Source organism: Anas platyrhynchos, chromosome 18 (genome assembly GCF_047663525.1).
Source record: "Anas platyrhynchos isolate ZD024472 breed Pekin duck chromosome 18, IASCAAS_PekinDuck_T2T, whole genome shotgun sequence".
Taxonomy (NCBI): Eukaryota; Metazoa; Chordata; class Aves; order Anseriformes; family Anatidae; genus Anas; species Anas platyrhynchos.
In genome coordinates this window covers 11,389,604-11,665,211 of record NC_092604.1, presented here as the reverse complement: position 1 = coordinate 11,665,211, position 275,608 = coordinate 11,389,604, and the positions used below count along the sequence as shown (strand labels likewise).

The window sequence follows — 275,608 nt, the reverse complement described above, 5'->3', positions numbered from 1 at the left end:
GCGCACAGCGGGATCTCTGCGGGAGGCAGCCCCCCGTCAGCCGCCGCCCCCACGGCCCCGCTGCCCCCCCCTCCCGACCCCGGCCCGGTTCTCCCCGGGTCCCCCCCCTTTGGGGACGGCCGGGTTCCGGGACGAAAAAATGGCTTTTTCGTTCAATTTCGTTGGAGCGGCGCCGTGCGAGCGGCCCTGAGCCGAGCTCCCTCTGCGAAGAGCCCGGGGGCGACGGGGAAAATAAGAAGGGAGGTGACGGGGGGGGGGTGGGAGGAATTAACCCGGGCCGAGCCGAAAAGCCCGAGAGTCTCCTCGCAGTTATTCCGTTTTTTTCTTTCTTTTTTTTTTTTTTTCCTTTTTTTTTTATTCTCCTTTTCCTACGCTTCAAAATTTCACCTGCAAATAACGGCGGGGTAGCCTAGCCGGGGTGGGGAAAGTTTCTATAAAAATAACGAAAATTATACAGAAAATAAAATGCAGTGGGATGGTCTCCTCGCCCTGCAGATATCGGTAAAGATGATATAGAAATATCTGAGATAGGGATACGGATAGAAGTAGAGAGAGATGAAAATGAACTGATACGTAGATAGAAAATGAAAATGTGCAGATGTATCGCCGTAAATACACGGCTATCGATATTTAGGCACAGGTGGGTAAAATGTAGATATTGAGGTCCAGAAATTGAGCTGCATCGCTAAAGGTACAGCCGTGGGGAACACCCGGAGCAGATGCAGATAAAGGCGGCCACGGGGGGGGCCGTACGCGGAGATACCGGCACGGAGCGGTACGGCCGGGCAGGAGCGGGGTCGGGAGATGTCCTTACAGCCGAATCCTCCCCGCAACACCCAGCCGCGACCGAGCAAAAAATGCCCTCACAAAAAATGCCCGAATAAAAATTAAAAAAAATATATATATTTTTTAAAAAAAGAGCAAAAATCGCCCGAGCTAAAAATTTCCCGCAGCGGCTCCGATCCGGGCAGCGGCGGCGGCCGGCTCCGAGCTGCCCGGAGAGACCGGGATGCCACCGGCACGGCCACGGCCACCGTCCCTGTCCCCGTCCCTGTCCCTTACGCTGCTGCATGGTGCCCCCGGCGGCTCGGCGCACTCAGGCGGGGCGCAGCCCCCCGCGCATCTTCCGCATCTCCGCAGTCGCCGCCCGTCCCGTCGCGGCCGGGGCTCGGAGCCGGGCGCTGCCCCCCCCCCACCTCCCCCAGACCCTCCCCAGCCCCCCGGGACCGCGGCGGCTCTGGAGCCCCCCCGGCCGCTGCCACCCCCACGGTGCCGGGGCTGGAGGCGGTCGCAGCGCGGTATTTTCAGCCTCCGGCCGTGCCCGCCGTGCCGCCGGGCATCGCTGCGAGCCGTATTTAACCCCCCCGGGCCGGCGGCACGTCCCTGTCCCTGTCCCCGTCCCCCCCCCGCCCCCCGCCGCCCCTTCCCGGCTGGGCACAGCGACGGCTCCGGGGTGCTCGGAAACGAAAACCGGGCGGGGCCGCCCCCCGACGGGACAGGGGATGGGCAGGGGGCCGAGCCGGGCTCGGGGGCACCGCCGAGGGGGGCACCGGGGGGGTTCAGCGGCGATCAGTGCCCGGATTTCGTTGTGTGCCGCCGAGCGAGGGTTTTTGCCGAGGGAAAACAGCACCGCGCGAATCCGCACACCGGGGGCACGAAGGGACACCCACCCGGCCCCGGCACCCCAGCTCGGTGAGACCCCCCCACAACCCCCCGAGCCCCTCTAGAGCCTCGCCGAGCCCTTCGCGTTGCCTCCCCGGCCCCCGGCCCTATTTACGGGCATCGCATCCCGCGGGGAGCCGGCGCTGCGGTGCGGTTCCTACCCCCGGGGGTTGGCCCCGCGCCGGTTTTCGCCTCCTGCCCGCGGGGCCAAACGCGCAGAGACCGCGGGGAGGCCGCGGGGCGGCGGAGCGGGCGTTAAACGGGGGCAGCGGCCCCACGGCGGGGGGCTGCAGGGCTGCCCGGCCCCGCTCCCGCTGCCCCGACGGCTCCGGCCCCGTCCCGGTCCCCGTTCCCGTCCCGGTCCCCGCTTCGCCCCCTCCCCGCTTTCGTTCGGAGCCCTCGCACCGAGGGAGCGCGGCCCCGTTCCCTCCCGCCCCGACGTCTCCGCCGTTCGTTAAAGCGGGGGGAAAAACGCGAGTCCGGGAGGAATTACCGGGAGCCTTTCCGGAGGGGGACGGAGCCGGGGGATGTGGCGCAGGGGGTGGCGGCCGCCGGGGAGGAAGGGCCGGGAGGGAGCCCCCCGGTTTCGTGCCGCATCGCCTGCGGTGCGCGGGGCCGCTGAGCCCCGCCGGGACGGACCCGACGGCAACGGGGAACGAACCGAAGGAACCCAGGAACCAAAACGGGATCCTGAGGAGGGGGCGGCTGGGACCCACCGGGGATGCCCAGGCGAAACGAAGGCGGCGGGCGGCGGAGCTGGGCCCCCCCGGTGCCGTCGGGGCTCCCCCAGCTCCCCGCAGCCAGCCCCGGCCGCGTCCCGTGGGTGCCCCGGGGGTGCGCGGAACCGGGGGCTCCCGGTGGTTCCCGGTGGCTCCCGGTGTGTCCGCGGGGCTCCGCGCGGCCCCCCCCTCACCTGGGCTCCTCGGGAAGGGGCAGAGCTCCGCTGCCTTCTCCGAGCCGGCTCGGACCCGCTCCAGCAGCATCGCGGCGCCGTCCGAGGTGCGCGGGGGCTGCGCGTTTGTGGCGGAGCCGCGCGGAGCCGAGCGGGGAGCGCCGGGGGCTTGGCCGCCGCCCGGGGCGGAGCGGGGAGAGCCGGGGGGGGCGGGCCGGGGGCGGCACCGAGCCGTCGGGCCGGGCACAGCTGGGCCGCGGTGCACCGAGGGGCTCTTTAGCATCACAAAAGAGCTCGGGGAGGGAGGGAGGGAGGGACCGGGGGGGGGAATGGGGACGTCCCACGCGTGTTCAAGGCTGTCACCACCGGTAGCAGCCGTCCCCGAGTGCCAAAAGGCCCCCGCCAAGCCCCCGCGGGGGATCCGCGCTGCAGTCGGGGCCCGAGGGAGCCCCCGTCGGGTGGAGCCCCCCCACCGGGCCCGCAGCCCCCCCCGCCGCCCCCCTGCCTGGATTTCGTTTGTCCCCGCGGCGCCGGCATCCCCCGACGGCAGCCGTGGGGTGCTGGGGGGTTCGGCCCCCTCCTCTAATTAGTTAATGAGCGGGGAGAGGACGCGTGTCTGACCCGTGGCGGTCAGTGCCCTGCGGCTGGCAGAGGTTAATTGTGTTAATTGAGGATGGGGAGGATGTGGAGTTGTGCGTGTGTGTGTGCACGTGTGTGCGTGTGTGTGCATTTGTGTGTGCTTTTGTATTTGTGTGTGTGAAATTTGTGCGTTTCTGTGTGCACGCGTGTGCAGGCTCCACATGTGCAGAGCCACGGTGCGTGCACATAGGCGCAGGGCTGGGCACACACACGATTGTGTGCACTTGTGGGTGTGTGTGTGTCCATATTTAGGCTGCGTGTGTCTGTGCCAGGCTGTGCTCGGGTGTGCAGGGCCGTGTGTCAGCCCCTGTACCCATGGGGGTGTGCGGGTTTGTGTCTGCACACCACTGTGCGTGCCCACGAGAGCCCGAGTCTGTTCCATTGTACTCGTGCTTGGATGATCTTGGGGGGTCTTCTCCAACCCTGATGGTTCTGTGCTGTATTCCAGGGATGTTTTTGTGTGCACACACGTGTGTGTGTGTAGGTGTTGGGGTGCGTGTGTCCGTGTCCGTGTGCAGCCCGGTGGGTGCGTGCGTGCGCGCTGCTTGTCCCGGGCAGCCGGAGCTGATAATTGTGGTTGTTACTATGAGCCCGCTAATCCCCCGAATCCCTTTACCTCCTGCTCGCAGGGGATTACAAATTAATAAAAGCAGCTTAGGGGCGGGAGCCTCTGAGCACACATATGTTCCTGCCGGAGGGCAGCACGGGGACTTTCGCCCAGCGGTGGGGACAGCCGGGGAGCAGGGCCCGTGTCAGCCCCGCACCATCCCCGGGCATCCCGGGGGGCCAGGATCCCTTCCACCCACTCCCCTCCTGCAGCTCCTGTGTGGTGCAGAGCTGTGGAGAGTGATACCTGTGCAGCCAGGGGACAGATCCCAGCCTGGGGGACAGCTCAGTCCCATAGGGTTGGAAGATAAAGCATGGAGACGTTTTGGGGCACAGGATTTGGGGTCCCCAAATAAAGTACCCTGGCACACCAGGCTGGAGTGCAGCCAGGGAAGGGGTGGAGCTGGCAGAGCATCGCTGGTACCGTGCCCCAGTGGTGCTGGGTATGGCAGTGAATCCAACCGGGTACCACTGGCACCGCCTGCACTGGGGCTCCCCGACACCCCCCACGGCCACAAACAGCTCCTGGGGGCGGATGAGGGGGGCAGGCGATGACCCACGCAGTCTCTTCTAAGCTCGGTTTTATAAGTGGATTTTTAGTCTGATCCTCTAAGGAAGCAGTTTAAGAAAGCTGGGGTGTGTTGTGCGTGGTGGCTGCTCCCTGCGCACACGGTGCTGGGCACGGTCCTGGCAGCTGGGGCTTTGCGGGATGAGGGGCAGCAGCCCCGTGGCTTTACGGGACAAGGTGACACAAAAACCCCTTTGGATGTAAAAATAACTGGTCACAAGCCAAGAGTGTTTCTGTCACTCCCACAAAAGTTTACCAATGTTTTATGAAGTTATGAGAACCGTGGAAAAAAATGGAATAAAATTTGCATGTTACTAGAACTTTTCAAAATTAAGCACCTACATAAAATAACGGTTATGGTGGGAAATGGGTGTGTATGAGAGCTATCCTCGCAATATAGTTCAGCTAAAAGGAACTTGAAAATATAGATAAAACCCCAAAACACAGCACTTTGCCCAAATGTTTGCAATTTATTTTTAACAAGCACATTAGTTTACAGTTTAGTACAAAATGGTCACTTTTCCTTCCTAGAGAGAGTTAAAAAAAAAACACAAAAAAAAACAAAAACAACTCCCCCAAAAGAATAGACATGAAAGCAGCAAGTTACTGAATTCAAATAAATAAAACATTTAAATTACTGAACTGTTATAGTCACTATTTTCAACATCTCATATGCAATGCACACGCCTAGAGAACACACTTGGGGCTTTTTGTTGGGCCGGCGGTTCCCACCCGGTTCTAAGAACAGCAGGATGGGTACAGCACTGGAAAACAAAAGTTAGAGTTCTCGGGAATAATTTAGTCAGGTTTCTTTAGCACTTGCACCTTTTCTTTCTCTCACCAGCCACGTTGCACAGTATTCCTTTTATTTTCCATGCAGCTTTAATATTTCCTCTGTAGAAGACTCTGTGAATTACGAAGGGCCAGAAATCCTTTCTGGAAGCATTAATAGCATTGCAGAAACTTGGTATACAGCACAATGCAGAAACAGAAGTCCCAGGACTAAGGAGAAAGTGGTGTGAAGCGTCTTTAAAAAGGAAACACTTCCTTGTGACACTGGTAGTGCAGAGGGGCAATGCAGCATCACACATTCCCCAGCAGACATAACGCATCTTTACAACCAAAGTACGTAAAAGGACAAAAAATTCCATTATGAAGATACAAAGTAAGAACAAGTAAACCAAGATTTACACAACTGAGCCCAAAGTCGAGAAAACCTCTCCAGCTGAGGTCACTAGGAGCAATTAAAATGAAAGCCTGAGCCAGTTACATGGCAGCACTGAGTTACGGCAGCGACACAATCGACATCTTCATTTCATGCTTTTACACTCTTAAGAAAGAAAAAACATCACTGGAAATCTGTGTAGCTGTTCACTTTGTCATGTTTCCAGCAGGGCCACAGTAACATAATAGTTATTGGTATGTAGCAAAACCAAAACACGACCCCAAATCTTATTCTAACAACGTTTGCTTTGTTTTAATGGCAAAATCAGCCCTACCAACCTCCAAAAGCTTTTGTCTTTCCTGTGTAGATGAAAACACAACTAATGAGTCAAAACTAAACAAACTCAGGCTAATGTATTCAGCAAATTCTGAACAGCAGGAGTAATTTTCAGCTTTTCTGCTTCAAAACGTGCAATGATACTGACAAGAGGAAATTCACAGTCCCATAGAAATTGGGAAAATTTCCTAGACCCAACACTTGCTGTACTGCCTCTTGCTGTTTGCTTTTTATTTTTATTATTATTTTTTTTTTCTTTTTTAAAGTGAACTTCTTTGATTGCTGGCTGATACCAAGATTTCCCCAGATTAGGTCAGTTAGAAGTTGACTATTTTACAAGCTTAAGTTTGGCAAGTCCTGGCTTTCCCCTCAACTCAGGTCCTGCAGGGACCTCTCACTGGATTCCAGCACGAAGCACAGATCGAGCAGGCTGGACAACCTGCTACCCTTGGGCAGCTCTTTCCAGTAGCTTAAAATTTGTTTTAGTACTCAGGCCCAGGTGCTATAATTAAAGTGACCCTTACAAATCTATAAAGTAGGAAACCACAATGCCTCATTGCATCAGAACAGTGAGGATCCTTAAAAAGCCCAGGCTTGATGCTGCTGGGTCAGAATTAGAAAAGTCTGCACGAGAGGAACTGCAGAAGGCAGCTTCCAGCAGGGAGCTACTGTCCCCATGGGGTCAAGTTCCTTGCATAGGAGCAAGAGCCATCAGGTCCGTAAATGAACTTACAGGTGGCTTAAAGGAATTGCAGGTAATGGACCTCTGTGTACATCAGTCTAACAGTGTCACGCAAAGGGAGTTTTTTTTTTTTCTTCTGCCATGTTTACAACTACACAGGGTTGCACTATGCTGTGTGCATTCCTACATTGTTTTGAGACTTAAAGGAAAAAGGGGCAGTCAGCTTTGGCTCAATTTTGTTATTCCAAGTGGAAGCTGCAGAAGCTCTGGTCAAAAATGCTCAGTTTTGTGAATAAGCAAGATTTGGTTATGAAAAAATAACTTGATTTTTTTTCCAGCAACTTTTGGACTATTTCTGTAGCTGAGCTTTAAACTTTCTGTGCTGGGGTTTATGATGGAAGTAAGACGACGACACACTACCAGAGTGGATACAAGAAAGAATTGGCCAGGGCCTATCTACCCCTTCTCACGTAACAGAAGGGCTAGTGAACATTCAATTAAATTAAAAGTTGGAAATGTAGAATTGAAAGGAAAAGCCTTTTTATATAACATAATTAATCTGTAGAACTCACTGCCACAAGAAAACATTGAGGCCAAAACCTATTAGGATTAACTAAAGATTAGGTAATGGATAACTAGAACATGCTCAATTACATTGGATAGGATTATAAACTTCACTATCCAGGACGTGAATTATCCTCCACAGCTAGGAGCAGAAAGGAACTCCTACTCTGAATGGTAATTTTATAACTGTTTTCATGCTGTCTTGTAATTGCTCTCAGCTAGGATCCCAGACAGATCTGTAAAAGCACCTGCCCTATTCCCAATGGCTGCCACATCCCAGAATGGAGCAGCTCCTGGACTGGACCACAGTTAAAACCTTTCTTGACCCAAACAGTAGAGCACTCCAGCAGCAGAACAGAGATCGGCTGCTCTAAGCACTGTACAGCCAGCTTTACAGCTGGCAGGTGGCATTCCCTCTGACCTCAGAGCTGGCACTACCAAATGAAGGATTTGTGCTGACTCACAGAAAAAAAAATTACTGTAAGGTAACGAAACTATTCAGGCATCCTAAGAAACGTAGTATTTCTAGATCTACAAATTTGCTCTGGCTTACTGATGCAAACGGAGCTCCACTTTCCTTCAGTAAAAACAGCATTGTCCTTTACTGGAGTCCATCAGAATTGGCACAGGATAACACAGTATTTACTCAGCTACTTCTCTGGTTCACAGATGGGTGAGGTGAGTTGCACAATGCTCTGTTAACACATCAGTAGAGGAGCAAGGACAGCACTGGGTCTGAGTTTGTTGTTACTTACACCTGAGCTCCCTTAGCATGGATGGCAGCATCAGCAATCAGAATCAGGCTGCTTATAGAGATGCCTGCTGCCCCAAACCTCTCATCCTAGAAGCAGCTATCCTTGGCTGGAACACAAGAGAATGGAAGATCTACCTGAAGATGTAATGCCTTCCACTTTAAACATGCAGCGTAAATAATATGGGAGAAAGTCACAAGGTTTAGAATTGATTTAATCAAAATAGAACTCTGGTTTCCTGGAGGAAAAAACGAAACACCGAAAAAAAAATACAAAACCAATTCCTGCTTCTCCAGATGAAGAAGTCAAGGTAACAGTAACTGTTCAGTACTCTGGTAGGTAAAATCAGCTCTGGATAAATTAAAAAAAAATAGCTTGACGTACACAAAACAATATCCAATTTCTTTTCCAAAACCAGGCACAGTTGATTGCATAATGTAATGTTTACTCTGCAAATGAGTAAAGGATGTAGGCGGTAAGTCATGGAAAATCTGAGCTGAAAAATGCAATGCTTTCCTCACTGGGTACTTCATGACAGCACCATGTGCCTCAGAGTCAAAGAGGGTTCTTACAGCAAGCTCCATATATTAAGCTAGAACACTTGTGAAATGACTTGGGAAGAAAGGGTTTTAAAACAAAGAATACTGTATACAAAATCCCTGATCATAAATATTAAAGCTGTATCTGGTACTGAACAGCCACGTACAATGAAAATGTTGTTTCCAATTTAAACGTCTATACAGAGGAACGATAATGCTTCACTTTCCACCGTTTAGATCTCATTCGGAAAAAAAAATACATTATCATTAAAAATAAGGACGATGCTACATACAGTACGACACACAGACTCATGTCTATGTTGGAAAATCCAATCCCTAAGAAAGATACAGACTGCCTGCTCTCTTCACGGTTAACCGATTCAACTGCATTTTTACCTCTGTCTTTTACAGGTCCATGATTCCCTATTAGTTTATCTAACACCTTAGATTCTGAATCCCGTATGTTTTCTTGGTCCAGGACGTTATTTTCTCTGTTTCCACTTGGTTTCTTCAGTAGATTTTTGTCTTTTGCCTCCCTCGTATCTCCCAGTTCAGTTTCACTGGCATCAGTCTGGCTTTCAGTGTATTTGTATAGAATATTTTCACTGTTATAGTGATACTTCATGAACTGTAGAACATGGTCCTCATTCCAGCTGTGTAATCCTTTAATTTCTTCATGACATGCAGGACAAAGGTCTGGAGTTGGCCACTGAACTTTGGGAAATTTGGGGTCTTCAGTCAAATCTCCTAATTGACAGGAGGGAAAAAAAATCAGAAGTGAATGAACTAGGAGAAGAGAACCACTGGAAAACATAGAAAATATATTTCACTTATAAACACTGAGGTTGGCATAAAAAGCCATCACAATAACGTTTGTATTAAACTAAAGACAATCGCGAACAAATTAGGAAATTCATGAGTTTCCTTATGGATGCTTCCTCTTTCCCTTACAAACACAATCAATTATTTTCCTTTTCTCTCAGTAAAAGCTGCAGCATTCAAATTCTAATGCAACCGGATCCCACAAGTGCTATGTTTTTAGGAGGCATGAAAACACCACCATCTGGGCCTTTCAGGGGTTAATTTGAGTTATGGTTCAAAACAAACTGCTCTTTTGCTCTCAATACTCTTTAATCTTGAAGCTTGGTTTGCAGAAAGCCATTTCAAGGCCAGTGACTTGCAGTTATTTTCGTGTTTCTATACTGTGAACTATTCCATCCTAAGCTTGGTTTTTCATGGCTTGTTTCATTACTATAACAAACTATTTCCAGTACTTTAAAAACCATTATCATATTTAAAACCATTATCATATGTATTTTTCTGTTTGCTTTTTAGCATTTAAACATAATGCTACCTTGAACTAGATCTCATTTTAACATTTCAGTTGCTCATAGCTCCAGCCACCGTTCTGTCTTGATGGCAAAGAGCTGAATGCTGTAGCTAGTGTTTTTGTTTTATACTTTGCTCTAACAAAACCAAAATCTTTAAAATACTTTTAAAACAAAAATCTCTACAGCATAAAAAAACTAATTTATTTGTTATCAGTATACTAATGCTTAAAATATCTGCAAAATAAATATAGATTCTTATTATTTTTATCTTTTTCAAGGCTGGAAACTTCTCCTGGATTTTGATCAAAATATTGTTTAAGGATCCAAAGAATAATTAAGATTGTCTTTTTGGTATTTACAAGCAAAGAGCAAGTTTGCAATAAAAATCACTCACTAATCAATTTGTCTCAGTAGAGAAGGCAAAAAACAAAACAACTTGTGGTATGATTACAAACAGAAAACTTACTGTATTTCATGTTCCCCTGCCAAAAAGAATGCCATAAATTTTGTACACTTTTAAAGCAACAGGAAATAATTAATTAGGGCAGAACCATATACAACAGTCTCAAGGCCCACACTTAAAGATTGTGCCAAGACAATTTCATGGACCAACCATTATTTCTCATCAGAAGCTACATATATTACTAGAAATACAGATGCAGCTTTTAGGGATTAAAATAAGTCACTGTCCCAAAGAGAAATTTTAGCAAACTTAAAATGCATAATTTGACATTATTATTTATTCCAGTATTTTTATACTTCTTACTAAAAGGGTATTTTAGCCAGCTGCTGCATTATTTAAATCAATATTTATGTGAGTTTTCCAATAACTTAATGTTTAAATTAAGTTCATTGTTCCACCACTTAGCAACTTCAAGTCGGCAAGACTACTTTCTTCTGTGTTCAGCCCAGCAATAGTAACAAACATTAAGGGGGGTGATTTTATTTAATACCTCATCGTGTTCTTCTTTCTCTTTGGAGAAAGGAGACAAACTGTTTATACACACAACAGTATTTAATACTTCATAAATCGTGGGAATTCAGCTTAACCACAACATAAACACAATATAGCATATTTAAATTGTAACTAATGCTACATTACACAGATCCATAACAGCAGACAGGGATTAAGTGCAAAGAGAAACCAATTTTCTTTAGTGCTTTAGTTATTTGATATCCCCATAACTGAAAGGATTAAATACAACACAGTATTTTAACTGTATTTTTAGTCTAGCTGAAAACATAGCAATTGAGGGGGGGGGGAAAAACAGGTATTCTTCATAGTAATTTTATTTTATTCAGTTGTTGATCCACTAATAGCTTAGGCTCTTTTATCCTGAGAAATCCTCCTCTTCAATTATCACCATTTTTTGTACGGCTTCTTTCCCAAAGAAAATGAAGAAATTTAGAAAAGTTTTAATACCCGTTTAAACTGTAATGGAAATAAATTTAATTATTTCTATCCACTGAGAAGTAACTTAACTTTTTTGCTCCTTTCTGAAGAGACTTTTGATTTCTACCTCAGGAAGAAATCTCACCAAGCAACAGGTGAAATTTCAGAAAAAATGCTTTCTTTGTGAATGATGAAGATTTTTCATTGTATAGCATAAGAGATGAACTGCACTACTGAAGTGTATCTCAAGTGTATGCATTTCTCAGTCACTCTAAAGGTACCCTGTAGGTCTTTGGAGTTACAGCTGCCCAGGACACTCTGTTTTGCTCTGTACACAAACATCCTTAAGGTTGGTAACTTTGTACGCCACTGTAAACATGGAGCTTGCCTTCTCAAGTCAGAAATTAATAAAGGAATGTTAAGCAGAAATAACAGTTACCATTGTTTTAAACTCATGTTACAGAGCATAATTTAATAACAATTTGTTCAAATATAAACTGCACTGTATAAAATGACATAGCCTTGTCTTTCAGACACAGCTACCTTGGGTGGGTTTTCCTAAGCAAGGTCTTCCATACCTGCAAGTCTGTTATTCACTACGTTGTGTTTCTCCCAGAGCCAGAGAACAGCCTTGTCTAACGTTTTAACAGAATCCATGGATTCTTTAGCCATTTCCTCAAAATGCTGAGCACAAGCCTTGCATCCAAAGAAGTGATGAATGTATCTCCGCATGATCTGAAGTACAATTTGGGGATTGTCTTCAAGACCTAGAAAGACAGATGACATGCATTTAGCACCATCTGGACAAACACAGGTTCCATATGCTATGCGTAACGTACCTAAAAGTAGGAAAAGGAAAGGAAACGTTGCTACCTTTTCATTCCATGCGTATTTACACCTTCGATGTAAAAGCGATGAAAAGCTTCACACATTTCTTTGAAGAAACACCCCTCCCCAACAAAATACATTTTTCAATATTGTTCCTGAGTAGTCAAGGTGAGACATCTATTTATTCACTACCAAATAACTTGGTTTCTAATGCAGAGGTTAAAGTGATCTCAAACAGTATCTTTCAGAACAGTGTGTTTTGAAAGACTGGGATATCAGACACCTACAAGTGAATTATTTCCAACAACAGAGGCTCAAAAATGCTAAGAGTGACAGTGCTACTAAAATGTGGAGTAACTACTTATACCAGTATGTTGCTATGTATTTAGTCCATTCAATTGTGCTTAAAGTTGCCCTGAACAACATGTTAACTACAACAGCTAAAAGGCCAAATATTCCTATTTGTGATACGTCTCCTATAGAAAAGTATGTACAAGCTGAAGGGGAAGACTTACTTGGACAAATGAGCATCAGACTAAAAAAAAATTCTCAGAAGCTCATAAATACATTTTGAAATTGTTAAAATCTGCACAGTCCATGCTATCTATATTACACACAATTCTTCTTGAAGTAGAGACTTACTTCAGTATCTTGCCCAATAATTAAATTAATACGTTATGCATTCACCATTAGGTGCTGAAGTTCTGGTCAGTTTGCTACCAAGAAGCCAAGAGTCAAAAACCCTCTGAAAAATATTTCAGGAGATACCTGTGATATCCATCTGTTCTGCCATAACCCCAAGGTATTACAGAGCACCAGAATCTCGTTACGGTTATTAATGGCACAGCTTTTCTGGCTGGCACTGAGCGCACACACCTAAGAGCTATTTAGCAACAATTGAACTTTCAAGTGCAACTCAGGAATTCCTCCTAAAAATAAATACAAACACATTCTTCTTTCCCTAACATCCATATTCTTACACTAATAATGAGAAAAAAAATGGTGATTTTATTCAGAAGCAGGCTGAAGTCTTTACAGATTGAGGACTTTGTCCTGGTCCTTTATTTTGAGAGCAGGTCACCCCTACATTTGTAAGTGAATCAAAAATAGTGTTACTTGCTAAAATCCTGACCTTTCATTTGTCTCAGATTTTCTGATTTATGCTTAATTGATCTAATAAATTGTGTCAGAATGTATTTACAAATTCATGCGTTATCTCAAAAACAATTGTCAAAGGAAACACATTTTGTGATGCAGCGTCCTGGACTGAACAAACTCCTTACTGCTGCAGCTGAACAAGTCTGCCTAAAAGTAATTTGCAATACAAGTTTTACAGATTGCACAGTAAGGGGTTACAGAGCTCACTGTCCTATTCTGGTAGCGAATAACAAACTCTAGTAGTACATATTCCCTCCATACAAGCATTATTTCTTCAAAAAAAAAAAATCCTTAGCAAAACCTATTCAAAACTATCAGAATATTTACCTGTTAACTATGTAAGAAATGTATGCAGATCGTCCTAACACACCTTTATTTAGAACAGTGACATTGCAGTCTTAAACACAGGGGTAAGAAGTCTTTAAAACCATAAAGAAATCATAAAAAGCAAACAATCTCTACTCAGACATTCAATATCTGTGATTGAATAGGCATGTATAAATAAAAGCTATGAGATTAAAGCAGATTAAAATACAGTATTAAAAGAAAGGATGAAAAATAATTTTATAAAGTTGCAATGAATTTCAGGCAAAAGAGTTTTATCACATATACTGAATATGAATTTAGGAAAAAAAAACATTAAAAGTAACTACCAGCAAACCACCTCTTAAAACAGATATTTGTACACAAATTTAATTATTCTCCTGTGCAGCATTACATTCTTGAAAGTTCCCTCAAAGTTCATTTTCTAGGGGAGGCTTTCTAATTTAGCAACAGATTAAAAAGAATTCAGATATAATAAAAAAAAAAATCCACAAGCCGGTCTTACTCACACCAATGGATCCTATTAACTGAAAACACATTTCATACAATTAAGTACACCTAGGATGTGATTCCTACAACGATTTTATCCACCCTCTGATACGAACAATTATACTTAAAGTTCCTTTGGATTCCTTTATGCTGATCCCACTGCAGGTTCAAATTACACAGGTCAACATTAAACCACATCAAATACAAAACAATAAAAACATTATATCAAGAAAGCCATAGCAAGTCCACACGGCTAGACTCTGCAAGCAGGGGAAACTATCAAGAAAAATACATCTGGTTTAAAAAGAAAACAAACAATTGCAAAATGGCTCATTTTGTTTGTTTTTCTTTTATCAGCCCAGAGATGAATCTTCTATTAACATCTGCCATGTATCATCGTGTAATCCTCCTTTTCTCTTTCCTCCCAAACTACAGCAATTCAGGGTAACCCTAATCTTTAAAGTGGACAAGAACCATAAAACCCTACCTGTGGTGGGAAGGATTAGGGAGTACATCATGCTTTTTAGTAGATGGGATTTAAACAAGCAATAAGGAGAGGAAAACCTCCCAAGACATAATCCGACAGTCTCAGACTGACCCAATTCTTTCGCCGTAAGAAGTGATCATCACATATCTGTCCCGATTTAAATCAATGCTTAAGTGTGCCGAAGAGTTTTCGGGTTCCACAGTGTATTTTTAACTTCAGACTGACTAAAGCTCACAACTGAGACATGGAAGCAATTTAAGATGCAATTTTGCATAGTTCAATATTAAGAACATTTATAAATTTAATTAGGACAGTTTGGGCAGTTCAAACAAAAGGGGGAATTTAACTTATGCATGATGCTGTTGAACAGCTAATATATCATGCAGCACAAAAAAACTGGTGTGGCAGAGCACAGCATAACTTAAAGGGATTCAACCTGCTCTGCCAACAATAACAAACAAACAAAACAAACAATAACAAACAAAACAGAGAAACAAAAATCATATACAGGATGATTAGCTATTCTTAAATTCCTATTTTGCAGGAGGTTCAACATTAAGAACTGAGAGTTTATCACTGTGATTGCAAGTAATGCTGGACAAATATATGTATCCATAATTTGATTTTTTTTTTTTAATTTAATGTACAAACAACCAGAAAACCAGGTAACGCTGTATAAAGCATTTCTTGCAAAAGACATCAAGCAGACTTTAAATTTAAAGAATAAAAACTAAATTGAACTAAAATCAAACAATGCACTGTCTTGACAAGTATAAAATAATATGGGGAGTGATACTTTAGCATTTATAATTCCATTTTCATTTGTGCTAAGACGACTAAGAATCAATACCAGAACATTAACAGTTTCAGAAGACAATGCAAGTCTAAAAGAAGCGATTTTACTAAGTGTTTGCAAAGAAGTGAGTACATCACACTGCACATATTAAGGGACACTATGTAAATTCATCTGAAAACAAATGTTTCATGACATTCTGTATTTATGAAATGCAATTACAGAAGGATTGGCTAATGGTTATACAGTTTTTATAGCTACTAAATTCTATGGTTACATCTTACTCTTTTCAAATTAATAGTGCCACCTCAGATAACAATCTTCTTCCCATTTCAGGTAGTTCAGAATTATTATTATTATTATTTTTTTTTTAAACTACTCCCCTCTCCTGTTTTCTTACTCGCATCTTCAGGGCAACATATTTTATTTACCACATTTCTAAGCAAGGACAAATTGACACACTTTCTTTCAAAGGCAACACACTAAAGCTATGCTCTGACCCCTGCTGGTACAAAACTGAAAACTAAGCCTTAAAAGCCACTGTCCATGAATGTATTAGTTGAGAACTGAATGGATTAAAGCATTCTTTTCCTGTACTTTTTCTATTGCATAGCAGAACTGCTACACACTTATTTGTCTTGTCCTTCAAGTGTCCCACATAACTACTGCTTACCTGTATTTATCAATGCTTTTGGTCGCAGCGCAGCTTGAACAGTTAGGGTATGAAACAGCTTCCAAAGGGAGCAGGTATAACCTCTCAGCTCTGGTCTGCTGCCCTGACATCCGACCCACTCAATTCTCTTAGTGAGAAATATCCCAGAAATCTGAAAATAATGTGTATTTAAGATATACGCAGCTTTGGTACCTAAATTAACTTAAACAACTTTGGAAATGACACTTCACTACTGAACACAGCAAGTATGTTTAAGAGCTTCAAAGTTCCTAAAATATGCTTGTATTTTTGCATTTCTTTTTCCCCACATGGTTACCCATAAGCTAGTTCACTACTGAACACCCAAACACACATTATACACACTGGAAATTTCGGAGAACTTGAGAACTCTCGGAGAACTCTCTTATTACTATCTTCAGTCCAGAAAAGAAAGGCCCAACCCCAAAGGATAAAGGCTTTGAATTCTCAGTTGAAATAGGGAGGAAACATGCCTCATACATTCAGTACATTTCCAGATCAGCCCCTAAGTTTTTCAACTAGCATTAACAGCAATGGCAATTCCTTCTGAAATTGAGGTGATCCAAGTATAAAGGACAGTAAATTATTCTCTGCACTTGTTGTTAATGAATTCATGCTTAAGGCAAACAAATTGTAACCTTGGAACAATCCTTAAGTCTGAGATACTCTGATGCACCATTACTAAACTCATCCCTCTGGCAAGCACATTACATGATACTCAGTGTACAATCACTGGTGTTAAACCTACCAAGATGCACATCAGAAACGTCCGATTAGTCTGGCAGAGTGTATTAAGTAGCTTAACTTGTAAAGATTTTATTTTAAGCCCAGTATGAAAATAAAGCGCACACATACTATTGTAAATAGTTACAGTATCCCTGGGCACGACAAAAACTCTGCATTACTCGGCAAGATCTAAGTGACTTAGAGTAGTAACATATTCACAGGATAAGATGTAGAATTCATTTTTATTTCTTCTTAAAACAAACCCACTATTTACTATACATTAAATCTAGTGCAATATTTTTAGTTTCAGTGACTTATCTCTGCTTCCTAGAACACACATTAAGTTTCTGAATTTCAGATGGCAATCCCTCTTCATAAGAAGAAAGACAGAAATTAACTTATGTGCAAAGATGGCCCTATCACATCGCTTTGCATTACCAAACTGAGATGGGATCCCTGGCAAGGACTATACTGCAACAGGAAATTAAAGAGGTTTTTTTTTTTTTTGAAAACTCCTCAGGAATAGTGCCCATTTCAATGGGTAAGTTTCTCATCTTCTAACTCTGACATTCACTCAAGAGAAACCTGCTGATAGCAGGCAAAGCAAGCAAGGCTAACATAGAAATTTTTGCTGGAAATCTTGCATTTGAAACTGACATTAGTAAACATGTATATGTTAGTGATTGCTTCCTCATAAAACAGACAGGATTGTGGGCTTCATTTCTCTCATTTCAATTTCTTCATGTAGATTTTTTTTTTCTGGTAATGACTTCACTTTATTTTCATTTTAACCTTCTTATAACTCCATTATGACTGAGGGACCATCAGTAAGTGATGTCTTAGATTTATATAGAATCTTATCCTTTACTAATGCTGCATTTGTGTGCTGGAAACTAGTAACAGCTTACCCGCATTTTGTTGTTGACCAGATCTAGAATAGCATCATAAGGGATTTTGTCTAATGGAAGGCTCACCAGCCACTCTTGCAAGGTCTCTAACAACTTCACCACAGGCTGACGGCCAGGAAAAAGCTGAGGAAAAAAATAAAAAGAAAATACCAATATTTTAAAGCACAAATCTCATTAGCCGCAAGACAGCTTTCTATTTATCGACATGTCTTCTTCTTGTATTCAGTAAGTTTAACAGACAAGATTTTCTTTGTTATGTGCAAATGCTTGTTCTGTTTACCAGTAAAAAGCCATCTCACATTAACTTGCTTAAAAAATTAAGCATGCTGCTTTCGCAAAATGTTAACCACTATGAAGTTACCCAATTTCAAGCAGAAATGCTACACAACGACTTTTGCCAGATTACATAAACTTTTGTATTAAGGTAATTCAGCAGTGTATGATTCAAGAAGGAGCATAAAACCTGAGTGAATTAGAAAGGCTAAAATCCTTTCTCACTCTTAGAATATTAACGACAAATATGGATTCTTACAAAACTTTTGTTCAGACTTCTGATTCTGACCGTTTCAAATCTAAAGGGTCCTAATACAAATCAGTGGGCATCACAACTGAGAACTAAGAGAAAAGCCTTACACAAGAGAATGCAAATAAAGGACAGAAACCCTCACTTGTATAATGGCAGTCTGGAGATGAGCATGCAACTAAAAGACAGCATTCCCTATTTATACACTAATAGCTAGGGAAGCAAATGACATAAGCTGGCCAGGAGCCATCAGGAAGAAGAGAGGATGCTTTAGGGATAATATGATAGAAAGATTACCACTACACTTTCTTAAAGAAATGAGGCCAGCTAGAGATTTCTGACCTCTGATGGCTGCAGGGGGGCAAGAAACTGTCTGACTGATAAATCCAGATAGTTAGGGATAGTTCATATAGCCCTTATTATTCCCTTAAAAAGCTATTGGTTCATTTTATTTAAAATAAAGCAAAGCATTAGTTGCTGAGTGACACTGATGACTTTAGTAAGCTGATGTTGGAAAAAAATAATTTAACTTACATCACATACATTACTTACATTATCCCTTCATTCAAGTACAATGTGAGCATCTTCATTTTTGAAGTATTGTACCTCAATTACATTCAAAATTTAGACTGACATTAGAAATATCTGTAAATACCACTCTATTTGTCAAGAACGCACTAATAAAACCCAAAATTAAGAAGTGCAAAACATTTTTAATCTCACTGAATTGAAATAGCTATTTATCCTGAAAATCTGATAAAGACTATTTATAGTATTCATTCAATATGCTGCAGACTGTTTAAACTTTATTTAAATTTGAGCCCTCGAAGATGAAACTAAGATGCATTGCAGCCCTTTAAATATATCAGAACTGTATACAGTAACTCAAAAACAACACTTAAAGAAATCCACAAAACTATTTTTAAGCTACTGAGGAAGTAGATATTTAAATATATTCTGAAAGACATTTTGAGAGGCTTACATCACGTAATAAGTTTTATGTTAGTCATTTTTTTTGTTAAAATAATCAAGGACCAAAAGCGCATACCTTAGCAGCGATGGTAACAAAATCCTTGAAGGTCTTTAGCTCAGCTCCCTCAAGCATCCTGTGCGTAGCAAGTTCTACCCTAAGCAGGTAATGCAATCCTGATTCAAGGTCAGCCATGTACAGCTTAGATCTGAAACACACATATATAATGTTATGAAGTGGCAGGTTTCTTTCGCTCATTTTCTCACCAGTCATGAAGGTAAAATTGATATATAGTAAGGTGTCATTAAAACCTCAACATTTGCCACTCCACAGTGATTGCAGTATATCCTATGGCATACATGGAAAGATACAGCAGTTACTTCAGGTGCTTGGTATGGTGAATGTCAAGTTCAATGAGTTTCACTGTAGTCTTTTAAAGGAGTAGTTTTACGTCACTTTGTTCTGAAATGAGGCGAATGAAGCATAGTCACACAAGAATTTCTTTTATAATTGACTAAACTTTCATCTCCCAGCCAGTTTTACTTTGTAATGAAATTATAACCCTGCAATTGTCAGCAAGGAAATAGCTAGTGTAAGGAAATTATAGTTTCTCTTCAGGATCTGGCAGGAGCAGTAAAATGACATGCTACAAAAGAAGGGAGACTCTTGCTTAACACAAAGATGATTATACACAGACCAGAAGTGTAAACAAGACTGGGGAAGAAAAAAAAATAAAAAAATACTGAAAGCCCAGTAATTTGACCAATGAATCACTACTGCTCACGATCACAACAGTTACTTGCATTTTGAAGAAGCTGTAACCTCGGTGCTGGAAATAACTCACCAGTGTTATCTGAATATACTGAGAAATGGACTAAGTTGAATCAACAGCTGAAAGCACTGCTTTCAGTATTAAGCATGAATGCCTTTTATTTTATTCAGCAGAAGAATGAAGATGACTAAGTAGTGACCAACCTATTCAGTTCAAGATGCATCACCTGTGGTGGAAAAAATTTTTAAACCACACTAGAATTTTATAATAAATGACAGCGCAGTTTCCTATGTGGCAAGGAAAAACTGCAAGCAAATTTTAATAATCAAGCATTGATCTGCATTTCAAGATCTGAACATCAGTATCACTTACTTATCAAATTCTTTCCACTGCTTGATTTCTGTGCTTTCCTCTTTGTTTTCTTTAACAGGTAGCTCAAGTGGCAAAAGTAGTTTCTTTCTTACACCTGGCAGCGACTTTAAATACGAAGAAAAGGAAGACCGAAGAGGCTTCACACTGCATATAAATGAACAAAGAAAAGATTACTTTTCATCTCACATTAAAAGAACATCCAAGGCAAATTAGTAAGTTTATAACATATTCACTTTGTTTTCCATTTTACAGTTCTGGTATGCGTGATGTTTTGCTAAGAAGTGAAAACAAAACTGTTCAATTTAGGAACAGTAATAAAAAAACACTGGGATTAGTAGTTTGAAATTCCATACAAATTAAGAACATCAGCTTCATCGAAATACCAGCTTGCCTTATGCAGACAAGCTTACACATACAGCTTATACGTACAGCTTGCTTTTTGACTTAGAAGCAAGGTTTTTAGAGCTCTGATGTGTCATTATCTTTTTCTGTTTTTATTCAGGCATTTTCCTTTCAGGCATATCACATTAATAGGCTAAAGCTATAAATAGGCAACAGTGGTAAGCAAAAGTAATACTAGGTCTCTTATTAAAAAAATATACATAATACTAAATGCTTTATGAAGAACTACCAGCAAATTGCTATCAGCATATCAAACCCAAAAATACAAACATTTGCCTAGAGCTTTCCAGTATGAAGCACTACTTCAGAATTGTCTACTTAAAAGTAAGTTTTGTCAGAAAATAATCTTGTTACTGTAGCCGAGCATCTCAAGGGTTATAATTAACTGCCACACCATTTTGATTACTCTTTCCTACCATTATATGAAATCTCACTTCCACTGACAGAACCCATATCTGTGTATTTTAAGAGCAAACTGTGTAACAAGATCACTACATACACTTTAGTAATTGCTAGAGTGCTCAAGCCAGGCGATTTTCAAAACACAAAGGAATGGAACACAAAATTTTAGTCCACATAATGTACTGAATACAAGCCATGACGGTGTCATTACATACATGCAAAAATGGTTATGAAATAACTTAATCTGTATGAAAGGAAGTTATAGCAACTGCTTTTATAGCTTCAGTGAATTCTCTTATGTTCCTCTGAGACAGAAACTACTTACATGTTAATTAATCCACGGGACCCGTTTGGATGCATCAGATAGCACGAAGGGACTGAGGTAATACCAAGTTTCTCTAGAAAAGGCTTATCAGAATTCAGCGCTCTCTTTACCACGATGTTTTCATACTGGATCAAGTCTAAGATAACCTGTGCAATGAAAGGTAACAGGAGTTATACATCCTTCAGGGAATATGGAAGACAAGACAGGTAAACAGGTCAAGTGCATCATCAAGCCGTTCACCAAGAAAGTGCATCTATGAGCATTCCATGGACACTAACAATTTCAGCTGAAGAAAAGTTACTCTGGAAATTACTCTTATCTTTCTTTTTTTTCTTGGTCTATCCTGATCTTTTCCCTTTGAAGTCTAACACCCAAAGAAAACATGAGAATGAATGATGAAGTGTCCTCATACACTTCAAAACTGCATAGAGAATACTCCTCAGGCATGTTTCACATTATAAGACTTTAAAGGCAAGTTTTCATGAAGTGAAGAAACATTTATTCGGTCCCATCACTTTAGGGCATTCTGATGTCAAAGTCCATGACTTAGAAAATAATCAAGGGCTTAAAGTAACACAAGATTTTGCCTGGCAAACCCTGTAGTCTGTGGTGTCACAGCATCTAGCTGTCCCTTCAGCTCTTTCTTTACCAACCCCACAGTACAGACTGCATATAGGAATAAGTGCCCATGCCCTAAAAGTTACAGTTCAGAGTCCAGCGTCTTAGCCCAAAACATTCTTCATTATCTCTTTAAACCTGATGCTGGGGTTTTACACTGGAGCAGCTGGGAATGAGCACACATTTCTCTACAAGGTGTACACTCTAGCAAATGGCAGAGGCGGCGGAAGAGGGCGATAATGTAAGGATGCCTCAAAGATTTGCCAGGATTCAACTATAAATGTTCTTTGCCAACTACAGTCAATGTTACTCCTACGAACATGATGACTCAGTTTTAAGTAGTGAAAATTTTCCATTTAAGAAAAACAGCCTAAACACTCCTTTTTCCCTTATTACAATGTTATTTCCTGTTTCACTATTTAAAGTTAAAATTCTATATTACATTAGCAAATGTTTGTCCTTCTGAAAACAGATTCCATTTTCTGTTATTCAAATGATACTCAGCTTTTGCTATAACAGAAGGTTTAAAATCAGTTTGACAAAGTACTAGAGAGCTTTACAGTCATCACCTTCTTTTTGGTAATGCCCACTTGTATCAACACAGCAGCTTCCAGAAAACAAATGTCTGGAAGCAGCCTGCTTCTCAAAGTGATTCTCATTTTTGGCAGCACACCCTCCACTTACACAACTCAGCCATCTCAGCATCAAATCTAATTAGAAACATTTCACACACATTGGATGTTTCTACACAGATTATGTCTAGATAATTGTGCAATTTATTTTCTTTACTTATCCTAGATCTTGGCAGCAGGAGAAAAGTAACAGTTGTCTAAGCTAACAGCAGGCTCGTTAAATGGCAAAATGATGCCAAATCAAATATATTATTGGGGGGGTGGTGGTGGTGAGGAAAGCAAAAACCAAAAGACTTTCATTTCATCAGTGGCTAAGAGCTGTGAAAATAATTTTATGTTATCATCTTAACTTAGAAAACATGTGAAAAAAAGAGAAACAGAGGTTTTAGATTATGAACAGTTGAAATCTTAAGAGCTGCCCAGAAGAATGAGTATTATGAACAGTTCTCTAGCAGTAACAAAAACACAACATCTGATAATATTTTTGTTGTGATCTTCCAGCTCTTGAAACAAAAGAATTATGCTAACAATGAAACTGAAATATTAATCTTCCTCCTGAGTGTAAACAGAAGTTAATATGACATTGTGCTCATTTGTAAGCAAGTTCCTTTGTGTAATTAAATACAACAGCCCTATGTAATCACTTGACTTTGTGATATCCCAAATACACGTGACCTGACCCTCATCATCCTTAAATACTGTCCTACAATCACAAATTTTCTTGCTTGGCTAACTAACATAAAACTCAGCTGTGATACGATAAAATTCATTCATACTCATTATGTCATAAATCATACATTACCTCTCGCCCGACGTAGGAGTTATTACTTTCAACCACAACGGCAGTATAATGATCGCTGTTCTTGTCAAAAAGAGCAGTGATATCACTGGACCTTTTAGGAAAAGAAAAGCCATTTAGCACAGGTAGAATGCCATAAACTCAGTGTTATCAATTAAATTTCTTTTTACCTGTCTTGTAGCAGAACTAGTAACAACAAAAAGCTTACTCCATCTTTAATAAGATCTACATTTTATTAAATTAACATAGCAAGAATACACCAGCTGTATTTTAAACACAGAACTTACAAAACTGGATCCAACGATGGGCAAGCAGGCGGTCTTGACTCTTGAGAATGGTTCTGTAAGAAGTCAATCATCATCTGGCGAACTGTTTGCAGCTCACGGTCTGCTCCTGCTCAGTACAGGTTACAAAAAAGATGTAATATCAGGAAACTGTGTGAAAATCTGCATGTTGATAACTTGTTACCATTCTCGTGCTTGTGTGTGGCATTTTTTTGATTTACATTTGGACTCAAAAAGCGGGCGTTACTATTTGGCTGAAGAACAGAGGATTTAGTTGTAGGATTTCACTTTAATGTTGAGATGAGATCGTATTTAAAAACTGTCAACCCGTCCCCAAATGTATAAAATATTAAGACTTTACCAAACCTAGCCATCTGCCTTTGCTGATTTTCTCTTACAACAATGCTTCATTCTAAATCCATGCTTGTTTTCACAGTAGTTGCAGTGGGAGGCTTCGGTGGCTTTTTTGCAATAAGGATATTCACCACAGATTTAAAACAGAGGTGTACCATTCTTACCAAATGGGCCAGGTGAGGTTACAAAGCCACAGAACAATATAAGGAAATAACTAAGTGTGAGAACATTTTGTATGCTTTAAAAGAAAGAAATAAAAATGCAGAAGCTCTCACAAACACCAAACGTAACAGGTACAACTGCAGTCTAATTCTACATGAAGGGTTAATGGTGCAGGTGGTCCCTCTTCTGACCTCTGGCCTTTTGAATGTTAATCCCTTGGAAAAGACAACATTACTTTTGTCCTCAGACAAATCACCTCAAGCTGTGATCTTGTCAGACACACAGGATAAGCCTGGTTTCAGCTAGTCAACATCTGAATAGGGGTTCTCCCAATGAGATTCAGGATGCCTGGAAACTGGCTGACAGGTCAAAATGCACCAGAGCCATGATTGATCAAATTGGAACTCATGCCCATGAGATTTTTGTTTTGTTCCCCCCCCCCCCCCAATTTTTTTTTTAAATAATCTAACCACTTGTGAACCACATTTCAAAACCTAAGAAACGTAAGCTTTTAAACAAAGTTCCGTGTTGTCACCTGTCTAAAATTCTGCCTGATATTTTAATACAGTAATTGTAACATCACATCTCAAAAAGCTTTTCAGTGTCTAGGTGTCTAAACTAATTGACAGGACAAGGGATTTTGATAATTTTTTGACAAATTCCTGGCTGACAGGACAACTGCTTTGGGTATTGCTTACAGTAGGATAGTCTTACCTCTGGAATTTTCTCCAGTTGTAAACTGCTTTGTAAATGCTTTGAAGTACTATGTGGGGAGAAAAAAAAAAAAAGTGTTATTGGTATTATTGCTTTGAAAATAACTTCACTGTTTAAGAAAAAAAGCTCAGTTTAGAAACAATGAAGCCTTCAAGAGTTTCCACAGCTCTAATTACAAAACACATATCTATTCCAGTCTTTACTCCTAGCCTGTGAGTTCCAAAGACCGGCTTCTCAACCACATGAAAGTAGCTCATCTGTCAAAACTCTAACAATCAAGCAAACTTTCAGAGGAAAAATACCATAACAATTCATAATTGTAATATGATTGATAACAATTCATAAGTGTTATCAATCTGTTACTACAAACATTAACCCAAACTAAAATTGACTGATTACCAAATCAGTACCACAAACTATGTATACACTCAGAACATTATTCAAATTTTCCCAAATCCAGTGGTTAGACTGGATAGACAGTGGAGCTTGACTGCCTTCTGCTACTACAAAAAAAAAAAAAACAAACAAAAAACTTACGGTGTCTAACAAAGAGTATATTACAATTTATAACCGAAACTTTAAAGACCAAAAACAAACAAACCACATTGCTCTTTCTATCTGAGTAGAGCACCACAACTTCTGCAATAAAACCCCTACTGATCCTTCTTCTGTTGTAACAGTGCTCATTCAGCCCTCTCCTTCAATCACATTCTTCTAATGCTTACAGTTCACAGTGTGATTATACGGACTGGCAAAGACAGAGAAGTTAAAAATTTTCAGATTCTAAATGGAGGACTGAATTCCTACTCCAAATAACTGCATCATCTGTCGCACTGAGCAAGAAGAACTTGATTCCATCTTTTATCAGCCCTGTGATTTTCTCTACAAAATCACAGAAAAAGCCAAGATAAAGAACAACTGGGTCCATGCATTACTATGGACAAATAAGTTTGTTATGGTTTTTGTTACTATAAATAAACCATGCATCATTTACATACAGCAATATACCAAGCCACTTACCCTAAAAGTTGGGTAGTAGTGAATACCATATTCTTTACATGTCTCGTAGTTCTCTTCTTCCCCACAATCCAGCACACCGATCCTAATTGCAGACTCCCAGTCTGGAAAAAAAATATTTCTATTTTCAGCAGAAGTCATCAGAGGTGCCAGCTGACAGATCAGCCTGGTTCCCAAGGAAATCAGGCAACAGAACTCCAATTATAAGCACGCAGAATATATTTAACTGAATAAGATGAATCCAGCAGCTACTCGTTTGCGTGGCTGTCAATTACAAAACTTTAGTTTTGACGCATTTGATATCAGGGTTAATTTTAACAAAGGACTCACTAGCTGCTGAACTTGCCGTGTCCTCAGAGGTCTCCAAATCCACACTCGCCACAAGGCTCCCATATTGCCTACTGACCAATATGTCCTTACCTTTTAGTACTTTCCAGGAATACCTTAGAGATTCTTCAGAAATACCCGAGTTTTAACCAGAGCGCTAAATGGCTGAGTTTCCTTTATAAATGTTTAATAACCGTAACCACAAGAGTTCAAGTATTTCTATAAATGTGCTTATATAACTTCAATAAAAGCTTTCAATTCATTCATAGCCTTTTTTCCTTCTCACATTGCCAGGAACTCGTCTTTTCGAGCCATGCTCCGCTGTAGCAATCACTTTAAAGATCCCCTCCAAGAGGCTCCTTGTACAGCTACTGTTTAAAGCTAAGCTGAATCAAGACAGCTCTGGGCAGAATTTGAAGATGCATCACAATTCCCCAAGATCAATAAAACATAAACCAAAAAAGCACTAAAAATTAAATCTGCTTTTATAGCAAGGAGCATGAAAGCATCATCAAGTTCAAGATCTGATTGTCAGCTGTATTCCTAGCTGTGCTGGAAATGTAGCTTGACCTTTATTTGTCTTTGAGGAGGATGGGGCAGCTGAGGGGGAATTTCAGTTGTGCTGAACATGCCAACAGCTGAACAGGCACCAGGAGTGACTACAAGCATTCTAGAGCAGATGGGCACGTATTCACACAGACACAAAGGATACAACAGTCCATTTTATCAAACAAAATGCAAAATAAATAAAACAAAACTTCGGCTTCTGGGTATCTATCTCATTCAACTTCCACCACTCCTCCTCCTTTTTCCACCTGTCTCCATCCTCCTCGGCAGGCTGAATAGCAGCTCTATGAACTGATGCAAATAGCCCACGTACAACAATGGAACGCATCCCCAGCTAAACACTTGGGTTAAAGAGCACCAGCTGGGATGTGTGCTGCTTAGCATTTGCTTCTGCTTAAAAAGGAGCTTCTCGTCTCTAAGGGATGTGGAAGTTGCTGGAGTACACAGCGTAGGCTGTGTAAGTTCACACTATCACTGCAGCATAGATTTTGGGGGTTTTACGCTGCTGAATTTTTAAACAGCATTAGCATTTTTGAAATAATACATAACTCGGTTCTACTCGCTGCATGCTGTAGAGAGGGCAAAGGAAAATACCCATGGAGTTTGCTATTACGACAGAGTACAAGTGTTCTTGTAGCATTCAGAGCTCTGCAGGGTAGAACAATTAGCAAGGCCTATTCCACATGGAGTATTTTGTTAAATCTGAGAAAAATGTTTAAATATATTGAAGGTTGTTCCGAATTTATAACAAAAATGTAAGTGAAAGAAAATTTCTGACCGAAGTTACGTTAGAGACTCCAAACAACTTGACTAACTCACAAACTACAGGGAAGGGGCAGCTGAATGACACCACGTTAACCAACCCCATTTCTGTTTATGCTAAACGAGTTCCAGCAATCACGTGAATACACGGGATAAATGAACTGACAATCCAGCAGGCTGGCGGACTGAAATGCTGCTCCCACTTGTGAAATGCTACAGAATACCAGCACACCAGCCGTAGTGCATCGCTAGGAACATGCTTCCTTGCACAAACCTTGTGTGCTGCCTGCAGCACGTGTATTACCAGCATCGCGCTGCCTTCCGTCGTGACGTGCAGTCAGGGAGATCAGGAGTGCATCACAAGGATCCCCTCTGAGTGCTACTTGAGAATCACGTATTTAACACACAAGCTGCTTCCTGAAGAAGGGCAAGGTTAAAATCGTTCCTCAACAAATAAATAAAGCAATTTCTAGAAGGAGTTCCTGTATCTGGAACAACTGGCCAGGATTATTTCTGCATATAATTAAAGGGTTGCTGGAGGTGGGACTTCCAAGGGTTTGTTACTTCTGCACACAATTCCTGTCCACAAAAATTTTGGTGCATAGATTCAACCACCCTCTACGATATCAAAAGTACAATTAACTAGAATGTCCACTTTGGACACTACTGTAATAAAACTAAATGCATGGTTAGGAACACAGCAGCAACAACTTCAGCCTTAAAGCCTGTCCTGAAAGGACCAAATTTCAAAATGAAAAATGCAAATTACACGAAAGCAAGCTCTGCTCCCATTTTTCAGGAGCATTATCTTTAAGCTTGCAACAATATTACCAAGGTTTAACAAATGAGAATTGGAATAAAAATTACTTCTATTAGCACAGGCCTTCTATTTAAGCAAAAAGTTGCACCAATTTAACTGATCCATACTCAATTATTAAATACAACCACAATGATTAAGGAATTTTCAAGTACAGTTGAGTCTGCATCCACAAAGATCCTTGAAACATCCTAGCAGGTGAGTAAATATTTTTGAAAAATAAATGTTGAGTCAGTGTATGCAGGTGAAATGTTTTTCAGATGCAGCCACCAATGAGAAGTGTGGCTGTTCGCAGTCTCCTGCTCAAACCCACCCATTCTGGTTTCGAGATGGACAAATAACGCCAATTTGCATTTGCTGGTCAGGCCAACATCCACAAGTATAAAAGTGCACCCTTTAAAAGAAAGTCTTTATGAAGACTTAGACTATGGTAAATTGGCCAAAAGCAAATCAAATCAGAAGGTGAAAATGTGACACAAGCTTATGCAAAGAAAGCAGGAAAAATACTGCTTTTATAAATAAAGAAGACCCATGGAAGTAATGAGTGTTTGAAAAGCCTGGAAACCACCAGTGCTCTGTGTTTCTTGTTTTTCTCAGTTTCTGCTCGGCAGTCAGCAGCCCCCAGCACATGACAAACTCGTCAGGGCCTATTTTTGGGTAGGCCTCCGTCTCCTTACGTCTAAAAACGTGTATACCCAATACTGCACCTACGCTTTGTTTTAGACTTTGTTAACGCTTTTCACACCCTAGAGTGCAGCAGAAAAGCCAGAGCACTTCACTGCCCCTCCAAACAAAACCACATCAGCGCCTCAGAACCGCTGCCTCCATCCTGAGAGCGTCCCTTGGGTAAAACGCGATGCCCAGAGCACTTTAAAGGCCTTTTAGGACACCCATACTCTACACGGCATTTCCCACAAATTCCATCTCGGGTCTTCTCCCCGCCACAGGCACTGAATTTAACCAGGAGCTCAGGGACCCGCTTGTCTCAGATCCCCAGAAGGTGCCAGGACCAGCAGGCAGACACCACAAACCTGACTCACCGAGCCTGATTTCTGTATTTATTTATTTTTATCTCTCCCTGTTCTTTCTTCCCCCGCGGCCTCACAACACTCACTTTTTATCTACAAACCCCCCAACCCCAGGGATCTCACCCCAAAACCTCCCCACCCCACCGCCCCCACTGGGCCCCAGCTCCCAGGGCAGGCCCCACCGAGCCCCCCCGCGTTGCCAGGCCCCGTGCCAGCCTCACCCCCGTTCCCCAAAACCGGGCTGAGCCCTGACAGAGCCCCCCGGGTGCCGGGGCTGAGGGGACCGGGACCGGCGGCGGCTGCGCCTCACCTTTAACGTCCCCGGCCAGCGCCCGCCAGGTGGGGGCGAAGGCGATGCAGTGACCGCAGGACGAGCTGTAGAACTGCACCACCCAGGCCGCCGAGGAGTTAAGCAGAGCCCTACGCACCGTAGAGGCCGTCAGCACGGTCAACGGGTCCTCCCCGGCCCGGTACAACCGCGCCGTCACCGCCGCCAACGCCGCCGCCAGCAGCACCAGCGGCACCGCCAGCGGGCGGCCGCTGCCCGCCGCCATCTTGGGAGGCCGGCGGCCAGGGGCGGGGCCCGCGCCCTAGCAACGCGGCCGGCCCTAGCAACGCGGCCTACCGGCCGCAGCGCCCGCCCGAAGCCCGCGGGGGGGGGATCCCCCCGCAATGGGAAGGGGAATGCTGCAGCCCCTCTCGGCCAAACGGGCTCCGAAAGGGTTAGGGGAGCGGGTGTTGTCTCGCCCGGGGTGGACGCAGGTCCGCTGAGGGCCTGGGGTAGGGTGAGGGAGGGGGAGATCGCTCCCCGGTGCGAAGCTGTGGGTGCTGTGTTGGGATCCGCGTGTCCCGTAGGGCTCCCTAAGGGAACGGGTGGGATGAAGAAGTAGGTTAAAGCAGTGCTTTAAATGCTCGGTGGGTGGTTTTAACACGCAGGCGAGCCGCTGCAGGAACAAATCGCGGCCTCACCGAGCCGGGCGCTGGGTTGAAGGCAGCGCAGCCTCGCACTGAGCCGTGGCGGCAGGAGGGGGACAGCTCTCTTCAAAGCAGGAGCCGGTAAAAAGCTGCACGTAGGATGCTGTGAGTCTGACAAGCTGCTAGATGCTGTCCTTTACTTGAGATTGCTTGTGAGCCGGGAATGCATTTTAGCTCCTCGTACAGCTATAGCCACAGTACGAAGGGCTCTTCTCAGTTGTAAATACAGGGTTAAGAAATTTTGTTACGTTAACGTAGGCAGAAAAACAACAGAGAACGTCCCCAGAGGAAGAATTCAGTGGAGTTTAAGGGGATGACAAAAGGCTAACGTCCCCTAAAAGTTAATTCTTTCTTCCTTTACTCACAAACAGTACTTTTAATCCTTCAAGACCAAATAGAAAACAAATGAGTCTAAATTCTTACTTCATGCACTCTGTTGTAAATTCAGAGGTGAGAATCTGGTTTATGATCATTTATGGCCAGCTGTACACAAACAGTGTAAGAGTAGGAATCTCACACGCAGTAAAAATCCTCTTGTCTGAGAACAGATTCTGCCACGCTTACCTATTTTTTCCCTGATTGTGTCTTTTCTTGACCATTAATGTCTCAAGTTGTTCAGGCACATAGCTTTTGCATCCATATTCACAACACAAGTTATTTGTTTCCTTGTATTACCTTCCATTTGAGGGGTTTTCTGTCTCTATTTTTCCTACCTTCTATAAGTAACAAAATGAGACGGCTACAGTGGTGGAATCCAAATACATTAAAGCAATGGAAAATCTTGTGGCAGCTGCTAATTAGGATTTTAAAATCGGCAGTGTGTAAGGTATTTTAGAGTGCATTTTATTCAGAAGAATTATTAAATGTGTGAAGATGAAAGAGATGGATTACAGGAAAATTAAATGTAGGGTTTAACTGAGAAATAATCATTTTCTATGAAAGATAATGACTCCTCTTGAGGCTAGTATCAAGATTTATTGACCTAGGAGGTTAATATTGATCAAAACCAAGGCAAACAAAATATTAGACCTTGAAGTAGAGTAATCTTGATATTGAAGTCTTGCCGCTGACTGAACAGGTCAATATATCTGGGTGCCAGAATCTAAGGTTTTGAACACATAATGGTGGGGGATATTAAATATGTCTGACATGTTCTACGCGTACACTTTTTATTCTCATCAGCAGTAGTTACTTTATGGCTATGTCCTTCTGTATATAGCTATCTTGCAAGGGTTCAGGCTTCACTCACAGCCTGAGTTGCAAACATAATGGTTATCTTCCTCCAGTGTAACATATAGCAGTCTGAAATTAAACAAGTCCTTCATCTATTCATTCACACATATAAATGATATTTTTAATAGCTTTCATTCCAAATACACAACAAGGATCCTGGTGCTGCTGCTGCAGAACCACGGCAACAACAAACTGAAAATCTGTAGCGCTTCAATATATAGATCTGTCATTGTATCCAACAATTTGTCTATAAGTCCAGGGAAAAAAAGCATTGAATTAAATTCTACCATAAGCTGACAAGACGAAAGCATTAATCTTAGAACAAATAAGTTATCTGGATTAATTAATCAATGAGGATAAAGGTCATGAGGGTGGTAATTCTCACCTAAGAAGGAAGAGCTCAGTTAATGCTGTATCTCAGCAGTGCCATCAGCTGCAGGGTCTTACCAGAGGTTCTCAAACCAGGAGAGTCAAGGCTTCAAGTACAGCACCAAAGTCAGTTAATCAGTTAAGGAAGAGTGCAGCTGAGTCTTTATCTTTACCAGCAGAAGGGATACAACCTTTGCAGAAGACTAGAGCCCAAGCTCAGCATGTAAAATCTTCCAGACTATATCAATCAGTTAGGAATAAATTTTTACAATGTATGTCAGGCTTCTAAGAAAAGGTAGGACTTGGGACATGAAACTAGTTTACAGGATATGATCAATAGTTAATGTGCTTGGAACACAAGTTACCTTTTTATTTCTGTTCATAGGGCAGCTAGTGTGACAGATCCTTAGGCCATTAAAAAGCACTATTTCTAAAAACAATAGAACAAATCCCATTCACTTATGGGAACAGCAATATATACAATATAATCTGAAGTCAAAATTTCAGTAAAAATAAGAGACACAGAGGATTTTTGTTTATTCAGAAAACAATTCAATATGAAAACAAGTAAACCATCAGTACTTAAAAACAGAAACAAAGTGCCTTTCAATTTTTAAAAATCATATTAATTGTCCTGCTTTTTGTTTGAAAGACTCCCTGAAGGAAGGGGATTTAAATAAATCTACTTCTATTCAATTATTTAGTAATGAAAAAATTCTGAATGCCATTATGTATATTTGTTTTAAACATTAATACAAATTTATCATTAGTCTTAATGCAAAATAGGTAAGAGCACAGTACTATACATTGTTAAAAATTAGCATATTTGGGGAATGCTTACATTTCCTTCTTCAAATCTTGATTTATTTTTTTTCCCATTTTACGAATACAAAATAAAATAGGGATGTTTTCTTCTGATTTGCCAGTTAAAGTACATCCTCAGGTGTTTAAACTGTGTTGGAGTTCAAAGGGCCCATATGAATTCCATGATAAGGAATGTAATCAAATGCACATATTTATTATTCAGAAATTGAAGTTACTGGTAGAAAAGCATCCATTTAAAGTGCATTACATCAGTATATGTCTCATTTACATGATGTTATAGACATTGGAACTGAATGTTTGGCTGTAGATCCTGCCATATGCCACATCTCTCAAGTCATCTCTGGGCTAATTTAAAACCATTCCACAGGGTGTAAAAAAATGGTCATTTTTTTCCTCAGTCACCTTTGTTATGCTGTTTAACCCATTAGGAAAAGTTGTAGACATGATCCAGTTGGAAGAGTTCATTCCAAAAGACAGAGGTCCATAGCAATTCAATTTCTGGGAGACTTAATTCCCTCTGTACCCATATGCTCTAAAAACATTGATTTTCCAAACAGTATTCTCAAAACATAATTTTCATCATCATTCACCATCAGAACACGATAACAAAATAAAATCATTTACACACAAATTGTTTTTGAACTGTTTGTATAACCATAGACTCCTATACAATTTTAAACACATATGATGCTCTTAAAAATGAGTAGGTGAATAAAGTGCCATCTTGATTAAAAAACAGACAAGAATAAAATTTCCACCACTTAGATTCCAAATAACATTAGTCTAAGAAAAACATCGATCTTAATGAGCATTCCCAGAGCTCAGAACTCAAGAAGAATATTTTATGTGATATTTTTTCTACGTGCTTACATCGCTGCTTGCATCCTTTAATTGTAAATATGAATGTAAAACTGGTATTAGGTACAGTTCAGAATTAAAATTCTTAATCATGTATTCTTGCCTTAAAAATCAGGGACTAAAATTCCACCATTAGGGAAAAACTTCTTATCACAGGCTTTTCTCAGATAAATCTTATTAAGAACTCTGATTGTATCAAGGATCAAGCTATCAAATATTCTTTCAGTCATTCTCATCTTCACAGTTAATTCGTCATCATCATAGTAAGTCCACTGAGATTCTTCTTTGCGGAGCTCCTGAATCTAAAATACAACATGGATATGAATGTTTACTTGAAGAACAAGAGCATGGTCAGTTCTAAGAGGCAATAAGAAGCTATGCCTAATCCGACAATTTACGTATGCAAAATCCACTCAAACCACTCATAAAAAATGAAAATACTGGGTTATTATTACAAGTGTAACAAAGAGGAAGACAATAACTCGCCTTTTTTTTTTTTTTTTTTTTTTAAAGTAAACATGATTCTCATAAAACCATGAAAATTTCTAGTTTAAACCTAAAGTAAACAAATGTCTATCTGGATGTCTGCTTACCAGAATAAGGTCCACTCTGTCTCTCTCACAGTTTCCATACTTGGTCATATTAAGAATTTTTCTTTTCATTTCTAAGTCATTCTTTTCCAGGTTCATTATTTTAATAACTTCACCCTGAACAAATGTCTACAAAATAAAAGAGGCTGAAAAGAATTGTTCTCGTTGGAAACCTATCATCGTGAAGTTTGCAAATGAGTGACAGGGGCTAATGTCAAGATCCAGTTTCCAATCTAGAAACACCCTGGTGTTTGGGGAACAGAACTAGATGTAGCTAAGTAGTACTGACCAACCAATACATTTTAAACATAAGATTACTTTAGAGGTTACACCTAAGATCATCATAACCACAGATATTTAGAAGTCCATTCCTCTACAGAACTCCATGCACTTGGAATACTTAGCCTAACAAATCAGCTCAGTCTGTATTTATTCAGGCATTTCAGATCAATGCTGTTTTCTTCTCTGATCACCTCAGTTGTAAAACTATCGCCCTCCCAATGTCTTTGCCATTGTGTCACTGCAATGTCTGCTCCCTTCACTGACTCTTATTGTGGTGCACTTTGCATTTCCAGAATTTACCTTGACCTCATTGACATCTGCACTTCTGCAATGACATCTGGAACAGCGAGATCCCAAATTTCCTTTTAACCATGGAAGTCTATTTGGATTTGCAGTTACTTGATACTCTGTGCATAGCACCTCACGAGTCAAATCGAATATAACCTGTAACAACCGAACAGTACCAAACTGAGTACTGACTCTGATACCCTTTCAAAAGTTTTTATTTTTCATTGAACAGTAAGAAAGGTTGCTGACAATATTTGGTCTTATGAAAGAAGAGCTCTAGCAAAAGGCTTGCATCACAGCAAGGATATCTGTCCTACTAAAATTATTTTGCAGTTGATTAAAAGCAGCAATATATTTTGCAATAACCCTTTCAGTGTTCCTTTACTATATTTAGTATTAGCAGCTAGAATAATAGTAAGCAGTAGCTAATATGATTCAGGCTACAGAATACTATAAAAAAATTAGTAACTGTTTTTAAAATACCTGATTATACATCCTCTTGCTTTCTGTTTCCAAATGATTCCCTGAGAAATTACATTCAAAATGCTTTGGCACACTAATTCTCTTGAAATTTGAATATATGTTTTCTGGAGTCCATAATTCTTCAACAGCAGATGCAGATAGTTTTTTAACATATGAACTGTAATGTGGTACCACAAGAGGAACCTCCACAGTTTTCTTCCAAGGAGCTGAGTGCCATCGATCCAATTTGTACAAGTACTGCTTTTGTGTTTGTCTTTCTAGGGCATGTCCATCAGAATTAGGCTGATCAAAATCTTCAGAGCTTCCAAAAACACCCGCATCAAGGATTTTTATAAGGAACTTCAGTAAGGAGAAAAAGAAAAAACAGGTGACATACACCATATTTTTCCACAATTTTAGAGCTATTGAAATTAGCAAATTATTTAAGGTTGCACTTAAAACTAAGGAATCAGATTCTTTTACTCATGGGCTCAAAACAACTGGGCAACAGAAATGCTTGCCTGTGTAGACCCAATTTCAGGTTGAACACTCAGACAAACTTTGACTCTTACTTACAGGCAAAGTGGTTGGAGAGGTCTCTGAAGATGAATGAAATATCTGGTCTGCTTTTGCTCCATGTTTTCTTTTAATCTTCTTATATTCTTTAACTGCATCATCTACAAATTTAGTCACAATTCTTTCTGCTACTGTGTGACAGCCATGAATGCTAAGCATGTTGAAGTCACACAGTAGAACATCAGAAACCTTTGCTGATTGCTCAGATAAGCTAGCAACTGAATTGTCTTTGACGAGAAACTGTTTCAGATTGTCTTCTTGTCTTAGGCCTTTGCCATAATTCATAATGTCTTTTTCAAAGGCACTTTTGTATTTGTGTTGATCTGTTTCAACAAATGCAATTAATGTGTCAAACAGAAGTTTATTGAGTTCACCTGCAGTATCATCAGCAAGTATATTTCTTTTCTGATCCTCTAACAAGCAAAAAATATTTTTGCTTGTGTTTACCCCATCTCTGCTGCTGATCGTATTTTTCTTTAGAAGCACATCTGCAAGCATGCCTTGTTTTATTTGGGTAACTTCTGTTTTTTCTTTATCTGACCCCAAGCACATTAAGTTATTTTGACAAAGGAATTCATTACACTTACACTGGTCAGAATGTGTGAACTTCTGACCTTTTCCAGGCAGCAAGGCAACGTGTAACCTAGACTGGTTTTCTGGCATTTCTGATCCTCCTGCGCTTTTTGTGTCTTCACTGTTCTGCTCTGTTACCCCTGTGCCCTGTTCATCAGCTTCAGGGTATTTGCAGTCTCTTTTGAAGGATTCATCATCATAGGAGGAGTCTGAGTCTTCATGCCCAGTGTTACTGGAACCGTTGTTGTTATCCTCCAAGAGGTGTGAAATCTCATTAGGTCTGACAAAGATACCACAGTGCTGAGCACACTCAAAATACTTCACCCCTTTGTAAGTTCCAGCATGATCACCTTCAGCTTTGTCAAGTGCAACACCCGCCCAATGGCCACAGTCAAAACAAGTCCGGCCTTTGAACATGAGGGTTCCAGGCTGGGTCTGCTTTACTAACACTCTGTCCCCAATTTCAAATGATGACAATGGGTCATCACTATCCTCTTCAGCTTTGAGTAGTGTTAAGTATGTTCCGCATTGATTCATCATGGAATCAGGATTTTTACTGGCCTGACCAGAAGAAATGGGGTTTGACACAGGCAGACACTCCAAATACTGTAAAGGTGTCTCATGTCCTCCTTCTCGGTATTCTGATAGTTCTTGTGCAAAGGAGGACTTATCTTCTTTAACTAAAGATTGTTCTGAGACATTCCTATCCTGCCTTGAAAAAACATCAGTTGGCTCTCGACTGAGCAGGGGAAATTCTTCAGGCATGATGTTATCAAGTAATGGGGGTAATGCATCTGTTCGCAGTGATATATCTTCATCCATACACTGTCTAGTCTCTGAGACTGTCATTTGTTCTGGTGGAGATGGGAAATCATCCATACTAAAGCTAGAATCATCATTTTTCATTGCATTTACACCTAAAGGGGGAGGAGGAAGATCTTCACTTGGAAATGACAAATCCTTTTTATTAGAGGATGGCAAGTCAGCACTTCCATAGGACAGCACTTCATCAACAGGAGACAGTATTTCTGACAAGGTGTCCTCATCAGCTGGAGGGAGGCCCTCATCACTAATAAAAATTGTATCATCTTCACCTTTGGAAGAGCACTTCTCAGCTTGAAATAGTTGCTTTTTTGAGGAGTTGGAAGCAAAACCCTTCCCCAATTCCTTTGTGTCTTGCCTTTCAGTTTTTGAATGATTTTGATTTCCTGGGGCCACCCTTTGCAAAGACTCCAACAAGTAGGCTTCTGTATGTACTTCCTCAGAAATTCCTTGCACAGACATGGGCAGAGATACAATCTTATCAAGTTTTCTGGATGCAAGGCTCTCATTCAAAAGCTGTGCGTGATTATTTTGCACTGCTGCATTTCTGGAAGACAGACATGCTACTAATTTACCATTTGTAATATCTTTGTCAGGGGGAAAAGAGACCGTGCTAGTGAACTGGTCAGTAGCCAAATCTAGATGTTCCAAAGAATCCATCAGAATAAGCTGCTTTTGCTCTGTGCTGTGATCCATAAATAAACTGTTAATTTCACCATCCTTTTTCACTCTGCTAGTTGTGGAAGTAGGCTCCTGCTGTTCATAGATCTTAAGTAGGTAAACACCATCACTGCCCAAAGAGCTGGCAGCTGCATCTTCTGAGTTTTCTGAGGCTTCCAAACTTGGCTTATCCATTTCCTTGGCTGGTTTTTCAAACTGGAAGGGATCCATTGGCTTTGTTTTGAAGGTATTTGCCTTGTCTGTGGGAAGGCAAGAAAGCAAATTATCAGGGCACCCGTGATCTGAAGCCTTTCCAGGGCATTTCTGGGAGATCTGAAAGAGTGATGAAATCTTAGTGCTGTTGTCCTCTTTGGGTGCTTCATGTTCATTACGTTTGTCACTGCATAATGTTTCTTTTCCAATACTTGCTGCTATTGGCATCCCTTTTGAAGTATCAGAAAATGCATCATTGTTATCATAGATAAACTCTTCTGGGATGCTGACGTCTGCGTCCTTTCCATTTTTCATCTCTGATTCAGAGTCTGAGGTAGAGCCTTCAGAGATGTCAATCCAAACTGCAGACACTTTCTGAAATTCTGAGAGAGAAGAGTCTGATTTGGCACTTTCACATCTTGGAGAGAAGTCCTTTGACTTGGGCGATGACTCAGCAGGATCTAATCCTTTGCAAAACACTTCTAAAGTTAGTTCTTCATCAGAAGCTTCATGAGAATTATGGTTCAAAGGCTTCAAACATGGACTTCCATCCATGCGATGGATCTCACAAGGGGAAGACACTTCCATTTCTTTAACTGGAGCATCTAAAAAATAATTTCAGAGAAGTATTTGATAGAAGTGCTGATAGTTAACTTCTGATTCAGATCTGGTAGTCCTCAGCAGTGAATTGCATTCAAAAGTCAGCAGTGTTAAATGCTGAGTCAACTTGAAGATTGTTTTTAATATCAAATCATACAAAAAATAAATAAGACATCAAATAAAGATGAAGAAATCATTAACTTAGTAAACAAGCTAACACAGTGGTGTCCAAGGTAGTTGATAAGAAAGGTTTGAATGTAGGGTGTACATTAAGATCTTTATTATTTTAGCCCAAAGAGCAACTTCACTGCCTGGTACAGGCAGCAGACTATTATCCTCTATGAACAACTCCAGGAAGAATTATTACTCAGATTATAAATTAAGTAAATGTAGAAGGCGTGTTGGGAAAAGGCACTTCCTACCTTCTGAAGACAGAATTTCAGAAGGTGCTTTTTCATTCATATGCACAACTTCTGCTTTTCTCTCGGAGTCTGGGCTAACCCTGAAAACACCACATTGTAATTAGGTTAAAACTGAAGTTACGAAGTGAAGGCACTCAGTAGCGTTCAAGAACGTTGGTGTAGAACATCATATTTCTTTGGGTGTATTTGCTATCTACAGACAGCATAATGCAAAATGCCTTGTTTTTAGCTGTTACTGCTGATGCTTCCTGTCTAGCCCAGTCTTCTGAAAAGAAGGCTTTTTTTTCCAAGTTGATTTCAACATACCTTCAACTGACTCCAAAAAATCAGACATCTGAAGAAAAATTGGCAACCAATATTTGATTAACATGGCATGTATTAAATATTATTAGTTTGTGAGAGCTTCCCCCCCCCCCTTTTATTTATTTATATATATTTTTTAAGGTTTTACAAGACAAAATAAGTCCCAGGTTAAGGTCATTATAGCCTGCCTCCCCCCTTTCCACAACAGAACTGACTGTGGGCATTAAACCCAAACAAGGCAACATTTGACACATCGACAAGAAGCAGAATGTACGACAGGTGGTCTTGACCTTGACAGATCTCGTACCTCTGCTGCTCCTGTAGTGAGTTTTCCTTCCTTAACTGCGTTTTTGCTACCGTAGCTTCATTGGAAATCAGTGCTGACCTTCTTTCATTATCTTCAGTGTCAAAAGAAGGATCTTTCTTCTGTGTCTGAGTCTGAAGAGACTATGATCAAGAATCACTAAGTATGCAGGAAAACTGAAGAATGCCAATGAATTGCTATTGAAATTCCCCCAGATTTAAGGGCAATATTTTAGCTCAGTACAACAAAACCTCATACAGCTTCAGCTTCTCAATGCGCAAGCTGAGTTCCAAGTGTAATATCTCCATGACAGCCAATACTGAGGATTTCTTCTGATGAAAATTTAGGTGAGAAAAACAGTTAAGATAAAACTATAAGCTTGCCGCATACCTGAAACGGACAGGAGCCCTGCCCTTCTCTTGGAGTTGTGTGACTTCTCTGCTCCCCATGTACTTTCTCCACTGTCAGAGAATCATTCTCTTGATCTTCTATTAAGGATGGTGCATCATCACCTGAAACACAGGTTACTCAGAAAACAAATACAAGGTTCTCCATCACCTCAGTCACACTAAGTGCCACGACTAAAACAATCTAAGGCTTGCTACTAGAGTTCATGTCACCTCTGCACTCATACTCTATGTTATGAAAGAGCATGAGACTCCTGCCAAATACAAAAATAAAGTCAAAACACTAACGGTGAAATTGTAATCCACTGAAATCCATGGGAAGCTCTCTCTTTACCTGAGGGACAAGTTATATATCAGACAGTTTGGTGTCCACATGCTAAGAGCAAGGCTTGAGAATCCAGTAAGTGTGCAGCCTCTGCAGAACTTTTATCATCAAGACCATTTTTACTAACTCTTAGTTACAGACTAAGTGAGTCTCACTCACTATGGTATCTAGGAGTTGATGCAGAAGAGTAGCTAATTAGAAAAACAAAAATATGAAATATTACCACAAAATGCAAGTATTTAATAATACAGAGATTATGCATACCCAGAACTCTATAAATTATATAACTGGCTCATATATAACAGCCAGTTTTATTTTTATATGTTGTACTGAGAGCAAGAAATATGAACTGAGAATAAAACCTGGAAACAAAAATAACTGCAGCATGCGCTGTTGAAGTCTATATTCAACTGATCTATGTTCTTTTAAAGTGAACACCCTTAAATTATTTAAAAAATGCCTCAAAAGAAAGTAAATTGTTAATGACACAATCAGAATAAGTTATGATTTTGTTCTGAGGAAGCAGTGTAATCATATCTCATAATAAACCTTAGAGAGATCTCCACCATCTTACCTAGCAGTGATTTATACTTTAGGTATAGTGAGCAAGACACTTCAGTAATAAATGAGAAGATTGTCTCTCTTTCTGTCTGGATTAAAGTTTGATTGAAGTGGTTGAAACAGATTGGACATAATAGCATTAAATATGATTTACCTGTTTCTTGAGGAATATTTTCTGTCTGAGCCTGACATAAGTTACACAATGTAGTAAGCATCCCCAAGTTTTTCACTGTAAACTTGCTGAAACATGGATTAATATCTTCATTAGCTTTAGGTTCTATCTTTGCATTTGAAACAAATGCCTTTTCCTTCAGCACAGATTCCTAGAGCATAAATATGCAAGAGATAGAATTAACATCCTAAGGAAAAGGGACTTTGCTCTTAGCAGACTGGCACAGAGATCAGAGATTAAATCTACTTTTGCACTAGTCTTCATCTAAATGTCAGCATATACAGGCTCAAAATATAAGTGTGTATACACGTACACTCTCTTTAGGGTAGTGTCACTGACGTAGGAAATAAGAAAGGAACTAGTGATAGTGATAGTAAGTCAGCCCATGTGAAAAATAAGTGTTTAGCTGAAGCATCTTGTGCTGGTCCTGTCTTAAGGCAGGTATAACCTGGGACACCATTACTTTAAGCAGAAGTGGAATTCCAGAGGTGAATTTTCTTACCGGAATCACACACTTTCTGCCTTCTATTGTAGTGGATGTGGCTATAGCTTCATCCGTTCCAGCTGAATTTACACGTTCCAGATGTAATAAAATGTGATCCTGAGCATTAAGTTCTGAAAGGTTACAGCATGAAGTTACATATTCGAAGATTTGCATTTTTCCCCCATGAGTAAATTGACTATCATCTTTTGTTTAACTAAGTCAAAAACACTTATCTAAAATGTTTATAGTTTGAATAATTTTATTTTTGCCCTACACATTCCTTGTCACTCCAACAGAAGCTGAAAGGAGCAATGACCTTATTCATCTAATCATCACCTTTCTTATCTTCTCCTTACATAATAGCAACTATAATGTCCACTTCCAGATATTTCTACACATGCTTTTTTCATCTGTGCACAGATACCTCAATGAGACAATTACCTCAAGTACCTCAACGAGACAATTTAGGCCTTTGTTACACCTGCTTGCTAATCCTGAATAGATCCTGGTACCAAAACCCACACTGGAGGTGACCAAGAAACAGATTAGCATCACAAGTTCTCTCTCATAGGCTAATCAGCTTGACAGTCCTCAACTCATTTGAGCTGCTCCAGAAAACAGCTGAGATTTCAACTTTGCTCTAAGTTCACAGTTGACTAGAGAAGTCTTCTCAGAAGTCTTTTATGTTGGGTACCTGTGGTTTTGCAGTCTTTAATCATGAAGACCAAGCCTGTGGTTTGACTGGTGGCATCACACACTTTCCTGGTCACTGTTCCAGACACATCAGGACCTTGCAGGACAAGGGACTGCTCCAAACTTGGGGAATTCTCTGGCCATTTCTGATGTTGTACTGGTGTTTTCTTGTTCTCAGAAAAGCTGTAGACAGTTAGACAAGAAATTAATGATTGGGAGTTGTTTTAATGTTCTCTTGTTAATCATGACAAATCTATGCAAAGTCAATAAAGGTATGAATTAAATGATCCTGGTAGCCCTTGACAGTAACTGTAGAGTGTTTGCATGTGCATAAGTTTATAAAACAGCAAATTATTTCTCTGTTCTCCTCCATCTCACAATACACTATTTTATAAAGCCAGGTATCTTGTCTTTATAGACAAGAATAGGAAAAGACCAAAAAAAGTCATCGGCACTGAAAAAGCAAAAATAGTCATACTCTGAACCTGAATGATGCTAGCTTGTCTATTTATAGTAATAATTACAAGCTCTGTATTCCTTGTTTGTAGTATTTAATATCTATTAATGAAACTCCAAACCAGCAGCTTTTCCTGCATGTTGGCAATTTATTTATTGTTTTGGTTCACTTTTATTTTACAAGCATCTCCCAGCCCCTTCCATTCCCTTACAGCCCTGCTTATTAACTGCCTTCCTGATCAGTGTAAAATATTAACATACCCGCACTGGTGGATAGATGGCATAATTATCACTCTACACAGGAAACAGATCTATATGTAATAACACAGCAGCCAGAGTTTGGGTGCATTGAGCTCCGCCAGGCCCTGTCTGCTCTAGACTTCCTCTAATATTCACTGTTCTCCTATGAGTAGGCTTGTCAATAATAAGAAGTGAAAGCACAGCCAAGAAACCTTTTAAAGATTCTTGTGACTTATAATCAATAACACCATGAATTATAGATCAGCTCCATGCAGGGATTTATTTGAAAGCCTTTCCCTGTGGGGAACTTAAGTAAATGCGCAGCCCTGACTCACCAGTCTGCAAAGGGTCTGGGTAATACCGAATGAAAGGAGTTTTTAATTCATGTAGATATATATTTGACTTCAATTGTGTCTTTCTGTATACTATGTTTGTTCATCTGAGCTTGTTTTGGACAACTGCTGTTTTGAGCAGCGTGCATACTGCTGGGTGCTCATCTGCACTGCTCAGCACCTCCTGCTCAAGGTGAAGCAAATTGGGATGTTGGGGATACAGCATCTGGGGAAGGGGAGGCCAATGATTTCTCAGAACTGTCTCAAACTCCTGAATTACATCTGACTGAGGGTATTTTACATGACATCTCTAAGCTTCAATTTAAACATAAAATTAAGCCCCAAGTAGTACAAGAGCCTCCCGTGATTAAATCCCAAGTGGAACACAAACCTGCCCCTAAGGGGTTAAGCGATACATAGGCTTAGAGCCAGCAGATGACAAAGGAGTGAATTTCACCAATTAAATCAATACATTGCTACTCATTTCATATGGGTATTTTGAAGTTTAATTAACATATAGTTGCAAAGTGCTTCAGGTTTGTAGTTAAAAGCCATCATGGAAGTGTGAGTTATCATTAAATGTTGTATGGCATCATTAAAAAATATCCAGGTTATTAATGCTATGTAAATTAACTGGCCTAGGTCTGATGTCAAAGCTACTTTTGTTCCTAATATTACAGTGGTAGGTCCCAGTCCCACAGACTTAGACACTGCTTAACAGTTCATACTATAGATAATCCTAGTGAAATGTCATGCCTATGTGCACAAAAATGCAGTTTAAAAATGAATATGTAAAGCCTGCAAAGCTTTCTCAAAGCATGGAGGATTGTGACATTGAATGCAAGAGTACAGAGACATTCTAATGAAAGCACAATGGCCTGGAGAACAAGTATTGCTCAACCTTTTACACACAAAATTAAAAGTTTATTACCTAGTACAGCCCTTTCCACTCCTTCTCATGTGCAGTCAGTTTATGATGGCAGATCAACATGGCTTTTTTGTGCATGAAACAGGCTTGTTGAATTTGTAATGATAAATCCAAACCACAGTACTACATGATTACATGTGTATATATACACTCTCCAAAATTCAGGCTCAGATTTTGCATGTTCTATTGAAGGAGCTAGTGTTTGTGATATAAAACAGAACTGAGATTATAACGCTGCTGCCTTTGTAACACCAGGAAGGGGTATAGGAGGGGTGCGTATGAACATTAGAAGGAATCACTGATTTAGCTGTACTGTTTATAATGACTCAAATACCTTTCCTGCAAAATCCCAAATTTCAGTTAAAACACTTCCCTCCTCCCCCCCCCCCCCATGCACAGAAGAGCACTTAATCTTCTTAAAGGGTAGAAAAATCTGAAAAAAAATACACTTGTTCTTATTGATAATATGGAAATGGTAAATGTGTTCTACCTGAACAGTTTAGCAAGTGGTAGGTAGAGGATCTCCAGGTATTGATCCAGATTTAAATTTACTTGGTTTTGTTCACATACCTTGCAATAAGCTGGTACCTGCCCCAAGGAGCTTACTGTTTTAGACATGAGACGGTGGATTGGACAGGTAGAGGACACCGATCAATGAGACAGTATCGGTCAGAATGTTAAGCAGCGATCTTGATGCATCAATTGCTTGACCACAGAGGTTTTCAAAACTTGTCATTATAAAACTCCCTCTTGGGACCATTTAAAGCTCACACAATTATCTAGGCTATAACTGCTTCTGTCTTCTCTACTGGATTGTTTTTTGTCTTCAGTTATCACTGTGGAAAGGGTTGTACTTACCTATCATACTTCTTGCTTTGTTCATTCCTTAGCTGGGCACAATTCTTTTTATCCCCAGTCATATCAGGCCTTTCTGAGCATGCTGTAGATTCTGCCAAGGAGTTGAACTTTGAGCTTGAAATCTGTCTTGTCTTTGGCTTATTTGCTTCTTCAGTTGCTGGGCTCCTTGTAAGCTAAAAGGAAAAGGATAGTGCGTAAGTTTTCACCTGGGTTCCTTAGTTGCAGTGTCAGTTCTTCTGACTTCAGTTATTATCCATTCAAAAAAACAAACACACACACACAAAAGATCTTGTAACAGCCTCATTAAGACAGCAAAAGTAATCAAAGGGCTATGACTGAGTTTAGTGGTAACAACCTTAGGTGAGAATTGAATGTTTTAAAAGCATTGAAGTACCACTGCATATCCAGGTAAGAACCTCTTATGTAAGAATCGTTGTCTTAGATTCCATTGAAATAATGAAAAACGTAATCCTTGTGAGACTAAGGCCAGAAATTCTGTGTGTTACAGTCTGAGGAAGGGCTAACCCTACAACTAAAAGCTATCACTTCTAAAGTGACTTAACCTTTTTCTTCCCAGTCAAATTATGCAGCTCTTCCTGGAGCTGTGCTGTTGAATGCTGCATCATTAAGATTTCTCTTTGCTGCTTTAGTAAAAGCTTCCTTTCTTGATGGGCTGCCCTGTAGAGATTTTGCAGGTGCTGTATTTCTACCTAAACAAAGCAGAAAAAGGAAGGAGTATAAGAGCAAAGATAGTAGAAAAGAGATATACTTTAAAAAAAAAAAACATGTCTGGTATTCATTAACATAAGGCAATACTGCTCTTAAAGCATCCAGAGAATTTTGCTCCAGCCACGTCCCAGTGTTGCATCCTTCCACCACACACAAGAGGAAGCCTGGCTCTTGCTGTAGCGTTACCTGCTCCTGTTCCAGCTCTGTTAAAATTTTGTGCTGCTTCTCAGCCACAGCAGAGGCTCCCTTACTATCCTGCAGGCTTTCCAGGCAGCTGAAAACCAGAGAAAGACAGGTATCAGAGTCAGATCATTTATTGCCGTGAGCATAAGTCTTGAAAAAACAAAGGGACAGGAGCAAAGCTTCTCTCTAAACAGCCCTCAAGCAGCAGTAGCCATGGAAGGCTCTGTAGCAGTTCTGCTGGGCTTTGAGGACACCCAGGGCCACCCAGCCTGGAACTCTGAGGTGTTTTGGGCCTCCTTGGGACATCCAGTGCAGGGTACCAAGTGGTGAGGGTCCCCAGCAGGGCCTCAGCCCACCCGGTGGGCTCTGCCCTCAGCCGCAGCGGGCTTCACCCATCACTGAGGGACGCCTCACACCACACCTGAGGGAGGCTGCAGCAGCCATTTCTTCCACAGTCTGAAAGGAAGACTGCACAAGCTCCTCTCCTTAAGAGAGAGGGATTTTGTACTTGCGCCTTTCCCCCAGAACTAGTCAGTGTCCAGCCGCTCCCCCAAAGACCCGTCCCCTCACAGAGACCCCAGGGCAGGCTTGTGGTGACCTGCCCCCGGCCTCACCGCTTCTGGTGGCCCAGCCAGGCCAGCTCAGCCCTGGCTTTTGCCCGGAGAGCTTTTCTGCGGAGCTTGAGGAGGGCAGCCTGGTGTCGAGCTCGCAGCTCCTCTCCCCTCAGGCACTGCTCCGCCATGGCCAGGCTGAAGTGGCGGAAGGTGCTGGAGCTTCCATAGTGCCGGCCGACCTCACTCCACTGGGGACAGACAGAGCAGAGCACCACAGTGACTGGAGAACTGCTGTGCGAGTGGTAAAACAAACAAAAAATAAGAACTAGGAACGTCCTGCAGGCCAGCAGCAGAGCTGGGGTTACCTGGCTGTCCAAGCTGGCCTGGTCACTGCTCTCTGCAGAGCCATCTGCTGCTCCAGGCTCCCCATGGAGAGCATTTCCCAGAGGTGACGACAGATTCGAGGCTTGGTGGATGTGCAGCAGCTCCCCGTCCTCTGCCGGCAGGGATCCTAAGGAGAGGAAGATTTAAAATCACTAAGTAAAACATTTCTCTAACAAAAGGACTAAATGGAGTGATGTGCCTTGTTTCTAAACATGAATGTTTGGGCATAAAAAAAGTGAAGGTTAGAGCTATATGCTGCTAATATACTCTCCACAAGAAACTGTTCACACAGTACATGAGTTAGCATCCCTTTGTGAATGCAAGCAGTCTCTGTAGAGACTCAGCAGCCAGGCTTATTCTTGTGCTGCCTTCAGAAATTTCAGAGTCAGTTTGGAAGTTAACAAAATTTTTAATTAAGTGTTGTAGCCCTTGGATGCTATGCTATGTCTTAATCAAGGCTGAAAAGCGTTTGTTTACTCAGAACCACCAAATCCCTTAAATCAGAGTTCACCTTCTTGGAGGGTTGAGCAATGCGAATCCCTTCCTCCCGGAGATTTTCTTTGTTCCACTATTTTGGGATCCACCAGATTGTGATCTCTTTCCGTATTCAATTCAGACAGTTTCAGTGAATGCATCTCTTCATTACTGAAGGTAGGAAAGAAAGGTAATTTTTTATTGCAGTCAGAGATTCAATTTCAACCCTTAGCTTTCATAGAAAAGTCCTCTGGAGGCTGAATATTTTATAAACCAGCATGGTGCTTATTTTTATGCAGTACTGGAAGCTTTACCTGTGCAAGTTTCCTTTCTTGTTATTGTATCCATAAGAGTCTAAGAGCAACTATCAAAGTCTTTAATCTATGCCACTTTAAATAAACATAGGAATGTTAAGAACAATAAATAAACATAAGAATGCACATACAATATTTTCAGTCATGCCAAGGTATATGATGGTAAAGGAAAGTGAGGAAAAGGATTTTTTCCCATACATTTCCCAAAGGTGGTTGTACCTTAAGAAAAAAATATACACGATTTCCCCGTAACCCTGAAAAGATGTTTCTCCTATGGTCTGTGCATTAATCAGAGTAGAAAGACTGTATCACAAAGATGGATACTTCACAGAAGTATGAACGATCAAAGGGATTAGACCCTCGTCTTAAAGGCATTGGGATTGCCATGTAAGCTGCTCCAAAACAACTTGAAGCAAACATCTGTTTTAGGAACAATGCACAGCTCTAGAGTCCCAAGTCATTCATTTTGTCAAACCACAACCTAAACCACCTGAGTGCCTCGCTGCCTACTGCACTCTGTACCTGCCAAATGCGTTGTCACCTTCAGACTGGGATCCTGTCCATGTTTGCTCTGCGTGGTCCAGTTTTGGCACAGAAAAATAACCGCCTTTGGAGCTACTGCACATCTGCAAAAACAGAAGTTGTCCGTAGAACTGAATGATGTGTTTGGAAGCAGAACTCCCCCCCCCCAGTCCTCTTAGATACAGATGTTTTCATAAATAATGCTCATGGTTCCTAAAGAACTGGAGTAACTAATGAGATGGATACTACTCACAGTGAAGTAACTGTGTGGGCATAGGGAAGAAAGGTCACAAAATGTTTCTTATTTAGAGCTCTGCTCATGGGAGTTGGGGTACTGTGCTCATCCCAAGGGCTTTGAAAAATAAATAAAAATACAGAGATCACTTCTGTCTGAGCTGTACAAACAGATCGAGAGGATTCATTGAGCTGAAGTATCTTCCAAAGCAAATGTTCACAATTATGTAAGAGAGCTTGGAATTGCAGATGAGGCCTGAGCTTATGTTTATGGATGTGGAGCTAAATTTTTATTCTGACAAATTGTCGCTGAAGTCCATCAGTTTCTACAAGACTTCAGAATCCAGTGCAGAAAGGTAAACAATTAATAAACAGCATGGTGTTTTTTTCCTGAAATTATAACTTTTGGTTATGATTAGCATCTCACTGTGCTCTCATGCGTAAACAAACATCGCAGTAGTTATCTCCTGAGGGCTTAAAACCCCTTCTCTTGATTTTACAAAAAACAACAGCTGCAGTATAAGTGATTTCAGAACCACAATCCAAATAACAGCCTAAGGGACTTTGTTACCTGAGAGATGTGGGTGCTTCTGAAAAACGTTACCCTGATCTACATTCCTTACCAGTTAGAAAATTTGATTAAGGGACTCCAAGTGAGATAAAAAACAGAACGAAACATAGAGATCAGGAAAATGTTTTGCTGAATTCAGAAGCAATGGTACACAAACTGAATTAATTTACCTTTACATTGTCTTGAAGGAGGTCACTCAAGAACCTCTGGCTTTCTTGAACCTCTCGCTTTGCTTTCTCACTCAGCACAGTAAGTTGCTGCTTCTGCTGGAGCTGATGGGCCTGCATTAGGAAATAGCATGCTATAAATGATATTTTAACTGAGCCACGTGATTCCTCAGAGCTGGGTCCCTAAGGGCAGCAAACTCCAGAAGAAGGCAGCACAGGTACCACGCCACCAACTCCTGTTACACCCTGCTGCCTTTAGAAGGCAGTCCAAATGCTTCTTTATCTAGAGCAAAATAACCCATTCTTGCCCACCAGAGCTAATATGTGATTTACAAGTGGTGAATTAAGGTCAGCACCTCCCCTTTGCAGCTACATGGGTTTTATGAACCTGTTGCAGAACCAGCTGATGCCAACTGATTATAACCTAATCACACCTGGGTCTGGTGGTTGCTAGCACCACTTATTTATTTATTTATTTATTTATTTATTTAACCTGTGATAGCAGCCCCGGCATTGCTCTTTGCATAGGTTGCTGACTGTACCTTCAGTCTGTGAGCCAGCAGCAGGGAGGTTTGTCTCAAATTGTCCAGATGGCTCCTGTATTTCTCCTCCAGTTCTGCGCAGCTAGGGTCTCCCGCACCTGCAGAAGCTTAGAAAATAGATGTTAACAGTCACCCATTTCTTAAGAAATAAAATAAAATAAAATAAAATGAAATCTGTGTTCCATTTAATAGGTACCAGCTGAACAAAGTATCAGAGGTTACTAAAGGGAGGCAGTGGAAGCAGATTCTTTCAGATTTTAGTGGGATGTTGCCCTCAAACTGCATTTCTGTGCTCTCAAAGTCCATGGAGATTTAAGGATTTGCTAAGTATTTTGCTGGGAGGGATGGCTTTCTGGGTCACAACTGAGGCTGGCACACCCTGTAAATAATTTAACAGCATCGTGATATTTTCAGTGGGGTTCCAGGACATCTGATCCTCAACTCTGCTGCGTTTCAGACGTGGCTGTACTTCTTCAAATGTGCCTGAGTCTTAATGCATAGACATACAGAGGAGATCGGTGAGAGCAGAAAGGGGCTGTGTACGTGGCTCCTACCTGCATTTTCCTTTTGAATCCTCCCTGGGCCTGTTTTTGGAGGCCTCCCAAATCTGACATCTGCTTTTTTTTTTTTTTTCCTGGAATAACTTCTCTGCATGCACTTACATCTTCTGCCATATCTGAAGGAGGGAATTGTCACTACCTCCAGCCTGACAAGAAATCTGTTAGCATCAACTCCTGCGAGCACTGGGGAGAGGGGAAGGGGTAGGATTCGGAGGGGCCAGCCCCAGAAAGAAGAAGGATGGAGAAGCCGTTCGCTTTCCAAACCACACCCTGGCCTGAAGTCCAGAGGGTGCACTATTGCTGCTCTTTTTTCTCCCTGCTCCTCCTCTGCATCATCAGAGTCAGACCCACCAGTTACAGAAGAAGAAAAGCTTCCCAACCTCTCTGGGATCTCTAGCAGCATCCCGCGTGCCCCTCCATCTTGCAGCTTCTCTGCAGACTTGTCTTCTCTCTTTTGTCACAGGGGAGACAAACCCGTGGAAAAAAAGCTTTTGCTTTCAAGTGGGGTAAATATCTCTTGCTCCAGGTGCACCTATTGCACTGCTGCTTCCTTATTGGGACTCTCCTGTCTGTCTTTTACAGTGTAGGTGATGTAATGTTTACCAGTGATATGTTCTTGGCTGCTCTGAGCTTCTCAGATGAATTGCTAAGCTTATGCAAACAGGTTGAGTGTTTACTCTGAGCTGTGACACTGTCAGAGCAACCAGAGTCATAAATGAATTGTGTGGGTCATAAATAGAAATAGGTTTGACTTGGAAACTTCAGATAAAATCTGTAGCCCTATTCAGGTTGTCTGAATCCAAATTACCCTGTACCCCAGGATAAGCCCACAACATGTAGGGCTTGGTTTTGTTTTAAATACCGAAGGATTCGTAACATGGGGAGGATCAGTGATGTGGACTTCTTTGCATGCCAAAATGCTCTTTATGTTTACAAGGATGTGAGTGAAATAAAATGTTAATGCTTCAAGACTGATCCAGATTTTCTATTAGAATATGTTGCTGCATTTTTATAAACAGCTTGGTTGAGAATTTCACTTCCATCTTAGAGTGTTTCCAGTTATCAAAGTTTTTTTACAATAGGAGGCTTTTCTTAACCCCCCTAAGACTGGGTGAAAATCTCATCTTTTATGTCAGTAATACATATCTCCTGGTTCTGGGTGGTTGTTTGAAAAGGCAAAATCATGCTGATTGATTTAGAAATCACATGGCCATTAAAGAGCTTATTCATTAAAAAAATGAATAAAAAATGTTTTTACCCCAATCTTTCCAATTCTGGGGACTGATTCAGACTCCTTAATAGCTACCAGAGATAATTTCGTGAAATGGTATATTTAGGATAATCCTATGGGTGAAAGTGCCATTGTTTCTACAAGGAAGTTTTATTACTTGTTTTAAGCAATGTAATAAAAAAAAAAAAAAAAAGGCAACTGAACAGCTCTTCAATAGGTATACAGATAGCTCATCATTTTCAACAACTAGATGAGGATGTCCCCTTAAATACAAAGAAATAAGGTAACCTTATACAAAAAAAAATTACAACCTAAATCTATTGATGCTAAGTTGTCTGAGTAGTTTCATTGCTAACATTTGGGCCATTCTGAAGTACAGGAATCTGTTGCTGTCAGGAAGTATTTTCAATTTGTGCTTCAAACTGAACAATGTTATTGCCATTCTGCTCAAGGACTGACCAATGGTAGTGATCTGAAGGTGAATAAAAAGTTTGTTCTGATCTGTTTTCCCTCCTCTTGAACACAGTTTTCCTGACTGTGGCTATTGCCAGATGCATTTCTTGTGTTGTGACATCCTGCATCAAAGAAAATACCATCTGGCTAAACTTCATGTCCTCTTACCTTATGATGAATGGCATTTTACTGCATACCCAGATAGCTTCAATGTTCATACACTCAGTCTTCTTTTTTTTACAGAATGCTATTTATTAAATCACTTTCCGCTGCACCTGCAGAATCTCAGTAAAACCCTGTAGAATCTCTGTGACATGTAATTAAAAAAGCTGGGCTAAAAGTCTCATTTTTCTAATCACTCGAAGCTAGGCAGAAGCACTTACTGCTGCTTTACTCAAGGACAGCTCTTCCTCTTTCTGCCCATGTCAGCAATCAGTCCAAAGCAGTCATTACAAAACTACATACTTGCAACTTTGGATAGAAGCACAACTTGGACTGTGTTGGAGGTATATGAAGATGGGTTGAAAATGGTGCTGAAAGGCTGCTGTGGAATGGAGCATCAGATCCAGGAGTACCTGGCCCTCGTGATACCCAATCAGGCAATCTTTCTATCTCCAAAATTACTGCACTGTCTCTGTCGCTTTATTATTTAGTGATGCTCTTCAGGCAAGGGATGAAATGCTATAGCCATGTGTTTGTTCGTGTGTAGGAACAGAGCCATAGTGATTATAGTGAATGGAAATTCAGAAACAAGGTTTGCTAACTGCTGACCACAACTGAGATATGCAGCACAAACAAATACTGTGGCTGTTTGGCCCTTCTCTAGCAAGACCTGAGCCAAGAGCCCTATTCAGGAGACTCTAAACTTGAAGGCTGTACTCGTTTACCAAGGAAAATCAATGGGCTCATCTGCATTCTCGAGTACCTTGGAGAATCTGGATTTCTGTACCCACCGGATCAGCCTCCTCTCTCCTCTCTAAATCCAGCTGGCATCCCACTTGTCACCAAAGAGCGGCTGCTTGCTAAACTAGGGATTAATGCGGCCTGTGCTGCTCCTGCCCTCTGCATGTTTTGTGCTTACATCTAAATCCTGCAGTGCGTAGGGTTGGCCAGAGTTCAGCTTCCAGCCAGATGTTGCAGCACTTGGCAGTACGCCTCCCTGCTACTGACCCTTCCCCGCGGGGCATCACATACGGAGCAGCCAAGCAGCTCTTGCCACAAGCTGACGGGAGAGAGATGGGCCTGAATCAGGCCCTAACCGGGACCCTGAATGTCCATGAAATGTTTCTTCTATTTCTCACCACTTATAAAATTCCCTCAGTCCACTGCACTTCCAGTATCGATAACAAAGCCCCAGCCTGTATGGCAAAGTGACACAGGACACAACAGAGCAAGAAACACTCCCTTCTCCACACGCTTTGCAGCAGTATTTTACAGGTAGCAGCATGTTACGGGGTGGCACAGAGAAGGACCAAGTCCTGACTGCTGTGCACACACGGGAGGCAGGACGTTGTTCAGCCAAGCTAGAGCAGTGCGAATACAGTTTGTGAGGGTGTGGAAAGAAACAAGTTCATAGAAAAAAATGGTGTCAGAGGAAGTGAGAGCGATTCTCAAGAGCAGTTCTGGTGCTGCCTGTCACAGTCACGAAGCATCCTCTGCTCCTGCGCTGCCCTCATTGCAGGCTGCTTTGGAGGCGCTCACCGAAGCTCCGCCAGACAGAAGCTTTGTAAAGCAGGAAAAATAGCGCAGCATTTTGAAGCAAAACACGAAGAGCTCTCTCGTCTCTAAACTATCAATCAGAGGACAATTAGCTGAAACCATGCTGTTAGCCTTGCTGATGCCATTAGTTTAATCAGTTCTCCCTCTCCTACAAGCAAGAAGGCAGCTCCCTCTAGTGATACGAGGAGGTAAGCCGGTCAGCAGCTAAGGGGAAAGATGTTACACAGGATTTTTTTATTTTTATTTTTTAATGAAGGATAAAATTGTGTTTTATTATAACGGGTAGCATTCCATTTGGTTTCTTAATGCCAATTACTTTAAACCTGTAGCTATGCTGAAGATTAAACACTTAGAAAATACCTGTTTAAAATACCTGTTTAACAAGGAATTTCAGCTTATACTTTGTTGTCTCCCAGGTACTAAAAAAAAAAGGGGTGGGGGGGGGGGTCTGGCTTGCTGAAATGAACCTTCTGGTTCATACTCCAAACACAAGGCTGTAGGAAGGGCATAGGCCAAATGGTTTTAAAACCACCTCATTCCCCTATTTAAGAGTGACACAGAAACCTGGGTGCTGGGGCTGTATTCAGGGGGTGTGCTGCAGTTATATAGTTATAAATATATATAAATATATATATATAAATATATAAAATATATATAAATATAAATATTTACAAGTATTTTGTGAATATTCACTTCTTGTACCGTTTTGTTACGTTTGAAATTGCAATTTGTTATTCTGCCAAGCGTGCTTACTGCAGGAACATCTAACGTCTTTGGCACAGCAATTAGCGGTTAGGTGCTGCATGTATCTTTTAAATGTAAATATTTATATTTTGCGTCAGATGTATAATTACACATCATTATGCTGCGTGTGCACGGTAACTTCTGGGCTGCGTGAAAGAGAACGGGATCAGCTGCCGGCGTGATGCATCGGGCAGACAATGCGGCCCCGCAGCTGAACAGCCGTTCCCTGATAAGAGAGGAGAACAGATCCACTTGTGACCCATATTTCAGAGCAACATTGTCTTCAGGCTGACAGTTCTGTGCCTCATCTGCAGCAACATGGCCCGAAGTGGAACTGCTGGCTTGCAGACAAACCTGGGTTTGGACTCAGCAGCTCTTACAACTGCTGAGGGAAGGGACGGGGCTCTCCTGGCACAGACACCAGGCAGCAGCTCCTATTGTTCGAGTGCTGAGTAGGGTATTTTTGTCAGATAGCTCCCAGAATTGGGGGCTTTAATTATTAATATTCAATAAATGCAGTGTCTTTCACTCGCGGTGAACACTTCAGACAATGGACTTGTGTCCAATTGTGTAAGGTACCCTCGCAGTCCCCGGGGGCTGGGGAGAAGCAGCGTAAACAACGCTGGCTTCTCCACCACCTCAAAATCCAATATGACTTATAAAATGTTGTGGGGAAAACAATGAAGAATCCTTAATAAGAGCAAAGGCTCTTTGTAAGTACCCTCTTTGAGGAAAGGATATCTGAGCTTGTTCTTTTGTCTGGAAAAGCCCTTAAAACAATGCACCATCTGCTGCCGTTTGGTGGAAGCGAGCAGGGCTCTCCAGCCAGAGCAGGCCTGCACGCTGCCGTTTGCTGCTTAACCCTTTGGACAACAAAATCCCCTTGTTTCTATGCAAATACTTGTTGTCAGCAGCAGTGGCGATGCTTTGCCAGCCATGTGGGATTCTCGAGCATGTGTCTCCATTCGCCCCGCGTCCTTTGTTAACCCTGTGAATGTTCTGAGCTGCCCCTTGCTGTACAAGGAGGATCACGTCCCACACTTCTCTGATGTGTTAATTACGAGGAGTTCATTGCAAAGCTCCTTGAGACCTTCAGAGGAAGCTGCAAGGGGCTCTGATCTGGATGGGGTTTGTTCCATTAGGGGCTCTCTGGGGCTGTCCCTGTGTCACGGCACAGCATCCTGTGTGGTGACGTTCTGGTCAATTCCACATTTTTGTCTTTATTCGTTCATCACCTTCAAAATCTGGAATGCTCACCGGCTCCTTGAAATTTCCCTTCACCCCTCAAGTTTTTCAGTTTTTCAGAACTTTTAGCAAGAGCTCTCTCGTAACCAAAGGCTATTCATTCTCCTGCAATAGCGCAAGAAGCACCTGGGGAGGGCACGGAGCACCCACCGCACTGACACCGTGGGGAATGCCACCTTACCAAAGTCCTGCTTGAAGCCGTCTCGAGTCTTTGATCCACTGGTTGGAGTGGCAGAAGGCTGGGTTCTGAGGCCGTCCGGTGTCCTCAGGCTCTCTGGAGGAGACCAGCAGGCAATTCCCTCCCGATGCTGAACTTCCAGGATCGTCTCAGGCCAGCGGTGGTTCCTCTGAGCTGCGGGTTCTCTCTGCAGGCTGTGTCAAGGCAGCAACAATTACCCAGAGATTTTTTGAGGTGATGCACGACCATAAGCAACTGTTGAACTAGAGGATGGCTATTTTGTTTTATCAGATCTATCATTTATTAAATTTTGTTAAATGGAAATAAAAGATTCACTGAAAAGTCACACCTGCCAATGTACAAAATCCCCTTTCTTGTGCTTTGATGTTGTCAGGAAAGCTAAAAACTCTCTTCATTACCTACTCTAATTACTGCTCGGAAAGAGATGGAATTATTTTTCAGCCTGGTGGAGAGCAGAAACAACCTAGCTTAATTTATTGAGGTTGCACTGTACAATCTGGTCTGTTGCTAGTACTTGGTTGCACAATCTAGCTCTGAACCTCGGCAAAGTTTTCTGAAATCATTTTAGAAACTCCCCAGAGTAACACTCGCTGGTCCACTGCTTCTGGGACTTGTGCTGAGCATGGTTGTGGCCCAACTGAGGTTAGTTATGGATACACACACTTCAATATTCCAAAACAACATCAGCACCAAACCTCGCAGTCCTGACAAAGATCGCAGCTAACCGGGTTTAATTTGTTTTGATCTGTAACTATCTGAGCTTAACTAAAAAGATGAGGAAGGAAGGTGTGAAAACGGGCATTTGTTGATCAAGCCTCAGCTGAAATACAGGCAAGGACCCTGGGACACACTGAGCTGGTGACAGATGTCTTCTTTTTATACAGAAAAATGAATGTGGAAATTTTTTTAATCAGCAATCAGCTTAGGGAAATCTCATTTCATTTTTCTTGTTAATAAGCTTTTCTTTGTTTTTCGTGACCCAGAAACTGCTAAAACGATTAGAGCAGTCTCCACTAGCACATCTTGGATGTAGTCTTCAGGAAGTGGAAGCAAAGGGGGATGAAAGAGAAGAGATAAAAGGGATTTCTTACAAAGCAATTCTAATATTTGTCAGGCAAATATGCTGAGTATAGTTTCTGCATTTGTGTTGTGTTAGTTTTTCAGACAATGCCACTATTTCTTTTGGCTTTTGAGAAATGCCTTCTTGTGGTCGGAAAGCCTGATGTCAAGCTGAATCCAGCCCTGCCTAGGTGCTGGGAAGACTCCTGCTAACATCAGTGGAAGTCAATCCAGTTTCTACAGAATACACCGTGATGATACAGGAGTAGCCAGCAACCCCTCTCCTCTGAACACAACCAGCTCTGCAGCCAGCTAAAACCATCACAACTGCCAGATGAAGCTCTTTGGACTTGCACCAACCAAATAGAAAGCATTGCTGGAGCAGGAGGCAGAGCTGAGGTCCCTCATCTAACAGGCTCAGGACATCAGGCCTCTGCCTGACCGCTGCCTGCTCTGCCTTGGGCTGTGAGGCCACCCAGTGCAAGTTTAAAAATGAACTTATGGCAAAAGTGCTGCGATCTCTTTGGCTCTCTAGGGACGCAGAAAGCCACTTCTATAGGTAATTGAATCAAAATAAGGATGAAATTGCATAAACATTTTCTGGCAGTTTGGAGAATTCCCATCAGTGAGTGATTTGCATTAACAACAGATCTCCGTCAGCCGCCCCTGCGGACGGCCGAGCAGCCGTGCGTGAAATGGGAACATTTCTTATGGAAAGATGCACCTGCGGGATTTCTTGCATGAACATGAATCACTGTTTTCACAGCTCTAATTAAACATGTAAACACAAAACGGTGCTGTCGCAACTGGCTCTGCTAGGATCATGTTCAAGAGCACTGATTTTGTAATGCGGGATGTTTTGTATTTGTGAATGAGGCTGGCAAACAGTTTTTAACAGGTGGCTTTGTTTAAATGAAGTGTTGAAGGGAATATGCATGCAGCCAGCTGCAGACACGTAACTCATTATCACTGGTAGCAACAGGGGAAGTCAGAGCAGAGACCCGACTCAGCTGCCGTTACCGTCACATTTTCTAACCTAGCTCCTAGCTCCGTTGGTGATGTGTGTTACAGGCATGGGTTTACCAGTGGCTAAGAACAAAGCACTCTCCCTGTTCGGTAGCACAATCCTATGAAGTTTGGTGTGTTAGTTTCACTCTTTAGCATCCTGGTGCTCCTTTAGTGTGTGGCTTTCTGAGCAGCTCACTACTGCATCAGAGGGAGTCCTCAGCTCACAAGGAGATGAGTCTGGAGCTGTTCGCAATAGAGCTGCACTTCCCACTTCTAAACTCTAAAAACAGCGATATTTTGTCTGCAAGGAGCTCTCCTCATCTTTTGGAGCAGCACTCGCAGCAGGGTTGTGATTTATTTTTTGGGAGGTTTTTATTGCTGATATTTTCCTGCGGTGCTCTGAGGACTTTGTTTGACTGCACTGCTCAGACACGTGGGAGCTCTGCTCTCTGGGTAATTGCAGTGCTCAGGAGATCAGTGCAATCTGTCTTACTTCTGCTTTGCCTGATGCTTCTCCATTACAGCTGCTCCCGTGGGGGCCCACAGAGGGTCTGCACCTACCTTCGATTACTGTGAATTAGAGCTGTGTATAACCATGTGTACACCACGGAGCAGCCTGGTGAGGCAGAGCCACGCTGTCCCTGCCTGGGCTGGGGTCCCAGAGCACCAACACCTCATCCTGCTCTTCGAACGGGAAGCTGGGGACATGGGGGGCAGTTTGCTGCACGTATGTCCTTTTTGGCACTGCCCGCCCAGGTCTTATTTAATCTTCTAAGGTTCAGGGCTTTATTCTCCGAGGGAGACCTCTCTGCAGGGAGATGCGTGGCTCCTGGTGGGACTCTGTCATTCTCCAGGGGCTGGACAGGGACACGGTCTGGTTTGCAGCCTGTGCCTTGCTTCTGAGCTCCCTTTCCAGCTCCCTTGTAACCAGAGACAAGCCACCCAGGGCAGCTACACAGATATTGCTTTGCTCTCTGAGATACAGGTTAATGGGAAGGGTTTTCTATCAACAGCCATCTACATTAAACATTTAATTAATGTTGGTTGACTGAAAATAACCTCCATTAATGTAGTCCTTTTCTCCAAACTTCCTGTTCTGAAACAGATTTTCCATAATTATCATGCTCTATCATCCTGTTGGAGGAAGCTCAGTCTGCGGGTAGGTGTTGCTGCACATACACACAATCTGTGCAGCTGCAGCACCCAGATTTTTTTACCCACTTTTGGAGCAGAGTGAGTGAAAACAATCACTATAAATGAATTTATAGTATTCAGTTGATTAAATCACTCTTTAATCCCCTGCAAAAAGGAGATCAGTGGAGATTTAACTAGGTACTCATAAAGATAATCAATTTATTCTTCTGCCGGTGCCATATGTTGAGGTAGCGAGGTTTTTATTTTACTGGGGAGGGAGGCTAGATCTACACATGGTTTTTCAAACACCTTTACACAACAAGTGCTTTATTGTTACTCGGGAATGGAGTCGCAGAGCAGAGCAGTGTACTTTGAGCCCCCTTTATGGCTCTGATGTTTCTCAACACAGCAAGTATAACGCTGATTGAACTGCATTCGATATATTCCAAGAGCCATCTTCTGTACCACCTCTCCAGAGGCATTTTATAGTTTAACAGGAAGGTTTTTGAGGAGGTGCTTCCTAACACCTGACACACTGGTCTGTACTGATTTGGTCAGGTAGGAGCTCTGCTAAGCCCAGATCATTGGCATGGGGTTGGTACAGGTTGGTATAGGGTTGGCATTGGGTTTTCACCTGGCAGGCAGCTCCAGCAGCCCCGACAGTGCCCGCAGCATGCCCCCTGGTTTTCACCACCTCCTTGCAGCTCCCCCTGCTCAAGATGGGGTGTACAAAGGCCGAGCTGCCCCGTGCAGATGAACAGAGCCTGGCTGCAGGAGGGGAATCCCCCCCTCAGCCCCCAGCCTCCTTACACAGCTGGGAGGTTGCATCTAGGGCAAAACCCCTGTAGGGGAGATCCATCTCTCTAAAAAAAAAAAAAAAATAAGGCTGAAACCTTCCTATTGATCTTCCATCTCTCTACAAATAGGTGGGTCCCTCTTTCAGTATATCTTGTGTCAAAATCTGCCTACTTGGCAATTCTCAGGGTAAGGAGAAAAGAGCAGCCTGGCTCCGCGCTGAGCTGGTGCTATTTATTTTAACTGTATGTGTGTGTGGCGCATTTAGCAGAGAATAATATTTTAGCAGAGAATAATATATCCAAATTTGTTTACCTTCTAGTGAGGAATCCGCGAGATGGAAAGGCTGGGCTGGTTATTGGCTTTTCATGCAGTAGGCTCATGTCCACCTCGGAGCCTTTATTCATAGGGAAACCTTTTAAAAAGACAAATGAAGGCATTTAATAAACATGCTCTTTGTAGAAATGAAATGTTCAAGCTTTGGCACCTATTCTCTGCCTGCACTTAACTTCCATATGTTTTTTCTTATCCACACATTTCCAAGTATGTCAGGTTAGGCTTATAACTCCTTTCTTACTGCTGGGAAAGCCTGGGCACCAGAAGGTGAAGTGATGTGTCCAAGTCGACACTTCAGATACAGCCGAGAGGACCCACTTCTCAGGGATTTTCCCAAGACACAACGCTTTGATTAGCCTTCATAGTTTAGAAAGAGCTGGGCTATGGTATGAGAGTCTCCCTGACACATCTTACCAACGTTATCTACCTTTCAGTGTGCTGCTCCTGTGTTCCCCAGGGCTGAGATGCCTCGATTTCATGCTGTGGGTGTTCCGTGGTAATTCCTTGCCCCCAGCACTCCCCCCAGACAAAGCAGTGGGTATTTTCTTCTGGCTGGCCTGGCCCATTGCTCCCTCAGTGCCCACAAGGCTGATCCTGCCCAGTCCATGAAATGCCCTGTCTGAAGACACACATAACTCAGCAGGATCCGGGTCTCCCAGAAGCATTTGTAAGGTCATGGTCCTGTCTTGCTCATCCTTGGAAGTCTCAGGCTCTGTGACAGAAGACTTGTTGAAAAGGTCCCAAGTTGTCTCTGCTGATGTTTTGTCAGCAAAGTCCCCAGCCCTGCTTGTTGCACTGAGTCTCTTGGTTGACATCTCAATCTTCTCTGCGAGTTCCTTGGATAGATCGTGTATGGCTTTCACTCGATCCCACTTATTTCTGTATGGAGAAAGACCAGAAACCGAGTCCTTGGAGTCCAGTTTTGCATCTTTCTGAGGAAGGGAAAAGCTGAGAGGAGGTATAGAGAGAGCTGGGGGAGAGCAGTCCCCCAAGTCTTCACGTTTCAGAGGACTCAGGAACCAGCATTCAGATCCCAGTGCTGCTGCAGAAGGTGATGTCTCTCTGTTTTTAGGTGATTGACCTCGTAGAAGCTGATCCCTGTTTAAATAAAAAGCAGAACTGTCAGGTTATAAAACCAAATAACGTTAGGTTTTTGCACTGACCAGTGTCCTCAGCTAAAGCGCTTCACAAAAGAAAAAGAAACAGATTTCCCTGTCTGTAGATACCTTTGTCACATGATAGATTCAGGATGGAGCTCAAACTGCTGACAAATAGAAGGGAGATTCAGAGTTTTGCCTGGTGCTGATAAGGAATAATTATTTAAAAACACAAATCATAAAAGTAGGCTGAAACTGGGCTTTGCACTGGGTAGCTCAGGCAGTGCTGGTAAACCAGAGCACACAGAGGCCAGGTAAAGCACCGTGCGGGTTCATTTAATGCGTTGGCAGAAGAAAAAAAAATATTTCACATCCTGAAACACACAAGCTGCGTCTTACAGAGCTGTAACTGCTCTGGACTTGGGTGCAATGAGGCTGGTTTTAAGGTGAGATATGAGAGTAGATTAATCCATTGCTGTTTTCAGCAGTACTCTATGAAAAGTCTGCAGTGTGCTGAGAAAGAGGCTTTCTAGGATGCTTTTAACATCTGAGTACCTGTCTCTGTGATCTTTATTTAGTAGAGTATGGGGTGTTTCATCCACCCAGGCCATGAAACTCCTCTCCAGGATTCCATTCCTGGTTTGCTCCTGAAACAAAAGTGACCATTAGTGTAAGCACTAAATAACTGGGCAATAGAGCGGTACTTGGCCTTTGTTCCACTTAATAATCACTTCATGTAACTGGAAAAATGCACGAGCCAAACAACAAAACTGTTCTTTTAGCTAAAGCAATTGAGATTTCCAGGCTTTTGACCCTGAAGTCCAGGGTTTCAGCCTTACTAATGAGCACAGCAGTTGTTGCCATAATTAGAAGTCAATTGCTCTGTTTTTCCAGATAAAACTTTCTGACGCTTCAGAGCATTTGCATGGAGCATTTCGTGTCTCGGTGCTGCAGTGATCAAGATTGTAGGGTTTGCAACCTGCCTTTCCTTTATGACTTACCTGCTCAAGTGCACACTGAGGGCTTTGTGTCACAGCAGCTGTTCCCCTGCTCGGGCTGCGTGTCTGCTCTGAACGTGTTTTCTTTCCAACAGCTTCTCTCTGTTTCCTGTATACTTCTTGCAGCCTCTTATTCCTCATTTCCATGGCTTCCATCAGAGACTTTTTCTCTTCTAGCTTTTTTTTCTTTCTCTCTTTATTCTTCCTATGAATATATTCCCGAACAACTTCAGGGCTGTAGGGGTGAGGTTTTCTAACATTTACCCTCCTCTTTGAAGGGTGCTTAAGGTTTTCCTTCTCAGGCCCTTTCTGCAGAGGGCTGCTTGAGCCTTTCCATTCCTGAGGAGATGTGCTGCACTTCCCAGAGCTGCCGGGCTTGGCTCCAGCCTTTATTAACGAAGCTCTTATCTTGTCCTCAGTGAAGGCAGGGGGAGTCGTGCTCTGAGCTTCAGGTGAAGGAGAACGGATCCCAGGATATTGCTGCAGAACTTCTGCCTCTGCTCTCACAGTGTCTTCTGGGAGCCTGCTACGTCTGCGTTCCTCCTGCCACTGGCTTTGCAGATGCAGGTTGCTGAGTACTGGGTTTGTATCCTTGGTTGGTGCACTGCTGCTCCCTCCAACGGGCCTGCGGGGGGGAACTGTGCAGCTTGTGAATTCAGGGCTTTTCCCCCCAGGTTCATTTCCATTTTCTCTAGAGCTGTTTTCCATTGCTGGCATTGCTACAAATCCTCGCTCAGGCTCTGTGGAAATGATTTTGAAACAACAATGGTGTTATCACTCCAGTGATGTATCAATTCCTGTATCTATTGTGTGCATCTCTAAACCTGCTTCCTACCATAGGTCTGAGGACTGCTGTAAAATTTTCTATAGTCTAGATGGAAGACAAATCTCTGCTAATTTTGAAGTGGCAGAGTCCAGTTATACAAATGATGTGCACTTTGTGGCCAAGGAAGCCATGCAGCTGTGTCTGGCAAACCAGCCCGGCTGAAAAGCAGAGCTTTTGGTGTTTGACAAGTGAGTTATTGCTTGAGTCTTTAAAGATAGATGCTTAGAAAAGCCCTGAAACCAGTTATTTCAACTAGATTTAATAAGTGGTCCACCACTTTTTTGTTCATGTGCCAAAACAACTAGCATAGTAGTGAGAGGCAACTGTACCCAAGGTGTTTCCAGTGGTCTGCTCCTCAGCTGTGCTCTGCAGCTTTGAAAATGCAGGGGGTGGACCAAGCAACTGCCTAGCCAGCTTCTGACCTTCTCTCCATGCAGCAGCACCGGGTAGCTTTGTATCTGAAACAGAGAACTTCATTATTAAACCCTCACGTGTTCTTTGAAAGAAAATTGCAGCTCTATCATAATTCTTTTTAATGGTGATGTCCAGAAGTCACACTGAAGATGTGGGGAGATCTAAAAAGTTTCAGTCAGAGTAAGTTAACAAAAAGTTTTTAAAGCACTCAAACTTACAATTTATACCATTTATCACTTCCGTCATGTTCATACAGTTCTTACAATCTTTACTCAGAAGCCAGTGAACCCCAGAGTCCTCAAAAACAAAAAGAAGAGGTCAGGACACAAGCATCTGACAGCATCCCTCTGCAGTGGCAGCTGCAGACAGCTGGTACTTGCTGGGTTCCAGCAGATTTAAGAACTGGAGGGAGGGGATAATGAAAATATGGTTTTCCTCGTGATTGCATCAGCCTAACTAGGGTGAACTAATTCGTTTTTAAACTGGTGAGAATCAGCAGGATGCCGTGTGGAAGAATCAATGAGCAATACAGGACGAGGGACCATGTATAATGCAAAAATAAACGCTGCAGCATGCAGCACAAACAAATTATTCTTGCTTAATAGGTGGTGTCACATAATAGACAACATTTATCACTGTTTTACTTCATAATTTCAGATTGCATTCACAGCATGCCAATACTTGCACTGGCATTATCCATCCATTGCAAACACTTCTCGAGCAGCAGGTGACAAAACAGACGCTTCTTTGGAATTGGCAGGGCAGCTCCCTCCCCCCTTAAGTTTTACCCTGGCTAAAATATTCATGCTTTTAGATAAAGGATTGTACTCTTAAATAGTTACCAGCCTCAGTTCAGAGATGTGGATAAAACCAACTGACTGAGTCTGGCTTTCCTGGCCTCTGCTCAGCAGCCGTCTGCGTCCTGAGCTGTGTGCGTACAGCACCACTGGGAACCCTCTGCTGGCCGTGGGGCACTTCTGGACACTGGTTAACGGGGTTGTCCTTTGCTTTGTGCCCACAGCTAGAAGCAAGGTGACTTCTCCACAGCTATCCTAAACCATGGGTGGAACTGCCGAAATCTGTTGGGCTCGGGCAGGCTGAGATCCATCAGTGTTTTTGGTTGAGCAGCTCGCTGTATTGCTGTTTTCTAGGTTAGCAGTATTTAAAATGCAGGAGGATGCTTTTATTTACTGTGCTTAGTTTCTCAAAATGCAACAGACAAATTAATATGCAGCTCTAATGATCTTCAATTCGCCGTCTTGTCTGATTTCAATTAAACCTTTTCTATCTACAAAGTATTTATTAACTACTAAAAATCTATGTCAAAGTTCAAGAACAGCCCGAGTTTGTGAGGAAATCACTCACTAGAAGGAAATCTTTTGATTTAAATATTCTCCACTTTTCTTCTACCTTTGAGCAGATGAATATTTTATAGCTGTTGTGACTTAATTTTTTGTTAACTACAGCAAATTTATAATTCATCAAATTCCTGAGCACTCCAGTCTGACCCCTGACCCCTCATTCATCTCCTCGTAGCCCTGCCTCGGCTCTTTCACTGACAGAAACTAATAGCCAATAAAGACACCATGACACTGGCAGTTACAATGATGAATGTTTCATGTGCCATGGTCTTATTATGACCCACTCTCAGAGGAAGATCAAGCCATTTTTCAAGCAATCCATTAAAACAAAAAAGGAGGGTGAGGGAAATTATTACATATTTCATGCATTTTAAATAGTACTCAGGTAGCAGGGTGCGGGATGCAGCTCTGCTCATAATTTCATCTGCATGTATTAGATAGCTCAGATTTTTTTCTTTTTTTGTTCCCAGAAGTTGCAGATCTGGTACTTTTGCCAGTGTAAAGCACAGCTGCTTGGGGTGAGCAGCACCCGTAGCACTTCCACTCCTTGCCTTGCTCCCCCAAAGTTTGAACACAACCATTTCCACTGCAAAATTCTAGCATTAAATGGATAAAATTGCTCCAATAATTCAAACCTGCACTTAGAGATACCCTTCGTGGGGGCTAGTGATGGGTAATCCTGCTCCTGTGCTGAGTTTGTAAGGCTGGGGGCATCCACCCGACTTCGCACTGCGTTCACCTGGCCCCTGCTTTGCAGGCTGTGAAATCCCTGCCTCTCGGTGGCACTGCTCAGTCATTAGCGAGCACAGGAGGGAACAGGTGACAGACGGTCCTTCCCACCTAGGACGCGCGGCTTATTTTTTATTTCTGATTATTTTTAATCCTGGCAGGCCCGGAATTCAACTGCTGCAGGCAACGGGGTGACAAATTGTTGGAGGTCACAGCGGCTGGCTCTCAGGGCATCGGCATGGGGCCTGCGACAAATCCTTTGCACAGGGAGAGCCCGAGGGAGGGTCTGTGGCAGTGACTTGCCAAACTTTACCCAAAAGCCAGAGACAGCAAGTGCTAGCAGGTGGCTGGTCAGACACCCTCCCTGAGGCCTCAGCACGCTTTGCATGCAGCTAACCCAGAAATGAAGCCTCACGTCCTCGTGTTGCCCTTGCTCATCTTCTGCCTCCTCGAACAAATGCTGATTTTTGTCTCTCTCTGGTTTTGTTACTTGCTGGATATACCAGGCTCTGGTCCCTGACTGCGTCCTAGGATCTGACACTATTTAATAAGTAGATAAATATTTTGGCAGGCGAGTATCCAGCTGCTGTGACCTCGGGTGGTTTTGTCCGTCAGTCTGTCATTTCTGGTGATTTTCATCCTTACCTTTACTTGCTGCTGTTCTCTCCAGATTGGAGGATTTGGGTGAAGGCTGCCTCTGGCTTTGTGCTTGAATTCTCTGCGCTGAACTTCTCTCCTTTTGGTCTTCAACCAGGTGGAATAAAGAAAAAAAGAAAAAAAAAGAGTTAGTGCGTAGGCAAAATTAAACTGCACACTTGGCAGCTGTCCCCAGCAAACCAAAACTGTGACACAAACGGCAGCTTTTAGGTGGCAGCTGCAAGCCACCTTTTCTTTGCCAGCTGGCCTGCTAGGAAGAACATTTCCACTTTCCCTGCACATTGTGCTGCCTTCCCGGGAAGCTGGCTGAGAGCTGGAGCTGTCCCGAGCTGCAGGGGTGGCACCTCTCCCTTTGGGGGCTTTCTGGAAACCCGTGTGTGCTCCCGGAGACCCCAGGTGAGCTCCGTGAAAGACTTCCACATGTCACTGTAAAATGTGGTTTGGAGCAGATCTAAGGGAAACACCCTGGAAGCTGATGGGGTGTGACAGGGATCATAGTGCCCGATGAATTAACGCTAATGCTATTACAGCAATAAGATTTATTATGCAGAGCTTTTCAGCTCGTCTTCTCTACTCTGATCCAGCCCCGGTAATCCTGAGAGGACTGCGGGCAGGCTGACTGGGCTGGCCCTAGGGCAGTAAGTACTTGCTCTCGAGTCCGTGCATTACTCAGAGCAACCCGAGATCTTAAATTATGCTAAACTAATGTGACAGCTGTAGATGAATGGCACTTCAAGCCCAAATTTAGCAGCAAAGCAGGATAAAGAACTCCGATATTTGCTCTCAGACCCACTACTTCCACTGAATGATCTGCTAAATCCTCTGTAATGCCTCTGAACTACACAATTCCTGCTTTAAATACCTGCGATGCCTCCCCACGCTGCAGTGCTCTTATTTCCCACGTACTTATGCCACTTATGGCATATCTCCCGGACACGGCTGCTGCCCAACGCGTAACTAAACATGGGGTGGGAGCCGTGTGGTTCAGTGCACAGCTGTGCACAGATAGGTAGCACACAGTCCCAGCCTTTCTCTGGAGATGCCAGACCCCTACTGACCTCTGCAAACCGGAGCAGGAGGAGCCGACACCACCGTGCACACCTTCCTCCTCAGGGGGCTCTTTGGTGGCAGCCCCCCGGCACACGCTGCAGCCTGGCACTGCTGCGCCTGGGATGCCGCTTGCTGCTTCTGCTCCTGGATCTTCTTCTTGAGCTGCTCTAACTTCTTTTGGGGTGATTTTTTCCACAGTTCTGCCAGCTTCTGATCGCTGGGCCCGCTGCCTGGTGCAGGGCCGTACATCCGAGGTGTGCCAGCCGTGGGCATGGGAGCTGAGAACCGACTGCTCCCTGCAGGGGATGGAGCTGGGTGATGCGGGGAGCAGGGACATTTCTCCTTCTGCCCTGCACGACTGCTTGAATCCATCTGCTCCCCAAAACTCTCCCTTCTTGCTCTGCACAGGCTCATCACAGGAGACCACATCCCACAAGGGGCTGAGCGTGGGTGTCCCCTGGGGGACAGGGGGGCTGTGCCAGGTGGGATGGGGCTCGCTGCAGGGCTCTCCTGGAGAAAGCTCTGTGACCAGGCAGGGGAGAGGGCGGCACAAATCCCTTCTCTTAAGAAAAAGAAAAACGAGACTGAATGAGTAAGGTGAATTATTAAATCATCTGTTAGTTTGCTAATATCAGCTGAGTTTCTAGGCACATTCTGCTGGTGGTCTCAGTGTCTCCATGGGATCAAAATTTTGTCTGTTACCATCAGTTTGGCAAACGAAGATAATATTGGGAAAGGGCAAAGGGAACCGTGGTCTGATCAGTTGTTAGCATGGGCTAAGTCAGGTAGATAATGCAGAGAACTGATGGCATTGGCTTGTTGGTCAGCATTTATGAGGGTGAAATGATGCTTAACTTTATTCTGAGGTCCTGCATCCTAGAATTTTAAATCCCTTTTTGTGTGCCATTGCCTCTCCATCCCCCAAGCGCTGAACATTAATGTTAATGAACATTACCTGCAGGACAAGGGAACCTCATTGCTCTTTTTCTCAATCAAAGCTGTTTCATCTCTGCTTCTCTCCCCATCTACAGTGTAACAACATTATGTCAATATTAGCAAACAACATTTCCTTAACCATTAAATTAAATTAGTTCATTTTATAGGGACTATTCGCCAAAGGAATTTGGCCCGTTGGGCTTCCAGGTATGATATTGTTGTAAAAATTTCTGTGTACACTGTCTCCATGCCACCCAGGTCCTCAGGGCAGCCCAAGGACTCGGTTACTGGCTTGCACAGAAACCTGAGCTGCCTTTAGGAGCTTGTGTCCCAGCTACCTGGGCGACACTGCGGCACGTGGCATTAAAATGTGCTCCAACAGGTCACGTCGTGCCCCGGCATTTAAACCCAGAGACCAACCTTCATCTCATCTTTCCTTCCGTAATACAGATGGTGTGAAAACAAGACAAAAGATTCACATGCAAAACCACAAGGCCCAGCAAAGCCTGTAGCAGATCAGCTCAGCATGCCTCCCGCAGCCTGAAGCAGGGGGCAGGCAGCAAGCTGGCCCCAGAAGCGTGACACGGAGCTCTGCTGTGCTGGGAGGAAACAGCAGCCATCAGTCCTAAGGGCTGGTGGTTAAACTGCTCCCAGCCAGTAAGCCAGCTCAAAAACAAATACCCAGCAGATGCAAAAATAAGTACAAGTGAGGTCTGTTCTTGTCATTAGTTCTTACGTCTCGTGGAATTTGGTTACACTTCCTGTTTTTTTGTTGTTGTGTTTTTGTTTTTTGGTTTTTGTATCCCATTTTGTCTCTTATATATTATTTTAAACACATTGTAAAAAATAAACAAGGTGCTGCATTTGCATCACATCAGTTATTGATAGGAAAAAAGAACCCTCCAAGGTAAGGCACAAGCAGCTTTTCCTTTGCTGCAGCTGCTGGGCGTTGGTGCTGCATCTTTTGCCCGAGCTCTCTCCAGCAAGGCAGGACTCCTTGGGCAGTGTGAAATTCTGGGAACAGCAACAGACAGCTGAGGAAAATACACACTTTTTTTTTTCAGTAAAGAGAGCCTTCCACCATCTCTGGTCCCCTTCCCATCCCAGCAGCACTGAAGCAGCCCCCCAGCCTCAGCAGTTTCCCAGGAACTCAGAACTCACCAAAGCTTTTTTCACACCAAAGCTTTCTTCTGGCTGTCTGCAGTTTGGCACGGCTCCACGTTTGATGATACAATTTGTTTTCAATCCTTTGTAGCTGTGAAAAGGCAGATTTTTCCTTTGAAGGGAGACATATGTTTTTTTTCATGGTAGCCTTTTGCTGGCACACACTGCCTCTCTGATTAATTTTGCAGCTCCTAGTTACTCTGTAAATACTGGCGTGTCTGAGCATGTTCCAGGTGCTATTTCCTAGGGCTGGAAAGAATGCAATTGACTGGGAAGATAAGAGATGAAATCACCTCTCTCCCCATTATTTACACTTTGCATGTATTTGTGCCTAAGGTTTTTACCAGGGCCCTTCTAAGGGTTTCTAAAAATGTCTTGAGCTCGAAGCAGCTCCAGCCAACAGCGACTTCAGCAGCACAGTACGAGCATCAGGCCGTGCAAGCAACACTGCGTTTGGGTAATATTCTCTGCTCGTCCACGTAACTTCAGGGTTATGATTGCATCTGAGTGTGCCTGATGTAAATATTATTGTGTCTCCTACTAAGAGGACAATAAGACAGGGAGAATCCAGAGGATGTCCTGGCTCAGTGGGAATTCAGCTATTGTTCTGCTCAGGGCTTCAACCACAAGCAAGGCAAACCTTTACCTGTCCTCATTTCTTTCCAAGAGTTTTGTGCAATTTTGTAAGACTCCTTGCTTTTCTCCTTATCCCTTTTGGTCAGTTGGTGAATGATTAAAGAGGTTGTATGTTTGTTGCAAAAGGAAAACAAAATGGCACGTTTCCCCTGCTTTCAGCTACACTATCTCCATAAAAAAAAAAAAAAAAAAAAATCCACTGAGGGAACGCATGGGGAGCTGGCAGGGAGCAATAAAGCTTTGTGACAGGTAATGGTCCCCCTGGACCACACGTACCACTTCTTTGGCTTTCTGAAGACTCTTCCAAGCCAGGACCACATCTGTGGAAAACAGGAGATGAAAGCATGGTTTAACATCTCTTCACATCTGTCTTCACTAGAGACAATTTCCCCTCGTGCCCAGCCCTGAACAGATTACAGAGCTGGTGGCTGAAACATGGAATTGCTCCTGGAAAATTGAGTCTGGGCTGGGTTTGTATACGTCGTGTATTCAACGAGTGCTCAGCTCCGTCAGAGCTAATGCTCTTAGAGCTGCGTTACTGCTTAGTCAGCAACATCTCCACTGATATTAGCTGGTAGTTTGGCATGTATTTAAGAAAGACTGAGATGAATTTTCCCATTTCCATCCTACTTGGTACTAGTTACTTACAAAAAAAAAAAAAAAAAAACATACAGGATTACTTCTGAGAGTAAGAATGGCTTCTTACTCATGTCTTTTTAAAGAAAAACAAACAACAGCAACAAAGCAACACATCAGATAGAGAATCCCCTGCTGCAAACTTATTGCATACATTCAAAAGAAATTGAGTCTTGCTGACTTCAGGCTGAGGAAGACTCAAAGAGCAGGTCCCGGTGATAGAAAGGGAAAGGGGGGTTAGGGTATTGCTGTAAGAGCTGCAAGCACAGTTACAAAATAGTCCAGCACTGCCAAAATTCAAAATATTTCCTCCATTGTCATTGAAGACGTGCATTAAACTAAACACTAAGGAATTCCTTGGTTTAAAATAAAGTTATGTTTGAATATGACCGTGGAGAGGAAAATGGAAGCCCCATACCCACGTACCTGCTAGAGGAGCTGATCCTCCAGGTACAGAGCTGCTCGCCATCCTTCAGCTGTGCTGGAGTTCTGCTTGCTTGACATCCATGGATTAAAAAAAAAAAAAAAAAAAAAAAAAAAAAAAAAAAAAAAAACATGCAAAAGGACTACTTATTGCTGCCCTTTGAGAACAGGCTAGGTCTTTTTTATTCCTCTCTATATTTTTACTCTGTAATCTGTAATTGCTGACTGCTAATGAAGACCCTCATCATTTACATTCCTGACGTCGTTGCAAGCGTTACCTGCTCTCATTAATTTTCTCAGCCTTGTGAAGGAATCCCGGGGGGAGACAGGCATATGACACAGCTGGTACATGACATAGTTATGCTGGGATCTCAGGAGCCGTGTGCTCACTTGAGACAAACAGTGTATGGCCAGGGGGTCAGGTCTGCTCCCTCCCACGGCCCCATTACTGCCTGCTCGGCACTTACCTTTTGTAGCCTCACCCATGCGAGGAACAGCGTCTCCACTTAGGAGCAGTACAAAATCACCTAGAGGAGCACTTTGGAGATGATCTGTGGAGGAGCTGAAACCTTTCTTATGTCTAAACCCAGAAGCTGCTTCCAAAGGAAGGTGTGAGGAGGAGCTCAGCACCAAACACCCGTCCTCAGCTCCTTCCCGGTGCTGAGCCACCTGCAGGCACCAGCTCCCTGGCACCAGCTGGGAATGCAAAGGTTCCTCTGAAACCAGGCCAGCGCCTGCCCTGCCCCTGAGTGCTGGGAGGTGCACGAGGCCATCCAGAGAGCCCCACCAGCCGTCAGCCACCGCCACACCTTTGTTTGGGCCTCTCGGTGCAGGGCAACAGCAACGGCAGCACAGGGAGAGGCCATCAGGAACGGCGAAGAAAACAAACAGCAACAAGAGGTGCCTGAAGGCTGAGCTCAGCTTGCAAACTTGCGGCGAGATGCCAGCAGCTTTCTTGACAAGCCCTTGTGTCCTTCCCAGGGCGCCTGGCATCCTGGCGGCGATGGGTCCCGGGGCTGGATGGGTGCAGAGCAGTGGGAAAAGTGGTTCACGAGCTGTGAGTCCAACCCAGGGCCCAGCTGGAAGCAGCCCTGGGATGGGGAGAGGACACAGTGCCAGCACAGGGGGAGAAACGAGATTTACCCAGGTCCTTGTCCCAGGGCACCTCTCCTCACACCCTGCCCTCTGGGCTGGTCCAGCCTTTGATCCCGCTCCCCAGCATCCCTGTCTTGCACATCTGAATCCTGGTTTCAGGAGAGTGGAGGGCTTAATTCTGAAATTTTTATTTCATTTAGGGAAAATAATAATAATAATAATAACCTGCCTTTGCGATTATAAAGAAAAGCTTGAGAATATAAATAAGCCTATGCTATCAGATTAGATTTTTCCACTTTTCCACTTTCCCATTTAGATTTTGTGAGTGACTTTTTTAGTGTCAAAGTGTTTAAGTTTCATTATGTGAAATCCAGGGGTAACCACCCTGGTTCTTGCTGTCCCTACCTCGCATTTCAGATTACCAGGAGGGAACAGTTTATTCAGCAAGCAGCAGAGGGCAGCCTCAGATCACAGACAGGGGGTGAAGCTGTCAGCACTGGGTCGCTCAGAGCCCAGTTTCTACCAGGACAACCCAGGAGAGCGGCAGTGGCCACTTGATCAAAGACAACCCGGAATGGGGAGCAGCTGGAAAACCCTTGCTGTAGCAGTGATTCACTCTGCTCTTTTCCATACCCAGCCTTTTTAGCGAGTTTTTGTGCTGGGTTTCAGCAGGCAGTGGTGTCCCACACTGAGGCCTGCCAGTGCTTTTCTTAAACCTTCCCAAAACGGTGGCTGCAGAAGGCCACACATCCCTTATACCACATCTCAGCTGGTGAACCTGCCCTGTTCTGTTTGCGTGCTGCCCATGCATTGCTTTGGGAGAGCCGCCTCCTGCAGCTGTGTGTCCCAGGGTTACAGCTAATCCCTGTGTCTGTGATCACAACCAAAACTGTTACCATCAATATATAACGGCCAAGCCTAGGCTGATTGTTCGATGTTGTTCCTTTTCCTTGGTTGGATGAACCTTAGATATTAATTTCCTGTGAAATCCCTACATTTCCAAGCTCTAAACTTCCTTCCCACAAATATCCTCTACCATAAGCTGAAATTCTGCACTGCCCAAAGCTGTAGGTGCTGTTGGCTCAGATAGTCATGGAGGGCACATGAATATGATAAAGGCAAGCAAACAAGAGTAAAAATAATTGGTTTCCCTACAGCGGTGACCATCAATTACTGCCATCACGGGCTGAATTTCAGTAAGTACCCTGAGAAAAGACATTGTGTCTTCTCCAAGGTGTCCTCACTGCAGAGCAAAGCAGACTAATGTACTGTTCCATCAGCATTTTGGCTTATATTGAATCCGACTCTTGTTTCTGGTTTATGTCCTCAATTATTTGTTCATGCTTTATAATTCTACAGATTTGCTCTCAGCAGCAATGTCAGTATTGTAAGCGTTCGTTATTACTGGAAAGTACTCAGATGGTGAGGCAAGATACTGACACCACATCCTTTCATCTACAAGGATCCCTGTGGTCTCTAGAGAAGCTCTCTTGAAGATACAGACTCAAACTGCTAATCTAATAAATGTCGCTGCAGCCTGCGCTCAGATACCCGCAGCATTTCAGCTTTTCAAGTCTAACCAAACAAGGAATTCCTGAGCTGCAGACTGGAGTCACAAAGTTCCCATCTCAAGCTGTTCCAAGCCAAGGTTTCGGCTTGATTAGAGGTTTCGGTGCTAAGAATGCAGAGCTTGTCCAAGAGGGGAGCCGCAGCTATTCAGGGTGTGCGAGAGATAAGAGCCTAAATTGCAGCCTGAGGGTTCAGAGGCAGCCATCGAGCAGAGTAGACTGGCACAGAGGAGAGGACAGAACAGCAACGTGAAACCTCAGCAGTGGGATGGCAACTTTTGGGGAAGGCTGGGTGAGCTGGGAGGCTAACAGTGACCAGGAGAGCCCAGGGCAGGGCTTGTCCCATATCTGCTCAGTTTGGGGAGGCACCTGGAGGAGCAGGACTGCAGGAACCATGCCAGGCAGCGTGTTCGGTGCTTCTGAAGTTGCTCAGGTCGGACCGGCATTTATTTTGGCACCGTTATTTCCCGGCAAGCTGCTGGAGCTGACGAGAGCCAGGAGAGTGACAGATTGCCAGCGTGTTGTGCTGCACATCGTGGAGTGTTAGACCACAAATCTGCCGGGAGATGAGGAAGTGGAACCTACCCATCACTGGGCCAAGTCCCACTGCTGCAGAGCGCGAAACTCCCGAGTCAGGGAGCCAAGTGTGAACTGAGTCAGAGAGGAGCAAATCCTCCTGGATGTGTATTTTAGGTCTGTATGAGCAAAATGAGTCAGTCATGCACAGTTCTGTCCTGCTGACTCCCCAGCCCCCATCACACGGAACTAAGAATTGGGCCCCGTGTTTTTATTCACATGGCATTTATGATGCATCAGTCCTCAAACAATTTCCCGTGCAGGAGTACTCAGACATCACCCACTAGTTTCAGCAGGTTCAACTACCGTCTATCACATACCTGGTACGGGTTTTACAAAAGCCATTTTAGTTTTTTTTCAGGGCAGGATATTGCAAAGTTTCTGTAGCTAAAAACCTGCCAGGAGCGATGCTGATAACCCACTGCATGGCATTATCCCACAGGGAACACACCGACAAGATGCGAGCCTGCTTTTTCCCGGCCAGCAGCTTCTGGGGATCTTGACAGGTACCCTGAATGTCCTCTGAGGTGGGACCAGAAGTGCCCAGCTCTGCCACACTGTGGCACTCTGAGCTTCGGTGTGTGCCTTCCCGGTGTCACAGCAAGGTACAAGCCAGCTTGGTAATTGCTCAGCCCTGCAGAAAGGTGCTTGGAGCCTGCAGGCCTGTTTCAGATCCTTCTGGCTGCAGGCTCACCTTCCAGAGCCTTCAGTTTGCCCTCTCACGGCTGTGCACTGTCACTGTTTAGGAAATATTTAAACCAATAACCCACAAGGCCTAGCAAAATTCAGGAAGTGCAGATGTACGTGAACCCCAACTAGAAATTCCTCCTAAGGCTCTGTGGTTTGAAGCTGCTGCATATCATGCAGATGTAGTTTTGTCCCCACCAGACATGCTCCAAGGGTCTTATAAGCAGAAATTCACAGCTCTGGCACCTACACATACACTCCTTTCTTTCTCGTGCAGGTTTGCCCTGTGTGCCTACGTTCGTGGGAGCATTGGGAGTTCCTTCACTGATGGGAAATAGGTCCAGATGAAAGGAAAAAAATGGTTTTGTTCTGGTGGTGTGGGTTTTTTGTTGTTGATTTTGTTTTTGTTTTGTTGTTGTTTTTATGGTGCCTGACAAAGCAATTTACATTGTAAAGCACTTTTCATACAAATTCTCCGTTAGCAAGCAATCAAACCACAAATCTAGCTTTTAACTGCAAGCTGGATGTGACAAAAATTTTGTAGTAAGCATATGGTGGGAAGAGGCAGCTGATTAAAAAAAAAAAGTGTACTGCTCTGAAGTCTGACAGCCAAGGGCCCAATCCTGTGCCCATTGAAATCCATGACAAAACACTAGCTGAACTGAAAAGGGACAAAGATAAAGACACCTGATAATTTGGGATTTGATTTGAAACTGCAGAGAATTTAGGCTTGGCTACTACACATTGGAAGTCATTCATAAAGGTGCGTATTATCTCTCAAACCAGCAGGAAACTAAGACTGAGATAAATTTGCTGCCCCATTGACAAAGCCTTGTCACAGTTCCTGAGATAAGACACAAATTTCTTCTTTCACAGAAAGAAACTGCTGTAAAAATAGCAGTGTTCGTGCACAACTCTTAGAGATACATACGGGTGAGCCTGAGCCCGGCTGCAGAAGTTTCGCTGGTACCACGGATTTCTTTCTGTTCTTTTCATCCTAGCAGCTCATGTTATTTCCCATCTTGTTAGCAATAAGCAGACACATTTCCCATGGCCTGTGTCATACACTCAGCCCATGTTTTGCGCTAAGTGCTGTATAGAGATCTGCTTAAATGCAGATGAACTACCATGAGGCTGCTGCAAGCCTAGGGAGGGATTTACCGCAATAGAGATGCTCTTCCTTGCAGTGATTACAGCCAGAAACACAAGGAAATCTTGAGCTTGAATTTTCCTATTGAAGCCCTGAAATAATAAAAATAATGTGTGTCATCAAAAACGATACCTTTGGAATATCTGCATTTTATGCTGCATGTCAAATGGTGTGTGGAAAACAGCAAGCGCTTGCTTGATGTGTTAAAATATGTATAAATCATACAGTTATCAGGGAAAAGTGTGTAAAGGTAGGAAATAGCTATTCATAGTCCTTTCTTTTTTTTTTCCCTTCTTTTCCCTATCAGTAGGAGACTATGTGAATGGAATCAGAAGCAAGGGATGGGGAGGCTGCCTGCACTGTGAAGCTGAACGTGGGAGAGCACACGATTGCCATGGAAACCTGCAGTAGTAAACGGGGCTCTTCGGCTGCGAGAGAGGATTTATAGCACCAGGCTGGGAGGAGGCAATTTAATTCAACGATCCACAGGTAAAATGGCACATTTCCCTGCACATGGTCTCCATGCACTATAAAATGGAAAGGAAGGGTAGGTGGTAGGGGAGAACTGCAGCATTACAAAGTTATGAGGTATCTCAAAGCCTGACCTTAAACCCACAGAAGCTGATGCAAAGATTCTTGTGGGTTTTGGTAGGGGCCAGACCTGGCATGCAAGGAGCAGGCGTACACTCCTTGTGCACAAAAACAGAGCAGTAGGTGGAAGGATGCAGCATACCTGTGCACAACAAACTCAGAGGGGACAAGCAGAGCCTGTTCCCTACTTGCACAGCCCTGCGGATGGTGGAGGCTGCAGCTCAGGATCACTGCCCAGTTCGTGCACTTGGTTTGGAGCTGTGGAAGAGTCTGACAAGGACCTCCAAAACAGCTGGTCACACACATAAGTGAGATCAAGTCTGCTACAAGCTGCAACCAGTGCTTCTATAAGGAGGGATCAGACAAGCAGACAATGATTTATTGCCTTCAGATTCTCCCATTTATTGGCATCCAGACACAGTTGTATGGAGCCATATGAGACAGCAACAATATCATTTTTGTAGTGCTGCCTTCATCACCGCACATTACCAAGACCTGATGACAGTGCCACATATCCTCTATATCAGACATTGCACGCCTGACTGATCTGGCTCTCATCTCAGGGCAATAGTTAAACATAACATACATGGAACCACCATGAGGCTGGGGGGTTCATCAGCTCCTGCAGAACTCCATGCACTTGAGGAATTTGCCTTATTACCATAACCAGTAATGAAGCTCAGCATCTCCTGACTCACCGGGTATCCTGGGCTTACTGTGATTGGATTTAGACACAGTTTAGTATGCACCTGGGTATATTTGTGACGTTAAACGTAAGAAGGAAAATTCATTTTGAGCTGGAGAATACAGAGTCCTTGGCAGCAAAGACACAAAGCTTTGTACACTCTAATCACGTTTTACTGTGCTTTTTGTTCCAATGTTACTTTGTTCTGCTTCAACCTTTCATCAAAGAACTACCAAGAATAGCAAGATTTCAGCCTTTTCCTTCAGGAAAAGTTTTATCTTCAAAACCAAAATGCTCCAAACAAAACAAACATCCAGAAATCAGGTCCTCCTGTCCTACCTCTGTTGCTGCTTTGTTGAAGTCCTGCCCACCAGAGCTTCCACTTTCTTTTTGCAGGGTTTCCTCTTTATAGTGTTCTCCTTGGGCTTTCAGTGACTCTCTGAGTCCCCCCTGCACCTTTCAGTTCTTTATCCCTGCTCAGCAATTTGCAGGCCATTAATTTCAGACCTGCATCATTTGCAAATGACAGGTGAGCAGCTTATCAAATTACCTAGGTAGAAATTCTTGGGCAGGTGAGTATTTTGTGGCACGTTCAGGTGCTCGGTGACAGCTTGTCTCTGTCGGACAGCAGCTGCCTTGCATCAGCACTGATGTGCCCAGTCCCAGCTGGGACACCAGTTGTGAGAGCAGAAGAGCTTTATATATCCCACTTATTAAGAATAGTTCTAGAGATCACTGCTCATAAATTTACCTGATTTCCCCTTAATTATATTTCATTTATGTCTAAGTGCTAATCCAAAATATTGTCAGTAGAGAAGCAGCAGGATAAACTAGTGCAAACGATTGGTTTCTGCCTTGTTATGCTCTGTCAAGTCAGGTTACCCTCATTTTTAGCACTGTTTCTGCTGTTGTCCCCTGGGATTCTAGACAGCATGGTCATTTAACCCAAGATTATTTTTGACTTTGATTGGTATTTGTTTGGGCATTTTTTCTGTCTTTTTGGATATAAGCTGGCCAAAGTATTGTCTTACTATTGATGAAATTAATCTATATGGAGCTAAGTGCAAAGGAAAATAGATACTAGCTGCACACACATCTCCAATGGAAAATAAGCATCGCATGTTTGAAGGCTTAATTCTCTGCTGATGTAAAGTGATGCGGCCCTGTTACAGTAAATAGAGCTATCCCAGTTTATGTAAGTAGAGAAGCTGACCCTGAGGAATCTCTGTTTGCTTGCAGCAAAGTTGGTGGGAGTGTTGCTGCTGTCACCAAGAGAAAGAACTGATGCCCCTCTAAACGATGGATTTTTAATGCTGAGCTGCTCGGAGCGAGGAGTGCTGCCACTGCAAGAATTTGGTAGGAAAATCTGGGCTTGTTTAATTCTGCTGTCTAGTAGAAAGGTGAGAAATTTGTAGAGACCTAGAGACAGGCAAGTGAAATGCTCTGTCCTGTGCATAGTCTCAACTGGAAGGGCTCCCAGATGTGATTTGTATGTTTCTATGACAACATCATTTGTCAGCGCTCCAGTGAAAGTCAAAAGCAGCAGCCAGGAGGTAGACACACTGCTCTGAGCAGCCAAGCCACTCCCTTGGCTCCCTTTGCGCTTCCAGGGAAAAGTAAGGGAATGGGGTTGTAAATGCAGACTAACACTGTGCTTTGCAACTCCCAAACGTCTCATCCAGAATCAGGACTCTGCTTTTTTCCAAGAGGCCAATGCAGCCTTCAGGCTGCAATCAACAAAGGACGCAAATGTTTGATCTCGATGGACAACTTGAACAAACGTTAATGTTCATTTTGTCCCTTAGGCAATACAGGCTGCTAATCACACAGCGTGATCGATACTTCAGTCCATGTTACAATGAAAACATGAGTGCTATGTCAACCATAATGCCGAGATTTGCCAGTCCAGGAAAAATTTAAAATATCGAAGGATACAACTAATCAATAGTTTAAAAAAAATAAAAAAATAATAATAAAAAAAAAAAGGACAGATTTTACAGATGACAGAGCAGATTGTCTAATTAGAGTTCTGACATAAATGTTCTCACTAAGTGAATGCTGCATCAGGCCCAGAACTTGTGTTTGAACTGCAGCACAGTAAAACACAGTTCTTTCAGATATAAACTAATGGAGAGTGCACTAGGTTCCTAATAAGTTAGTTGTTTCACTGCTTAATTACCTACATTTAAACATCACAGCTTTTTTCTAGTCTGAATTTGCCTAACTGCAAGTTCTGAAAGTGCCTTTCTTCTATTGCCAGAATTTTTCTTGTCTATAAAGTTAAATGATTAAGTCACACCTTAAAATTTTCTTAAGCAAGTTAATTGACTTGCTTAGTTTTGCATCATGCCAGTAGCTGATATTTATACTCCTTGTTATTGTGTTGCTTTGTGGTATTATGCTTGGTTTGTTACGTCCCAGTACCAGTAGCCTTTCACTGCCAATTTTTTTTTTAGCACGTGCATTTTCATTTTGTTTGTGTTATCTGAACCAAGCTGTTTTCAGGCACAATGGATTGACATTCCGTACCCTTTTTGACTGTGTCCTGTACTGGACTAACAAGGCTGAAGATACTTTGGTCACCCCAGTTGTTTTTCTAAAAAAAAAAAAAAATCAGTGCACTATTAGTTTCTTTTCAGGCCTTTGGAACTGTCTTTGCATTCTGTTATTTGCTCACAAATCAGCATTAATGGCGCCAGTAGTGTGTTATGTTAACTGTGCCCATTAACATTCCTATAATGGGAATTATTATTCTAAGAAAATGTTGTTTAATATTGTCATAAACTTGTCTTAGTATTCTATTTCACTTATTCTCAAGTAGAAGAAATGTAGAAAAAACCACCACCACCACCAAAACTGTATATCCTGCCATCAGCACCTGGAAGCGCAGGGATGTAGTGACATTTTTGCATTGAATTTCACTGCTCGTTAAGAAGTTGACGTGTTTAGACATGAGCCCGTGTGGTTAGGCTGCAGCTCTTTGGTTATAAACAGCAAGTGCTTCCTGTCACAAGTGCTGCTTTGGGGACTGGAGGGCTATGCAGCCTGGTGCTCAGAAGCTCTGTGACCTTGCGGTGTGGCTGCTGACACCACGGAGCGATCTCCTTTTGCACCTTCCATTTCTGGCCCTGAGCTGTTGGCCAATTAAATAGAAATAAACGCTGTCAGTTACACGTTTGGGAAGCAGAAACTTGGCTAAGCAAAGCAGCTGAAGTGTAAATATTGGCAATCTGTTTTAAAAACAAACCCAAACAGGCTTGCTTGTAATTGATGTCATTACCAACTGTTCCAATTTGAAAAGGAAAGAAAGCCCCCTTCCAAGGTGAGAATGTGTATTTTCCCCCTGGGCTTTGAAGTATAACAAAAGATTATTTCTTATTTGACTTAGTGCTAGTAGGCGGTTTCCCCAGACTTCCAGCAAGGAGAAATTGGTTATTTGTCTGTTGGCTATTGGAACTGAAGTTGGTGAAACAAACCCTTTGCCATCGTTGTAAATATGAGCTAATTGTGAATAGGAGCTCGGGGTTATTTGCCTGAGCAATAAAGCTGTGATAAAAAGTCTCTAAGGAAAGCCTCCTGTTGCTGACATTCAAACCTTTCTTCCAGACAGTGGAAGAGAGGGCTGGGCATGAAGGACTCACCCTGGGCTGGGGGAAGGAAGCTAAGAGCATCCTCCATGTGTCACCTTCCAGATGGTGGGAAGGGGTTTGACCTGGCCTGACAGCCCGAAAATATCCCAGCCACCATGACTCTGGCTGCTGGCTCTGGGCACTGTAGCTCTGGGTGTGAACCTGAGCCCCAGGGAAGGTCTCTTTGCTCTGCAGTTGTGGCTGTTTCAGGCATGCATGCACACAGGTAAATTATTCAGAGAAGCTCGTTACTCAGAGCTTTCCCTGGGTATCGGTGCTCCAGGTGCTTTTAAGAGACAACCAGAGGTAGCAAAGCAGCTCCTAAGTCTCTGCTGATCTCGCTTATTTCAGGTATGAATAATATTTCTGGCTGTGAGTCTCTATTACAGGTTATCTGCAGATTGTAATAACCTCTTCTGTGTCTACTTTGGAGAGGAAATAATCATTATGGAGTCCCACTCCCAGAACAGAGGAGTTTTGTTGCCTTAGGACCAGATTCAGTGGAAGGAAGGATTGCAAAAGCTCTTGAAAAATGTAATTCCTTTCCAGGTCCTGAAAAAAATAAGCAGCGCATGGCAGTGGCTTTATTCAGACCCATTAGATCTTCTAGGTACATGCAGGGATCTGCTCCCTAAAGACAGATATTAAACCTCATTCTTCTTAATGCGTTGTTTTAAATAACAGGAATAGTTAAGCACTCCTGCTGAAACCCATCCCTGCCCCCTCAAGAGTTTCCTGCATGGCTCTGGGCTGTTCTGAGGAGGATGTTGTTGCAAATCACTTAATTATGTTTTATGAAAATCCCAGAGCCAAAGCAAACATTCCAGGTTCAGACGGGCTGTGTGTGGCCCAGATTCGTACATCAGCCTTTACACCTTCCAGGGATATTTCTTATCATCCCTTTTTTCTTAAATAAGGCTCACTTCTCTCTCACCCATCTTCACTCTCATTTCAGGCTCACTCAAACCGCTTTGCTTGCAGCTCAGAGCTACATTTAAGATCTTCAGAAATTAATTCTCTGTTCTTTCCCAGGAGGAACGGGTAGACGTGTGTAGTTTCATTGTCTCCATTTTACAAACCAGCATACAGCAGCACCAAGGGCGATGGTTCACAGGAAAGCAGTCCCATCATCCTCTCCCTTTTAGCCCCATGTTCTCCATCTGGAGCATCCCCCCCTGCACGGAGAGGAGGTTTGCTGGGTTATCTTTCACTTGGATCACTTCTCGGATTCAGTTCAGTGTGTGGCTGCGTGAACATTTGTGCTGGACAAGTGTTGACAAACCACTCTGCCTGCCTGCTAGCAGATCATTTATAGCATCCATCTCTGAGTAATGAGCTTCTCTGAATAATTTACCTGTGTGCATGCATGCCTGAAACAGCCACAATTGCAGAGCAAAGAGACCCTCTCTGGGGCTTAAGCTCACATTCTCTTCAGCCACTAATTAACGTTTCAGTAACTGTTGCCTTTTTCTCTGTGCTGGGAAAATAATAGGTCTCTTTATCCCAATGTTTTTGGGAACCTGATAGGGACCCTGGGTCTTCAAAACTATTGCTTTTCTATCAAACATGTTGGAAGTGAGCTAGGAGTGAAATGATTGTCCATGGGGAAGAGGCAGGAACTGGATGCACCTGTGCATACACTAGGGTCACCTGTGTTCTTCCACAGGCAGTCACAACAAAATGAGTGCGAGAAAAAATATTCTGTTCTATATCCACAGAAACTGAGACCACAGCCTGCTTTTCCTTGCAGGCTACCTTTAAAGGAATTTAGAAAATGGCAGCCTTTTTTTTCAGAATGCAGTGTAATAGCAATGTGCTTCAGAGCCTGCCAGTTGGGAAAAAAGAAAGACAGTTCAAGGTGATGGTGTTTAATTCCAGCTGTTACTAGTAAGAGCTGATGATTATAGTGCCAGTTCAGCAGCGCTTCCAGTTTGGGTCTGTCGGTGCTGGGAGCCTGAATTACTATGCTCTTCTTGCACACAAACCCCAGCAGAGGCCACCAGCAACCCATTCCAGGAGCCTCAGGAAAGCTACCATGCTCATTAAGAGAGATCTTAATGTCTTGGAGGGAGTGCCTGACTCCTTGGTGCGTCTGCATGGTGAAGACATCAAGGCAGTGGGAGACTGTTCCTAAATCCTTGTGATCCATGTATGCTTTGCAAAATCTGCTGGCTGGCTACCGTGTTGCCATTCTGTATTATGGTCACTGCTTTTCCCTCAGCTTTCTGTGCCTTGTTGCTTTCACGGTTGTCTCTTCTAAATGGTAGGAAACGTGATGATAGGTAGAGAGCTCCTCTGTGCTGTGTTGTGATAGCTTTGGATATCAGGGCCTTAAAGAAATACTAAGAATGCCCCAAGGAGTTAAGAATCCTGCAATCCTGTCGCTTAGTGTTGTGATCCCGCCTGGGTTTATGCATGAAGCGAAGTTGTATCCAGGCTGTGCTCAGACACAGAGGCGTTCAGTAACTAGGAGGAAGAAGAATTCAGGTAATTTCATGGTTCTCGCTCTTTACTAGCAATCAGCGGTGTCTTTAGATGAATAAAAAGCTGTTGGCAGTAGTATTTGTCAGCAGAGGTAAGTAATGTGTATCTAACACAAACCCTTCATCTCCTGTGATGGATTCTATCGTATTTTGTACGCTGCCCCCTTTCTCGTGATCCATTCCTCCTTTTTGTTGCTCTTTGCAGCCCTCTTCATATTTAAAGATTATTGCTCCACTTCCTCTTGATCTTACCCAAACCAAACAAATCCATTTCTTTTACCTTTTTCTCGTAGGTCACTCTTGAACACGTTCATCCGGAGTCGTTCTAATTCTCCATGTCTTTCCCAATGCGTGATGCAATGTGGACACAATCCATCAGATGAATTAGTGGTATTTTTTGAAAACCATTGGGGTTTCTTTCTCTCTGCACACATGTAATCTGCCTGGTTCGTTGCAGCTGAGCAAGAGATCTGAGCTGTGGCTTAGGTCCAACTACTTGCAGGGAGCTCTTGGCATGAATGTGTAGGGTTAACCAAACCCAACCCACAGCAAAGTAATTGAATTATTTCATCTAATGAATTCAAATCTATTGTGACCCGTTAGCCACTTGTACAAGAAGAGAAAGAAACTGAGTTTGTCAGATGATAAATTATCCATAGCAAATTCATGAATTTTAGGGCCAAAGGGGACCATTACGCTCATCTCAGCCTGACCTCCCGCGTAACCCAGGCCAGGGAATTCGACCCGGCGATTCCCGTGTCGTTAGCGTGTGGGTGACTCGTTTGCTCAGAGCTCTGTGGAATACCATAGACCTGGCATGGGCCCAAACTGGAAGCTGGCCTCCACCCTCCTTTCTCTTGCTCCCCTTTCCAGCATTGTTTCTCTAAAGGGCAATTACTCCATCTGCCCACGTCCACTAAATGCAGACCCAGCGCTGTGGGCCCCGGGCAGCAAAGCACCCTCTGTCTCCTGCGGTTGAGGAAGCTCCATAGCCAGAGGCAAGAGCAGCTGCTTTTCATCTTTTGCACTTTTTTCACTTGAAGAGGGGCTTGTGGGGAGGCACAGACAACCCCCCTTCTGGAAATACAGACTCTCATCGGGCTGAATGGTTACTCCTTGCCGTGCTCTCATGAATGGCTGCTTGTGCCAGGCTGCTTGCTGCTCTCAGAGAAACCACAAACCTGGGTTAAAAGCTGGCCGGTGCGAGGCACGGCACCCGAGCCTGGCCTCTGGGGCTGCCTGGGGTCCCTCCAGCAGGGCTCTGCACAACTGAGACCATTCCAAAGCTAAGACACAGATACAACTTTGTTTATGAGCCTTCTTTTGGATTTAACTGCCCAATCAATTAATTCTTGGGAGAGAGGCTTTTGTGGTTTGCTAGTAGGGTGTTATTGATGGTGGTTTTCCCTGAGCAGGATCTCTGCTTGCTCTGGAGAGGGGCTTTTGCACAGGTCCCTAGGGTGAAACGTGCCAGTAAGTAGGACGTGGCTCTGGATTCCCCACGACCACAGGGTCCCCCATGACCACACGGCTGCAGGGACTGCAGAGTGAGCTGCTGGAACCTGCCAAAAGCCACAATTTATGCCTGCGCTTCTTTGGGGAGTCTGCGACGATAATGATGTTTAATTTGGTGTTGCTGGATAAGCAGCACTCATTTACAGGCAGGCTCCTGCCGAGCGATCAGCTCACGAACCTACAGGAGCGTTGCAGGTCGTGGAAAACAGAGGGAGATGCATGCAGCATTTGAAGTGCCCTGCATCCAGCTCTGGACACATGAGAGGTGATAAATAAGAGGTGCCAGCGTCCCACGGGACACCTGCCATGGGCTGGAGGGAAACATCCCTTTTCCGATCGTGGTCCTGGCTGCTTGCTCGGTGGCTCCTGGCGGTGGGTGCTGCATCAGGCTGCCGGGGGGCTGCTGGTGCACCCCTGCTGCTGGCGTGGCTGTGGCTGTGCCAGGTCCTGCTGCTGGTCCCGCTGCTCCTCCAGGTGCAGGCACTCAGTGCTGGGAGCAGAGCCTCAGCTGGGCAAGCCAGGAGAGGTTTTCCAGCGGGCTGCAGGTGGTGGGGGGAGCAGGAGGCGGTGGGGTTTGCTGCTGCACCAACCCCTTTGTGCAGGAGCCGTGCCTGCACCTCGACGTGGGCACCCAGGGGTGCTGCGGGGCGGCGGCAGCGGGGAGCCCCGCGGCCGGGCCGGAGGAGGAGGAGGAGGAGGAGGAGGAAGGGCCGCTGCCCGCCCGGGGCTGACATCAGCCGGAGGAGGGGCCTGCCCGCGAGTTTCTTTGCTCGGCGCATCACTTCCCGCTGCTGCCATACTCCGGTGCCCGGTCCCGGGCTGCTGCTACGGGGCCGGGGCCGGTGCTGGTACCGGTGCTGGTACCGGTACCGGTCCCATGGCGTTGCTGCCCGCTACCGACAGCCCGGGCTCCGCCGCCCGCCGGCTCTACTCGAGGTGAGCGGGGCCGAACCGGGGAGCGGGGCCCCGGCAGGATCGGTCCCTGCCCGCCGCCCCCCGGAGCCTCCCCGGGACCCCGCAGCCCCCCGCCGGGGAGGGGAAGGGTGGGAGGCTCCCCACGGGAGGGAGAGGGCTGCTGCACCCGGGTGGATCGGGGGGAAAGACACCGGGACGTGGCGCTCCCCCACCCGCCGTGGGGCGGCCCCCGGGACCAGGGGGGGGCTGAGGATGCTGGGGGGGAGCCGGGGTTTGCCTCGGTCCCAGCCCGGAGCCATGGGTGCTGAGGATGCTGAGCCCTCGCCCGTGCTGGGCGTTTGCATGGGAGGCTTCTCAGTCGCACTGCAGAGACTTTAAGGCTCAGCTTTAAAACTGGGCGCTACACGGCTTTGTGCGAGGCTGGGGAAAAGAGCTTCAGGCTCTCTGGGCTTTGTGCGAACACCGGGGCTTGGCTCTCCTCCTCGTCCAGGTCAAAAAATCAAAAAGTCTGAGCAGGAGGCGATTTGAGGCCCAGCAGCGCTGCTTGGAGTGTTGTTCATCCTGTTAGAGCCTCGTTGTGTTTTCTTTCTCCTCTCGTAGTCACAAGTGGGGGTAACGCAGCGTTTGCATGGGAGGGGGATACTCGTGCTATATGCAAGATAGTAGTTCACCATCAATTCATTTTCTCTGCTTTGTAGTTATTAGAATGGCAACTAGTAGGATGTCTCCTTCCAAGCATTGGCTCGTTAGGAAAGCAGGTGTTTTCTGGTATATCAGCTCCTGGGGAAATGAAAAGTCAATGCGGTTACAGCCACTGCTCTGCCTGCCCCAGGAGCTGCAGGGAAATGCACTGGCTTTTGATCAGGCTTGACCTTTTTTTGTTCTTTTTTTTTTTCCTTCTTGAAAACTTTTTGGGGAATAGACTTGTCATTTTGGGGATGGAAATCCTGGTGGGGGGCTGTGTACCCCCCTGTGGGCCTGTCCTGCACCACAGGCAGCACTACCAGCTGTGCAGAGGAGCCACGGGAAATGTGACTTGGTTTGGGCAGCTCCTGCAGCGCTCTGCAGGCCTTGGAAGCGTGTGCCAGGGGAGCCTGTCCGCCTCTCCTGCACTGCTATGTGGGGCTGTAACTCTGGAAGTTTCTCTGTAACTTCACTGGCATTGCCCTGGAGAAGTTTCTAGCTCGGAGTAGGTGACTCTAAGCCCTGGGTGACAGAAGCTCGGGTGCCTCTGAAGTAGTAAAGCTGTGGTGACTACTATCAAACTGTATCGAAGTCTTTCTCCGTGTGTGTTTATTTCCCCTCAGAGCAGTAACTCTGGTGTAAGACCTGCCGTGGGCCCCTGTGTGGGCAGGGGGGCTGAGAGAGGAAGAAGAAGGCTGGGCTGGAGAGAAGCGTGCAGTGAAATGGGAGCGTTTGGGGCCTGCTGGCAGCATGAAGCTCCCCGATCACACCCCACAAACCTGAGCTGAGCAAGCATGGACATAAGCCTGGGCTGGTGCTTTACATCCACCGGGGTTTTAGGCTGGTGCTAATCAATGTGCATCCAGTTCAGCTGCGTGTGACCTCTGGGGACTTCAGTTGGGCAGAATGTGGATGGAGAGGCCCACAAAATGCCTGCTGACAGCGGGTGTCCTCCTCTTCTCCATGCTGCAGAAAGTCTCACTTGCCTTTTTGTGCTGGCTGGCCTCAAACGGGTGGGAAGCAGCCAGCACCAAGCCCATCAGATGATTCCCTAGGAACGTGAAAACTGAGATAAAAACTTGCTTTGTTCGTTCCTCCTTCCCTTGGTGTCCCCCCAGGCCTCCCCTTCTCTTCCTTCACTGTTCTCTTTCGGTGCTGCGTTCAGGGGAGCTGCTGGCTGCTGTCATGTTTACGAACTTCTCTTGATTGTGTTGTAAACAGTCTCCATCTCACTCATTAATGTCACTTCAGTGGGTACCTGACCTGAATGTGCGCCAGGCAATTAGAGAGCTCTCTGAGAGCACCAGGGATCTTTCTAGAGATGGTGGCTTTCTCCTGTTCTGCTGGGAAACTGAGGTGGGGGACTTGTCGGCTTTCTGCTGCTGAAGGCAATGAGAGAGGGCATAACTTGGCACGGGGTTAAGGCAGGATAAACCTGTGTTTACAAGGCAAATTGTGGGAAAAACTCCACCACAGGGATGGACTTTGCTCTGGAACAGTTCCTGTTTGCTTTGCATGGGTGTCCAAGGAATCTGGGATCCTCCAGTTGCTTTCTGGGTGCTACTTCTCAGTAACTTTCACAACTTTAGAAGAAAAGGCTTGATGTAATACTAAAAGCAATGTTGTGTTCTGTTCATTCAAAAGAAAAAAAAAGTTGCGCATTGTTTTCTTTTAAGATACAATTGAATACCACCTCTTAAAAAGAAGACAAGTATTTTCTGTCTGCCTACCCACAGAGATAAAAATTAGCACTGCTGGCAGTGCGACTTCTGGCATTTGTTGGGAATTTTCCTGAATGTTCACACGAATAAGCCTTCTGCTGATAATTACTGGCTCTCTATTAACTTGGGCTGGGTTTGAGCAGCGGTGTGGTGGCAAAAAGCTTTGTGCCCTGCTGGAAATCCTCTGAGCATGAAGGTAGGAGGGCTGTTGGCTCACAGGAGGATGGCATGGCCGGGGAGAGGAGGGCCTTGAGCATCCCATTCGATTCTCCCATGTTTCACCTTGTGGGACATAGGGAAAGAGAACTCCTCACCTGTGTTTTGGGAAGGGGAGGTACCTGATATGTGTACAGTGCCTAGCACGGCATGGGCTTTGTCTTCTGACCTCTAGGTGCTGCTGCAATACAACCGATTGTCTCAGGGGAGTTAATCTGACAGTGTGTGCACATACAAGTCAGGATGCTGAGCTGCTCTTCCCCATGCTGTGCCAGCTGACTTGCACACCAGACCCTGTGCTTCTTGTCTTGACACCCTGTGAAGCCTCTTCTAGCCAACAGAGGAACGTTTCCACTTTATTTGGCCACCCCAGGGCCTGGGTGTGGGTTTGAAGGGAGGCAGCCTTTGACCCTTTCACGCTGGGATGCTGCAGGAAGAGTGAGCAGCGCTGCCCCGGCTGTAAGCAGGAGGCTGGAGGAGTCATAGTGATGGTGAAGGTCCTTGGGGCCTGTGGTGCTCACAACACCCGTGCCACCAGGTTGCAGGTGGGTCACAGTGCCCAGGTGCTGCAATTTGCTTGTCTAATGAGGGAGTCCTGCTCTGGCTCCTGTGGGATCCGGGGCTGGTCAGAGCTTTGGGTGGCATCTGCACCACTGCCTGCTTAGGAAAATCATCTCGGGTGTAATTAATTTCTGCTTTCCTGGTGGACGTAACTAACTGGGGATCTGCTGCCTAATATTTGTGAGGTAATTGAGGGAAGCGGTGCCTACTGCACCAAAGGATGAGAACCCTTTATGAAGGCTGAGAGAACTATTTGTTGTTAGAGTGATTTTAAAAAAATCCTTTGTGGGTATTCCTCTGAACCACGACTGCTCTGGTGACGACAGCAGAGACTCGGCTGTGATGGGAGACCAGAAATATCTGGGTGAAGGAGACGGGAGCTGGCTGCGCAGCTCGGTTTGCATTCCCCTTCTCCAGGTCAGTGATGAGAAGGTCCCAGACACTGGATTTATTCCTGATCTTACACAAAACAGCTTTGTTAGTGCACCGTAGATATGTGCAGTTTGTGCTCTCCCTAGAGCAAACAGGGGCATGTCTGAAGCCTCGCAGCCTGTGCTCTCATGCTCCCTGCTGCCTTGCCTCCGCTCCAGCAGAGCTGGCTGATCAGAGAACATAAACTGCATCTCTTTGTGCTGGAGCGGCTGCTTTTTTTGCCGTTTTGTATTTTTGCACTTCTGGAGATGTCCAGGCTTGCATTCAGCCTTGCCTGAAGAGCGAGTCTGAGCCGTCAGGCCTTACGCTGCGAGGAGCCACCAGCAGCACATTTCTTCAAGTCGGGGCTGTTGTATTTAACTCCTAATGCTGTTCTGCTGTAAGAACAGCTCTGTCTCCAAATTGCTGCTCAAGTGTCCTTTGTCTCCCTCCTCCCAGGCCAGCCATGTGTCACTGAGGGGCCAGCCCAGCTCCCAGAACCCGAAGCCACTTCCCTGTTCCCAAACACGCCGACCAAAGCCGTGCAACACAAACAGCACTTGGGCATGCGGGCTGCAGAGCCCGACCACAAAGTGGGGCTTTTATTCTGGGCCTGGGCTATTTATATATCGTCAGTGGGAGAGCTTTCCATTCACCGAGCTGCGCTCTCCTTTAGGATACTCTTAATTAAACATTACTTGAGGGAGCCAATTTTTCTAACTGGCTGAGAATTCAAGTGGTGGAAGCAGGATTTTTTTTTCCTTCTCCTGCTGAAAGCTGAAGAAAGGAGGAGGAATCCTGTTGGCAGGCTACCTGCAGAGGCCACATCTGTCGTCCAGCACCGTGAGCTGGCAGTGTAAGGCAGGGGACACCCTGCTGAGGAGGTGGGAGGGAGGCACAGCTGCTGGCTGAGCAATGCCTGGCAGCGTTGTGCAACTACCTAGGGAAGGAAGTGAAAATTTATCATTACAATGCAGTTTCAAGGGTGATAGTAAATGAGGGAGTTGTGCTGCAATGCTGCTTAACTGGTGTCTGCTGGGGTGGAATGGCAGGGCCAGTGGGGGCATGATGGTAGTGAGAGCCTCGGCTCACCTCCAGGAGTGGGGCCAATGTGGACTCTTCCTAGATATAAATATTTGAGGCATGGCACTGAGCCCTCCACATGGGTAGTCAAACTCTAAACTGATGTCGTGGCCTGATCCTGTGTGTGCCTGGCTGATCTGTGTCCCACACAAGCCTGGAAATGGGGGAGGAAGCATGTGCTGAGGTGTCTCATCAATATCCAATTGTTTTTCCTTATTTTCACTGAAATAAAAAGATCCTGTCAAGGAGCAAAGCCACAGACACTGGAGCAATAGCACAAAACCTGAATGAATTCCGTGGTAGGCAGTGCTACTATCTGATTGCTACTGTCAGGGTAGAAATAAATAGCTCAAGTCTTCCATTCCTAGTTTTCTTTCAGGATTTTGTCCAAGGAAGACAGGCACTGGGACCACAGGCCTTTGCTTTCTGACTCTCAGCTACATCATTCGTAATCTCGAGAAGCTTCATCTTCTGCTGTGAGCCAGGAGGTGTGTGCAGCTGCTACACCCGCAGGGATCTCAGCCATCTGATTGTCCTGTCTCCCTTTGTGCACTCCTCTTGCTCTTTGCATTCCTCTGGAGCAGCCCGGTTCATTGCGTGGCTCTTCTCTGGGGCTTTGTTGTACACGCACCTCTGCTCCAGATGCTGCAGGAGAAAGGCATTTCCCCCATTTTAAGGCCGTTTCCTTAATCTGCGCGCATACCACTGACATACCTCGGTGTAGGAGCCATTTCACATTGAGCCCTGGCTCCACCCGAAAGCAGCTGTTCTGTCTTGGAAGCTGCTTTGAAAAACGTATGGATAAAACTTTGTGCCGTCAGCCGATCCGTGCGGTTTGCTCCCTGAGCTGCAGAAAATGCCGGCTGCGTTATGCCCCTGGGAAGCAGCCCTGATCATGCGCCGTGCCGGGCTCCTCCACTGCCCTGGGGACCCAGCTCCTCTCCCCTCCCGTGCTCCAGCTGCCGAGGGGGCTGGTGCCTGGGCAAAGCATCGCCCCCGAGCTCCCTTCCTGGGTGCTGTGCTGAGCTCGCTGTGGACACGGCTCCTGCTGCTGCTCTGTGATGAGACCTGGGGTAATTACTTGATTTGCTGCCTCCCTGGTGCTTGTGCACAGCTGGGACAGGCGAGTGGCCTGTGTGTGCGTGCAGTGGGGTTTCCCCATGCATTGATTAAAAAATAAACCTGTGCCAATTCCAGGTAGAGTGGAGGGGTTTGCTGTGCATATTTACAGGTAAAACTGCGGGGTTTGCTTTGCTGCTCCATCAGAATACGTTCCCTTAGTGTCCTCAACACCCCTGAGGTTTTTGCTGACCGCTGGGCTCTGCTCTTCGAGTATCCAGGCTGCTGTCCTGTGAGCTGTGCTGCCAAGTTGGAGTGCCCAAAGAACAACCTCATCCATGGAGCCTCCATTCGTGCCTGAGGAGAGCTGGAAGATGTTGATTAATATTCATCTCTCCGTGGCTATTTGCTAATTACTGTTATTTGTGGTTTGTATTACGGTGCCACCGAATGTCCCACGCTGCTGTACCCAAGCGGATCCTCGAAGGGTTACATCCCTTCCAGGCGCCGAGTGCTTAGTGAACATTGGTGTTTTATTGCAGCCTTGCTGGGAAATGCTGTTCCTGTTTTCAAGGGTGAGAAGTTGGACATCCTTCGGGGTGAAAGCAAATATAGGTGGCGGAGCTGGGAACTGAGCGTCCTGACTCCCACTGCTTCCCTTTGGTGCTTCCGTACCCACATCAATGAGGTTAGCTGGGGGCTGGAGACCTTGGGTTTGTTTTAGGGAGCTGTGCAGACACAGCACTCGCACGCACGATGTTACAATGGTGCTACTGTTCTGCTTAATGCGGGAGGGAGCGAGATGTTGTTCAGAAATTCAGCAGCTGGAGAATTAAAGCCCAGGCTCTGCCTGTTTGCGAGGTGTGCCCCGCAGATGCGGTGGGGCTGCTGCAACTCAGGGGCTGGGGAGAGGAAAGGAGCAGCCTGGGTGGCCAGGAGGTCTGGATTTGGGCTCTCAGGGCGACCAGGCATCAGCTGGGAGAAGGCAGGGGAACAGCCCTGAGCTGCTGGAGTGCTCGGGGACATGTGCTTCTGTGGAGTTATCTGTCTCGCCAGTGCTAAGAGAGCAGGTTACTTTGAAAGAGAATCAGTAAGAGAATAATGTCCCCTGCTAGAAAATCACCTGCGGGTTAAATCACACGGGAACTGAGCAGGGTTCCTGGGTGCATGGAGCTTGTCTTTGGGATGTTGTGGAAGGTGGAGAGAGAAAAATACAGGGGGGAAGCTTCTGGGATGGGCACCGGCTGCTGGTGTTCTGGGAAGGGTCCCGTCCCTGCCGTGCTCTCCCTGGGCTCCTGTAAAGTTATCACAGCTCACGCTGTGCCAGAAACCAACCCCTTTCTAGGCAGCTCCCTGCTGCAGAGATCTGCACCGGGGGCTGTATCCTGCCGCAAAACACAGAGGCCATCGGCTCCGGCTTGTTTACTGGCCAAGCTTTCTGCAGCATGAAAGCAGAAATACAACCCCCCAGTGACTAAATGAATGGAAATCTCAAGCATCATAAGCAAAGCGTGGTTCTCTTCCCTTTCTGACAAAAAGTCCCTCTGGTTTCTGGGAGGAACAGCTTGCTTAGGGAGCCCAGGGCGAGTGAAAAGGGACTTCCACGTTAAATGCAGATGAATGTCCTGGAATTGTGAGAGTCCCGTGTGTGCCTCAAGGCATTTCCTGGCCTGCTTGTCCCACTGAGTGTCCGAGCCCCTGCCCATTTAACTATGAAAACAGACGAGTTCACTGCGGCCAGAATTTTAAGGCTGCAGCCCCTGGCCAGCTCCTGCATCAGCTGCTTCCATTAGGGCTGTGATCCAGGGAGCTGCCAGCAGGAAAGAGGTGATTGAAGCGTGTGGTTTGATCCTTTGCTGGGTAAGGGCACTGGAGAAAGGGAGGCTGTCACGTTATCTGCGTCCATCCCTTTCAAGTGCACCCCTGGGACTGTGAGCAGTGTGAGCGTGCCATCAAATACCCCTGGCTCCGAGGTTGTGCTCGACGGGGAGCTTCGATCGCGTGCTCGAGTATCTAAAGAGTGAAACGGTTCAAAACACCCAGCTTTTCCTCTGCTGTTCTGGAGGAAAATGAAAACTCACTCAGCAAAAGGCGTTTCCTTCAATAAATCTATTTTTTGGTGTTGGTGTTTCTGGCAGAAAGTCGTCCTTGGCCATGCCCCTGGCTCGCAGCGCTTTGCAGGGTTGGGGGAACGATGAGCGCTGGGAAAAGCAAACCCATGAAACCTGTGGGGGTGTCTGATAGCAGCCCTGCATGGAGGGGTCCTGCTGTGCTGGAGGGGCTGCTGCCTGGGGGAAGCATCGTCAGGGCCATGTGCTGCTGGCGTCCTATGCTTTGGGCTATCTGTCCCTGTTGTCTGTGACCGGGGCTGGTCCCAGCACCCAAATGCGAAGCCAAAGGTGGTGTCGCAAGGATGAGGGGTAGAGATCTGTTTCTGAGGGACCTGATCTGTGGGACATCAGGGAGTCCTTTCAGGTCTGCAGAAGCAGGATCAGGCCCCAGGTGTGCCTGGAGGAGCTCTGTGCTCCGAGGGGAGAGCTCATCTGCTGAGGGCTGGGTCGGCTGCACTGCCAGCAGCCTTGGGAAGGGGAGGAAGGAGAAGCTGCACAGTCCTGGCTCCAAACGAGAACTGAGTCATCTGTCGAGGCTGTCGGCTCCTTCCCAGAGCTGGTTGCCTGAGGCTAACGTGGCACAGAGACAGGAGCCGTAAATATATATATATACACATGGGAGAGGAAAGTAACAGCTCCGAACATGTGATTGGAATTTTTAAAAAAGCGAATTACCAATTAAAGCCATGTGTGTTGGAGGATGTAACTGCTCCTGAAAGGCTCTTGGAGGCTGTTGTACAGCACAAACGCGGCCGTTCCGTAGTGCCCTGCGTTAAAACAGGCCGGCTCCTCCAGCACACAAACCCTGGGGGAAAGCAGTGGTGTCCCCGTGTGTCAGCAGCCTCCAGGGCCTGACGGGTTACGGTGAGGAGCTGTCTCGGGTTGAGGTAAGGAGCTGTCTCGTCGCCTGTCTCGCCCTCCCTGTTGCTGCTGTCTGCGCTCCTGAAGCGCGTCTCTCAGCGCAGCCTGCTGGCGTGCCCTGTCTGCATTTCCCTGGAAGATGAAGCTGTCTCCGTGCAGGAGCAGAGATTTTTCTGAAGACGTGCATTATTCAGGAGGCAGTATGGAATGAGCTCCCTAGCTTTGGGTTTTGTGTGACCCTGGTGTTATCTTCGTTCCTCCTTCAGCAGCAGTGGGGAGAGGGAGCAGTGGATTCTTCCAGTGCCACAGCACAGCCCGTATGGCACCTGTCAGGTTACAACAAGGAGCCATCCTAAACCTAAAACAGGTCCGTGGGGAGGTATCTGCTGCCCATTCCTCATTCTGTCTCAGCTGTGGACTTCTGTCAGCAGGTAGTAATGGTAGAACATTAAACCTATGGCTTCATCCTTCCTACGTGCATGGTAACGAATGCTGTGCTGGGTGTACTGTGCGGCAGCAGGGAAGGTGAGGGTGTGAAAGAAACATGAGGGAGGGAGAAAAAGGAACTGGAAGTTAAAATGATGAAGAACATGGCCTTAGGAAGCTTGGTTTGGAAGGGGGAGGTACGGCTCTGTGGCTGGCTGCAGCAATGACAGAGCATCCCGGTAAGCTGCGGAGCTGCTCCTGCTCTGAGCTGGTTTTCTCAAGAACATCACCGGTGGTTTACCCTTCAATAAACCTCCTCTAACTTGGATTCTTCTTCAGTGATGGAGCAGCCAGAGCTGCTGCCAGGGCAGCACACAGACCCCCGGCAGTCTTGCTGTGAGCTCCTGGCAGTGTCTCTGCCTGTGCTGTGCCCAAAATCAAGCATCCCACCAGGGCTGCCCTGGGCAGGATGCACGATTGCATGGCAATGCTGCTTGTACTGGGCCTGGTGTAGTCTGAGAGCTGTCCGTGTTAGAGGGCTTGGGTTATTTGGTGTCTCTTCTCCCTGGTCCAGAACCCACGCCGGCATCCTAGGGGTGGGAGAGCAGCTGCTGTGGTGCAGCAGGAGTCGTGCTGGGATGGGAGAGAGGTGCTGAGCTTTGGAGGAGCCTTGGGTACTTCACTGCAGTTGGATGTGCTGCAGTCTTTTACTCTAGAGGAAAACAGAAAAGGCTTTTTGGCATAGAAATAAAACCTTAAAAATATAACTATTTATTTTAAATATGATGCTTCGTCCTTTTCTTCCTCTTACCCAAGGCTCGATTCCAAGGAACATAAAAAGGACATCATCTTTTTGTCTTTGCTCATAATTTTTGCAGTTTGCTTAAAAACCAAATCATTGTGTGGACTAACACATGATTTTGTGCTAGCAATGGGAAAATTACTAGGGAAAGTCATAATGTTCTTGCCATATCCTGGGAGACTTTCCAAGAAACAAACTCTTTATACAAATTCCTGCTGTGAGGGAACAGTACCAGAGTCTATACCACAGCTGCAGAGCCGTACCGTGCTTTGCTCTGAGGCTGGCTCACACAGTGAGGCATACTTGCCTGCTGTTCACATGGGATTTACACGCTGATATCACCATGTCAGAGCAAAACCTCATGCGGTGCTGTGTCTGGGGATGAGCAGGGACTTGTCTCCGTATGCTCGGTCCGTGCAGATGTTTGTTGTGGTGGATCCACGCATTCCTGGGGTAGGTGTTATCTACAAAGCCACGCCAGGACAGAAATGCTGAGAATTCTGGAAAATGCAGCAGAGGACTAAGCTGCATGATCCTCTGGAAGGAGGAAAACCAGCTTGCAGGATGCTGGAGCTCCAGGGCTTCCCACAGAGCCAGCAGACACCCGGGATGCTGTGCCACATGGTGCTAGACAGTGGGTCTGTTCTCAGATGAGCAGAGCATGATTCTCACCTTGCATGTGAACTGCCTGGCCGCCTGGGAATCCTGCCATACTCTGATTTATGGGCTCGCAGATTAATCTGATGGCGCACGCAGATTCTCTATAATGTCACGAAGAACCCAAAAGCACTCTTGCTGCTGTTGTGCGGAGTCTGGGTTTGCACAGAGGAGCTGCACAAACTGTCTAGAGATGCTGGCAAGGGCTGTGCAGCTCTCCTGGCTGATATCTGAGCTCTCGGGGGACCTCCGTTTCCTGGCTTTTCAGACGTGTGGAACATTGTGTTTAGGAAACCCAGAGGGGTGCCCTGGGGCTGTGAAACTGCCAGGGGGAGCAGCAGCATCCTGTGCCTGAGCATTGAGTTTGCAAGGCAGCTCTCTAAGTGTACATGTGTCTGGGTTAGCTTTGAATATTCAGCGCCCCAGAAATTTTCAGGGGGATCTTGACAGTGCTTTCAACAGCCCTTGGAGCATGAAACAGCTGCAGAGGAGCAGCGTAGAATTGGTGCATCCTGCTCTGCTGCAGCCTGGCCAAGGAAGATCTGTCCTGCTGGGGTGCTCTGGCCTGGTGTTACCCTCTTCATTGCCTTTACCTGGGGGAGTCTGAAAAAAGGAATTGTCGCCTGTTTGAATTCATGGCCTTGATCCTTCTGTTCCTGCTGATGGCTTCTCAGCGAGCTCTGCAGATCATAAAGGAGGGTCTGGCTCCTGCTGTTCCTGCTTCTGAGAGCACATCCAGGCCCCTTTCAAGTGTGAGCAGTGCTCTGAGGCCTCTCGGTGAGCTGTGATCACTCAGTGCCTCCCTGGTTTGACGCCTGGGTGGCTCTTCAGGAGGATCCCAAAGGTGCAGAATGCTTGGCTGGGGGCTGAGGGAAGCAGAGGAGCTGGGAAGGGAACAGCACCAGCTCGGCTGTAAGGTGTTGAGGAGCCAGCAGGAAAACTGTGGTGTGAACGTCGTTACCATTGCCTTGTGCCCCGCACCACGATGATCTGTTTGTCCTTCCTTGGGTCCGTGGGCAGGAGCAAAGCAGTGAGGGCATGAAGCCCTTGGGTGCTGGAGCTGGGTGGATACGGAGCAGGTTCAGGATGAGGCCTTCTGCATGGGGGCGGCTGGGGCAGCAGGCAGAGGGGGCTTCTTTTGTCAGGCAGGGGTTAACCACGCCGTGTTCCTGCCCTTGCTGGGACTTGGCAGCATCTTGTCACTGTGCAGTTGTTTTCCTGCCAGGGTCGGTGCTCTGAGGCAGGAGAAATTGGCAGCTGGAGGGAGGAAGGAGAAGGGGGGCTGCAGCTGAGGGGGCTTCCAGGCAGCTCAGGCTGAGGAAGGACTTGGGCCCGTGGCCTCTGCGTTTCTGGGGAAACCAGGCTGATTTCCTTGGCTTCAGAAAGCTTCAGAAAAGTTGTCTGGTTGTGGAGGATAGGAAGTCTCCGAAGGCCCCTCAGCCTGTGCAGCTGGGGCTCTGTGAGCTGGGCCTCTGTGGGCTGGGGCTCTGTGGGCTCGAGCCTGGCCCTGCTGCCAGGGGGGTCCAGGAATTAGGTGTGGGGCTGGGCAGTGCTTCAGAATTAGGAAAAATAGCCCCCCCCCCAACCAGAATCCATCCGTTTTCAGTAACAAATCTGGTGTGAATGTGCCCCATATGCTGGTGGGTGAAAGGAGGTGAATAGCACCAGAAAAACGGTATCAAGCTGGTCAGCTGCCTTCGGTGTATGGCTGCTGGTGAGTCAACTGCTTGTAAACAAATTCGTTTTCCTGACGCACATCGTGATTGTAACTCCGGGTGTGTTGTAGCAGGAGCGGTGCGGATTTAAATCAGAGCACACACTTCAGCGAGAGGATGTGTGTGTGACCTGGCTGCCAAAGTAACGCTGTAATGAAAAGCCATTCAGGCTGCGCGTCCTCTGTTGCCCTCTGGTTTCTGGAAGTGACTGAGGGAAATAGCACTTCACTTCTGGTGAAATCATCCCAGGAGTGTTGTTTCACTGCTGCGTGATGGATTAATTTCATTGAGGGCCCCAGCAGCATACAAGCGAGCAGAATGCTCTTGCAGAACTCAAGAAGTTTTTCCTTGTGCTGAAATCAGTGAGTTCGTTTGAAGGATTTAGCAGGATGAGAAAGATTCATTCTCACTTCTTGAAAGTGAATTCTCTTGCACAGTCCCTCTTCTGAGGCATCTTGATCAGTTCATATGTTTCCCTGGATTTGTTCAGGTTGGGAATCAGAACGTGCTTTAATGAATTGTTCCCCAAACTGGTATCTCCTCAATCTTCATTTTCCTAGATCCTGGGAAGTTTTTACATCTAGTTTAAGTGCTTTGGATCTGGGTATCAAGTGAAACTGTTAGCCAGGATGAGCTGAAATTGACATTTACACCTTAATGGTAACGTTAATTTATGGGTTCCTGTCCATCCTCTACAACTGACTTACTGTGGGCAAGTTCCTTGCTGGATTTTGGCTTCCTTTTGCACAAAACGGGTAATATTTTATGAAGGCACAATGGTAACTATTTTTGCAGTCCTTTGATCAAAACATCTCTACACGTACAAGTTCAGCATCAATAAATGCTTCACAAAATGCTACTAAAACAGCAAATAAATCCCACGTGCCTTCAGGTCTCACCGTCCCTATGAACCCAAGCCCCGGAGGAAGTCATTCCGCATGGCCCTGGCTGCACAAGACCCTACACGTGATCCCTGGGGAGCTGTGTGAGCAGGGGAACGCTGGCTGACTTCTGCTTTTAAGCAGGCAGCAGAAGTTGGAATTTGAATTTCTGACAATGACACAGCTTGTCGGAGCCATTATGACTTGAAATGGGGTTGTATTCAGCTCTGCTAATAAGAGGGTAAATGCAACTAAATACAGCTGTCTTCCTCGCTGTCATTTGGTATTTATTAGCAAATATGCAGTGGAATTGAATCCCTTGTAAGTACTCTGCAGCTAATGGTAGATAGCAATTAACTGAAATGAGTACTGTTGAGCACTGACGCTACCATCAGCGAGTGGAAGAGGAGATGTGGAGCCAGCACGCAGGCCCAGCAGCTTCCAGAACACCCCGTAGGTCTCCCCGCTGGATTCTCTCGTTTCATGCCTTTATCAAGACTGCGGTGAAAATCATCCTGGCCCTCCCAGGAGCTCCAGCTCAAACAAATGTTTTTCAGGCAGCAGTAAGTATATGGATGCCTGCGTGTTTCTGTGAGCAAGACAGACCAAGTGGGTGACGAGGAGGTGTGAGCGAGGAGGGTTGAGCTGCCGATCGCTCTGTGGTTTCCCCGTTTTCCGCCCCTGTGCTGCCTGGGGCGGACGTGGGGCCGAGGCACAGACCCGAGGGCTGGGACGTGGCTGCAGCAGCAGCCCTGAGCTTTGGGTCTGCAGCAGCTGGTGATCCTCCAGAACGGCTCTTGGCTAAAAGAAATGTGCAGTGGTGTTTTTTAAGCTAGCAGGGAGGGGGTGAATGTGATGCTGCCCATGCAGCGTTGTTTTCTTCGAATGCTTGGCAAGGGAGATGCAAAGATTTGGGGGAAGCAGGGCATTGGGAGGTCAAACTGTAGCTCCAAGCCTTTAAACCCATGCCGTGAGTAGTGTTTCCCCTCTGGGGACCTGTATCATCACAGAAGTCCTATATATAGTGCTGTTTTGACAGCAGTCACGGTGATTGTTGTTAATAGCACTGATAACACCCCGTGCCATTTGCTTTGTTTCTTTCTTGGCAGTGTTCTCAGCATCCCCAGCACTCCTGGGACCCTCGCTGCCTTCTCCTTATTGCTGTGTTGCTTGAAAATATTTGCTGCATAAGAGTCCTTGTGTCTCGGCTGTGCACCTTTTGTAAAGGCACATTTTTTGCTCTCTAATTCTTTCAGTAGCTTCCAAGGCAGCCACAAGGCAATCGTGCTACACGCCGTCATTAGCTGCTGTCTGACAGTGATGAATGACCCTGAGAAATCTCATCGTTAAGGCAGTACCAGCCCTTCCTGGTCGTCTCGGCTCCTTCTGCCTTCAGATCACGGTTATCCTTCAAAGAAGACGTGCAGGAGGAGGGAGGGTGGCCCTGTGTGTGCTGCATTGTCCCCACACGGCGCGGGGTCACAATCCAGCGTGTGTCGGCAGCAGCGCCCGCTCCCATCTGTGAAATTTGCAGCTTTGATGGGGGCCGAGTCCTCTGCCAGCACGATGCCATTCACTCCTTCCCCTGGCAGAACGCTGTGCAGATTGCCTAACTCGTCTGTGGCCAAACATGAGGCTTATCTTCGGCCTCTCGCTGCTTTTAATCAATTCTTGTATTACAACTGGTATCTTTAACGCTTTATTTTCACCTGGCCAGGCTTGACTCTCCCTGCATTCACACAAACCTTTTGCTCTGCATGGTGTGCTCCTGTCGTGGTCTGGGACCTGTGCACCTCGGGGGGATGTCAGAGCCTCCTGGCTACCTGTGGTGGGCCTGGAGTCCATCTGTGAATCCTGCCAGTGCCTGAAGTCCTGCCTGGCTGCAGCAACGTGCAGATTTGCACGGGTGGTTTGCACAGACTGAGGGCAATGCTTACAAGCAAGGGCTGCTCCAAGTGAATTTTATTTTCTTTCTATTTTTCTCTCCCATATCTTTGCTCAACCCCCCAGCTGGGGACACGCAGCGCTGTTAGCTGCGAGGTTGTGTGGTGGGGGAATTGCATTTTCCAGCTTCGGCGTTGTGGCTGTGGAAGGAAGAAAAGCAGCTCGTGTCCTGCAGCGTCCCTCCTGAGCCACACCATATGGCCGAGCCCAGCACCTTCAGCCTGTCGGCAGCGATTTGCTGGCTCAGGAGGGAGGGAATCCTCTTTCCTGGTATTAAGGCGTGAGCAGAGGTGCTTGCTGAGGTGGTGCAGGCCCAGGCGTGTTGCCTGTGTGTCAGCAGAAGAGAAATTTAATACCTTGGGTGGGGTGAGGGGGACAGAAGGCTGTGCCTGCCCGGGTGGGGAGGCTTTGGGAGGCTTTGGTTCAGCGGGCAGGCGCGTGCTCCGTGCGTCTGCCTCGCGGACTGGGGACAAGCAGGAACTGCTTGGATCGTTTGTGGACTTTGCAGAGCTTCTTTGGGGTCTGTCAAGTGAATGTGTGCTTCTGGCCAAAGACAACCCTGCTCTGGAGCAGCCCTGAGCTTTCTTCCTGACGAGGAGAGGCGTCTCGCGACAGCAGCCAAGGAGGCACCAGCAGGAGCAGCCGCTGCGACCACAGAGGCAAAGAGCTTTGGAAAGAGATCGATTCAGAAAGGAGGGAGATGCATGCCTTTGACCCCGACCATCTTTTGGACTCACCCAGAGCCCTTTTTCTTCTTTGGGAAGTGCTGAAAATATGTGAATAAGCCAAGACGCTTGTTTCTGGAGTTTTAGCTGTGGACTCACCTCTCTGGTACCTGAAAGCAACAGATGACAAAGGATTCCTCAGAGGGAAGAGGACAGTGCTTTCTGCAGGTCTTTTGAAATAAAAGCAGCACTCCTTTTTCCCCTTCCCTTTCACAGGCAGCATACAGGGGAGAAAAAGAAGTGTCTCATATAAATGCAGGATCCCAGCAGCTTACTGGTGATGCTGCCCAAGTGGATGGAGTGAAAACTGGAGAGCAGCGTGCGCCGTCCGAACGTGAAGATGCCGTCAGCATCTTCCAAACCCCAGGTCTCACCTGTGAACTTAACAGCAAGAGCAGTCTGCAAAATCGTGCCTAGCAGACCTCAGCCCCGCTGCTTCCTTCTGCCCGTGGGCTTGGAGCTGTGGGTGTACGTTCAGAAAATGCGCAACCTGCAGAAGAAGAGGTAGGAGAGGGCTCAGGCGCTTCCTGTGGGAGGAAGCGGGGCTCTGACTCGAGCCTGGCTCTGCTCACAGCTTTCCTTTGCCAGGGTCTGGCAAGATTGGTTCAATTTGGCTTGCTTATTTGGTGGATTCCTGTCTTCTTCCTGCCCAAATTGCCCTGCTTGTCTTTTCCTCCAGACAGCTGAGCTGTAGCCACGAGCAGCTGTTGTGCGTGGAGCGATTTGGTGTGCTTGTGTTTGTTGCTGAACCTTCAGCTGCCTCCTCTGCCCCTCGTGTTGTTTCTGAGCACTGCTAAGCCTGTGGTGACTGAATTGCACGTAAAGGTGCTTCCCTGAGGATGTGGGAAGGGCAGGCAGGTTTTACGAGTGGGTTGTGTTTCCAGTTATAACTCCTGTCCCCAACTCTCGTCCCTCCGCATGGCAGCGGAGGCTTGGCTGAGGGAAAAAGCCGCCTCTCCCCTCCCCTTGCTTGCTCAGGTCCTGGGCTGAGCCGTGATGTTAATTGGGTAAGTCAGATGCTCTGCAGAGCAGCCTGGCCAAGGACAAACGGATTTTGGTTCCAGGCTGCGTGTGCTGGGGCCGTGTCACCACGCTGTGCCGGAGTGGTGATGGGGGGAGCTCCGCGGAGTGCACACGTGTGTGTGCGTGTGTCAGTGCACGAGCTTCACTTCTGGTGACACTTCCACTGGTAAAAGGTAGTCAGAACAAGATGCTGATCCTCGAGCTGAGCTGTATTGCCACGGGGCATTTTGTGTGACCATTGCTATCCAGATCGCATTAAAAAATTTGGTCTGTACGTGGCTGCGGTGCTGTGAATCGGGCACACTGAGCTCAGTGCAGTTTTAGGCTGTTTACAGCTGGTGAACTCAGTCTCTTAAGGAGAACCTGGTTATTGGGAAGATCTTTGTTGAAATGTGGAATTATACAAAATGTGCTTCTCCGTCTGCAGTCTTTTAACTGGACCCCAACGTTAGTCCCCATGATAGCAGCTCATTCCCCTGTTTCAAGTCCTTTCAAGACTCATCTCTGCTCAGTTTCTTGAACTTAGTTTTGCTGATTTCAGTATAAGCTGTTCTCTGTCTTTCTCCAGGCCCAAACCTTCTTTCAACCATTTGGAAAACATCGGCAGGTGCCTGTCAATGCCTGCTAATGACACCAGGTGTCTGCTCTGATGATCTGCAGGCCACAGAAGCTCCTTAAACTGCTGGGAGTTTGGTGCAATCCCCAGACGGGCCCCTCTAATTCAACTCACTGTAGCAGAAGCTGGTTCTTGTTCGTTTTCATGTGGCCTGGCAAGAGGATCAGTAGAGAGGAGTTGAATATTTTTAGTTTAAACCATCAACACTTAGCTTTTTCCTGTATCTAGGGGGAGTCAAGGCAGGACCTGATGCTGCACAGCAGCAGCCTTCTTGCAGAGTGAAGGTGCTGCTGACTTGGGCTGAAGATGCTGGAGCAGGGTCCTGGAGCAGGAGGAGCTCTGCCCCGAAGTCCCTGTGTGCGAGGGGTGCGTGGCAGCAGGTTGTGTCCTTGGGGAGAGAGCTGGGGTGGTTGCAAGGGTGGCTCTGGGGGAGGCATCTTCAAGGGGAAACTGCTGCAGGAGGCATCGGGGCAGCGAGGGTGGGCACATCGTTCTCCTGGGCTGTGTAGTGCAATCGAGCTTCCTGCAGTGCTCTTTCACTGCAAGAGCAGGATAAAAACCTCCTTTGGATGTTTGTCATCTTCTGTCTGACCTGTGCTTTCTGCCTCTGGACAAGTGAGCTGTAATTTTAGTGAGCAGCTGCCTGCCTCTGACCTCTCTGGGTTTGACGTTTTAAAATACATGAAGCAGAAAAGAGCAAAGGGGAAGGCGCTGCATGGAGGAGCAGGAACACGCCGTGTCCATCCACCTCGCGGAGGGACCGACTTTGCAACAGGCAAGATGTTTCCAAACACCAGCTTTCCAAGGCGTGCTCTGTCCCTTCTGAGAGCTGATGGACGCGTGGCTCTGCAATCTTACGGTGCCGGCTGTGACTTAGGGCTTGGTGGAGCATTTTTCCCTTGAGGCAGTGTCGGTGGCATCGCTGCTCCCCCCCTCTGGCTCGCCGTGCTGCTGGCACAAAGCTCTGCGTGCGCCACTGCTGAAGGCGTTGAGAAATGCGAGGGGGAACAGCTCGCCTGCAGGCCAACGTGCAGAGCGCCGGTGGAAAAAGTGACAGACGGGGAGTTAATGGAAAGCAGACGCGGAGCGCTGGAAGCTGCTCCGCCAAGAAATTCTGCACAGCCCAGGCTTTTCTCTGGTATCCAATAAAAACGTGCTGCGACTTGGCTACCCTCTCCGTTACCCCAGGGAAATGGCACAGGCACAAACGGCTCGGGTCTGTGGCTGCTGCGCTGTGCGCCACCTCGAAGAAAAACAGATGCCGTGCCACGCTGAGGGTTGCAGGCGCGTGATGGGAGAGCCAGGAGGCACGAGTTTCTTCTCCCAGGTCCCACCAGTAGCCCAGAGGCTGCTGGTGGCCACTGGTAGGGTAAATCTGGGTGCTCCTGTCCCATGCACGCAAGTGGCTGGCTGCACAACTCTGAGGTGTTACAGCCCCTTGGAGCCCAGGGGAAGCAGTGGCTGCCCCGAGGGAGGATTGGGAAGGGCAGGCAGAGCCCCAGCCTGGGTGTTCGTGGACTTGGCCCCTTCTAGAGGGAGGTAAGCTGCCAGGGAAGCAGGCTCAGTAGTCATTCAGTCCCTATGGTTATGGACCTTGTCTGCAGAGGGTCTTCTGCTCTCTGATATTTCCCTTCTCGCTGCCCAAAAGGTAGAGCCAAAACGAACAAAATCAGCCTGGTGATTTAGAAGCTGGTCTGCTGGAGCCACGCACAGTTTGACTTGCTGTGGACACCACTCAGAAAATGACTTACTCCTAAATGTCGTGGTAGTTCTGCAAATGTTGATGGTAGACGCTGAAGTCTGGCTGGGCTTTGGGCTCAGGCTGCTCGCTGTGCCTCTGGAGGTGCAGACGTGCACTGCACTGATAGCTTTTCCAGGTGCAGGAATTTCAGATACACGCTGAAGGATCTCTTTAACCGTCGTGTGGCTGCAGCCTGGCGCCTCTAAAATTGCCGTCTTGCTTTTGCAGAATGGAGGCCTCCTGCCTGGAGCTGGCCCTGGAAGGAGAGCGCTTGTGCAAGGCAGGGGACTTCAAAGCAGGGGCAGCCTTCTTCGAAGCAGCGGTGCAGGTGGGGACGGAGGACCTGAAGACTCTCAGTGCCATCTACAGCCAGCTGGGCAATGCTTATTTCTACCTAAAGGAGTACTCCAAGGCCCTGGAGTACCATAAGCACGACCTCACGCTGGCCAGGTAAGCGTGCTGGCAGTGCCTCATCCTGATCAGTCTGAGGAAAGAGGAGTTCTGTGGGGTCTGAGCCCAACTTAAGGACCCTGCCCTAGAAATGAGCATCCAAAAACAGCTCTGGGGCTTGGGGTGACCCTCCTGTGGAGAACTCAGGAGGAAATGAGAATGGGCTGGGAACAGCTAGATGGGGTGTCTGTCTGTCCTGGCTCACTGTCACTTGAATTTTGCCTCCAACAGTTAAGGAATAAAAGTCTGTGAGCTTTTTAACACCTCTTTCCCTCTCTTTGGCCTTCTTGTAGAACCATTGGGGACCGCATTGGAGAAGCCAAGGCAAGTGGCAACCTCGGGAACACACTGAAAATACTCGGGCAGTTTGACGAAGCTGTTGTTTGCTGCCAGAGACATTTGGACATTTCCCAGGAGCAGGGAGACAAGGTAATTGCTGCATGGCATCCAACAGGAAATATTTCCTACCTTGAAAATTGATCCATCTGCAAGCCAGAAGATGTGAAAGGGTAGAGGTGGGCTCTGGGAGGAGGTGAAGTGTCAAACTCTGCCTTGTGGCTGCATTACTGACAATAACAGCTGTATGATAGTGGTGGTGGGGAAGGAAAATGTGGGCTTTCTGGCTTTGGCTGACTGTCTCTCTACGGGGATGGGAAGTGTAACACCTCTTCTTGCTCCTTTCAGGTGGGTGAAGCCAGAGCGCTCTATAATATAGGAAACGTTTACCATGCAAAGGGAAAGCATTTATCTTGGAACATGGCCCAAGACCCAGGCTACCTGCCACAAGACGTCAAGGAGACTCTACAGAAAGCTTCAGAATATTACGAGTAAGTATTGAAGCTCGGCCACCCCTTTGTCCTGCAGGGAACAGTCATCAGTGACTGGTAAAATGCACACAGGTGCACCTTTATTAGATCCAAGTGCACTTGTACGGTTCACTTGTGGAGCCTTCAGCAAAAGGCTGTCTGCATCTCTAAAAATTAATTGCCTACTGTTACTTTGTGTATTTGAAGGATCTGAAATTGTAAAACCCCTTTGCTTCCTATAATGAAACAGTTCAGTTTTCCCTTAAGACTCTGCGTTTCTTTAATTCCTGCTTTGTTATTCCTCCACCACGCAGAGCGAATGTGTAAAATAGGATAATGCTGGGGATCTGGGTATTTGTAGTAATCGGGCAGGAGAGGTATAAATCCCATGCTCTGGATAACGTTGTTTTGACAGTCTGAGCCAGTGCATTTGATTTTGCAACCCAGGAAGGTTAGGAGCCTGCACGCTCTGTTATTCATCTGACCGGGTGTAACTTAGGAAAGTGTGCAAGCTGCTGTTACTTTCAGCATGTTCATCCGTAAGCCAAGAGCCATGGGCACAGCGCAGTTTGGTACTCTGGCAGGAGCTGCTGCGTGCGAACAAGCAGAGATGTGGAAATTATATCATTTACAGGGGCAAAGCTGCGCCAGAATTGCCTCTCTCAGGCCAAAGCTGCGTGCAGCTGTCTGTTCCCCTCTTAGCGTGCAAAAAATCATTCTTGAGAAGATGTTATCAACAATATCAATATTCCCCCACCCCTGGGAGGCCAAGGTATGGTATCAAATTTGTCTCAAGGAAGGCAAGAGAGGGACCGCACGCTTTTATAAAATTAGAGCTGAAATTCATCCTGGTATTGCCTTAATAAAAGTCTTTATATCTTGAAGTATGATCACGCACCAAAGTTCAATAGCCTGTTCCTTCTCAGAGCTATATTTGGAAGGTGAACTATTAGCTCCTGGAGCCCCTGCTGCTCTCTGCTGGCCTTGATGAAAATGTATTCCTGTGCATCTGCATTGCTGGAGCCACGGCAGAGCTGCTCCTTCCCCCAGGGGAAAAGGCTTTTCCCTGAAGTCCTGGTTATCCTTTTGATGGATCTGCAGCTCATCCTGCTCTAACATCCTTCCCTTTCCTAAACAGTCGCAAAGTTCCCACTGGTGTCCCACACAGGAAGGCTGTTGCCAGACTTGCTTTCAGGCTAATGTTTTTCTTCTCTTATCTTGGAGTTTTATTCCAATAATGAAGCTTTTTAAAGTAGTCTTTTTATTATCTGGAGGAAGTGTCAGGATCTTACATTGGTCTCCTCATATCTGAGGATGTGATGGTGCCTATCTATAGCTCACTGGCCTTTTCCCAAAGAACGATGAATATTACATAGCTGGTGATTACATTTGTGCCAGCTGGGAGCTCTGTGCTTCCCCATGTGTGCTGTACATGAAAAGGGGGGGAAAAACATGTAGAGAAGGGCAGGGAAGAGCACTGGCATGGCAATGTGGATCTTGTCCCTACCTCTGGCAGGGCAGGGAAAAACTTGGGGTAATCTCTGTCCTTGTAAAGATCTAGCACTGATTTCTTTCAGGAGGAACCTGTCCCTGGTGAAGGAGCTGGGGGACAGAGCTGCACAGGGCCGTGCTTACGGCAACCTTGGCAACACCCAGTACTTACTGGGCAACTTCACTGAAGCCATCGCCTTCCACAAGGAGGTAGGGAACTGCTTCAGGTTCTTCTGGGGCTGGGTACCTGGTAGGGAGCAGCCTTGCTTTCTTCTCACCACCTCCCAGGAAATACTGGGAGGTGTTTTACCCCCCTGACTGTTTTACTCCCTCCTGTGTGTGCTCCAGATCCTGCTCGTGCTGTGCTGTGCTAGCTCCTGCTGAGCAGCACCTTCCTGCCTTCCTCATCAGTGCTTAACGAGCGACTTGAGGGAAGGGTGCTGTTGGCTTGGAAACCAAAGGAGATTTCTAAGGGCAAACTGCAGCTGGGCCTAGCAAGGCTTTTCTGTGCTTAATTTGTGTCAGTGTAAATTTTAATAAATGCAAGCCATGAATTTAATTAAGCTGCTGAAAGAGCTGCTGATCAGGAATAATTGTTGTTTGTAGAACATAGCTACTTTCTGCAAAGCTTTACAGAGGGGCGAGATGACACAGTCCCTGCCCCAGTTCAAATGCAATTTGGTTTCTAGTTTGGAGTCTGCAGTGGTTTCCTCAAAGCGGAGGGTGCTGAGCACCTTGGGATGTCAGGTGCTGTCACAGCTCTTCTGTTTGTGTGAGAAGGCTTGGGGGCAGCAGCCAGCAGTCATTTTGGAGAAGGCACTCAAAAGGGGCAGGAAAATTATGCAATGCCAGTGAGCAGGGAGCAGGTGCTGCAAAGCGAGGGGGGGGAATTTGGGGAGAGGCAGGATGGATGTACAGCAGGGGCGGGAGCCTGGGGAGCAGCTGCAGTGCAGAAGGTGAGGTGCAGTTCACACGTGTGTGTGTTCATTCTGTGACAGACGTGCTCGTGCTCCTGGTTGTTACAGTCTGTAGATACCCGCATCCCTTCCCCTGACCTCGAGCTCTCCACTCTCCTGTTGATTCAGCTGAAGCACACACAGCTCCTTTTGCACTTCAGCTGAACAGATGCGTACTGACCAGGCTGGAGTAGGAGTGGAGAGGATGCAGCTCTGCTCCCACTTTTCCAAAGGTCCTTCTGATGCTGAAGTGCAAAAGATGGAGAGCTTTCCTGCTGCATCCAGCCCCGATAGGCATGGGCACCCTTACCTTGTTGGATGTGACCTTTGCAAAACAAGAACTTAATCTCCCAGAAGAGTTATTGTGTGCCAGAAACCTGGCAGTAGCCAGCCTGTACTCACTGTCTGTGTCTGCTGCAGCGCCTCGCTATTGCCAAGGAGTTTGGGGACAAGGCAGCCGAGCGGAGGGCGTACAGCAACCTGGGCAACGCGCACATCTTCCTCGGGAGGTTTGACATCTCTGCTGAGTACTACAAGTAAGTGCTGGGGTTATTGCAGACTCGAGCAGACGTTCCCTGGAAATTCCCACCTACTGCAGTGAATTCACAGGCTCGGGGGAACGTGACAAGGGGCCTGGTGGCAAATTGCCTGTGTGGTGCTCAGCAGTGGCAAGTGATGCTGCCACCTGCCAGCCAGCCTGCAGTGTGTAGCAGGCATAAACCCCAGCACAGTGCACACCAAACTGGGACTTCCCTGTTGCCTCGTGGAGGTGCCCTACAATGATCAGGTTTCTTCATCTCTGCCTTTCCGTGCAGGAAAACACTCCAGCTCTCCAGGCAACTCAAAGACCAAGCAGTAGAAGCCCAGGCTTGCTACAGTCTTGGGAACACGTACACGCTGCTTCAAGACTATGAAAGAGCAATCGAGTACCATCTAAAACACCTGGTGATAGCACAGGAGCTGGGAGACAGGTAAGGGAGTGCCTGAGGGGGTGGCATCTTCGCTCTGGTGGGCTCAGAGCACCAGTTCTTCTGTGTGGATTTGTTGTTCTCCACCTCCAGCACTAAAGAGCAGCAACACGTATTCTTGAAGGCCTTCAGAAATCTCTCAGGACCCAGGCCTTAGTCCAGCCATGGGTTAGAAAAGTAATATGAGTGAGGCCTTTATCATGTCATTGAAACCTGGGGATCATGCCCTTTAAGCTATGTCTGTCTGGGCTGAGAGAGATTTCTAGTTAGATGTACTTCAGGAAAATGAATTGTATCCAGAAAATGCTTTGCCATGCAGCTACTGCTGTTTTGTCCTATTGGGGCCTCCCTAAAGCCCCCTTACATCACAAAAATTGCTGCTGCTTTGGAAATCATGCAGATAGGACATGCGTGTCACCTTGTCCTGATGCTCTGAGATGGGGCTGGGAACTTTCACGAAGAAATAAATGATATCACACATCACACAGAGCATGCGGAGATGATATATTTTGCTCCTTGGTCTCATCATTCATCTTTGAGATTCAGTCTCTCTTCTTTCTATTTCTTCATCTACCTTTATTTCATTTTTTTGCCATTAGCTCCTTTCTCCTCTTTCCTCTCTATCTGGATACTGCTGGAGCCTCCCAGGAGCTCATTAAGTGACTTTGCAGCCCACTTGTTCAGCATTGCTGCTGCTGGCTCTTGGGAAGCCGGGTGTCCTCCACTAGATGGAGCAGAGGCATTAAAATGCGAGCTCCGTGGCACTGTCAGGGCATTAACTGCTCTGGGAAGGTACAATCCCACCCAAGGGTGAATCATGCTGTGGGGGTGCAGGCCTGTGGGCTCCTGCATTTCTGGGAACACACCCCATGAGCAGAAGGTATTGAATTGGGTGACAAGAAAAATGTTTAAATGCTGATCAACCCGCCCAAACCTCTGAAAAGGGAGTTGCAGTCACGCTGAACCTCCCCCTGCGCCCCCATGTGCTTTTTTTATCCCCTCACCCCCCACATCTGCACGTTTGCAGAGCTAAGCAGGCTCTGAGCGCTAGGTCTCTGCCTGCTTCTGCAAGCAGGTGCTGAAATCTGCTCCAGAGCCACCTGTGGGGCTGGTGCAGGTTGGCTGTGCTCAGGGGCTGGGGCTGCCCGGGGCAGGTTTCACATTTGCCTGCTTTCTCTGGCATCTGAAAACAAGAAGCTGTGCCCTGGAGGTCTGCTGGAAATAGGTCAATGCTTGCTTGGCTGCTGCGTGCAGTCTGTGCGTGCATCCTGGGTGACCTGCTGGTATATATCAGGAAAATACTGCGTCCCCAGAGTGTTTTCTCCTTGCCACGTTCCTGCTAATTTAGCTCTGGGCTGTTATGGAGGAGCAGGCTGGATGTTGCTGGCCCTCTTGATGCACCGTGTGTCTCTGGAGGAGAAGCCTTGCTGTGTGAGGTGGAGGCTCGATGGGAGCTCTCACTTCTGCTCTCAGTCTGGCGCTCACAAATAAAGTCAGACCGCTTTGGGTCTGTGCTACACAGCTCAGCTGTCTGCTGCTGTGGCTACAGGCCCGTTTCTGAGGCTATTGCTCATCCCCTGATCTTACTGAGTTCAGCATAAGAGTCGTTTAAGGTATACAGTGCATTTCATTTTCCTTTGCAGAGCACTCTGTAAACGTAAATTTAGCTAGGAGGTCTGGCTCTTGGTGCTCCGGAGCAGGAGGCCGTGAAAGGGTTGCTGTGCTGGGTTTTGCCCAGAATTTCTGTGGTTGACAGCTTCCTGTTTTGCAGGGTGGGAGAAGGAAGAGCCTGCTGGAGTCTCGGAAATGCCTACGTCTCCTTGGGGAGCCATGAACAAGCTCTGCACTTTGCAAGGAAGCATCTTGAAATCTCCCAAGAGGTATGAGAAGCTGGTTCAGGTCAGAATCAGTCCTCCCTGTTGAGGAAAACATGCTTTTTATCCCAAGAAGTTAATTGGATATAGTTCTTCTAGCTATGAGTGCTGTAGAAAGTGCCTGCCCTCGTGCTGTTTCAATGTTGTCTTCAGGAACTACTGGGAAGTGTTCATTTCATGAGGTGCTCCCAGGCCTCCACTTAGTTAAGGCTAATGCATTTGCTGTACGTTGCTAGTAACTGATATTCCTGGGTGAGGAATAGCCACAGTCACCATTTGGGGTTCCAGCTGCTCTGGTTTTCACGTGTGCTTGCCCAGCTAGCTGCAGCTTTCCAGGTACAAAAACATGAGGTTGTTTTCGGATGGCTCAGATGTTCAGCAAGCAGGAAGGCCGTTGTTTGCTCTTTCCAGTGTGCTATGAGGAAGTTATTTGTGGTCTCTTTAAAGTTCCCCGGATGAAGAAATTGCCCTTTTGAAGCACTAATTGAAATGACTGCATGCAGGCGCTGTGTGTTCTCCTGCCTGTCTTTAGGCTGGCTGGATCCCGGAGCAGGGCTGACACACCGGCCTAATGATGCGCTTAATTACACTTATCAGACATGCAGGAGGAACGCTGTTCTTTGGCCCTGAGCATCTTAGGACAAATTAACTTTTCCAGTTTTCGGGTTTTCAGTCTGCCAGCGCTGTGGCAGTGTGGGGCTGGTTACTGGGAGCCGGACGGGTGCGCGTGGTGGTGATGGGAGGGATGGAGCAGTGACTGGTGGCTGCTGGGGGCGGAGGGGAGAGCCGGGGCGGGCAGGAGGGCTCACAGCACTGTTCCCATCCCGAGGTGATGGCTGTGATTGCAGAGCATGTCAGGAGTAGGTTACTCATGGCAGGTGGCTGATAAACTCCCCCACATCCTTAATTACGGAGTGGTGCAGAGACCGCGTCCGTTTGTGGGGAGGGCTCGTGTCAGCTTCTAGCAGCTAGTGATTCTCTTAAAAACTGTTTTATTTTAGCCTCGGGAATGAAGTTAGTCGCCTGTGCTGTTGTGAGCAGCACCAGCACTTTGTCCAAGAAAAACCTGCAGCAGTTAAACCTTTGCACACTGATGTTTCTATTCCCTGACATAAATCTGACGGTGACATCTGAATCCGAGTAAGCACATGGGAAGCTGCTGCAGGGTGCTCAGAGGTTGCTGCAAAATTTCTTCTGAAACAGCCTGAGTAAAAGATAAATGCCTGGAAGACTCGGAGGCTGCCCCGGCTCTCAGCCACTGCTCTGCAGGACCTCTCGTGTCTGTGGTGGGGGGCTTCTGGGGCACCTGAGCCGAGGGCAGAAAGCAGAGCCCTGCTGTGGTGTGTGGTAGGGGCTCTGATTGTCCTGCCAGGGTTCCTCTGAGGGTAATCAGGCCTTGGAGAGAACCTCGAATGAGTGGAAATCAGGGAAGCATTTAACATCAAGGGCTGTGAAACCGAACCAGGACATGGTAATTTCACTGGAGATGATGTCAACAGCAAATCTCTTGTAATTGGCAGGGGATTTATGCCTGATGATAAGCTGTTTGATCTGCCTCCCTTTACTGGTGCTTGGGGCTTTGTCATAAATAATGTGGGGATTTATGATTTTGTTCTGGGATGGCTCGCGCTGCAGTCTATCTCAGAGGACCACAAAAGAGCTGTTGCAAGGCGTTTAACAGGGAGCCAGGGAACAGCCAAGGTCTCTCCCTCTAGCAGAGGCTGCTGTTTCTCTAAAGATTAGAGGCTGCTTTCTCAGTGACCTCCCCGTGTCTGCTGGCGATATGCAGAGCAGTCGTTTTCATGCTTGGTGTTAACCTTTGAGGGGCACCCAGCAGCACGTCCTACAAATCCCCATTTTAAGTAAAAGGAGCCACTGGGAAGATTCCTCAATATCTGCCCTCAGCTCCTTCAGGCTGGTGAGAGATGGGACTTCTGAAGACAAAAATAAAGCAAATACAGGAATTTGGACTGTCTCAATGTTAGTATTAATTTATTATGTGTGTATGCCTCTATCCCAGTTCTGTAGCAGCAGGCGAGCCGTGTCCCCTCGGGTCACTGTAGTGAGCTCTGCAGAAATGCTTTTTGAGGTGCAGCAGGTACACAGCACACCGTGCATGGACCCTCCCTGAGATTCTCACCAAAAAGTGGTTTTGGAGAGTTGTGGTGTTGAATAGCCAGGCTTGAATGATCTCTCAGGGTGTCTCCAAGCTCTCTTCTCTGTGTGTTTGCTTTGGTATGGGACTGGTGAGCCCTTTTCTAGGGACAGTTTCCTTAGCCCATGCTCACTTTTAACCAGCTGCCTGTTGGCTTTGCAGATCGGGGACCGGAGCGGGGAGCTGACGGCCCAGGTGAACATGGCCCAGCTCAGGTCAGCCCTCGGCTTGGGCCCCGGGGAGGAGGACGTGGGCACGGCGCAGCATTATTCCGGCTACGAAGCTCAAGGTGAGTGTCCGGGCTCCTGCTGGCGCTGTGAAAGATGCAGGATGGTGCACGGGGAGTGGGAGGTGTTGGCAAGTGGGAGGGAATCTGAATGCCGGAGGGAGATGAGGCTATCGGGTGCCTTTCCCAGAAAGGAGGCTGCGTTACGTTTGGAGGGAGAAGAATATGAAGATGAGGGGTTTTTGGCACACCCTTGCAGTGAATCCCTGTGGCCCGGTTCTCCCTTGTGGTTTCACAGCAGAACCCTTCATTATTGCATACATCTGGTGTGAAGTGCTTGCTCTGACAAAGCCCCATGAACAGCATCTTATTCTCCACTCCTGCTCCGTGTAAGTTTCAAGGACGGGGAAGGATCTACCCCAAGGAGGGCACGGAGTGAGTTAACGGAGTTAATCTGCATTAGGAATGAAATCCCACGTTCCAAGCAGCAAACCAGCTTTTGTCTCTTCTGAAGCTCTGCAGGGCCCTTTTAACTGATTTGACTGATAGAGGGAGCTTTCAAAAGGTGACTGGCAGGGATTTTGGGCTGCTGTCAGTCTGATGAGCACCCAGGGAACGAGCCTCCAACATGAGCTGAAGGCAGGCTGTGAGCATCAGCGCACTGGGTGCTGTCTCATACCCAGAACACCTGCAGTGGTGCTCTGGAAACAAAGGTGTTACAAGGCTCGGTCACGGCAGACCAAATGGTTTTATTTACCAAAATATTTACCACTGGGCCTGGGGTTGTTCTGCCTCTGCTCCCCAGGGAGAAGCCACGCTGCCAGCCCCATGTCCCCTGCTCGGGGACCATCTGCCTGTCCCCAAATGTCTGCCTGCCACCATGGACGTTTGTGGGTGCCTGGCATGGGGCCCTTCCAGCCGGCTCTCCCGTAGCTGTGGACAGCCTTATTAATTTACACAGATGAAATTGCATCCCAGGAGGTGCGGGCTGATTAAATATGACCTTGTTAGTGCAGACGCATCTTCTGAGGCGGTGTGTTCTCTCCCTGCTGGGAAGGCTCGCTCAGAGATGATGCCCTGGTTGAGGCACAGTGCTCTGGGAGGGCGAAAGGCTGCCTGCGAGGGTTTGCTCTGTGCATTGATCCTGAAGCTGTAGCCTGCTATGTCGGTGCTAAGGCTTTTCCTGAGAAATCGAGCTGTGGATGAGGAGCCAGAGTGCCCTGCCATGCCCCATCAGGAGCTGCAGAGCTGAGTTCAGTCTCCACAAAGGCCATAAGGGCCACGACAGCTGAACCAACCTCCTTCTGCACGGCAGCTCCATCTCTATAACTGCTGGGGAATTTATTAGCTAGCGCCTTCTGCTGGGACCTGGCACCTTGTTAGAGGTTTCGCTCTGGCAAATTATTTTTGCTCTGAAAGGGGGTCAGGAAATGAACCGTGGTGCTGCTCCTAGGCCAGAGAGAAGCATGGAGGAAAGGAGTCAATGTGGGTGCCAGATCCCACCGGCTGGGGAATGAGGGGTGCAGGAGGAAAACAGACTTTTGGTCCCTGAGCTGAACTCTGCAGGTGAGACTTGGTGATCAGAGCCTGCCTCTGTGTGGCCCGTGGGCTGCTCGCTCCCCACAGTGATCCAAATGTGGCTGTGCTGGTAACATCTGGAGCCAGGAGTGAGTTTTTTCTCCCCTGAGAGAGAAATACGGAATTCCGTGTGTGGTCACGGAGAGCAGGCGAGGGCTGAGCTGCCCTGCTCGGGGCAGAGCTGGCTGGAGGTCACAGTGGCCTCGTGAATCCACGGTGCCCTTGCTGATGTTCCCGAGGTCGGGGCTGTTGTCAGCAGCAGGACGAAATGTTCTCTGAAGGAAAACCAACAAATAACCGGGGCTCGCTGTGTGGGAGAGGGAAGCAGAGCAGGGCCAAGGGCAGGGGCACCGAGTGTCGCAGCGCTTTGCACGTGGCTGGCTCTGGTGTGTGCATCCCGGGGGGAAAGGTGCTGTCCTTGTCACAGATCTGGAGAGAAGGTGGCTGTGCAGGAGAGAGGAGCCTGGCTCCCTTGGTTTCTCCCTAATTCTCATTCTGACTTCATCTCTGCCATTCTGAACCCCAGTGGAGGATAAAAGAGGCCACTGACGTGTCTCTGAGCCCTTCAGAAGGGAGATCTATTTTATGGCTGCCAGGCACTTTGGTACCCTCCTGTGCACTTATTAAATGATTAGAAAAGCGTGATTATTTATTTTATTAATAGCAGCAATTTACAGCAAGAGGAACATCTGCTCCTGTAATAGGAAGCAGGTGAGACAGTTGAGATTCAAGTTGCCTTCTGAACCAGGCGTGCCTTTTGATGTCACGGTGAGAAGAGCTTTCAGATTTTTTTTTCCCTGCTTAAGGCTGTAAAATGGCTGCATATTCATAAGGATGCTAACAGCATCGGGTAGGGGAGGCGTGGTATAAAACACACGAATGTCACCAAGCAGGTAGAATGAAGCTTCACAGCAAATCTCAGTTCTGGGAAAATCCATCCAGCTGGCTGAGAAACCCCAAACCATCAGGCGGGGATGTCCTTCACAGGTCGCTTGTGTCCGAGTCTTGGGCATTGTCCTCCACCCGGAGCCTGGGGGAGGAAGGAGTGTCTGGTGTTTTCCTCGGCTGTTTTGGCTTCCTCTTGCTGAGCTCTTTGTGATTTAATTAATATTCTGAGAGCAGTTGGATGTCAGAAGACAGAGCTGGAGGCCAGGGAAGTGGGGCAGCGCTACAAAAGTCTTGTGAAAGCAACGACCTTGTGAAGAAATGCAAACAGGGAGAGCTTAAAGCAACAAACCAGACGAAGCTGGAGAGGAGCTAAAACACGAAGCAAATAAACAGAGGTTGTGTCTGCTTCTCCCAGCGCACGAATACATGGCCCTGAAAAGTGGTCTTGCCCTCTCACACGCTGCAAGTAAAGAACTGGGTACTGGGAAGCTGTTGCTGCTGGAGAAAATGGAACTGGCTGTGCTCGTGAGGGATTTGTTGCAGAGGTCAAAGCAACCAAGAGCAGCGAGTTTGGTGCTGGGGGTGCCCCGGGTGCACGCAGCCAGCTCTGCTCGACCAGGGCTACTCGGGGCTGAGGCTCAGCGGGGTGCAAGCTGTGCCTGGTGCCCCACCGAATTGGGGGCACTCGACCTGGACCTTCCTCGAGCAGCCTGTGGCTGCGGCACCGAGGTGGGTTAGCTGAGGTTGTGTGCGCACATCGCTGCCCTGCAGTGTTCCTCTCCTCAATTCCTCCTTGTCAGCTCTTCCCTCTGGAGGCTGGCACTGGCCGGGGGCTGCCTGCCAGCCGCAGGGAGCACAGGGAAGGGGCTCACCCGCTGCCAAAGGGATGGAGGTGTCGGGCAGGAGGCAGAGAGCAGCCCCGGCCAGCCAGCTCAGAAGGATTTTCAGTGCTTCTCTAAAAGACAAACTGCCTCTGGGCTGCTTTTCTTTTACACTCAGCAGCGTGTCAGCCTCAGCTGTCAGCTCTGATGGCAGCAGCAGTGTGAGGAGATGCTGAGCAGCACCTCCTGGCAGCTGGGTGTAGGTGGGGAGGGATGCAGGTGTTCTACAACGCGTTGGCACACACGGAGAGGCTTTCAGAGCGTTGTGTGCTGGTTCCTGGCACGGTTTCCGTGCTGTTTGCAGTACACAGCCACCACTGCCCAGCTGTGCTCAGCGAGCTTGGAGGGCAGGAAAGGACTCGGCTGCGAGCCTGACTTAAAATCGTAGAATATTCCCCCAGAATCAGCCTCTGCTGAAGAAATGGGGGGCACAAGGCTGCTCTGCTTGTCTGCACTTGGGTTTCAGGAGCCTGTGCGAGAGGCAGCCGTGCTTCAGGTTGTGTTATTGGGGTGAGGAGGTGGGCAGTCCAGGCTGGCACGAAACCCATCTCCTTCCTAGGCAGCGATCAGCTCTGCGTGGCTTTGAATTCGGGTCTCTGCATCCTCAGTGCCATTCCCAGCTTGCTTTCTTCACAAGAATCTTTGAACCCTGGGATAAATTAGGGGTAGAAGAACTCTGCTTTTATGTTTCCCAGCCTGTTTGTTTGCTTGCTTGCTTGCTTTAAATATCTTTGAAGTATCTGAGAAGCATTTAGGGCTGCTGAAAGACGCTCGGTTGACCAGCCTCTACTGACGCAAGGCGAGGAGGATGCAGTGTTCCCAACCCATAGCAGCCTGAGCCCCGGGCTGGGATGCTGTGCAGGGATGGTCCTTCTCTGTGGCTTGCTCGACCGTGCTGCGAGGAACTGTGGTGGGTGACAGGAGAGAGATGTGGCCCTTTGAGACCTTCCAAGAGGGGAACAGCCCAAGGCTGTGACTTCAGATTCTGGAGGCAAGGCTTAGCTGAGAGATGCAGAAAGGCCACGGGGGGGACAGACAGATACATCCTTGATATGGCACAGCTCCTGAGAAGGCCTGAAGGATGTAGAAGCTTTGGGGCATGTGGGGAGGAAGCGTTTTGAGGTTATGGTTTTTGGTCAAACAGATGCTCGGTAGAGCTTTCACTGCGAGTTCAGATTTATGTTCGGGCGATGAGTGTTGCCTCCCACTGAGGCACCTGCAGGAAGGTCTCCAAAATGACCTGAGGGCTGCGGTGGGCCTTGCTGTGATGGAGCAGGCCTGGAAGGATGCCAGGAGTGCTGCTTGAATGGGAGGGGGGCTTGTGTGAAGATTTAGGGTATCTAAAGGATGCCTCTCTGTTATCTCCGTGTCTTTTCTAAACCTCTGAGTAACCTCTGCTGTTACAGCTGTTAAATCACTTCAGGAGCACTGACGAGGGGAGATGAACCTCTGAGTCATTTGGATTTAAATTGAGTTACTTAGCACTCAGCTCCGACTGCCCCAGCTTTACGAAGTTTTAAAAATATTCTTCCCAAAGTTTTAGCAGCATTTAACTCTCTCCTCTCACTTCGCCCTGCACACGAGCGACCTTCCCAGTGTCAGTGTTGCAGCAAGACTTCCAGCTTAGCAGACAAAATGCTTCGGGCCTGGAGGAGAGGATATTGTGCTGATGAAATTCAGGTGCCTGCTTTATCTTGATGCCAGGGGAGAGTGCAAGTGCTGGAAAGGAGGAATGAGGAAGAGGCTTGTTCTCAAATCCTTTGGCAGAGAAGATACAACGTGGCCCTTGGCAAAGCCACCCGTTAAATCAAGGAACCCCTTGTTGTGGGGAGAGCTGACTTCATGGAAATGGTCAGCTCCTTGCACAAACCCCTGCTCAGATCTGAGAAGCCTGAAATCCCCTCTGGCTGCTGTTCCAGGCTCCTGCAGCCATCCCAGCTAGAATCAGTTTTTATCCTTAAAGGTTTTTATCCAGGGGACTTGGTGTGCTTTAGCATTTCACTGGGCACACCGCTGCACTCAGCAGCAAGGCTGGCCCCTCGTCTGGCAGAGCCGGGCACCCAGACAGCAGAACTTTGCTTAACGAAGAGACCTGGGGCTTGTAGGGACAATCGGAGCCCGTGAATTCAAAGGCCAGCGTGGCCAGCCACGTGCCAGTAGCTGGAAGGTGCCTGCCTGCTGCAAGCTGGTGACAGATTCACAGCAGCCTCCAGGAGGAGGGATCAGGTATGTTGCCCCCCTCTCTGTAGGATTTTGCTGTGGGTGTTTGATCCCTGCGAGGCTCTGACACGTGCTGTTCTTGCACTTGTCCTCCCTCAGTCAGCCCCTAGGACTTCAGCTGCTCGGTGGTGCCCCTGTTAATTGCTGCGTGTCACTTTCTAGCTCAAACTCGGTGTCTTTTTGATCTCTGCTTGTTCAGCACAAGCCTATAATGGGAGATCAGAGGTCATGAAGCTCTGCTATATGCTGGCAGAGAAAATCTTGCTCTTTTAGAAGAAAACCAGGTGTTCCTGCCAGTCCTATCACAGCTGTTCTTGAATTAGCCTGAGGTTACCTGCCTCTTCCCAGCCCACTCCACCCAGTTCAGTTTATCTCCCCGAAAATCCTTCTGTCCCCACAACTATTGATCTATTAAGCAGGTCGTGGTTCTACAAGGCCTCCCCTGACATGGCTCCAAGTTTCCCACAAGGTTTGTATTTGACTTTGTCAGGTGGGGCATCACTGGGTGCGCTGTATGGTCTGCATCCTGCAAGTCCAAACCGAGATACTTCATTCTTTGGCCTGAATTGCCAACGCTTTATTTGCAAAAAGCCATATTCCAGCCTTACTCAGCGAGAAGATGCCTGTTGTAGGATAACCTTATGCTCACAGACCGCAGCTTTTCTGAGCTGCGTTGTTTTTTTCTGGGGGAAGGAAACTCCTTTGTGTCATCTCTGTCTCCGAGGAGGACTTTTGCTCCAAGTCCCCCCTTGGCCAATTCAGAAGGATTTTGTTTTTGTTACTGCACATTGTACATGCATGTATGCATTTGAAGGAACAATTTCACTATGGAAAAAAAAAAAGCTACAAGACTTTTGTTATTCTGGAGAAGGTTTTTGTAGTGCTCAGGATCTGTCTGGAAGGCTGATATTTGCTCAGCTGTGTGCTGGTCTGTGTGCCAACCAATACAGCACTTCGCAGCTAGTCAGAGCAAACACCCAGGAGCCCAATCTTCCCAGCAGAAGAGGTTTCATTCCTGTCCTCTGGGCTTCCAGCTTTGATATGGGGGGCCGAGAATGCAGGACCTTGCGTGGGACCAAAGCATTTCTGTTTTGGCAGAAGTCTGATATGACAACGTGCTGGAAGCAACCTTCCCTGTCACCCTGACCCTCAGCTATGGGTTGATTTTTGTCCTTCCCATGTGTGCTGTCCTTTCTGTTGCAAGCTGTACATGTTCATGGCTTTTATCTGGACCTTAGAGAGCCCAAAGGGCCCTCATTTAGCTGCTGGGGAGGAAAAGTCTCAGCCATGTCAGGGTTCCCCTGGTCCTTTCCACTCTCAGGGATGGGTGGGTAACCAGATGGTCCATCCCCCAGATCGATGCACAGCAGCGTGGTGCCAGCGTTTTATGGCTCAGTCGTTGTAAATAACTGATATTATTTGCTTTCTCTATTTAGAGAAAAGTATTGTTCTGTCCCAGTAACATCAACTGGGAAAACAAATGCCGGCATTTATCATGCGAGTGCTGGCAATAATAGAGGTCAAGTGGATTTATAGTGCCAGAACCCATTACATGTTTGAAGACTAATTAAAGCCCTAAATGAGCTGCTTGTCCTACTGGAGGCTTTTTTATTTTTTTTTCCTTTCCTTGCTGCTGTGTTGTTTTTTTTTTCCTTTTTGAAGAGCGCTCGCTGTAATAATGGAGCAGCAGCTAACCAGAGATTTCCTGATTAGATGTCAGCAGAGGAAGATTTGAAATGCTCTGCGTGCGTTGGGATTGCTGGACCACATCTCCCCGGTTAGTTCTGAGCCTGGTAGGGTTTACAGACCTCTCTTCCACCCCAAACAAGTGCCTGGCTGGTCTAATTTAATCCTATTTAATATTTAGAGCTGTCTGCCACAGTCAAGGCTCTGAAATGCCAGGGTGTGTACAAAGGGAGGAAGGCAAGGTCCTGGGCTGGTGAAATCTGCCCCAAAGACAAGCTGATATCTCAGTTGATACAGGTGTGGAAGGAAATGACCTTTCCAAGAAAATCCAGCAACTGCTTCTGCCAAGATTTGTTGTGGTCTTTATCGTGCAAAGCCTGGGCTCTGCGGGGTGTCTCCTACCCCCCCCAGCTGCCCTGACCTGCTATGTGCACTGCTTGAGCAGGAGAGCTGCAGGGTGAGGGGGATGATACTGGCTGTGTAACCTTTCCCCGTGGTTTCTGTGGAGTTCGCTGTCAGGTTTAATTCTCCTCGCTGTGCTGCAGCCACCCCAGAGGGCCACAGTGCCATCCTGGCCCCCAAATAGAACCGTCCCTCGATCCTCATCGGGGAGCTTGCTCCACCTCAGCCAGGCAGCTCTCCAAGCTGGAGATGGGGGAGAGGCACGGAGTCATCAAAGCACACGTCAAGCTGATGAGAGCTGCTGGCAGGGCTCCCCGAGCCGCTGCTCCACGCATTGTGCTCTGTCTCGTCAGCTCTGAGCTCTCGGCAGTGCCAGCTGGAGCTGGAGACTGTCCACGCAGGAACAAAACTGCCCACGCTGTCTGCCCAGCTTCACCCCACTGCGGAGTTACCTGGCTGGAAGCAGGGGGAGCTTTGTGCTCAGCAGGCACTGCCAGGGCTGCGTGGCTTTCTAAGCAAAGGCCTGGCATGGTCTTTCCCCTAAATATGCTGTAAAAGCCCCAGAAGCCCTGAAAAGCAGAGTGTTGCCCTACACTTAATCAGCTCGAGAAGCACCACAACAGCAGGAGCGGCGCTATCAAACTTCTGGCTGAGAAGGGAAGGTTGTAGATAAAGCTTCTCGCACGGTGTCATCAGAGACTGTCCCCATCTCTGCAGGGAGACGGAGAAAAAAGCAGCATCTGGTTGGGTGTGTGGTGGGGATGGATTGGGGAAGCGTCCCACGGACAGAGGACTGGAGAGCATTTGGGATGTGGGGGGATAAGAGGGGGCCAGGAGAAGGAAGGATGTCACAGCCACGTACATGAGCATCTCCCCTGCTCTGTCCCAGTAAAATCCCCCCACACCGTGAGATTTCGTTGCCTCCTTCCCGTAGGGAGGTGATGGATTTTCAAGTTTTAAAACACGGGAATGCAAAACCGTTAAACGCCCCAGGAACCAAACTGCAAAAAGTAAAAAAACAAACAAAAAAAAACAAACAGAAACCCCTCCTTGGCTCGTGGGGGTGTTAAGAGCATGGAGGGTGGGTGGGGGGAGATTTTGGGGAAAAAAAATATATTTAAAACAGAAACAACAACCCCGAGCCTGAGCACTGAGAAGAACAACATCCGAGGAGCTCCAGGAAAACAAGCCATGAATGCGGGCAGTCAGCAGCGGCACTCAGCTGATGTTCACAAGAAGGTTTCGGCTCGCTGTGTTGGAGACCTCAGCAAACCTTGAAGACAGAGAGAGCATTTAGAAATGCCCCTGAGGTTTTCCGTTGCTCTGCAGTAGGCTCGGTAAACATGCCAATAAATACTGGAGAGAGAAGAAAAGCCCTTACAGAGGAGCAGACACCGGTTTTCAGCCGCTCAATCTTCTGCCTCCGCGGCGGCTGCTGCCGGTCGGCGCTGGGGGGAAAGGGGCAGAGAGGATCCGAGCGCTGGGGCTGCGGGAATTGCTGGGAAAATCACTTCTCAGGAGGTTTCTGAGCACACCTGGAAGTTATGTCTGGAGCTGTGAGAGGGGATGCCCCGTAGGAAGGCAGCAAGCTAGCGGGACAACTCGTGTCGCGGCGTGCCTGTGAGTATGGGAACTGCTCTGCGGCAGGATGGGCGTGTCAGACAGGGGAAAAAAGGGGAGAAACTGTTCTGTGAGCGTGGTGGGAGCTGCTGCCTGCTGCCATCCAGCTTACGGTAGCCCTGGCTATGGGTAGCATCTCAATTCTTCTAGCTGCTGGCGCTGCTTTGCCCTGGGACAGCTCGGTGTGAACGAGGGCAGAACCAAGCGCTTTGAGACCGGCATCTGGCCCCGGTGCTGGTCGTGTTTTGTTTGCCTAAAAACAGCCGAGCTGGCCTGTTGGGAAGTCGAATTTGTAATTCCTAACTTCTTCTCTTAGCTCAGCCAAATGCGAAGTCTGCCCGGTAACGGAGGAACCACCAGCACCAAAACAACGGAGGAAGACAAATGGTTCCGCGTGCCCTAATTGCTGGGGTCGTCTCGGCTGACGACGTTTATTAAATTAGCAGAGAGGAAGGCAGGCTTTCGCAGAGCAGAGATTAATGGTTTCTGGCCAGCGGTTTAATGCTACTGCAAACGTACAAAAGCACCTGAGGACGGAGGTGTGTAATTAGCGACTCTTTAGCCTGTTGGAAACGCTGGGTGTTTATCTAATCAGGCGCACTTTGCTCCTTCCTCGCTTTCCTGGAAGTGGCCCTTAAAAGCTGCCGTGACGCACGCTGGCTTCCAGGTGCTGCTCTCACCTCTTGGGCATCGCTTTGAAACCCAGACGCGTGATCGGGTCGAGTGTTTGTGGGTGTTTTTTATCGCAGGTTCTCCTTGCTTCTCCCCTTGCCGAGCTCCTGCCGGCCGACGTGGCAGCTCCGGGAGGGCTCTGCTCAGGCTTTGCTCCTCTGGCGGCGTGGGGGAGACCCTGCAGAGCTGCCTCCTTCTTGCTGGTGCCCCCAGGAGCTGGTGGGAGCACGGCGGAGCAACAGGAGCCGGGTGTGAGGTGTCTTTGAGGACCCTCGGCTTTCTTTAGGAGCTCTGGGTCCTCCTGGAGTGAGCCAGGGCGGGCTGTGCCGACCCACCGAGAGCTGTGCGGCCGTCTCCGTGCCGTGGTGGAGAGGGCTCGGGCTCCATCCTTTCAGCTGTCTGTGTGGTGCACATCCAGCGTGTGGTAAAGTGTTCAGACAGCAAATAACCGTGTTGTGTCACCGGTATCCAGCGTCATGGGCCTTTCCCATCCTCCTCCAGGTCGGTGCTTACGATGCCTTAGCAAAGACAAAATAGCGTAGTTAAGATTTCTTAGTAAAAATAATCAAGGGCTGAAATAAAAACGGTAACACCAGGAGATCTGCCTGCTGCATTGAGGGCAGCAACATCCTTTCTTCCTGCCCACACCAACAGGAGAACAGCCCCGTGTCTGAGCCCGAGCCAATGTCAGCAGCAATCACCGAGCTTCCAGAACCAAATCCTGGTTTTACCGAGCTGCTGCCAAACCAGCGATGGCTCTGCAGGGTGCAGGAGGGTCGAGTTGGGTAGAGACGGCAGCGGTGTGTCACTGCGTGTTCTCCTTGCTCTCTGGCTTTGCTGTGGGTTCAATATCCATCCTGCACCTATTCACCACCTCCTCCAGTACCTTCCTAACTCAAAGCCTGCTGCTGAAGTCACCTTAAAATTACACTAACTTGGTTTTTGGAGAGACAGAAACCGTGCACAAACGTTTTGTTGGTTTGGCCGTCGTGGCTGCAAGAAGTAAATCCCGTTGGGGTAGTAAGGAAGTCGTGAGGGGCAGTGGAGTTGCCTTTAGGTCATTCATAACTAAGCCGTGGTATGGATGCGAAGTCCCAGATGATCTGAGCTTGTCTTTGTATCTCACGATGCTGAGCGAGGGGGGAATTTTGTCTTTGGAGGTGCTGCAGCTGAGAGATGCCTGTGGTTGCACCTGGAGTCGTGCAGAGCTGGGTGCATGTTCATGCAGGAATCCTGCTACCTGCTGGCTTTTCCATTTAACCACTGCCTTCTGCTCACAGTCAGCCCCGAATTGGTTTGTGAATTTTGGGCCTTCTCTCGTTAAGTTTGCCTGGTGAGCAGCTCGGTGGCACCCTGGGCTGGAACAGGGTGCGTGGGGGCCGCTGTGGGATGTCGGTGCTGGTGGGAAGCTGGGGAATCTTTCAGCTCGGTGAGCTTGCTGCTGCAGGAACCGCACAGAGTTCAGTGGTTTCCGTTCTCAGGGCTCTGCACGAGGATGGCTTTCAATTCACATGCACTCATTATTCGCCCTCCCCCAGGATTTCCCCTCCAGCTTGGAAGCTGTGGCGGGACATCGGCTCCAGAGCTCCTGGTTCTGCCCCGCTTGGTGCCGATTTCAGGGGGTTCTCAGCTAAAGCCAAACTTCAGGAAAGGGCAGGAAAAGGGAGCAGGAAAGGGAAAGGGCAGAAGTTTTCTGGGATGTGTTAGAGGCACCCCAGGGCCATTTGGTAAATGCTGCGTGTGCTGGTGAGCAAGGCGAGAGCGGCTGGGAGAAGGTTGGAGGGAGACGTGCAGGTAGAGAGAGTGTGGAAAACAGAAGGCAGAAGCTGAACTGGTTTTCACCTTCTCTGTTATTGTTATAACACTGTATTTAAATTAATTTTATTAAATCTCAAATATCTTAATGGTTGCCAAATTTGATGTTTTGTCTGTCAGCTTCGGGGCAAGGTTTCTCTCTCCTTGAGGCTGGGCCTGTGATAGCTTGAAAACATTTGCTCTTTCACTTAGTTTTCCAGCCCTCGTGACTGCAGAGCAAAGCTTTAAGATGTGTGTCCCAGACACATTCTTTAAGTTAAAAACACGGAGATAAAGCAACAAGCCCACAGATGTATTCAACCGTATTTTTGTTATGATTTTTCTCAGTGCCAGTCCCCTGACTTTTCCTTGTTTGGGGTCGGCCTCGTAGCTCTGGAATTTCACAGCCCTCAGCTGAGACCCGGGGTCACGGTGCGCCCCCGCTACTGGTTCGAAATCAAAAGCTTTGTGCAGCCCTCGCTGTTACTGGCTGTGCCGTGACACTGCTTTGAAAAAGACCCAAAACAATAGAGAAAAAAAAAAAAAAAAAAAACAGATTTGAATCTCAAGGACAGCACAGCTGCAACATCCCGTCCGCTTGACTTTGCAGCTCACAGTAGCTGAGGGTCTGCCACGCTGGGAGTTTGGGCTGGGTGCTGCTGGTGGGTGACACCCCCCTGATGCCAGAGTGCGTTGTTTTGCAGGAGCCAGGCCAAAGAGACTCCAAAGAAACAGCATGGACAGCTTAGACCTCCTGAAGTTCCCTTCTGAAAAGGTAAGCGAAGATGGCTGGCTTGCCTGGAGGATGAAGGATCGGTAGGAATCCGTAAGGGCTTGTTGACTGCCTGCATGCACAGGGAAGTATGCAATTAGCAGATAGCATGGGAGTCAATGGGATTAACCAGAGAGGGTTTCTAGAGAGGAACAGCTGGTCTAGCTAAAAAGGCACTTAGCTGAAAGCTGAAAAAGCCACTTCTGGGGTTTTTTGAAAAAAAAAATCAGCCCTTTATTGAAGAGGATAAGCACGAGCAGTTTAGCCCCTTCAGTGGCTGGTGGCGCATCTCGGTGCCTTGTTAACCCAGCAGAGTGCTGCCTTCGTGCAGCCAGGGAAGGAGAGGTCAGGAGGGAGCTGGAGCATTGCAGGAGGCAGAGGATCTTGTCCCAAGGGGCTCTGAGGATTGCCTCTGCTCTGGTTCACTGCTGGAAACGTCAGATCCAAGCAGATCAGTGTTTTCAATGCCTCCCCAGGGCAAAGGCTGTTTCTACAGCCAGCTGGGAGGCACTGAGCCTTTCCACCTGCATGGATCATTTAAATTTCTGAGAAAATCCTACACAGGATCGCTGGGTCTGCCCCGTGGCAGGTGGCGGTGCTGCCGTGTGGTTCAGCCATGCCCGATCCCAGGGGCAGGCAGCCCAGCTCTGCTTTTTGGGAAAGGCGTTGGCAGGAATCATTTCTATTCATGCGGTGCTTTCCAGGCACAGCTCTCCCGAGTGCCCCGGGGAGCGTTTCCACTCCTGCAGAAGTGTCACAAAAAAAAAAAAATCCCCCAAGTTATGGGTAGGTGCAGGGGGTCAATGGGAAATAACCTCAGGTTTGCAGAGACATCTGAGAACCTAAGCAGCCCAGCAGGCACCTGGAGGGACTGGCAGAAGCTCTTTCCTGAATTAACTCTTAGGAAGTTAAATTCCAAGCACCCTTTTTGTTAATTCACCCACCTGCCCAGAGGCTGGCTGCCTCCTACCTGCCGTAACCAGTGCGGGTCCATCTCTTCTCCAGCCACAACCACACGTTCTGGGCTGGGTGGCTGCTGCCTAAAATCCCCCTGACCTTTCCCATGCTACTGGGTTTATCTGCTTGCCTCCAGGTAGGGGTTGGACCTGAGGTTGGACTGACCCCATGGGTTCCCTGTGATGACAGGGACACGGTGCCCAGTGGCAGGGTGATGTGTGTGTCCTAATCGATCGGTTCTGTGTCCTGATGGATCAATTCCGTGTCCGACTCATCGCAGCATGGCCCGGGGGCTCTGGCAGTGTTGTGCTACAGGAGATTTGTTGCTAGTGCTGCTGGTTTCCTGCTCTTTGCTCTGCAAGCTGGGCCTCGCTCAGTACTCCAGGCAGGGTGGTGGATTTCGGGGGTTCCGGGGGGAGCTGTGGGTAGTCCATAACCTGGGAGATCCCCCCAGAGTGGTCCTGTGTGAGCTCACCTCTCCTTGTGGAAGCAATTCCCCATCCTTTGAGGTGCTAAGACCTCAAAGAATAAACCAGTGGTGTGAAATGCAATCTCTCCAGCACCCTCTCATTATTTCCTCACCCTTTCTGCCCTTAGCTGTGCCAGAGAGAGCCTTCAAAGTCAGCAGGACCCCCTGTTACCCAACAGGCCAGGAACTTTTGTGCAGTGCCCCTGCACAGAGTTGCTCCTGTGCTCCCCGACCCGTGCCTTGTTCCTTGGTTTGAGTTTCCCTGGTTTTAGCTCCCAGCTGTTGGCTCTTGTTTATTCCTCTCTCCACCAGACTGAAAAATCTCTTCATCACATGCTGGTTTTTACCCTGGAGGTGCTTACGTGCTGTAATTGAGCCATCTATTCTTTGGGCATGAAGGAAGCCGTTTGAGGCTTCTGAGGCAGCTTCTGTCCACTTCTGAAGCCCAATTTTAGGCCTGCTTTTCAAGCTGTGGACACCGGCCTGGCTGCAGTTGGTCACATTGATAGCATCTAAGGAAATGAAACTCCCCTCGCTTGTTCTCACTATTCCTGGTTGTGTTTCAAGGAGTGCAGAAGGCATTTTGGCTCCAGCATCCTGCTGCGTTGGGCTGCTGGTGTGCTGTGACTTTGGGTCCTGTTCAGTGTTTTTGCCTTTTCAATGCTCACCTCTTAAAATCCCGGCCTCGTGGGTCCTTGGGTGAGCTGTGCTCCTGAGCTGGGCTCCAGCTTTCACCCACACGCAGCAGCTGAAGCGAGGAGTAAGGACACTGGGGAGTTCTCCTGGTGCTCTGTGAGCGATAATAAGATGGTTTGCAGCATGGAAATACAAAAGCCCAAAGCATGGAGCAGGTTTAGGCACTCAGATCCCACTGGTTATGTGCCTGGTGCCTTTAATAAGTGCCTTTGGAGCTAAATGCTGAATGCTCCTGCTGCTGTTTCCGTATCAGGGCCTCATCTGCGTGACAGCAGTAATGAGGTTGTTGTGATAATACAGGCAGGGCCATTACCACGGGGCTTTTGGCAGAGAAGGGACGGGGTTGTGTGCATCTCATGGGAAGGGAGTGAGGAAGGAGAAGCCAGGCGAATGGCAGGGGCTGGAAAAAAACAAGCTGCACTGAGAGGAGACAAAACCTAGGATTTAAGAGACGAGTTATCTGTCACCTCAGTTTCCCCATGCGTTACACAGGAGTGACAACCCTGTGTTTTATATGGCCACAGGAACACTGCAAACAGGCGTTGAAGAGGGCCCAGGAGGAGAGCAGAGAGGGAGCACGTTAACTTCTCGATTCTGTGGATATTTGCCATTTTTCTGGGGAAATTTGCCATCAGATCTCCACGTTAAACCGGAGACAAGCAGTTTGTGCAATGACTATTTCTTGCTTTCCCAAGGACCAGAATGGGGACAGCCATCACATGGGAGACCTGAAGATCTCGGGCAAAGAGTTCTTGTCTTTACCTGCAAGGTCAAAGAAATACCGGGAGCACCAACACGCTTCGGAGAGAAGGCCCCAGGGGTCAAGTACATCACCGCTGGATGCCAGCGAAGTCCGAGTCCAGGTGTCACAGTCGGTAGGAAGATGTTTTTTCTCCTCTGGTACTCGTCTTGGAGCTTTGTTTCTAACCTGGTTGGGTGGGTGGCAGTGTGGCCTGTTGGCTGGAAAGCAGAACCTGCGTCTGGCTCTGCTGTTGGCTGTTCAGGCAACTGCAGGCAGATTATTTTTCCTTTCTGAGCCTCGGCTTCACTGCTCATTACACAGAACTGCGGTACCAACCTCCTTGAACTGGTTTGTGAGAGCTTGGTGGTTAGTGGTGCTTGTAACCTTCAGCAGAGGGATGAGTTTAGACCTGAACTTTCCTGAGTTTGGGACTGTCTGGGTGCGATGCCCTGACTTCTAGAAGAACACAGCAGGTTGGGGGCCTTACTTTGTGGAGCCTGACTTGAACAGCCTCCCGAGATAACCAGGAAAGTGCTTGTTGCCTTCAGGAAACAGAGCCCTTTTCACGTTTCTTGTAGCTTATCAACCAAAATTGCGGATGCCTTTGCCATTTGCAGGTTGCTGGCATGCAGCAAGGCCCTGTTGGGGTTGAACAGCTCTGACTTAGTCTGTCCTTGGCTCCCCAGAAGGTGGTGTATATCTGTGTCTTGGAAAGCTCTCCTTGTGCGTTTTTTACATCTTTAACCCAAACAACTGAGCTGTTCGAGGCTATTATCTTCTGGTTGTGTTGATGTTTATGTTGTGACACTGGCAAATACAATGTGCTGGGGAGGTTTCCTGCAGCTGTGCTGGTTTTGTTCTCAGCTCTGGAGGCAAGAGTCACACCCACAGATGCTGCATGTTTTCTGGATTGTGGGAGCAGGCTTGGAGGTATTTGAACGCGGTGATTTCAAGTGAGAAGCCCGAAGTCCTCAGCTTGCTTTTTGCCAGCAGATGGATAGTAACAGCAAAGCTGTAATGATTGCATGGGTGCTCTGAAGTATTTGGGCTCTTGCTTTATGCTGAGGCTGTAATTCACTGTCACACTGCTGTGATCACGCACTTGAATCCAGGTGGATTAAGTCCAAGCCAGGAAAGGCAGGCCTATTTTCTCTTGATAGTTAAGAAAAGAGAAATTAAAAAAATATTTTTGTGTTGGGTATGAAAGGGTCTGAGCTGCAGAGCTTGGGAGGAAGCCTGTCTGTAGAGGGGGGATGCTTGAAAGTGTTTCCTTGTTCCTGGTCTGTGGGTCACAGGTGGAACATGTCCTGCTCTGGGTGTGCGTACGTACACATCCCTTTTGACCACAGGCACTTCTGGTTTTCAGTTCGGTTGTCTGACCGCTGGAGACAGGATTTTTACACCAACTGTTATTTTTTTTTAGACTTCTCTGAGCTGATTCTTCATTCCCAACAGTGTTAGTGGAAATGGTCTAATAGGAAAAGCATTTCCTGCTGCTCACCGGTGCAAACATGATCATTGAGAAGGAAAACAAAGCTCATCTGAGCCAGAAAGGAGACAGCAGTACTGGGGCATCCGAGGGAATATAAAGGCAGAAAAAAAAAACACACTTCTGCCAGAAATAGCTTTGTATTTTTAACTCAGACATTCAGCCAGAAACCGAACAAAAGCCATGCTCCAGCAAGAATAAGGCAAAAAGCATTCCTCAGGAGTGTAGTTGTGAACGCGCAGGTTATGTCTGTAGAAGAGGCCCCGTGGGGCATTGCCAAGCACTAGAGAGCTTGTGACCATGAACACAAGGATTTGGGGAATGTCCAGGCAAGAGCAAGTGAGGGCAGGGACTCACACACCCCGGTCACGGCAGGTGCCTTGCAGGCACCCGGGGTTTGCTCTTGCAGAGGGGTGGTGCAGGCTCTGCCTGAGCGCTGGGACCTGACTGTTCTCCCGAGGCCTCTTCCCTCTGCGCCCAGGTTTTGTAGAGTTCATTAGCTCTCTACTTGCTCTGGATTTGTGAGCTAAACCCCGACCGTGCAATTTTAGCTCAATTCCCAAGCATTCCTGGTGCACCTGAGAGTCAAACAGCAGAGAGGGAAAGGACACAGACCCGTGGAGAGATAAGGGAGGTGAAGCACTGTGTCCATGCGTTTGCACAGCCCCAGAGGCCAGGGCTGGAGAGGGGCAGGAGCCTGCTGCTTGCAGTGGTCCCTGCGTGGGCATTTGAGCTTCTGCCCTGCTCCCTGCAGAGCCCGGCAGTGCTGCCAGCACCGCTTGCCCAGGCATGGAGGTGGTCCATCACCCCGCTGGCAGCAGTGCCCCACAGCCCCTTCCCATTTCAGCCCCACAAAGGATCAATGTGCAGAGCCCTGCTGGGCCGTGGCTAATGCCAGCTGGTGTCTGCAGACCATGCCCTGCCACACACAAAATGCCCTCCAGAAAGGGCTCTTCTGCCAGGAGAGCGTCTGCAGCGCGTTCTGGACAGCAAGGCTGGGTCACTTCGGGTGAATCTCATTTTGTTTCCATGCTCCCACCTGACAGGGACCCCAGCCTGACTCTGCAGCCCAGACCTCAGAGCATTTAAATCAACATCTTCTTGTGGGTACTTGCCAAAAGCGGCGACCCTTTGCCTTGCGTATGGCTTTTGTCCCCGTCTGTCAGAGGGCTACAGAGCTGTGTCAGCCTGTTGTGTGGGAGTGTGGGTGGGCTTTTTTTTTAAAAGCTCTAATTCCCATCCATGTGAGCCTTTTTAAATGAAATGTGGCGAACTGCACCCAAGACGGGTGGATGCTGGCCCCGAGCTCTGCAGCACAGACCCTTTTTCTCCCTCCCGCAGAGCTGGCTCTGGTCAGGCAGTTCAGACGAGAACCCCGAGGCATTCCTCATTTTGTGAATGCTCGAAACAAAAATCTCCTTTTATTATCCATCAGTAAACAGCAAGTCCTCAATTAGAGGTGAGCTTTGATGGCTGATCTGAGGCGCTGTCACCATCAGAAGGCACCAGCTCAGGCTGTGAGCAGCCCTGCCTGCTGGATGGTGCCCAGGAACAAACCTCCCCGGCCCCACACGGAGCGATGTGGTCTCTGGATAAGTCCTGCAGTCGGTGCAGGCACTGACCTCCTTCCGAAGGAGCCTTCTCACCATGATGGGAAGGTCCCACAGGTAGGTGCAGGGCCTGATTCAGAGCCTCGTGTTCCCTGCCCACCGCTGCCACCACCGCCTCTTGTTTACCTCCGTCCTCCCCATCTGTGTGATGGGGTAATGCAGCTCCCCCGGGGAGCTTACAGAGGCGTGATGATGGCTGTAAAGTTGTTTGAGCTCGGGATGGCAGGAGCTGTGGTGGTGTTATTAGCATTGGCGATGCTGCTGCTAATTACTGAGCTGCTGGGAAACTCCCCATGGGAGGAGGCGGGAGAAGGGAGGGGAGGCAGGGGAAAGTGAAGGGAGGCGAAGTGCACTCAGGGATGGAGAGGAGCCTGGCCCTGCTGGCAGCCCTGTCAGGCCCTGGGAGAAGGGCTCAGCCTGTCGGCAAAGCCGTGGGGATGCTGGCATGGATAGGAGAAGCCATGGCCCAGGTGCTGCGTAAGGTAGGAGAGCGTGCCAGGCCGGCGGGCTAGGCCCCTCCATGCGTGCTGAGGGGGGCTGCACAAAATGGAGCCCGTGCAGGAGGCTTGTGGTGCTGGTAGGGCACAGACGGGCTTCGTCACCCCATGGGAAGTGGGGAGATGCCCTACTGGTGGCCACAGGGAGGAGAGGGGCTGGTGGCACCCGATCCTGGGGGCCTCTTCACCCTTCCAGCTCAGGCCTGTGTGAGCTCCCGGGGGAAAACACGAGGCTGTGGACGCCCGGTTCTCCCCAGCTTCGGTCTGGGAAAAGCTGATGGGGGTGACCCACACGTGGTCAGCTTTTCCCCTGTCACAGCAGAGCCACGAGCAGAAGGCCCCGTGCGAGGGCTCGGTGCCTGCCGCCGGGCGGCCGGAGCCTGGGTGCTCCCCGGGACGCGTGCGCCTGGCAGCTGCTGGCTCCTCTCTCTTTTTAAAGCAACATCAAAGCAGGAGGTTGTGTACCACATGAAGCTTGCAGACATCAAAGGCTTGGTCATAAATTTAACCCTTTGCTTTTCTGTGGAGAAGGTCATAACTCTCCGGCTCTCGAAAGACTCGGTTACAGCTGGATTTTTAGGGGGTAGCCAGGAGGATGGGATTTTTCTAACACTTCAGAAGCGTGAGGGGACCACAGGTCAGTGAGGCTGTGTCCCTCTGTCCCCTACCTGAGAGCAGCCACCATGGAAAAGCAGGGAGAGGGCCCATGGAAGAAAGGGGCTGTGTATTCCTGAAAAAGGCTGCCTGGGACCCTGGGGACCTGCCCCACTTCTGGGCCTTGCTTTCATGGTCAGCACTGAGCTTAAGTCTCCAAGATCAGTGGGACTGTGCACATGGCAGGGTTCGAGGGCTAAAGCACTTCAACGGATCAAGGCCTGACAGCTGGAATAAAGCACGGAGAGAGGTGAGGCTCAAACCCAGTCCTCTCCCCTCGTTGGGGATCGGTGCTCTAGAAACATCCCCATTTGTGTGGCCACTCCTCGTCCAGTGAAGTCCATCAGCCTGAGGGAGTTCTTCCTCGCTCCTTGAACCTGTCCTCCACAAAGGCCATTTATAGTCAAGAGCAAGAAGAGCTATGTTTGCAGTGAAGGCTTGCAGGGATGGGTTGCCGATGTATTTAGACACCGAACAATCTGCAAGCGTGCTGTAGCTCCAAATATTCCCCAGGACAAATGTTTGTATAAGGCCTGTTTTATGCTTCCAGGGAGAAGCAACCATAAAAGAAGGGAAAACGTTCAGGATGATACCCCCTAAGGCAGGTTGCCAGCGTTCTTTTGATGTTTTTATCTCTCGTGATTTACTGGTTATTGTTAGATGGCAGGAGCAGTGCACGGATCCGATGCTCTTGGCTCACCCTCTGCCTGCTCGCCAAGTGCCAGAGCTCGGTTCTGGTGTCACGGGGCAGGGAGCAGCGTGGCAGAGCTCCTGCCTGTCTCTGCAGGCTCATGTGCTGTCCGCACAGAGCTCTGATGTCTGGTGCCCCCATCCACCCCCGTGACTTCGTGCTGGACTGCAGAATTGCCCAGATGGATGCTGGGCTGCAAGGATAAACGCAGTCTGGGGGGCTTCCTCCCAGACACTTGCATGCCGTCGGCAGAGCATCTTTCTCCTTTTTGTCTTGCATAATTTGAGAGAAGATTAAACTGGCACTACCCTGCAGTCCATTAAGAGCTTGAACATGGCTGCACCACGAGCCTTGGCTGCTCCGTGGCGGCTGTCAGTGCGTCTTCCCTCTCCTTTCCATCTTTTTGCATCTCTCTTTTAAGATGAGGCAAGCTCTTTGTCTCGCATTGATGTGTAAATTAACTCAACGCTAGGGCAGTGCAAATGCACACCCTCCTTTATCTCCGGGCTTTATTGTTTGTTTAACTGCGTGGCTATAATTATGCCATTATTGTTGGTCAGACTTTCTGGTGTAAACGTGCTCTGAGAAACTGAGAGCAAGGGGGATGGAGAGGAAGAGAGAAGCCAGAGCCAGGGAGAGGGAAGGCAGCTGCTGCGAAATTTCAGGCTGTTCCTAAGACACCTCGGAGCTGCCGTGCCGGTGTCAGTCCTGCTGGAACCAGGCAGGCGAAGGCAGAGCTGTGGGTCACTCTTGGCATGCTGCGTCTCCCCGTTCAGGTTGTGGGACCGTCTGTAGGGCTTCGTGCAGGCACAGACCTGGGAGAGAGGCTGCTCAGGACATCTCCTAGCTGGAGGCAGGATGCCCAGGAGAACTTTCTGGAGGGCTCGAGTCTGACCAAGGTAAGGTTGCCTCCCCAGCATCATCTCAAACTGTCTGCCCTTCCTGCCCGTGAGTCTTTTTGTTAAGCACTGGGGCTCTTCTTTCCTTTAGCTCCTGTTTTCTGACCAGGTGGGCTGGTTGCTGCATGAGCCAGGACAGATTTCAGAAACGCTCCCCCAGATCTAGAGGTGCAGCAGGGCCAGAGCCACGACTCTGGTGAGTTTTGCAATGCAGAGTCTTGACGTGCTGTTCCTCGCTGGGACTTTCAGGTAGCATGGGAGGCAGGGAAATGAGCAGGATGATAGAAAATCTCTGCAAAGTGACTGCACAGAGGTGGGGAGGGGAGGCAGTAGCGTTTTCTGGCATGTGCTGCCTCTGCTGCATTCGCTGCCTCAAAGGTAAATTATCAGTTTCTCCCTTAAATATTAACAGCTGCCAGGTAATGAATTCCCCCTCGCTGTTTTATAATGGCACTAAAATTGGGATTTGCCTTGGTTTTCTCTGTAATTATCCAATGAGAGCGTGTGAGTGCGAGGGAGGTAGGGCAGAGCTGGGCCTCGCAGGCTCTGCTGCTGTGAGCGCCGTGTCTGGGGGCAGCGCTGCTTTAACCACCCCGTGCAGTGGGGTCTCAGCATGTCTTTGCTCAGAGCAAGGGGCTCTTCAGATCCAGGGAGACTCAGCTGATGCTGTTTCAGTTTTGAGAAGGTGACTGCTCTGCTACAGAGCCCCTGAAGGTGCTGGGAATTGTTTTGACATTTCTTAATCTAAGCCAGGAAAAGGCAAGGCTATCAGCTCTGGGTCATCTGTGAATACTTGAACCTTTTGGGTAGAGAAGCAGGAGACTGCGTGCTCAGGGCCACCCTCTCCATATTCTGTGCTGAACAGAAGCAAAGCTGAGGTTTTGCTGCCCCTGTCCCTTGATATCAGCCCCTCGGCTTTGTCCTCAGTGAGATGCTCCAGCACTGAAGGTCCCAGAGATAAAGCAGAATTCCTTGTCTGCCTTCCTCTGGGGTATTCTCGTTGTTGGGACACCCTCTTGCTGCTGCTTCCCACTACGCCTGTCTTGTTTTTCCTCCTCCCAGACCGAGGTCAGGTTGTGAATCAAAGCTGTGCTGCGGACAGGAGATGGAAGGCAGGATTTAGAGCAAGCCTCTGCTTGTGCACCAACCACGAGCCAAAGAGAGGAGCGTAGCCAGCTGCAGAACGGCTGTCCCAGCCCTCAGCTCTGCTGAAGTGACACCAAGGACTCCAGGCCTGGTGCTTCTCAGGTCTTTTGGGCTGAGGATTTGGGGGACTGTATGAAAACAGATCTGAGACCCCATAGTCCAGCCATAACCAGCTAATGTGGGGCATGGTTCTGGAGCTGGAAACTGCAGGAAAGAGGTTTTACCTGAGGGATCTGATCTGATCTGGTTGTCCAAGGCCTTTGCTGGAGGTTAGGACAGGAGATCTGCAGCCCGGCAGGCCCAGCGGTCCGGAGCTGCCTAACCCAGCTACCAAAATACATCCTTTTTCCCCTGACTCACTGTAACCGGGTTTTCAGTTATTGGCGCTTTGAAGCCGTAATTGAGGTCTGCTCTCCTCCTCGCACAGCCTTTTCTCCCGGCAAATTGTCAGCCCTCAAGTGGTATGAGACAGTAAAAGAGATGTTACACTCACCATTTCCTAGAAACTGTCACTTTAAAGAGAACAATACTAAAAAGGGGGATGAATTGAATCCAGACCCGGAGCCATAAAACTCCAAATGTTTGACTTCTCTCAAAATCTGGAACTCTTCATTCATTTCTAGGGTCTCTGCCGTGCTCGGGGCACTTTGTACATTCGCAGTTCCGGCTTCTCACATTTAATAAACTGCACATGCCTGAAAAGCTTTAAAAAACAATCATAGTCCAAGCTCTCTGTGGATGTAAATCAGTGTAACTTTGGTAAAATCACAGGGAAATGCACACTAATGATGCATTTCAGGCACAGCCTGAGTCTGGGGTTAACGTGGCAATCACGAGGCTCTGCTCGCACCTAACCCTCAGCCTCCATCCACGTTTCCCATTAGCAGGGCTATTTTCAAGCCTCCCCAAAGCAATTAACACCAATTAATCTAAAAGAACCTAAATACTGTTGTTTTTTTCAGAGTCCCTGGCTTCTCCCTGTTCCACGTGTGGCCCCAGAAGGCTGCAGCCTGAACCTGTCAGAGAGCTGAGCCCTCCTGAGGGCTTCACGTGCTTCTTGGGGAGGTGGGCACGTAGAGAGGGCCCCAAATGATCCCATGGATCCGCCTGTTCCAGCCTGGGTCGTGGTGTCTGTGCCGCAGAGAGCGCTGCCCTTCCTGGGAAGGGGAACCAGCCCCTGCAGCTCAGTGCAGCCCCTCTCCATGGTCAGCAAAGAGCAAGACCGCTGAATTAGGTGTATTTGGGGTGCAGGAGGTGCGAGGCCCGTACCCCTGTTAAACAGCGTCTGCCAGAGCAAGGCCTGCCTTCTGCTGATAGGAGAAGCCGTTCCCGTGTTTGCCTGTGAGTTTTGCCTCCCTGGCTTCAGCTCTTCTGCCTGACCAGCGCCGAAATCACAAACCCACAGGGACCTGCCCCAGGATTCTCCCTGCCCCCAGCAGGGCCAGGGTTTCGCGTTTTGTGGGTGCCTTGCCGAGCGCGGCCTTGATCTCCAGCGAGGCCTCGAGGCGTCGCTGGGGTAGGAGTAAATACTAATTAAGATTTGGGCGTTTGCTGCAGCGGGGGGGTGTTTATATGAAGGGTGGCTGCGCGTCGGGTGTGTGCAGGCACAGCGACCCACCTCACCCGCTCGGCACCACCGCTGGCACGGCGCTGCCTCTGCTCAGCTGCTTTGTGAAACAGCGCTGTGCTGGGAGCAGGGAGGTGTCTCACAGCAGCACGGTTCTGGCAATCCAGAGACACAAGCAGGGTTTTTTTGCAAAGCGTTTTGCAAACAGCACTGCCAGTGCTTTCCCATTTGAGGTGCATGGTGTGAGGTGGGGAGCGTTGGATGATTTCGGGGCCTCAGAGGAGCGTGTCCTTGGGTGGCGGCGTCCTCACGGGCACCTCCCTGCTCTGCCACCACCGCCTGCTCCTCGGGAGGTCGTGAGGTCTGCTGGATGGGGCCGGGGGTTGAGAGCCCCTTATTAACCTCAGCATCTGTGCTAATTAACGGAGAGCACGGGTTACAGCGTCTAAAGCAATGGGATTATTTCAGTTTAGCAAATGACTGCCGCTCAGCTGAGACCCGAGAGCCGAGCACGGTCCCAGATCCACCCTCACTGACTGCAAAGGAAATTGCTGTGAGGGGTTTTGGCCGAACCATCCTGCTCGCTGCCTGGCTGTGTTACGGTGTGCACAGGTTTGGGAACTCGCTGCCTGCCGGCAGCTGCCCATGGGCTGTGTGGGTGTGAGCAAGCAGGGCAGGATCACTCCCACTGCTGCTATCGAAGCGCTCATCAAGGCTTCTGCTGGGCTAATTGGGCTCTGGAGCTGCCCGGCTGCTGTCCTGGACTAGAGGGGCTGACCTGGAACGGTAACGCTTCCACTTTGTGTCCTTGTTTGATAGTTTTAAGCTTTGAGGGCTAAATCTAGGCTTGCGTATTTTTATTAAGTGGTGACAGGGACACCCAACCTGACCTGGTAAGCGCTGTGAAAGCCGATGTGGAAAAGTTGCTGCTTTAACTTCAGAATCTGACAGGTATTGGAGGAGTTGTTTGAGCACACCAGCGAAGGTATTGCCTCCCAGAGAGAAACCAGTAACGATTTCCATGCCATGGATGTGCTGGTCTCAGCAAGGGCTGGCTGCCTGGGCTGTGATTTCAGGGCAGGTCACAGCGTAGCTGGGGGAAAAGCACAAAACCAGAATTAACGGGGCTGCTGAACAAAGGCACCAAATCCCAGCACGTCGGCAGTCGGAGCGGCGCTGTGAGTAGCAGAGGTGTTGGTAGCACTTCAGCCAGGCGCCCACGCAGATGCTCCACGCTCTGTCTCGAAAAATAAGCAAAAAAAAGGGGAATTGTGACCCCGCCGGTGATCTGAAGGCGTGGATTTCAGCCACGCGTGGCAGCTGGGCAGGCTCCCAGCAGGTCATCAGTTGGTGTATTAGGGAAGGAGGCAGCGTGGGTGAGTTATTTTGATTTTGTTTGAAACAATAAAAGCCGAGTTATTTGAGATCTTCACAACAGAACCAGCTTTTAGCACCAGCGTTTATAGGGATGAGTGGGCGAGTTGTTTAAAGGGGAGGAAAAAAAAAAAGAAATCTTTGAAAACAGTCCAAGGCAGGGTGATAATTTCTTCCTACAAGGGAAGAGCGCCGGGCACGTCCTGTGTCTGAGGGCTGTGAGTGGCCGGGCTTCACCGGGTGCTTCGGAGGAGCTCCCACCCTCGGGAGCTGCAGGTGGTGTCTCCGCAGACTGCGGCTCTTCCCCTGGGTCCCCTTTGCTGCCTCCGAGACCCAGGTGCAAAAATTCATTTTCTCTCCCCGTTCCAAGCGCCCGATCCGTTCTATGCGGGCTCTGCAGCCGCATTACCCCGGACGTCTCCGTGTCGCCCTCGCCACCAGCCTGATGCCCCTCAGCCCTCCTGGGTCGTGGTGTTCAGGTAGGGGCCAGAGGCTCGGCTGTGGCTCTTTTCCCTCCCTCCCCTCTCCGCCGAAGCCCCCCCGGCTCAGCCCAGCAGCTGCAGCCCAGATGTGCGCAGAGCTCACGCGAGCTGCGGCACCGCTGCTCGGCACCAGGCACAGCCGGACCCTGCACCGAGCATGCTGGGGAGAGGTGTGCCATGCCCTGCCCCGTCCCTGCCCCTCCTTTCCCTCTTCATTCACTGTTTTTCTTTTTTTTTTTTAATTAAATCAGCGGGGTCTGGCTCCTGTATCAGCAGCAGCCCCCCTTGGAGGCTGAGCCCCACGGTGCCCCCGTGGGCTGGCAGCAGGCTGGGGACACCGGGCCAGGAGCCCTCATTTCAGGCCCCAGAAGGTCTCCACGCTTCAGACTACACTGCATGACTCCTGGAAATAAGTGTGCAAGGCAGGGGCAGTGCCCAGAAGCTGCATTTGTTGAGGGTGAGGAAATTCCCCGTGTTGGCAATGACAGAGGAGAGCGAGGTGTAAGGGGGCGGTGGGGTGGAGAGCAAACGGGGCTCCCCATTCTGCTGCTGTGGCCTTTGGACAGCTGCTTCTCTTCCCAGTGACCCGTCACACAGCCACGAATTCCCATTTCTTATTTTCCCCTTTTATAAAGGAGAGGTACGAAGAGCTCTTTGCCTGTTGCAAAGCGTTTCCATCCTTTCCGTGCTTAAAATCTTTTTACGATCAGAAAATTCCCCCCGCTCAGCAGGGATACAGCTAAACGGGGAGCTGCTTGTGGCTGAGGATCTTCGGTTTTTGCGATGAGACAACAAAAAAAATAAAACATGTATCTAATAATACGTGGAGCAGGAGGACTACCAGGAGCTAAAAATGGCCCTCCGATATTTTGGAGCTTTAAATCCGAGCGCTCGCACGGTGCCGGGCTGCGCACGGGGCGCTCGGGCCGTGCTGCGTGTGCAGATGTAGTCGGGCAGAACGGCTCCCGGTCTATTTTTAAGGCAAAGTGTGCGTGGCGGGTAGGAGGCGAGGAGGTGGAAGGAAAGCTAAATATTCACATAGCTCCGCTCCGTGTCTTCGAGCAGCATCTAATAGCGCCCAGCTCGTGGCAGCGGCGAGGTGAGGGCGATCTGAGCGCGGCTCAGCCCACCCCACCACCCCCCCCTTTGGTGCCAGGGCACCCGAGGGGCTGCGGGAGGAGCGTGGCGGTGGCAGGGCTGCAGTTTTCAGCTGGCTCAGCACCGAATCGCCGGCGCTGGCTGCGGGGTGCACATGGCTGGGAGCTCGGCATAAATCTCAGCTCTGGCAGCGGCGGCGGCTGGGGAGAGCTTGCGGCTGGCGGTGGGAGAGCAGCGAGAAGCCAGCCCCCTGCCAGGGAAAGGGGGATCCTGCTCCCGGCCATGTGAAAGCTGGAGCCTGGAGAAGAGCTGGCTGCGGAGGTCAGTGAGTAAAGCTTTTGGTTCGCTTCCGAAAGGCGAGAGGCTGGCTCGGAGGAGGAATACGCAGAGAGAAAGGGGATTTACTTGGGCTGGGGCTCGGCTGTCACCTGCGTGCGCTTTTAAACTCGGCTGCTTTGTAAAGTTTGCAGATGGCTTCGTTTTGCACTTTTTATTATTAAGATTTTTTTGCAACTTTTCGGGACGGGCTGAGGCAGTGCCCAGAGCTGCTCCCTGTCCCGTGGCCGCCCCGGTTCCCGAGCGGGCTGGGAGGGAAGGGGGCTGCCGAGGGAGCCGAGCCTCAGGAGGGGCAGCGGCAGAGATCTGCTGCCCTCGGCAAAGCCTTGCGTGAGTTTAGCAGCTTCTCTGAATCCGAGGATGTCACCGAGGAGAGGAGACTCCGGTGGCTGGGGACAGGGGGAGCCCCGCTCCTGCGCTCGGGGCAGATGCTCCGGACGCTTCACCTCCCTCTGAACCAGGCGGAGGCGTTTGGCCAGGGGGTTTCTGTGCCTCCAGCCCCTCTGGGAGGCTCTCCCCAAACCTCCCCCTGGTGCCTGCCTCCAGCAGCTGCTCGGTGAGGTGGCAAAGGCAGCTCCGGTGCCGGGATTTGGGGTGCAGGACAGCAGTGACGGTGCTGCTGGCTCCGCAGGGTGATGCCAGGAGGCAGCGACACCACGTGCAGGGCATCAGCAGGCTCCTGCCTGGGGATTTAGGGTCTGCTGCCCGAACTGAGAGCAGGTGAGTGGTTGGGGTGCATCTGGTTTATAGGGGAAGAGTCAGACAGGCACGGCATGAGGCTGTGGATGTGTCGGGGTGGATATCTGCCGGGCCCGGGGCAGGTGGGCGCTGCTGTAACAGCGGGCAGGAGTTTGCCAGGAACTGTCTGGCGGTGAGGGCTTGGTCCTGGGGACAGAGAGCTGGGTCCCAGCTCTGTCACTGCGGGACTCGGGCAAGTCCCTTCGGCTCCAGGTCATCTCCTCACCGAAATGCAACGAGGAGGAGATGGACGAGGAGCCGAGGAGGTGCTGTCTGAGGGGCTGCTGTAGGAGCAGCGGTGGAAACCGCCCTCGAGGGCTCCTTGTGCTGGGGCAGGTTTCAGAAAATTGAGCCTGGGCTGGAGGAGCCCGCTGCAATCAGCCCGTCTGCCTTCGCTTGGTGGCTTTCCTGAATCAGAGTGAAAACGGCCAAAGGGGTTTAAAGGCAGCGGAGCCTCTTCTGGCTTGGTTTTGCTTTGCCTGGGGTTGTTTCAGCCTTCACCTCGCCTGCCCACCCCGAGCAGCCAGCCTGGGGGATTTCCCCCTGAAACGCTGCCGACAGAGCCGGGCAGCCCGGCACGTCTGAGCCAGGGGCTGCGGGAGGTTTCATTCAGCACCTGTAGGAGTTTATTGGGGATGTGCACTTGTGGGGCAGTCCGGCAGCGTTGATCTCTGCTGCCCTTTGCAGGCACACCAGCACACCCCAGGCCGTGCTGTGCAGCACAGAGGAGGTTTTTTTTGTCTCTGAAGGAGGCTGGCTGGAGAGAAAGGCTTCTGGTAGGACTCGAGTGCTGGAGGATGGGGAACGAGGCCAGGTGCAGGCAGCGGCCATGGGTGAGAAGTGGCCCTGGGGCTGCAAAGCAAAGCCCCTGCCCAGGAACCCTTCAGGGCTCCAGGTCTGGGGTCCCCCTCGGTTGTTGTTTGTGCTGCTGTGGGGCTGGTGCTCAGCCCCGTTAGGGGATGCCCGGGCTCTGGGGCCCTCCTGGGCACAGCTCGGCAGCAGACGGTGGCCCCGTGCCATGACACGCGTCCATCCGCCCGCACAGCTCCGGCCTCGGGGCTGGCAGCAGCCACACAGGGAGCCAGGCTCTCTGTGTGATGTCCGTTTGGGTGTTTTAATTAGGTTTGGGATGGGGATGGAGGCTCTGTGGCTGGGGCGGCACCCCCCGAACCAGGCTGGCACAGGAGGTGCCCCCGCACGGGGCCAGCCCCATCCTTCACTCATGACCCGGCTGCTCTCGTACTGATTGGGGCTGTCCCTGCCTCCCCCAGGTGTTCTGGGCACAGATCCTGGCACAGCAACACGCAGCTCCCTGCAAGGAGCCCCCCAGGGGGGGATCCCGGCTCTCCCGGGTGCTCAGCACCTCGCTCTGCCCATCAGAGCCCTGGGTGGATCCCCTCCTTGGCACCACTCCGAGGGAGCTCGCTGTGGATGAGCAGCCTGCCTCCGCTCCCCTGAAATTTGGGGCACGCGAGCCAAGGCAGCAGGGCTGTGATCGGGGTGGCTCAGCCTTGCTTTAAGCCCGAGCACGTTTTGGTTTCTGAAAGTGCTGGCTCCGAGGGGCTGTGCCCGCTCTTCGGTCAGAGGTTCGGAGAGGTGAGAGGGGCTTTGCCCCTCCCCGATCGGCTCCCGCGTTGCCAATGTTCCTCTCTGGCCTGCTGCTAATTTTGACGCTGCCCTAAATAGAAGCTGAGTGCATCTCATCTGCTCCGCTTCGCATACGGGAAAATTGTTTGCCTTCGTTTACAGGATCCGAGCTGCGGCTTTAACCCTGTCGGCACACGACCCTTCCTGGCGGATGCCTCTCTTATTGCTGTCTAATTTTACATCCCGTTGTGGGAGGCTCCTCAGAAGGCTCTGCTGGTCCCGCTCCCTGCCTGCTGGTTCACCCAGCACACGGCCCGGCCGGGACTGGAAGCAACACGGCAGCTCGGGGAGGCTGCCGAGTGCTGAGCCTTGTGCAGCACGACTTAAATATATCCCCGTCTGGTGCAAGGTGCTCATTTGGGGATCGCAGGCGAGGGCTGCTCCCGAAGGGCTGTAATTTGGTGGCATTTGCAGTCCGGTGATTGCTGCTCGCGGGGTGCTGCGAGCGGCACAGCGGAAGGAAGCGCAAAGGGCAGCGTGAAGGGCAGTGGCCTAAAAATGTTAAATTTAGTGGGGTAGAGAGGGAGGCTGGAGCTGAGGCTCAGCTGGGCACACGGCAGCACTTCACAGCCAGGGCTGTGGCCGTGCTGGAGGCTCTGGGGGCCTGCAGCTCTCCGTGGGTGCCCCTCTCACCACGTGCAGGTGAGAAAAGAGGAAAAGAAAGAGGCTGCTCCAGAGCCGAGGGCACGGTGGGACCGAGTAGCAGTGACCCCAGCAAGCTGCGGGCACAGCCAGGAGCTGGCTCTGAGCACAGGACAGGGCAAGGCACGGCCACGGCCACACCACCACGGCCACACCAGGCTGAGCCATCACACACGGGGCAATATTTGGGGCGTTCTGACTCCGCTGCGTTTCGTTGTCTTTCCAGAAGATCAACCGGACCCCTTCGGACGAGGAATGCTTCTTTGACCTGCTGAGCAAGTTCCAGAGCAACCGGATGGACGATCAGCGCTGCCCGCTGGAGGAATGCCCATCGGAGGCTGCCGAGGCAGCTGCCACACCAGTCCCTGCCCTGGAAGAACGGATCTGTAAGCACTGATGCGTTCAGAAGCTGCTGGTACCAGGGGGTGATGCTGCTCCCACGGCGTGGCAGGCTGGCGTGGTTTTATTGTGCAGCTTGTGATGTTTTCCCCTAGCCTCAGCTCCCTGAACCTAGCAATTATTATTTTGTTGTTGTTGTTTGCAATCTCCGCCACTGTGCAAGGCGTACAGAAACCTTCCTGCGGTAATGGTTGCTGAAGCAAAAGCTGGAGAAGGTGAACTGAGGCTTGGGGAACAGCCTGGCAAGAGAAATGCAAAATATACCGGGAGTTTTTTCAATCTTTTGGAGGTCTTGTCTGATGCGCTGAGGCTGGCAGGAGGAATTCTGCCTCCACCAGCGTCTGCAGGTGGGAGATGCTGGTGGTCGTTGCTCAGGGAGCCTCGGGAGAGCTGAGAGCTGGGGCAGCACGGGCCTGGAGGGGGTTTCATAGGCAGGGTAAAGCAACACCAGGTTTTCTCAGTGTTACCGTGGAGGAAGAACTGGGTTTTGTCCAGTTGTTGGATGCTGTGGTGAGAGGTGTCACAGAAATGGGAGGATGGAAAGTAATAGGAAGCTCCCAGCACACAGAGAGCTAACTCACTCGTAGGAAGAGCACGGGTAAATTGAAGAAGCCGCCTGACGAGTGGCTTGGCTAGGAGAGGCAGAGATCAGGGCTGTGTCTGCGCTTTGGCTTTGTGTCGTTTTTTTCGCTGTTGTGCTGAGGTCCTTTGTTTAAAGCAAGCTGGAGAGAAGCACTGAAACGTGCGGGTCCCACTGGTGTGCTTAAGCACCACCACAGAGGGCTCAAAGCCCTTCAGTCAAAGCGGGGGGGCTGTTTACCAGCTCCCAAACCACCACGGAGCCCCAAGAGGGGAGGAGCAGACCCCGACCTCTGTCTGAGTGCAGCCAGGAGCACAGCACGAAGCCGCTCGGGTGCAGGTGCCAGGGGCTGAAGCAGCGGCCGGAGCGAGGCAGCGCCCAGGTGAGGCTGTGGCGCAGGAGGAGCGCAGGGTGGCTGCGAGGTGAGCGGTTCTTTCTGTGCTAAAAACAGGCTGGAAATGAGCAGCGCTTTTTCAAGATCCACGTTTCTGATACAGAAGTGCATTCGGCTTTAACAGCTGTGTAATTTAGGAGAGTGAGTTTAAAATCTGACGCTTTATAAAGACTGCGTGAGTAGGCACGTGTTCTGTTCAGCTGTCAGTTGGACTCTGAGCTTTTGGGACATGTTATTTGCAAGGTTTCTGTGTGAGCTGAAGGGGAAGAGACGCGGCTTGGCGGCAGCGCTGAGATTATTCTGCATTTCTGTCCCTCCGCAAGCCGGGGCCCCAGGAATTGCACCTGGTGGCAGGAGACTGGGGGCACCCCCAGTACTTTGTGCTTGCTGGGTGTTTGGGTTTCTTATGCTTTGGTTTTCCTGGCTGGGGGCTGACTCGGTCGCTTCGCAGCGGTCCCAGCGTTGCTCATGGGTGAGGTGGGGGCTGCCTGATGGGCACAGAACCTGGCATCCAGCCCAGCTCAGCCCTGTAAGGCTCCCCTGGGTGATTTTGGGGGTGAGGATTCGGGCTCTGAGGGAGCAGAGCCGTGACCCTGCTGCTCCTCTCCCCGCCCGCAGCGCAGTCCTCCCTGATGGCGTCCCCGCAGACGGAGGAGTTCTTTGATCTCATCGCCAGCTCGCAGAGCAGGCGGCTGGACGACCAGCGCGCCAACGTGGGCAACCTGCCCGGCCTGCGGATCACCCACAACAACTTGGGGCACCTGCGCGTGGAGGGGGACGCTCAGGAGCCCGGCGACGAGTTCTTCAACATGCTGATGAAGTGTCAGGTACTGCAGGACTCGATTCTCCTCCAGCAGCACGTGCTGCCCCCCCCGATCCCACCCGCAGCTCCCGTCCCAGTCCTAACGCCTTTTTTCTCCCCCCGCAGTCCTCCAGGATCGATGACCAGCGCTGCGCCCCCCCCGACTCCATCCCCCGTGGCCCCACCATGCCAGACGAAGACTTCTTCAGCCTCATCCAGCGTGTCCAGGCCAAGCGCATGGATGAGCAGAGGGTAGATTTGGCCTCAGCCCAGGAGGAGGCAGCAGAGGAGCAGCAGAGGCCTGGTTCCAGCTAAGAACGGGGGTTCAGGTGGGGGGGTTTGGTTTCATTTCAGTTTTTTTAGAGAACTCCGTGTAGGTGGTTTCAAAGCCGAGTGCTCCTGCGCTTCCACAGACTTCTCCCAGGAGCGCCCCGAGCTGCACGTGGCTGCTCTGCAGAGGCAGCACCACAGAAGGCCCACGGGACCAGGGAGGGGTTTTAAACAAGGGGCTTTTTTAGGACGTGCAGCCACGGTAACACTGGGCCCAGCACCAGGGAAGGAGACTTTGGCGGTCCCTTTGCTCAGCACCTGAAAACCCAGGAACTGGTGCTGGCAGCCAGAGGAGGAGCCCGGAGCAGGTAGTGAAAGCCAGCCTTGATGTCCTTTATTTCCAGAACACTTTTAATTTAACGGGGGAAGGGAAGAGCACCTTTTTCATTTTTCAAGTCCTCCTGTCTCGTTTGCATCACGAGGTGACGGATTGCTCTGGATCCTTTCCTGGAATCTCTTGCTCAACTTTGTGCTTTCTAGAGGAGGAAATGAGCTCAGGTCAGCGGCGACACAGCTCCTTTCAACCCTGAGCCCTGGTCCCCCCACTTTGAGGTTTGCTCTGGGGTTGCTGTGAACTCTGAGGGCCCTGCGCTGTCCCTCCCCTCCGCTTCCCCAGCTGCTCCTGTGCAGAGCTGTACTGCAACCTCCTGAGCAGGACCCAAGGCTCTCCCACCCATACTTCAGTGGAACCTGGAGACCCCCAGCAAAACCCCAGCCTGGGACAAAGCCTGAAAGGTAACTGCCAGCTGTGCAGCCCCAAGACAGGAATCTGTGCCCGGGAAGGGAGGAAGGTGGTCTCTGCCCATCTGCTTAGCACAGAAAACTGAGGCAACGCATCGCTTCTGCTGCAGCTGGGCCAGAAGCCTCATACAGGATTGAACTGAGTGCCCGAGGCAGAAACCTGCACTGGGCACTGAGCTGCTGCGAGAGCTACAAAGCCTTCTGGTCACGGCTTGCGATGCTCCCTCGTGCCCAGCAGCAGTGGGGGCCAGCAGCCCTGCCCTCCTCCTTGTTCCTCCTGACAGCAGGGCTGTGCTGCTGCCTGCCCCGCAGAGCTGCTCCCACACGGATCTGCGTTTACTTACATTTCCTTCTGGTGAAACTGGGAAAGCGAGCCCGGAGAGGAGGCCAGCAGCCATCTCCTTCGAGGAGGTGGAATGGTTTTTTCTTTGCTTGACCTGAGAGGCAATCTTGGAACCGAGCACCTCCAGCAACGAGGTCTGCCAAAGCAGGTGTGTTCCTACGGAGCACAAATCAGCACTTTCTGACTGAAACGCATTTGACGGAAACATTTCCAACCAGCAGTTGAGATTTTTAGACCAGTGATGCTGCTCGTCGGGCACTCAACCTGCCTGCGCTGAACATTTGGAGGGGAAGCTGTGTTTTGCCTGCCACCAGGGAGCACTCACCTGCTGTGTGCATCGCCGGGCTGAGGCTCGGCCTCCTGCCTGGGGCAGGTCGGAGCTCTGGAGCCAAGCCAGGAGGACCTGCCCGCCACCTACGCACCCACCTCGCCTGCATTTGTCCAGAGGAAGACAGCGCCGAGGATGCCAATGACTTCTTGAGCAGCTGCAGGCCCCGGGCTGTGCAGCTCAGCCAGGTGGCGAACTGGAATCTGACCATGAAGCTTTCAGAGGTGTTAATTATTTGCCATATACTTGAATGTATTGAGCTTATTTATTTTTTACATGTGCATTTGCTAATGTCATTTTGATGGGGAATTTCCAACCCACAGGTACTTTTTTTCTAAAAAATAATCTGCCAAATGAATTAATATATTAGAAATGAATACAGCGCGAGGGAAAGGGGGGGGTTGTGCTTAATAAATATTTGTGTCTAAGCTTCAGTGACAGAAGTTAATTTCCACTATTTTTTGGCCAGCAGAGCTCACGGGGGTCCTTTGGGATGGGCCTGGGGGTGCGTGGTGGGGTCTTGTGGAGGACATCACCACGTGGAAGTGTTAAGAAAAAGGGTGTGTGCATCACCCCTATGTCTCTTAGGGAGCACACAGGATACAAAGCCCTGAGCCCTCCTGCCCTGTCTTGGTGCATTCCCGGCACCTGCCCCAAAATCTGTGTCTGGTTTCCCAGATGGGAGCAGCCAGAGAAAAGGGCAGTGAGTACCTGGCATAAGCTCTCGGTGAGGATACTCCCAGAGCAGCAGGCAGCAGCACGAGCTCGTTCCAGCGCAGCAGGGAGGTGCAGGCCGTTAGACTTCGCTAGAACGGGGGCCTGGGAGCAGCAGATTTTTGGCTCCTGAGCCCTGTGAGGATAAAGCCAAGTCACAGCTGCTCCTTCCACGCCTGGCTAACCTGTGCAGGCTCCTGCCAGTCCTGATCAAAGCTTAATGTAGAGCCACCAGCTCCTTCTCATCAGGCGTTCTCAAGTTGCTCAGTGCCTGGCCACAAGCAGGCTCTGTGTGGGACCTGAGGCCAGAACCATGCCCCTAGCTCTGCAAAGGCTGGAGATTCCCAGGATTTCAAACAGGTGAAATTCCTAAAAGCAATGGGTGGGGCTCACCTGCTGTCTCGCTGTCCTTAGCAGCTGAGGAAGGGTGCACCATCCACCAGAAAATGTCTCACAGAGCAGATCCCCACTGTGAGCAGGAGCAACAGCTGCTACTGCTGCTCCAGGGCAGCCCTCGGCCTGTGCTGGTTGCTGCTGTGCTGGAGCCTGGAGTAACAGAGAGCAGCGTTATTGTCCGACAGCAGTGGGTGTGCAGAGCACAGCCCTTCCTCCCTTCCTCCCTTCCTCTGGTAGGGCACAGCTCGCTGCTGCTGACACCCGCCGGGCAGGCGCGGCACTGCCGAGCTCTGTGCAGCACAGCGCAGGGAGCTGTGCCCAGGGCAGAACACGGAGGAAAGCTGAAAGAACAGGCCCCGTGCAAGCAGCACAAAAGTGAGTCACTTCCCAGCCCCCTGCGCTGCTGCTCGCAGGAGGGATTTACCTGCCTGAGCCCGTCAGGAAGGCAGCGCGGTGCCGCTGAGCCCCCCACAGCACACCCACGGGTGGCAGGGGCTGTAATGCCATCGCTGCACGCACAGCGATGCGCTCGGGCATCTGAGTGCAATAAAAAAGAAAGGGGGTGTTCAGAGAGGCGGAAAGCAAGAGGCACAACAGCGCCCGATTTGCAGAAGAGCCCTCGTGGGATAGGATTTGGGAACAGAATCCCTCCCTTGGCAGCCCCAGGGAAACGCTTTGAGGACTGTGCCAAAGGTTTGCAGCGCGTGCTGGGAGTGCTGCCTTGCCCCCCTCACATCCCCAGCCCTCCTCTGTGCATCCAACACCCCCATCCCAGCGCTGTCACTCACCGTGCCCTGCTGCACCAGGCCCTCGTGGCACTTTTCCCCCATTGTGACAATGCTCCAGCTCAGGAGGAAGCCTTTTTTCTCTTCTCTCTCCCAGTCCTTTGGCTGAAGGAAGGGCTGCTGGGCTCCTCCTAGACAAAGCCTGCTCACTGTGTCCTCTGTAACAAAAAGAGAGGAGTTTACTTTTTTTCAGAAGAAAAAAACATCATCAAAACAGAGCACATTTTTTAAATACAGTCTGTTAGCAACAAATCCTTTTGTTTTACACACACAGTCCCTCAGAGAAGTGCAACCCTCTCCCTTCCAGCTGAAAACCCCGGAATGGTTTGCCACAAAAGGTGCCCATTCCCTGGGGGCTGCCCTCAGGACCCACCCTGCCTCTGCAGCGCACTCCCTGCACCCGCACCCCAAAGATCTGCCCGCCCCATGCGAGCTGCTGCTGCCTGCCCTGTCCTCGTCCTGCCAAAACCACGTCCAGCAGCACAGCCAGGCCCTGCTCGTGGTGCTCCAGGACCACCCTGCTGCCCTGTCTCAGTGCCAGGGACAGACTTTGCTGCAGTTTTTTACTGTAACAGAGCAAAAATTAGCGTAACCTTTCCATATAACCGTAGCTAGGGGTGCAGTAACGGGTACGAAAGGTACGGAAAACTGCTAAAACCTGGCTTATTTAGTACTAACTGTTTCCAAGACAACGCAGAGCCTTCCCAGCGGCTCGGTGCCACCCCGTCACAGGCAGCAGAGGCACGGCAGCAGAGCGCTGTCTGCTTGGAGGTAACACAATCATCCCCGTTCCAGCAGTGCCAGCAGCTCACAACAGGGCGAGCACACAGCAGTGTTTCAGGACTCCTGGTTCTTAATTACCACGTGGATCGCTCCAGCATCTGATTGTGTCAGAGCCGTGTTTCTTTAGGACATGAGCACGCACAAACCTAGCTGCGGGAGGAAGCTCCTGCCCTTCAAAGCTGTTCCATCACTCTGAACTGAGGTACCTACAAGAAAACATGAATATTTGAACCATGCTTACAATACAACACGTATAAAATTACTATAAATGCTTCAGGTGAACAAAGAAAACTCATTAACGCTCATTAATACATGCAATGCCCTCAATGAATACCTGAATGATTAAAGGCCACGGACACCTGGATGAGTTTGGCTGCAAGAAGTGGGTTCATTCAGCTTGGAGGCACAAAGGCAGAGGGGTTTTAGGGCTTTCTGTAGCTCTCTGGTGGGAGGGCGTGGAGGATCCAGAGCCAAGGCTCTTCTCAGCAGTGCAGTGCTTTGAAGGAAGGCAATGGGCACAGGCTGAAACCCAGGGCGGTTCAGTTAGGCACAAGGATTTGTTATTCTTTTACTAAGGGATTGGTCAAATACCAGACCAAGGCTCCAGAGACTGAGGGATCTCCACCATCCTCAGATACTCAAGCCTAGGCTCTAAGTATCTTTAACTGAGCCTCCTTTGAGCAAGGTGGTTGGATTGAAACCTCCAGAGGCCTCCTCCAACCTACGTTACTTTTTGACATCAAGTTTAAAAGCATAAGAGGACACTTCACAGTGCTTCAGGCTGTTGGACCTTAAGATAAGCTGAACTTTTACCCAGGCGGAGAGAGGAAGCCCTACGAACGTGCAACATGATCACCTTTCAGCCTGATTCATCGCTACCCAACGTTACGCGCTGGTAAACACCTACATTTTGCATTTATGAAGTTATTATTTTTTGTTCTAGCTGATCTTAACGTGCAGCAGTAGCGTTAATAAGCACCTCAACGTCTGTCAAATAAGACAAATTCCTAGGTGCTCCACTTATCTCCAACGTGCTTCACAAATGTTCATTCTGCCTTCACGCCCGTCCTCCCCCTCACCAGTGAGGAAGTTGCATAACCCCAGCACCCCGGGGCCGCTCGCTGCGTCACGGCCCCGAGTGGAATTTCCGAGCAGGGGCTGGCACTCCCACGGGGCAGCACAGCCAGCCTCGTGGCGTAACCCACAGACAGGGATTTTCAGCCTAGTGATAGACAGAAGGGGCACAGAACCTTCACTCTGGATGATAAAAGGGGAAATGAAAAAGCAGCACTTCAGTGGCTGCAGTGAGCTGGTTACCTGATCCTCCTGCAGGGACATTTCGGCTTTGCAAACTCGCACATGGTCAGACCTCCTCCTCAGGTGGTATCAATCGCCTCTTCTGCTCAGCTGCTGTGCCCTGCGATGCTCCTCCAGCAGCACAGCCATCAGCTGCTGATGTGCAACAGCTGGACAGCATCAGAGGGCACTGCTAAAGCCTGCAGTTAGAGCTGCACCTGCCTAGGTTAAAACACACGGACAGCGATTTAACTCCCTTCTCACCTGAGAACAAAACAGGTGTCCTGACACTACTGAAATGCTCAAAATTGCTTTAATGTCAGCAAAACAAGTACCAGGAAAAATATCCACACTCCACCTCTAAAAATATTGGTTTGGTCAAAGGCAAAACTACGTAAGACAAAGACACAACAGAGAAAAGACCGATGCCTGAGTTTATTTTAAACACAGACCATTGAAGTTAGGAAAGAAATGTTAACAGTCTCTCTTGCCATCAGCAGAACGACACAAATCCCACTCGTCACGTCTGTCCCTTGCCGCCAGTCTCTGGGGGGCCTTCCCCACCTTCTCCCTCTGTAGGATGACTTTGAGACCCGGTATCTGCCGTGCCTTCCAGAAGCAGCTCCAGGGCTTCCTCACCAACCACACGTCTCACCTTCTCCCCTTTGGCTGCCAGGATTTCCTCGATATTCCTGAACAGCAATTTGAAAACCAACAGTGACACTACAGCAAAGGCTGGACAGAAGAGTCTACTGCGTGCTGTCGCCTTTACACTTTGCTCTCAGTATTGGCACTACACAGCAAATCAGCACATGCACTTTACGATACCTTTCCATAAGTTTGGGAAGCAGATGAAACTATCCAAACCTCCTAGGACTGTTTTTATCCATTAGGATCAATAATTTAGCAATTATGGCAGAACAGAAATTTTAAAGGTATCTAAGGGAGTTAGAAATCACTGAAATTCAACAGCACACCGGCCCCCACGTTTGAAACACTTCGCCAGGTGAACCTATCAGTGATTTAATAAAGCCTGAGGGAGAACAGAACACCACACACAATAATTCACCTGCTGGCACCAACAAGAACATCTGCGTCTCATGCAGCTTCTGTTGCTGCTTTACACCATTTATTTGGATCCTAGGTAGTGAGGTTCAAATTATAGGTGATTATAACCTCCATTCATGTGCTTTCAGAAACTGGATGAAATATAGAATTATACCAAATAAATCCTATTTTGATCTAAACCACATATTAAAAGCATCAAAGAAATAATACCCCAACTCGGGAGGATCTGGTTATAGCCCAACAGTCTTTTTCCCTTGCTAAATGAGCGTTGCTGGCACACCTACCTCTTCCCTTCCAGATCCGAGAACCACCCCAAGTTATCGGCTATGACGTGGTGATTCTTGCAGCCGGGGCACTTCACGATGACCACCCCTTTATGGTAGGCTAACTTGGAAATTGTTTTCGCTGAGCGCGTCTGGCAGACCTGCAGAGCAAACAGACAGCAACAACAGATGACAACCGCAGCTTCTGGACCCTTCAGAAAGGGAAATATTTTGCCTGAGTGGAATATTTCTTTTGTCCTCCCTCATCTCCAGATACTCCAAGGCTGCTCGGCCACGGGATGATGCCGTGCAGCTCCAGGGGCATTTTGTAGCTCAGGTCTGCAGGAGGCAGCCCCACAGCCTGATCTTCCCAGGCTCTGTCCCTTGTTTCTTTGTAAAAGTGGTAAATGGTTTTCATAGTGGGGTGAAGTGCACAACTATAGAGTAAAAATGGAAATAAAATATTGGTGATTTCGGCCGTTCTGGTACCATGGATCTGTATGTTGGGGACTTTGGGAATTTCACCGGGATCCTCACCAGTTTGGAGCATGTTTTAGCACCATTATCTCATCACACTGATACAACGCTCCCGTTATGTTTAATTAAAGAAAATAAGAGTCCCTGCTACCCAAACCTGCTGCCTGCAAGGCACCCAGGGCGACGAAACGCGGTTTTCTCTGTTTAACGCGTTTAAAGGAAGCAAACGTGAAGCGATCTCAGCGCCCCCCTGCCCTGTCACCACAGGGCTGCCCGGGGGGTGGGCGGGAAGGCGCCGGCTCCTGCTCGCCCCTCGGCCCCGGCCCACCTTGCAGGTGTACACCAGGCGGTAGTGCGAGGCCTGCAGCTGCCCCACGGGGCCCGAGGCGGCGGTGCAGAGCCGTGCCGGTGCCGGTGTGGGTACCGGTACGGGTGCCGGTGCCAATATCGGGGCCTTTCGGGGCCGCCGTGCCGGGGAGCCCCTCAGCAGGACCCAAAACGCTGCCCCCGCCGCCCGCCGCAACATGGCGCTGGGGAAGGCGCGCGGAGAGGGCGGGCGCTGAGGCGGCGGCCGCCATCTTGGGGCGGTGCCGCTGTGGGGAACGGCCCCGAGGCGGGAGGCGCCCCCGGACCCCGCTCAGCCCCCCAAAAAGACCCCCGAGCCCCTTCGTGGCACGAAGCGGGGCCCGTCCCGTGTTGTGCATGAGCAGCACCCACCCCCCCTTTTTTCTGTTTGATTCCACGCGATCCTGGAGCGCGGAGCAGGCTCTCGGAAGCAGAAGCTCCCTCCCACACTCCCTGGCAGAGCTGGTGCCACACGCACGAAGGGCTCCGAGCCTCAGCCCTGTTTATTGATGTGCTGCACACCCCTCACGTTACTGTGCATCTAAAGGACAAAGTTCTCACTGACAGATGGACGGGGGCAGGCACGAGTTACACAGTCCAGTTACACACTTTAACTTCTCATAGTGTTGGTTATAGTCCAGGTACAAGCTAACTTCTCATACACGTTGGTTTAGATGGTTTTAAGATCCAAGTAGTCTATTTGTAGAGACAAATACAGATCACACCGCAGCCCCCAGCCTCTCTGCTGTCCTGCCTTTACGAGCCCTCGGTATCAGTGTTGTCGCTGCCCGTGGTGTTTTCCCAGTCTGCTTCGTGGTGCTGCCCCTTTGGTACTCTTCGCATTGCCCTTTTTCTGAAAACAAGGGTAGACGTTTCAGTTTTAGAAGATGTTGAGCCTCTGAAAATAAGTTCTGTAACAAATTTAAATCCTCCCTGAATCACGGTTGAGGACGGGGAACAGAGTGAGTAGAAGAAATACACACAACAAGCTAATCACTTAAGTCGCAAGATTATGACTCAATTAGTCCTGCTTACTAAAGGCCAGACCTTCGGTAACGCTCAAAGCAGTCCTTCATCCTCCTCCGCTCCTTTTCTGCCAGTTCCTCATTGGCCAAGCCACACTCCTGGAACTGGAGAAAATGCAAACAGACATGAACTGCATCCCTCTGAAGATCAGATCAATTTTATTATCCAAAACTGTTCCGTATAGACAGCTGGTTTTGAGGCTGATGTACGGTGTTTGGCCTCTGCAAGGTAAGGCTGAAAACCACCCAAAGAAGCATGATGATCTCCTCTCAGATTTGTTTGGAAGCAGTAGCTGCTTCCATGCTTCTCAAACTTAGTAAATCTATCATTAACAAGAACATTAAAGATCTCAAACCCCAGTCGGCGTCAAGAAAAGCCCACAAAGATTCTCTTACAGTGGGTGACTCCAGAGGCAGATTGCTCTCTCGGGTGCTAAATTGCTGGGTTTGTCCTTCAGGGCAGTCTTCTAAAAGATGGAAAAATCACAGCATTAGTCATAGTTGCCACTGATAAGGAACTTCTCCTTCCACTAGTTCAGCAAGTAGCAATAGTTGTAATGTAACAGCTGCCCAACAGAGCACAGAGTCAACAGCAGAACTGAAACCAAGCCTTAAAATGTTTGGGATTTAGTCTTCTAATCAATGTGCAAGTCACCGTTCGTTTTATTTGATCCCCTAAATCTTGCTTAGGATGATGGACTTCCCAACGGGCTCAGAAAGAGAGACCATCTATCTAGTTTCAGCATATGGGGGAGCAAAATGAACCTTTGCAAAGCAGCACCTCTGCTTAACATCATCAAAAAAAAAAACAAAAAAAACAAACGTGTTGAAGATGAGCACGAGAAATCATTCTAAACACGATTTTAATCACAATTTGTCCCTGTTCCCCAACAACTAAGTCTTGCATATCAAGATGCTTAACATCAGGTGATAATTTAGTGAAACTCCTTAGTGATCAGGTACTGTGCTACCCAATTTTGAACTGAGTGAGGTACAATAATACAAGTATTTTTTTGGATCAGTGTTGTTTAGCTTTTGTGAAAAATCTCCCATCTCAATAAATAAAAAGAGATCAGAATAGAAAGTTTCTTCTGTGCTACTTTTCCTTCTTTTTCAACATGTTTTGAAGGAGAATCTCAAGTTCTTAGAGGAGCCTGTTAATTCCTCTCCACACTGCTGAATCATTTCCACTGGGGATGCCACAAAAACAGAACCAGTGACAGCATTAATTACATGGTTCTGCTTTTGTGAAAACAGCCTGCAACATAAAAGGGAGGAGGGGAAGGAAAAATCCCTGAAGAAAGCCACATGGTCCTTCTGAACTGGAAGGATGCTTTTTCTGTTCTCAGCTCAGCCACAAATGCAAGAAGACTTGGGGAAAAAAAGACATCCAGGAACTGTTCGTCAGAGGCACCATGTACTAGGTGATTTTTCCTGGACAAATTCAGAAGACAAATTACTGGAAAAAAAAGACTCAAGGACCTAGGACAGAATAGTGACACAACTTTGGCACGTCATTCAGCTGTATGAAAGACTATTTCAAAGACCACGTAGTAAACAGCGTGGGGAGTTTTTTCTCTCCAAAAAGCTGCACTCACTGTTCCCAACATCTGGGGACAAGTTCTTTTTATAGGTGAGAAGGATGGTGGTATGGCAGAGTGCCTCGGGATTCTAGAAGCCTTGATTTATGGGTGCCTATTCTGAGTACTCTCAAGGAAGCCTTACTCAGAGGGCCGAGCATGCCCCACTGAGAAACACCTCTCCTAAATTGAGCCTCCAGTCATGCTACCTCTTCTCTACTGAAAATAAAAAGCAGGGATTGTCTTTTCCCATCCCTTTGGAACACTGAATGATCCCTTCCAGAACTCTACCCTATGTTTTGCCCAACAAAAGCCTTACTTTTAGCCAGCTGTGCATCTTCATCTAGATGACCATGAAGAGTAAGCTATGGGACAGAAACAAAGCGAGATATGAGAACAGCCCCTTATTCCTTCTCAGACAATAGCTAGGAACAGATGGAGAAACATAAGACACAGCACATGCATAAAACCGACCTTTCCCTATTGTGTCTTGCTGTCAGCAAAATAGGAGACATTCTGAGCCAAAAGTTATCGATCTACCATAAATTTATCCTCCACGACTATATCCAGTTCTTGTGGCCTCATTTATGCATTTTGTCTCCAGACAATGCAATGATCTCTTCCACAATGAAATTATAAACTAAGTAAAAACTCTTTACTACAGCTGACCCCAGGGTAATACTTTTGATTGTTCTCCCACAAGAGGCAATCAGAAGCAACCCAAAATAATTTGATCCCACTTGTCTACTTAGACTCAACAGTCTGAAATTATCCCATCAGAAAGTAAAATGTAAACACGGCGCCCTACTCACTTCCTGGGAATCTCTGGAAGAGGTGTCATCTAGGTCAGAAGTCTGAAATAAAACCAGTAAATTAATTATTCCTCGTGAGCAACGAAGTTGCAATAACAGAATGTACAGGAGACTGAAAGCTTCAGAAAACAGAGAATTGAGGACTTCCTCCCTCCCACAATCTTGTCTGACCACTTGGAGAAAGTACACAAGATGTCACACTAATTAAAAGCTACGATGCCTTATTATTTCCAAAAACCCATTTACTCTGGTTCCATTTCATCTAAATGGCTCATACATGTTCTCTAGAGTTCATAACAGTCACACGCTCTGCCTGAACTGAGCTTTCCAACCCCTCGTACACAGGACAGCCCCACAGGCATACCAGTGCAGGTAGCTCCAGCTGCAACCTTTTCAGCTTGGCTTCAGTAGCCAGTAGCTGGCTCTCCTTTTGGAAGAGCTGCAGCTGCATCTCGTCACATCGCTCCCCCAGCTCCCGAATCTGTTTTCGGTAGGTGTCCCTCTCGACCAGGTTCTTGGAGTACTGCGTGTAGAACTGTTCCCTGGTCAGCAGTGCCTGGTGTAAGGGGCAAGATGTCACGCGTGGCACATCACACAGCGGTACATGCAGGGTTACAGCACCTGCCTGCTTCAAGCAGCAAGCCAGGAATTAGCAGCAGCAACCCCAGGAGGAAGGTTTTATCACCTGGTCTCTTTCTGAAGCCACTTCCTCCAGCTGCTGCAGGACGGCTTCGATCCGTTTTTTATACATCTGGGTATCCTTCCTCAGGGACGTGCACTGTAGCTCAAGCATCTCCTTTTCTTCTGCGTACTGTTGAGACATGGTCAAAAGCACCCTGCAGGTGGGGTTGAGTCGGAGCTAGGATCTCACCCCTTCTGCTCCGTGCCACAGCCTGACCTCCCTGCAACATCAAAATGCAGCCAGACTGTCCAGCTGGAGGCAAAGCCAAACAGGAGACCGGTCAACATGACTAGGAGGACTGCTGACGTGGTGGATTTACAAGCACCAGAGCTGTCGCTCATTAGAAAAGCTCTCATCACCCTCCAGGCTGAGGCATGGACTGTTAATTAACAGGCACAGGCATCACCAGATAACACAGTTACTGTCACAGAGTGCTAAAATATTAATAATTTCCTCGGACTGTAACACGGACCATAGAACAGGAGCAGCAGGGATCACTGCTGAGCAGCTCCTCCGCTCCACAGGCAGGACATGGCAGGTGCTTCATCTGCCCATATTACCCACTGACCCCCACCAGGGATTTGCACTGCACCGCTTACTTTGTCTTGGAGCACCTCGGCTCGTCGCAGCTCCCTGCGAAGGTTGTAAACGGTGTTCATCAGCTTGCGGCGCTCCAGTATCTGGCTGCAGTCGTTCTCCAGAGTTTCGTTGGAGAGGCTCTTCTCCAAATTTTGTTCCCTGGCAACCTGCTGGACAAAGAAGAAAGTGAGATACAGCAACCATCTCACTCTGTCAACTCTCTCTCCGCAGCCCCACGTGCTCTGTTTGACCTGGGAGAACAAGGCCACAGCTGAGCCACACAACCTTCAGTACAGCCCCATCGCTGCCTGGGCTGAAACAAACATCACTTCTTAGGATTCCATATCCAGTCGCCCCCACCAACCTGGAGAGTGTTCTCCAGCTCCTGATTCTTGGCCAAAAGCAACTCCTTCTCCTGCTGTATCTCCCACATCACCTCGTGGCTTGGACGCTGCTCTATGGCATGCTTCAATTTCATCGTGTGCTTACGCTCCAGCTTGCAGTCATCCTCAGCCTTCATGAGGCTGTGCTTCAAGTGATCGATCTACAAGGAGGTTCAGAACGTATCAGTCACAGGAAGAAAAGTCCGGCCTCCAAAAGCAGTTCTCTTGTGGCAGTTCTCACTCCCCAGACAAACATGGGGCACGCTTTTCTCTGTTTTCCCCAGGAAATTTGGTGCTCTGAGGATCAGAGTCTTGCCTGGCTGCTAAATTGGTACAACGTGCTGGTTCTGTGCTGCCCTTGTGAGAAGGCCTGGACTTGAGTGAGGGAAAAACAGTTAATTCTTCACAGCACAGCCTATAAGACATGAGCTACGGACCACCAAGACATGCCATCTGCTAAGGAATATGCGCAGTAACGTCTCTGGACCATCCCAGACAACGATACATCTGGCGCACAGCACAGCTCTTCAGGGATCAAGTAAGAAGTGAAGAAAAGGGCGACTGACCTCTAGGAGCAGGTCCCGATTCTTCATGAGGGCAGCGCTCTTCTCCTCGCTCTGTTTGGCGTAGCTCATGGCCAGGTTGTAGTTCTCGTCCTTGCACTTGCGCAGCTCCTTGCTCAGGCTGTCCCGCTCCTCCTTCATCTTCTGCGCCCGCTCCTGGTGCTTGCGGAGCAGGCTGTCCCTCACCCACATCTCTCTGATCGTGTTCTCCTTGGTGTGCAGCCACACGGTGAGCTCCTGGGCCTTCTGCCTCTCCTCCTGCACTGTCCTCTGCAGCTTCATGATCTCGCTCATCAGCAGCTGGCTCAGGCCGGACTCTCCGGCCGTGTCTGTGGGGTGGGCAGACATCAGCACCTGCTGTCCTGTCTGCCCCCCAGCCACGCACGCAGCGCTGAGCCCACCCCCACTTATCTGAGTCAAACTCAGAGGAGAATTCCCCCTTCAGTTACACAGCACCAGTAAGCAAGGAGCTGCTTCTCAGAGCTCAAACTTTACCTATGATCATAGAGAAAACCCTGCTTGGGTCCTTGCCGGTTATCTTCTTGTAGAGCTGTGGATAATACAGCTCAAGACTCTCCATAAATGCCTCAAAGCCCTTGCGCCCCGTTCGCTGAAGAATGTCCAGGAGAACACCTGAAAAACCAGCAATAGTTCTATTAATCTATTTTTCTCTTTTCCTATTTCAATTTCAAAGAATTGCTCCCATTTCCCCATATGCAGGTTAAATTCCTTGGGATCAAATCTCCTGGCCCATATTAAGCCAACTGCTGTGGAGGAACAAATAAAACTTAACCCTTCTATCTAGCTCCTATTAAAGTGGGTGCACAAGTCTCAGAAGGGCACTTTGTTATCCTGCTGACAGCTACAGAAGAAGTAAGCTAAAATGAAGCACAATGGTGGTTTCTGCAGCTCGAGGCTCCGCTCCCAAATATCATAGGTAAATATAGGTTAAAAAAAAAATAAAAAGTGCCACTAGGTAAAAGGTAGCAGAGACAAGCCTAAGTAAGACTTAAGACTTTGAGCTCAGTTGCCTTCTTTGCCTAGAAATAAATCTGTACCAAACCAAGCCCAGGGTGCTTCTTGTCTGGGTTTGCAGTTTCCCAACATGGAAAACATGGAATGTAAATTTTAAAAAAATAATAAATGGAACGTACCTGTTAGGTACTGGAAGGAAAGCAAGCTATTGCAATCTGCTCCCAAGAGCATGAGCTTATCTTCAGTGCACTTCACCCACCTGCCTTCCGTTTGCGCATGACCAGGCTGGGGTCATTGAGAACTTGTTCTTCATCATCGTGGTTTATCACCTGGCACTGGCGAAGGTAGGGCGTTATACGGGAAGGATCTATCACGGAGATCAGCTTCACACGGTAGTTTTCCAGGTTATTCCAACATGTCTCGTCGTTATCTTCTTCCAACATGGTGGCGAGTGAGAGGTATTGGCGAGCTGTCTCAGCCGTCCTTAAAAACAGAAAACAAAAAAGCAGACTCTAAGCCTCCTGGAAAAACGTGGGTGGTGCTGGGGAAACCAAGTGTGTTCACTGAGTGAGAATGGAAAAGTGTCTTCTACGTACAGGAACACATCTCTCATGCAGTCTTTAACTCAGCAATTATGAATTCCTTTCAAAACAGGATGAAATACGACAGCTGGACCTGCAAGAACAGTGCAGCGCCAGGCTGGGGATAGCAGCAGCTCCGAGGCCAATGCCAACGCTACTGACACACACGTGAAGGAGAACCAGTGTGAAATTATGAGAAACCATAAAAAGAGTCACCAAAGCTTGATGCTTTCCCTCCAGCCAGCTGAACTTCTCCCAGAGCACTGCAAGAAAAGCGAAACTGCTTAGCAGCAGGACCACTGGTGATGGGAAAGTCATCGAGAGCCCAGTAGAGAGGAAAATCCAACAAACTCCAGATTCCCGACAGCGCACCCCAAGGAGGAGCTGTCAGATCTCATTGACTTCATCAGGAGTTCTCCAGATGCTCAGCTATGCTCACAATTAAATCTTGAATTTATCCCAGCGAACGACACAAAAAGTTTGGAACACAACACAAGATGAGCTGAGGGCAAACAGCAATTTTCCACTTTGAAAGTGAGCATCTTCTGAAGCAAAAGCATCTTTGAAGGCCTCCTAATTAGCTATTAACTCTACTTTTTAAACAGTTCACACTCTTCCTCCTCCATCTCACAGCATCTGAGAGCCCTGTATTATTGCCTGGCTACACAATCCTAAATATAACTCCCACAGAAGGCTCAGTGAAAACCCCCAGTGGTGATAGCCCAAACTGCATTCAGCTGTGTAAGAACCTGGTTTTTCTGCAATTTATGCTCTGAAATAACACGTGCAAAGGGTGCCTCGGTGTGCTTAGGGGGAGCTTACTTCAGGGCTCCCCCACAGCAGCTGGACCAGGTTATTAGTTATTTGCCTCCTGATTACAGCTGCTGTTCATCACGCTCAAACTCTTCAGCCAGGAACTGTGCAGCTGAGCAAAAGCAGAAAATCCAACACTGCTGTTCCCAGGCTTTTGTCTGAAGGCGGTTTTATCAATTCAAATAAGAAATAAAGCAATATTTATACTTCTTTTGCACTTCGTAGTCAGCCTGTTCCATAAGGAGTATTTCTGAAATCCCAGCCACTAATTACTATGCTCACATCACATGCCAGCAACCTTAGCAGTCAAGTTTTCAGTTTAGTTTGATTTGAGGTGGAGAGGAAAGAGTTCTGACTACAAAGGGGCTGAGATTTCACTCACATCTTACCGCATCCCTTCAAGCATCCCCATTGATAAATACCACACACACCCCTCAGAGCTGTAAAATTAAAATTACTGGGTCAATATAAACAAATCAGCATTATGTGGACCAACCTGGGCCTACGCAGTCCAGATTCTTCTTGTCTCTTACGCTGGTCTGGGAAAATTCATCTGCGTCCTGTCCCTGAGGAAATGTGTCCAGGCTGCAGCCTGCCTTAATACTCTGTCTAGAGCAAAAATAATTCCAGGAATAAAACCGATTCAAGAAAAAGGGAAACTACTCGGCTACGCTCTGAGGCAGAAAAGGGAGAGAATAATAAGGGGCCCCCCCAAAAAAGGGAAGCCTGAAAACATGATGGGGGAGGAGAATGAAAGCTGACGACATTGCAAGTCAGCAGCATTACATTGGCAGTGATCTTAGACCCACTCAGACTTGGGTTTCCATCTGTACTGCTGAAGCACCAGCTACAGCCAAGGAAGCTTCTTTGTGCAGAAAGATTAAAAAGAGTGAAGGTCGCAGGCACAGGCCTGTCCAACATATTTCAGGGGACAAAACAAACTGCTGAGAGTTAGAAGACAAAAGCTCTTCAAGACAGCCTTTCAACTGCTCAGGTAACATCTTTGAATGCAAATGGAGGTGGCAAGAATGCGCTCTTGGTCGAGAGTTCAGCTGAAAGCGAGGATTTCTGAAGCAACGCCTCTAATTTTGGATGTCCCTAAACTTCAAGCACAATTATGACAAATGAGTATTTGGAAGGAGAGGGAGTCAAGAACTGGCAAAGCACAGCCCATGAGTCCCAAATTACAGGCTGTGGCTCTACCAGCAATTAAAGGAGCAGCCCAGCAAGCAGCAGCGTGGTGATGTTTAAACACCAACAAACCTGTGACTGTCCCCCTCCCTTCCTACAATCCTAGAACTGTAGCTGCACCAAAAACTCACTAACAGCCCATTTTAAAAAAGCCTTGAGCATGTACTCGCTCTGATACCATGGCAGCATGACACATTTTCCCATTAGCTTCCCACTCCACTCGTTGTTCTGCTAAATTCCAGGAGAGTTTCTGCATGTTTTCCTTCAGAACGGAAGAGAGATGCTCAGATTCTATAACCCTGAGCTTCTTGGTAGACATTAAATTAGCTTTACACTCCAAAAGATGCAGTACCTCTATTTAGCAAGGGCACAAATAATAGAAGTAAACAGAATGTCTGCTGATTGATCAATCTGCCACATAGATTTGTTGGGAAAAATGTTACCTATAATCAGCTTGGGGAAGACAGAGCACGCTGCAAGAGGAAAGCTATTTCAAAATGCTTCCTCCCATTCCGCAGTGTCACGCAATTACAGAGACCTCAGTACCCCCACGGCCTGTCCAGCCCCAGCTCTGCCAAAAGGGCCCTCAAAGGAAAGTTTTAGCTCACAGCACACTGAACTCACCACTAAGCTCTTGGGAAATGTTGCCAGGCACAGCGCAAGGAAGCTTTCTGTAGCAGCTTCCCACTAGATTTTTACCAGCTTTGACTCAGCTAGCCTTAAACCTCTCTATATGATAGAAATTACTGTTTTATGAATGAGGAAACGAGCTTTTGTTAAGTGATTTGCTGATGGCTGTATGGGGCAGGCTGGGGAAGAATCAGGAAAGAATCCAAGCATAATTCAATCTTGCATTTTTAGCTGCATGCATATTCATTTCCCACATTCTCCTTGGCTTTCTTTCGTGTGGCTTTCAGACTTCATTTTTCTCATTAGCAATCACACTCACACAGACATTATTTACCATAAAAAACACAGAAGACATCAATAGTTTAAGTGAGAAAAATAAAATATCTGTATTTCAACAAATATTCAAGGCTCATTTGATACAAAATTAACCTGCTGCTTATTCAGCAGTATTCAGTCAGCTGTCAAACAACACTGTCACAGCACTAAAACATCTAATGGATCACACTCTGAATACAGATAAACATTCACATAAATAGGGGCTAACACAAAAAGGAAATAAATAACCATCCTTGCTGGCTACCCCAGGTCTCCAGCAATCCCTCCCCACAGCATTTGTGGCAGGTGCTGAAAGAGAACAGAATCGCTCTGTGCCTCAAAGCCTTCCCTCCAGCAGTTTGGCTTCATTATTTGCAACTTGTCCAAACAAGAAGACATTGTTAGGCGATGAGGAAACCACTCCAGCAATTTTCCTCTCTTCCCCAGGTCTGTGTGGTCAGTTTGTTGGAAGCATTAAAAGTGAATAGTGCAAAGAGTATCTCCTACTGCCATGGAACAAGGCAGACCCCAGTCAAGTGACTCCTGTAACAGAGCACAAACAACTCCAGTTAGTCACAGGACTTGTTTTAAATAGGGAAGATAACATTTTGGAGTTTCTGAACCTAGTTCTAAAGGAGAAGGAAAAAGGGAAAAAAAAAAAAAAATCAACAATCTCAGCCAACAAGCAAGCAAATCAAACACCGTTCACACTCATTTGGTCCTCAACACATTAAAACATCACACACTCGTACCCTACAGGAGCTACTCCAGTATACACAGAGAAAATGGAACTGTATGGGAGGAGAAAGTTTTTCAGCTATGAAGCTTCAAAGATGAATTGCAATGATGAATCCACCAGTCTTAAGCCCTGGCTTCCCACCATCTTTTAATCCTATTCCTCACCTCCTCTTAAAGACTCACAAGCCAGGCAACCGAGAGCACCAAACTGTGCAAAAAGCTGAGGCTGCCTGCCCAAGACCTCCAGGACAGCCTCACAACACAGAACGAGGACATCCTGCTCCTAGCCTGCTGCAACCCACAGCAAGGATTTACTTCGGCTTCTGCTTCAAGTGTTTAGTGCTCCCACACACAAATCCACGCCATCAGCAGCAGCTGCCCAGGCCTTCCTGTCCCAACTGTGACCCTTTATTCTTACACTGGCCTCACCTTAGCAGCCAAGTCTCTGGCCTCATCTGTACCTACTCACCAGGTATAATACTAATAGGCAGCAGCAAGGTCTAAAAGGCTGCCAAATGCCTGAACTTTACAGCATTTATATATAGTTTTATCATGCAGACATCACCTTTTCCCCATGAAAGTCACAGAATATACGTGACTTAATATGTCTTAATATATGATTGCAGAACTCTGTGCTAAGGGAAGGGAAGTCAAACCCATCCGCTCCTAGGGTCATGATTCATTGTCTGAGCTGTGCCACAGACGAAGGTATTTCAGGTTCTCCCTTCGAAGAGAAGAAAGGCAAGATTCACAGAACGATTACTAACCCGTTTCCTTCTCACGTCCTTCTCCTTTTCCTGAGGCGGGAACTCCTCCTGATTTGAGGAGCGCTGGCATCAGTCACATCCGTGTAGGAGCCCGAGACAGATTGTGCAATCTCTTCAGCTCCCATGCCCTGCAAGGTAAGCAGAACAGACTATGTGCACACTAACGCAAGACCCAGCATAATATTCAGCCCCTTCAACCCATCTTTTTATTTTAGGGAGCTCAGCAAGATTTCCAGAATATTCCATTTACACTCAAAATTAAGCATGGAGCACACTGTTAGGTTACCGTGACCACAGGTAGCAGAAAACATCCAAATGCATACATTTTTCAGAAAGACAACTGCTGGTTTTTAGGCACCTTTGTCATCTTTCTGTAGAAACAGCTAGTGACCTTGTTTGTTCATCTTCATTAACGTTTCTTTTGTCTGGTTTGGAGTCACAATTTATTGAAATGCAAGTTTGAACTACACAGTTTCCTGGCATGTTCTGTAAGAAACAGTGTTGGGCAGTAACAGATTTAATTAAAAAAAAAATTAAAAAAGAGTGATTTTTGGTTGGTATCATGGCTGAGATCAATCCATATACTCCAATAACCTTTAGTCACATCAAATAATTTGGGAGGAAAACATTAAACAGCAACAGGAACAAACATGCAAGTTCCCTTATGTTACAGGGGCTTGAAGAATGGAGACAATGAAAATCAAGGGCCTGATTTAAAAAGTACAGGAGCGAGGCCTTTATCTTTGTGAAGACCAAAGGCTCACAGCCAAACAAGAGAGCTGCTGTTATCGGGTGCAGAGCTCTGCTTACTCAAGATGACCACATTTCTGCTACGCTTAAGATCAGGGGGAGTTTCCCCCTAGATTCCAGTGGGAGCAATGCTCAGCTGGCAGTAACTTCCCACTTTCGGTACCTGGCACCTCTGCTTTACCTCGTTCGGAAAATCGGCATCTTCATCTCCTGGCTCCTCACCACCTGTCCCATCCGACTGCACGCCTGTTAATTCACTGCCAGAACTCTCTTCCTCTGACACTTCGTTCTCACTCTGCCACTCCTCTTCATCACTCTCGTCATCCTGCTTCCTGCTGCCTGACAGAGTTGTCACCACTTTTGGGGGAGACAGAGTGGCGAGCACAGCAGGGAGCGTGAAGGCCGCCAGGAATCTGGCTTTCAGGAGGAGAAAAGCAGGGTCATCGCCCAGTTTCTGATGCACCAGTTCCGTGATGGCACGCAAATCAACCCCAGCGCCCTCATCCCGACTACCATCAGAAGGCAGAAGACACGCTGCTTGCTTCTCCAGAGCCGCCTTCTGCAGAAGCAGCCTTGAGAGGGTTTTTAAGTTGCACAGGAAAGGTGGGAAATAAGGCAACCTGGTTTGCAGTGGCGGTACCTGGACACCCTGCTCCCCGCTCAGCCACTCTTTCACCACCTCCTCATCCTCAAGGGAAATCAGGCTGAAGTCGAGCTGAGTTTTTCCTGCACTAGAAGTGGTTGGCTGGGGCGGACCCCCAGCAGGCTGCGTAGCGGGTGGTTTGGAGGCAATAGGTCTGGGTTTCAACACTCGGGCAGCAAAACCCTCCGAGTTCTTTGGGATGTCGTTAGGAGGAGCTGGGTCTCTCGGCTGGAGCACAGCCCCTTCTGTAACGATGGCTGGGTTGGAAGATGATGCGTTTGGTGTAGAGGAGTCCTGGTTCTTCTCTGAGCTAACAGAACTTGCTGCACAGTGGGAATCAGACCCTGCAGTACTTGCAGGTAGCTGTGTTTGGGGCAGCAGCGCAGCACGCAGGGCTGGTGCATCAGCTGGAGGAGAATGCTGAGCTGCAGAGCAGTCAGAAGTCTTGGAGGAAGCATCAGCAGAAGAAACAGTGGGTGTGCTGCACGCAGGATTGGCTGAGGTGACAGGTAGGAGACTCACAGAATGGTTTTCAAGGGTTGCCTTTCCCAGTGGTACCCCTTCAGCTAACTGGGAACTTGGTGCTTTTGTCTCTGTGCTGCTAGGGTGAGGCGTATTTGCTCCCGCTGGTACAGGAGCCACTCCTAAAGCACTGCCATCAGACATCACGCTTGCCTGGCTTTGACTTTTCACAGCAGCAGCTGGCAGTCCTTGGGGAACACCCACAACAGCTTGCACAGAGGTGGGGAGCAAAGCCTGCGGCGTTACAACCCAGGTGAAAGGCACCACGCTGCTGGGAACCAAACGGGAGCCGGCTTGTGGAGCTACAAGAGCAGGCAAGAAGTTGCCTGGCCTCTGCTGTGGTCCGTTACCGTTCGGGTCACAGGGAAGTGGTGTGGGAAGAGACAGTTTGTTGCTGCCAGACTCCACACCAACAGGCACCACTGCAATTTGACGAGGCACAAAAGCTTGATTTTGCAGCACTACTGGAACTGAGCTACCAGCCAGGACCTGACCGTTGCACCCTCCTTGATTCGAGGCCTGCTCTGCTCCAGGTGGATTCAGGCCTGGAAAACCACCTCCTTCAGGGCTCCTTTGAGGAGCTTGCTCATTTAGTTCCTTATCGGATTGTACTTTTGGTCCTTCTGAGGAACCAGAGCTCTCCCCGGTTTTGGGTACTGATGAGGAATGGTTTTCAACCACAGTGGTGGTAGAAGTTGAGCCTGCAACAGAAGTAAAAGCTGGAAGCTGAGCTGGTGCAAACCGGACGTCGCTGTTTGCACAACCAACTGCTCCAGGTGTGCTCCCTGCCTGTGCAGAGGGAACAATTTGCTGCGGTGGCTGCTGGATTATCAAAGGCCCTGGAACCAACACCTGTGGGGCAATAAATACTGTTCTCTGCATAGCTGCCTTGGCCTGGGATTCCCTTAGCCGCTTCTCTTTCAGCAGTTCTGAGACAGTTTTAGGTTTCTGCCTTTGTGCCTGGGCTGGAAGAGCCACCTGCATGGCAAGAACAGGAGCGCTGCTCTGAAGACCAGCAGCAGAAGTCTCCCTTGCTTTTAAGGCAACAGGTCTTCTGACAGCACTCCTTGGGACGCCCCTTTGGGAGTTCCTCTGAGTATACGGTTGTGATGAACTGCCTGTAGAGGAGTAAAGAAAGGGGGGGAAAACATTTCAGTGTCTTCAAAAAGGAAAAAGGCTTTAGAAGCCATTCCTTAGCTATTAAGCATCAAGTACCCAGCACAGGAAGTAGCAAAGTTTCTGCTTGTGAAAGTTCCTCCAACGCTGTAGTATTTATTTAACCAGCAGACGGGTTAGAAATGTACCTTAACACTGCACAGGAGGAACCGTGCTGGGCAGTGCAACACAGGCACTGCACATCAGCCAGGGTGATGACAATAAATGGGGCTTTTGGTTGGTGCCAGCATGTTTACTCCAGCCCACAGCCAGCATCTTGCTTGAGAAAAGTTTAACAGTGATAATCTACAGACTGTCAGACAGGCACAAAGCCACTGGTCCCCTGGCCCTTCAGTATTTTTGCCATTCCTTACCAAAAGCAACACATTTAGCCAATAACTGAAATATCCAAGAGCTACCAAAAATGAGTAAGACAATGTCGTTTTGTTCCAGTTCTCCTTCAGTTAAATTAGTCATTAACACAGCAGCGATGAATTAAGTGAAAGTTCTTGCATATCATAAAAATAAACATTCTGGTACGTACCTGAAGAAGTCTCCACATTTTGGGAAGCCTGCCAAAGAAAATACATTAAATTATACTTGAGCTATAGTAGCACTTAGCACAGCCATTGAAAACCATCTACTTTAGTCAAGACACCAGTAGGAAAAGCTTTGAAATGTGATGCACAATACCTGCTGAGGCCCCGCTGCATTAGCCTTCAGCTCTGACTGCTTTAGTCTTCCCTCCCGAATAACTTTCATGCAACCATTGGTATCAATCTGGAAGAGCTGCAAGATAAGAAATTCATAAAAGTTTGATTCATAGAATATCCTGAGTTGGAAGGGACCCTTAAGGATCATCAAGTCCAACTCTTATTCAGAACTTGATTCAGAACAAAAATACTCTGGTAGAGCCAGTGCCAATCTAAGATAGATAGGGAAGGCTTTACGTGAAAGATTCTGGGCACATTTTCACAGTTATAGAAAAAAAATCCTGACGGTATTAGAGTGGACACAGAATGTAGTACACATCATATGTAAGCCATGAGAGTAGATTAACCCAATAATCAGATGAGTAATTTAAGGAGCAAAGATAAACCTTTTATTTAGGTATCAAATACAAAAAAAGATCACCACTGTTTAAAAGTGGATGCTATGAAGACAGTAAAACCTACCTGAATGAAAAGCGTGAACAGGGGAGTGCTCGAGAGACTGATTGACTTCATCTTCTCTTGAATAGCATAAGCTAGAAAAAGAGCCCAAGATGAAAATCAGCTGGGTGCTCACTTAGAAGATATCAGAAACAAGGATAGAGAGTAGGAGAGTGCTGTCCCTGATGGGTTACCACTACCTTTTGTCTGATGAAAAGCCATCTTCCCAGTCTGCAAGGTGCAAGGCAGCAGCACGTTGCCCACCCAAGGTGTCACAGCCATCAGAAGCTTTCTGTCAAGGTTTATTCTTTTCAAACGCTCTCTCTTTTGACGATAACTTTTCTTCAGCTGCAGCCCCTGAAGCTTCTGATCAGCAGACGTAGCAGCTCCAGACATTTTTGTTAAACCAGTGGAAAAAGGTTTTACCATCTTTGATTGCTGTGCATGAATAAACACATAATTACAATCCCAATTTGGTAGGTTCTAGCAAAGTTAGTCCCGTAACAAACTATTCACAAGGTAGTTATGAAAAAAAAGACCACAGCCTTTTCCCTCTCGGGACTACAGTGAGGTAAGATCTGTGATTCTATGCTTATTTTCCACTAAATACAGCCTGGCAGTGCACACATCACAGGAGCAGACAAGACAAGAGGCACTTACAAGTTTCATTTGATAGCACGTGTTATTTCTTAATACTCTTCTCACATCTTCCAGGGTAACCCGTAGCACTTGCTTTCCACATCTGGAAGCCTTTAAAAAAAAAGAGTACAAAAGAAAGAGTGTAATGGAAAGTATCCCACAGAAAATTATTTGTGCCGACATTACACACAAAATGTACAAAAGTTTTCAACTTTTCTGCTACTGAAAATATTGTAGTATATTAGATCAGCCCCAAAGTGCAGATCTTTACCTTATCTTTTCGTCCTTGTGTGTTACCACAATACCAAATGTCTATTTTGTTTAAGGTTTAGCATGAAGTATCCACAAAAACCCATCCAAAATGTACTGGATTATTCTCTTTCTATTTTTTTTTGGCTTAACAGTACAAGGGAAGAAATAGTGAGAAGTTTGAAAAAAAGTCAGCAACTCTTCCCTAAATTTCTGGTCAAAAAAATCATGCCTTATCTGCAATCAAAATCAAAAGACTGATTACATCAGACAAGCATTTACAAACCACGCATACCATAACCACTTCTGTAACCAACAAACTTGTCTTCGGTGCAATTGTCCCTGCAGCTGAGGGAGGCACATGCTATTTAAGTTCACTTAGGCAAAAATATTTTCTCTTGTGTTAAGAATTGTAGTTTTGACATTTAGTATTTTACTAAGGAGTATTTTTCTGCAAAATCGTGCAAGGAGGGTTTATACTGTTTCAGTGTCTGATCTGGGATGAAAACTAAACTCAGAATGAGACAGATGCACAGGTAACTGAGTTCTTACAAACTCTAAGTCTACGCACTCTAGTCTAGGTAGAGAGAGTAATCACAATTCACCAGCCAATTCTGTTTTATGAAAAATATGGAAAAAGTTTTGTTTCTCTAACACTATGGGTAGGAAAGAGCACAGTTGTTTTCTAGATGATACAGGGTCAGGGGAGAGCACTGCTAGAAGTTCGTTTAATCCCACAGCTCAGTTTCCAATAGCACCCCCCAATGGTAAAACAAGAAACCAACTAACAGAGGTGCAAGAAAGATTTTATCATCTACTTATCATTCATTACTTGTTCTCTTTACTGCAGCGAATGTACTTCCTGGCAATTTCTGATCTAAGCTGAAATTCCATCAAAACCAGACTGAGGATCCCAGGATTCACCTTGTTAATTACTTCTACTGGATTTGTCACAGTGATGTCTGTTGAATGTGGGCGTGCAATGCCCCTCAGGATGGTGTTCAGTTCTGCAGACTTATCAGCGACTCCGTCCTTGCCTCCATCACACAGTACACGTGGAACTTCACTGTTACTGGTCCTTGCATTAGCACTCATGGAAGAGAAAAGGGATGAAGTTTGGTATCTTCCTTTGTTCGTCTCCTGTGTACTTGACTGTGTTGGAATCCACAAATCAATGCTGGGAAACGCACACTCCTCCTTCTTTGTTATCTCCTCTTCTGAACTGTCTGTTAAGTCCAGTTCTATGTCTTCGCTGCTGCTGTCTGAGCAGCTGGTACTCTCTTCTTCTACATGTCGCCGTTTTGCTGGCCTTGATCTTTTCTACTTAGTCAAAAAGAGCACAGACAAGTTTTAGCCAGTGTTCCTCCCTGACTTGCAAATCTCTCAAATCAGTAAGTTAAAAAGTTTTGTGGGGCAGTATCCTATCAGAAGCGTGTGGCTTCCAAATGGAGTGTGCAGCAGCACCTGCTGGTGCTTTGACAATGGAAACATGACAGTGTTTTTAACATGGTTTTAAGCAACCACAATATTCCTAAGAGTGCTTTGTGCCAAACCTGGCAACTCATGATGTACCTATAAGAAAACGTAAGTTTATGCCATCCTTGTGGGAATTTCAAGGCAATAAAATTAATTAAATGATTGATAAAATTGATCATATGAAATCAAAGTCAATTTTGGTATCAATTTCACATACTTTCACTTTTAGTTTAGAGGCTCTTAATTAAAAAGATAAATGGGACTGTGACATAACAGGATTTTGTACAGTACCTTAGACCCAATCATGAGTTTCCACTTGCTTAGGCACTGGGAGCCAGTCCGGTGAGGCAACTCAGAAGCAATTTTACTCCAGTGACCTAAAAAGGATGAAGAGCAGAGCATATGGAAGCTTGCAATCACCAGGATGAAGCAGAGCCTGCTTCTGTCAGCCACTTAAAATAAAAAAACAAATTTAAATGGTAAATTACTAAATAATGCTTGCTTCTCTAAGCTTTTGAAGGTTAATCCACAGCCACACCTACCCAGGCCATGCTTTTGCACCAGATCAATTAGTTGTTCCTCTTCCTCTAAACTCCACCTGCCTTTCTTTACATCGCAGTGCAATGCTTTTAAGTACCTTCAAAATAAAAACATTAAAGGAACATTCAGCCTTGTTTGTACAGTTCCGATCATTACTGCATAGTCTGAGGCTAAAAAACACAGCATCATTATGAGATTTTCTAAGGGGTCCCATTCCTACTCCCTTCATACAGCATGGCTATGATCTCTTTGTTCTCTAAACATCAAACCACACAATTAAAAATTAAAATGAGCAGGTGTAAAACATCACTGAAATTATGACATGCTGCACTCTAAGCCTCCTGCAGTTGGGTCCAATGCTGAAGATGGCTCAGCACCTCTCGCAGTATTGGTGTCAGTTACAGGAAGTGACTGACTAGGTAACGTTCACAGCTACACAGGCAATACACGAATGACAACCTTTCCTCCCTACATGCACTCGCTCAGGTTTCAGGACAACTTTGGATTGTTTGGGACAAAAACATTCCCTACTTCTGCTTATCTCTGGATAATAAGCTTGAAAGAACAGTTGTTTCCTCTAGTGTACTTACCGATCTCTGCACTGAGCATCGCTCCTGCCTGGTACTTCCGTCCGGATTTTGTACCAGTCACGCTCTCCATACTTCTTAACTGCAGCCAACAGCATCTATGTTAATCACACAAAGAATGAGTTGAAACTCTCATCAGTAATAGTCTTATTATCTATTGCAAGTCTCAGAAGTGTTTGGGAGCTCCTAAGCCCTCTGACTTGTAAAGTGCCCATCTTAATCCATTTCAAATTCCATGTGTGCCACTATTAAAGGTCAGGTGTATAAAAATTTCTAACATTCTAACCATTCCATTTTTGTACCCTGCAATTCTAGGGAATCAGAGAACAGAGCTTACAGCATCTTCCTCCGGTGTCCAGGGTCCTTTTTTCAAACTGGGGTCCACACTCTTGGTCCATCGGTAAATCAGCTGGGCAGAATCTCTTCCTTCCATGTAATAAGCAACTAGAAATGCAAAGAAAAGCTAAGCAACCCTAGCTCTCTTAACCACTCCTCATAAAATTTGTTCTCTAGACCCTCCACCATCTTTGTTGCCCTTCTTTGGGCACTCTGTACCTTATTTAGGTAACAGGCTACAAACGTAGGATAAAAACACAGAACTGTGACTATTGTGGAAATGTAAGCACTCATAGGAAATAAAACTTTACTAATTCTTCCAATCAGAGCAGGCTGGGTGCTCTAGCATGCAGAAGTATTAATACACACAAGCCTGGGAAAACAAAAACAACAAACAACAACTAACCCTCACACATGAATGGAAAACGTTTTATTTGTACATCACTTACTTTTCTTGTATGGGATATGACTTCCTACTCTCATCTCTTGAACAAGCTCTAAAAGCATCAGATCTTCTTCTCTGGTCCATTCTTTCCTTTTCAAGTCTTTGTTATAGGCTTGATACTTCTGCAAGCACTGGAAAGCTGTCCTGTTTGTCTTAATGCAATAAAAACAAAAGCTACTTAGAAAAATGGATATTTATGAGGACAAAAAGCAAGAAGAAAAAAAAAGCAAGATTTTTCACCTCGTTTCCAGTATCACAGCCTTACCCCCAACTCCTGGGCTATAGTCTGCCAGTCCAAATAACCATGTTCAGCAGCTATCTTCTTCAGCCTCTCTGTTTCCTCCTCTGTCCATTCCTTTTTGTTGATGCTTGGATGCTCGTAGTTTTGCCAAAACTTCCTCAGTTCTTCTGAGCTACGTTGTCCATCAAACTAAGAGAGAGAGCAAAAATCTTTTCTGTTTTGTAGCTGGGACTGAAACAACTGGAAAGACACAAACACTGATACAAAGGATATATTTTCTAATCCTTACATATTTTATTGCTAATTCTTTTCAGAATTAACATATTAAATTTAACCAGTAACAACAAATGTCCAATGCTTCCATGCTTGCCACGTTGAAATCACACAACAGTCAACTTCTAGCAGTGCATAATGGAAACAGGGTGAAAACTACACCAGTTCAGGTGTAGTTTCTCTCAAGATAAGGGACGCATGTCAGAAGTAATAAAATAGCCGATCTCCCAACTTACATGGATGTTTGAAATTTTCTCCCAGTCATGCTCGTCAAATCTGTCTCCTAACAAGTCACTTTCTGGAAGCTGGCTGAAGCAAAAGATACAAAGAGAAAGAAAGAGCCCTATTAAAAAGTTAACTGAACAGTCAGTTTCTCTGCCTGACCTTGCTTCATCTTATTCCTCTCACCTATTATCAACTTCCACAAAACCTGACTACCTCAAAGCATCAGGCTCTTTAACATCCATAACTTTTCCCCAAACCAGGTTTCCTTCTTACTGGGTTTACTAAAATAATTTTACTTAAGTATAAGGAATGCACTGTTGAAAAACAGCCCCCTACAAGATCATGTTAGTTTAGCAGGATAAACAGTTAAACGCAGTATCAAAATGAATTCCTCCGGACGCTTTAGAAAGCAAAAGCTCAGAATTATTAGAATTTGCAGAGTTCTGTCTCCTTGTTGCTAAAACAAAAACTATTTCAAACTGTGCCTCTATACTAGCTGTACATATTACATTTGTAGATCAACACCCAAAACATGATTCTTAGTGAAGAGCTGTAGAGATGAGAGCTCTGCAGAGTTTGAACGGCACTTGATAGTTTTATTTGTGTTGGCTTATGTGAAGGTTTCTCCAAATGTCATAACCAGAAGTGCTCAAGGAAGGAGGGAACTTTAGGAATTAGCCTCCAAGAACTTATTTGCATTTTCACCATGAACATATAAAGGTAACTTCTTACTTAATTGCCTCTATTTCTTGTTCCACTTCTTTGATTTGCTTTTCCAAGATTTGTTTTTCCATTTCAGTCTTGACTTTTTCCAGTTTCTGATTCCAGTAACTCAACCTGTTCAAAGACATTTTCAACATTACTTGAGACTAGATGTGAAGTAGGTCAATGGCATCAGAAGATACATAGCAAAGGTGGTTTCCCCACGAGTATCATTCTTTCCTTCAATTTATTTATGCAGTAAACAAAACTGTTCTTCTAAGTTTTCCCACATGGCAAACTCATCCTACTTTTACTGCTTCAATGCAAACAGTTGACCCAGAACAGGTCTCAGATTAATCATTTTGGTATTTACAGAGATAATCAGCGATGGCTGCAACAGCAACAAACAAGACTGCACCAGCTCTAGGCACATAAATCTCTCACTGGACACACTGTTATGGCTCACTTGCAACATATCAAGTTCAGCTTCAAGCCCTGTAGACTATTTTAAGTTATACCACTGTGTCAACAGAAGAAATAGATGGCTATAAAATGCTACAGTATCTTCAGAACAAATCCATTCCACCTGCCAGTTACCTGCAACACAGTCATCAACTGTTTACAGTCCAAGCTGAATGCTGTAACCTCTTGCTTATGGTCAGAACTTTACAGTCCAAGACCCTTCAATACCAGGTAACACACAGATAATATAGCTGGCAACAGAGAATGGAGGATGCTGCCATCTACAACAGCATCATCCTCTGCACTGGTACCCAAACTCCATGTCCTGAGGGCATCACTGCTGCAATTCCCAGGCCCCAAAGTGGTAAAGAATCCCCAGGAATCCCCACTGTGCTTTGTAACCTTACTGAAATTGCAGAGTTAACACAGAACTTGCTGAAGGCAGCATCATGTCCACATATTTTTTCTCCTTATGTCAGATGTTACATTGTCATGGGAAAGGATTTTTGCACAGTACTTACTTCAGTAGCTTTGGCTGAAGCAGGCGCTGCAAGCGGTCACTTACGACTGATTTCTGCAATAGTACCTTCTCTCTGCTTTTCCCTTGACAAAATAAAGTAATCAAGCATTCAGTGATTAGTACAAAACCACTGCCAAGAAAAAGAGTGACGCATTGCTTTCAGCATCACTGTTAAAAGTATGCCTCAGGTCTTTGATAAGAGTTCATCATTCATTTTGTTCAGCAAAGGAACTATCAGAAGCTAGGTAAATTTATCATATTCCCCACATAAACCACTAACATCAATGTCTAACCTCGGCAAATGGCAGCCTCTTACTCAGTTTTACTTCCAAGGAGGCATCAATGAAGATCACCACACAGGTGGATGTAACCACATAGCTTTAAGTGTCTCCTGAACTTCTCTCATCTAAGCACTACCCTTGCATGGTCTCATTTGCTTTTGGTGTGTTCATGGGAGAGATGGAATGACACATCAAAACAAATGCAAGTGAAAGGAACGAAGTCATTAATAATTCAGCAAATCAATTCCTAAAGCATCCCATTTTCTTTTAAGTACTCTTTCCGTGAATTCAAGTATGAAATACCCAAAGTGTTGGTGTTTAACTGCAGATGTGGGGGGAGCAAAGATACAAAGATAGACATTTGTTAGAGCAGAATGCTGACCAGCACGTACGGTTCCTTACATTTTGTTGAAAGCAGTTGTTCAAAGGATTTTATGCCCTGAGCCGCCTTTTCCTTGGCATCTTCATTGGAAGGAGGGCCCTAGTAAACATTAGAAAGGTTAGATATGCTAGAAGAGTCGGATACACAGAAAATTTGCCTATTCTTCTTAGAACTCTAGTATGAGCCACTGCAAAAAAAGAATGCTAACTCAGACTTGCACAGGCTGCCACATTAGAACTGCTCAGTCACCTTTACTAGTACTAGCTTGCAGATATGTCAGAAAACATAATATATAAGCAGACACTGAAGGAAGTTTGCCCACAGTTACAAAGCACATTCTCAGCTCAATGCCAGGCCTGCTCACATCAGCTGACCGTTGGTTGAAGAAGCATTCTAAATTAGACTTAACACATGTTGGTACATTTGAAAAATACAACGTTCAATTGCCCCATGGCTGGAATGGCATCGTTCTGAACTCTCAGGTGGCACAACTAGCCATGAGTTGGACAAACATTTCCAAAGGACAGTAAGCAACATGTGAGGGAAAAAGAGATTGCAAAGTCAGAAATGATACTGATAGTTACAGGTTACAATGTAACACTGTTACAACACAGATACAATTTAAATCTATCACTGCAACCTCGTTATATTTACTTACAATTCCTGTTGTTTTATCCTTAAAGTACGGCTTCATAAAATGGCCCAGAAATATATTTGCTGGTAGATTTCTACCATCTGCTGCTTTTGCTGTTTTTGTGCCATCGAGTTCACACATGATTTCTTTCTGTAATAAAAGAATTAAACCATGTCAGTACCTTTAAATTCCCTGATTTCAGAGAGCAGTGGCTGAGCTGTCACAAATATCCCAAGAAGGGTTCAGATAATTTGCAGCACCAGACTACAGATTAGTGCATGTGTTAACAGTGGGATTTGGAACTTCACAGGTTTATCTCCAGTACAATGGAGATAAAAAGATAAAAAGAAACATCTATATTCTGATTTAATAGCTAAAACATTCTCCAGTGGCAGCATTTCTGATGGTAAGAAGAGATGGAATCTTCAGTAAGCCACTCCAGAGGTCACCATTGAGGTGACACTGGTTTGAATTGCCATGAAGAAAATGAACCCAAGTCTCCTTGTCCCTGTCCACGCAGGCTGGTAACTACACCAGCACATAAACAAGGACTGTGACTGCTAGTTTCACTGATACCCGCAGTACATTAACATAGTGGAAAGTTTTACTGGGAATGAGGCAGAGGAAGATGACAGCTAGCAACCTAAAAAAAGCACATTTTACTCCTGTTTGCTCACCTGCTGTTCTTTGTTTTGTGCAATCAGAAGCTCAACTTCCTCAATCTTTTCCTGGATAACTTCCTGGTACACATGGTTCATCTGCAGACACGTTTCTGGATCTTCTGGCAGGCTGTTTACAGTATCATCATCACTACTGTCTTCTTTTTCCACTTCCTTGAGGCATTTTAAAAATTAAAAGGAAAAAGAGGGAAATGCTTGCTCTGAGGAGCAGAAGCAGGTATGCAGCACGATAATTATTTATGTAACTCAATACTTCTATTGTATCACAAAACTGATTCTCAAAAGAATTGGAAGCACCTGTCACTCCCTGATAGCTGCTTCAAATGCTCCCAGAGGCAGAGTTACCTGCCTTGCCCAGCTCCCTTTCTTTCTGTCCATTACTTCATCATGCTATCTGGTCCAAAGTTTGACTCTGAACCTTGCCAAGAACTGTTCTTTACTCAGAACAGTGCAAAATTTCCCCTTTCTTCCTGTCCCCTTCAGTAGACAGATGGAAAGACATACTTAAGGAGAAAATGTTTACCATTTCTTCCTGAGAATCTGAGTCGTCATCTTCAGTATCTGTCAGACAACAAAAATACAAAAACGCCGACTGCAGTGAAAAACACAGCTTCAAAACCAAGGATTTTTCAAGTAAAGCACACAGAATAAGGTACTACATAGTGTCTCATGCATGAGCATTTGGGTTTTCAGGTATTGCCAACATCCTCAAGTAAAAATGTTCAGTTATATGCTGCGCATGCACTTTTTTTTGGTGGTTCTAGAGTAGGAAAATTGGCAGCTTCTGCTGGCTACAGCAGCAATCAAGCTGCATCTTGGTCCCATGCCTCATGGTAAAATAAAGGCCTCAGGATGTGCAGACAAGCGCATGTTCCAACCCAACAAACCCCATATTCCATGAACACCTAGCAACCTTTCACCAGTGTTCAGCAGTACTGGTTTTGCCTTCAGTGTGGCTATGGAGTTCTGACATCTTTGGAGGAACATTATAAAAACTGAGGTGAAGGATTCGTGACAGCCACCAGAGGTACTGACACCAGAGCTTTTAATTTGCCCCCTTTATTGCTTTGAAAAAATGATTTTAGGAAGCACAGCCAGGCTGAGCAGTGGAATGATGCAGTGGGGTTCACGTGGTCCGTTCAGAGAGCGGGGAATCGGCCGGTTTAACCGTGCCAGCGGCTGGTGGGTGGCCGCATTTCACAAGGCAGCTCGTGCCCTGCCTGAACGCCTCCGGGAGGGGTCGGGGCCGTTCTCCGAGCCTCCCCTCGAGCGTTTGCCGCGGGCTTCGTTACAGAAACGAGCGGAGCGGTGGTGCCCGCGGGCTGCCCTCCGCCGGGACCGCCTGAGGAGCCCGTGCGGGCGGCTCCTCGCACCGACGCCAGCGGGCACGGCGGGCCTGGAGCGCCCGGAGGCCCGTACCGGAGCCGAGGCTGCAGTCCGACACGTCCAGCCCGCTGCCGGCGGGCTGCAGGCTGCGCTCCAGCTCCTCGATCTCCCTGCGGATCTTCTCCCGCTCCGCCTCCAGCTCCATGGTGCCGGGAGGCGGCGCGGGGCGTCCGGACATGGCGGCGGCCGCAGCCCGAATGCTCCGGGACCAGGCCGCGGCCGCTCCGGGCCCGCCCCTCTCGCCCGTCAGCCAATCGGAGTCAGCGCCGCGGTCAGCTGAGCCCAGGCACGTGGCAGCGGGCAGCCAATGGGAGGCGAGGCGGAGCAGAGCTGGGTCCTAGCGCCCGCCCGCTGCGGGAGGGGGGTGAGGGCGGGGGGCAGGAGCCGGTCCCGGTCCCGGTCCCGTTCCCGGTGCCGGTGGGGCCGCAGTGCCGCAGCGAGGCCCCGTTCACCCCCGGCAGTTTCACTGTCCGTCCTCGGGCACTTCGGAGATGCTGTCTATGGACTTGAGGAGATCGGCCACCAGCTGCAGCGACTCCGCTCCCGACACCAGCTGCCTGCAGCGTGAGATGGGAGAGGAGGGTAAGGCACCAGGGCGGGGGTTTCTGAGCATTTTGCAGAAAAAATGAAAAAAATCAAATCACAGGTTAGCAAAAAAAACAGGGACTAACTCACTCACCTGGCACAATAACATGAGACCCCAAGAAACCAACCCAACCCCCTGCAGCGGGGGAGAACACCACGTTAGAGGGGGGAGGATAACGCACCCAGGTGGCGTTTTTTGTCATTTTTCAGAAAAAAAATAAAGCACAGGTAACAAAAACAGGGACTAACTAGCTCACCTGGCACACACAAGACCCCAAGCTTCAATCCTAAAATCCAACCCACCAATAAACCCAACCCCGGGAGGTTTCGTGGTGCTCCTGATGCCAGTTTGGGGGTGGGAGGTGTTAGGGGCTGGTTTTGAGCCTCACCTCACTGCAGACCGCGAGTTCGCAATGACCGTGAGAAGGTTCTGGAAGGCAGCCTCGGCGTTCTGCTTCACCGCAGCCAGGCTCGCCGACTGCCCCGACCTCAACGCTTCGTTCTCTGCCTTGTAGTTCTTCAGCTGAACCTTGGGAGGGAAAAATTAAAAAAATATATAAAAAAAGAAACACTTGATGTGAAAATAACCACAGAACTCGGCTGTGAGCAGGGTGAAGTGAGTATTGAGCGGATTTTTAGCCAGACTGCCTAGAGAGAAAGTCCTCCCAGCTCTGAGAGCCCCTGCGCAGGGCTGTAACGTCTCTCCAATTTCCCTCCCTTCTTCATAAGACATTTTCCTACAGGTAAACATCTATTTGCCTTGTAGCACTCCAGGCCTTCACGCATCCCTAGTACCAAACTGCATTTGAACGTCATGTAAAACTTACTTCTTTAAGAAAAACTTCTTTAAGAAAAACTTCTTTAAGAAAAACTTCTTTAAGAAAAACTTCTTTAAGAAAAACTTCTTTAAGAAAAACTTCTTTAAGAAAAACTTCTTTAAGAAAAACTTCTTTAAGAAAAACTTCTTTAAGAAAAACTTCTTTAAGAAAAACTTCTTTAAGAAAAACTTAGTTCCAAGATAGCACCACAAAACGAGCACCACGTCACAAAAATGACGTTAACAATCAGCACAGAGCTTAAGCATTCTAACCCAGCACATTTTTTATAACATTTGACAGGAAAAATGAGGTGTAGTTAGGAATTCTCAGTTTCCCTTTTGTAGCCTCGATATCAAGATGCTCCCAAGTCCCAGTACGCTCAGCACGGCCTTAACGATAAACTGCTTCGTACCTGCAGTAAGGCATTTTCCTGTTTCAGTTTTGCAGCACTGTTTTCTGCTTTAAGAGCCCGTTTCTGGAAGAGAATAAAGATGACTGAGACCACAGCAGGCCTTAGGACACAGCAAGCAGCCTGAGGAACATCGGAATTCGCAATTCCAGCACAGAAATTAAAGTAAGTAAGTTTGTGTTGCAGCACCTCTTTCTCTAAATGCTTTATGAGGTGGGGATGGTGCACCCGGTCACCTCCCTCCTCTCCTCCCAGTTTCTCCTTTCTCATTATTAAGTGCAGTCCTTTACTTCCAACCATTACTTTTTTTTTTCATTGGACTAGAGGAAAATGTACCCAGAATAAGAAAGCAGGAAAAACTGCTCTTAGTTCATAAAGGAGGCATTTGCAGAACTCAGCAAAAAAGCAGCTGAAGGTGCTTATGAATACAAAAAATGGTATTTCTGCAGAGATCTCCCTTATCCCAGGCAATGAAAGGAGTTCTAGACTGGGACCCAGGCTTGCTATAAGGGAAAAACACAGCCCCACATCAGAACTACTTAGTGCTCACATGGGTGAAGCAATCACTTCAGCTTCCCTTGCTCTCCTGGGAGAGGAAAGAACAGAAGTGGAACTGCGAATTTCCTAGTGTGAACAAGGTTCTGCTGCTATGGCAGATGCCACCACTTACTGTCATCAGCTGGAGATTTTGTTCCACGTGCTGCACCATGGCTTCTAAGTCCTGCGTTTCTTTCTCTTCTTTAATTTTGTTTTCCTCAAGCTTTCTTTCAAGTTTCCTCATCCTTAAAATAAAGAGAACATTCAGTAGGCAGTTGGAACATCTAATACCCTTGTAAGAAAATTCTCAGGAAGGACCAAGAAACTCAATTCTTCCACATTATAAGAAAAGTTAAGTCTTCCCACAGCAGTACAGCTTCAGGCTGTAGCTCAGGGGATTTCTGCGTTCAGCATCCATCAGCAGTAATTTCAACTATCCAGCTGAAGGCACAATGGCCATACAGAAAGCACGTCTGTTCACAGTCGGTCTAGATAATGGTAATTCCCCAACAAACAGCTACCCTATCACCGTAGGCTTACGCACTTGTCTGCTTGAGTTTCGGAGAGAATCTGAAGCTTATTGATCCTGCTTCTCAAACTGGCGTTCTCTTCTTTTAGCTAAAAAATAAAAGCTCCTATTAGAAATGAGGGCAGTCGTAAATAGGGTTAATACACTGCTAACATTCCAAGGCCAGGACCAGATGAAATAATTCAACTTTCTTATCTTTAGTGCTAAAAAGCAGCATTCGAGGTTACTTTCACACCTAGTTTTTCCTTCTCGATGCCACTTAACTTCACCTAACCCCGCAGGGCACAGAAACGAGGCAGCAAACAATCCGTGTAATTAGCCAACCGCTGTTTACGTGAAATTATGAACCTGTGCAGTGACGAGGCCGCTCTCACCTCCTCGTAGCCGGGCGGCGGGGGGGGGGCTCCGAGGGGACCCTCACAGAAGGGGCCGGCGGCGAGGTGGGCCCGCTCCACGGCGCAGGGCCGGTAGCTGCCGCCCCATTCCTCTTCCTCGTCCTCCTCCTGCTCCTCTTCGTCGCCGGGGGCCGGGAGCAGCCCCCCCCGGGCACCTCGGGCTTGGCTGCGCACGAATTCGTGAAAGGAGAAGGGGTTGGGACCGGGGTCGGGGCCGGGCTCCGCCGCCATCGCCTCAGCCCCCCTCAGGCAGCGCCCGGAGAGGGGTGCGGCTTCACCTCAGCGCTCGCCCCGCCCACTTCGGCGAGCGAGCCAATCGCCAGCTGCATTCCGAACCTCTCCACCAATCCCCGCAGAGAGGGGCGAGGCGCCGGGCGGAAGGGAAGCGCGGAGGGGGACGGCAAGATGGCGGCCGCCATGGCCTGGCTGAGGCGCGGAGCGTGGGGCCCGGCCCGGCGGTGAGCGCGGGGCTGTGAGGGGAGAGGGGGGAGAAAATGGCGGGAGGCGGCGCTGAGGGGCCTCGGCCGTCCCCTCACGGCGGCTGCCGCTGTCCCCGCAGGTGCGGCCGGAGCTACAGCGCGGGCGGCGTCTCCCCCGGCGTGCCGCTGAGCTGCCCCCTGCCCGGAGTGCCCAAGGCGGTGTTCGCCGCCACAGAGGGCCGGGAGCGCTTCGAGACGCGGGTGACGGCGCTGGAGAACGGGCTGAGGGTGGCGTCGCAGAGGAAATTCGGGCAGTTCTGCACCGTGGGGCGTGAGTGGGGGGCGGCGGAGGAAGAGGAGGAGGAGGAGGAGGTGGTGGCCGTGAAGGAGGAGGAGGAGAGGATGAAGGAAGAGGAGGAGGAGGAGGAGGAGGAGGGGGGGATGAAGGAGGAGGAGGAGGAGGTGGTGGGGATGAAGGAGGAGGAGGAGGAGGTGGTGGGGATGAAGGAGGAGGAGGAGGAGGTGGTGGGGATGAAGGAGGAGGAGGAGGATGCTGTCCTGTTCCACACCGAAGGCCCTGTGCTGCCCCTGTGGTGTTCCCGTAGCAGCTGCTGAGGTAAAAGCCCCGCTAACCCCTTGCCTTCTCCCCCGCCAGTGCTCATCAACTCGGGATCGAGGCACGAGGCCAAGTACCTGAGCGGCATCTCGCACTTCTTGGAAAAGCTGGCCTTCTCGGTGGGTATCATGCCTGGTGTGCGGGTCCCTGTGTGAAATACCAAAAGCTGCCGGCAGTGTGAGCGACAGGGCAAGGGGAGAAAGAGCAGCTTGTCCTTACCGTGGCAGCATGGGTTTAATTTGTTTAAATGGGTGCTGATGGTACTGAAAGTCTGTCATGCTGTCATCTCTAACGTTAGTGACTTGTTAGTGACATAAAGAACATAGGAGGCATCTGTGATGGAGCAGGAGATGTTTGTTCTGAGCTATACCGAAGGGCTGCTAGTTCTCAGTCTGCTAATCCGTAACACCGGTGTCTTTGTTCTTAGTCCACAGCTCAGTTTGGCAGCAAAGATGAGATTCTCCTCACCTTGGAAAAGCACGGGGGCATTTGTGATTGTCAGGCTTCAAGGTATGAGGCTTTTCCTACATCCTCGGTTGCCCTAATGGTTGTAACGCGGTGGTTTGGGGTGGCTGAACCCTTGCTTTTTCTGGTGTGTGAGCGTAGAAGTTGCTTTTTGGTACTCAGCATCAGAAACCTGTTTCTGAAAACTGCTAAGAAGTCCCAAAAGTGAACCTGGCAGGGTAACAGAAGTCAGTGCTGTTGCCTTTTCAAAGCACTTGATGCATCGTGGCCTCTTTATCAATGGTGTCCTGAATTACGTTTACTGAATGCTCTGGGATGTGACTCCCTGGTGCAGAACCCCTCTTGCCTTGCAGGGACACCATCATGTACGCTGTTTCTGCTGATGCCAAAGGCCTGGACACGGTGGTCAACTTGCTGGCAGATGTGGCACTGCAGCCCCGGTTATCAGGTGTGAGAACACAACATCTGCCTCAAAACGGAGTCCCAGAGCAGGACTCTGAGCAGGCTTGAGAGTACATTAGTTCGTGCTTGTCAAGAAGCTTCAGAGCTCTCCTGTAACCAGTGAGTATTTTGCATGGTGGTGGTGATTTCTTGCTTCCTCTCTTACTATAGATGAAGAAATTGAGATGACTCGGATGGCCATACGGTTTGAGCTGGAAGACTTGAATATGAGGCCTGATCCAGAGCCTCTCCTCACAGAAATGATCCACGCGGTAAAACACTGAAAAGTCCATGTTGTTATGTTTAGTGTCCTCTGTGAGACATGCTGCATACTTTCTCAGCTTTTTCTTAACTGCAGAGTTTATTTTAAACTGTTTTGAAAACTGATGTTCTGTTACTTAGATTTCAGTGAGGGGGAAATTTTGTTTTCCCTCCACTTTGAAATCACAATTCTATGCGTAAGATTTTAACATAAATTAAAGCTAACCATAGCTTGCCATGGTTAACATGTTGATTTATGCTGGTATTAGTGAAATGATGCTTAGCCCATCCTCTCTTATATGTCTCAAACAGGCATAATTATAAAACAAAGGGAGGGTTTAGGTTGAGGGGCTGAAGCAGTACTTGCTGCTTCAATTTACGTTTCCTTTTAGGCAGCCTACAGAGAAAATACAGTTGGGCTGAACAGGTTCTGCCCAGTGGAAAACACTAACAAAATCGACCGGCAAGTGCTGCACTCGTACCTGCGCAACTACTACACGCCCGACAGGATGGTGCTGGCCGGGGTGGGAATCGAGCACGAGCAGTTGGTGGAGTGTGCCAAGAAATACCTGCTGGGCGTGGAGCCGGTGTGGGGCAGCGCGCAGGCCAAGGATGTGGACAGATCGGTGGCTCAGTACACGGGAGGCATCGTCAAGGTAACGGAAGGTGGAGGTGGCCTTTTCCTTCCTGGTGGAGGTTCAGATTTGGATTTGAATTGATTTTTTGTAGGATTTGCTTTTTTAAAAGTACGCACTGGTCATGTAGAAGTAGTCTGTGAATATGCAGTCCAAACAGACCATGGTAGCCATTACCTGGGTGACAGGTTAATTAACATGAATCTATCATGCTGAATAGAAAAAAAACATGAAAATCTCCTAATAACTTGTTTCTTTTTCACACAGGTTGAAAAAGACATGTCAGATGTGAGTCTCGGCCCTACTCCAATCCCGGAGCTTACCCACATTATGATTGGGTTAGAAAGCTGCTCATTTTTAGTAAGTACCTGCCTGAAATGCTCTGTTTCGGTTGCTCTACTTGCAGACTCCCAGGCTACGATCTCTCATTACATAAGTGTTGGCACTCTTGCTGCTGATGGCGCGTGTACAGGCAGCTTTTTCACTGTCAGTTTGATAAAGGCACTGACCTTTACACTCCTGTGCCATGTTTCTTTTGGACTCTTTCTCTCTTTACTCATCCCTCGCTCTTGAGCCCTGCTTGGTCTCTGCTATTGGGTGACTGAATTTCTTGTTGCAATTCAGGAGGAAGACTTCATTCCCTTCGCAGTATTAAATATGATGATGGGAGGCGGTGGCTCCTTTTCAGCTGGCGGGCCTGGCAAAGGCATGTTCACTCGGCTGTACCTCAATGTGCTCAACAGGTTTGTTTGTCTTCTCGATTAATGAATAGCAGAAACTGTCTTCTCTAGCAGATTGACATGGAAGGCCTCATCTTGGGAAAGACAGTTTTACATCAGTTTATTCTGCTTGAAACATGCAGGGCTGATTTTTTTTAGAAGGTATTCTGACAAGGTGAAATAAAGGGCAAAAGTAACTAGGAGTCCTATATTCCTCTGTTAGCCCAACCCATCCTTTCAACCAGGGAATATTAAAAGAATTGGCTCTAGGTACCAGTAGTACTGCTGTATCCTTCACTTTTTGGTCTCAAGGATGCTGATGGCAAGAAGGAAGGAGATAGCACACACGCAGAAATTGTCAGAGGCAGGGACTGACTGTTCCTACTAGCACTGCTGAGAATCTTGAAGATGAGCTCAGAGGGGACTCACTGTCCATGTGTGTGTAACTTTGACATTTAAGTTCTGTTTTCTAAACTTCAAAATTTTGTTTGCATACTTGTAGGCACCACTGGATGTATAATGCAACTTCTTACCACCACAGTTACGAGGATACAGGTCTCCTGTGTATACATGCCAGCGCAGATCCAAAACAGGTATTCAAAACCAGGTATCCTTAGAAAGTGATCGCGTCGCCTATTACCAAACAGGGATGTGAGAACTTTTGTACTTAAAGATAAACACTGCAAAACTATTGGAAGGTAACATTATATTCTTCTGAAATTGAGCTAGATGTTGAGCATGTTATGTTATTTTAATAGAGTAATTAATCATTGTTCTAACCTGTTCAAATACCTGTTTTTCTTAGGTTCGAGAGATGGTGGAAATTATCACGAGAGAATTCATCCTGATGGCAGGAGCAGTCGGAGAGGTCAGCGGCCTAACTTGCAGACTACATAGGCAGTCTTTGAGCTGAAATAGTGCATTGTGTTGGCTTTGGCTGGGATGATTTTTCTGTAGATCAGCTACTTCATGTATTACTTTAAAAGAACATAGAAAATTTAGCAGAACATTCACAAAGAATTCTGCAAGCACCTTCCTCTTAGGTGCTCTGTAGCTCTTCACAGCATTATTTTTTAGGGCAAGGGAAAGGCCTTTTGCTCATTCTTAATGCCAAGAGTCTACCTGTTAACCAGTCAGCTGCCTTCTGTTTTTCCTTTCCTGAGGCAGCTTGTCTAAGAGAAAGCCCAGCTCCTTCATGGACCAGAACGTGGCACTAATACAGCCATCGCCGTGTTTTTCAGAAACTGATGGTAGCTTGTATTAGAGAACAGTGGCCAGTCTTTGAACTCATTTGTATTTGCTGCTCATTCACAGGTAGAACTTGAGCGAGCAAAGACGCAGCTGAAGTCCATGCTCATGATGAACCTCGAGTCTAGGCCTGTTATCTTTGAAGATGTGGGACGCCAAGTGTTGGCCACAAACACAAGGAAACTACCTCACGAGCTCTGTGCCCTGATCAGTGAGTAAACTGTTTTTCCTTGCCTGGATTGAATTGTAGGTACAATCTGGGGGTGGCAACTTAAAATACATTCCTGTAGCAGTGGTGAATCACCTGAGAAAACATGGGGGCGTAAAGACTGGATACATATTTCAAACTGATCTTCTCAGTTGCTTGCAAGCAATACCATACTTATTTTTTTTCTGTCAGAAGAAAGGAAAAAGCTAAGTATGATAGAGAAGGTCCAGAGCTAGTGATTTGGTCTGAGCTAGGGGGCTGACCCAGCATCATAGTAAAGCTGCTTCGTGCTATTTAACATGTAGTTGTCACAGCTCTGGCTTTCTTTTTTTTCTGCAGGTCAGGTGAAATCTGCTGACATCAAAAGAGTGGTCACTAAGATGCTTCATAAAAAACCAGCTGTGGCTGCACTGGGTGACTTAACAGATCTGCCCACGTATGAACACATCCAAGCAGCACTTTCCAGTAAGGATGGGCGACTTCCTCGGATGTACCGGCTCTTTCGATAAAGCAGCGCATCCTGCATGTATCTGAGAGACTTGCTTTTTTTTTTTTTTTTTTTTTTTAAATTTTTTTGATTTATAATACTGCTGTGACTCCACTCCTTCCCCAGTCTTTCCAGGCATACTGTGCAAACATGGAGCTATGCTACAGCTGAGCAAAGCTGCTTCAGAACACTGGTCTGTGAAGGGCTCGTTACGTTGGGCTTCTCAGCCCATCCTGGCTTTGGATGAGCCAGAGGAAGGCTGCTGTTAAAAGGCTTGACTCACATACCTGAATTCAGAGACAATTTACAGCTGTTACAGAGGGGAACAAGTATTTGGTCAAAGTGAGTTAGGAAAATAGTTGTTATCCATCTGAAATCAGGCAACAAGTTTCCCGCAGTCCAGGTTCTGTTACAAACATCATGGATCAGTTCTGTGTAATTTACCCTCTGGAATACTCTAAGAAATCGTATGTCTGGGAATAACTTAACTTTGCTAGAACTCAGAGGAAAGTAGACCTATAGCATAACTTCCTGGGGAGTTCATAGATGGAGGTACTATACATAATGCTACATGGACACTCACTCTAGCCTGAAAGTAATTTTCTTGTTACTTGAAAGTGAATTATGCAAAAGAGTAGAAGGTTTTTTATGCCTGAATTGTTATTCAAAGGAGTCGCTGCTGCTGCACCTTAAACTTGTACCCTACTTTTCTTCAAATTGTCATACGATTAACTTAAGGTCTTGCAGAAAGACAGATCTTTCAGTTTTAACAGCAGCAATGGAGCCCAGCTAGCTAGCAGTTAAGATCAACAATGTTGAGGAAGCTTGTGATACCAAAAGTGACTGCCATGGGACTGCCATCATGTTACGTAAAGAGAGGACAAATATTTGCCACTTAATTTCAAACTGAAGCATGGAGACCCAGAAGAGAGAAGATAAAACGTTTTGATTTACATAATCCCTTAATACAGGGGCTTAAAAATGTAGGCAGCTGCATTGCAGCATTTCACGGGCTCGGTGTGTCTTGTAAGGAACAATTAAATTGGGAGCAGAACACTATGAGGCAGCTATGGTCTGCTTTATCACCGTACCTTTCTTTATGCAATTGGAAGAAAAGGTGTTGCTTCTTACAGAACCCACAGTATGGAAGTCTCATTCAGTTGTTGTGTATGTTTTTAAAGAAAATAAAGAGCCCTTGAAGTCACTGGAGTAAGTAGCCAGAGTTCTGAAATTCATCAGTGAAGGGTGAGGTTTCTTGAACTGGCAGATGAAATGCCCTCCGTTGGTACTTGGGTTGAGCAAAACCAACCCGTCTCTTCCAGCCGAAGGAAAATGCCCCAAGGTCCCCCAAAGGGTTAGCATGCATCAGAGTCACAATGCCCTGCAATAAGACCTGGCTCTCATTGAAGGTACCATAGTAATTTATTTATATTCCTTTAAAAAAGAAAGGAAATCCAAATCTCTGATGGCTACAGACAAGTCAGTGCCATAAATGTTTGTACCGCAGAACAGAAGCTCTGTCTTGGACAGGTTGCATAGTTAGCAGCACTTCCTCCCAATTGTTTGCATGGTGTTATGTACCGAGGTGATTATGATCCAGCCAATCTGTACCTATAAAGACTTTAAGAATTAGCTGTACTTACATTTTACCAGTGCCACACTGGTCCATGGGGTATCTTTAGCCTTTAAACAACACTACTTGGAAAAGAGCAAGTTATTCACAGTTCACTGAATGGGGACAAATAAAGGAAATGTAACTCATCAGAGGTAACAAATTGCACTGATTTCACTTGCTGCAGTTTCTCTGCATCCATCCTTGGTACTCAGTTAACATCTCGAACCATTTTGGTGGAGCATTATGCAGTAGCTGTATTTAAACCCTTGTTTTTACTTCAAGCATCCTGCTGCTGAAGGCAGGTAGTGTTTTATCACCCCTGCGGAGGGGAAACTATTTAAAGACAGGATTGCCTCAAGCAATCTCAACAGCCAAAGATAGGGTGCAAGAGATTGATATTTACCCTCCCTCCCCAACAGAAGGCCTATGGAATAATTATTAAAAAAGGCAAATGTTTACACACCTTGAACGTACAGTGGTACATTCACACAGATCTTGCTGTAGAGGACCAAAAAGCCCTGCACAGGAGCACCATCCTGACACAAAATGGCCCAAGTCCCCTGACTGGTCCCCATTACGCATTGACAGAATACTGCACATTTGGCTACAGATAAGGAAAAAAAGAACAACCCCACAACCTGTGTGGGCTTACCAGACCAAATCAAACAGACAAAACAAAACGTTTGCCTTTCTGCGGGTTTTTCTTAGGTCCCCTGCCCCCAGTCATGCCAATTCCAAGAGCTGTACATCCTGTGTGGAGTTACCTTAGAACCAAGAGACTGCATCTGGTTGCTTCCAAAGACAGCATGGTTAAAAATAAATCAGTTGCATCTGTTGGAATGGATGTCCTAAATAACTGACTCCATTTTCTTCAGCAAAAGCACTTGAGCTATATGGATTAGCTCATGCAAATGAATCCAGGATGAGATTTAAGACTTTCTCCACAAGCCACAGCAACTGCCAGAGGTGCTTAGGCAGACAATTCCCTGCAGATTTTGCCGTGGCCTGAAATCTTCTTTCCGGGTACCTCTAACACAAGCGTCGCAGTTTTCAGCTCAGGAAATGCTACATATGCTGCTGGATTTTTGGTCCTTTTGCACTCGTCGATTCTGAACGTCCCTTGTAATCCGCCTCTTGATTCCGATTAAGTAGAGCTCTCTGTCAAACTGCCCTGCAGCAAGTGGAATACTACAGTATTCCAGAACATAAACACAAGCAATTAGAAAAGGCACAAATACATCCCCGTTTGCCCAACACTGTTCAACTAGTTCATACAACAAAGTCCAGATTTTTTTTTTTTTATTATTATTATTTTATTTTTACCTTTTTGAGGTATTCAGATATTCAGATATTGCTGCTGTGGGAGAAAATAAATGAAACAAAGTTCTTCACTATAAATTTAATTGAAGAACATATTGGTCATAGAAGGCAAATGTACTTTCAACTTAAGCATGAAAATGCCTGCATTCATAAGAGATATAGATAGAGGGCATTGTTTATGTCTCTAAAACAAAACCAATACTTGGTCCAAAGCTAAACTAGCTTATTGTAAACCTGGTGCCCTCACTCGTATGGTTCCTGTACAACACCAGCTCTGTTCTGCACAGGCCAGACGGAAATCCAAGCAGCCCACCCTCTGCAATACTTACAGATATTTCATATCCGTAAACAAACAAAAAATCCAATTCTAATTACACTGCTGATCAAGTGCTCTGAGAATCCATGATTTTCTAGATACTCGGCTTTTGAAATTCTTGAGCGTGCTACTCACAAAAAAGTGGCAAACTAAATTTCAGTGACTTCACTAAATTTTCTAAGTTCTACTAGCACAGCAGCCAACAGTGGAATATGAATTAAAACAGAGGATCTCAAAATTCTCCACTGGCACATAGGTATGTTGAAATGCAACCACCACTGGGGAGTGCAAACAGCACTGACCCCAAAAAGGGAAAGAGGAATAGAAGATGAAAGTTATCCATGCTAATAGGAAAAGCAGAGAGCTGCATCTCAGATAAAACGCAGAGTCACAGTCAATTGCAGTAGATTCCAATTATCTCCCTCAGGAGAATTAAGGGACCTGGCAGCAAGGATTTCTGATGTCAGGACAAGGCTTAAGCACTATTACTGCTCTGAGCACTGACACTGTGTTGGGTAAAAAAAACCAAACATGCTACAGGGAGCTGCAGGGGATTAACTCTATTTCAGGAAGAACACCGAATCCCTGAAAGTCCCTGAGGGGACAAACTCTGAAAAGCAGCATGTCTTCGGGTCACTGCAGTCATGTGCAAAGAACAGCATAAGCAGGTACTTACTTGTCTCTGCCAGGCCTCACTTTCACACGGAACAACGCAAACACAGGCCGATGGTCCGAAGTTTTGATCACAGGACACGATGAGTACTTGACAGCATGGATGTCATCTCTGTACCGACTGCGGAACACTACTCGATCCTGGGGGACAGAAAAGAGAGAAGAAACTGATGGTAACTCCCTTTGCACATCTGTGCTGAAGAGAAGCACTGGTTCAAAAATGCCAGCATGGCCGCATGTCCTGCAGACCAACTGCTGCAGGGAACATATCCAAGGCAGCTTTTTACTGCATGTGAGAATCCCCTCTGGAGGCAGGTAAGAGCCTGAGCAGCCCCTCCAAGCACACTGCTCCCAAATCATCTCTTACTGTGTAGGAAGGAGTCCGTTGTTTGGAGGTGGTGTCATAGCTGTCTTTTCCTATGTCAAACTTGTAGGAAGGACGGAAACGAATGTCAGCCTCTTGGAATCCTTTGAAAATAGACCCTGTATGGTAGGGGGAGAACAGCATGAACAAGAAAACTCCTTCCATCAACCTGGCACACTTTCTGCACTTCTTTGACACTGTTGAACTAATGCTGGCTGGCAACTGCAGGCATGTACATTAGTGACTATAGAAACCTGGGCCTGGGCTCTGGAAAGGTAGGAGGTTCCAAGTTCTTACACAGTGAGAATGAAGAGCTAGTCTGTTGCTATTTAAACAAACAACACTTGGTGTATGCACTTCCCCTTCCCCTGAAAGCTCCCAATGCTTTGCATATGCTGCCTTTTCAAATCTAAACGCCCTAGGTGCTGTGAGAGAATGAAGTCCAGCTTACAAGGGCATCAGGATAAAACAAAGCAATAAATAGCCCAGGAGATTACACAAGGTACACAGCAAAATGCAGAATTCCCTTTAATAGACTGCCACTGGATTCGACAGCATTTGAGTTCTCTTTTTAGAGATCTTAACAAATAGCAGTGAAGGTCTTTAGGAAATAGGAACCTGGCTGTAACTACTTCTGTGTGTAGGAATCTTTGTTCCTGGAGACTGGGGAGAAAAACAGTTGTTGCTCACCTCTACTCATTTCACTGGTAAGCTGGTCATATGCCAGGAGTTTGGACACGCCTGTTTCTGGGTTCTGGTTCAAGATGGAATCCACAGTTTCACGATCCTTATTTAGTCGGAAATTGAAGTCACCAAACCAGAACACTTCATCAAACCGAGTTGTGACATCACCTGCAAGTTCAAGGCAGAAGCATCAGCATAAAGGTGAACACTCTGAAAAGTTCCAAAACCAGAAAAAAATCTCCCCAAAAATCCCTGAATCTCACTTTGAGTTTTTAAGTAAATTAGGATATCTGATATAGCTACATGCTCATTGAAATTAAACTCTCTTAATTCTTTAGAAATGGGAACTGTACGATGCACAGTTAACCAAGTACTGCTGGGTATGTTCAAGGAACAGACACCAATTATTTCTTTTTTATTAACAAGAGATACAATACTTGAGCATGTTTTCTGCCTGCGACCATCGAATTAACAACACGGTATTAAGAAACAATAATGGAAGAGGGCAAACAATATATTGACATGTAATATATGCAAACTGAAATAATGTTCTTTCTATAAGTCTTGAAATAAAGTCAATTTCTACTAGCTACAGAAATCACAAAAAAGTGAAACACAGATTTATCAAGATAACAGCAACATTATGTTACTGCTTTTCTGAGAAACAATATATCACATTAAAATGCCTTTTGAAAGTTCTCCTCCCCTTCAACTTTTTGTCTCCAATATCCCAAAAGATTAAGCTCCAGCTCAAATAAAAAAAAATAATAATGGGAACAAACACCATCCTCACACAAAAAGACGTGGTCTTTTGTTTTATCTACTGCCTCAAATAAGCAGTCCTATTCTCTCTTCCTTCATGCACTCTTTCACTCTACACTAACTCTGTTCATTTGGGCTCATAACACCAGAATGTTTTCACACTTACTAGAGCTGGATCGATACGGATTTGTGTCCGGAACATTCTCGGGAAGTGTAAGTGCTTGGATGGTTTTATTGTAGTCCAGCTTCCTCTCATTCACCTTACTGTCTCCAGCTGAAAAACCAAAAGCCCACTACTGGCAACGATGCATCGTTTTCATTTAATTACCATATCTGATTACAACAGCAGCATCTTTCGATGGAGATCAGACATGTTCCACACGTTAAATGGAACACTGACCCAGGGAGCACACAGACTTAAAAAATAACAGCAGAAAGTGTGGAAAAAGGAATACAAATTAATAGAGTTCATTTTTGTTTTTCTCAATAGTTCCTTTTCAAGTTTGCTACCAAAAAATCTCCCATACCTTACTGTTTTCTCAGCAGCCCCAAGCTTTAACTTGGTCTGTCTGGTTCCTGTATCCCCCTGCAGCTTTTTTACTTTTGTATATCAACCTCCCTCCACCCTCAGTCAGGACACTTCTACCAAGACTGTAAGCATCTCACATGTGAAGTGGGAGGTAATGAAGAGAAAGGAGGTCCCAAAAAACGTGAAGCAGATTCCCAGAGCTCCCTTGGTTTTGATCTGAGATACGATTCGAGTTGTCACCGTGGCATATTCCACTTCTGGAAGGAGAAAGAGAAGCTGCCGTTAGAGAGAAGCCTCCAAAGACAGTGAGCAGGAAAGTCAGGAGGGGGACAGCCCTGGAGAAAAGGCCAAGACACCTGATGGCAGCAGTCCTTTCACCTCCCTATTCTCCAGCTCACACTGGACCACACACCTGAGCAGAACCAGATCAGGTCCCTTCGAATGAAGACCGACATGTAGAGCACTCCGTGCGCAGCAGAGTAGAGCATGACATAGTGGGGGCCCAGTGTCTCTTGCAGGCGGATCTCCCACTCTCTTCTGCAGGAAAGAACAACAGCTGGATCACAAGGACAGCACGAGAGACAATAACCAGGAAAGAAAATCAGCATTTTGAGAACAATGTAATCCCTCTCATGAAGAAAGGCAAGCAAGCATAAGCAAAACCTCCCCTGCCAAAGTAACACTGCTGGTCAGCCCGATTTGTAACCACGTATGCCATGTGGCAGGGTCTGCGTGTTGGTGAGTTGGCGCTTCCAAATCTGAGGAAAAGCAAGTCCCACTGGAAAGATCCTAAAAAAGCAGGGTCTGACACGAGGCTTCAACCTGCTTTTGTAGGGCTTGTCAATCTCAGACAGTCTAGAAAATTTGGAGCAATGTACTAGTAATTAGTACAAGGTTGCTAACACTTAAAGTCAGCCAGTGAGCTGGGTTACAGCTGGCTCAGAAGCCCACTGAACAGGAGTTTTTCTATTTGCTGCTCTGGAAACAGGGCCAAGTTCTATATTTACAGATTTTGTGCCATTTTCCTCTAAAACCCATTTTCCCTGGTACTCATGCAACAAAGTTCACAGATTAAATGGGTGGTTTATGGAGAATATGATTGAGATATTTCCAGAATCATTCAAAACAAAGTTACTAGCTAACAGAAAAAGGGATGTTTCATTACATTGTTTTTGCTACCTGTCTGGACAGCCTTCCTGAACTCCGATGACATACATGTCCTGGGCATAGTCAGGATCTGTTGGTAACAAGAAGTCATCCAGATTCACTGGAAGTTCCTGTTATTAAAAACAAATAATAATAATAAAAAGCAAAGATTTATGACAAAAGTAGACAGAGAGCCCAGGCAAAGCTACAGATTCCACAGTATATGCAAACAACTTGGGCTTCAAAAATAGATTAAGTGCTAATACTGAGAATATTCCTTCCCAGAGGCAGACTTCAACTGCTGCCAGTCCAGCAGTAACCAACACTCCACAGCTCAGCCACGTGGTCTGATACTGTGACATCTTTAATTTCCTGTAATGCGTTTTTTTTTTTTTACCAAGTTCATGGGCTGTTCATTGAACACCACAAGCGGTTGCTTGTGTTCTTCCAAGCACAGCATCTCAATCAATGGGTTGAATCAATCCTGAGTTCCTGTGCTACGTAAAGATGTAAGCAGGAGGCCACGCTCTTTTTCAGATATGTTCTCTTTGTAAGTACTAAATAATCAGCTATTTTCACACGACCCTAATTGCAACAGAGCATAATGGAGCTGCCACAAAATGCCAGAGGAGCACTAGGAAGCTCGCTGTTTTCATACCCAATATCTGAGGAACCCTACTCCAATGACTCACCAAGGTGAACATGAGAGGGTAAAGACACTGAACTCTGGTTGATTAGGAACACCATCATGAATAGAAAAAAGTATTATACCAGCCCTTGTAATAAATATGGGGTAACTCTACCACTGCCAGAACTCTAGAGGCCTGATGTGCACATACCTTCTGACCTTGCATGTTCCAGGTAGCCACAAAAATTCCAATATTCCGATCAGGGAAATATCTGCTAAGCTCTTCTGCTCCCAGTAAGGCACCGTTTGCCAGAAGGCTGCCTTCCAAATAGCTTCTGCAAACAGAAGACCCATTAAAAAGCATCTCAGAAAATGGCATGGCAGCTGGAATGATGATTTGTAACACTTGAATCTCAAGCATATACATTTAGCTCAAGAAAACAGAGTTTAGTCTTTATATACTGTTCTGTTTGCTTAAAGTTCATTAGAACATTTGCAGTTTTCAGAAACCCATAGTTTAGTGTAATTGACTTTGCAGGGAAATGCAAGAGAGCCCGAGCCCTGGTTATTCCCTTGGCACAGAGTAAGACCAAAAGCAGATGCAACATGCCTCCAGGTTACCAGTGCAGAGGGCACTTCAGCCACGTGCCAAGCCTTACGCTCTGCTCACATCTCAGTACTCATCAACAAGAGACAACCCTTACAGAGAGCTCGTGGATCATGCACAAGAGAGCAAAATTGTCATAAACCAGCCAGGACACAAGCACGATGGTGAGACTGACGGTGCATGGGTTTTGTGATCAAAGACTTATGCTTCCCAACCCTTCTTCCCCCTTCATATGTGATTTATTGAGTCTGAGGTCACATTCCACACAGACAGCTCTGCCTCACACTGCCTGCCTCTCCAGACACCACGCTGCTCACAAAAGCAAGGGGTATTGGCAAAAGGAGAGCAGGTTAAATAAGCATTTTTAATCTTCCTTAAGCTCCATGAGTAACGATGACAGCATGGTGTTAGGCAGTGCTGCACAACCCACTGGCCTGCACAGCTCCTCACCTGATGCCGACAGCTTTTCAGAAGGAAGTGCAAGAAAACCCCGGACAAACACATAGCAATCTGAGTGGAATCACATTTTTCCTCAAGAAATTCCTGGAAAACCTGGGGCAGAGGAGCTCCTGAGATACACCAAAATGGTTTATAGTGGATAATTTATTCTTGCTAGAAGCCAAATCTCAACACCTGCAGAGGACGGTCACCTTACAGGACGGTGGCAGGCACGTGTGGGCAACTACCACTGATAGTTTCAAACTAAAATATTTGTGTGGGGGGATTAAAATTAAATTAAAATTTAATTTAATGCCTAAATTAAAATTTAATTCATTTTCAGTTCAAACCCAAGGTATTTTTTGTAGATTACAAAATATATATATATATATTCCCAAGTGTTGGCGTGCACAGCTACTGCTCCCTACCTTTCAAAACAGCTTAAATACTACAAGGAAGCTGACAGCAAATCTTACTTTCGCTTATAAAAAACAATACACAGCCCCAAGGAGAGAATATACAGTATCTGAACTGATCTTTTCATCTTCGAACTGTTGCCACTCACCAAAGCAAGTTAATGAACCCAGAACTCCTATGATTTACCCATCAGTCCGACATTCCCTGCCCCTGAGCAGCAGGATTCTGCGTGGCTGCTGGTACCTACCCACAAACAGCAAGCTTTGCCACGGGAAGCTGGGCGACGTACCTGCTCCGGACATCCTTGGAACGAATGGGGGTGAGCAGGCTGAACGTGGATTTCATGGAGTCTGTGGAGCAATTATCGTAGACCATCCCATTGCCGTGTAGCCTGGTATCGCTCAAGCTGCTGCTCACCCTCCCAAACTTGTGCTGAGAATAATGGCGATAATCCATAAAATCTGAGTCAATCCTATTAGCTGTCCTCAGCGTGTGAGAGGCCACGTTGAGCTCCATGGGTGGCAGAGGTCGAGCCGGCATTATTTGGGACAGCCGGGGTTTGCTGCCTGCAAACGCTTTCCCGCGCAGAAGCCCACCAAAGGCACTGGAGATCTCGGAGGCTCTTTTCCCCAGGTCCGAAGTGCTTCCTCTGCTTTTCCCCATGGGACTGGCTTCTGAGGCATCTGGTGAACTGTGCAAGGAATTCGGCTCGCAACACTGACTGCAGGGGGTTGCTCTGCCCCTGACGGGAGGGCTGAGGGACGCTTCCTGCAGAGAACCGTTTGAGGAGCTCGTCTCATTGGGATCTGTCAGACTTTCCTGACTAGTTCTAAACCTCCTCCACCTCCTCCAGTTTTTCTCATCCAGAGACGCCGCACGCTCCAGTCGGGGTTTCCTAGGAGGCCTTGGGGTGACTGATTTAATTTTCATATTAGCTTTGAGTTCATCCGGTAGAAGCTTTATGGTTTCATTTAAAGAGGTGTCTACACGTCGAGGATCTTCAAAGGTAAGCACGCCATTGCCACTGGCCTCCTTCTTCGCCGCTTTGCCAGCTTTTTTAGCCTGCAGGTCCTGTACTGCTCCACCTCCGGTGCTCTGAGTAACACATGCCCCTGAGTGCTGGGAAAATCCATTTAGAGCACTCATTCTCCTCCTGCGTGCCAGCTATGGACGCTGCTCCATAGGTAGGGTAACTCACAGCATGCCTCCCTTTCCTCTTGCTTAATCTGTAGGTTCACAGCACTTTAACCGAGCCAGGAAGGCATGGGGTTTGAAGACAGTTTGGTCTTTAGCTGAGAACGAAGGGAAGGCGTACGTGCAGGCAGATGCATCGTCTGCAAAATGTCAAGAGGCGGAATACCTGAATTTTTCCAAGAGAAACGGGTAAGAATACAGATTTACTGAGATGCAAACAGCGGTCCGTAATCATGAACCAAGCTCCCAACAGGACTCCATTCTAGAATGTTTCAATCCTTGTGACAGCCTTGTTAGGAAACCAATGGTATTGTCGTTTCTACACGAGCAGAACAATGAACTAACTTCCCGGGTGACGCAGGCATCACAGCTACAAACACATTTCTTTAAGAAGAGGCTGTGTAAAGCGTCAGCGTGAAAGCAACTTAGAAATTCCCTTAAAACCCTGCGTTGCTGTTTTTACGCTCAGGACGGCCCCGCTGTGCAGTGAGTCAGGGCACAAGCAGCCTCCAGGCTGCCCCCAGCCAGGAAATTTCCAGCCTCCACCTCAGCCTCCGCACAGGGACACCGCTGCCACCTCCCCCGATTTCACCCCAAACCTTGCTGTTAACACCCTGAAGCTACCTCCCTGGCAGCTCGAGGGCTGCAGCAGCAGGGTGGAAGGCAGGCAGGCAGGCCGGCTCCTCGGCGTTACACCCCCCGAGCATCGCACCTGAGGAGCCCCACAACCCACCCACCCCAAGGCGCGACCCCTCTGAAGCGCCCAGCGCGGTTTTCTTATATCGCGTCAGGCTCCCAGCGCCTTGCAGGGACCTCGGGGGGGGGCTCTGCCGGCTCCTCTCCGCTCCCCCGGCACCCGAGCTCACCGCTGAGGGGTCCCCGCCGCCGCCGTCGCCTCACGGGGCCGGGCGCCCCCCGCCTGCCGCCGGCCCGGGCCCCGCCAGCTCCGCCCCGGCTGCTCCAGGCCCGGCCGCAGCAACCGCGGCTCCGGGAGCGCCCCCTGGAGGCCGGAGGAGCGCCCCGCCAGGGCCCGGCCCTGAGGCAAAAAGCGGCCCCGGGGGCTCGCTAACCTCAAGACCAAGCCTTTTTCGCTTAAAAATTAAAAATTAAAAGCTCCTCTTAGCCTACTTCTTCGGTTTGTAACATTTCAACGTTTATAAAGCGCAAACTGCTTCCCGTGCGGTCTCCGCACCTCGCTTTAAGCAGGGCTTTTAGCCCTTTCCGCGCACTCAGGAGACACACGGAGCTTCCCTCGACTTGCCCCAGCAATAAACCACAAGAAGTAGTAAAATGTGAAAGTGCTCCAGAGCGCAAAATATTTTATTTAAGAATTTACAGTGTCAAATCTTACACTTAGGAAAGACAGCCGCTCCCAGCTCAGAGGAAGCCTTCTTGAATTAAAGATGTTTGGCAGTCTCTACTGAAAGGAGAAAATAATCAGCGGCCTGGCTGAACTAGAGGAAGCCAAGTGTCTGACTAGGTTTCAGTCACAGAAGAGGAACCCCACGCTGCTGCTCACCGTGCCTGGAATTGAGTACGGACCATCGAGTACGGACCACTACGCCAAGGTTTCCGATTCCCCCAAACAGCATTATGCTTCAGCTACACACAACCCCTTTTAGAATAAAACGTAAGGCTATCGAGATCTCAGGAAGGTGACATTATTCAGGAGAAGAAAAACTACCAGGGACCAACACCAGCAATTTCACATTCACGTTATTTCTACTCATGAGCAGAAATTCAAGTAAAATCAAATAGTGTGGTGGCAAATTCTAAATAAAATATGGCCTAACAATTTAATAAATATTTAAAGTTTATTTCCCTCTTTGCAGATGATTCAGATTCTTCAGTCAATATGAACATTGCATATCATGGTTTTCAAGATTTCCTATATTAATCCTATAGATTTCAACGTCCATCGGTAGAGGTCTAATCCATCTACATTTAGTACGTTTGAAATTCAGCTGTTAGCTATTTAAGACCTTGGTTATTTTAGTAATGGAAATTCAAGAACAGTATTATGCTGATTCTGGCACTCGAGAGGAAAAGACAACTTTCAAGCTGTTACCACCTTAATTACACAGTGCCAGCAGTTTGAGAGAAAGCAAGTAACCGTATTGCACTTAAAAGAACACTCACTCATCAAATAGTACAGCATCAGCTATTATACAGAGAGCTTCTTTCAGACTATACAATTTGCTTTACAAGTAGTCTAAACCACAAACTACATACATACTAGATAAGATCCAAATCAAATTAGTATTAGATTACAGTCACAGTTTTCATTCGATATGGGTCAATTTATTTGGATGAGCTGTGGCCCCCTCCCCCCTTCAAAAAACAAACTAGCACGAGGCATTTCCCAGATGAACATCTTGAATTTCATACATTGACAAACCAAGTCCTGTTTTATAAGCATTACAATTGTGCATGGTCCTCTTAAGGCCACAGAGTGTTATGTTACAATGTGGACATGTTTTTCCCCCCACAATGGGACAGGAGCATCCTTCAGAAATTAAGGAATCCCTGAAACTATGCCTTAAAGTCACACTAGTAGGTTTAAAATTATTTTAAGGAATAAATTGCCTATGCAATTTATGAATAATTTTTGTAACAGACAGCAACTATTTCCTCCCTTGTGTCTATTCTTTATCACAGCAAAGCTATTTCTAGCCAGTTCTTTAAAAGGAAAAGTTACATATATTTCATGTTTGGTAATGATTTATGTAGATGAAGTGCAAGTAGGGAGACCCATGAAAAAAATCACCCATCATTAAATTACTGTCCTGTCAACTGCAGCTAGTTCTGATACCATGTGCCATCAGATTGAATAGTTCTTCATATATTCAGAACATGAATGAGAATTCCAAGCAGAGCCACTGTATTCTACTTCAGCGTTGGATACTTCCTCTGTCCTATTCTTCCTGGCCTTGAACTTCCAGTGACTGCAGGAGACTGAAAAAGAGTAACAGGAATAAACAAAAAAACGTTCTGTAGAAGTGCCATCCTGGAGACAAAATACAAGAAGTTGTCAGTAAAGTCTTGATCCCAATGTTGTTAGCTTAAAGGAGTTAGATTGGTCCATGTGCATGTTTAACACCCTACATGCAATAGTCTGGATTAAACTAGTAAACCAAAATCAAAACATATAAAAAATGAAGAGGGTCGACATTCCATCAGACGGTTTTGAATATCAAAGCTAAATCACGTATCAAGAGGTCTGCTGAAGCACCAAATCTCACGATAGTACACTTTTATATCGTTCTCATCTGTATGGTTTCAACAAGGCAGGAGATACTCATCCTGCAGTACTGAGAGCCTGGTTCCATGTACACACACCTCTCCATAAAGTTGCCTGGCCTACAGTGAGACTGCCTCTTTTGTTACAGTACTTTTTAACCCTTCATACTTGGTTTGAAAACAGATGAAAAAATACAGTGACATTCTAGAATGGGCAGCTACTCATTCCATTATTTTATCTTGCAAAATTCTTAAATGCTACAAAGGCAGAGAAAAGAGCAGAAGGACACGCCGTGACAGACTGGATTCTCTCACCATAAGGATCACCTGGGGATGGGGGAAGGAACAAAACTACATGGTAAAAATCTCCAGGAAGAAAAAGACAAAATTTGTACTGATATTTAAGGCCACACCGAGTTACTTATTAAAGGTAGATGTGGACTCAGCTCACTTAAAACAAGATTGTTCAGCATGACTGATTTACTCAAGCAACATTTAATTACTTGTTTGAACTCTCAGGGCTAACAAGTCTCTATCTTTTTGTTCAATAGTTTAGTTCAAAGTAACAACAAGGCCTTTACTCACTTGTGCAAATTGAGAAGGATTGTAGAACTGTACTGTTCCTGCTGAAGGTCCCCCCGAAGGTGGTACAGCGGCGGGCTAGAAAGTAGATTATACGGAAGTTACGGAACTGCAGAGCTTCACTGCCTCTCAGACTTGATTTGCTTAGTCATACAGAGAAAATATTCACAGTAATAATGCCAACAATATGGACAGAGCAGCATATTGTAACAACTGCAAAAAGTGCTGGTACAGTTTGCATCCATTTCTTTAATATTATTTGCTTAATGTAGGAATTGGCAAAACGATGTCACATGCATAAACTGTAAATAGCTCTGAAAATCCAAAGCATGCAAAACCAAAACAAGACGTTGGTGCGACTTCACTGCATTAGTACCTTCTGTTTTTGTTAGTAGACCTCAGGACTTGCCCAAAAATAAACATTCTATGTCAAGTTTTGCTTTACTAAAAACTACCAGAAAGAGTTTGTGTCACTCCTTTACGGTGACCCCAGAGTACTCCCAGAACAGCAGAGATGAAGCATTCCTTTAATTCCTACAGGGGCTTTTGCAGATGAAACAGGCAATGGTATTATTACCAACTTGAGATTGGCAGCAGCAGAATGACAAGGTTTAGTTTCATTGGGTCATTTGGGGAAGTGGTAGGTTGATTTTTCTTTGTTTGGAGGTTTTTTGTTTGCTGTTTTTTTTTACATCAATTGACAAGTTTGGTAACCCAGGAAAGAGCTAATCAAAATTACTAAGTAAATCTCTTAGGAACATGAACATAAACAAAAAGCATGCCTGGATTACATGCATTCTCATAAACACAAAAGTCTGAAGACCCTGTTCGAGTGTTAAAAGGAACACTGCATCATTAGTCACTTTGAAGGTTATTTCTGTGAAATGAGAAGGGAAAATGACTAAAAGTAGCATTAGTATTTAAGCAAATGCAAAATAAAGAGTGAAAAAGTAAACACGTTAACATAAATGAGAATGGCCAGCCACATGTACCTGATTAAAATGCTGGCTTACTTCACGTGATAATGAACTCATTGAACTAGAGCGCGAAAGCTACAAAACAGCAAGAACACACAAATACAAAAAAACACAAATAAAAAAGTCGTCATGCATGTCACTGCCCCAAGCTTTCAGTTGTTTTATTTAATTATAAAAGTCTCACTCTGCCAAAGGTTAAACCAACTTCAAGTTAAAAAAAAATGTAAAGCCAGAAGTTAGTTTAAATCAAAAGGACTTCTTAAAGCACAAAATTATGTAGATACAGAAAACATTTAGTAGGAATAAAGGTAATGTTACTCTGCCTGGCACACAGCAATCTATTCTCCTCTTTGTGTCTCACATTTAATATTAGTGAAATTATATGCATGCACAGAGGCAAGAAGAGATCCTTAAACTGCTATTGACATTTTACTCTGAAAAGGCTTTTATAAGTTTACATATATCGAACAAGCAGATCACACCACAGAAAGTAGGACTCTGAACTTCTCATACGGACTTAGAGGTCTCTTCTGTACAGTTTTGGAGGCAGTCGTGTGACACCATCTTGCCTGGTCACAAGCATCTGCATCCATCACAGAATTATAGAAAAACCCAGGTTGGAAGAGACCTCAAAAAGATCATCTAGTCCCACCTTTGGTAGGAAAAGCGAGACCAGATGAGATTACCTAGCATCCTATCCAACTGCATCTTGAATCAGTTACTTGCCACTTAGATGGCCCATGTTAAGAGCACTACAAAATAATGGTTAAAATACGCTTCACGAGTCATTAACTAACCACTTTGAACCAAGTTTGAAGTCTTACCTCTCCTGATTGGAAGCCATCAGGGTTGGAAACAGGAAGCCCAGATCCAGGTGGAAGGATTGGAGGGTTTAAATACTAAAGAAAAACAATGCACTCTTTTTTAAATCTTAATTACTGTAACTCACTACAGTGTTATTTCACCTTTCTGCTATATTAATCCCATTGTAGCAAACAACATTGCAATACATGAAGTCAGATGAAAACACACCACGTATGGCTACTTCCTATGCTCTTGGTCCATTTTCTAACACATACTGCACACACAAAATGTGCAGTCCTGCCAAGTTGGGAAGTACAACTTTTCATGGGCTTCCTACTTCCATTTTCACTTGTATTTCCATTCTCCAGTTCTTAAACTAAAACATAGGGATTATGTTTGTGTAATAACAACAATATGCTTTGTACATCCTGCAGCTATGATGCTACTGTTGAGAATCTTAAATCATTTTTATGAGAAGTTTGAACAATATATACAAGACATTCTTCTTAACATACCTCTGGATCAGCAGCTGCAGCAGGTTCTGTGTTGGTTTGGTTTGCAGCTGGAGTGTGCTCTGCTGCACCACTCCCTTCCATCGGCTGGGGTTCACCTGGAACTACAAAGGAAATGGGATTTAGTCAGACACACCAGATCAGGAGGTTTGACTTCAAAGAATAAGAAGCAGGGTCATAAGCAGAACTGATTTTGTACAATACCAGTCTTCTTCCAGGGAATAAAAAAAAAAAAAGAAAGGCAATTTAAAGAGTGCAGTATCGGTATCTACAGGTGTCTCAGTATTGTTTGCAAGTTTGCAATCAGGAGATGCATACAGTTTATACAGATCAATTTGGTGCAGGGCAACACATAGTAAAAATGTATCAATTTTTAAGAAATCAGCCCCCCAAAATCAAAAAAAGACAAAATAAACCAAACCAAAACAAGCAAAACCCCAATCTCCTTTGTTTGCAGAGTGCAGAGCTGGGCTTTATTAATTTATTTTACTGCAGTTCCCAGACTGACTCCTCTTTAAAAGGGATTGGAGTTAGTGAGGTTGAATGCCGTGAAACGTTCATTAAAGGCTACATAATGCACACACTGGCAAAAGTGACTTTAAGGTAACCATATAACCTCTTTACAAGTTTACCACGCACAACACACCTGAGTTTGGAACAAAGACATTTGCAGGAACTGGCATCGGTGCCAAGGGGGCAAACAGATCTGCTGGTGCAGGAACAGCACCACTCGACTTGGTTCCACCTGGATTCAGAACATCGACGTAACGGGCTCTGCTTCCTGCTAAAATAGAGAAATCCGGAAATAACAGAGATAAGTCTCATGTTATTCATCTCCATGTCTATTTTCAACAGTCTGCTGGTTTAATTGCCTTTCAGAATCAGAAAGTAATGCTGCAGGGATACAAACAATAATACCCAAGTCACAATGTCATGGTGACAGCAATCACAATGCAGAAGTTAGGCACAAAGCCAAAAATAGACACAGATCCATGACATCACTGAGATGCCAACTGCTCCTAAGCACCCCTAGAAAAGCCAAGAGTTTTGTCTCCATATTTTATGCAATAGAAAATGTGAAGTCTTCCATGTCTGTTACCTGCTCTTCTGGAGAACATGTTGACAGGGGCACTAGGTGGGCCTCCAGGCCCAGACGGAGCAGTCTGGGGAACTTTAGGAAATCCTGTTGGAGGTGGTGGTGGAGGTTTACTCTGCCAGGAGAACAAAAAAAAAAAAAATCATTGACTAAGAGTGTCTGTCTGACTTCCTCCTTTTCCTTACCTACTCCAGAACACAAAACATTGCAAGATGCATGTCACTATACCCAATGTGGATCAATATTTCTTATCTTACTCCATATAACTCCTTATCTAACATCAAGATGTTTCTACGCATCTTGATACCCCATCTACATTCACTCTAAAAGGAAAAATTTACAACCATGGTTCTCATCATTTGCTTATGCTTTGAAATAGCTCTTGACAAATAAGGATGGACAGGGTGGGTGATTTTCCTTGCTTTCCAATGCATTACATTTTCAGAACTAAGAACTCTTCTTTACTTCCCCTCTCCCACTCACCCCCCTCGCCTGTTTTCAGCAAATCAATTAACAAGCTATTTTCCAGGTGGTATCCACTTGTATGAAGAGATGCATTGAACTAAGTTTAGAATAAATTCCTTTGTAAACTCAGTCACAACAACTGGATCTACACCAGCACGTGAAGATATAAATGGTTTCATAAATATGTGGACTATACAAATATGTAACTTGTTGCTTAGCTTCAAAATGTTGCACATTTTAATCCAAATTCAGTAAAAGTCAGTAAAATTGTAAGCCAGTACAGATTTTAGTTTGAAGAAGTAAAAGTATATTTTACCTCTTCTTCTGGTTCATCCAAATTAACCCAGCGCTGTTTCTGTTCATCCCAAACAATCTACAGGGAAACCAGAGCCAAAAATTAGCAGTTCAACAAAGCTGGAATAAACACAAATTAAGTTTTACACACATTTGTTTACTTGTTAAAACCAGGTACATCTGTCATCCAGGAAGCCTCTCTGAACGAATTAAGATGTACGTTTTTGTGATTTAGTGGACTTACGGATTTGTTTTTGTCATCTGGAAGGTGAGCTTCATTCTTTCCTTTCCCCATCAGCCAGCGAAACCAGTTTCCACCGGTCTAAAATATAAATACATCTATTTATTTAATTTTCTCGACACTGTCTTTACAGGCAAATCAAAAGAATTTCATGCAATAATTAGTTTTCTGTTAGAGACTTCAACTGTAATATAAAAAACACCGGGAAAGATGCCCTCAGGTAAACTAAATGGTATCATTCTGAGAGATAGAAGAAAGAATTCAGAGGTAATATGCCACAAATGAAAACTAGTCCTTATAAATGGCAGCCTGAGAAAACAGGGGAAAAGGTGCCAGTGCACAGAAGTGGTGTAAGGAGAGGAAAATAAACAAGTAGGGGTAAACCCACTGTGGTGGATGGGAGTTGGATGAAAGACAAGGTGTTTGTTTTTAACGTGAAGGGAAATTGCTCTGAATTCATTCCCAGGGAAAACAAGCTGCCAGAGGAGCAATGCTTAAGTGCATGTAGAGGCAGCTAGTGGTAGCACAAACTTCAATATGGGTGTATAAAAATGTCTAGATGTTGTAAAAGCCTAGACAATGTTACCACACATCCCGCAAATCTCTACCTACAACTACCTCACTTAGCAAGTTTACCTTTCTAGATGCTGTCTCTTTTTTTACTTCTTTTTTAGTCTCTTTCCCTACAGGAACAGGTGGAGAAGGAGAAGGCTGTTTTGCTGCGGAGTTGGATCTTTCTCGTCCCACAGAATGCGCAGAGGACTCTGAAGTTGTCCGTGACCTTCGCCCATAGCCCTGTATCACAAATACATGGGAAAGCACAAAGCTGTCACTGCTGGAGCGAACTGATTACACTCCATCTTGCTAAGCAAATTCTTTCTTTGAAAAGTTAGTAATAGGAAGAAATCCAAATACACCAGTAAAAAGTAAATGTAAATAAGAACAAAGACTTAATGGAAGAAGCAGCCTGCTCATGGCATACCATATATGCTGAAGACTGAGATGCAGATCTGGATCTTCGTCCTGGTGCCTGGTTAGATATAAAGCCAGGACATGCTTAATAAGCAAGCAGCTAAATATCTGACACAACATTCACTACTACAAATTCCCATATTATTCAAGACATTCAAGCTGGTTATTTGGGTACTTCTATGTCCTCTGACGTGTAGGAGGGACCAAAAAAAAGAGCTGATGTCTGGCCAAGTAATTACACGGTCATATAACTAATCCAATACAAAGTTAAATCAGGTCACTGCTGTGCAGACCAATCAGCCCACAAGGGGAAAGATATAAAAAAGCTGCACCAGACAGCACTTGCTGCAATTCCACCCTCCCCCTCTAGATTAGGCCAGCTGTTCTTCTAATGTTCATACAGCAACTCTAACATTAAAAAAAAAACAAACATTAATCACCGTTTCTTTTGTTAGCATAGTTAAGAATTAATTATTCCAATGAAGGGAAGGAGAATGGGGAAGACAACTTAAGCTTCAAACCTAGATGAAGAGCAAGACAGACCCCCAATACACTTTGTGATTGTAAAGACATGCAACACAGCTGACATGCCAAAGAGATATATAAAACAAAGATACCATGCTGGCCATTCTGTTGTAGAAATCCTCCTCTCTCTGTTCGGGGAAAGAGTTTCGCGAAGGAGACTCCGGAGGAATTCTCTGCATTCCTTAAAAAGCAAAATTACACTATGTTAGTGGGGAAAAAAAACCACAAAACTAAATGCTTTTAAAGTAAAGTTTTTCACTAGTTATGAGTTTTGTGCTATTAAGAGCCTGATCTTTTACAGAACATGAAATGCAGTTGGTGTGATTTTTTTGTTTCTACTGCACAGGTATTGTTTGTTCCAGATATAGGTTAGAGCAGGGTGAGCAATGCAACCATCAGAATGGAGACAATACCGGGTTCTTCATATCTCTAACACAACTGTCAACACATCTATCCTTGCCTTCATGTGTCACGTTCTGCGGTCACAGGATTAAAAATTAACAGGGTGCTAGAAGCTACTGCCCAGAGACAGAAATCCCTGATGCTCCAATCACAGACCCTCAAGACAGAGCAAGTGGCAATTGCAGTGCATTCACCAATTCCATGGTACAGAAAATTGCCTGGTTTATGTCTAAATCATGACTTGCTGATTCTGACCTCTCTTTTAAACTAAGCCAATACTAAATGAATACTAAAGCTTTCCACAGATGTTTCTGTAACTTAATATTGTCTTATTAAACATAATTACCCAAGACTTGTCTCACTATTTTATAAATTGAGATGTTTTATATTAACCCCCAAAATACTTAATTCTCCTAAGATTTCAGACCTGTTTCCAGATTTGTCTGCTCTTCTTCCCGTGATTCAGTTTCTTGCGGTGGCCCTCCTGGTGGTAGCGTTGACCCCATATACAGCGGTGATGGTTCAGCTCCATACTGATTTGAAAACCCTGGAGGTGCAAAGCCAGGGCCTGGACCAACAGGCTGAGAAGCCACCGGGTAGAAGGGGACACTTCGGACAGCTTCCTGGTCACCAGGAGGAATCACAGCAGCTGACCCATCAAGTATAGCCTGAGGTGCTAAGGCACAAAATAAAGTTAAGAGCTGTAACTAAACAGAACCTTTCATTCTGTGAATAAGATGAAATAATGCTGAAATTAAATTTCACTCTTAAATGATTTCTTATATTAGAAACCCAAAACATTTACTTTCTTTCTCATGAAGAAACATAGGAAATGTCATAAAGAAGGCTATGGGACACTAACCTGAAGGCATCAGCTGCACACTTTGCATCTGTTGAGACATATTGGGTAATAAGGATGCTAACAATGCATTTTCAGTGCCTGGGCCCATGTCATGGCCAACTCCTCCTCCATCATATTGACTGGTATGGTCTAATTCAGAGCTTGGTGTGCTACACGGATACTGTTGTGGTGTGGATCTGTCTGTGTTATAAGCTATTGCACCCCCCTGCACAAAAAAAAAAATATACTAACTCTACCAGATGTTAAGTTCATAACTAAAGAAATATATAGAAAATTAAATCTTAGGGTGATAACACTGTAATTTTTGTTGCTGCTGTTTTATTGAACTGTTAGGTCAGTTTTTGCATTTCTAATGGATCTCTTTCAATAACTATTTCTCCCTTTCCATTCTGTTACAATTTAGCTATACTAATTCACACAGCATTTTTGCTTTTTCTCCCTCCTCCCTTTTTACTGGCAAGCAGATCGCTTGCTTATAAGAGGAGTTGCTGCATTAGTTCCTTAATGAGCCTTGTGATTCTCCTCACATTATTACAGTACTAAGAAAAATCTGTTATGTAACATACACTACCCTTTAAACTACTCAGTACTGTATCTTAAGGCACTAAAGTGTGATAAATGCACTTATCTTGAATTATGATACCTGTATTTTATGGCATGGCTATATCATGAGGTAATCACTTTATACGTTTCTGTAATTAGTAATATGAATAAAGCCATTCAAAAACTGGATTTACACTAACCCTAAAAAGGGAATAGTTCATGTTGGAAAGTACATTCTTTACCTTGATCTGTCCATCCACATGGCGAAGCCTTACCAACCAGGAAGGTTCAACAAGAGATTCTTGTTCTGGTTTCTCTTTTATCTGTGGATCAAACAGGCGCAGTTGCGATGACATCTAGAAAAAGAAGTCATTGTAAAATTTCAGTTAACCAGCAACCAAAAAAGGCAACATTAGCCACAGCTTATCACCTACAGCATAAAGCCACAAACACTTAATTCTTCCGTATGTTACCTGGATTAGCTGGCCAATGAGTACAGGTGAATAGTAGTGTGGATCTTTGAGGACAGTTTTGGAAATCACTTCACAATAATGGAAGGCCTGAGCAGCAAGTCCCATTTCAGCAAGTCGGCAAGCATAGATGAATTTGAAAACCTATGGAACGCAAGCAGGTGAAATAAATCAAGCAGTGAGAACATTCTTGGGAACATCCAATGGAAATTATTATTTGCCTACAAGAAGCATCAACAAATCCTGCTAGATTTTTCTTTTGCAATATATGATAACAGAATTTAAAATTCCAAAGTTCAGAATGCACAGATAAAAAATGTTTAAAAAAAGACAGATTAAGTGACAAAACAGGGAAAAAGCTATCTTGCACTATGCTACCCATAAATATTTCCAGCTACCATGGATAAAATATCTTCTATGCTGAATAAAGCACATATGAGAGATGAACACCTCGCATAAAAGCTGCAAAAATGTATGAAATATCTCTTCACCTGGAAATTGGGCAAGCAGCCAGGTTGAGTTCCTAGTGACTGTGCGTATTCATAGGCTTCTGTTCTTTGAATGGCTTCATTGGTGGCAAACTTAAAAAATGGCAAGCTATAGGGGAATAGAAGAAAAATACTACTTGACATTCAGATCATATATAATAAATACAGATCTGTCAGAAATAAAGTCAGAAAGGTAGCTTTTAAACAGACAGTATGAGTAACTTCAACTCCTCGAACAAGGTCATGGCATCAGACATCAAAAAGGGATATTAAAAAAAAAAAAAGGAAAGCCAAACCTATGATTTGATCCAATTAGGACAAGTTTTGTCGTCTTCCTTGTGTAAACTCCAAAACCAACTTGGGCCATAAGGTAACAGAAGTGAGCAGCATCAAGCAATCCTTTAGAAGCTGTAGAAAAATAAGTGATGTAACTCAGAATATTTTGTCTTGATAACACACCATATAATTCAGTGGTCCACACTGTTTTGGCTTTGTACTTAAATACCCTCATAGCACAGAGGAGCTTGAATAGAACTGTTCAGCTTTACATTTTACACAGCAATTGCTGTGTAAGTGCTGAGTAATTTTTTTTTTTTTTCAGAAAGCTTTTCCTTCAATCATCACCAGTTCATCCCCCAGGAGTTACCAAGAGTGTCTCCCATGGTTGCAATAGTTCTGGATTCCAAGTCCACATTGTTTGCCAAGTTGGATAACACCATTGCTAGATGAGGCCTCCAGTCTCCCCATTTCTCATCTCCACAGCACTAAAATTAGAAGAATTCATTAGTCAAATCAGTGACCGAAGCTCTGCATGGTTAAGTGTTTAAACCCAAAAAAGGACAAAACTTATTTGTCTAGGAAGAGCATGTGGAAAGATTACTGTTATGAACTACGCTACTCACTGCAGTACCCCGTTAAGACTCAACTGCAGCTCACACTGCAATCTTACCGTGGATGCAGCTGGCATCCTTCCAGACATGAGCTGGTAAACAGTCTGCAGAGGGTCATTAATCGGGAGACTGTTGGCAAATCTACAGAGACATTATACAGAAAACCAAACAACAAACATTGGGTAAGCAGTTAAAATGTATTTGAACACTCAGCCACAGTTAATCTTGCTTACTTTAAGACAAGGAAGCGCTGCTTGAAAATATTACATCGAATAAGCAACTGCCCCCACTGGGTAATATCCAAAAGCAAAGCATTATTAATTACCTGCATCTGCCACTTTGACTTATACCAATCCAAGCTAGGAAAAACCTCATGATTCTCCCCATTCCAGATGACTAGACTTAGTACCTGATTTCACAAGCTCAGGAGGCAGAAAGTTTATCTGTCTATAGACAAAGCATGCACCAACACATCAACAGAAGTTGACAGTTGTTTTTTTGTGCCATCCCGTTTTCTCCCTCCACACAAAGCCTGACTAACAGCGCCTGTCAAACTAGCCCGTGGATTACTGTGGTTAAAATATCCTTTAAATGGAAGGAGTGCATAGAATAACTTCTCAAGTTTAACCTTATGGCCTGGAGACCTCAGAATAAAAAGCAATGGCTTACATGAATCAACTGAACACAGATGTAAAATTAAAGCGTAATTACTGCATGAGCTATTAAAGATACCATGATTTTGAGATTAAGATGTCTGAAGCACCAGACTACTCTTTAGCAGAACAGGCAGACCATTTCATATTAATCAATAACAAGCAAAATTGTACCTGGTCATAACTCTTGCATGCGTTCTGCTGTCCATCTTGCTGGCAAGTAGCAGAGCATGACCCCATAAGCCATGCTTCATGGCCGATTCCAAAGCATCCTAAATTAGTACAGAAATTAGTTTCCTCTGTTAGCTTAACATACTAGTCAGTAAGAGCGACTTTTTACAGTAGTATTTTGACTTAAAGTGTTTCTGTCATGTGCTAACACAAGAAATATAATTGCTTTATTTTATAAACTGTAGGACACAGCATTTCTCCATCAGTGCAGCACAGTGTTATGAAATATACACAATGCAAATAGCAAGAATGATTTTCACTGATGCTTAGAGCTTTCAGATATTTGAAAAATAAGTAAATAAAGTAAATAAGACAGTATTTGGATATAAGCATTCACCTTCTTACGGCCATAAAGCAGCAACTCTCTGAATCTCTCTGTCTCTTTCTCAAGAGTGTCAATCGTGGTTATAAGACTATCAGTGAGAAACGAGAGCTGAGCTTCACCAGATTCCTCTTCTACTTGTTCCAAAGCCTCATTAGTGAAATCGATCAAATTTGCTTCATTAGGGGACTTTCCAGGAAGCCATACTGTTTTATGATCTCGGAGCAAAAGTTCAGCCAAGTCTGTTCCCACAACAGTCTATAATATGCAGTAGGGAAAAAAAAAAAAAAAAAGCTGTTATTTCAACATTGCCTTCATGTTGTTTTCAACAAGATTTAACTATCAGCACCTCTGAGCACAAGTGACCAGATTACCTGCTCCATCAACCTATTAACTGTTCACTACAGGTAAGTCACTATACACATATTACTTCTACAGAAATACCAGTTTCTGTATAAAAGGTTTTAGAAAGGACAAAAGATCAAGCAGTGAAACATACCCCATTCTGCCTGCACAACAGAACAATGAAGTCCCAAAGCAGACTTGCAGATTCTTTGTCAATTAAATTTTCATTCTTGAAGCACTGTGTAGATTTATTTTGTGCAAAATTAATAACGTCCACTTTATGGGTGTCATCCCTGGAAGAAGAAAAAAGCATTTAATGAGGCAAATATAAAATATTCAGATCATTATTGTGACTAGCACGAGGAACAAATTTAAAGCTCACCCTACCATTTATACAAGTAAAAAACAACAAATATTTTAGTTTAAATTCTGTAATCTACAATTGCAGGACAATAAAAACTTTGATGAAGAAATGAAATACAAAAGTGTGATTTTTCAAAAAAAATCAGTTAGGACATACTTAGCAAGAGGACCAGGAAATGCTCTCATCTCTTCTTGCTCTGGAGAGTGCTGCATCATAGTCTAAAGACACAAACATAAACCATCAGAATTTTTTATAACTACAATTTTTTTTTGTTTTAAGAATAAAAAACCAAACCCGAACATATCTATATTATAATCACAGCTATTGCTCTTGAAATATATATGGTGGCTTGCAACCTGCATGAGGATAATAAATTACAAGACCTGCTTCTTGACTGGGGGGGGGGACAATCTGTAGCAAAATACAAAAATATTCCTCGTATCTCCTCAATAATTTTCTTGCTGCCATTCTAGTGTTTGCATGCCATTCTACTTCCTTCTACTGATATTTTACCAATGAATCCTACTCTCATCACGTAAATCAGTCCTTACACACATTTTACATCACTGGAGTGCTGCAGTTCTTTGTAGAGGCATAGGAAGAATATAAATATGCACATGATATTTAATCCCCAGTCAATCAAGATAAGAAGCTGTTCTTTGTCCTTGTACATTCTCTGCAGGGCTATGAACTCTCTAGGAACAGTATTACATTAGTAACAAACAAAAAACTCCAGCACTTCTAGAAAGTAAGGATTTTACCCAAACATAATTATAAGGAGCTGGATGATCTAACCATGCCTATGTCATCTCTCATTGAAAAGGAATTGCTAAGTTACCACTTCACTTACAGCTACAGAGCAAACCACAATAGATAAATATACAAAGATTACATACACTGATGTATTAAAGAAACACAGGAAGCTACAGACCTAAGTTCCCTACTCCCCTTCCGAAAGAAAGGCCCGTACTCCTCCACCCTCCTTTTTGCTTATGAACTTTACCTCCATACTGTGTATTTCAACCAGAGCTGGCTGTCCTTCTGAAGGCAGGTTTGGCAGCACTTTTATTAAGAATCCCCCAGGACCAAACCTAGCACACAGATGAGGCACTGAAAATTTCTCAGGCGTTGAGGGCCTTAAAGGTGCTGAAGTAGGGAGAAAAGAAAATAAGATAAAGTGACCTGACTTGCAACAAAATAGACATGCTGATGTATTTATTTAATTCAACAATCCTGCAGTACTAGTGGAGAAAAAAAAGAAATACAATTTGGCTAAACTTCATAAGCAACAACTAATCAGTTCCATTAAATTCTCAGAGATCTTCTGAAGATTTGCCACAAAGAACAAAATTAGACTAAAGAACTCTAAAATCCACTTATTGCTTTAATACAGAGGATTTACTTGTTTGTCTTAGACATCTCAATATAAACGTATGACATCTTCAAAGAGCTAATGACTTCAAGAAACTCTAGAAAACCTTTTCCAGATGAACCATGTTTTCTCATGGAAAAGGGTAAAAAAAAAATGTGGATAAATCTGAAGTTTAACTTAAATTTTAATCATTCCCCCAGACGCATACACAATGCAATTAAAAAATGTATCTAAAAAAGTGTTTACAAATGCAAGTTTGCAATATTTAATGGCAATCACCATCTGGCTACTGCCGTTCTGTGAAATACCCATGTTTCAGCAAGCAAGAAGCTATCCTTTTGCTGAACAGGGAAGAACTTTGTTCATGAATACATACTGTAAATAGGAGTGCTTTCCTATTAACGGGCTTAACAAATACACAAAAGTGATCTCATGCACTACAAAACATTAACAGAATTACCACCAATAAACAACCTCACAAGCACAGTCCCTTCCCTTCTCCTTCCCCGATGGTGCCAATACCTTGTTCTACAGTTGACCATCCAGTTTCGGTCGGGTAGCCATAATCTGTAAAAGGCTGTTGTCCACCAAAGTTAGGAGCATATCCACCATACGTATAATCTGCATGCAGCGACACTGCCTGTGCAGTACTTTCATAGGCATTAGCCGTTAGATCATGGTTACTTCTATACAGCTGGCTCTAAATAGATCATATTAGTAGTCGTCAGCAGAGAGCGTGAAGTTACACAAAGCAAGCAATACTGCAGGCATGACAAGACAGCAAGCATCCCCCCCATCTTCAGCTGTTTCAGTTCTTCCAATGGTTCTTAAACCAGGCTTACTACACTTGAAAACACTGCCCTGCAAATCACCTGGTACAATAGCCTGCAGAAGATGATCTCTCAGTGTTCTCCCCTCAATGCTTTTACTACCATTTGATCTGTTCACACCCATGTTCAGTTCTCTCACCACCACAACAATCACCTGAATATTACTCGTGTTTTTCAGGTATTTGTAATTATGGCATAAATAGATAAGTAGTCAGCTAGGTTGGTTTTTTGCTTGTAAAGTCAAGATGCCATCATACAAACACTGAGTTAGTCTTTTAACAGATCCCATGCTTGTGATCAGAAAAATGACAACGCCAAAAGCCAGACATCAACTCCAGCCAAGCACAGTAAAGGCAAAGTTCTCACAACCATCTGGATTCAGTATTTTTTTCATTTCTGCATGTGTGGCAACTGACACAGCTGAGTGCTGATTTTGGTTAAAGTTCTACTGATAACTGTGATAAATGCTAAATTTGAAACTACATTACAGAACAGCCTTAACTTACAGAATACAGGTTTTCAAAACACATTTTTCCCAAGCTAAAAACTGAAATATTTGCCTATTTCTAACTTTTCATCCATGCCTAAGAGAAAGGCCCAGCTTAACTGTATGAGAATACTTGATGTGACCATTTGAAGCTTACTTGCTGAGAGCGAGAACTAAAACTGCTCCGGTGACTGTGAACACTGTGGGAGCTACGGAGACTATGAGCAGAATGCTCACTGTGAACGCTGCGTCTGTCAAATTCATCACCATAAGGATCTCTGTGAGGCTCTGCTTCATCATCAAAGCTTCCAGTAAAACGAGGATCGTATCTCCAATGATCTTCGTATCGGTCATGTCTGAAGAACAAAAGCACACCAAACAAAAATAAACAGTCAACTGTATCTAAAGGAAAGCGACTCCACTGCCTGCCTCTTTGGAAGGGAACTGTACCTAGCTTCAGAAGGGCTTCTAGATCGTTAACTAGATTTCGTTTTTTATTACAGTAAACAAACTGGTACTTCAAGAACTTCATCCAGAATATTCAAGATGAAGATTAACATCATGCTCCAAGGTTGTTTAGAACAAAAAACCAAAACCTAAACAACGTTCATCTGAAAACGTGTCATATTTGCCTTGAATCCTTTTCTTAAGAGTTACATGGAAGTAAACCTGTTGTTCCTCATTTCCCTGTGTTCAAGCAAAAGAACGAACTAGCAAATGTACCTATTAAAAGTGTAATACTGCATTTTAATAGTCTGTCACAGGATGCAACTGTGTTCCTGCAGTACAGTATTGAGAGGATTTTGTTTATGAAACTGCATGATGCCCCACAATTCTGATGCCCATACAACTATCACAACAGTGCACAAATTTTTAAGGCTTTGGGGCAGATCTTTAACAAATAAAGCAGTATTTCCATTTCCTTGCCTTAGCACTTACTGCCATTATCTAGTTTCCTGATGACACATTTGAATATGAGGGCCTTAGTCCAGAAGAAAGCAATGCCAGACTGCCTGCCTTCATTCACAGTGGTTCTCTGGACACAGCACCTTAGTCCCACCCTGCCCTAGATATGGAAAGAGCAAGGACTGAATGGACAAACCTGCTGCCATATGGATATGCGTCTCTCTTCTGGTAAGGGTTGTGTTCAGCATCATACCAATACCTCTGATCATAACTTCTCGGATCTCTGTATCTGGGGTCATATGCTGACGAGTAACGTTCCCAACGACTTGGATCTTTGGAAAATAAAAATAATGGTTTAGATACTGGAAGTTATTACCTATAACTTCTCTCCTTTCTCTTTAATTGCCTGCTGATTTGGTCAGCAGCCCAGAAAAATAAAAACATGACTATAGTTAGCTAGATACTCTTCAGAAGACCAAGATCAGATAGACCTTTTCTAACAACTTTCAAACTTAATCATAGCATGAAAATAATTCAACAAATAGTAGCACAATCTTTGCCATCAGTTTTCAGAACTCCATGCTATATGCTTCAGGATACAGACAGATTTGCTTAAAATCCTCCTGGGCACTATCTAAGCAATTGCCTTTAGACTACTAACACCATTATGTCTCTGTGAGCATTCAGATAATTACAGACAACAACACATTCTAGTCATTAGCCAATTTCTGTTTACACCCCACCTAAATTTTAGTTTAGAACTCCGCCTGCAGGTTACACACCAAGGATACAAGCCAGCAAGTGACGGGTTTGCAAAACACCAAAGAAAACCATTCTGTGGACATACCATGGTACATTTTTATACATTAAATGGCAAAGAGAAGTCTGGGAGTGAGCAAAGACTTATTTATTTTCTATTTACTACTTCTGCTGAATAAAAAAAATATAGGAAGGATAGCATGGTATTAAGAACTACTAAAGTAGGTCCAAAGATCAATTTCTAGCAAGTGTAACTTTATTCTCACTGGTTGTAGGAAGGATATACACACACACACATATTTAATTACAGGAAAAACACAGTAATTCTCCAATTTTAAAATTGGAGCAAAATTTATGGGGAAAAGGAGATCTGCAATTTGCTACAGAAAAATCCAGAGAATACTTTGACACCTTACCTCCATAGTCATATGCATTTGGGTAATAGCCTGGATAATAATCAGTCCATCCAGTTTTTGCATAATAATCTTCAGGATACCCCTGCCTGGAAGTACACAGACACAAGAAGTTATTGTCCCTCCTTCAATCTCTCCAAAAGTCAGCAAGAGATATGAAGAACTACATGCCACAATTGGTTAGTAGAGTTTCATATTTAAACTAATGCATTTACAGGAAACCAAATAATCATAATCGTATAATTAGATGTTTACAAAGCTATATATCACTAAGCTGTTCTGTGCCATAACAAACTGACACTACAATACCTCAGTGGCTTTTGTGAGCTGCTCTGGTCATGAGATCGGTTACTTATGGGCAATTAATCACAAAAACTACTGCTATAATTAGAATGAACTGTATCATCAGAGAGATCTGCAACCTAAATAATGAAATAATTGCTCCCTCAACTTTAGAAGTGTTTTCTTATACATCTTACGGAGATGAAAAGAGGACTACGGTCTGGAGACAAAGTCACAAAAACAAGTCAGGACGTGCACTAGTGCTCTTGTAGCTGATTCCAACCAGAAGGCTTCCAAACTGAAGTCTCTGGGGCTGCCATTGCAGCATCTGTCACCAGCATAACACACAAGTCAGAAGAGAAACAAAACCAAAACGCACTACGCTATTGTTTGGCTGCCTGGCCATCAAAGAACTCAATACTATGATTTTCTTGTTCTAATTGGAGCTCTGTTATATGTCATTCTGGTGACATTACCCAAAATTGATGAAACAAAGCTAGAAGAACATTAGATAAGAACATAAAATTGTAGTGTGCGTACAGGTATGCACATACACTTACATGTATACGTATCTACACATTCACATGCTGACGTCTGTATATAAAACCATACGTGTGGATATAAACACTCGTGTGCATGCATTCACAAACACTCCTGTGTATACCTACACACACATGCACAGAAGGGAAAGCATTTTATCAATGGTGTGGAGTGATGGGAACTCCACGCTCCTCCCTGAAGCACTATTCATAGAAGTGATAGTGCAAACCCTGCAGTGGCCAAGCCAGTCAGGTGACACTCGGCACTGGAAAAACGTGTGGGAGCCTTGCTAACACAGCACTTAGCTCTGCAGGAGGAGTTTTGATCTTATCGGATCAAGTTTATCCACCTAACCAACCTTCTCAGTCCCCCTCAGGAAGACGGTATTCCCTTCCCCTCCCCAAACAGAATTTAAGAATCCTTGTCATCAATTATTTACAGAAATCAATGCATCACTGATACACTGTGAGAATGTTTCAGGAGCACTACCTTTGGGTACCTTGCCACAGTGTGTGCTGCCCTGCAGTACCATACTACAGCCTGCATCCAACTGCAGTCACATCACACATCAACACTGACAGAGCAACCCACAACAGGCTTTGATCTGCCCAAAGCCCTCATAGGAATTTTAAGCTCTTCCAAACACTATGTAAAAAAGAGCATGCATCAGAAGGAGTGCTTTCTTAGAGCTACTAGACGTTATCTCCTTAGCAGATCTCACAAGGCACTCAGAGTCACTTAAGACAACGACAGAAGTTATCACAAACGGGTATGCTTATCGTTTTGTACTCCTCAGTGCCAAAGCTTCCTATAATCTTATAAAGGCAGTAAGCAGAATTTTGTTTTTAAGTTGAAGACTACTCCATGAGTGAAACACCTGTCCTGGCTTGACCTGTCAGACAAATTAACCTGACACAACCCCAGCAGTTTTCACTGGATTCATCTGCTCTTTTCGAAAAAAAATGAAATACTGTACATCAGTGAGCCACACGGGCTGCTATGCTTGCAAAGCAAATCCCCACACCAAGGTGCAAAAGTGCCATTTATTAACAGAACTAGGGGGCTGCTGTGTAAGTGCTACCAAGAAAATAAACAAGCATTGATTAACAAACCCATGGCCTACACGGTACTTCCACGGCACGCATGTAAAAGAGCATCAAGTCTGTTGCAGTGCCTTTCTGCCAGGCAGAGAAGCTAACAGCCACCTACAGAGCTGAATGAAAGGCAGAACGAGCTGTAGCAGCAGAGCAGACTGCTGGAACCGTGTCGGTATCCTTTTCAGGCACGGCATTTGATACCGTACGTTCCTATGGCAGCACACAATGAGTTTTTGAACTTCCTCACTGCAGTTTATTGCTGTAAAACTTGAACAGGTGTAATTGCACTCACTGCTCTTGGATGTACCAGATCGTCACTCAGTTTAGGAGCTGCATACCTAGAAGAAGGCCTGTCAGAGCAGTGGCTGGCTCTGGAACTGGGACGTTCGGGCTCAGGGTAACGATAGCTCCCGGGCTCCATATAAGCAGCGCTGCTGCTATCGTAGTGTCTGTACCGTGGGTCGTACTGTCCGTAGCTGTCCTCCTAGAAAAGAGGTTGACATGTAAGGTAAGAGGCTGCTCAAGTTCAAGAACAAATGTTTAAAAATAAACAATTGCCACAAACACCACAACCGTGATACCTGAAGAGATGAAAATCAACAGCCTATAGGACAGTTTTTGGTATACCTTGTGGCAAGGCCTATTAATATTACTTCTAGAAACTACTTCTAGACTACTTCAACCACTACGATGGCCATTCTGCTAAACTGCCAATCAGTCAGGCAGGCAGCAGGTGAAAACAGAAACGCCAACTTTTCCCAAACAAATAAATAGTTATCAGCTGACATCTGTGCCAACTGGAATTAGTATTAACAACTATTTTAAGATTTTTAAATCTCCATTACATAAATTTTATTACTGCAATTTAGATTTTCCCTGTAGTTAAATCCTTAATATGAACGCCATACTGAATGTTGATCGTGACACAACTATTAAAAGTTGTAATTCAAAAATAAAAACTATTGATACATGCTGAGTGTGGAAGGAAGGGGAAAACAAAAATGTATCCTACCATGTAATAAAGATGAGATGCTGCTCTGGGATCCGCAGGAGGGTACGGTGGGGGATATGGAGGCTGGTAAGCATCATAAGGATGTCTGTAGTAGTAGTAGGGGTTCTGTGGTGGACCAAAGGCATCCTGAGGAGTCTGAGGCGGGGGCGGACGCTGTGGGTCTTGCTGTGCACTTGGCACGACCGGCTGGCCGGTGCTGGTAGGAGGAGCTGTGGAAGTCTGTGCACCCGACGGCTGCCCAGGCACGGGCTGCTTCTCAGGGCTCGCCTGGTCGTACCTCGCCAGCTGTGAGGAACTGGCCTCTTGGTTCCCCAGCTCCTGGTTCTCGCACTGCTGTGCTGCCTGTGTGGCACCAGTCCCTGCAGCAGCCGGGTAGTTGGAAGGAGCCGAGGAGTGTCCGGAAGATGCCGGTTGCTGCATCTGAGCTGCCTGCATTTGGGGCAACGCTCCCTGCCCAGCTCTGTCTGGCACAGCCTGAGGCTGTACATCTTTTGTTACCTGTTGATAGAAATGTTGTTTGTCATGTACCTCAGGACCCACCTGGCCAGCACCGACTGACTGCGGAGGATACGCGGGACCAGAAAGCGACTGACTGTGCGCTTGCACAGAGTTGCTCGCACTGCTTTTCTCCAATGTCCGTGGCACTGTAAAGTCAAGCACTCCAGCAGCTTCTTCTTTGTTATTTGAGCGATTTGCAGAACTATTAGCCTGCACTACGGAATTAACAGGTGGCAGCAGCACACTTCCACTGGGAAGATTAATCCCAGGAGAGACGGATGAATTAGCTCCCGGTTTGCTAGCAAATTCAGGAACAAAACCTTCAAAATTAACATTCTTTTGCCCTTCAGGAGCTAAATTAAGCGGTGTTTTCATGAGCAAGTTTGCAGGCTGATTAGAGGCAGTATCAGAGGAATTAACAGGGCTTTGCAATAAATTATGTTTTAACAGATTAGTATTTGGAGGTGCATTAACTAACAGAGATCCAACTTGCATCACAGGCAGCGGTGCATTTTCCCCCGAGATGATCCCACCAGTATGTGAAGTCTGGGGGCCCATCGAAGGCTTGTCCCCAACCCCGGCATCCTTCATTGGCTGATTTTCATTGCTGCTTAGCTGATTAGATAGAGAAATAGAAAAATTAATTGGCTGAGCCAAGTTATAGCTTTGATTAGGCTGAGCAATCAGGATAGGCTGATTTTGCAAAGACTCCGTAGGTGGAGAAGACAACAAACTTGCATAACCAGAACTTGCCTGAGACTGAAGTGCCTCCTCTTCTCCCATTTTGGGAGGATTCTCAAGATTTTCAGAAGATATATTTCCATCTTGGGAAGGCTGCACAGCAATATTCCCTGGTTTATTTGGCTGCTGATTAGGCAGGCCTTCTTCTGGTGGCTGAATGACTTCCACAGTTTGTTTGGCAGGTACATACACCGCAGGAGCAGCAGGAGCTAGAAGAACATTTCCCCCAAAATTAGGTAATTCATTATGAGCCCACAGAGTTGTTGCTGGGCTGTCACACTTCTTAATTGCTCCCTGAGCTCTCGTTGAAGACCTTCGCTCAGACAACGACTGCATGTTTTCTGTAACAGCTCCAGAATGCAACATGTTTCCAGCTTCACCAGTAACTGCAAGAGGCAGCGGGTATACCTGAGGCATAAAAATAGTTTCCAGATTATCTGGTGGCTGTTCGAGATTGCCTGGTGATGCAGCTGGCACGGCTGTGTTCTTCTTGGTGTTCTTTTGGTTTGAGTGGTTCTCTCTTAACTCGACCACCATCTTTGCCTGGTCAATTTCTGCAGGTTTTATGCCAACTCCGTGGGACCTCACAGGTTCAAAAGAACTGTTTGCGCTCGTCTGAAACACTCCTGTAGGCTTGGGAGGGCTTGGAGTTGGAGGCTGGGAGAGGTTACTATGGTAGCTCTTGCTCAGGTTTACCTCGCCTGAATCACCTCCCAGAGGAGAAGAGTCGATCTGTTTGAAGAAGCGAGCAGAGGATTCTTCATCAGGCTTCCCACTTTCTTGCTGAATAAACGTACCGACTTGCTCGGGAGGTCTCGCTGAGCTCGAAGCACTCCTATGGCTAATGTTGCTATAGTTTGAAGATACGCTATCGGGCCGGACGGGATGAGGTAAGGAATCAGGTGCCTCCAAATTTGGTCCTCCTTCAGCATGGCTCACAACAGCGTTCTTTGGAAGCATCTGCCCCGGCAGGGCTCCGTATCGGTACAGATCAGGGTGAGCAGGAGGGGATGAAGCGTTCACGTTGTGCGGCTCGCTTGGCAGCACTTCCTGATTCTGAATGCACTCCAGGTTCTCCACGTTTTCGTACTGTGACCCACCGTTACCGGCTGCATCACCTGCGCACGCTTTGTCATCACCGATAAACATCGCGTGCTTGGCAGCCTGTGCCTCCTGCTGGCTGATAATTTTAGGGAAATACTGCACATCCATTCCTTTTTGTACCACCTCGTTGGCCGAACCTGCACCGACCTGCGCCAGAACATTCGTTGCAGCCCACTGAGGCTGCATGGGCTGGTGATACAGGGGCGACGAATTTGGCTGAGAAGCAAACTCGGTTTTCTCAACCATGTAATTTTTTTCAGATGAAAGTATTTCTTCATTCTCTGCCTCATCCCCTTTGAAAAACATGGAGATGGTTCCCGAATCTCGGTCTGTGGGAACAGGTCTATTTGATGTTTCAGCCACACCCGGAGATTGTTTTTTGGGGTTGTTTTCCTGAGCTGTGGGAATGACAAAATTGGAGTCTTGCAAGGGTGGCTGTGGGTAAAACTGGTCCTGGTAAGTTTGATTTAACCAAGCATTAGTCATTTCTGCGTTCTGCCTAAACACATTGCCAGGCTGGATGCTGTTCATGTGATGACCATGGTTTGCAGAGACATTTTTCCCATTCTTTTCACCACCAACGGATAAAGGCGCTTGCACGGGATTTTGTGGAACACCTTGATGTACAGGAGCATGCTGCAAATTCGTCTGTGGGGGAGGATGAGGAGGGCTGACCGAAGACTGAGAAATGTTGTGAATGTCAGGCTGAGAAGACGGCTCAGGATGGGGCACAAAATTTCGAACTGGAGACTGCAGGTTACCTTGGCCAGGTCTCCACTGAGACACAGGCTGCTGAGGAGGTGGAGGGAAGACTGCTGCTGCAGCGGGTCCCGAAGGAACATCGCTCGGATCTCTGCTAGCATCTTGCCTGCCTCCAGGTCTGTTTGACATAGACACCATTCCAGGATGCACACCGAAAGAATTTTCAAGTGCTGCTCCTGTATTATAATGCAAAGGTACCGCAGAGCCGTGGAGTCCCAGCTCTGCGTTGGGATGCATTTCTGTAGTGCTATTTATAACGCATCCTGGGGACGGTGAAGGAACTGGAACGTTAGAAAAGGTACTGGTGTTTATTCCTGGTTGGGGAACAGGAGCTGACAAAGATGTGTGCAGTCCATGAGGATTGTCCCCTGTGTGTGAGGGTGAAGGATGCAGAACAGCTGGCTGGGGAAACGCCGCCGGGGAAGAACTTGGCATAACCAACGCATTGCCCTTGGATGGATTATCTAAAGGGGAACCCTGGGGAGTTTGTCTGCCAAAGGCAAAAGGGTCTGTCACAGGCTGCACCGGGGCAGCTGCTGCATTTGCTCGTTTACTCAGCGAGGTGTTTCTCCAGTAAACGTTCCGGGCAAGGCCTGCAGGAGGTGGAGCTGCTGCTCCCGCTGGAACAGTCTGTGGAGGCTGCTGCATGATGGCCTTCCAGCAGGGTCAGATGCCAGATGAAAAGCTAGCACTGGATGCCGTCAACAGATTCCTTCTTCCACCCTGTTAAGGCAAAAAGACGATGAGTCAGTTTGTTTTCTTGCAACACATGTAGCAAGCACTTTTGCAACTGTTATTTTAGAAACAAAATTACCCAAAAAACTTGGAATAAAAGATGTTCTCCAGAGCCTAGGAGAAATTCACACTTAACATTGTATTTCTGAATGCAAGCACAGTGTTAATGAAGCTTAAAGCTGAGTGGTAACAGTGCACATCCTTTAACAAATAGCTCCAAGAGGGACCCAAACACAGTTTGGGCCTGTACAAAATTTAAAGTCTCAGAGTCTCATAACAGCACCAGTGGGATTATCCTGTTACATTTCCCCAAATCTGTTTGAAGCAGAAGTACACATCATAGAGGCAAACACAGCAACAGCTGGTCTCCAACAGCATCTGCAATCGCTTTGGCAAGCTCAGTTTAGTTAAGAAACACTGAGAAAATGTTGTTAGAGACAATACTTCTGCAGCTCTGTCGCTTAATGTGAACGGACCATTTTACAGGTAAAGTGAGAAGCACTCCCAGTACTCATCGGATGTTACTACCCAGAACAGAATGCACTCGGGTAAGAAAATATCGTTCAGGGCAGTAGTGTTATTTATTCTGAGACTGCTCTGCCACCAAGAACTCCAAACAGCACCGGTCAGGAATTTGGTGCCCATGAAGCTCAGTGAGTAGAAACGTGTATTTTTCATCATCCCTTACCAATCTGGGGAGGAGGGCAGCTGACAAAATGAGTTCTTTGCTACTTGTCCAGCTCAGCAAGGCTTTAGTAACACACGGTTTCTAATTGTATGTAACAAATTTGGTCTGCATCACACAGGCTGCCCATCACAGCTATTTCATGCCAGGTGCAATTCTGTTTACAGGAGACAGGCAAAAGCTGTGCAATTCTTGTGTTTATTTTCTTATTTCAAAGATTCAGCACCTTGCCACTAACAGTAATAAATCACTTTTCCTAGTCAAGCCAAAGTTTTCACAGTTACAGAGCAGTTTAAATGCAAGAAACTTCTGGTTTTGGGTTTAAGAAAAAGACTGAGTAAACACTGCATAACTGTGTGCATTCCATGAAGATTTACAAAGAAAAAACTCCTGTAAAAGCATTCTGGCCAGTACACACAGCTCAGTCTACGTAGATTTTTTCCAAATCAGTACAGCTTAACCTCTTCTGCTCATCACTGAGAGCCCAGCAGCCTGATGTGTTATTGAGGCCCCTTTTTTCAGGGCACCAGAAACATCAGTCAGCAGGGATTGGGTCTCTCAATTTCTCCTCTGTGTTCATATATTTCATAACCTTGATTGATTATGTCAATTCTTAAGCTTAGGCTTCATAAACTCGTTAAACCTTTTCTTTTATTAAAATGGGAAATAGGACCAGAAGCAGATTTCAACAGAAAAGCACTGAACAGAAAGCTTTTTTTCGTGCATTACTTACATTTGTATTTATTTTTTTTTAAACCACATCTGCCTGTTGAATTCGTCTCAAGGAATACTTACAGAGGAGTTTTAGTGCTGTGCAATCATTTCTCCTGTACTGACACCAAGGCGAAGTTTTTCCAGCTGTGCATGATTACTGCCAACCACGATGACACCAAGAAACCCTGCACAGTCACCTCCCTCAGCTTCCACACACTTAGGAAACCCCAGGGACATCTCTAAAGCTGTGCTGGACACCCCCATTTATTGTTCGTCATGTTCTGTGTGTCAGCTTAACTGAAAAACTCCTCTCCCCTCCCTCTAAATAAACTAGCGCCTTTATACAACATGTTGCAAATTGGGAAGAAAAATAAAAGGTAATAAAATCACCTGCAGAGATGGTTCCCTCCTGGAAAGCACTAACCTCGCTGAACAGAAGGTCAATATTTACCAAACAGTTCAGTTATTAATACAAGAATTATGTGAAGCCATTGAGCACAAAGGCCAGCTGTTTTGTAACTTAAATGCCCACTTCCACATTTGATGTTGGCCCCACTCTCAGAATAGCCTGGGCTAGTAATTAGCTAATTAGAGTCAGCGTAAAGTTCTGTGTTTAAGTGCTGCCTTGCAACTCCTATAACGAGACCTCTAACATCACGTTACTGAGGTTCAATACGAGGGCATCAGACTCCTTACAGCAGTTAATATTAACAGGTTGCACACTGTACCAGAAGTATGCAGGATTTGAAGAATTAAATAAAATGAACGTGCCCATGTCAGGTAGTTTAAACAGGAGATATCAGCTCCTAGACACTGACCCTCCCTGCCTCCAGTATTAACAGAAAGGCTAATTTGTGTAAATGAGTAATAATTACATAACTGAAGAACAATCCAACTCTCTGCCTTATCTGGTTTGGAAATTCTTAACTTCCCAAAGGTTTATTAATGGGTAATACAGAGCAGCCTGCCAGACATCAGTCACTACAAACAATGACTGCAGAAGGTGTTTCCAACCACATCAAGAAAATTTGGGCCAAAAAGGAAAAAAACAAGGAGAGCTGCCCTCGGGACAGGGCCAGCAATAAGCCCCACCTGACAGGCTCTGTGGTCATGATGGGCTTTAACTCCTCTGTGAGAACCTACCTACATGAAGGAATAATTGGGGAAAATTTGTTTAATACCATCTCCATGTATTTACACCAAATAAGTTACTCTTAAACAAAAAGAAGTATGCAGGTTACAGAGTACTAACGTTAATTCTGTATGTCTATATGTGTTTGTATGTGTACACATAATTGTATACAAATGATTGTGCACACAAGTGCCTATACCAAACAACAAATACACTCAGATATTCCTAACAAAAAGAAAGGAATAAACAGAACAAAGCACTGCAGTGCCACAGACACGGACAGCTGGGATATGCAGCTTGTACAAACCCAGCATTTGGGCCATGGGTTTATTTTTCCCAGCGCAGGCAGCCGCACACAGCAGGCAGGTGGAGGGGCTGGGGGTGTTTTGCACCTTCAGCAGTGCTGCCTGCTCCCTGCCAGCTTTCCGATAAGCGGGCCCTACAGGTGATAACGCAGTGCTGCGAGAAGAGCCAAAAAACACCGAAAACACGACTTGAAGCCGGCAGAAACCCACAAAGCCAGCACCTCCCCGAGCCCCTCGCTCCTACCCCAGCCTTTTAGGGCCCGTGCCACCGAGTCAGCGCCAGCCGCCGCCCCGGGAGCGCTCAGCCCTCGGCAATTGGGCTGTAGGGAAACTAAAACCCGCCTCAGCCTGACGAGAAGCGCCTCGCCACAGACCGGCACCCGGTAACGACCGCCTCGAGCGGGACCCCGGCGGGAACAAACCCCGCTCCCGGCCCCGTGCTCCCTTTAAACCCCCCCTCAGCGGCCTCCCCCTGTACCTGCCGCCAGCCGCCGCCGCCACCGGAGCCCCCTCAGCGCCGGGCGCCTCCGCCCCCCCTCAGCGCGGCCGCGGCCCCCCCGGCCGCCATCTTGGCACATCCGGCCCCCCGCTTCCGCCCCCGGTGCTGACGTGTCCCGCCGCGCACGCGCGGTGACGCCGAACCGGTTGGCACGGGGCGGGGCGCGGCGCGCACGCGCCGGGTGATGAGGGCGGGAGCGGCTCCGCTAAGCCCCGCCCCGCCCCGCCCCGCCGCGCCGTGGCTCGGCGCAAGCGCAACGCGGCTGCGGGCCGGGAGGTCGCGGGTTCGAATCCCGGCTCCGGCGGCTCGCAGCGCGGCCGGGGGGTGCGAAGGGTTTTTGTCGCCCTCAAGCCCCGCTCCGCCCGGTTTGGGCCGTGGGGGTCTCCTCCCTTCTCCCTCGTGAAGCCCAAGCCGAGCCCGGCCCCTGTGGGCTGGGATTTGCTGTGATCCCCCCTCAGGAGGCTGCGGTGCTGAAGGCGGCCGCCAGGGCGGGATAAAGGGCTGCGGTCGGGCCTCCTCTCGTGGCCTCCTTCCCTCCTGGCTTCCCCTTTTCCCTTCCTCCTGGCCCTCCTCCTTCCCTCCCTCATTCCCCACACAGCTCCGGCTTTGCCCAGGGTTTCCTTACGCTGCCCCCCGCCCCGCGGCCTGCTGAAGCACCCGAAGCTGTTTTGGGGGAGAAAGAGGCAATTCAAGAAAACGCCTCCGTCCTTCACCTCCTCGAGTTCCCGGCCTCACGGATAAAGTGGATTTAATCTGTGAAGCCTGCTTAATTATGCAGAGGGATGTTAATTGTGTGGGTGCATGGGTGGACAAGCGTCCAAAGTCGGCGGTGTCACAGATGCCAAAGTCCAGCCCTGTGCACGTAGCCACCTCTGTGCTGCATTAAATAAAAGACTTAAAAAAGCACTTTTCTAAAGCATATTCAGTGTTCTTTTATTTCAGATAAGACGGGAGCATAATATCAAACGGCTATGTGCAAGCCTAGAGATTTTACTCGACTCTCCTTTGTGTTGCGGTGCGGCTCTGAGGGCCTGTTCCATGGGAACACAAAGCGTTTTTGGGGTGGCATTGTTCACGTGTGAGACCGGCCTCTCATTTAGCAGAGTTTGTACACAAGCAGTGGTCGCTCTGCCCATATTGTCGCACTCCACGCCGAACAACAGGCCCTGGAGGGGAAAATACAAATGACCTAAACAAACATCTTAATCAAGGGTCATTATCAGTGCAGGAGCTGTTTCTGCACGCTTGATCATTAAAGCAGGGTAATATCCTCAAAGCTCAGTCCAGGCAGGGGAAGCAGCACTTTGATGCTGGTGTGGGAACCAGAGGCAGTGCTGTGATTTTTAAAGTGCCTTTCATCTCCCTCTTTTGTAGGAACATTCTTATAAACCAGCTTGTCAAATACAATTTCCCTACACAGGCATGAATTGCAGATAAAGCCCTGGTGTCCCCTTGATATCTTCCCCAACAGGTGTCATCTGAAGGACCACAATTTTAATTAGCCTGATTGACTTTTTAAATATATACGTATTCTGTAAATACCATCATCAGCTTACACCTGTATCTATAGCTAGATATTTACATTATATATCTAACGTAACCCTATCTAACCCTCTTACAGACACACAATTCAGTACTAATGACGGACTTTGCTGTTCTCCTGTTAAATATGTGACTGTGAAGAATTGTCACATGAAGGCATTTAATCCCTTTTTACCACAAAGAGGTAAAAACTAACTTATTTGCTTCAGCAAATGCAGCCAGCTCTGGACTTGAGTGACATGCTGCAAATAAAAAGGTATGTTGAAGGGAAGAGGGCAGTATACACCTTTCTGTCCCCCTTCGTCGTCTTCCTTGGGGTACAGCAGAAGCGAGACCGACCTTTTGCCATGAAGTTATGATAATTCGGCCTTCGGCTTGCAGGCAACCGTAAACACAGCACCACCCCAGGGAGCTTCCTATTAAAATGATTTTTCTGAGTTTAGAAACAGGAACAACGTCTAAAGGAGAGTTTCTGTTATGAGTATTGGTAATCTGTATCAGGTTAGCCAACTCGGACAAGCTGAGTTTTATTTACTTACTGGCTTAGTTGCTGTGCTTATTCAGGCTACCCCAACCACATTAACCGATGTGTAATTCGAGAGGCTACACCTTAGATGAATTTGGCTCCTTTTGTGCATTCTTCAGGGGGTGATTTGAGCTGCAGTAACAATTCAGCAATCAGGGTTCGAGCAGCTGTTAGCAACTGTCTGAGCAAACACCAATAGCCTGGAGGTAAAAGCAATACAGAGTAGCAATTTCTAAATGTCCCATCTAATTGAGCAGGAATAATGAAAACAAAGATTTTTTTTTTTTTTTAAAAAAAAAAGCCCTCCAGCATGTAAATAAATAGTTCAGATGCACCCTCATAGCAACAACATGCGTACCATTGGAATAGCTCGGTTCTAATCTTGTTTTATGCAAACACTTCTGAACTCTTCCCTTGGCATGGGATATAATTTTAGTGCTTCTCAGCCTTTTTCACCTGGAATCCTAAAACAACCATGCACACCACAACCCACTCATCTCTCGGCATCTTCTGTTGACGTGAGGGCTTGGGATTCAGCTCCTGGCATCTTTACCGACACAAGGGCTTGAGATTGTGGTCGGACAGCACGAGTTGGTTGGAGGGGGGTGGAGAAATGCAAAGCCTCCTGGATAGAGAGTTTGTGGGAAAGCCCTAAGTGTGTGGGGAGAAAAACTTTCACTGTGGAAGCCTTCTCTGACTTCTAGTTTGAATTATTTTGTGGCCAATTTATTAGTATATATTCACGTGCCAATGCAGACCATTTCTTTTGGCCCCTTTCAGCAAAATTTGCTGCATTCAGCCTTCTCTTCCCTCGTGCCATCCCCCTGACGGACCCTCACGGATTCCACAGGCTGTGCAGCCACCTCACTTCTTTAAACGAGCCACGTTTTCAGCTGCCTCTCGCAGTGCCACTTTTTGCATATCTTCATAGCCCTTTTTCATGCCTGTTCCAGGCCAAATTCCTGCCTTGACCACGAAAGACCGAAGCATTACATGCAGCCAGGCGCAGGGCCGGGAGAAAGTCTCACTAATGCCTCATGGGCCCCGGTGTCGCTGCCAACCCCAAGGCCTGCCATGCTTGCTGATGGCTAAGGACACGAACTCTGGGATGTGTATCCCAGATCGCCCCCCTTAAATCCAAAATTCACTGGTGCTGGATGGTGTGTAAAATGCTGTGGGGTGCCTGGGACTGACAAAGAAACCCAAGCTCACTGAAGCCTGCATTGATACGGATAGATGCTGGGGGCACGAGCAGTTGCTGCAGCAGCTGGTGTAGCTTCTGCAGTCTGGCAGGGGACATTAGGGCAAAAAGGGTCTGCTGGGACTTCTGACCTGTTGTACAGCAAATGTCTGAAGGCCCTGAATCCATCTGGGGCTGGGCATTCAGTACATGTACACACATGCCCGCTTCCTCCCCGGCTGCCGAGTGGAAAATACCAGCAGCATTCCAGGGGTACCGGGCTTATCTGCCTTGGGAGGAGGGCTGCAGCTCGGCTATTTATGTCCAGGTATTTGGGGATGTTGCAGTTGCATTTGGAATACAGAGTCCCTGGGGGAAAGAGAAAAGATTGAAATTAATTGCCTTAAAGATCCGAGTGCAGGAAGCTCAGCGTTACTGCGTGACGGGCTTTGTGCACTGAGCGCAGGACTCGCGCTCTGGTGCTGCTTCCCCTCAGCCGAGTCTTCAGATGCCTCCGGTCTGTGTCTGTGCAAGCAACCACATTTGAGAGCTCAGCCACATGCTCAGCTGTGTGTGAAGTAGGAAGCACGATACATAATTCTTATCACCACTCCTAGAGGGATGTGTTTCTAGAGACCCCAAATAATTAAAGGCATGTGGCCGTGCTTTACCCTTCTCCCATCAGCTGCAGAGTTATCCCGAAAATCTGCTGCTAGCCATCAGGAGACAATGATTTTAAGTGACGGAGAGTGCTTGGCATGCACGTGAAGATACATGAAACATTTCCAGTGTTAGCCCTTTGGGATCCTGACCTAACGGCAGAGGCAGCAGCAGCACCACAAAGGACCAAGCGCCTCGCAGAGCCCCTCCTGCCCTGCTCACACCGCACTTCACACATCCACCAGAGTCTGGCACGAGATAAGGAGAAAGCTTCATTGACCAAAGGCCCTCTCTGAGCTGTAACTTGGAGAACAACATCAGGAAAGTGCCGGTTCTTTGTGCCGAGACAGCCCTGCGGTACTGAAGGACAGCGGGTATCAAGCCCAGATTTCAGTTGATTCGTAACAAAAACACTAAGTTCCAGTTTTAGTAAAATCTAGATGCTGAGAAGCACCATTTATTGCAAATCAGTTAACCAAAAAAAAATACATCATTTTTGCAAACTACAACTTTGCATGTAGATAACTTTATTACAGAAGATATCTTTTCTTAAACTACACTCTAGTTTATAAAACATAGGAAGATTCAACACCACGTGATGTTTTTATCACTCATTTTAGGGATGTCACAATAACAGTGGTCTGAAATGTTACTAAGATGAGTGCTCAACAAAGCTTTGTGCCTTGAGAAATATCCGTTTTATTTGGCGTTCTAATAAAAAGGAAGGAGGAAAAGGAACCCATTTCTTAGGTTTTCTGGATTAACTGCACTCTATTTGCCTGTCCCATACACGTGTCTAGTCGGAGGGTGTCTGCTTGCCTTCGCACCCGAGCGAGTGATATTCCAACACCTCTATAAGGTGATATATTTAGGATATATTTAAGACTTGCTCATTTAGATTTTTGAAACAAAATCCACCTTTTCTTTAAAAAAAAAAACATATTTACAAACATTAAATCTGCCACAGGCTTATACTATATTTTACATGATACACAGACCGAGTGCACATCAATATCAAAAAAGATGCATCACTCCAGACTAACAAGAACAAAATGTTAACGTTTCAGAGCACAGGCTCAGCTGTGCTGTCCTCACCCCCTGCTTCGACAGCCCGGCGTCCCGCGACACCCGGCCGTGCCCCTCGCCCAAAACCCAGCCAGGGAGCCGGGGGCACGGGCGAGCACGGGGTGGTGGCAGCGCTGTAATGCTTGGGAGTCTCGCTCAGGTTGTCTGCATTAATCGACACGCCTTCTTTAAAACAGGCAGGCCATCCTTAAAATAAGGATGCGGTTTACAAGTTTATATTGGCATTTATTTCTTAAACAGTTCCTCAAATGCAAACACAACAACATCAACAAGAAAAAAAAAAAAACACAGTAAAGATATTCAAAGTAAAATTAAGTCTCCTTTGTGTATAAACTCCACAGCTATGGGTTTGGTATACACTCCATAGTTATGGGTTTGCTGTCTTAGAAAGTTTGGCAGATACTCTTCTTTTTGGTGGGGAACAGTGTTTGTGTTATGGAAGGTTGTTTGTTTGTTTTGTTTTTAAGCCTAGATCCTGTTCTTACAGGTCCATAATCCTGATTATTTTATTTTTTTTTTTAGATCATAAAAATCATTTAAATATATTTTTATATATATATATAAAAAGAGAGAGAACAAAAATTTCTATTACCAAGGCAAATATACAACTATATAATACTGAAATTTAAACAAAGATTCATGACTGGTACCATAAAATGTCCTCTCAGATATAACAGCAAAGGAAACATTTTAAAGTACATTTTAAAAATCTGTCCGTGCTTAAATTTTCTTCCCCAAAAGGAGTGGTATTTTTAGTCAATTCTTTTCTTTTTTACATCTCTTTCTGACTTGAAAGAGAAAAAAAAAAATAAATTAATGGCATTTCAGAATCCCGAATGGTTGCTTATAGCTTTACATAAACATTTTCTCTCAAAACAGCACAATGAACCCCCCAATCAAAAGAGAATGTCCTATAAAAACCTAATTTCTTGATTTCTTGAAACACAACTGGTGTCTCACATTGAGTTCTTAACAATAGAACATATAAATAAAAAGGCAGTGTTTTCATGTAAAATAAAAAGTACATAAATAAATACTAAAAAAAAAAAAAAAAAGAATTAATTTGTCTTTTTATTCTCGTATAAAAACATATTTAAAAAGGATCCTTTAATAAAAGCATCCAACGTCCTGTTAAGAAAAAAAAAAGATTTCTCTCCAGCTCCCCCCGCGCCGCAGCGTCTCTGAAAGCCGGCGTCTCACTTGAAGGCTTCGGGGATGTGTCCCAGCTGCGACTGCATGCTGGTCGGGGGGCTGGAGATGCCCTCGGACCAGTCGGACACGTTGGAGTGAGGAGAGGAGCTCGACCACTGGTCCGGAGACTCCGGAGAGGGCGTTAGGAAGGGGTGGTCGGGCACCTGGAGCTGGTGGCTGGGGGTGTTGTCCAAGGGGGAGGAATAACTGTGCTGGGAGGGCGGCGTGAGGAACTGCGTGGTGGTCATGGGCTGCGCGAGGGAGGACGGCAGGGAGGTGGGCAGCAGCTGGGAATCCTGCGGCAGGATGGTGTGCACCGCCATGGTGCTGCCGCTCACCGGCTGCAGCTCGGGCTGGCTCAGCTCGGTACCGAGGAAATTTTGGCCCATGTGGCCGCTGGCGGTGGAGCCGGCGCCGTGATGCTGCTGCGGCTGCTGCTGCGGCGGCGGCGGCGGCTGCGCGGGTTGCTGCGGGGGCTGCTGCGGCTGCATGCCGGGCTGCTGCAGCTGCTGCTGCTGGAGCTGCTGCAGCTGCTGGCTCTGCATCAGGTGAGGCTGGGAGGCCAGCCGGGTGTTGGGCATGGCCTGGTAGCTCATCATCTGCGACAAGCTGGTGGTGGGCAAGCCGTTGTGCAGGGAGGTCATCATGCCGTGCTGCAGGTTCTGCGTCTGCTGGTGCGTCCCCGGCTGCATGTTGCCCCGCAGGGGGTTGTACTGGTTCTGCACCATGCCCGTCTGCAGCCTGCTCAGCCAGTCGCACTGCCCGTTCAGGCCGGCGGCTCCGCCGACGGAGAAATTCATCGGGGCGTTGCTCATGGCTGTGCTGGGGCTGGAGACGGGGAGGTGCGAGAGACGCGGCGGCACCGAGTCGAAGGCCATCCTGCTGGAGTTTCCCATGGCCATATCCTGCTTCCCCGCCATGTTGAGGTGGTTGATGCTCATGTGGGCGTCGGGCATGCCTGGCAGGTGGTTCAGAGGCATGGAGGGGGACTGCTGAAACGGAGAGGTCATCAGCGGAGGAGAGGCGACATCCGACAGGTACCCGTGGGGCGACTCCAGGGAGTCCACGGGGGACAGCACGCTGGAGTTGTCAAGCAGGCAGCCTTTTCCATCTTGCGATTTTTTCCTCCGGGCTTTCAGGTCTTTGGCATCCTTGCCGTTGCAGCTCAGGCCCTTGGTACTCGGCTTCCTGGCCTTCTTGCCCTGGACGGCGGGTTTCAGGTTGCCGATGTAGCTGTTGGGGGAGCAGAGCGGCGGGGACAGGGTGGGTGCCCCCAGGGGGCCGTTGTGCAGCGGCGGGCTCCGCACCAGGTTGTACTCATCCAGCAGCCTGACGATGTCGTGGTGCATGCGCTCCTGCGCGATGTCCCGCGGCAGCCGGTCCATGTGGTCCGTGATGTCGCGGTTCGCAAAATGGTCCAGGAGGACTTTGGCCGTTTCATAGCTCCCCTCTCTGGCCGCGAGGAACAGCGGGGTCTCCTCCTAGGAACCCAGCAGAGATGATTAGGTTTGCGTTCAGATTCTCCTGGCTAACGCTTCCCTAAGCTCCATGTGGCTGGGTGCAGAGGCTGTAACTGCCCCTCCTCTGCTGCGGCTTTGCTGCTGCCCATTTTTATCCTGCTGAGCCACAGCCTTGTACTGATACCAGACCAGAAGCCCCACGAGTGCCCCAGAACATGCAGGGAGATGGCCACACTGACACTACATCAAACCCCTTACCAAGCACTGCACATCAGCATCACCCGCAACACCAAATCCCGCATTGCTTCCTCGAGCTGAGTACCACTCCTTGAGTCACAGCAGAACACAGTGAGCCCCCTACCTTATTGTTCTGCATGTCCTTGTTGGCTCCGTTCTTCAGAAGGACGACTGCAGCCTCAATGTTATTCACGGCCGCTGCCCAGTGCAGAGCTGACTTGCCTGCAGAGGAAGGCCAGGAAACACACCGAGCGTTAGCGAGAGGGAAGGGGACCAGAAAACAGCCCGTTTTCTTCGAGAATGTGTTTCATTTGCCTGCAGTACCTAGATCATCCACGGCGTTGACGTCTGCGTGGCAGTTGATGAGATCCTCCAGCATGCCCTCCACAGCCAGGCGAGCAGCCAGGATCAGAGGGGTGGTCCCATCGTGCATGCGGGCGTCCAGATCGGTTGCCCTGTTCCTAATGAGGATCTGCCAGGACCGGGATCGAAGCACGGGAAGCACAAACGTCAGGCGGGACAGACAGCAGAGACACCCACGGCTCAGAACCCAAAACCCCCTTTTCCCATGGGCAGGTCCCTCCCATCCCCTCCCCGCCCTGGGTACACATCAGGAGGGCAGCCCAGGATCGCTGCCTCGTGGGATTAGGGTGGCTCTGGTTATCCAGACTTCCACCACCTTGCTGGGGCAAACTGGTGACACTGGGATAAGATCCCGGCATGCCTGACCCATCATGCAGCACGAGTACTTTCTGCAGAAACCCGCTGGTGGAGGTGAAGGGTGAGGGTACCTGGAAGACTCCTTGGGCATCGGCGGAGACGGCCGCGTGGAGAGGCGTCCTGCCCATGTTGTCCTGGATGTTTGCATCGGCGCTGGCTTCCAGCAGGCGCTTGGCAGCGTCGGAGCGGGAGTAGCGGGCGGCCAGGTGCAGGGCGGTCTCGCCCGTGCGGTCGGTCTGATTGTGCAGGCTGGCACCTTGGTAAATGAAGTCGGAGATGACGGCGGGGGCATCGTCCTCCTCTTCGCTGTTGCCAGTCTCCAGCCCGCCTCCGCTGCACGAGGCGATCATGAGGGGGGTGAAGCCATCTGGAAAGCACAGGGGGGAAAAAAGGATTTATTTTTTGTACCTTTCCGTAATGCGGGCGGCTCAGCGAGATGTTCTGCCTGCAATAGATGCTTATTCTCATGGGTGCGTAAAGACCAAGTTCCTGACTGGCTCTGCACATCAAACATGAATATCCTTCCTCTGATATGGATGTGAAATTCCTTAGTGGTTATCTCACCGCTCGCTGGTTTTCCTGTTTCATCTGCTAGCCTGCAACGTGCAAGGTGCAATTTCTACAGGAGGTTGCTCAAAGCAAACTTTAGCGCCCTGCAGCGCAGCCTTAAATATTTTCAGTATTTGAGAAGACAGTTTCACAGAGGCGAGGAAGACCAAATGTTTGAAATCGTTTAAAAGTCTAGTAACTATTAACAGAGTTAAAAACCTGAAAAGAAAACTGTTAAATGTGCAGTTTGGTGGGAGGAGAGGAATCTCGGAGTGGCAGGGAGGGAAGCTGGAGGATTTAATAGGCACTTTTCCTCTATCCTCTAGTTTCCCTCTCTGTGATCGAATACAGAGATCGTACGGAAAGCAAAATTTGTCAGGGTCTCTCTCATGCAGAACAGCAATCGTGCGATGCAGAGCAGTGAGCAGTGACTGTGACACGGGGCTGAGAGGGTAGGGACAGGAGCATTAGGAACAGAGCTGGGCAGGTCTGTCTGGGACTGCCCATCTGCAGGCAGTCGGTGAGGATTTCGGATTAGCCAAGGCAAGGAATCCGCCTTACCGGGACCTCTCACATTGACGTCCATGCAGTCCGCATCGATTTCACCCTGCGGTGGAGTAGGTGCCATGGAGGATATGCGGAGGTCGGCGGCATCCAGGTGCTGTTGGGTCCACTGCCTGTGGTCCGTCTGATCATCCGAATCAGGCAGCATCGCCTGCTCCTCGAACTGAGGGAGGACAAAAGGGGATGAGCACCACGAGAAACACACAAAAAACACACGAGGGGGGAGCTGAGCTGCAACAGAAAATCCTGCAAACCACAAAGGGTGGGTTTGCCATACACGCAGGTTTGGAAAGCAGCTTTTGGAAGAGGTGAGCAGCACAGACTGGGCCCTGAAGGGGAATCTGTTCTGCTGCTTCCCCAGTGCTCTGCCCCTCTGTGCCACAGCCGAGCGAGTGACTGCTTGCAGCACAGCGAGGAAATCCTGCAGGGAGCTTACCCTGAACTTCTTGGTGTCCAAGGTCTCCTCATCACCCCACTCATTTTGGTTGTCATCCATCAGTGTGCCATCTGAAGCATTTTTGAGGGGTCTTGAAAAATAAAACCATGCACAAACTCAGCTGCTGATACATGATGGGCTGTGCTTATTTATACACACGCACAGAAGGATCAACAAGAAGATTTTCAGCAAGTTCCCCTCAAGGCGCCTTTCATATTTTACCAAGCGCAAACAGATCAAGATTAATTTAAAAACCTCCTCTGCACTAGAACATGGTTTTCCCCATGCAGAACAACACGAAACCCGATTTTTCTCCTCCCAACTGCTCTGCTAGGATGCATTACAGAGCAAAACTCTGATGGGATCCCTCAGAAGAGCCCCCAGACAGCCCCACTCCGCTGTGTTTCAGAGGCTAACACGCAAATTACTCACTTCAGTCCAACAGAATCCTCCCCAAGCGGCTCTCGTCGCTTCTTCTTGCTCGACTCTGTCACTTTGAAGCCCTCTGGGAACCAAAGCTGCCCATGCTCCCTGCGCCGCTTACGAGATACCAGTACTCCCACTCCAATGAAAGCAAGCAAGACCAGCACAGCTACCACCACGTACATAGGATAGAGCTGGGAGTTCCTCGTGGGCTCGGCCGTTTCACCTGAAAAACAGTGGGGCACAAGGAGACGCTGAGACATTAAGCTGCATAGCAAACCAGTGACAGAGTGGAAATGAAGCAAAATTAGTTAATAAAGGTACCTAAGGCTGATCTAAATCAGCCCCCCCAAAATAAGGTCATTTTATACGCTATTAATCAGAATTGCAAACTATCGGCAAATTCTCCGCTGCACAAGCCAGCCTGCATCAGGAGACAGCTTTACTTTTTTCTCCTTTAAGGAAAAGGATTAGCAAACTTCAAATCATTGCGCTCGCATTGAGCTGTTAAGACAAAAGGATTTAGGGGGGATTTTCAAGATACAAACTTCAACTCCTTGCATGTCACTGATTGATTGGAGCTGGTTGGGCTGTGCTTTTTTTAAAACTTTTATAGTGATAATGATTTTGAAATAAACCAGGAATAAGCAAAAATAAACAGGTTTTTTTGTGCATCATTTTTTGAAACGGACTTAAAAACAAGGTGCAAGGTTTCAAAACCAGGCTGTGCTCAGCTGTGGCATCTGAGCCAGCCGACAGAGAACGAAACGGGTGAGACTGGGAGGTTTCAGCGCTCTCTCCCCCAGCCGCCCAGCCCTGCTTACTTTTAACGGCTTCTATTTTGTAGGGTATGTTCAGGTTGCCAAGGGAGGCCAAGGCACCCAGGAACGCCGCCACGTCGGTTGCACTCTGGAAGCACTGGGAGGACGACTGGATGCACTGACGGTTATCAATTTCCAAGTAGACGATGGATCTGCGAGAAGGGTCAATGAGAAATGAGGTGTGATGATGACACCGAAAGGCAGGCAAGACCCGTCTCCCTCCCCTCCTTAACCCCCCGTCAGTGGGAATTAGGAGGTGGGAACCCATTTCCTCGCTTCTCCGCGGCTTCCCTGAGCTCACACTGGTGGTCTATTGGATTTATCTCAATGAACACGACAAAGCCTGGCTCCTTATCCACGGGAATGCAGGGGAGTCTCTGCCTCGCAACGCTTTAAGAGTACCCAGACACCAGAGTGTCTTAAATCACGCTGCTTGGGAGCCTTAAAACCTTTCAGATCAGTTTCGCTGCTCGAACTCCTTTGCTTTTGGTGACTTTTGATTGAGCCCACAGAGAGGGAGAAGGTTAGATCTATATGTTTACACCAGAGGTCTCCAAACACAGTTTGCAGCGATTGAGCTTTACAACAAAGCTCGAGGAAGCATTTCCCAGGGAGAAACTGAGGCTTAGCTTAATGACTTCCTGCAGTCAGACAGACGGTCAGGCCAGCCTCGGCTTCCAGGTCCCACCCAGCCCAGCCCGGCTCCCAACAATGCACAAGACTCCTTCAACCGTGAGAGTCGGCGCAGCATTGTATCAGCGATTCCTGAGCGATCGCTCGCTTTTCCCACACCAGAGCAAAATCCGGTTTCTATTCACACAGAAAGCAACGTCTAAATACAATTATCTGCCCTACATCCTCTTCTTTATGGCGTGTTACTATTATCGACGCACAGAACAAATGCTGCTCGGCGAAAAGGAACCCGCTTGGTGCCCCTTACCCTCTGATGTCCATCTGGTCAAGCTCTCTCTTCTGCCTCCTGCCAGCCCGGGAGTAGAGGCTGGTCTTTACTTTGTTGATGACAGCACTGGACATATCGGACCAGTCCTCCGTTGACCTCTTGATGTAATGCTTCTTCAGCTCCTCCTCGTTGCCGTAGTAGGGGAAGATCATGTACTCCCCCTTGGAGTTCTTCTTGAAGACCACGTTGGTGTGCAGCACGCGGCTCAGCTCCCGCAGGAAATTGAAGGAGTTGTTCTTTAGGTTCTCTGGGGTGATCAGCACCACCACCACCAGGGTGCCGTCCGCAAGCTTCTCCGGCATATTGTTTGCACAGTCCAGACCGTCCCATTCGCACTCAAAATTATTGCAGCCCTGGTCGCAGTGACCATCTGAGAAGTGGTCCTTGCAGTACTGGTCATACAGGGGGCTGGGCAGGAGAAAAAGGAAGGCAGAAGAATGAATTAGGCTAAGTATTGTGCATAGTACCTGCCTGCTACGAAAATAACCTGTGCTTCACAAAGACCTCTGCTTTGGGTCAATACTCTTTATCCTAACGAACATGAAAGCGTTTTACATAGAAGGGATCTGTTCCATGCAGGACTGCAAAGCATTCAGATCTGGGGTGAAAGGCAGCAGCTGTGAAATTGTAAGTCATAGATGCCAGAAAACGGGGACAAATTGCAGTGACTCAGAGAAGACACGGGGACATGGAATAGTTACTTAGACCAGAATTTGTCCAGAAACCTGGGATTAAGTTCCTGCTGTTGCCAAAGACAATATTTGGTAAATGCCTGGACGTTCATACCATGTTTTGTGGTTGGTCTTCCATCCGAGCTCTTACTACACTGAAACTCCCTGTACTGTGAGCTGCAAAATGCACTTTTGTGGCACGATACAGACCAGGGCAGAGAAGCCAAACACAGAAAGCTTCAAAGGATACACAAAACACTGTAAGACCACGGGGAAACGCGATCGCTTGAGATGCAGCCCCATGTGCAGGAGAAGAGAATGAAGAGAGCCAACAACAGCTCTGTACTGAGGAGCTTGAGCAGATACAACCCGAAGATCTGAGAGATCGGGGCTTTAAATCAAGAGGGTCAACGAGCAGGAGGGGCACTTACTTGCACTGCCCTTCGTACTTCTGGCAGTCGAACCCATCGTACAGGCAGCCCGCGTTATTGCACTGGGAGTCGCACTTGCCGTCGTTGAAGTACTTCCAGCACTGCAGCGACTGCGAGCAGTTCTTCCAGGGGTCGTTGAAGTTGAGGGAGCAGTCGCCCCCGTCCCAGCCGCAGGCATGGTTGTTGCACTTGCCGTCGCAGATCTTGTTGCCGGCGTAGCCGGCGCAAACCGCGATCTCGCACTTCTCCTCGATTTTGGGTGGGATGATGTCCTGCCCGAAGCCACCTTGGAAATCGAAGTCGAGGATGTGGCAGTTGAGGCCATTGAAGTTGGCGGGGCAGTTGCAGTGGTAATAGGGGGGAGCGTCGCTGAGGAACTCGCAGGTGCCCCCGTTGTAGCAGGGGTTGGAGGTGCAGGGGCTGCTGGCCGGGTACTGGCACTCGGGCCCCGTGAAGGCCGGCGCGCACATGCACTTGGAGCTCTTGTGGATGGAGATGCAGGTGCCGCCGTTCAGGCAGTGCAAATTCCCACAGGTTCGGGAGTCGTTCTCGCAGGTGGCACCCACGAAGCCCTGGGGAGACGAAAGCACAGAGGGAGTGAGAATAAAGCGACGCTGCCCCGTGTCCTGCACCACGTGTGTGTGCTGGGAAACTGAGCACAACTCCAAGGGTGATCAGATAGACCCGGCCAGGGCACGGCGCTGGTGCTTCCCCTGAAATTAGTGATGGGCAAGGATAATCTAGGGTGTGAACCCCGTTAGAGCATCCCCCTGAAAATGAAGGGAGCTCTTCTCCATAGCTGCCTGCTCCACCTTTATGTGGTGCAAATCATCGTCCACCAACGAGATGGCAAAGAGCCTGTCCTACAGAGCTGGGCATCACAGAGTGAACCTCCTCCTCCTCCCTGACAGGTACCACATCCCCTTGGGGACGAGGAAGGTATGGATACATGGATATTCCCCTTCTCTGCAACCTGTAGGGCCCATACAACGTGCTCAGAGCTGGGGAGCTGCAGGTACCTACCGGGGGGCACTTGCAGATGAAGCCACGGCCGGTGTTGCTGGCCACAGCGCACGTCCCCCCGTTCCTGCAGGGCTTCCCCTTGCAGCCGTCCACCACGGTGTCGCAGCGACGCCCTGCAGAGGGAGAGAGGAGGGTGTAAAGGGGGCGCAGGGAGGCGTGCGAGGTGCTCGGGGCGGCCAGGCGCCGCAGGGAGCGGCAAGGAGGCAGCGCTCACCTGCGTAGCCAGGCCGGCACTCGCATTTGTAGTCATTGACCCGCTGCACGCAGTTCTGGGTGCCGCGCGCGTCGCAGGGGTTGGACAGGCACTCGTTGACGTCTCCCTCGCAGCGCTCCCCTACAAAGCCAGGGGGGCAGATGCAGCTGTAGCCACCTACCCGATCCGTGCACTTGCCATTGTTAAAGCACTTGGGCCCCAGGGTGACAGGATCAAAGAAAGGGCTGCAGTCATCCACATTGATCTCACAGTGCACCCCTAGAGAAATGGGGGAACAACCCACACAGCTCATCAAACAGTATCGGGGTGCCCGGTGGTCCCTCGTGCGAACCTTCCCTGCACAGGGGCTGAGCCTGACCAACTCAATGGCAGTCTGAGCCACCGCTCTGGCAGGAAGCACGCAGCACAGTGCAGCTCGTGTCCAAGGTTGCGTGGCCTTGATGGCTAAGCTCGCGAGCAAACACAATCCTCTATCGTTGCGTTTGCTTCTGCTAGCCTGAGCAGCTAATGAGCAGATAGCGAGGATATCTGCATTCAACCCGCTAATGCCCCAGCCTGGGGAATTAATTTACCTTGGGTTCCTCTGGGGCAGGAGCATTTGTAGGTATTGATGAGATCGATGCAGGTTCCTCCGTTCTGGCACGGGTGGGACAGGCACTCATTGATCTCCTCCGAGCAGTTAACTCCATGATAACCAGCCACGCACTACGAGGAGGGAAGAGGGGAGCTGTCAGAGATGTTCACCCCATTGCCACACAGATACACAAACAGCTGCTCTATTCCTGCCCCTGGAGCTACCACAACCCCCAGAAAGGGCCCAACGCAGCCCTCATTGCCCTCACCCTGCCCCACAGCACCGCGTGAGGACAGCACCCACCTCGCAGGAGTAACCTCCCAGGTAATCCGTGCAGGTGGCTCCGTTCTGGCAGGGGTTTGGGGAGCACTCGTCCACCTGCTCCTCGCAGTAGCTGCCGGTGTAGCCAGCCTGGCAGCGGCAGAAGTGAGTGTTGCCGGTGTCCACGCAGAGCCCCGAGTTCCTGCAGAGGTGTGCGACGTCGATACCTGCCGGAGAGAGCACCGAGAGACACGGGGACCTCAGTGACACCCAGGGACAATTCCTGGCCACCCTTTGCACTGTGTCCCACCAGGAAATGCAGCCCCAGGGCGGTGGGTGCACAGGACAGCAAACCCTGAGATCACTCTGTGCTGTGCAAAGGACCCCACCAAGAGATCTTGGTGACCCTCCAGCCCTGTGAGACCCTACAAGGCTGGGACAGGGACGTACCTTGCTGCTTTGCAGCCACCTCGCAGGAGACGCTGGGGACATCGCAGTAGAGCCCGGTCCAGCCGCTGTTGCACTCGCAGCGGTACAGGTTGTTGGTCTGCCAGCACTTGCCCCCATTCTTGCAGGGCGAGGAGTCGCACCAGCGCACCAGGTTCTGGAAGGGGAGAGCAAAGGATGGAGTCAGGACCCTGTAGGGCTTCTACAGGACACAGACCCAGCCCTGCACCCAGAGCAGTGACCCCCGAAATCCCCCCGGTTGGCATGGACTGACAGAACCATGGGTAGTGCCCATGACTGCCCAAGCCTCCTCTACCTGGCAGTTGAGCCCGGTGTATCCCTGGGGACACGTGCACTTGTACGTCCCGTAGCTGTCCTGGCAGGTGCCCCCGTTGAGGCAGGGCTTGGAGTCGCACTCGTTGATGTTGTGCTCGCAGTAGCTGCCCGTGAAGCCGGCCGGGCAGAGGCAGGTGAACGTGTTGATGCCATCCACGCAGGTCCCACCGTTGAAGCAGGAGCTGGGAACACAAACACCGCATCCACGTGAACCAGCGCCGCTTGGTGACGTGACCCCAGCCCCAAAGCCCCCCACGGACCCACAGGGCTCGTAAGGGACCCTAGGACAGCGCGGGGACCCCCTCGCACGAGGCAGTACCTCTCGGTGCAGTCGGGAGTGTTGTTCTCGCAGTGGATGCCGCTGAAGCCGGAGGGGCAGGTGCAGGTGTAGCTGTTGACGCAGTCGGTGCAGTTGGCACCGTTCTTGCAGGGGTTGCTGGCGCACTCGTTGATGTCCTCCTCGCACTTGGGGCCGCGGAAGCCGGCCAGGCACTCGCAGAAGAAGGTGCCCACGCTGTCCGAGCAGGAGCCACCGTTGTGGCATGGATCTGGATGGCAGAGGACATGCATGTTATGATGCAGCAGGTCCAGCCCCGGTGTTACCCATGCACACGTCCCCCCACCACGCCAAGGGATGGGACAGAGGCCAGCCCAGCCCCAGCTGGGGACTGGGAACACGGAGGGCACGTGGGACACGTTTGCTCACTGCCTGCACGTCACCGTCCCCCCCAGCCTCCTTCCTGCCAGCTACCACCTGGCCCGGATTGACGCAGCTCCATCGGGACGGGATGGAGACGTTCCCAAAGGAATGGGGCTGACCCCAACCCCAGGAGTACGGGGAAAGCCTGGGGCTAAAACCACAACGCCGGGGGGCTCCCCTTGCTCTTACTGGGCTGGCAGTCGTCGATGTCGGTGTCGCAGTTGCGGCCGGCGAAGCCCGCCCTGCAGAGGCAGCGGTAGCTACCGTTGGTGTTCTGGCACGTGGCCCCGTTGCGGCAGGGGCTCTTCACGCACTCGTTGATGTCGATCTCGCACGTCTGACCTGCGGACACAGCGGGTCGGGTACCCTGAGCCGGAGGTGCTGATGGACATCCCCGGGGATGGATGCCTTGCCCCGAGCGCCCGCCGCAGCCCGCAGCAGGGCAGCGCCCTGGCAGCAGCGCCCACCTTGCCATCCGGGCGGGCAGCTGCAGGAGAAGCTCTCGTAGTCCTCCGACTCCCGGCACTCGCCGCCGTTCTTGCAGGGGCCGCCGGCGCAGGGGGCCAGCACGTCCTCGCAGGTGGCTCCTGTGCAGGCACAAGTGGCCGCTGATTGCCCCCTCCCAAATAACGGGTAGCCCAAGTCCCCACGGTCCCCGTTCACCCTCCCCAGGGATGCTGCCAGCATCCAACCCTTGGGCTGCCTCCTCTGTCCCCAAGCCCTTTGTGACCCCTGGCCCCCCAGGAGCCCTTTAAACACTTGAAATCTGGGCTTCGTTAAAGGGCCACTCGTTTCCTTTGGAAGGGAAGCGCTGCTTGGGGTGGCTTTCCCCCTTACGCTCCCCCCCCCCCTTTCAGCTGCTTTTCCTGTTTACGTCCAGCCAAGGGACACGTTCCCTCCGAACCCTTATCTTCCCTGTCAGCCACTATCTCCCGAACTGGCCTTTGCTATTTTCCAGAGCCTTCCACTCCCCGCCTGCCCCATTCCCCCCACCCCCCCCGGGGGTTTCTATGGCCACTGCCGAAGGCAGGAAACGGCTCAGAGCTTCCTGCAATTGTGCTCCGGCGGCCGCTCTGCGCGAGCGGAAGCGGGAGGACGGCAAACAGGAATCGGCTCAGCAGAACCCCCCCCGGCCCCCGGCCTCGCCTCGCTTTTTCCAGCGGGGGCACCAGGGCGAGCGAGCAAACGGGGCCCCCCCAGCAGCGGGGAGGGTTCCCGGTGGCGATGCCCAGGGTGAGGGTTGAGGCCGAGCCCCTGCCACCACCTCAGTGCCTAAAAGGAGGAGGAGGAGGAAGGAGGAAGGAGGAAGCTCTGCCTGGCTGCTTCCCGAAGCTCCTCGGTGTTTCCTCCAGCCGTGCCGTGGCACGGGGAGGTGGAGATGTGAGCAGGGGGCTGCGGGGTGCTGCCCCCTCACCTGTGTAGGGCAGGAGGCAGTTGCAGGTGTAGCCGGCCACATCGTCGATGCAGGTGCCCTGATTCAGGCAGGGGTTGGAAGCGCACTCGTTGATATTGGTCTGGCAGTTGGGTCCTAGGGAGCAAAACAGAAAGGCAGGTGCAAAACTGGCCGTGATGGAGGCGTGCTCGTGGGAGGAGGGGAGCCTCCTGCTGTCGGCTCAAGCTGGGGGAGCCCAGTGACATCTCTCAGGGCTCCCACCCCTGTCCCAAACACGTCCTTACCGCTGAACCCTTCCCTGCAGGTGCAGATGTAGCCGCTGGTCATGTCCTTGCAGGTGCCACCGTTCATGCAGGGGTTGGATTCGCACTCGTTATTGTTGATGTCGCAGTTTGTCCCGCTCCAGCCCGGGTCGCAATCGCACCGGTAACTTCGGGGAAGAATTAAGAGTGTAAAGCTGGGGATCTGGCCTGACCCAACGTTGCTGGTCCCAGCAGCCCCCGTGCCCCCAGCCTACCCGTTCAGCCCGTCGTGGCATCGCCCGTGGATGCAGGGGTTGCTGTTGCACTCGTTCACTTCGGACAGGCACTTGGGGTCGTGGAAACCCTCGGGGCAGAGGCAAGTGAAGCCGTTGATGCCGTCCTTGCAGGTGCCCCCGTTGTGGCAGGGGTTGCTGGCACACTCGTCGATGTTGATGTTGCACATGCGCCCTGGGAAGGGGCAGCGAAGCGTTACCTCGTGCCAGGAGCCTCCAGGGGGCACGGAGCACGCGGTTCCCCCCCCAGCCACACCGAGAGCAACCATCAGAGCTTGGATCTCCGGGCACACGTGTGCCAGTCAGGTACGAGCAGGCCTGCCCCTGGTGTAGGGTGATTTCACGCCGCTGCATCGCCCTCCTGGCTTAATTAAATGCAACCGGGAGGGGGCCGTGCCATGGGCTCTTTTGGTCCAGGAGGGAATAAGGAAGGGAGGCAGTTTCAGCCCGTAACCCTACCTGCCGGGGCTGACAAAGGAAGGCTTTATTGAGGGCTCCTGGCGAGCAGGAGCACAAAGAGCCGTGCGGCCCTCGCTGCCGCGAGCGGGGAGCCGGCGGGGTCTGCTGCTATCAAAGCCGCTGGCTTTTTCCAGCGGTGATCAAACAAACCAGTCAGACAAGGCAGCAACCCGATACCCATGGGAGTGGATGCACCAGGAGTCGAATTCCCGGCACTGGGACCCCTTTGATTTTTGGCTTGAGCTGGGATCGCCCATTTGGACACGCAGGGGGTCCGGGCTGGGGTGGGAGTGCACGGGCACGGCCCCCCTGGGACCTCGGTCACCCCGGCTGCTCCCCACCATAGGAATCCCCCACTGGAGGACAGCAGTGCCATAGCTCCTCGCCCCATCCCTGTGTCACCCAGCGTGTCCCCATTAGGGCCAGGCTGCAAGCAGCCACCTCCGTGCCTTCCCTCACCTGTGTAGCCCGGCTCGCAGGTGCACTCGTAGCCATTGATCTTGTCGATGCACTTGCCGTAGTCGCAGGGGTTGCTGGCGCAGTCGTCCAGGTTGATCTCGCAGTTGGGCCCTAGAGGAGGAAAGCAGGGGCGTGAGGAGCTTGTGGGGCCCCGGCGCTGCTGACGAGGCAAAACAAAACCCCAAAACCCGCGGGCAGGCCCCGCCGCGCTGCTCCCCGCTCCACAACAAAGAGCCTCCCCCGCAGGCAGCTTCCAGGCTCCCGGCTGGGGCGCGGGTGTTAAACCGGGAAAACTCGTCCTGGCCGAGGACACCCCTGCCCGGGGCCGTCCCCAAAATCGGGGTGGCTGCTGGCGGTGGCCCAGGGCCTCCCGGAGCATCACATGAACCTGTCCGGGGATGGGACCAGGCACCTCGCTGGCACGGCTGCCCCGGCCGCTCCCCTTGCTCACCTGTGGTCCCCTTGAGGCACAGGCAGTTGTAGGCGTTGTTCCTGTCCTGGCAGGTCCCCCCATTTTTGCAGGGCTGGCTCTGGCACTCGTTGATGTTGATGTCGCAGCGGTGGCCCGTGTAGCCGGGCTGGCAGAGGCAGGTGAAGGAGGCGATGCTGTCCTTGCAGGTCCCGTAGTGGCACGGATCGGGGTCGCACTCGTTGATGTCGATCTCGCAGTGAGCGCCCGAGAAACCTGGGGGCAGACGGGGGGGACGTGGGGTGAGGATGGAGAGGTTGTGGGGTGAGGATGGAGAGGTTGTGGGGTGAGGATGGAGAGGTTGTGGGGTGGGGATGGAGGATGCAGGGTGAGCATGAAGGGACGGAGGATGTGGGATTGGGACATGGGATGCTCCTGCCCACCCAAGGCGGGTGCTGGGCAGCACCCACCCTCTCCACCAGCGCAGCAGGAACCCCCTGGGGATGGGGTGCAAGGGGTTGGACCCCCCCTGGCTGTGGGGCCTTTCAGAGCCCGGCTCGCGGGCTTTGTCCCGGGGCGCACAATGCCCTGCATTAAGCCAGCTCGGCTCAGGAACGGGGCCCTGCGTCTCGTCCCGGAGCGTGCGGGGGGGCCGGCTGCATGCACCCCCGAATAATCACCCCCCCACACACACCCCCGACAGATCCTATTCTCCTGGCCGGCTCCCTCCGCGACGGGCTGGGGGTGGAGAGCCGAGGACAAAGTACAGCTTTGACTAGACCCCGCCAAGCCCCACATAGCAGCTTTTCATCGGGGCTTGGCATTAGCAAGACACTAATTAGAGGCCATTCAGCTGGAAGATTTCTGGCGGGAGCTGCTCCACAAAAGAGCCACTGTTTGCCACCAGGGCTCGAGCCATCGTTCTGTGCAAGGGCTCCTTGGGTTTCGGTCCGCGAGCCCCCTGCACCTTGCGTCCCCATAGAGGCAGCTTTATTCCTTCCTTCCTTCCTTCCCCCTCGCCTGCCGCAGCAGGACGGGTGCTGCGGGGCCGCACCTCATTAGCGCCGCACTCATTACGCCCCGCATGGGGCTGGCTGGAAGCAGGGATTTGGGCACTTTCCTCGTGAATAGCTCATGGCTGTGGTTTTACGGCACTTTATGGGGCAGGAGGGGGGCTGTTCCTCACGTGGAGGGGACGTGGGGACCCCTCACCTTCGGTGCACTCGCAGCTGTAGGTGTTGGGGCCGTCCACGCACTTGGCCCCGTTCTTGCAGGGGGTGCTGGCGCACTCATCGATGTCGAACTGGCACAGGTGCCCGTTGAAGCCTGAAATGGAGGCAGAAAGTTGTGTCCCCGTGCTACGGATGGCCAGACCTGCCGGGGGGGCTGCCCGACGCCCCCTCCCTGTGCCGGGGCAGGTCCCGTGTGTGCGGGGGGCCCCCCACATCCCAGCCGGGTCTCCATGGGGACGGCTGCGCGGGGCCCTGAATGCGGGGCTGCGACCCGCCATTGAGAGCATCTTATTTACATCTCTAGAGGAGCAAAGTCTCTGAACTTCAAAACCTCCTTTCACAGATTAACCGTCTCCCCATTCTCTGCTCCACCCCGTGACTTTGACACCGCATTCAAAGCGGCTGGCGAGGCCCCCCCTCCTCTCCCCAGTCCCCCCCCCTCCCCAACCCTCTCCTTCCCAAAGAGGGGCCTTTTCAAGTGCAAAGCCGAGGGGTTTAATCCTCCTTCCCCTCTCCCATGGCTTGGTGGAGCATCGCCTGCGTGGCGCTCATGGAATGGGATAAACCTCCCCAAAAGCTCCTGTCCGCGTGTGGGGCGATGCTGCTCGCCCTGAGGTTTCTCCACCAGCATCCCACATTGCTGCAGAGCCAGGCAGCTCCGCGGGGAGCACAGCCCCTTTTTCCCAAACTTCTGGCACCGTCAGGCACAGGACACACGATGGCTCGGTTCCCAGCCCGCTGGGTGCCACATACCGGTGGGGCACTCGCAGTGGAACTCGTTGATCTTATCCAGGCAGTTGCCGTTGTGCAGGCAGGGGCTGCTGGCGCACTCGTCCGTGTTGATCTCGCAGTAGACGCCCTCGTACCCTGCGGACAGACCCACCAGCCCCATCAGCTCGGTGGCACGGGGCACAGCAGGACTGGTGCCCCCTCCACATGCAGGCTCCACCAGGAGGCACTGGGGTTTTATACAGACAGCCCAGGAGCTGTGCTCCAGCTGGTGGGAGCCCGTCCAGCCTTACGCACAAGTTTCTGGGTGGCCATCCATCAGGAATTGCCCTACCAAAGCCCGAAAGATTGGCAAGAGGACGGGTGTGGAGGGCTGGTGGTGCCCAGCTCCCCGCTCCCCTGTCCCCATTGCTATGGGATGCTGCACCGAGCACAGCACGTTTCTTTTCAGTGCTCCCACCCCAAGCTCTGAGTGCAAATTGATGCTGAGCTGCTGCTCACAGGCACCCGGAGCCTTCCCCTGCCTGCACTCAGCACCCAGGGGTGCCACACACACAGGGGCCACGGGGCCGCCTGCCCACCTACCGGGCATGCAGATGCACTGGAACTCCCCGATCTGGTCCAGGCAGGTGGCATCGTTCTGGCAGGGGTTGGAGAGGCACTCGTTGACATCTATTTCGCAGCGAGGGCCGGAGTAGCCCTGCAGACACTGGCACTGGAAGGAGCCCTGGGTGTTGATGCATTTCCCCGCGTGCTCGCATGGGTTGGCTCCTGCAAAACCCAAGAGTCGCTTCCAGGACGTGCTCCCAGCTGCAGCGAGCTCCCTCCTCTGCTGCACGAGGGGCTGGCACAGGGCACTCACCCAGCGAGCACTCGTCCACGTCCTGGTTGCAGGCTGGCCCCATGTACCCCGAGGGACACGTGCAGATGGCTTTGCCGTTGACGGGGTTGGTGTCGCAGTTGGAGCCCTCGTTGCAGGGGTTGCTGATGCAGGCGTCATCCAGGTGGCACAGCAAACCTGGGGAGCAAAAAGCACACGCACATCAAGGTGCTGGGCATACCAGCTGCCACGCACCGAGACCTCTGCCAGGGGACGCTCGGGGAGCTGCCGCCCCGCACCCTGAGCACCGGGGGCGCCTCTCACCTGTGCGGCCGTGGGGACACTCGCAGTAGAAGGAGGCCACCCGGTCGTGGCAGGTGGCCCCCTGGAAGCAGGCGGCCATGGCGCAGTCGTCGATGTTCTCGCTGCAATCCTCGCCCGTCCAGCCGTTGACACAGACGCAGTTGTAGCCGCCGTGGTTGTTGTGGCAGGTGCCCCCGTTCTGGCAGGCGTTGGGCATCAGCTGGCACTCATCAACGTCCTCGGTGCAGTACTGGCCTGCGAGGGACAGGGACACGGGGGTGAGGTTGGCATGGACGTGCTCCCACCGGCTTGGTGAGCCACGCTCCTTGCAGAGATGCGCTCAGCGGACAGCTCTGGGGACATCTCTCCCCAGCCACCTCCCCAGCCCCCAGGACAGCCCTGCCACCCTCGCTGCTACCTGTCCACTCGGGCGGGCACTGGCAGTTGTAGGTGTTGACGCCGTCCACGCAGGTGCCCCCATTCCTGCAGTTGTTCCCCGGACAGTCGTCGATGTTCTCCTCGCAGTTCTGACCCGCGAATCCTGCATGAAGGAGACAGCCGAGGTGACACCAACCTCCAGCCCTCATCCCGTGCCCCTGCCCCAAAGGGGGACAGCCCCGAAGCCCCGCAGGGCTCCCTGCACCGAGGCTGGGGCTCGGGAGCTGCCCTCCCGCCGCCCTCCCCGCTGCAGCCGGTTGCTCATTAGCAGGCAGACAGCCCGCCAGGCGCTCTCCACCCTGCCTCCTTTGAAGCCAGCCGCCCGGTTTCATCTCCAGCCCCGGCCCGCCTCCTCTGGGGCTGCTTTCCGACACGCACATTACCCCGCAAGGGAGCACTCGCCTGGGCCTGGCAAGCGGCTGCATCCCCTGCGCGGGGCAGACGGGCGTCCCCGGCGCCCCCGGCTCCGAGGATGCTCTCCCCGAGCAGCGGGGGCTCCGCTGGGGATGCCGGCCCCGCCGACTCCACGGCGAGCTGGGATGAACCGGGGCTGCTCCCACCACCGCTCGCGGCAGCCAGCGCTGAATCAGCCTGTTTTAATTTCGTATTTAAAGAGCCTCACAAGCAGTGCTTCCCCCAGAGGGGAATTCTTCGCTTCCAAAAGTCTCTGGCAGCGCGACCCACGGCCCCGCGCACGCTGCACTGCTCCCACCCAGCTCTCCTCGCTGCAGCCCGGCCGCTCAGGTTTGTTTTATCGCCTCCATCTGATAGCGCACAGCCCCTGACCTCTCCCCATGTGCAGCAGGAACGAAACAGCTGGGAACTTATCAGATCTGCCGAGCCACCCTGTCCCCCTTGGACTATCGCTCGTCCTTGCTCCAGGGTTAGAACAATCGCAGGCCCTTGCTCCGGGGACCCACAGCTTCAGCGCCGCTACAGGAGCAGCAGCAGCCGTGATTTATGATCGCTGATAGGAGCCCAAAGCAGGCAGTACTGCTCTGCCCCCTGTTTTTAAGCAGCTGGGCTGAGACCGAACAGCAACCACCGGCAGTGTCCTGGCTACCAGCATTAACTCATTTCGAGCCACCTGAATGAGTAATTAGTACTGCAATTACTTTAAACTCCGGGTTACATTCTGCAGCGATGGCACGATAAAACCAGACGAGATTAGTTTAACTTGAAGAAACCCGGTAGGGCCAGGCCTCCCTGGCAATGAAAAGGGGACATTGTTCCGCACCGGGCGCGCTGCATACCAGCGTATCAATCACCCTCTTATCATGAGCAACCGGCCCCCGGTTCCTCGTGCCTCTGCCCAAAGCCTCTCGCAGCTAGCAGAGGTGCTGAGGGACCTCCAAATCTCCCCGTTGGAGCCCCCCTGCCTTTCCGAGGGGCCGTGCCACCCCGCGGGAGGCGAACCGGCTCGTGCAGCATGCAAATCTCCCCGCAGCCGCCCGCGAAGCCGCAGCTGGGTGTGAACGTGCTGGTCCCCCCCCCTCCTTCCTCCAAGGCAGGGATGCTCCCCGGGGCGATTCCTCACCCCGCCGTGCCCGACGCCCAGGCTGCTGGGGAGAAAAGTGCCTCGTCAGCGGTACGGCAGGGCAGCGCCGCTCCTGCTGCCACCCGGCACCTGCCCGGCCCTGCGGCAGCGCCGCGCCGCCCTGCCCGCGCTGGGAGCTGCTCCCGTGGGAGCTGCTGGCTCGTGGCTCATCCTGGAAGGAAAGGTTTCCTTCCCCAGGTCAGCCCCAGCACCTCGCTGCCTGTGAGGACGGGAGCGTTGCTCCAGCCTGGGCAAGCAGGCGTGGAGGGGAAGGAGAAAATCCGACAGGGCCATGGGTGTCTTTAACAGTTACCACAGCCAGAAGCTTGGGAAGGGCGTTGAGCCTCTGGGTTCTGAGTCTGTGGAAGACCAAGATGAGATTCCCCCGTGCTACCTTGCTCTCTTGCATCTCTCCCCAGCAGCAGCTCACACCGCTGGCAGGAGGCAAGGACAGGGACATGGGGACGTCTCTGCCAGCTGGGACACCCCGTCCCCACCCCGTGCAGAGGGATGCTCCACGGTGGTGGGGTAGGAGGGAGGATGGGGCTCCCCTGGGAACGCTGAGCACCGTCTGGGGTGCAGAGCAGAGGAGCTGCTCACCTCTCATCCTGCCCCAGCCCCTGCTGGGCTATGGGATAAAACAACCCCATGGCAAACTTCCCAGGCAGCTCACCGCTGCTCAGGGCATCTCTCCCCAGGAGAGGACACAGCTGGTGGGGCTGGCTCGGGTGACAAATGGCTCTGTCCTCCTGGCAAGCAAAGCCTGGGCTGAGCTCAGGCTGCACCACGCTGCCCTGCGTGCACCGAGCTTGCCAGAGGGAGCAGCAATGAGCACGGGCAGGGTCTCCCTTCCCCAAGCCCGCCTGCACTCAGAAACTTTCCAAAAGAGCTATTCCGGGACAATTATTCCATTCTGGAAGTGGATTAAGCTAAAACGGAAAAAGGCACTCTTATTCTGGAATATGAGCATCCGCAGAGGGGCCTCTGCTGAAGCAGTTGTTTGGGAAGAGCTATTTTAGTGAATCACCGAGTATAAAAAGCCCCCGGCTGACCTCTGTGCTAGAGGCACGGCTGCCCAGCATCTCCCCAAACGCACCCGGGGCGGCTCTGCTCCGGCCGCTTGGTTTTGTCACTCCCCAGAGCTGTGACGTGAGCAAAGAGCTGGGCCACTACGTCCTCGAGGAAGCAACCCAGGGGGAAAAAGACCCACAAAAAGGGTCCCCGGCCCCCTGCATCCCCAGCACCTCTTTGCAGGGAGCACCCAGCGGGCGCCTACCTGGCAGACACGTGCAGTCGTAGGTGGTGTCCCCGGTCTGGCGGCACGTCCCCCCGTTCTGGCAGGGCGAGGGGTTGCAGGGCACGTAGAGGTGCTCGCAGTTCTGGCCGGTGTAGGCGGGCTTGCAGGAGCACTGGTAGGTGCCCACCTCGTTGGTGCAGCTGCCTCCGTTCTTGCAGACGGGGGGCGAGATGTTGCACTCGTTCACGTCCTGCTTGCAGTTGGCGCCGTGGAAGCCGGCCGTGCAGCGGCAGACGTAGTGGGCTTCGAAGGGGACGCACTGGCCCCCGTTGGCACAGGGGTTGGAGGCGCAGGGGTCGGCCTGCTGGCAGCTTTTACCTGGGGAGGGAGGGAGGAGGAGGAGGAAGAGGAGGGTGAGGATGCAAACCACAGCTCTTGGCGCTGGGAGTCCTGGCGCACAACCACGCTGTGCTCATAGGGCATGCAATTAACTCCCCCAACCTTTACCCTTTTAAAACCCCCAGCAGTGTGGGATTTTTGCAGCTCACCGGCCACCTCCACGCCCAGCACTGCCAACCCTCTCCTCTCCCAAAGCTGCAGCACCGGTGAAAGCATCAACCAGCACCGGGGCAGCTTTCCAGGAGCAACCCCCAGCGAGGTTACATCCATCCCCGCTCCCCGCGGCGGCCTCACCTGACCACCCCGGTGGGCAGCGGCACTTGTACTCGCTGAGGGTCAGCAGCTCGCAGGTCCCCCCGTTGCGGCAGGGGTTGTTGAGGCAGGCGTTTTCGCGGGGCGTGAGGCAGAGCTCGTCGGTGTAGCCCAGGCGGCAGGCGCAGGTGTAGTCCGCGGTGCCGCCGCGCACCACCGGGGTGCAGGTGCCGGAGTTTTTGCAGGGGGAGCTCTGGCAGGGGTTGGGCAGCTGGCACCGCTCGCCCACGTGGGTGCTCCTGCACCTGGGGGAAAAAAAATATAAAAAGATGTCATCGATTTGACCCAACCCCGGGGGGATCGGGGTGCCTTGGTCAGGTACCAGCACCGGTTTCGGGAGTGCGTGTGCGCCACGCGGGCACGCTGCCCGTGCCTGGCCCCGCGTTGCAGCACGGCTGCTTTGGGAGCTTGCAGGCTCTGCCCTGCCAGCTCCGGGCCGAGCTGCACCTTGAGAGAAGAGGAAGATGAAAGAGGCGCCTGGAACAAAGGCTTCCCCCATCAAGGGGCCTGCGCAGACTTGCAAAACCACAGTCTCCAGGGCCGACATCCTGCTTTTCAGCGCTAAGTGCTTTTTTCACTCCCCCCCCCCTCGCCCAAGAGGAAACCAGGGCCCAAGGGGGGACGCGGCGGCTCACCCCACGCTTGTGGCTGGAGCACGGCAGAACCAGGAGCACCGCACCCATCCCCGTCCCCCCCCTGTGCAGACACCCCCAGATCTGTCACAGGGGGAAGCCCCGGGGCCGAGCGGTGCAGGATGGCCATGCGGCATCGCCTCCTGTCTCTGCAGGGGGGGTCCCTGCAGTTTTACCCTCCCTGAGTCCTGAGAAATCAGCCAAATTCAACAACCAAACAACCGTGGGCTCGCCGTCGGCTGCTAACAGGTGGGGCATGGCCCAGCTCGGCGCAGCTGAGGTCTCCCCCCAAGTTAAACCCTCGCCAAGCTCCTGGCGGCCCCACGTCTCCGCATGGGGGCCCTGAGAAAAGGCCCCGCACCACGGCCACCGGCTCAGCCATCTGTCACCAGCAGCCACGAGGCAGGGACGGGGACACGGGGCACAAGGGCAAACCCTGCAGCGGTGGCTCCACGCCGCCTGGAGAGCCTGGGAGGGAATAACGTAGACGGGGACCTGGCTCTGGGAAGGGGAGGACGGAGCCGAGCTGTGCGTGGAGAATCATAGAATCATAGAATCATAGAATATCCTGAGTTGGAAGGGACCCTTAAGGATCATCAAGTCCAACTCTTGACACCGCACAGGTCTACCCAAGTTCAGACCATGTGACTAAGTGCACAGTCCAATCTCTTCTTAAATTCAGTCAGGCTCGGTGCAGTGACCACTTCCCTGGGGAGCCTGTTCCAGTGTGCAACCACTCTCTCTGTGAAGAACCCCTTCCTGATGTCCAGCCTAAACTTCCCCTGCCTCAGCTTAACCCCATTCCCGCGGGTCCTGTCGCTGGTGTTAATGGAGAAAAGGTCTCCTGCCTCTCGACACCCCCTTACGAGGAAGTTGTAGACTGCGATGAGGTCTCCCCTCAGCCTCCTCTTCTCCAGGCTGAACAGGCCCAGTGCCCTCAGCCGTTCCTCGTACGTCTTCCCCTCCAGGCCTTTCACCATCTTCGTAGCCCTCCTCTGGACACTCTCCAACAGTTTCATGTCCTTTTTATACTGTGGTGCCCAGAACTGCACACAGTACTCGAGGTGAGGCCGCACCAGCGCAGAGTAGAGCGGGACAATCACCTCCCTCGACCTACTAGCGATGCCGTGCTTGATGCACCCCAGGACACGGTTGGCCCTCCTGGCTGCCAGGGCACACTGCTGGCTCATATTCAACTTGCTGTCTACCACGACCCCCAGATCCCTCTCTTCTAGGCTGCTCTCCAGCGTCTCATCGCCCAGTCTGTACGTGCAGCCAGGGTTTCCCCGTCCCAGGTGCAGGACCCGGCACTTGCTCTTATTGAACTTCATGCGGTTGGCGATCGCCCAGCTCTCTAACCTATCCAGATCCCTCTGCAAGGCCTTTCCACCCTCATTTGAGTCCACAACTCCTCCAAGTTTGGTGTCATCAGCAAACTTGCTCAAAATGCCTTCTATTCCTACATCCAGATCGTTTATAAAAATATTGAAAAGTACCGGCCCTAAAATGGAGCCTTGAGGGACCCCACTGGTGACCGCCCGCCAGCCTGACGCAGCCCCATTCACCATAACCCTTTGGGCCCTGCCCGTTAGCCAATTGCTCACCCATCGTATGATGTTTTTATTTAGCTGTATGCTGGACATTTTGTCCAGTAGGATCCTATGGGAAACCGTGTCAAAAGCCTTGCTGAAGTCCAAAAAAATCACATCAGCTGGTTTCCCTTGGTCCACCATACGGGTGATCTTATCATAAAAGGAAATCAGGTTAGTTAGGCAGGACCTACCCTTCACAAACCCATGCTGGCTGGGACCAATGACTGCTTTGTCCCCCAGGTGCGCCTCAATACGTTCGAGAACCATCTTCTCCATGATTTTACCAGGCACTGACGTGAGACTGACAGGCCTGTAATTGCTAGGGTCTTCTTTCTGACCCTTCTTGAAAATCGGCACAACATTTGCCAGCTTCCAGTCTACCGGGACCTCTCCAGACTCCCAGGATCGTTGAAAAATAATTGAGAGAGGTTCCGCGATGACGTCCGCCAGCTCCTTCAGCACCCGGGGATGAATCCCATCCGGACCCATGGACTTGTAGGGATCCAGGTGGAGTAGCAGATCCCGCACACGTTCAGGGTCGGTCGGGAGTTTGTCATCCCCACCGTCCCGGTCCTCCAGCTCGGGGCACCCTGGGTCCCGAAGCCCATCATCGGCATTGAAGACAGAGGCAAAGAAGGCGTTAAGCGTCTCTGCTTTGCCTATGTCATCGTCTGTGAGAAGACCTTCCCTGTCAAGGAGCGGCCCTATGTATTCTTTAGTTCTCCTTTTTCCATTCACATATCTAAAAAAACCCTTTTTATTTTCTCTCACAGACACACAGGAGAGACCGAGGGCATCCGAATATTGAACGGAGAGCCCGGGGATGAGCCCCTTTGGCACCTCCCTGGCACAAAGCCTCTTGGGTTTGCAACGCGAGCTGCCACTCGTTTCGTTTCTCCCCTGAGCAGCTCTGCTGGTGGCACGCCGCTTCCCGAAACTGCGCCGGTGCAGGGAGGGCAGGGCAGGAGCCAGGCGATGCCGCAGCCCTGTCCCGCACCAGGGTGCCACGCTCAGCCCCACGCCGGGCTGCCGTGCTCGTGCTGCCATCAGGGACCTCGTGAGCAGAAATAAACGAAGGCTAATAAATAATAAGACAGCTGATGCCTGGGGAAGGTGCTGCTCTGGCAGGGCTTTGGCAGGACGGGGCTGGGGCACCTGCAGCGTGCTTGCACCCTTGGCCACGGAGCTGGTGGCACCTCGTGTCCACAAGGCACAACGCACCCAGGGGCACACTGGGGTCAGAGAGCCCCAGAGACCATCCTGGATAAAACCACAGCCCGAGGACCCCAAAGCCAGGACCCCAAAACCCTCACCCGCCAGCCAGCCCCAGCCCCGGAGCCGCCGCGCCGTGCCACAGGCAGGACCACGTCCCTGCCCCGCTCCCCCTCTCCTCTCCTACTTTTTTTCCTCTTTTTTTTTTTTAACCCAATTCTGATTTCATTGTTGGGGATTGTGTGAGAATTTGTCCGGATTCGGAGACATTTTGAGTTAATGAGACGGCATTATCCGGGCCAAATGAAAAAGAAAATGCGGACAATAATAAATCAGGGCATCTGCTCGGCACACAAAGGGCGGCGGGGAGCAGGTGTGCATCCTAATGAGGCAGAGCAGCTGCCGGCGCCCGCGGACGGACGGATGGACGGACGGTGCCCGGCTCGCCGGCGGCTCCAAACCCGGGGCACCGCGGCCGTGGGGGCGACGCCGGCGCTTCTGGGTGGCTGCGCCGCGGCCCCGCGCGGGGGAATGCGAAGGGGCCGGGGGCTGCAGGCGCCTGAGAGGGGCCCATTGTGCGGGGCCAGGCGAAGGCACGCCGCCGGCACAGCGCTCAAGTGTGCAGTCATCTGTTAAACCCCCCCCAACCACCACCACCGCCACCACCCCGCTGGCCCCCCCCCCGCCTCCCCGCACCACACACGCTTTTTTTCTTAAAACAATCCTGCGGGCGCTCTCGTGGCCGGCTGGCGGCCGGGGAGGCAGCGTCACGAGGTTCTCCGATGGGTAAAAAAAAATAAAATAAATAAATAAAAAAAGAGGGAAAAGAAAAGTGATGCCGGACAAAGAGCCCTGGGGACAGCGCGGGAAGCGATGCTCTGCCCGGGGCTGGGTGCGCAGCGCGGCGCGGCGCGGAGGGGGAAGCCCTCCCACCCCATTAGGTTTTGGATCTTTTCCAATTCCAAACGCTGGCAAGAGGCGTTGGGAGCTCGCCGCCGGGAAGCCGGAGCAGGGCAGATCCCAAGCGGAGCTGCAGGATGGTGATTAGCAGGGAGGTTAATTAGCGATCGCAAGGAACTCACCTGGGGAGGCAGCCGCCCCCTGCCTGGAGGCAGAAGGGAGCTTTGGGGCCTTTTGCAGCGCTGCCTCGCTGCACTGAGATGCTCACACACGTCTGTATGACTTTTTTAGGGCCCTCCTGACAGCAGCACCAGCTCCCACCGAGCCAGAGGCGTCAAAACTTCCAGCCAGGCACGAGAAACCAGGATGGGCAGACCAGGATACCAAGCATCAGATTTCCCTTCCATGCAAGGGAAGTATTTCCAGGCACTGGGAGGCACTGGTACAGCAGCCCTAAAGAAATAATACAACGCAGGCACCCTCAAAAGCCCCCTCTGTCCCCGTCACACCCCACGGAGGTCGCACAGACGTCGTGCTGCTCCTGCCTGTGCTTGTGACAACAGGTCTGGTACGAGGTGTGGTGCGAGGCCGGGCAGAGCACTGCTGGGGATGGATTTCAGTGCCCACAGTGCTTTAAGGAGTCCTGGCTGCAGATTGAAGCCAGGATCCAGGCGGTGCATGCAAAGCACGAGATCAAACCCCAGGAGATGCAGGCAGCGAGCACTCAGCGGCTGCTTTTCAGCTCTCCCAGGTTTGGGGAGCCCGGAGTCAGCAGCGCCGGGTCCAGCTCCCGGCCTCGCTCGGGCACGCAGCCTGGCTGCAAACCTCATCGCACCTCCACCTACTTCAGGGGCTGAAAACCTCTCCTGAAGTCCTGCCCAGGGAGCAAAGCTTCGCTTTCTGCAAAAAATAAGAAAAAAAAATCTCCTCGCTGGCGGTGCTGCTGGTGCACGCTCGGGCACTGGGTGCCGCCGGCCCCGCGGGCTGCTGAGCGCTCACCCCGTGGTTTTTCCTTTGGCATTTCCCAAGCAAGGGCTACGCAGTCCAAACCCCAAGCAGCTTCTGGAAATTAGCATAAGAGACATGAAAGCTAGGCTTTAATTAGAGATTTCAGTGTTGGCAGAGGACGGGGCGGGTGCTTCGGCATCAAAACATCTCCGAAAGGCCACCAGAAACTGGCTGCAACCTGGCCAAGCTCCGTGGGGGCTCGGGAGCCTCCTGGATGTCCGTGATCCATCCCCATCCCCAGGGATGCTGAGTGAGCTCCTTGCAGACACGAGCACGATGATTTACCCCCCCTGAGTGCCTGCAGCTCCTACCCACCCCCGGTACTTTGTGCTTTGGGGTCGTGGCAGAGGATTCCCACCAGGCTGGGCTGCTCCACGCCACCCCCGAGCACAGACTGCTGCGTGGAGGCGGCACAGCTCCCGACCCAGACATCTCCAGCACAATCCGCAGGCGATGCAGAAGGCCTCGGCCGAGGGCAGACAGCAAACCCCCTTGGGACAGCCTGGGAATGGGAACAAGCGGCCCCAAACTCCCAACCCGCTCCCAGCGCCGAGCCCAGGCCAAATCGGGATCTGCTCGGCGTGGGCACGTGCGTTTGTTGTGTCTGCTGGACATCCTCCGCGAGCCACGAACCACGGCAAAACGCTGCGGCGTTCCAGCAGGGCTCCAAAAAAAAAAACCCACCAGGCTGCTCCCTGCGGTGCGAGCAGCATGCCGAGCTCCCAGAGCAGGGCTGGGGGGGCGGGATAAGTTGGGGACACCCCTCCTGGCTCCAGCTTCGTGCATCTCATCCCGCTGCCACCCCCTTTGTCCGCAGCGCACGGGCTTTTCCCCGGCCCGCCAGCAACAGGTCCCGTCCCTGGCGCGCTCCCTCCGCAGCAATGCGGGCACTGAAAGCATCCCGAGGCAGATGTTCCTGCGACCTTTAACCCCCGCCTAATTCACGGGGTTTTGCTGTTTTCCTTTCCGCGCTAAGCTGCCATCTGCCACCCCCGGCGCAGATGACACTCGGGCGCTGCCGCAGCGCTCCCCGCGGCTTTGTTCAAATTCGGGACGCGCCGGCCCCGCGCGGTGCTGCCCTGAGCCTTGAGGGGGGGGGTTAAAGATGCTGGGTGCTCATCACCCCCAAGGACGGGGACCAGGCTGTAGGTAAAACCCACCTCAGGCTTAAAATGCACAAAAGAAAGCAGAGCACGGCCCCTGGACACACACAGGGGCTGTCCCCGCGTCCCCATCCCGTCCCAGCAGGGAGGGGACGGAGGGGCCCCGTGTCCAGGCAGCCCCTTATCTGCGCTGCCATCGCCTAACCTCGTCCTCACCCTCATCTGCTGGAAGCATAAACGGCCGCGGTTGTTTTCCCCAAGGTAAAAGCACCGTGGGAAAGCCGAGGAGGGACGGCTCGGGTCTTTGCTCGAGCCCCGTTTTGGGGCGATTGGGCTCAGGGGGCTGGGCGAGCCCCTGCTGGGGCTGAGCAGGATGGAAACGCCTCCAGGGAAGGGTCAGCGGAGCCCAGAAGTGCTTCAGCGAGCACCCAAGGGTGGCCTTGTGGGGGAAGGGGGCCAGAAACCAGCACCAGGACCTCGCGTGGTGCCGAGGGTCCCCATCGAGGGACCGTGAAGCACGGCCACCTGCTGCTGCGCGTTCCCGTATGCAAACGGAGCAAACCCGGCGGGCACAGGCCCTGCTAAGCCTCTTCTGCCCCGCCAGCCACAGAGGAGCCACTTTTCCAGTTGTGCCAGTGTTTTCTCACCCGGCGCAGCCTGGAAGCAGCTCCCCGACTGCTCCCCAAGTCACAGCCCTCGCCCCGAGAGCCGCTGCCACCACCGGGGACCCTCATCCCCAACAGCTCCCAGCTGAGCTGCTGCTCGAGGGGACAGGTCACCGTGCCACAGAGGGACAGGACATGTTTCCACCTTTCTCCTGGTTTTATTTTCATGCTACTGGCTGGAGGAGAAAATCCTCCTCCTTCCCTAGCAGCCCCTCTGGCACAGAGCATCACCAGGGGCCGTGCAGGCATGCAACCGGCCACAGGACCAGCTCCCCAAAAACCTCATCCTCAGGAACACCCCGCCGAGCTCCTCGCAGGGCGAGGGGAAGGAAAACCTCTCCCGCTGGCACAGCAGAGCTCCACATCCCTCATCAGCTCCCACCTCACCCTCAGCTGCCCCCCCAGCACCGCTGCACGGTTTGGGGACCTGCGGCACCGCGCGGCTGGCAGGAGATGGGCGCAGGGAGATGGGGAACAGCACAGCTGCTGCGCCGAGCTCTCGGCAGCATGGAGGAGGCTCCTTTTTTGCCACCCTCTCCTGCAGCTCACCCTGTGGTTCCTGGCACAGGCACCCGGGAGGGAAGCAAAGGCTGCGCCGCGCTCCCAGGAGAGCCAGGGCAGAGCTGCCCGGCTCCTCCTCGCCCGCCGCGGCACCAAAAAGCAGCGCTGGGCTGAACCGGCGGTTTCTTTCCAAAGTCCCGTCCAGGTCTTGCTTTATTAAACACGCCGGGACACCAGCCTGGGAAAAAAACACCGAGTTTCACATCGGGAGGGTGGTTGGCAAAGCAGCGGGTTCCTTCGAGTGACACCAGGTTAATAAAGCAAGAGCCGATCTACGGTCTAGTTTAATTAAAAAAAAGCACGCTGCAATCCAAACTCTTTGATGTGTGCTCTTTTTTTTTTTTTTTTTTTGTTCCAGTTCATTTTTGACCTAGCCCAAGCCATCTAATTGGGATTTTAAGACCCAGACTTTCATCTGGAGAGAAACTCAAGGAATTCCCAAAGCTGGATGCGCTCATGGACAGGAGTGGGGAGAGACGTGCTCCAGCCGCTCTTCCTCCTACCAGCACGGAGGGAAGAAAAAAAAATCATATGGCTTTGTTTCTTCAGCAGACGTTAGTCAGGACAGTTTGGGAATCCAAGTTCCCATTGTAATGAAAAACAATATAATCCCATTACTAAGCAAAGTGGCCGGGCTATTCACCCCGAGCGGTGAGCTACCTGGGAAGGAGCTTTTCAATGGAGCTTCATTCACAATGCACATGAAAGATGGCCAAGGAAGAGACCAAGACAAAACTCGCTTCATTCCCACCCTCAACAATGGGTACTAGGAACGTTGTTGTGTTTTTTTTTTCCCCAGCTGATGCTTTTTATATCCTCTGCTGGTGTAAAGCCGCTCAGCCCTATTGTTTGTGGGGCTGCACCGCAGCAACCTGCTCGCCTCGGTCCGTGCTGGTGGCAACGCGCAGCTCCTGGACGTCGTGGAGCTGCTTCACCAGGGTGATCCGGGAGGAAACGCTCCCACAGCCGGTGCTGGAGGCACCCCGGGGAAACACAGCCCTATAGAAAACGCTTTATCCTTTAACCCAGCAGAGAGAAAAGGCTGAACTGGGGGATTTAGGATCCCCACATCTCTGGGGCATCCCCGAGCCCTAGGCCACCCTACATCCCCTGTCCCCTGGGGAGCTGAAAGTCCTGGCACACACACGTGGCAGTGCCGGTGTCACCACCGTGCTCGGCGATGATGAACAAACTCTTTTCCTTTTTTTTTCTTTTTTGTTTCCCCTCCCCAGCCAAGTTTTGGCTAAACAGTGAGCTGCCCGATCCCCGTATATGGAGAACTCCCCCAGGAACACACGCGAGCCCTCCGTCCCGCTCCTCTGATCCTGGAAATAAAAACCTGCGATTAGGATCTGAACAGCTACCGCCAGTTTAAACAACCTATATTTAGCTCTGATATTTATAAATAGGGGGAGAGGAGGGGGTTTTACAGAGCCCAGCAGTGCCCCTACAGCCCAAAACCCTGCCGAAAGCCAAAGCCATGGTGCTGGAGCTGCTTTGGTGAGGTGGGGCAGACAGACAGACAGGAGGCAAAGAGGAGGATGGCCGGACAGTGATGGGTCCAGCCCATCTCCAAACTCACACTGCTTTCTCTCCGCCAGCAAAACTCCCTAAAACACTCAGCAAAACTCCCTAAAACACTCAGCAGCAGCAAACCCCTCGCCCCTCCAAGCGACGCCGCAGAGGCTTGAAGCCTGCCCGAGCAGACGGGCATTCCCCCAGCCCGGCATTGCTGCCACTGCCGAGTTGAACCAAGGAAACAGCAGGGAGGGAGGGAAGGAGCTGCCTCCGACACCTTTTGCCGGCAGAAATCCCTGTGTCAACATGAAGCCCCATTGAGCCCGGGGGACAATAGGGGCGGCGCTGCCCTCCGGCCGGCGCCCGCATTCCTGCCCGGCGTCCCCTAGAAACCCCCTTTCATGAGGAGCAGCAGGCCCTGTGAAAGGGCCGTCTGTCGCCCTGCCTTTTGACTCCCAGGCCTGTGTCTAACATTTTAATAGGGGCTGGGGGCCGGGGAAAGGCCCCCCTGCTCGCGGGCCATCCCCCCGCAGGGTCACTCTCCCAGCCCGCCCCGGTGCGCGGGGCTCTCGGTGCCGAGGGGCGCGAGCCGGCAGCGCTGGGCATGCCTGTGTCAGCAGCCACATTCCTCCACTGGCCCAGTTCAGTGCTTTAGCTGCTCACAAATATCTTCAGGAGGGGCTTTTTTGGGGGTTTCTCCATGAAGGATGCACCAGCCAGGCAGGAGTGCTGCAGCAGAGCGGACTCGTGCAGCCGCCAGCTGGTGATTCCCACCTTGACATCAATCACCTCCAGGAACTCCCAACTCATGCACAGCAATGCCAGCAGGGAATATAAACTCCAGGAGGTCCCCATCGCCCTGCTGGCATCTCCTGGCAAGGGACAGAGCGGTCAGGGAAGCACCGAGCCCCCCTGCCCTCCTGTTTCTCCCTTGGGAACAGCCACAGGTGGTTATGGAGCACCACGGTGCACCAGGCACCGAGGAGCTGGCAAGACTCAGCCCTGCAGCTCCAGCCCAGGCAACAGTTTGGGCCTGATCCTGCACAGCCCCGGTGGCCCAAAAGGATCCTGGCACCGCTGCCCGTGGCCATACTGACTTTTTATCAAGCCCAAAGCCGGAGGCTCTGCAGCCCCGCGCTCCTCCCGGCTCCCAGCCCACCACCACCTGGCCGCTCGCCCGCAGCGAGCCCCGTCTATTAAGTAAGGGCGACGTTATAGCGTCATTAAAACTTAATAAATCCATTTCCCATATAAATACCATTAAATTCAGATTTTGGGGAAGGGAATTAGGGCGAAAACTTGTTAAAAGAAAATGACTTGGGCGCAAATAAATTTTTGCAACTTGACTGAGCGTGAAAGTTTCCCATTAAAATGCGACTCCGCTCCCTTCGCTCGAAATGTGCAAAAGCCTAATAACCACGGCCTAAACATTAACTGTTTAACCGACTTTTCCAATATTAACTCCAGGCTGCTGTGGGGGAAGGGGAGGACGTGACGGGTGAGAGCTTGAAGTAGGTGCTGGTGCTGCGCGACCCGGCCCTGAGCCGCCGCGATGCTCCCAGCAGCGGTGCCCGGACACACGAGTGTGCCAGGGGGGCTGTGAGCACTGCACGAACCCGTGCAGGATGTTGTGTGGTCATGGGGAGCCCCCCCGAGCCCCATGCAGGGGTTTTGGTCGTGGTCGTGATCCTGCACCGCTCCTGCTGAGCGCCTCGGGTGCCCAATTCACCTCTGCTACCTGCTGGGATGCGTCATGCACGGAGATGGGTCTTGATGCTCAGATGGGCAGGAGCAAACGGGGGAAACTGAGGCACGCAGCAGCACTCACTTGAGAGGAAATCCTACAGGGTGAGCCCAGCTGCTGGACACATCCTGGAGCTGTCAATAGAGACCCTGCCATGGCTCCAGCTGCTGCCGTGCACCTTTACAGGAGAGCAGAGCCCAGGCGAGGTGCGCACATATAAATGGGCACCAAGAGCAGCATTGCAGCCACCTACACCACATGCTGCTTACCAGCACCTTTGGCCAACGCAAACTGCAGCAGCCCTGCCCCAGGACAGAGATGAGCTCAGTCCTGGTGAGGACCCAACACAGTGCCCACGGCTGGGGGGCCTTGGGAATGGGGTAACACGGACCCGCTGCTGCCAATACCCACTGAGATCCAACCCCGATCCCAGCACACCCCAAACTGCACGGAGGCACCTGCGGCACCAAGAGGAGCAGCCAAACCCCAGCAAAGGCTGCGAGGGGGCTGGTTGGCCCCTGCTGGAGGCAGGACACAACCGAGACCCCTCTGCAGGTCTCCTGGGACTTCTAACGCACATTCCAGACTCTTCCACTCCGTACCCACATGCTCTGAAACCCTGGTGTTTGGAGACACGTTAACCACAGAGAGCTCTCCATCCAGATCCAGAGCTCACCAGCTGGTGGTAACTGCACCCCGAGGCTAAACCCTCGTTAAAAACCCTGATGCTCTATAAATTTCACATTCCCCTCATGTACACACGCAGTTACCACTCAGGACACCAAGAAACACGAGGAAAACGAGGGTCACCCCACCTCCGGGCCTGGAAAGAGCAAGTTAATTTCCAAACAATGTTATTTTAAAACTTGCTAACTGCCTCCTGATTATGTTATCCAAGCCCTTAATTGGTGAGTAGCTTGGTCCTGCAGTCACTTCTACGTGTCACCTGCACGCTACATACAACAACCCGTAACAGCCCTGGAGGTGAGGCCAGGGCGTGTAGCACCAGCTGGAACAAATTTGTGGTTTGTGACCACAAGGGACCACGCTGGTGTGAAGATCTCATCCCATCTGAATCCTGGGGAGCCCCCGAGCATCTTCATCTCAGGCACTGCTGGGGGCCCTACCAAGACATCTCCTCTGGCGCACGACCCCTGCCCAAATGCAAGGCAACCCCTCCGGCCCAGAGAAATCCATCACAGGTATCCAAGCCATGAGAAAAAATAAGAAAACACTCAGTCCAGACGGTAAAGTCCCAAGGCGAGTTATCAGCAGGCAGCGAGACCACCTGAGTCAACCGATAACCACGGCGGCGAGGAGGGAGGGAACGAGATTCTTCTGGAAAAGAGCCGCACAATGTCCCTGCTGGCCCAGTGACCTCACCAGCTGAGCTGCTCGGCTCAGTTTCTCTTCCACTGGAATCTGCAACAGGTGACGCTTTTGTGTTTTTAATCTCCCCTCTTACCCATTTCCACCTTGTTCTTTTCCGAGCATGAGATCAGACTTGAAACAGCCATCGAGAGTGCTCAACATGGCTGAATCACCGCTCGGCTACTTCTTTAAGAGCTTCCTCTGCTCGATTGTTCAACACTCCACCCTCTTCCTCTCCAGCGCAGAGACTGCATTTTTGCTTTGTTATTATTTCATGGAAATAACGTTGGGGTAAAGCACATGAGAAAAAAAAAAAAAAAATCAAACCAGAAGGAAACTTCCGCCCTTTACAACGAGATAACAATGACTGAGCAGTTGAATAACTTGAAGGGCACAGAGAGCCGCAGGACTCAGATCACTCCTCTGCCTTCCTGGTTGTCTCCAGAAAGAGTTTTGAGCTAAAATAATCACTTCTGGCTGCTGTGGGCCCTCTCTGAAAGCTTCTTCCAAGCGCAACCAGCCCTGGTCCACCAGCCCTGGAAGCTGGGGGTGCGGTGGGCACGGCTCAGGACCCATCTCCCCGACTGCACTACAGCTCTACACTGATTCATAAACAGAGGAAGTACTTTAGCAAGCTGACTTTTCCCCCTTTTCAGTGCAAACCTAGTGATTAATTTAACTTATTCTTTTCCGTTGCAGACTATTTTGCTTCTCCGGGCGAGAGCATGACAACCCAGACGCAGCTCCTCCGACTTTAACAGGGAAAGGCTGGTGGAGCAGGGTTTGAAATTCAGCCCCCTTTCATGCCATCTGCTTTTAACTAGTGGAGCAAGGGAGGTCCTGGGAATAAAAGTCACATGGCACAGCAATCTAAAACGAGCCCTGCTCATTTGCAGGGATGCCAGTCAAAAACACAGTTCTCCAGCAGTCTAATTAGGAGCTACCACTAGGAGTCGGAACGATTTTTTTTTTGGAAAACCTTCTCATTTCGCCTGGGAAAATGCCTCAGTCGAAGGCGAGCGCCTTTTTGGAAAGCCACAGCTCGCCAGCACCGCGAAACCACACTTCAAACACCGCAGCCGCCAGCCACAATCCCCGGCCGGCCCTAAGGCAGACCTTGAAGAGCTACAGGTCTGTGCCAGTGCCACGCGTGGGACACGAAGCTTTGCCACCGCTCTTACAGCCCTGGCAGAGCCCGCTGCCCCTGCCAAGGTGGAAAGCAACTCCAAAGGCGGCTTCATTAGACCGCGAGCCCTCCAGCCGATCAAATGCTCGGTCCTCCGCGTTCAATTAAAGCTCTGTGTGCCCCCGACTGCCTGGCAAGGGGACAAGCAAGATAAGGCACCTGGGGCTTTACAAACTACCACTGTAAAATAATAAAGGCTGAGAAAGCTCCTCGTTTCACACCGGTGACTTCCTTTCCGCCGCAGAGCTGATAACCGAGGTTTGGAGTTATCAGAGTCGTCTTCAAGTAACCCGGCCAGCTCTCCGCCGCGACAAGCGCCGGGGCACTCGTCCACTCGAGGAGCGTCTCCCTCGTCTGCTATTTATTTCACTCCACTTTTTCTAATTGGATTTGTGGGGACAGCACAATGGGGCTTTATGGCCAAACTTTGTTAAGTGCCAGGCCGAGCGGAGATGTGGCCAGCAGCCAAAATGGTGCATTTCACGCAGGCGCCAAAGGGCAGTGCCAGCTTTTCTGCGTCTGGTATCTGTGCTCTTGGCTCCGCTTTGTTTAAGAAGCTTGGAAGCAGAACTCCTCGTAAAGAGAGATTCAGGCAAGTGAAAAGCGGGATTTTGCAAGCTGCTATCAGACACCTTGGAAAGTTGCATCTGGTCCGGTCTGCCAGCACCTCTCAAGCTGCCTCCGTCGCCCGCGAGATGCCACGGCATGGCACGAGGGCTGCACCACGCCGAGAGCACACCCTCAGCTTCCTGCAGGGATAACTCGCACCTACTCGCGAAGCCATCCTGGTGTCTGCAGCCGAGGGAGAGGCGGTTGTTCACAGCTAGCAATGAAGTTCTGTAGTTCTGTAAACTTAACTTTTTCTCTTAAAGAGAAACCCAAAAGAAAAAAAAAAAAGCCACACCAGCAACCCAAGCCTACTTTGGAGGCTTCTCCTCCAAATAGAGCTTGCACACATCAGATCTAATTAGATTCCATCACCATCTGCACATGAAATGTAAATCAGGAGTTGCAGAGACTTAAGAAAAAAAGGAAAGAATGACCACAAGGAAAAGGAGGGGTGTAAGGTTGGGGAGGGGGTGGAGGGTTGGGCATTCTGGGAAGCCATACATGATTAGTCACACAGCATTAATCTGCCTCCCTTAACAATAGCTGCCGAATTTCGACCGAATCCCAGCTGTCGCTCTTTGAATGAAAGAAAACAAGATTTAGAGCGTCAAGCGTTGGTAAGGGCTTCTGTGCAAAAAAAAGTGGCGTGCATTCATTAGTGGCTCACAAAAGGACCCAGCCTTTGTCCATTAAATTGCTCATGTGCCTGATTGATTTGCTGATTTATTTTCACCAAAGGGTTGGGGGGCTCAGCTTGGAGAAGGGGGCGGGAGGTGCCCGGCTACTGGGCAGAGTAACGGCACCCGGGCAGATTTGCAAAAAAGCAACACACATTGTCAAGGAACACTGCCATTCAACAGGTCGGGATTGGAAATGCCTTCGGGTTCCTCCGCCGAGAGCTTCCTATTGGGAAATTTGGGGTGGGTGGGAACGTCTCCCAGCCCGCTCTCAGCTCAGCCCGTGTTTAACAGGCAGAGGGGAAATCTGGCCGGAAAACAGAGCCTTGCCCATTCAGATTTCTTTTATGGAATACTTTTAAAAAGGGAGCTGCAGCCTTATTCATTTCTCTTGCTTATTGTTCCCTGGGAGCCTGGAGTGAATCGGCCATCGCTGCGGTGGGTCGGTTGGTCCTTCAAAGAGTCCCAACGCTTCTCACATCCGTTTCCCCACAATCAGCTTGGAGAAGGTTCCTGCCCGCGTGCCAGGACCCGTGGGGTAATGCCGGGCTGGAGGGTGCCACGACACCATGGGGCCACAGGAGAGCACGGCCCCGCTCTGCCACCTGCCCCATGGACACACGGACATCCATGGGGCAGCCCGAGCCATGCAACATCAACTTCTCTTCAACATTTTTGGAGATGTACTGGAAACCACGGCTACCAGGGTGCCGGGGAATGAAGGGCAAGGTTTTAGGGACTGGGGGGAGTAGCTGGGAGGCAGGCAGCCTCCCTCCCCTCCTGCCAGGCCCGCAAGCGCCGCGGGCTGGCCCTACCTCCTGCTCCATCAGCAGGGCAGCCCGCATAGGTTCACACCAGCCAAACATGGCCCTTTGCCCATGTTTTTTCCACCCAGCTAGGAACAAAGACCGATCCTGCCAAACTCGCGGCGACTCCTACACAAGCAGGTTATTCTTGCCACTCCAGGAAAGACAACGCATGCGGCCCTATTAAATCCAGGGCCTTCAAAGCAAAGTCAACACGCGTGGCAGCGCTTCGGTCGAGGGAGATGGAAAATCCTCGGGCTCCTCCAATACTTACTGGCACACCTCCGTCCCATTGAGCAAAGTCTCGCACTTGCCCCCGTTGAGGCAGGACTCGGCCGGCTGCGTGCATCGCACACCTGCGGGCAGAAGCACAGCGTTAGGCACAGCGCAGGCCCCGGCACCCCCCCTGGGGGTTTATATCCACACCAAGGGGTGATGGAGGGTCCGTGTGGTCCCAATATGGGAAAAGTTGGCCTAAAAACATCCTCGGGGGGTGCTGGTGGGGAGGCGCTGCCCTCAAAGCAGCGTTTCGGGCCCTGAGCGACCAACGCCATTTGGGAAAAACCATCCCGCCCGAGGGCCCGTGAGTTACCAGCAGCTCGGTCGCGAAATGAGTGGCTCCTCGCAACCCCGCTCTGAGTCAAGGTTTCATTGTCTGGCCCTCGGAGGCCGAGTTCTGCGCAGTTACCACAGCAACTCGCTGAGAAGTACCAGAATCGCTTCCGATTTCCACCCCGGGCTCGCTCTTCCCCTTCTCTGTCCCCGCCAGCTCCTCACGGGCCCCGACCCCACACGCTCCTGTGCAGCCCTCGCAGTTTCACCCCGAGCAAGCACAGCCTTGCAGCGAACCCAAATTCTCCCCGAGTGGCCCCAAACCCGAGGTGCTGCCAGCTCGGGGCCACCCCAAACCCTGGGGGCTCCCTCCCCAGCCCCCCCCCCCCCCCAGCCCCCCCCCCCCCCAGCCCTGCTTTAGGGATGCAGCAGGGAGCTGGGGGTGCACCCCACACCCCTACAAACTTCACCCCCGAGGGGACAGGCACCAGGATGGGGTCTCCAGCAGGACCTCCATCGAGGTATCCCCACTGATTGCGTTCCCCCAAAAGCTCCCGGCTCCCCCCCCCCACAGCTCCGGTGGGGTTTTGTACCGCTCCCCAGGGGCTCTGTAGGGCCCCCCCAAACCGTGTAGGGACGGGACAGGACGGGCTGTGCCCCCCCCCGTCCCACCCCGCTGCCACCCCTCGGGGCCAGCCGCCCCCCGACGGTCGCTCTGCACTTTTTTTTTTTTTTTTTTTTTTTTTTTTGCGGCCAAACACCCGGAGCCGACGCCGAGGGGAGGGGAAGGGGGAAAAAGTGGGGGGTGGGGGAGGCCCTGAGGGGCACCCGGCTGACTTTCAAGAAACAGGAAACCGAGAGAAAGAAAAAAAAAAAAATTGCAAAACGGTCAAAAAACTCTCGCGGAACAAACAGGCTGAGCACACCTCTGCGGAGCCCAGCCCCGTCCCGAGCTCTTGGTTCCCCCCCCCACCCCCCCGGCAGCACCGAGCTCCGGCTCCCCGCGACGGCTCCGGGCTCCGCTGCCCCCCGACCCCGAGCTCCGGCTCCCCCCGACGGCTCCGGGCTCCGAGCTCCGAGCTCCGGCTCCCCCCAGCCCCGAGCTCCGTCCCCGTCCCCCCCCCAGCTCCGCCGAGCTCCGGCTCCCCCCGACGGCCCCGCTCCTCGCGGCGCCCCCTGCCCCGAGCTCCGCTCCCCCCCCCCGCGACGGCCCCGAGCTCCGCTCCCTCCTCCGGGACCCCCCCCCCCCAGCACGGTTCCGTTCACCCCCGCTTCCCCCGACGGCTCTGAGCCTCGCTGCCCCCCTCGGATGCCCTCACCCCGGGGGGGGGGGGGATTCATGGGGCGACCTTCCTCCCCCCGGCCCTCACCTCGCGTCGGGGCGGGCAGCAGGGCCAGCAGGAGCCCGGTGGCCAGGAGCCGCTTCATCCCTCTCCGCTCCCACCGCTCACAGCCGCATAGATCCGACGGGGTGGGGGGTGGGTGGGTGGGGGTCTGAGGGACACCGACCGGGCTGAACCGGGCCGAAACGAGCCGAACCGAGCCGGGCCGGTTGCTCCAAGGAGCCTCAGACACACAGCGCGCCCCAGCGCCCAGCAAAACCTCTCCGAGCTCCGGCGCCTCCCGCGGCTGCTCAGCCCCCGGCGGGCCGGGCCGGGCCGGGCGGAGGGCGGAGAAGGAGGGGGGGGGGGGCGGGACGGGACGGTGTGGGGCGGGCCGGGCTCGGCACGGCTCGGCTCGGCCGCCTGGGGATGGTGGGGGGGGGGACGGTAAGGGCCGCCCCTCCCCGCTCGGCCCCTCGAGGGGTGTGGGGGGCACGGAGCTGGGAGGGGGCTGTGCGGAGATTGGGGTGCTGGGGGGGGGGGTTGGGGTTGTTTGGGGTATCCCTGTGCTGTCCCCACACCTCGTGGAGCACCCCCCCGGGCAGCCTCTCTGTGTGCCCCCCTCCCATGCAGCCCCCTCCCGGGTCTTTAAACAACCTCCGGACACCCCTATGCAGCCCCCCCATCCCAATGCAGCTCCTCACCCCCATACAGCCCCCTCCAT

The 275,608-nt window shown here is 48.5% G+C and overlaps 14 protein-coding genes and 1 long non-coding RNA gene across 52 annotated transcripts in view; 3 read left to right on the top strand and 12 right to left on the bottom strand.

The window, feature by feature from the left end:
- Positions 1 to 2,736, bottom strand: part of LHX3 (LIM homeobox 3) — a 7,279-nt gene extending 4,543 nt beyond the window's left edge. The window contains exons 1-2 of one of the 2 annotated variants that reach the window (XM_038165165.2): positions 2,576 to 2,736; positions 1 to 16 (exon numbers count right to left, since the gene is read on the bottom strand). The exon at positions 1 to 16 is cut by the window's left edge and continues 156 nt beyond it. In XM_038165165.2, the coding sequence (XP_038021093.1) occupies positions 1 to 16; positions 2,576 to 2,645 (86 nt within the window). In that variant the 5' untranslated portion in view covers positions 2,646 to 2,736. Of the gene's footprint in view, positions 17 to 1,062; positions 1,220 to 2,575 lie in introns of those variants that run through there. The other variant, XM_072025330.1, reaches the window with a different exon arrangement.
- A 5,326-nt stretch (positions 2,737 to 8,062) lies between these two features.
- QSOX2 (quiescin sulfhydryl oxidase 2) lies at positions 8,063 to 29,979 on the bottom strand. The gene is made up of 12 exons (XM_027470711.3): positions 29,691 to 29,979; positions 25,883 to 25,983; positions 24,863 to 24,911; positions 23,636 to 23,741; positions 23,352 to 23,442; positions 21,300 to 21,445; positions 20,171 to 20,314; positions 19,105 to 19,234; positions 17,534 to 17,656; positions 15,882 to 16,032; positions 11,708 to 11,896; positions 8,063 to 9,152 (listed from the first exon to the last, which is right to left on the bottom strand). Exons 1-12 carry the CDS (start codon positions 29,932 to 29,934, stop codon positions 8,602 to 8,604), a joined length of 2,025 nt encoding a protein of 674 aa, XP_027326512.3. The 5' UTR covers positions 29,935 to 29,979; the 3' UTR covers positions 8,063 to 8,601.
- Positions 29,980 to 33,082: 3,103 nt separating this feature from the next.
- On the bottom strand, positions 33,083 to 62,089 carry LOC101791057 (uncharacterized). Of its 3 annotated transcripts, XM_038164968.2 has the most exons (24): positions 62,001 to 62,089; positions 60,776 to 61,446; positions 60,328 to 60,427; positions 55,999 to 56,189; positions 49,866 to 49,972; positions 49,327 to 49,437; positions 48,352 to 48,455; positions 47,553 to 47,686; positions 47,023 to 47,168; positions 46,718 to 46,905; positions 46,107 to 46,194; positions 45,755 to 45,901; positions 45,192 to 45,364; positions 42,379 to 42,560; positions 41,703 to 41,815; positions 41,183 to 41,351; positions 40,126 to 40,247; positions 39,739 to 39,878; positions 39,129 to 39,208; positions 35,839 to 38,711; positions 35,284 to 35,622; positions 34,813 to 34,956; positions 34,234 to 34,359; positions 33,083 to 33,942 (listed from the first exon to the last, which is right to left on the bottom strand). In XM_038164968.2, exons 1-24 carry the CDS (start codon positions 62,054 to 62,056, stop codon positions 33,745 to 33,747), a joined length of 6,702 nt encoding a protein of 2,233 aa, XP_038020896.2. In that variant the 5' UTR covers positions 62,057 to 62,089; the 3' UTR covers positions 33,083 to 33,744. The 3 variants fall into 3 exon arrangements, with proteins under 3 accessions (XP_038020896.2, XP_071881252.1, XP_071881253.1); XM_072025151.1 differs by lacking the exon at positions 33,083 to 33,942 and having other exon boundaries at positions 34,236 to 34,376; XM_072025152.1 differs by lacking the exons at positions 33,083 to 33,942; positions 34,234 to 34,359; positions 34,813 to 34,956 and having other exon boundaries at positions 35,458 to 35,622; positions 36,426 to 38,711.
- A 33-nt stretch (positions 62,090 to 62,122) lies between these two features.
- On the bottom strand, positions 62,123 to 78,189 carry LOC113845446 (uncharacterized). The gene is made up of 10 exons (XM_072025517.1): positions 77,967 to 78,189; positions 71,279 to 71,348; positions 70,493 to 70,536; positions 69,578 to 69,671; positions 68,436 to 68,505; positions 67,489 to 68,042; positions 66,419 to 66,517; positions 63,599 to 63,727; positions 62,447 to 63,183; positions 62,123 to 62,185 (listed from the first exon to the last, which is right to left on the bottom strand). Exons 2-10 carry the CDS (start codon positions 71,319 to 71,321, stop codon positions 62,123 to 62,125), a joined length of 1,833 nt encoding a protein of 610 aa, XP_071881618.1. The 5' UTR covers positions 71,322 to 71,348; positions 77,967 to 78,189.
- A 4,798-nt stretch (positions 78,190 to 82,987) lies between these two features.
- On the top strand, positions 82,988 to 84,851 carry LOC119713093 (uncharacterized). Its single transcript, XR_011804025.1, has 2 exons — positions 82,988 to 83,342; positions 84,033 to 84,851. It is a non-coding gene; the product is annotated as an uncharacterized lncRNA (long non-coding RNA).
- Positions 84,852 to 85,983: 1,132 nt separating this feature from the next.
- Positions 85,984 to 148,930, top strand: GPSM1 (G protein signaling modulator 1). Of its 9 annotated transcripts, none has more exons than XM_072025333.1 (15): positions 85,984 to 86,190; positions 105,635 to 105,856; positions 106,150 to 106,285; positions 106,541 to 106,683; positions 108,240 to 108,363; positions 109,530 to 109,645; positions 109,925 to 110,080; positions 111,849 to 111,957; positions 114,269 to 114,395; positions 126,778 to 126,848; positions 129,663 to 129,842; positions 135,427 to 135,549; positions 144,806 to 144,965; positions 146,571 to 146,779; positions 146,881 to 148,930. In XM_072025333.1, the coding sequence occupies exons 1-15, from the start codon at positions 86,132 to 86,134 to the stop codon at positions 147,067 to 147,069; spliced, it is 2,124 nt and encodes a 707-aa protein (XP_071881434.1). In that variant the 5' UTR covers positions 85,984 to 86,131; the 3' UTR covers positions 147,070 to 148,930. The 9 variants fall into 9 exon arrangements, with proteins under 9 accessions (XP_071881434.1, XP_071881437.1, XP_071881436.1 ...); XM_072025335.1 differs by lacking the exon at positions 85,984 to 86,190 and adding an exon at positions 99,530 to 99,920; XM_038164967.2 differs by lacking the exon at positions 85,984 to 86,190 and adding an exon at positions 102,054 to 102,530.
- LOC101793665 (uncharacterized) lies at positions 147,415 to 152,692 on the bottom strand. 4 transcript variants are annotated; one of them, XM_072025345.1, is made up of 7 exons: positions 152,492 to 152,692; positions 151,509 to 151,670; positions 151,321 to 151,380; positions 150,395 to 150,549; positions 149,604 to 149,756; positions 148,170 to 148,324; positions 147,415 to 147,560 (listed from the first exon to the last, which is right to left on the bottom strand). In XM_072025345.1, the coding sequence occupies exons 2-7, from the start codon at positions 151,564 to 151,566 to the stop codon at positions 147,500 to 147,502; spliced, it is 642 nt and encodes a 213-aa protein (XP_071881446.1). In that variant the 5' UTR covers positions 151,567 to 151,670; positions 152,492 to 152,692; the 3' UTR covers positions 147,415 to 147,499. The 4 variants fall into 4 exon arrangements, 3 of the variants coding, with proteins under 3 accessions (XP_071881446.1, XP_071881445.1, XP_071881447.1); XM_072025344.1 differs by having other exon boundaries at positions 151,534 to 151,670; XR_011804024.1 differs by lacking the exon at positions 147,415 to 147,560 and adding an exon at positions 149,208 to 149,346 and having other exon boundaries at positions 148,186 to 148,324; positions 151,534 to 151,670.
- Positions 152,693 to 152,885: 193 nt separating this feature from the next.
- DNLZ (DNL-type zinc finger) lies at positions 152,886 to 154,875 on the bottom strand. The gene is made up of 3 exons (XM_072025347.1): positions 154,607 to 154,875; positions 153,823 to 153,962; positions 152,886 to 153,162 (listed from the first exon to the last, which is right to left on the bottom strand). Exons 1-3 carry the CDS (start codon positions 154,802 to 154,804, stop codon positions 152,991 to 152,993), a joined length of 510 nt encoding a protein of 169 aa, XP_071881448.1. The 5' UTR covers positions 154,805 to 154,875; the 3' UTR covers positions 152,886 to 152,990.
- Positions 154,876 to 155,108: 233 nt separating this feature from the next.
- CARD9 (caspase recruitment domain family member 9) lies at positions 155,109 to 163,423 on the bottom strand. Of its 8 annotated transcripts, none has more exons than XM_005022708.6 (13): positions 163,113 to 163,423; positions 161,482 to 161,705; positions 160,743 to 160,880; positions 160,251 to 160,576; positions 159,666 to 159,845; positions 159,322 to 159,471; positions 158,726 to 158,851; positions 158,405 to 158,596; positions 158,041 to 158,082; positions 157,548 to 157,593; positions 156,045 to 156,115; positions 155,671 to 155,753; positions 155,109 to 155,476 (listed from the first exon to the last, which is right to left on the bottom strand). In XM_005022708.6, exons 2-13 carry the CDS (start codon positions 161,663 to 161,665, stop codon positions 155,380 to 155,382), a joined length of 1,635 nt encoding a protein of 544 aa, XP_005022765.1. In that variant the 5' UTR covers positions 161,666 to 161,705; positions 163,113 to 163,423; the 3' UTR covers positions 155,109 to 155,379. The 8 variants fall into 8 exon arrangements, with proteins under 8 accessions (XP_005022765.1, XP_038020902.1, XP_027326556.2 ...); XM_038164974.2 differs by lacking the exon at positions 163,113 to 163,423 and adding an exon at positions 162,176 to 162,737 and having other exon boundaries at positions 155,659 to 155,753; XM_027470755.3 differs by lacking the exon at positions 163,113 to 163,423 and adding an exon at positions 162,176 to 162,736.
- Positions 163,424 to 164,798: 1,375 nt separating this feature from the next.
- SNAPC4 (small nuclear RNA activating complex polypeptide 4) lies at positions 164,799 to 180,714 on the bottom strand. Its single transcript, XM_027470742.3, has 23 exons — positions 180,570 to 180,714; positions 179,674 to 179,711; positions 179,148 to 179,303; positions 178,495 to 178,620; positions 177,857 to 177,935; positions 177,175 to 177,256; positions 176,222 to 176,326; positions 175,501 to 175,573; positions 175,016 to 175,180; positions 174,755 to 174,902; positions 174,307 to 174,413; positions 173,973 to 174,067; positions 173,385 to 173,479; positions 173,134 to 173,219; positions 172,291 to 172,686; positions 171,139 to 171,228; positions 170,679 to 170,916; positions 170,503 to 170,573; positions 170,021 to 170,116; positions 169,872 to 169,899; positions 167,189 to 169,290; positions 166,258 to 166,385; positions 164,799 to 165,295 (listed from the first exon to the last, which is right to left on the bottom strand). Exons 1-22 carry the CDS (start codon positions 180,712 to 180,714, stop codon positions 166,269 to 166,271), a joined length of 4,638 nt encoding a protein of 1,545 aa, XP_027326543.3. The 3' UTR covers positions 164,799 to 165,295; positions 166,258 to 166,268.
- Positions 180,715 to 180,954: 240 nt separating this feature from the next.
- Positions 180,955 to 184,106, bottom strand: ENTR1 (endosome associated trafficking regulator 1). Of its 2 annotated transcripts, none has more exons than XM_038164979.2 (6): positions 183,789 to 184,101; positions 183,430 to 183,503; positions 183,019 to 183,130; positions 182,352 to 182,414; positions 181,511 to 181,650; positions 180,955 to 181,093 (listed from the first exon to the last, which is right to left on the bottom strand). In XM_038164979.2, the coding sequence occupies exons 1-6, from the start codon at positions 184,038 to 184,040 to the stop codon at positions 181,000 to 181,002; spliced, it is 735 nt and encodes a 244-aa protein (XP_038020907.2). In that variant the 5' UTR covers positions 184,041 to 184,101; the 3' UTR covers positions 180,955 to 180,999. The 2 variants fall into 2 exon arrangements, with proteins under 2 accessions (XP_038020907.2, XP_038020908.2); XM_038164980.2 differs by having other exon boundaries at positions 180,996 to 181,141; positions 183,789 to 184,106.
- A 25-nt stretch (positions 184,107 to 184,131) lies between these two features.
- PMPCA (peptidase, mitochondrial processing subunit alpha) lies at positions 184,132 to 190,517 on the top strand. Its single transcript, XM_072025343.1, has 13 exons — positions 184,132 to 184,267; positions 184,369 to 184,559; positions 184,884 to 184,963; positions 185,272 to 185,354; positions 185,663 to 185,757; positions 185,922 to 186,022; positions 186,404 to 186,667; positions 186,914 to 187,006; positions 187,271 to 187,389; positions 187,868 to 187,958; positions 188,171 to 188,233; positions 188,680 to 188,824; positions 189,161 to 190,517. The coding sequence occupies exons 1-13, from the start codon at positions 184,215 to 184,217 to the stop codon at positions 189,328 to 189,330; spliced, it is 1,548 nt and encodes a 515-aa protein (XP_071881444.1). The 5' UTR covers positions 184,132 to 184,214; the 3' UTR covers positions 189,331 to 190,517.
- A 194-nt stretch (positions 190,518 to 190,711) lies between these two features.
- INPP5E (inositol polyphosphate-5-phosphatase E) lies at positions 190,712 to 200,984 on the bottom strand. 2 transcript variants are annotated; one of them, XM_027470750.3, is made up of 11 exons: positions 200,867 to 200,984; positions 199,096 to 200,166; positions 197,556 to 197,679; positions 196,750 to 196,847; positions 195,983 to 196,107; positions 195,708 to 195,827; positions 195,208 to 195,315; positions 194,286 to 194,447; positions 193,599 to 193,714; positions 193,236 to 193,372; positions 190,712 to 192,111 (listed from the first exon to the last, which is right to left on the bottom strand). In XM_027470750.3, exons 2-11 carry the CDS (start codon positions 199,950 to 199,952, stop codon positions 191,979 to 191,981), a joined length of 1,980 nt encoding a protein of 659 aa, XP_027326551.3. In that variant the 5' UTR covers positions 199,953 to 200,166; positions 200,867 to 200,984; the 3' UTR covers positions 190,712 to 191,978. The 2 variants fall into 2 exon arrangements, with proteins under 2 accessions (XP_027326551.3, XP_027326552.3); XM_027470751.3 differs by having other exon boundaries at positions 199,096 to 200,140; positions 200,867 to 200,966.
- A 309-nt stretch (positions 200,985 to 201,293) lies between these two features.
- SEC16A (SEC16 homolog A, endoplasmic reticulum export factor) lies at positions 201,294 to 230,287 on the bottom strand. 14 transcript variants are annotated; one of them, XM_072025434.1, is made up of 33 exons: positions 230,131 to 230,287; positions 224,228 to 226,804; positions 222,977 to 224,089; positions 222,303 to 222,448; positions 220,049 to 220,134; positions 219,070 to 219,205; positions 218,125 to 218,323; positions 217,173 to 217,350; positions 216,282 to 216,424; positions 215,435 to 215,496; positions 215,069 to 215,207; positions 214,585 to 214,827; positions 214,191 to 214,288; positions 213,423 to 213,504; positions 213,120 to 213,237; positions 212,770 to 212,881; positions 212,477 to 212,582; positions 211,989 to 212,129; positions 211,758 to 211,871; positions 210,973 to 211,177; positions 210,538 to 210,786; positions 209,801 to 209,889; positions 209,194 to 209,241; positions 208,848 to 209,006; positions 208,215 to 208,292; positions 207,993 to 208,049; positions 207,215 to 207,326; positions 206,762 to 206,899; positions 206,119 to 206,219; positions 205,624 to 205,698; positions 204,815 to 204,874; positions 203,826 to 203,900; positions 201,294 to 202,955 (listed from the first exon to the last, which is right to left on the bottom strand). In XM_072025434.1, exons 2-33 carry the CDS (start codon positions 226,727 to 226,729, stop codon positions 202,887 to 202,889), a joined length of 7,233 nt encoding a protein of 2,410 aa, XP_071881535.1. In that variant the 5' UTR covers positions 226,730 to 226,804; positions 230,131 to 230,287; the 3' UTR covers positions 201,294 to 202,886. The 14 variants fall into 14 exon arrangements, with proteins under 14 accessions (XP_071881535.1, XP_071881539.1, XP_071881530.1 ...); XM_072025438.1 differs by having other exon boundaries at positions 222,977 to 223,474; XM_072025429.1 differs by adding an exon at positions 227,505 to 227,658 and having other exon boundaries at positions 222,977 to 226,804; positions 230,131 to 230,259.
- Positions 230,288 to 234,483: 4,196 nt separating this feature from the next.
- On the bottom strand, positions 234,484 to 275,225 carry NOTCH1 (notch receptor 1). 2 transcript variants are annotated; one of them, XM_038164890.2, is made up of 34 exons: positions 274,933 to 275,225; positions 273,285 to 273,366; positions 257,409 to 257,671; positions 256,755 to 257,093; positions 253,922 to 254,044; positions 253,525 to 253,758; positions 253,243 to 253,398; positions 252,966 to 253,151; positions 252,405 to 252,518; positions 251,632 to 251,745; positions 250,462 to 250,695; positions 250,011 to 250,121; positions 249,075 to 249,267; positions 248,842 to 248,987; positions 248,579 to 248,692; positions 247,632 to 247,751; positions 247,354 to 247,506; positions 246,784 to 247,012; positions 246,445 to 246,646; positions 246,132 to 246,285; positions 245,724 to 245,908; positions 245,419 to 245,551; positions 244,847 to 245,104; positions 244,633 to 244,745; positions 243,610 to 244,181; positions 242,487 to 242,915; positions 241,550 to 241,698; positions 240,735 to 240,951; positions 240,303 to 240,393; positions 239,864 to 240,029; positions 238,825 to 239,120; positions 238,358 to 238,505; positions 238,158 to 238,255; positions 234,484 to 237,817 (listed from the first exon to the last, which is right to left on the bottom strand). In XM_038164890.2, exons 1-34 carry the CDS (start codon positions 274,988 to 274,990, stop codon positions 236,342 to 236,344), a joined length of 7,656 nt encoding a protein of 2,551 aa, XP_038020818.1. In that variant the 5' UTR covers positions 274,991 to 275,225; the 3' UTR covers positions 234,484 to 236,341. The 2 variants fall into 2 exon arrangements, with proteins under 2 accessions (XP_038020818.1, XP_071881528.1); XM_072025427.1 differs by having other exon boundaries at positions 244,847 to 244,966.
- Between the last annotated feature and the right edge of the window lie 383 nt (positions 275,226 to 275,608).

Excerpts from the sequence above, each read along its gene's own strand:
- GPSM1 (XM_038164967.2), top strand. The coding sequence starts at position 102,367 with ATGCCGTCAGCATCTTCCAAACCCCAGGTCTCACCTGTGAACTTAACA. Across the intron at positions 106,684-108,239 it reads AAAGCTTCAGAATATTACGA|GAGGAACCTGTCCCTGGTGA; the intron begins GTAAGTATTGAA and ends GATTTCTTTCAG. Across the intron at positions 135,550-144,805 it reads AGGGCTCGAGTCTGACCAAG|AAGATCAACCGGACCCCTTC; the intron begins GTAAGGTTGCCT and ends TTGTCTTTCCAG.
- LOC101791057 (XM_038164968.2), bottom strand. The coding sequence starts at position 62,056 with ATGGCCTGGGTGGATGAAACACCCCATACTCTACTAAATAAAGATCAC. Across the intron at positions 48,456-49,326 it reads TCCTTCAAGACAATGTAAAG|ATGTGCAGTAGCTCCAAAGG; the intron begins GTAAATTAATTC and ends CTGTTTTTGCAG. Across the intron at positions 40,248-41,182 it reads AAATATTCCTCAAGAAACAG|GTGATGATGCACCATCCTTA; the intron begins GTAAATCATATT and ends CCTGTGTTTCAG.
- ENTR1 (XM_038164980.2), bottom strand. The coding sequence starts at position 184,040 with ATGGCGGCGGAGCCCGGCCCCGACCCCGGTCCCAACCCCTTCTCCTTT. Across the intron at positions 183,131-183,429 it reads TCCGAAACTCAAGCAGACAA|GATGAGGAAACTTGAAAGAA; the intron begins GTGCGTAAGCCT and ends CTTTATTTTAAG. Across the intron at positions 181,651-182,351 it reads AGGAAAATGCCTTACTGCAG|GTTCAGCTGAAGAACTACAA; the intron begins GTACGAAGCAGT and ends TTCCCTCCCAAG.
- PMPCA (XM_072025343.1), top strand. The coding sequence starts at position 184,215 with ATGGCGGCCGCCATGGCCTGGCTGAGGCGCGGAGCGTGGGGCCCGGCC. Across the intron at positions 184,268-184,368 it reads GCGTGGGGCCCGGCCCGGCG|GTGCGGCCGGAGCTACAGCG; the intron begins GTGAGCGCGGGG and ends CTGTCCCCGCAG. Across the intron at positions 185,355-185,662 it reads TGTGATTGTCAGGCTTCAAG|GGACACCATCATGTACGCTG; the intron begins GTATGAGGCTTT and ends CTTGCCTTGCAG.
- QSOX2 (XM_027470711.3), bottom strand. The coding sequence starts at position 29,934 with ATGGCGGCGGGCAGCGGCCGCCCGCTGGCGGTGCCGCTGGTGCTGCTG. Across the intron at positions 25,984-29,690 it reads GCTGGCCGGGGACGTTAAAG|ACTGGGAGTCTGCAATTAGG; the intron begins GTGAGGCGCAGC and ends TTTTTTTTCCAG. Across the intron at positions 23,443-23,635 it reads CCATCGTTGGATCCAGTTTT|GTCCAGTGATATCACTGCTC; the intron begins GTAAGTTCTGTG and ends TTTTCCTAAAAG.
- INPP5E (XM_027470750.3), bottom strand. The coding sequence starts at position 199,952 with ATGAGTGCTCTAAATGGATTTTCCCAGCACTCAGGGGCATGTGTTACT. Across the intron at positions 196,108-196,749 it reads CAGGAAGGCTGTCCAGACAG|AAGAGAGTGGGAGATCCGCC; the intron begins GTAGCAAAAACA and ends TCTTTCCTGCAG. Across the intron at positions 195,828-195,982 it reads CCTGATCTGGTTCTGCTCAG|AAGTGGAATATGCCACGGTG; the intron begins GTGTGTGGTCCA and ends TTCTCCTTCCAG.
- CARD9 (XM_027470755.3), bottom strand. The coding sequence starts at position 162,210 with ATGAAGTCAATGAGATCTGACAGCTCCTCCTTGGG. Across the intron at positions 160,577-160,742 it reads GGTTTTCTCTATGATCATAG|ACACGGCCGGAGAGTCCGGC; the intron begins GTAAAGTTTGAG and ends CCCACCCCACAG. Across the intron at positions 158,597-158,725 it reads TGGCTTCAGAAAGAGACCAG|GCACTGCTGACCAGGGAACA; the intron begins GTGATAAAACCT and ends CCCTTACACCAG.
- SNAPC4 (XM_027470742.3), bottom strand. The coding sequence starts at position 180,714 with ATGTCCGGACGCCCCGCGCCGCCTCCCGGCACCATGGAGCTGGAGGCG. Across the intron at positions 175,574-176,221 it reads CAAGAAATAGAGGCAATTAA|CCAGCTTCCAGAAAGTGACT; the intron begins GTAAGAAGTTAC and ends CTTTTGCTTCAG. Across the intron at positions 170,917-171,138 it reads CGTGCTATCAAATGAAACTT|CAATCAAAGATGGTAAAACC; the intron begins GTAAGTGCCTCT and ends ATTCATGCACAG.
- SEC16A (XM_072025428.1), bottom strand. The coding sequence starts at position 226,729 with ATGCAGCAGCCTCCACAGACTGTTCCAGCGGGAGCAGCAGCTCCACCT. Across the intron at positions 214,289-214,584 it reads TGCTTTATGGCCGTAAGAAG|GATGCTTTGGAATCGGCCAT; the intron begins GTGAATGCTTAT and ends GTACTAATTTAG. Across the intron at positions 209,890-210,537 it reads GCAGACAAATCTGGAAACAG|GAATGCAGAGAATTCCTCCG; the intron begins GTCTGAAATCTT and ends TTGCTTTTTAAG.
- DNLZ (XM_072025347.1), bottom strand. The coding sequence starts at position 154,804 with ATGTTGCGGCGGGCGGCGGGGGCAGCGTTTTGGGTCCTGCTGAGGGGC. Across the intron at positions 153,963-154,606 it reads GCCTGGTGTACACCTGCAAG|GTCTGCCAGACGCGCTCAGC; the intron begins GTGGGCCGGGGC and ends TTTGCTCTGCAG. Across the intron at positions 153,163-153,822 it reads TCGGATCTGGAAGGGAAGAG|GAATATCGAGGAAATCCTGG; the intron begins GTAGGTGTGCCA and ends ATTGCTGTTCAG.
- LOC101793665 (XM_072025344.1), bottom strand. The coding sequence starts at position 152,535 with ATGTGCGAGTTTGCAAAGCCGAAATGTCCCTGCAGGAGGATCAG. Across the intron at positions 149,757-150,394 it reads GCCTGGTGCAGCAGGGCACG|GCTCCAGCACAGCAGCAACC; the intron begins GTGAGTGACAGC and ends CTGTTACTCCAG. Across the intron at positions 147,561-148,169 it reads CAGTTTCACCAGAAGGAAAT|AAAGCACAAAGTTGAGCAAG; the intron begins GTAAGTAAACGC and ends TTCCTCCTCTAG.
- LOC113845446 (XM_072025517.1), bottom strand. The coding sequence starts at position 71,321 with ATGGCGAGCAGCTCTGTACCTGGAGGATCAGCTCCTCTAGCAG. Across the intron at positions 68,506-69,577 it reads TTGGTGTGAAAAAAGCTTTG|ATGGGGAGAGAAGCAGAGAT; the intron begins GTGAGTTCTGAG and ends GTTACACTGTAG. Across the intron at positions 62,186-62,446 it reads CTCAGTGTGCACTTGAGCAG|TTACATGAAGTGATTATTAA; the intron begins GTAAGTCATAAA and ends GCATTTTTCCAG.
- NOTCH1 (XM_038164890.2), bottom strand. The coding sequence starts at position 274,990 with ATGAAGCGGCTCCTGGCCACCGGGCTCCTGCTGGCCCTGCTGCCCGCC. Across the intron at positions 257,672-273,284 it reads AATGGGACGGAGGTGTGCCA|GTGCAGGAGCACCCACGTGG; the intron begins GTAAGTATTGGA and ends TTTTTCCCCCAG. Across the intron at positions 242,916-243,609 it reads AAGTACGAAGGGCAGTGCAA|CCCCCTGTATGACCAGTACT; the intron begins GTAAGTGCCCCT and ends TCTCCTGCCCAG.